The 288,358-nt window shown below is 39.3% G+C and overlaps 3 protein-coding genes across 5 annotated transcripts; 2 read left to right on the forward strand and 1 right to left on the reverse strand.

Annotated features, from left to right (window-relative positions):
* Positions 1–25,282: 25,282 nt before the first annotated feature.
* On the forward strand, positions 25,283–34,307 carry tmem168a (transmembrane protein 168a). Its single transcript, XM_032589813.1, has 6 exons — positions 25,283–25,341; positions 26,456–27,423; positions 27,973–28,248; positions 29,490–29,632; positions 31,928–32,205; positions 33,104–34,307. Exons 2-6 carry the CDS (start codon positions 26,587–26,589, stop codon positions 33,652–33,654), a joined length of 2,085 nt encoding a protein of 694 aa, XP_032445704.1. The 5' UTR covers positions 25,283–25,341; positions 26,456–26,586; the 3' UTR covers positions 33,655–34,307.
* A 30,661-nt stretch (positions 34,308–64,968) lies between these two features.
* Positions 64,969–71,072, reverse strand: ifrd1 (interferon-related developmental regulator 1). Its single transcript, XM_032589768.1, has 12 exons — positions 70,850–71,072; positions 68,426–68,530; positions 67,804–67,885; positions 67,510–67,634; positions 67,271–67,428; positions 67,137–67,187; positions 66,871–67,049; positions 66,692–66,800; positions 66,451–66,585; positions 66,247–66,375; positions 65,631–65,726; positions 64,969–65,556 (listed from the first exon to the last, which is right to left on the reverse strand). The coding sequence occupies exons 1-12, from the start codon at positions 70,878–70,880 to the stop codon at positions 65,470–65,472; spliced, it is 1,287 nt and encodes a 428-aa protein (XP_032445659.1). The 5' UTR covers positions 70,881–71,072; the 3' UTR covers positions 64,969–65,469.
* Positions 71,073–98,321: 27,249 nt separating this feature from the next.
* Positions 98,322–220,419, forward strand: dock4b (dedicator of cytokinesis 4b). 3 transcript variants are annotated; one of them, XM_032589260.1, is made up of 53 exons: positions 98,322–98,563; positions 131,593–131,676; positions 136,878–136,918; positions 138,135–138,190; positions 138,270–138,366; positions 139,668–139,816; positions 141,647–141,731; positions 149,807–149,958; positions 156,217–156,298; positions 156,387–156,447; positions 156,938–157,070; positions 158,347–158,435; positions 165,053–165,178; positions 168,883–169,007; positions 169,330–169,492; positions 171,888–171,994; positions 173,153–173,306; positions 175,033–175,130; positions 175,229–175,312; positions 176,007–176,107; positions 177,242–177,323; positions 177,923–178,093; positions 179,739–179,931; positions 180,903–181,039; positions 182,774–182,908; positions 183,336–183,434; positions 184,298–184,392; positions 184,582–184,657; positions 184,878–184,978; positions 185,134–185,192; positions 185,907–186,055; positions 186,843–186,928; positions 188,847–188,873; positions 189,251–189,346; positions 189,477–189,537; positions 191,405–191,498; positions 191,975–192,123; positions 192,876–192,962; positions 193,081–193,185; positions 193,455–193,596; positions 195,684–195,850; positions 197,733–197,819; positions 199,348–199,524; positions 202,462–202,545; positions 203,310–203,429; positions 203,768–203,889; positions 205,437–205,548; positions 207,022–207,103; positions 208,282–208,391; positions 211,039–211,111; positions 213,866–213,982; positions 214,574–214,635; positions 217,887–220,419. In XM_032589260.1, exons 1-53 carry the CDS (start codon positions 98,527–98,529, stop codon positions 218,340–218,342), a joined length of 5,937 nt encoding a protein of 1,978 aa, XP_032445151.1. In that variant the 5' UTR covers positions 98,322–98,526; the 3' UTR covers positions 218,343–220,419. The 3 variants fall into 3 exon arrangements, with proteins under 3 accessions (XP_032445151.1, XP_032445154.1, XP_032445153.1); XM_032589263.1 differs by lacking the exon at positions 213,866–213,982; XM_032589262.1 differs by lacking the exon at positions 188,847–188,873.
* The last annotated feature ends 67,939 nt before the right edge of the window (positions 220,420–288,358 follow it).

The following is a 288,358-nucleotide window of genomic DNA, read 5'->3' on the forward strand; positions in this document are numbered from 1 at the left end:
CTGAAAGTGCGGCAAGCAAGGCTTGATTAGCACTCAAGTTTATCTTACAATGCACAATAAAGAAGTTGGTAAGAAAGGTGAAAACCTCACTGAGACAGTTATAGAACCGTGCTTACAATGTTGGTAACTGATGTTGGAGACAAAAACAATCTTTAAATGTTGGTTCTTTGAACAGGGTGTTCTTTGTTCTATTTTTCTACTGGACACATTGTTAAGGCCTGCTGTCACAAGTACGTCTGCACCTTTATTTGAGATGTATTACCAGTTAATTACAGAGGAGTGGAATCAAAACTTTACCAGAAAAATCTGCTAGGTTCAGAATAAAGATAAGAGTAACAGGCAACAGAATTTAGTAGTGTACAAACGCTTTCTTCATAGGTCTAACACCCCTCCAAATGCCATCTGCCGTCTGATTACGGATGAAAAGCATTACATAGATCGCTTCATCTAATGGGTTTCCATGGCCAGGCAGCTACAGACAAAGCAGACAGTGATTTAAGTCATATATTATGTCATCATCGTCAGATCTCACAATTGCACTTCTAAACACTAATCCTGTTAGAAACCGTTCCTAGAAGAGTTGTAGCAGTTGACACCATGTTAAACTCAATAGATTAAGAATTTAATTCCATTAAACTGGATATGAGTAGGTATCAGTGGTAGCACTGTTGCCTTGCAGCAAGAAAGTCCTGGGTTCAATTCCCGGCCCGGGAACATGCAACGGAGTTTGCATGTTCTCCCTGTGCATGCGTGGGTTCTCTCCGGGTACTCCGGCTTCCTCCCACCCACAGTCCAAAAACATGACTGTCAGGGTAACTTTTCTCTCTGTGGGGGTGAGTGTTTGTGTGTCTGCATTGATGTTTGTCCTGTTTCTCTCTGTGTTACCCTGGCGACCTGCCCAGGGTGTACCCTGCCTCTCGCCTCAAACGTTAGCTGGAGATGGGCACCAGCACCTCCCGACCCCGTCTAAATATTGCGAGTACTTGACCGAAATACAAAAGGAAAAAGAAGTCTACACAAAGATTTCCGTTGATGTCTTAAATGCAGTTGCAAATTTGTAAGGGTTGAGGAAACAGACTTTTAACGTCTTTGTCTTGGCGAAATTTTGAATTGGACATATGGACATTTCTGAAAATAATTCAGAAAGAACACCAACTTTTTTTTGTTGTTGTCAAAATATCACTATGCCAACGTGTTTCATTTATTAAACAAACATATTTAAGCCGTATCCAGCTTCATAGCACATTGATGTTTGAGCTGTCTTAAAGTTTAAACCATTTCATTCTTTTAGAATGTGCAGTCATTATAAAATAATGAACTGTCGCGTTTATCTTTAAAGTCTAATCACTGGAAATAATCACAGAATGAATACCATGACAGGAGACGGCAAAGGTTTTGTTGCCACTGCTTTTATGCCGTGGCAACTGCCGAGGATAGACGTTGGTGTGCAAGTCAGCTAAAGGTACTATTCATGTAAGGTTACCAATAACAATCCACTTCTAGCATGAAGACGTTGTCAGCTAACATATCAACAAACCACAGACATGTATCATCTCAGTGTTTTTCAGCCACAGGAGCCAGGTTTCCTTCTAATAGAAAATACGATCTGACGTGTCTTCACCGCATCATGTGGTTCAAGGTTGTAGCGTGGTTACTGATACGACAATCTACACGTCTCCAGTCTTTTCAAATTAGCTGTCGACAAACGCCGGGTCACGTTGCAGGCGTGACGACATAAGCGACGAAAAGTGTGCAGTCAGTGTTGGAGGGTATGCCGGACTGTACGTTATACGAGGACCAGAGCAACTTGCATGATGCAAATCTCTTGCTGAGTAAGCCCAGGGGCAATTTAGCGCAACAATGTAATTTGAATGCTCAAAGATGAATGACACAGTGGGTATACTTGTCAAGACTAATACACTATCAATCCATGACAGCGGCGCCGGAAGAAATTTGTATATATTCAACTGCGTTGCCTTGCAAACGCATTAAACCCTTGAACTTTACGCACACATTACAGCCACAAGCTTCACTGCCTTTTATTGGGATATGATTTGATAGACGAAAACAAAGTAGCGCATACCAAAAAAGAAAGTGGAGAGAAAAAATGGCCTGTTGTTATCGGACTTATTTGCAAATAAAAACCTGGTGTTCGTTTTTATGAAGCAAATGAGGCAAAATGTTACATGGAGCAATTTGGATGTGGAGCAATTTGGATGTAGGCTAAAAGGTCAGCGTTGGTCTCATTTGACAAGAGCAACATTCTTATTGTTTGTTGTGTAATCCTCAACTTTTTATGTCTTTCTTACAATGTCTTTCTTCTTGCCACGGTTCCATGAAGATCAGCAAAACCAACAGTTGCTTCTATCAAGACATTCTCCCACCAGAGTTATCACGTCTAAGTAGGTTGCGGTCATTCCTGATGGGAGTGTGAGATGTCTAACGCCGTTTCATGAAAGCAACATTAGAGTTCACTGGCAAAAAAAAAAAAAAATTCAGTTTAATAATTTTCCTCCTACTACTTTGTGTTGGTCCATCATATAAAATCTCAATAAAATGAAACGCCTATTAGTTTATCTAGAGAAACTACTCATTACCTTAGATCAACATTTAGTATTAATCTTTTAATATCGTAGCAAGAGAGAAACTCCTGTTAGATTACAAATCCAGAACAAACTTAGAAAGTACCATCTGCTTTATAGAACCAAACATGGAGAACCAACATCTAAGGTTATCAGATCAAGAATCCAGAGAAACTCTTATTAGTTTATAAATGACAGACTATTTATCCTTATTAAACATGGCGAACCAATATGTAGCTCTATACTTTTACCTTGTCTTTCTTTTGGTTTGTTGTTTCCTTCTAGTTCATGTAAAGCACTTTGAACTGCCCTGTTGCTGAAAATGTGCTTCATAAATAAAATGACCTTACTTTAAAATAAACTGAAGTTGTCTTGGTAATATAATAGAATGTAGAAACTTTCAAGAAGTATAAGTAATTTTGCACTGCATTTTTTTTTTTTAAATCACTAAATGTTACTTTCACTTTAAATCAAACCAATCCAACACTAGCCCCCCAAAATATTGCATCTGGAGATATCAGATATTTTGCTCTGTCCAGTCGGAGTACATGCAAAGGAGTGACAGCGCCTCAGAGTACCATTAGTATTCCATCATCGAATATATTAAACACGCAGAAATGTCAATTTGCATAGCATGTCAGGCCCAGCTGGAGGGAGGCGGCGGGCCTGTCTGTCTCCCTGCATATTTGTCTAAAGGCAGGACGTGGTTGACACTCTCAGGAGGTGTGAATTCCCTGCTTGTGATTAATTTAGCCCTTCCTGTGGAGGCAGCCTGCCACGAACATTTACCGGGGCCCAGTTTAACTCCAATCAACATGTTCACAGCGAATGCCATCTGGTGGTCTGATTCTGACAAATTACCCCGCATGTTGTGCTTGATAATGCCTCAAAACTGCCGTGTTTATTCTCACGTTGGTGGTTTGTTACTGTGCAAGCAGGGCGAAAACATTGGCTTGATGTGCCGCCGAGCCGATGATGAAGAGAAACCAGACAGGCGGCCAGGCCAGACAAGTCCTCTGTCGTCTCCTGGAGGGAGCCGCGCTGGATTCGTTTCCTCCCCTCGTCCCACTTCCTGAAGACGCTCAAAGTTCTTCCGACTTCGTTGATCCTCACCTGAAGGTTTGCCCCGTGCCGCACCAGTCAGGCTTGGTGGGGGATCTGCAGTGAACGGCGGTGCGCCATCGCGTCCCCTTAGTGTACTGCTGTGTCTGCCTCTGCATGTGTCAAGCAAGACCCAGCCTCCGAGGCCTCAACTTCAGGCAGCCTTCCTTCTTATGTCGTTAGGCTCTTTGAAGAACTCAGAGGTCTTTGCTTCCCAGAAAAAAAAGAAAAAAAACAGCTCTGGGGAAACATATAAACATGCGTGGGCAGGAGAGTACGGCTGTGCTAAAGCGGCACACATGAATTCAAATGTTCTTAATTTTGTTGACAGTTTGAGAATAAGCTCATTTCTTAAACGTTGGGATTTCAGGGTTGTAATAAAAAAAAAAAGTGTCTCATATGATTCTTGATTTTTAAGCTTCATGGCAAAACAGAGCTTGTTTGTTTTTTTCCTCCTGATTGCAACAGGAAGATGGCCTCAGTTGTTTATAATGACAGGTCAGGTCCGTTTTGTCAAACGACATCCTGATATATCTTATGTTTTCTATGTCGGCAAAACAAAGTTGTGATATTTTTTTTCAATACTAAAAGACAAAGAACATGGCAACCATGATTTTTTCGAGAGATATTTCTGACAAGGTATTACATATTTATTGTGAAATGATGCTAAAAAAAAAAAACTTCATTGAATTTAATATTAAATAAAGGTAGTTCAAGTTACATATTCTTTTTTCATCTGAATATTGTACCAATACATTTCTTGTAAGCAGACCAAGTTATTTCCTTTATTTTCATCAAATATTACAAGCTGTTAGTGTTTGTAAACGAGCGTTGGCCTTGGTGTTAATTTTTCTACTTACACACTCAAGGACAGACGCACTTTAAGCTTATGCACGACTGGCTTCCTGCCATCATTCACACAACTTAAAGCCTGTGTTTAATTTCCATTTTCGTGCTGCACTGGCTGCCCCTTAAATTATTAATGTCCACCGGCGGCGGCAGCGGGAGCCCTTCTTTTTTTTCTTCAAAGTGCCATGTTTGTGTTAGAATGGGGGGGGGGGAAAAAGACACAACTGTGATAAGGAAGTGTGAGGAGAAAGGCTTCGAGAGCAGAATTAGAAGAGAATGGAAAACGAAAAAGGATGTCTGAGAGTATAGGGACGGAGGGAGGGAATGCTCCGTTTGTCATGTATGATAAACTAATACACTTTTCAGTGATGGGACGAAAAAGGTAGTTCCACAAAAGCGAACAGATGGAGTGAGGGGGGGGGGAAGACGAGGCGTGATGCAGGTAGAAAACAGGGAAGGAAATCCTGACCTTTGTGTTATGGACACTACAATAATGTCCATGTGGCTTCCCGTAGGGCGGTGGCACAGCAGCAGAGTTTCTGTGGAACATTTTGAGGTCCAGTACGTGAAAGAAAATGTTGAATTTGTCAGAGATCAGCATTTTTGTTTGTTCCCTAAAGCAACAACACCCATGGAAAAAACACGATCCGCTCGGTGCTTTGGTTTTGTTGCTTACTTCTGTCTCTATACGCTCCTTAACTCGGATTTCTTCTCTAGATCGTCATTTTTTCTTGTTTTTTAACCTGAAATGAGCAGGTTTTCAAAGGTTCCCTGCTAAATGACAAACATTAGGCTTCACCAGCAGGTGAAGTGCTTGTAATTTAAGTGGAGTCGTTTAATTAAATTTGTTATAAGTTATTGGGGCCACAGTCAGTATTTTTTGTCACTACGGAGAAAAAGTTAGATGCGTTCATCTGCTTAATGTGTGATAAAGGATCTGGATTCACGATTCAACTAGGCGAATATTAACCAAACCGCATAAAAATGCGGCTAAATAGCCTAATGTCAATATGATTATAATTTGACGGGTAAAAACAGTACATGGCCGATTTTATTTTTAATGCTGTCGGTCATGACGGAGAACAAAAAAGTCTAGCGCTCCCACCTGAGATTATTTTTTAACAATGACCAACCTGTTTGTTTTGGTTTATTCCAGATAAAAGCACACTAAAACATGTGCCTTGTCAGGCACATTTTTAGGCTTAATAATCTAAATACACAATCTTCACAGTGGACAAGTAACAGAAATCCAAAGTTGTTTTCTGTTTAGCTTGACATGATTTAGTGTTCTTGTTTGCGCCTCTCTCTCTCTCTCTTTTTTGTATTTTTTTTTTGTTTTATTTTTCTGATTCATCTCCTTGGCAGCTACAAAGCAGCCATGCGGGGAGAGTGGGAGTCGCCGTTTTCAGTGCCTGGTAAGATATCTCCAAATTACAAAGGAGTGTAAATGTGTTATTGACCTATATTCTTAGCTAAGCATATAGAAACCTATCTTTTGAACCAGATCTCTCTGGCTCATATATCTGATCTACTGTAAGTCTTATTTCCCCCCCCCCCCCCAGCAGCCTGGTGGGAGGTAATGCTGCTCTGTTTCTTTGTTCTTATAAGCAGAGACTCAGTCTGGTGACAAAGATCAATGATAAATGTTCCCTCTTTTTCTTTTTTCCCCGTTTTCTTTAATTGCAGCAAGTGTAAGTGGATGCATTTCTCTGTGTGCCGAGTCCTTGCGAGTGTCCGTGTTAGCACAGAGTCAGCTGAACCATAAATCATCTGCATATTTATATTCAGAACAACACTTCCAAACAATGTCGCCCCCAATTACTCCAACCGCTGTGAATCACTGTAAGACGCAGAACGAAACTGCAAACAGCCACGCCGACAGCCAGGTGAAGAATCCTTCAAAGTGGGTCAGAAAGCAGCTTCGACTCCATAACCTCAAAGAGTCTCTTGAAATTCCTAAAGGCAAGGGGTTTGTTTTTTTTTTCTCTTTTTTTTAAAAAAAGCTTATTTTTTTTCCCCTTTCTTCAACCGCGCTCCATCGCTTCATAAAAGGGAAAATTGAAACTAGGAAATGATGCAACAGGAGCTTATTTCTTTACCCTTTCATATTTAAGTTTAGCTTTGCAGAATCTTCATCAAATGCTGCTTTGGTTTGGAATGCGTTTCGTGCGTACTTCAAGAGCAAATCGACGCGGCTCCATTGTGAATTTGCGGCGAAATAAACACGTGCGCTGCCTCATTGAACACCAGGAAAAAAAAGCACAAAGTGCTTAAAAAGTCTTGCGGGATATACTGTGTGCTAGCTTTGCACATTTAGAGACTGATAATTTACTTAATAAATAGCTCGCGCTCAGTCAGCTTAGTTGGAGATTATATGAACATCAATTTCCACGTCTGCCACTTCCACCATTGTCCACCATGGAGTGACATCTTGTGTGTCAGTTAAAAGGCTACATTTCGATTTCATCTGACCTTTCCTCCCTATTTTTATTTTCCCCACCATGGCTTGCGGCAGACTCTAGTTGAACCTTTTCCCACTTTCTTCAAACAATAGATTTCATTTTCATCTGCCTTCCAGAGAGAGAGATTAGCGGAGTGCGTCTAGTTGTTGGCGGCTTCTTCTTCTTCAGCTGTGGAGCTCTCTTGCTCTTCCTGTTCCACCTCCTAACTCAGGTTTCACAGCGTTGTCTTTGTAGTTTCCATTTTCAGACGACGTCTTGAACAGCACCCCGTGAGATGTTGAAACCTTGGGATATTTTTAACCTAACCGTGCTTTAAACCTTGTCAAACCCTAAGCAATGACCTTCGCAGGTGAGCTCCACGATGCTATTTATTAGCATGTTCTCTAACAAACACCTCAAGGTTGGTTGGACTTGGTTTTAATTTTGGGGTCTCAGAGTAGAATTGTGAATCTTCCAATTTTTGGTAAAAAAAAAAAAAGTATGTATAGGTTTAGTTTCTCTTTGCAATTTGTCAACATTTGTCTGGGGTAGTTATTTGACAAAGTGTGCTACAATTGCAAAGAAGGGGAAGATATCATGATTACGTTGACTGGGTTTTACCATAAAACAGTGGAAATCAAATTTCTTTTCATCAATTTGCCTGTTATTTTTTTTTATTCCATTTGTCTGATTTCTTTTTAAGCAGAGGGAATCAGCCTCTATAAACAGCCAGTTTTCCAATGCAGGTTTTGAGAAAGACATCAAAAGGAGCGAATCAAGGGAAACATGACAATTCACACACTTGCTTGTTTGAAAGATCAAGCGAGACGTGAGCCGACTCGGAATAGGTTTTCAAATAAAAAAAATAAAAAATACTAACAGTTCAGTCTGTGGAAAGACATAATAAAAATTAAAAAAAATTGAGCATACAAACTGCGGTGATGAGTAAGTGTTGTTACAAACCTCGGTGTGCTTTGGCAGAAGCAATGCGAAGAACAACAATCCAGCAGAGACACAAAAGCAGCATTGACTGACATCACTTTCACTTCAAGGGGGACAAAAAACAGAACTTGTTTTTTCTTAACTTGCGAGGCATAAAAAGAAAAGGAGACAGTCATCAGCGAGAGTCATTAGGTATCGCTGCTGGGGGTGCAGACTCACACAAAAACGGTGAAAAAAGATTCAGCTGCTCTTGTTTTGAGAGTGGATATTTTGTTTTGTAGGTAAAAAATAAAAATCCAAACTTAGATCTGAGTTGTCTATCTTTCAAGATACAGAATCACATAAAACCCATCTGAGGCTAAAGGGGGAATAAACATAATTTGGAACACACAGGGTGTCACACGTTTTAATGGTGTTTAGACCTACTAGTTGGACCAGAAACTCAGACGTTCATCCAACCAGTTGACGGTTATTGTTTTGCAACATATCCATACTTTTCAAGCAAGGAATTCCTCCCAAAAAAAATTGTAATGCACTGAGTAAAATCAAAGCCACTCAGAAATGGAGCATCCGCAGGCTCTACAGAGCAACGCGCCACCACCTAACCCTAACCCTAACCCACCGGTCCCCGGCGATTCTGATGCACCACAGGGATTAAACGTTCACAACAGAGACGCTGCTTGCTAACAAAAGGCTGATAAAACTCGAGCGGCTTGACGATGAGGCATCTACACAAACACACTTATGTGCAACACATGTCACAGGCCTGCATCCAAAATCTCATTAGATTGATTCTTTTCAGTGGAGGAGTTAATTCGGGCATCAGCGGCGATTGCTTCTGCTCGGAAAACAAACCAAGGAGGTGAAGAGAAGAAAGATACCGAATGAGAAATGAACATATTTCGTTTTACTCCCGGAGGCACATTAGGAAATTCAATTTACACATGCAAATTAAATGTTTGTGTTCAACAGATTCAGCTTACGGTCTCGGTCCGGATGCGGTGTACATTGCGACAGCCGAGATTAGCGCACATGTCGTTCATGCACATGAGATGTGAAATCTACAGAAAGTCAGACAGAACATCAGTCACTATTTCCTTGCATCACTGTTACCGCTACAGAATATAATACAGGTAGTTGGTAATTGAATTTGGCTGACTGCTGGCCTACAGAGCTTTTAGTAGCTGCTGTTCAATGACATTTTACTCAAATTCGCTGGAAATAAACAGCTTCGCCAACTGAAATAATGGTTATTTTAAGAAACGTCCAGCAGCCGGTCTTCTTCACTTGCATTTGCTTGCCATTAAGAAATGTACGACTGACCTCAATCAACAAGTTGCAAGACTTCCATTCTAACATTCTTTTGGTGCTATGATCCACTTTGCAAAGCAAATTATTTTCCTTGTCGGGGCTACGGGTTGGCAGAAAAAAACCACGTGTTCATGCCCTGAATACGTAACAGCTGTTAATGCTAATTCGATATCTGGAAGCGTGGCCAACACCCGACAGCTGCCAAGCTACAACCATGGCAGACGACAATTCTGAAAGCAGGTTCTAGTTGCAAACAGGAAAAACTGCTTGACTTGGCCGTGGTTGGGTTTAACTGCTTGTAGCCACAGACACCAGTCGATGCATTCCTTTACTTTCAACTACTTGAGGAGAATGCACAAATAGAGACAATACACATGACAACATGTTAGCTATGCGTTTAAAAGACAATGAAACAAAAAGAAAACGATAACCGCTAAAGTCTGAGAATAGTTTACAGGAGTAACAACCATATAGGATTTTAGAAAATTTTAATTTTTAACATTTTTTTTTTTTTTTTTTGGTGTGGTACATCACATTAATGAAAGGGAAAAAAATGAAATAATGTACGAGATAACAGAACAAAGATAAAGAAACAGAAACTATTGTGTTCTAAAGACTGAATATTACTTAATAATTTATTAAATTCACCGTGGTTACCACAAAGCCTATTCTGTGGGCTTTTTCTAAGGACATGAAAGGTATTTTATTTTGTCAGTCTTGACTCTAAGTTTCTTTGACGCCTTTGAGTTTACCACGCACCTGAGAACAAAACGTGTGATTGCAAAATTGATTTTATCCCCTTTTCATAAGACCCGAGACTAAATGAAGACGAATGTGGAGAAAACAAAATCTGCGACCTTCCTTCATCGTCTCTTCTCAGTTGGCTTCGAGGTTCTCCACCTGAAACGCGCTTATCGCAGTCAACACAGCAGAGAAACCTGACATGTGCTTTTGTTTCAGCCCACATTCGCCCCCTCCTGCCCTCGCTTTCCAATCCGCCCCTCCTTTTGTTCACGCTTCCACAGTCAGGGGCGATTCCAGCACAAACAAACGCGTATCCGCCAATTAGTGCCGTCAGGCCTTCGCCCTCTGCGAACCTCTCCCGTTTGCCACGAAATATACGGCTTTAAAAGACCTGATCAGGAAGCGTTGTCATGTGGAGCCAGAAGCGAAACACATCGACGGAAGGGGGATTCAAGTTGTACGACCTAAAAGGTCTGGTTCCCAAATTCAGGATGTAAGTTGCCTGCTTGCCTGCAACAGTCTGCTCCAGTATATATCACTGCAGAGTGCTCGCCCCGAGCTCAAGTTAATGCACCGCTCTGCAGTCTGAGGCATGCTGCAGACTCCCGTTGCCATCAACTGCCTATAACCTCTTACATCCGCATATAATTCTGAAAAGTTCAACTTGATGTATTGGGGGGGAAAAAAATAAGAAAGTCAGCAAAGGTCCAACTTTTAGAGTTCCAAGGAAATTGCCACCGAATTCTCAGCAAATGATGTGTCCTCATGCAAAACAAAACCAAAGCCAACAGCAGTGAGCCTGCAGTTAGTTGCCAGCTAATTTATCGCAACTCAAGTTTGTTTCATCCGTCTAAAGGATATTCTCCTCTAAACTGTGGGGATTGTCAGCATAAATTTTTTAAAAATCAAATCAAATTCAGGCCGCATTTTTATGTTTTGTTTTGGTTCTTTTCCCTGACAAGGCTGAAACCTTCCGGGAAGTTTTAAAAATGGACATTTCCTGTGGTTCACTGAACGTTCCAAAATAATCAACTTGAGGTGACGTTTTCTCTCGCATCCATGACTGGAATACCATGAACATACAACTCTTCTAATCATATTTGCTACTGTGGTTCCAGAACCATATAGCTGTTATAGATAGAGTTGTAGCCTTTACCTTTAACGTTTATGTACAATCTTTCTGCACATGTATGAGAGTATTAAAAAACTTATACCAGCTGCAGTAGCTATTTATTTCATCTGGTGCATACCATCATCACCACCCCCTTACCAATGCCGCCCTGGGCTATGTTTGGGAAAGTACAAAGGGAAAATGTACAAAATTACATTTCCATTCATGTCTATGCAATTCATTTTAAAATTAATTTGAATGTTGAGATACATTTCAATATGTAATAGATGGTTTAATGTTACTTTTGTGGACAAATGTGACGTACCACTCGCTTTTAGCCCTTCCTCACAAGGGGGAAAGACAAGAAAATGTGCCAACTAGGTAAAAGAGATTGATTTTCAGGAGGTCCAAAAAATACTTCAAGTGCGTGTGGTGAGAAAACGACACGCAAATACAGTGAAAATGGTTTCGTGTGCACTGTCAGGTACAGTGGAGGATCTGAGTGGGTGTCATCATGGAATCTTTAAAGTACAATGACATTTTAAAATGAAAACAAACAACAAAATCTGGTGGCCTAAAACCTGAAAGAAGGTCTTCACAGAATCTCTCAGCAGAAGAGAGAGGAACTAGACTGTGCTTTGGGTTTTTGTTGTTTTGGGTTTTTTTCGAGGATAAAGTAGGAGTATGCAAAGTAATATTTGTGTGGCCCAGTGGATTTTGGGGGAAACTATTACTTCTGAGAGAAATTTATTTATTTATTTATTTATATTTTTAAAGAAAAATGCCCTTTGTTTAAATACTGAATTTTTCTCATTATTTTTCAATTTGAGCAGAAGGATTTTAATATAACTCTCCCTGGATCTGCATGTGTGCAGCAGTAAAATAAGCTTCTTCTTTCTTTTTTTGTTTTTTTGTTCAGTTTTCATTTTCTTTGCCAATTTATTTCCACTTGTGTGTGTGTGGGGTGTGTGTGTGTGTGCTATCTATACATTGCATGTTCTCATCTGGCAAAAACACGAAGGCGCTTTGAAACTTGCATTCGCATTCGATCAGGAAACTTTGTAACCACGTTTCTGCACATTTTGTCAGGGCGCAACTTTTAAGCATATCAGAGGTTCGAATTTCTCGGCCGCTTGCTTCGCAGCATCTAAATAAACAAACTTCCCTATCGCCTCCCGATAAATGTAGTTCAGCTGCTGCTTCAGACACTTCTTCATTGATAACTGAGGCACAGCGGGTAGGGGGAAATTTATTTATGTTTTTTTCTCAAGGCCATCTGTGGGTGAGTCATGACCGGAGTGCATTATAGATTGATATGTTATTATCAAACACTGGCCTCCTGGCTGCGGAGAAAAAGAAGAAGAAGAAGAGAGGGACAGACGGATGGAGGCCAGGGTGGGAGAGTACAAACTAGGATGAAGGATGGTGGAGGAGGAGAGGGCCGAGGGAAAGATGAAAAGCCACAGAAGGGAGGGAGGAGAAGATGCTGTTCAGCTGAGAAGTATAAAGTTGTCACTGTGCGGATAGTTGGGCCAACAAGCAGACATGAAGGTGATGCTGGATTGTTGTTTTCCCCCCCAATTCCTTTAAATTTAATAAATGACACAATAATTTGGACGTGCATCAACCAATTATCTGCATTTCATAATGCAGCTGACAAGCCATTAAATAAATTACGTCCACAAACTGAACTGCCCCGTCTTCTTTGAAAAATGACCAACCCCTGAAACTATTTATCTTTCTCGAGAGATCCTGAAACTGTACTCTTCGAGTCAAGTCATGACTGAACCCGACCACACTGTTTGCGGGGCATAAACCGGTACTGACAGCAGCTAACAGGTTTTCTAAGTTAATTCACTAATTAAAGCAAGTGAATCGGTTAAATCTGGTTGGATCTCATCACACTGAAGCAGCAGATTATCCCATCATTTAACTTTATGTCGCCTCCACGATCTCGCTTACTATTTCTATTTTATAAACTCAACAATGCACCTCAGGTCTTGGACTTGCAGATATTGCTGTAGAACAGCTGGTTCTTAACCTGAATGAAAACAATGTTAGCTACCAATCCCTCAGTACGTCTAGGATTGAGAAACAAATTTGTGGAGTGAGTGGCATAAATCTCTTGCTTGTTGGTACAGCAACTATTAATCCATCCAGTTATCAAAGAGACAAATATTAACTGATGTGTTTTGCCTGTTAGCTCTAAGCCATGCCTGGCTAATGGTTCTGCTGCCCATTCTCAGTCTCCATTCATCCTCTCTAACTCAGCAAGGTCAGCAATCTGCCTCCTAAGCAGTTAGCCCTTTAACTCTTGCTCCATAACAAGTCTTGTATTAGAGTCCAGATATCATCTGAGGTTAATCTCATCTGAACTGAAAAAAAATCTACAAAAATGTCCCCAGATTCTATCACAAGCAGTCAAACATGACCATACATTTCATGGGGCCAAAAATTTTGACTTTGCGCAATAACTTCTGTTACTATGTCAGTTGGTAACCTAAACAAATGATGAATTTGCAGCTGCAGTCATTTCTAAAACTGTTCAAACGGGGACATGCAAGTAACAGCCTGTTTGAGCCTCACAGCTGCTGGGAGGAAGGGTCTGCTGTAACGCTCCTTTGTGCACTGAGGATGCAGCAGTCTGACGTTCTCCAACTTGATGTTATTTTGGCTGTATTATCCTACAGTAGAGAAGAAAGTTGATGGCTACCACAGAGTCCCCAATAGCGCCCCCTGCATTTTAAAAGACCTAAGCCTGCGATGTGGCCAAGTTTGGTAGAGTCAGCAGAGAATGTCTAAAGATGGCAGCCTGGTGAGTCGATGGAGACGAAATTATTGTAGAGGGTGAAGAGGAACGGGACCAGTACAATTCCCTGCAGGTCTCCCATACCCCAAACCAGAGAGATAGTCCAGTATACACCACATATATCTACCCCTTCATTCCAGTACACCTGGGGGCATTTTATAAGGGACACACATACCTTAGAGAAGGTCTAACAAAACCCAAATGAGGCCAAGTATATTTTACGTTTTTGAATGTCAATGCTGTTTCATTCCATTAAAAATGCCGTCCTCGCCAGAACATGATCAGTTTATCTCAGCTCAATCTGACGGAAGTTCATCAAAGTATAATTGTCTTGTTTCTAGTGCTGAGGTGCACAAACCCCCGGATCTCGGCTAGCTCATTATCCGGGCAGCTCCAAATAAAACCTGAGGATGTTGCTCTGAATGGGGATGTTTTATTACCGAGAACCTGGCAGCAGACGAGCAATACATATATAATGATGCCGAGAGAAAAGAAATAAAAAGGGGGGGGGAGACGGTGCTGAATAATGGGGAGACTTGATTTAGCAGTTTCACCCTCTAACCTTTCCAGAAAAAGACTTTTTTACAATGGGCTGTTAATGCTTTCTCTCCTTCACAAAGCCCACTGATCCACTTTTACGAAGACACATATTTTCTTTGTGCTGTTTTTTTTTTTAATGCTCTGACTAAGCAATATGTGCAAAATTTAAAGTAGCTTGACTACGTGAGGTAATACAGCCACCGTTCTATTTAATCTGTGCTTTCTCATTTGCTATCCAGGGTCAAACATTGTAATAAATCCTCATATTGCTGCAAGGCTTACTGTATACTCTCTTTCATTACTTTGGTTTTCATTCCACCCACATCTCTCTATTTTTACCCCGCCTCCCCCAAAAGACTCTAGAAAATTTCCAGGTTCCATTTTTAAGTGTACTTAGAGACGACATAAAGAATAGCTCTTACTTGTTTACTAAGATAATTATGCCTTTCTTCAAATGATTGCTGCCCAGTGTGGCAGACTCATCACCTGGTAACTTGGCTGTTTTAACTCATGAGCCCTCTTTTGATGCCACTGCACTCAATGGACCTTCACCCAACCTAATTACCTTATTTAGCATTCCCCTCTAAATCTTTGGGAAATAAGGGCGGCCCACGAGAAAATTGGCTTTGATACTTCTTATGGCTTTACAAAAAGTGGAAGATTATGCACTACGTTTCATGATAGAATATTTGGACTCGGCAAAGCCGACCGAGCTTCATTTGAAATGAGTCGACGAGCGCTAATCTTGAGAAAATCTACTGCCTGCCGGCCTGTCAGCTGCAAGGCTGGAGCAAATCAAAATGTTCGAATTTAAGAGGCCTTTAAAAGCTCATCTTTCAGCGGCGGGGACTTTTATGGGAATTCTTGGGGAAAAAAAAAAAAGTCTTTTCCAAAAGTTGCATACTTCTGCTTAAATGTGACCTACAGTTCAACATCTTGCCGCATTTTACTTTGAAGTCGAGACAGAGGAACAAATTATTCAAATCCAGAATTCTACATTTCTAGACAACATTAAGACTTCTTTTGCTATTCTAGAACGGCCAAACGGGATAATCTCAGGGATATTATGGTATCTAAGTTCCATGCTTTTCAAAATTCTAATTTGTGTAAAATCATATTTAATTATGAGGCAATTTCGGCCATGTGTTCAGAAGCATTTCATGCGAATTGGTTCCCTTTTTATAGAGAGTCCCAAGCAGTAAAAGCTTAAACTTTCCACAAAACCCATATTTCTGTAGAGATATTCATGGTGACATTTGTTTCTTAAACTAAGCAAATGCGTATTCGAAAGTTGCTTCAGGTCTTAATTCAAATTCTACATACTGCTTTAAGTAAAATGAAAATTGATTCTTTCATTGTGCCCACTCCCTCTGCAAGGAAACTATTGCTGGTGAGCTCTTCCTGTTTTATTTTGCTGCTGCTGCTGCTGCTATCGTTTTTATCTTAGAAAGTACACCTGGCTCAGCGACTTTGTGTTTCCCTGTTTCTCCGTTCTGTAATCTCGAAGCCGCAGTCGGCCATGGCGCGGGGCCACACACACTGAGCCAGGTTTCGCAGGAGATTTCGTCTTGTTAAAAGGGAGCGTTCCTCTGCTAGAGATCTGGGACTGCAGGAAATTTAAAACCTTGAAGCTCACCTTACCTTCATGGCAAGCTTCTCGCCGTTTGTCATTCCAGGATCATTTAATACTTATGCACCATTACTGGACAGAATTTAGATGTAATCTTAACCTGATAACGTCGTTGGGTTGTATTTCATTGTTGTAAATTTAAATTGGTCAAAATTGGATCAATTAAATAGGAACTGGACTTGCAGGTCGGAAGTGTCTTAAATTATTTGTTGTAAATCTGCACTAAAAAACTGAACTGAAAATATTTTTCTGCTTCTCACCATTTATTTGTGTCATGTTTTTCAGATAAGAAGGCTTGTTTTCTTTAGCATTCTGAACTATTTTAAATTAATAATATAAGAGCCAAGCATTGTGGTAGATCAAGAAAAACCTGCATTTTTATCACACTGTGTTTAACTGACATCTTAAGATGACTAGTTGTGGATTCCTTATGAATTAAAACAAGATCATTTATATGTAAAACATTCACACATCTTAACAGACTTTCAGGCAACACTTAAAATTTTGACAATTATGTTTTTGTCAGTGAAGGAATTTGGCGAAGAGCAGAGGTGGTTATGATTAGACCTGCGGCCTATCGAGGATATTCAAAAGGGATTTGTTTTTAGAAAAGAGAGTTGATGCAAGATCAGATCTGAGTTATATTTTTGCACTACGCACAGATAAATGTCAAAACAGGAAGAAGAAAACCCATCGTGTCAGACAGTCACACTCCACATGTTGATAATTTAATTAGCCTATTGCATAAAGTCTAACGTCCCACACCTGATGGGTGGTTTTTTTTTGTGGCTGAAAGGCTAAAAACCCAGAAGAAATTTGCAGACATTGTATAATAGTGAAGAAATAAAAGTTTAAGGAATCCTAATCAATATGCTCTGGGCAAATGGCAGCGATGGCCTTTACGTCCATACAGTCCCATTTAGTTGAGCTTTTTTCAATCTGGGCTAAGGTTTATTTTGAATCTATCCTGCATAGACATCGTGTCACAAGCTCACAAACAACACAAAAGAATGAACTTACTAGTATTCATATATACTTTGTCTATTCAGGTAGAGCAGATGCAGTGACTATGCAGAACTATCTTCAATATTTGTCTTTAAGGAAAATAATAAAGGTGTACTTTGGCTTTTCTGATCCCTCCATTTCATAATGATCCTAGCAAAGGACCCCCACATCCCACCCCCAGCCTCGACAGAAAGACGGAGGAGTTTGTTTAGCGTTTGCTAATTACACAATCATGAACCTTCACTGACTCATTTCGCACATCTTAAACAGGGTAATAATGCGCACACACACACACCTATGTGAGATTTACCCCATAATAACCTGTTAAGGTAAAATGTATTTTAGAAGTCATTTTCACGCCAATCAGGCATCTCAATAGACAGGCAGTTCTGAGCTGTTATTACTGTTCTAATGATGCATGAAAGCGTTTAACTCGCTCACCTTGACATTGTGCGAGTAAACGTGGTTCTGAGAAATGGAAAAGGAGAGGAGGAGTTACGCGACGGCGGCGTGAGTGACAACGAAGGCGGAAAACGCTGGAAATGATGTCGATGAGGACCCCGGCGTCCTCTCTGAGTGACTCGCTCGCGAGAGCGCAGACGGCGTCCTGATCCCCATGTTTTCACAGGCTGTGGAGGACAAATTCACCGCAGCACATTTCGAGGACTGACAATGTGCTGCGTCTTAAGCAGCAAATAGTCAGTCTTCAGCAGTTTGTTTTGGAGATTATGCGTGCCGTTGATGTGATCCACAGCGATTGTGTTCGCCAACAGGCCCCTTCGAGTGACGCCGGCCTCTTGGAAAGCACGACAAATCCAGCCTCCGTTGCTGACACCTGTCAATCCTTTGTTTCTAAATCCAAGTCACTCGCCACTTGGTTACCGTGCCTCACAGAACCAGGCAAATTGCTTTTGCTGCAACGCTTTCTAGAACAGTGTAGTTGAGAAAGACAGTAGTAAAGAGTTTACTTTTGATGGTGTGTGATTATAAAGTAAATATGTATTGCTTTTTTGTTACACTTACATGTTTGAGTAGATCAAAAATATCGTCTTCGTATTTGACCTTTTCTTAGAAGGTCAGCAAAGAAAAGTCTGAATTTTTTTTCTGGTGGCCCTAATCGTCTTCCGTACAATTTTAAGCTACTCTGGAAAAATGTTTAAATCCACACCGTGCATCTATACTTAATAACTGGTTGGCCTTGGCCTCAACAACTGTTTGCATTTTGGCTCTTTTTGTGCTTACGTTTTGATAATTTTCTTGTTTTTTTTTGTATCATTTTACATCTTGCCATAGGCGATAAGTTAATCTATTTATTTATTTACGCGACTTTATTTATACACTATTTCTGTTTTTTGTGCTTGTTGGAATTTGCTCCCTTTAATCAGCATTGTTCTCATTAGCTCTTATCAGCTTTATTATTTATAAGTATGCCACTTTGCTTCCATGCATAACTGTTTCCAATCACCTGATTCTCTTCTTTAAATTAGCCATAATAGAGGGATTTTGTTTTTTGTTTGCTTTTTTTTAGCATGAACCACATTTAAGTTCAGACGAGGTCACTTCAGGAAATCAAGTTATCTTTGTCCGATCAAATTAAAAACAGCATAAATCTGTATAATGAAAATACTCTTTAAATCCACTGTATAATATTAGTGACAGCGATAGCTTCATGGCCTTATTATGCCTTCAGATGTTGGTTTATTTTGCTTTGGTGTTCAACATACCCATGAAAGTGATTGTGCCCTAGATATTGGCGAAGCGTGTAATATTGCACAGCAAATCAGGCAGGGTGCATCACTGACGTCCCGCTTCAACATATCGTGTTGTGCACCGTATGGACCCGTGTCAGGACGCATATCTGTTTTAAAGTACAAGTGGTTCTCAAGGACATGTCGTGTACTCATGCAAAAATTAAAAGAATGAGGCAGTTTGATGGGCGGGAAACAACACAAAGTCTTGTGCTACGGCTAGGTGGGATTTTCTACAATAAATCAAAATCCGTCACAAAATTACACAAACGTAGACTCGGGTGGTGTTTTTTTTTTATATTAACTTTTTTAAAGAAAACTGGACAATAAAAACAGAACCGGATACTAATGGATCGATTGCGCAGTTTGGCAAGATGCATGTTCAAAAAGGGCAAAACAACTTTTCAGCAGGCAGTGTGTGTATTCTAGATGGTGACGTCGTACGAGACACAGAAATCGAGCTGATTTGGGGCTGCACTGTTGCTTTACATCAAAAGGTTTAGAAGTAAAACAACAGGCCTCCTTCTTTCTAAAACACAGTCAGACCCACATGTTTCAACTTTCATACAGATGTTTAATACAGAAAAATAAAATGCCTTGAATTTCTTCAGGCTACACTTGGACACAAGGTGTTAGTCACTATAAATAATAGTTAGAGGAGTGTATCTGTTTGCCATGACAACTGTTTTTTTATACGGTATGAGAGCTCATATAGGACAGCAGAGACATAATTTACTTTATGTTGTGACACTAGTGCTTTTTCGGTCTAGTTTTTGTTTTCTTCTGAATTCTCCTTTGGATCAAAGTTAGAATCTTTAGTTTTTCTATGGTCATTTATGCCTTATTTCCATCTCGGTGTATAGATGTCTCGTCAGAAACATTATGCCAAGCTTGAGTAATGTAAAAGATTTGGCCTGAGGACGGAACCACTTAGCGCTGCTTCGAGTGCACTCAGAGATCCATTTGGAGGAAACATACGTGGCAGCCTCGGCATTCACGTTCTTGTTTCCTTCACTTCCAGGTCGACGGAAGACAATATTATTAAATCAAGAAAACATGGACGGCGTGCACACTCTGCGTCGGCATTGCAGTCCCAGCTCTGAAACGAAGAAAACAGAAGGTTTTACCCACATCAGAGCTTGGGAAAGTTGACAAACAGGAACGCCGGTAGTCCGCATTTCTAATTTCTGGGTGAAAACCTTTATCGCAGTCAAGTAGGGGTTCCACAGGGCTGTGTACCAACCGACTAAAAATAACTATGTCGGTGGACAACACAATTGAGCAAAAATGTCATGGGTAAATAAAAACTGACGGCAAGGGTTCTTGACAGTCAACGTTCGGGATCAAGAAGGACGAAGCTGCTATATCTACTGCTCTGACTGTTCATGTTAGACAATAAGCCTTTCCCTCACTTTTAAGGAGCAAGACCAACGTATTACATGAGTAGCATGTTTTCTTATCTTTCCCATTTTGACAAGTGGCTAATGGAATGGGCCGGTATTGAGTCATATTGACACTGCAGAGGAATTGAAAGTAATGCCTACTTGTGGAATAATCTCAAAATCTCTGATCAGCATAAAGGATGAAATCAAAATTACAAATTACTTCATGTGTATGTATTTTTAGGAGAACATTTATCAGAAATTTGATTCTTTTTTAGGCTTAGTGGACATCTTAACCATCACTAAAGGGTGCTGAGGCTAATTGTTGACTCCTGCCTTATTACTGACTCTTCCCTCAGTAAAGCTGTAGTCAGTGTAGGTGTTGACAGGCGGTGTGGAAATCAGATGCGGATTTATTCAATCGGAGAAAGCACGGCATGACTTCCCCTTCTTTGTGTCACATTGTTTTCTACAATCCCACTTGTATTTTGGGGGGCACAAAAGAAAAATCAATTGACCACAATTTTTCCTGCAATTTGTCCGCTGAAAGGGGAGCGAATGCAACCGGAAGCCGTCCAGACCTGACAAACGGCAGCCTGATCCGGGTCAATTACAAACGGGGGTACTTTAAAGCTAACCGGCGGAGATAGGAGTCGAATCCCTCATTTGCGGAAACGGTGTGTGTTTAATGAACAATGGCGTTATCATAAGCTCTGTTGATCACAGAATTAAAATCCATTCTGCCGAGGCGACCGGTCGACTTCAAGAGAGTGCGCGACATCGCTCACAATGGTGCAAACAGATTCATTATTTGAAGCATAATTCCTCCCCTCACCCCCCCCCAAAAAAACTCCCCTCACTTGCTGGCACAATTAATAAATCAGACTTTTCATCGTCACGGCCCAGAGGGACTGAACAGGTCGTGTTATTAAAAAGCCATCGCTGCCTCACTCAGTGATCTTGGGGAAAATGACTAAATTGGAATGGTAATGTATTATTGCTCTCAACTGGTGGTTATATTCAAAGCTTAGGTTTGCAGAGAAGATGTGCGGCTCTCTACTGTCCAGTTGGAAGTTATTATCAAGTTGGCAAATGCCAATGCAAAGACTTTAGCATCTTCTTCTTTCATTGACTTCTTTGATGTCTATTAGTTCATCCCAGTCCTGTTTTCTCTCTAGTAAACAGCAGGTCTACTACAGTGTCATTTTTTTCTTGCAAGGAATATAAGTTCAACAAATAAGAGGCCTTGTCAAAGCACACTCTGAGCAATCACGTTAAAAATGACCTCAAACAGGAAACAGACTATGATGTCAAGGTTGTGCATGCTCTGGAGTCTGACCTCTAAAACTTGTTTTCCTGATTATTAAATATCTCCGTACTCTTCATCCACCAGTCATCAGCTTGTCTAATCACACCAGCTGAAGTCACACGCCTCTCGTTTTAGATTTTTCATCTCAGCCTTGATGGATATACTAAACACAGAGAACCTTTTTCATTAAGGCTTCTCGTGCAATCCGCCTCTGCTAACATCCAGATTGGGTTCAACTCTCCATCACACCGATTTCTCTGAAGATGAATCTCTGATTGAACAGGCCTCTTCAGACAGCTGGCGTCCCCTTGTGTAGGTGTGTGTGTGTGTGTGTGTGCGCGCGTTGCCCTGTTCACAGCATTGTAATAAAAGGGGAAAAAAAGAAAAAAACGGCCTTCTAGAAGATGAAACTGAAGGAATGCAGGTCGTGTGGCCAAACTGAAAATAAGTCCTTTATGTGAAATTAGCTGCGGCTGCTCCTCTCACTCTGCACTGCTGAGACGAAATCTACAGAAAAGGTAGCCCGTAATTAAATGCCAAACATCTTAGACGTTTGTGCAGTGACACTTAACAGAGGCTGATAGATAAAATCCCCCAGTGAGGCAGCTAGATGAAATAGATTATTTTATGTTGTCCTCCCCTCCTTTAGAGTTTTTTGTTTGTTTGTTTGTTGTTGTTTTGAATCACAGCTCCGGAATCTCTGCACTGGCATAATAAATCTGCGGCACGAGGTATGCTGTCGGTGCCAATGCGGTGAGACGTCACGGTAGCGTCGAAACAGTTGTAAAGATGAGGGCATTTACATCTCATCTTTGGTAGGAATATGGTTGTTTCATAATAGAAAGTGAAATGTGTCCTTATGGTTACTGACTTGCTAAAGTACCGATTTAAATGCCTATTCAATTTGTTCTGGATAGATTTAGTGTGTATGCTCCAATCACTTGACCCCCTTAAACATTTCTTTGATTTTTATTTTGCCATCACATTTTTCATATAATCATGCATGTTTTGTTTTTTTTTTTGTTTGTTTTTTTTTACCCCTCCAGGGGGTCTTTTGTGGGCTCTAGTGTCCCTTATATGACAGTAGGCTGACAGGAAACAGGGAAGGAGAGGGGGGAAGACATGCGGCAAATGTCGTCGGGTCCGGGAGTCGAACCCGCGGCGGCCGCCTCGAGGACTGAAGGCCTCCAAATATGGGTCGCGCTAACCCCTACGCCACCACGGCACGCCCATAATCATGCATGTTTTAATATCAGATTAAGATAACCTGAACTGTATGTGAGCCTTTTATGTCCTTATGGAGAAATTGTGTTTTAATTAAACCCATGGAAGGTTTTTAAGCATCAGTACCCTGAACCCATGGGGTCTGTTTGATTTATCTTCAGACTTTGACTGACCCAGTCCTAAATTTTATTTATTTTTAAAGCTTTTTGCAATGGTGTGCTTTGGATAATTGCCTTGCTGCAAGGATAACTGGACTTTGTGACCCAGTCACAGGCCTTAATCAGAATCTAAATCTGACTTTTTGTAGACTGCTAACAGCATTTCTCATGGTTTCCGTCTTAGCCTGTGGACTGCCTCTTTGATTGATGCTGCCCTTCATTCACGTTCAGTTTAGGTTGACAACAATGTCTTGGTTGGTTTGCAGCTGTTCCATACTCTTTCCATTTTTTAGATCTTGAGGCATACTTTATGACCTGACTCTATTATTGTCCTCCCAATACATCGGAGTTTCTGTGTGTATAGTGATTTGGGTCAGGGGTAATAGCCAGTTTTGCAAGCTACTTTACATCTAAAATAAGGGTTGTTTTTGAAGATGTAACCTTTTAGATCTTTTTTGTTTAAATTGATTCTGTCTTTATCGTAGAATTCCTTGGTAAACATGGTTGTATTTTGATGTTTCATCAGAAAAAAAGCTCGTCATGCAACAGTTTCATGGAAATAATTTGATCAAATTCTTCAATTATATGTACGTGCAAGCATCTAATTAAATACCTGACCACCCTATAGTTCTGGTATTTATCTAGTTCCCTGTGCAGACATAAATGAATTTGGAAGAAATTACCAGAAGCCCTTAAAACTGCCTTGGCAAAAATCAAGTGAACCTTTTCTGTTTGTTGCTGCCTCATCACAGGAAGAGAATTAACTAATTTTTTGTCTCATTAATTGTCTCAGGACAGTGAATTTTTTCTTTTTTTCAACAGCTCGAGTACCAAGCAGCCTGGATTCGTAGTTCAGCAAAAGACACGGTGCAGCTTGTTTTGCATTTCTGTAAAGGAAACTGGATTAGTATCAATTAGTCAGATTCCTTTGTTTCTTTACAGTGCTGAAAGCCGACAGATGCAGGAAGAAAAGCCTTTCTTCTCAAGCATTGTCCAGGGAATTTGAGATTTGTTTAGTAGTCACAAAAAAAGGTGCTTATGGTCTACATCCCAGTTTATAAATCTCCTGCTTACAAAAGGTAAAATGAAACACCTTTTTTTTTTGGACCTTTCTAAAGAACTAATTCTAAAATAAATCATGAAAATTTACAAGAGATGTGTTCTTTATCCTGTTTAAATGCATCATATCCTATCTAATTTGAATGACTGAGTTTTTAATATGTTGGTTGATTTGTGTTTGGTCATCAAGTCCTGCTGCCATTTTCTAAGACGTTTCTCTGATCACAACGCTGATTTATTCTTCAAGGCTGCAGATCCTAGAACACCTGACTGTATACATCCTATTTTCAGGTGTAAAAATTTTTAAAATAGGGCAATGTGTGTGTGTGTGTGTGGAGGTGTGCGCGGGCGTGCGTGGGAGTGTGTGTGTGTGTGTGCATATTTGTGTGAAGAGCGCGTGTTCCCACTTGTGCCTTTTGTCAATCTCTGATCAAAATGCTCTTATGCTCGCTCTTTGTTTCTATCTCTCCCACACATACGTAAAGTAAAAGTGAGAATTCTTTTTCATTTTGCCTGAGTTCTAAGAAGGTCTTTATTGTTTTATGTCTTTGTATGTGAAAAAGGTAACTTGGGATCAATGGAAAATGCCGACTAAATATGTCCTCATTTATTTTTATTTCTAAATTCTTACGGTTAGTCAGAATTTATTTTATTTTAACAAGTTCAATGTGCAAAATTCGAAGCTGAATCAGTTCATCACCATATCATGTTAAGAGAAGTGAATTTCTCAAAAGCCACAATAAAAAAAAAAAATATATATATATATATATATATATATATATATATATATATATATATATATATATATATATATATATATATATATATATATATATATATACTCACATTGAATTCAATGAGAAGGTGTGTCCAAACTTTTGGTCTGTATTGAGTACAGACCAAAAGTTTGGACACACCTACTGTATATATATAACTGTAAACCTTACATTTAGCTCATAATCAAACAAGCTTGTTGCATAGCCTGGAAAATTTTGAACTTTCCAGATGTCAAAAATCTTTTGAATTAAATTGTGGACAACTTATTCTTGTTCTTATTAAACATGGTGAACCTTAGCTTTATATTTTTTCTTTCTTTTGGTTTTGTTGTTTCGTTTGTATTTTTTTCTAATTCATGGAAAGCATAAGTATTATTAGCAGTAGTAGTAGTAATGTTACATGTTTGATTGAATGCTTTAAGAAATGTGAGGTTTATCTTTATTAATGTAAGGTGATTTTTCTGTGTTACTGTATATTTGTGGGGCATCATAACACAAATACAGATGAAATAACTGTTTTCTTTTGTACAAAAAAAGCGAAGCGACACACGTTTTACCCTAGCGAGATTCCGTAGTGAGGAATCCGGAAGCACTGCTGTTGACGGCTAACCACCCAACATGTAAGTCACTTCTTTTTTTTTTTTTACCATAATAAAACAGATATCACATTTGTTTTCCGCTGTTTTATGCTTAGCAGGTGTGTCAGAAACAGGTGGTTGCTCCCGTAAGTTAAAGAGCCGTCACAAATTAGACGTAGTGTTAGCAGAGAAAGCTAACATAGTGAGCAAACTTTTCAGCTTCAGTGAGTGCCACATCGTCACAAACAGACAACAGGGCCTCAGTTTGCTTTTAACGCTGACCAAACAAGACACACATACTTCTGGTCGATGATTGTTACGTTTAGGTGGTTTTGTAGCTTGTTTGGAGTCAACATTATAAGCTGTCATGGTGATTTAGATCTAAAATTATGTAAAATGAGAGCACAACTGTCCATAAACTGGCCGATTAAAAGGTTCAGAGCCACATTTCATTCTGCATGTAGATAATATGAGCATGAATAAGGCATATCTATGTTGTTAAACAGCATTCAGCAGAAGTCTCGAAAGAATCCGAATTTTCTAGTAGTAAGCCTGCGAAAAACTGTCTAAAAAAACTTTAATTTATGAATTGTTTTAGAAATTTTAATTGTTTTTCATTAAATAAATGTCAATAAATGTCCAGTTTTTGATTCAGGATAGTGCTTTCATTCAGTCCAAAGCTCGCATTTGTTGTGGTGGTGTATAGTTTCGTCAGGGAAAACAGTGAGGGGAAATAGTTTTCATTGAATCAAAAACCGATTCAGCACTCCATCCATCCATCCATCGATGATAGATAGATAGATAGATAGATAGATAGATAGATAGATAGATAGATAGATAGATAGATAGATAGTTAGATGGGTTTTGTTAAGACTACACTATTTGCTCTCATAATACTTTTTGTTTATGGGTTGTTGAAAATAGGAACTAGCAGGGTTTGGTAGACATCAAGAATTCCACTAAACTTTTCCGTCATTTATTACCAAAAACTTTATAAACTGCAGTCTACAGCACAAAGATCAGAACTGAGCTGGACACTTGGAATAGTTTGCTGTAACTATTTAGTTTTTTTTTTTTTTTTTTTTTTTGAAAGCTACATTTATGACTCCTTATTTTCCAGTAATCATTTCTCTTCTTTTTTTTCCTTTTTATTCAGGGGTTGATTTTGTGGAAGGTCAACATGAGGCACAGTCCTCCAGTCAAAAGTCCTCAGAGAACAAAAGCAGGACATTGATCCGGTGTTTTTCTCTTTGTTCCGCATTTGGATAAGTCGAGTTCAAGCCAACCATGGATCGGGAGGATGAGGAAGAGGAGCTGACGGTCAAGGCGGCACCGAAGGAGGTGGATGTGTTCACATCCGTGTGCTGCCTGGGCTACTTGTCCAGCATCAACCTCCTGGTGGCGGTGTGCGTCGGCATGTACGTACGCTGGGAGGTGACGAGCGAACCCATGATCCTGGTCATCTTCATCCTTGGCCTCTTCATCCTGGGAATCGCCAGCATCCTCCAATACTACTTTGCCATGGAGAAGGCCAGCCTCAGCTTGTTCCACCTGTGGTGTGGCTTCCTGCTGGGACTCCTGTGCTTTCTCAACAGCCCCGCCTTGGATTCGAACGTTACAGAACTTGTTGCCAACTATCTCCTTGTGGCCAGCGTGGCGATGAAGGCGGTGTGGGCCATAACTGAGCGCATATGCCGCTCCGTCCGCTACAAACCCATGCTGCTGTCGTCGTCTGAGTGGCTCGAGCTGTTTGGATTTGGAATCGCCAGCACCACGATGCTCCTTTCCAAGTCGGCGGCCATTGTTGGCTTGGTAGTAGCTCTGGGAGCTCTCGTTGTGGACTTGAGGATGAAATCCCTTCTGGCTTTGCCCAACTTGATCTGTTTTGCCTTGGTTACTTCTCTTGTGTTCTTTCAGGCCTTAGACATCCCAGCCAACCCTTATGCCTTAGGTTGCTACCTCGGCAGGCAGCTCTGTGAGCCCTTTTTGGACGTGTACTTTAGTGGGCTTGGGCCCAGTGAGCGCTGGATGCCAGTGCTCTCACTAGGGAAGGTGTGGAGGAGACTGTCCCTGTTTCCTCTGTGTCTAATGGAGGTGGCCTTCTTCGTCCTCGCTGCCTTAAAGGTAAGAACATCACTGTCAGGGAATTGTTCATTTTGGAAGGACAATTTTGTTTACAGGACCTTCATAATTCATCTCATTTGTTATTTAGGTTTATTTATTTTGTATAATTAAAATGTCTTCCAGTTACAGTTCTTCAATGGTCATTCGAATGTAAAATCTATTGACCGTTGAGAATGTGTCCTTCCATTGTCGTGGTGTCAAAACCACAATTACAATAATTTCTGGGACAATTTATCATCCAGCAAAATTGATCACCTTGACTAGTCTAGTCATGTACAAGGCTTTTTTTTCTTATTAGCTTTTTCCGCATTTCTGCTATGTTGAACCGCAAAGTGTGACAAACTAAAGCAGAAAGATTACTTTTTGTAAAAAAAATAAATCTATAAATAAAGAAAACGTTTATCATTATCCTCCCTCTCCAGAATTCCCACCTACTTCGTGTTGGTCTATCTATCTACGTGGAGAATTGCAAGGGTTGTGAGCATTTTGGCAATGTTTGTTATATGGATTTATCTAATAAATATATATTTGTTACCTTGTCTCGGACAGCTTGGCCACTTGGAGCTTTGGTATCTGGTGATCCCCGGCTTCTGCCTGTTTGGCCTTTTATGGGCCATCTGCCACATCATTTTGCTGATCACTATTTGGGGCTTCCACACCAAGCTGACCGACTGCCAGAAAGCCTGGCGGGCCCATCCGTCAAGTAGACGGAGTCTGGACCAGGTCATGGCCTCTCGGGGCATCCGACACTTCTGCCTCATTTCAGAACGCCTCGTCTTCTTTAGTCTGCTGTCGACTGTCATACTGGGAGCTGTGTCGTGGCAGGTAAGATATAGGCTTAAAAAGCGATTACATTTTGCCACCATCTGCATGCGGAGATGTTTATGGAACACCCCAATGGTCATGTCGAGAGTTTTTGTCTACATCACTGTCTTGACATGATTTCCCCAAACGGAGCCTCTTTTGCTCTTATGTGAAACAAATTTAAAATATCCCCATCTACTTGCATGACTAGTACTGATATCTTAACTGGCCTTATTAGGCGTTTGCCTTGGAAGAGTCTTGTGGGCACGAGTCCTGACTCACAAAATGGTGAATCATGGTTGCTACCAACTGTGAATGTGCCTAAAAAGCTTTCTGGAGTTTACCTGAGATTGCAGTAAATGTCTTCCAAGGTTGACCACATAAGTCCATGTAGCTAAAATTTTATTGTTGCAGATGTAAAATAACTTTTAACAAAACTATGGCTGCAGCTAACTATTTCCATCAGTCAGTATTCTATCGATTGAGTTATCAAATAAAAAGAATTGGTACATTCTGCAGACTTTTTTATTTAACTACTTAAGCTTATTTTCACAAAAAATGCATGAAAATGCAAATAAGCAATTATTCAATTCTTTTTTTTTTTCCAAATAACAAAATCAACATTTTATTGCCCAAAATGCAGTAACATATCATTCCTTTCATGTATTTTTGGTCATTTGTACCAATAACCGATTATCGAATTAGTTGATGATTATTTTCAGTAATTGGTCACGATTAATCAGATTAAATGGTTTTTAAGCCGTAATCAAGATATAACTTGTTACAGTTTCAGCACCGTGTTGGTTGAGAAGGTAATTTTTTTACTAATGAGGCTGGATGTGTAAATGCATTTGAAAGTGAATTTATTCAGCAGAACATAGCATTGATTTGGCTTTTGTCAGAAACTATTTTCACGAGGTTCACTCAGATCACCATGTCACCTTGTTTTGATTAAATTCCTGACCATGTCTTACCAAAAACGCAAGTCAGAAAACTGTAAGTTTTAATATACAGCAACTGAACGACAACTTCAAAGCACAATCACAAATCAACCCCTGGTTTATTTATTTCTCTTCAGTGTAACGTGACGCTCTCTCCATTAAGATGGCCTGTCATGTTTTTGCCTTTCGATAATGGCGCTGTCAGTCCTCGACTGCGTTTCTGTCTCAATACGTGTCGGCGCCAGTTAAGTGAGCCTGTTTGTCTCGATGCGAGCCGTTTGTGGGCTAAACAAAAGCGACTGCCTGTTTGGATTTTCGCAGCCCTCCAACGGTCTCTTCCTGAGCGCCCTGCTGGTGGTGTTGCCCTTGGAGTCTCTCACACACGGCCTGTTCCAGGAGCTGGGCAGCTGCCTGGGAGGAACCTGTGCTGGCTACGCACTGGTGATACCTACAATCTACTCCAGGTACGACCATCCCGTCAAAGACGTGTGAAAGGCCTTCAATTAAGTCAGTTGCAGATGCATACGCGCATGCTGAAAACTGTCTCCGTTTTCTTTTACTCGTTTTAAATAGAATAGAAGGAAATGCCATAGGGAAACAGGTTTTTCGGTTAGTTTGTTCATTTATTTTGGATATTCAAAATGTCTCCCAGTTCCATTGTTGGATGTTCTTTAGAAATTAAGGTTTTATTTTATATTTGAAAGGATGTACTTGCATTAATATGCCATAATAAGAAGAACTATTATTATATTACATGAAAATAGAACAGAATAGAATATACTTTATTGATCCCCAAGGGGAAACAGCTTATTAGTTGACAAGCTGCTACTCCATCCAAAATGGTGTCCAAATGGGAATATTCTCTTTTACTGCAATAATTCTGGGACAGTTTGTCATCATGACAGGCCGAACTGTTTATTAATAACTTAAAATATTGACAAGACCACATTTAAAATATGTCAAAACCTTTCTTTGGAAGGTAAATATTATTACGCTCCCTCTCTGGACTTAACGCAAGACTAACTGGATAGAAAAAAGTTGACAAAGTTGCATAAACATGTCAATATTTGAGCCCTACAGGGATCACCATGGGTTTCTTTTGCAGCATACTAAGTTGTTCAGCTGCAGCAGACTCCGAGTCAAAAAAAAAAAAAAAAAGCAGTGTTTTTGAAGTTGCCTAGTCAGTCAACAGAAGCTAAACACCGCTTACGTGGTTGTGTTTTCAGACATGAGAACACCTTGGCTGTCTGGATGCAGACAGATTCTAGTGGTATTTCTGGCTACTGTCTGAATGCCAAGTCTTTTAGCTGCTTGTTAGCGTCTGGAAAACACACACAGCTTACTCTAAAAAAAAAATATATCTTAGTTTGATTTTTAGGCGTTTAAGATATTCTGGGTGCAAGTCTAATTCTGCGGGGAAAGACAGAGGGAGAAAATCAGCAATAAATAATCAACCTCTTGATGGTTGCACGCCGTGTTTTCATATTTGCAGGACCCTCTCAGGGAGATCAGAGAGGTAAGGAAAGGGGACACAAGTTTGGTAAAACAAAAGGAAGCGAGATCTGAAGGCTTTAAGCACTGAGGGAAGGTGGTGGAGGCAAGGGACACACAACAGAGGTGAGGATTTTATTTAAGAGGGGCAAGAGGGTGAAGCTCTGAGGGAGCTTGGGAGAAAAGAACTAGATTCTTTTTTTTAAGATGAAAGAGGAAGTGTCACAGGGTAAGACGTGGTCTGAATCAGAAAGTTCTAGCTTCGGCTCCCAAAAGCACAACGGGATCTGAAATGATTAAAAGAGTTTTCCCTTTTTCACATTCATCTCACTGCCACAAAATGTAATGTATTTTATCAGAATCGCATGTGATGGGCCAAAAGTAAGTAGTTCAAACGCGTGGAATCGAAGGAAATGGAATGCATGCAAAGCACCTCCACATCATCATGCTGCCACCACCAAAGCAATTTTGTCTTTGCCAAAGAAAAGGATTTCCCACCCACATGCTTTATGTTGCGGATGATGGGTTCAGGGTCATGCTAATTAAAAATCGTGACATTTGTGGTTGTAACGTGCCAAAATGTAAAAAAGAAAAAAAAAAAAGCAAGGATTATTGAGAGTTTCTAACGTTTACTAAAACTTGACATTTTTAAAAAAAATTATTTTTAGATTTTAAGGAGACTTTTCACATCAAACATTTAGATAAACATTTTAAGGGTATGTATGGAGGTGATAGTGAGGGCATAGGGGTGGGTTATGTGTTGTGGCTCCTGTATGGAGAGATCTGTAAGTGTGATATATGACTTTGCCATCCACTTGACCATGAATAACATCAAGCCCCGAAGATAAAAAAAAAAAAAAAAAGAAAATATAGGGCTGCCCTGAAACGCTGAAAGCCTTGGCTTGTTGTGTGTGTGTCTCTTATCGTGTTGTTGTTACTGTCTGGGAAAGCCTTGTGCCACATGCATCCAAATACTCTTTGAGCTCACCTATTTTCAACCTTGTTTTTTGTTGTCTTGACCCATTTCTGCCCTCGTTTTTCAATGTTTCTATACTTTGCTTTGCTTTCTTTCTCTGCCCCTGTCCTCTATTTGTAACGTTTCTCAATGGAAGCGAAGACAGTTCCCTGCTCCCAGTCGCGTGCCACTCCATCATCCACTCTCTCGTGAAGGGAACAAATCAAGTCGTTCATCTCTTCTCTGCTGGTGTCACTTCTCTGACTTCCCCGCTCTCACGTCTCTCTCTTCTCTATCTCTCTCTGCGCCTCAGTGCCAGCGGCCAGCCCACTCTCCTGCCTCCTGAGCACGTTCAGGAGTTGAATCAACGCTCCACGACCATGCTCAACAACATGCAGCGCCTCTTCACGCACCACATGATCCAGTCGTTCGGCTGCGACTACTCCACCAGCGGCGTTACCTTGGAGACCGTGCAGAACAAGCTCCGCAGCTTTCTGGAGCTCCGGACGGCAGACGGGCCTCGTCACGACACGTATTTGATTTTCTACAGCGGGCATTCTCAGAAAGGCACTGGGGCCTGGACTCTGGCAGGTTAGTGCTCAACTGCCGTCTTTGTTTGTTAGCAGATGCGTAATAATATTACAGCACAGTTATTTGTGGAAAACATTTTCTTGCCATTATACACAAAAATAATCTACTCATATTCCTTAAATTTCTCCGTTTTTGTCATGCTTTATTGGGATTGTAAGGAAGCATTCACACCAGCCCTGTTTAGTCTGCTTTAATTGAACGCTAGCTTGTTTACCTGGAAAGTCCAGTGTTGACCAAAAATGTGAACTCTATGAATAAAAGGTCTCGGTTTGGTTGAAGTGAACTCTGGTGCGGTTAGAATGCGTGCATGAATGCAAACCGACCGGAAGCCGCTCCAAAAGCAGGAAGCAGGCTGCGGCGCAGGGCATTCTGGGTAAATACAACCAAAACAAACGTTAGCAGGAGAAATGGATCACGGCCTTTTGCGAAAGACAAAAGAGAAATCCTACAACTGCTAAGTTCTCAATTTTCGTTAACATTTCGTGAAGAAGGAAGTTGCGCTTTTGTCTTGAGAGGTTTTTGTGTTGCTTCCTTTGGCGGTTCTCCTTGCAGCGCCACCACAGGCGAGGAGGGGAACAGGCTTTTCAAAGGGTTTTTGGTCCGTTTGACACACGACAGTGTGAAAGTGAACCGCACCAGCTGAAAATGTAGCAAATGTTGCAGTTTTAGATGTTTTTTTTTAGTTTCACCTTCGTCTCAACTGTTCCACTTCGTTTTTAATAGCATTCCTTTTTCGATTAATAAATAAAAGCATCATTTAAAAACTTCATTTTTGTATTACCCCGTTTAACTTTGTCTGATATAAACACTTGCTCAGTGATCTGAGACATTAAAGTATGACACAAAAAACAAAAATAGAAGAACTCTGTAAATCACAATATCCTTTTCCTTCCCCAAGGAGGCGAGAGTCTGCACCTGAACCAGCTGCTGGACACCTGGAAGGAGAAGAACGTCGGCCACGGCTCCCGCCTCATCGTCGTCCTGGACACGGAGAACTCCCTCCCGTGGGTCAAAGAAGTGCGCAGAGCCGAGGGCGTGTACATGGCGGTGCAGGGGGCCGAGCTGCCGCCCTCCCGGCTCGACCCGGAGTCCAGAGATGTCCCCCTCCTCGGCGACTTCACCTCCGAGTGGGTGGAGTTCAACTGCGACCCGACCGGCGACACCCAGTGGGCCGAAAAGGGCAGGACCGTGAAGGCCACGTACGGCGTGTCCAAGCACTGGAGCGACTACACGCTTCACCTACCCACCGGTAGCGACGTGGCCAAGCACTGGAAGACCCACTTCCCCAGGGCCACATATCCCATGATCCACCTGTCCAACTGGTGCTGCGGCCTCAACCTGTTCTGGCTGTGCAGCGTGTTTCTGCGCTGCTTCAGGAGGTGTAAGATGGCCTGGTTCCCTCCAGCCGTTCTGGACACCGGGCAGGGCATTAAACTGGTGCATTCATAGGAGACAAATGGATAAAAAAAATTTTAAAAAGTTGGTGGTTTCTTAATTTGAAGAGGGTGGGTTTGTTATTTTTCTGTTAATTTTCAATCAAAAGTTCTTTATATCGGAAGGAAATGCTTTTTATATTTTTTATTTACATTAGTATTATTTTTAATATTATGTGTAACGGTGTATCTTTTTTTGCCGCCAAAGACCAAATGAAAGACAGAGAATGAGAAATGTTTTACAACTTTTTTTTTTTTTTTTTCAAATTGTGCCATTTATTTATAAAGTTCTGCCTTTACTAAGGGATTTGGGCTCATCATGCCCGCCATCTCGTCTCCTCTTATAAATCAATACTTTACAAAAGTGATTTTTGCACTGTTCTGCACCTCTTTTCAGTCATTTTCTCCAATCAAGCTTAAGAGTTCTTGCGTTTTGTACAAATTTATGCTGCGATGTAGAAAGTATTTAATCACCACGGAAAACATTGTTTTGGGTTTTTTTTATCGCACAGAACACCAGAACACCATTTTGACGATTCCTCCGTGCAATGCTGCTTTAAGGGGAGAGTGTTTCACAAGTGTTTCCAAAGAAGGTCAGGTAGCGTCATTCATATGCAAATATTTCTACTGTTGGAACAAGTATTGCAAAATAAACATGATGAATTCTGATTTGTTGGAAATGTTATTGGAAATGGCCATTTAGAGTTAGAGGGGCTAAATTCCAACGCGTGCCTCACTTTTCAGATTGAAAAAATGCATTCTGCTTAACAATCGCTCCTTGTTTTGTGCTCAGAACAAATTATAAGCAACGTTGCTGACGTTGCCATGCAAATATTAGGACTCTGAGCGAAAAGATGAGCGAGGGTGAAAGGAAAAAATCCAAAACAAGGCATGAAGCGTAATCTCAGCAGAGTTTGCTCGGTGAGATCTCGTCTCGGGAAGCCTGAGGGTCCGGTTGCTGGGGCAAAGTTTGGGGGAGACCTTTAAAAGATCAAAGCGGCGGCATTTGTGTAGCTGGGAGAGCCGAGGACAAGAGAACAACAAACATTTTGTTTAAATGTACTCAACTGTTTGGCAAAGAGGAGCCCTCTTCCTCCACTTAGTGGCAAATACATTTAAGCTGCTCATTTTGTTTCGTTGCTACAGAAGGGGGGAAAGAAAATTCAGGATTATGCTTCTTTGTGCTGGTCTTTCACATTAAATTCAGTTTAAATACATAGAATTTTGATGATGTATTGTGAAAATAAATATGTAAAAGCTTAATGTAGGACACATTTCTTGTGGAAATACACGCGCTTGTTAGATAAAACTTACACCAGATGACATAAATACAACAGCTGTGCCTTTAGAATATCTTGGATGCTTTATCAACACTTTAAAGTCTGCATTGAAAATGCGCAGGTTGCATCATAAATTTTGCACCTGCAATGGTATTTTGTTTTAAGAGGAAGTGTACATATATATATATATATATATGCATATATATATATATGCGCAGTTCTTTCCAGAAGTCTGGCTCGCTGTGTCTTGCAGTACGCCCGACACTGAAATGTCAAAGCTATTATCTCGCATTACAAGTCTGTTCAGAGGCTTTTACACCATGCTGGATTTAATGCCACTTGCTGGACAGACTGCTCAATTTTCACAGCAGTGGTGCAACCAAAGGGAAGGGGGTTGAGGCAATGGCCACTTCTAAATAGTAGATTTATTCAGGTATAAAAGCTTTTATCCCTATTCATTTTAATGACAAGAGGACAAGTTAATAATTAGATGTGATGGGGGTTTTTTTCCCATTTATTCTGATGGATCTCTAGAAATTCTTACATGACTTTCGCTTTTTGGTGTCCCATTCGAAGATGATCAATTTCCCCCATCTGGTCACTTCCTTCAAATAACTTTCAAAGTGAACTTTGAGTGTTTTTTTTTTGTTTTTTTTTTTATTATTTCACAGTCTGTAGAAAACACAATATTTCACAGTAAGATAACTTGTAGTTGACCTAACGTGCTGTAATCCAATATACAGACTCAGGATTAATTAATTGTATGTCATAAATAAAAAAGACTTGACATTTAAAATAAATACCCAACAATAATTATATGTTCTTACATATTGAAACGTCTGCAAATCTGTCTTCTAATTAAACACTTTGGGAAACATTCAGAAGCGTTGGGGGTAAACGATGAGGCCTTTTCATGGGTCTCTAACAGGCTACTGAGTTAATAAAAAGAGGATACATGACACTTCAAATATAGTTGGTATGGGCAAGAGTTATGAGCTTCAGCAGAATTGGGGTCGGATGAAGCAGACCTTTCAGCATCAGTTATTCCATAATTTCTCTTTGTGAATTCAAGGTCAATACAGTGAATTTAGACAAATATGAACTGTCTTTTATGTGGGCAGCCTTTGCTCCCCTTTGGCATACATAGACTTCTGTGTGGCCACGACACGCTCAGAGAGATGGAAATCAGAACGACGATCAAAATGCAAATGAACAAAAGTCATCGTTTTTTGTTTTCTTTTATTAGTCGGGCTATGAAAATTATTGTTGGAGTTCATCTTAAATCAAACTAAGCTGTTGGTTGTCACAGGCAGCCAGATACGCTTAGTATGAGCCAGATGATGCTGATATGCCAGATTTAATTAAAAAGCGTAAATCGGAGCCTAAAAGGACTGTCAGCCGTCTGTGTGGGATCGGAGGCTCGGTAATTAGCCGCGCTGTCACAGTCGGGTTGAGGCGGGATGGGGCGCGGCTGAGCAGGCTTAGTGAAACAGATGAGATTTTCCATTCTCATCACACATCTGGAAGCCCAGATGTCTTCCTAAGTCGGCCAGGCTTTAACCCCGTAGTTCCGCTCCCGACAAATGCTCATTTAGATGTCATCTGCGAGACTCAGCCGAGGGTTTTTTGGTGCACCTTGGTAGCTCTGAATAAAACACATCTGCTAAATGAATCCTATGAAGCGTGCTTTTAAGATTAACTGGTGGAAACTGGATTTCCTCTGGGAAAAGTGTGTTAAAAGTTGCAGAGACAAACTTTGTTTTTCCACGCAGAATGATAATAAGCTGATGCTTTGTGAGCTTTAGACGTCTGAAAAGTTACTAATCTCACTTTTAATATGGAGGATATGTAGATACAGAGACGTTCTTGCCCATAAATGCCCAAATTGCCATCGTCCTATAGATGCACACCAGGAACACGTCATGAGGCATCAATTGCAGTGCTTATTTTTGGCCATCACCTGCTTCATCATAACCTTAAATTTAATATTTACAAACTACCGTAAGATAGTGAATGTCAATGTCCCCCAGGTTAAAGAAAATGTCCAAATCATTAATAATCCACCTCTGTTCCATGCTTGATAGTTCATCAAATGTAACGTTATGGACAAATATTTTCAGAGAAACTGAAAGTCTTGTAAACCCTTTTTTTTTTGCCTGAAAAAACAACTAGTGGTGTGGCTGTCCTCTGTCTGATGCTTAAATGTCCCACAGCAGCAAATGCACCGTGATGCTGATGAGGTTCACCTGTTGGTGAAATGCACAACAAGGACAGAAGCCTGAGAAGACTAAGAAGAGGCTGATGCGCTGTTAGGTGTTTTGCAAGGTAACCACCTGCAGTCAAACAAAAAGTTTTCACCCTGAGGAAAACCCGCCTTTAAAGATGGACTTGCCGCCCACTGAGACTCTGGACTGAGCTTCTGAGGCAACCAGAGGAGAAGCTGCTTTCTGGAAATGAAGGTCCAGGTAAGCTAACCATTCCGGTCTGTTGCTATGTCTGGCTAAACCACCCCCTATTGCCATTGACCCCAGGCATTTTCCCACACAGAAGTTAATGGCCTTGTTTACGTTTTTGGTGTTATTTAGTTTTGGCTAAACATATTTATACTTACGTCTTCTCAAGACAACATCCCATTTGTCCCACGAATCGCTCAAAGTCCCCTTAGAAAACCTACAGTGGCACGTTTTGCTAGTCCTAGGCAGTTTTTGTAACCATCTTTAATGCGTCCTATATGTCTGCGCACAGGTTATCAGAGTTGAGTAGTAACTGGTTACATTTACTCAGTTGCATTTGCTTGAGTAATTTTTTGGGGAAAGAATTTTACTTTTACTTGAGAAATTTTATAATGAAGTTTTGCTACCCTTTCCTGGGTAACATTTCTGGATCCCCTGCATACTTTGAGTAATTTCAGTTAATGAAGGACAAGCTTTAACCAAAATTCACCAGACATAGATGCACACCTGCGGTTTTTGTTAAAGTTTCATTAGTTTTTTATTATTATTATTGAAATTGATTTGGAAAAAATGTTTCTTTGGCCTGTTTCTGTTATTTTGTAATTATTATTATTATTATCACTTAAATAATACGAGCTTATGAAAATCTGCCTTCAGGAAAATGCTTAAAAATAAACAGGAAAGATGCCTAATTGTAAATACCACATTTACTGCAGCACATCTTATACTGCCATAGAGGTACCATTGGAATTTACACACATAAAATCAAGCATAACCACCTCGATCTTTGATTTGACTATCATACAATGTTAGTTTTGTCATTATGATAAAACTAACAGCTACCTTTGTGCAAATGAACATGTGGTGCTTGCCTTTGATCAGTTTCATTCTACTGGACATGAGGTAGGCTGCAGGCCTTGACCCATTTCTTGCATTATTCCAGACACCATTTGGGTTTTGGAAATCTAATTAAAAAAATTTCTGCCCTCTACATCCTCTGGGTAACGGCTGTCGGTATTGTATGTTCCCCACTGACATGATTTGTCCATGATTTCCTATTATTTTCCTCGAAATCTCTATGACCACTGTGCGTTATGACGATGAACCCCGGCAATGCTGATGAAGGTTAATTTCCTCCAGTTAAGGGGCGTGTACTTCAGGACAAATTTTGACCACTGATTGGTCAGTTGCCGATAAACTTCTTAGAATGATTTACAGGTGGCATCATGTCAGTTTGTGGCTACTCTTCCCACCTCTTTGAAGGTTAGACAACTATAAACTGTCAAAGTTGACACACTCTGCTGGGGGGGAAAAAAAAAAATCATATTTCTGTAGTCTGTTGTGGACACCTCTTTTCAAATCCTTGAATATATTCATGAAATCCTTTTTGAGATGAATCTGAAATCAGACAGAATTAATGCAAACCCATCTCCTAGCGACACGTCTCCTCGAACTCCCACCGTGATTTGAAATTGTCTTTCCAGCTAATGCGGCGCTGATGAACGACTCGCCTAAACCCACTTCTGCGATCCTCAGTCTGTGTGACTGCCAGTAAATCCGGCTTGGAGATGCACTCGGGTCCCCTTTCCCATCACGACTTAACATACCCACACACTGACCGGGAACATACCTGTTTACTACCCGTAACAAGCACCCATTTGGCTGTAGGCTGTGGGTAATGTTGGATTGCTCTCTTTATCCCTTTTAATGAGTTGGGTTTTCGCTTGAGCCCGTAAGAAACTGCTTCCCCCCCTGTGCAGCACACAAGTTAGCATCAGTGACGAATTTAGTTAAATCCATTCAGCATTAGACAGATTCTGAATTTATACCACAACCTTTCCCTGGCTCAACAGAAATCCCAAAGAGGACATGGGACTTTGAATAACTTGTTGAAAAGAGCCATTTAAAAACAGGCTCAACATGTAATTTTGAGATCATTAGCGAGTGGATGCTTGATTCTAAACCTGCTTCTAGTAACAGTGTGTATCTACAGATGTGCACGCAATACCAAGAAAATGAACACTTTTTTTTAATGTTTCTGTATGTGTGTGTAATGTCAGAAGAACCCCAGGAGGTTTAGCAAGAGCTCGTTTGATTGCAGCCTTACAGTCGGCTCATGCGGTTAGCCAGCCGAGTTCCGGGTGAGGAGAAATGAAAGAGATAAAAAGAATGAAAAATCGAAAAATAAGGACACACTGTGATCTATAAATAGTGGAAAAGACAGCTTTCTCCTTAGCTCCAGCTAAAAGAGAAAGCAACGGGAAGAAATAAAACATCCAAGAGGGATGAATAAGCCATATTTGTCTGCAGATGCGAGGATAAGACACTGACAAACGCAAAATCCAAAACAAATGTAGTCTTCGTTCACACAGATGGATTACTGTGGGAATTAAAAGCATGCTGAAGCCCTCGCACAGTTAAACTGCTGTGATCAGAGCTTCATGCTGTTGGGCAATTGGGCAGCGACATGGAATAGCCTAATTTAGAGGCAGATGACAGTGTCCCTGAACAGAGAGGGAAAAAATAGACGGAGAAAGGCTCAGCAAAGGTGTGACCCTGAAAATCTTTTTTTTTCTTCTTCTTTATTATGGCTATGAAAAAAAAATAAGAGCCCATATGGGTAACGGCAAAAAAAAAAAAAAACATTCCACAGAAGATTGCAGTAATATTTTAGTAGGCAGGACAATTGAATTGTAGATTTAATATTTGAGCTGAAAGTAGCTTAGAAAGTGATAAAGGTTGTATAACTAGGTGGAATCATGGCGACATAACCACAGAGCAGATCTTCCATCGATCTTCATTGTGTGCCGAAAATATAATCACCCACTTTACAGACTCCTTCAGTTTCTTTTTTTGTTGTTGTTGTTGTCGCATTTAAATGTTTCAAATCACCAAACAATTTTTTGTATCAGACAAAGATAGCCTGCATCAACACAAGAAGGAGATTTCAATTTTCACAGAAATGTTATCCTTCTTTCTTTGGGAGCCTAATGGTCAATTTATATTAATATTTTGCTCCGAAGTCTTAAAAAAACTAACCAGTCTAACTTTCAACTGCTTCTTGTCAATTTCATGATGGTATTAATTTTTTCCAATGCTTTCATCACAATTACATGTAAATTATCATTAAGCAACTCTTTTTTTTTTCCTTACTAGTGCGCTAGCATTAGTAACCAGCAACCCATTTTTGGAGAAATGTTCGTACTGTACCCTAAACATACAGTGATGATCTACGACAATGGTTGTGAAAAATCTTGTCTTGTTTCCTGTAAAAATCAAGACATGCATTAAATAAATTAGACTAATACTTTTCCAACTTTCTGTAGTCATGAGCTTCGATGGAGCGCTAATGCTGGCCTTTACGGATATTTGTTTCAGTGGTTTCTTCTTTCAACTGTCCCCGTGCTATTACTACAGCTAACAAGAATTTATATGAATATAAATTCCACCAGTTTTGGTGAAATAACTAGTGAGTGTTTCAGACTACTGCTTTTCTAACTTTGTGTAGTTGCTAGCTGCGCTGCATTTCACACAAGCTTCAATGTACTGTAAACGGGAAAATGTGTGGAAATTTTGTTTCAGCCATGATTTTTTTTCCCCTCCCTCTCTCTCTTTACAATATGTTGAAGGTTGGAAACAATGTTAGCGTCCTCTATATAACAGATGATAAGGAAAAACATATTCTTCATCCAGAACTAGTACAAGACTAGGGTCAGGAAAAGGGCAGCTGAAGTCTTTGCAGACCCCACACACCCTGGACCCAAACAGTTTACTTTTTCTATCAGCTGGGCAGGACAGAAAGCTATTTGCAAAAACCAGCTGCCACAGAGACTCTCTTTCCCCAGGCTGTTTATCTGAACACAATGAACACTTTACAGCTAGAGTAGTCAGCTACTCTACTGCGACTCAAAATAAGCTTCTTTTTTTTTCACTGTCACAATAATCTGTTTTTCTTTCTTATAACAACATTGACTATAAATTCCTGTACATATTGCTCCTTCATCCTTATTTTATTTCCTCTAAAGTTTTTATATTTACACTTTATGGGTATGCTTTTAAAAAAAGTCAGATTCCTTGATTCTGACCTTGGCCAATAGAGCTGATTTTGTTTCTGATCTATTAAGCGCATTTCTCATTTGTGTTACTGTTTTTTGAAGGAGTACAATGTTTGAACTGCAACTTGACGTGGGGGGGGGGAAATAAAACGTTATTCTGAACTGACTAATCTTTCTCTGTACAACATCCTTTGTGTTTGAAGAACACCACTCGAAGAAAATCTAAAGAAGGAGGAAGTATCCATTATTAAAGATTGCACTTCCCACAGAGCAAATTGGTAGGGGATCAGTGTTTTTAAGAAACGGTTATTAAAAACAATAGGCATGTCAGGGGGGAAATTAACAGAAAGCAGCTTTTGTATTTATTCCTCTTCTGATTATCACGGATGAGGCATGAGACCAGGCAACCTGTCTTATCACCTGAAGCGTGCATCTCATTTTAATACATGAAATGTGCTATGTAACTCCAGTTTTGTCCAAAATTTCTAATTAAAACCTTTATGACGCGCATCTTGCGACAGCGGTTTAATGAGGCCTTCAAGGGCATTCTCAAATTCAAACTGTTGTTTAAAAAACTTTTTTTTTTCTTTAACAAAAAAAACATTCTTGATGGGTCTCTGTAATAACGTTCCTTGACCTTTGAGGGTCTTTTCCACTCCTCTCTCCCAGAACTGCAGGATTTTCTGGAGCTGCTAAGCTGTGGTCTAAGGTTGAGATGTTTTAACACCCCATTGTTGATCATATTTTGTTTAATTACCCTGAGTCGACCACGGGGGCCTTTGGAATCGTGGCCTGATGCATATTCAACAAACTGACTGAACCAGCAACTGGGAAAGATGTGCGTTTGCCTCTGCTCTGAGGATTTATTCGACACCGACCTTCATATCTCCACTGTATTTGCAGAAAGAATATGACAGAAATACCGATATTATGTTAATAGTGAGAAAGCATGCTCAGGGAAAGCCTTGAGCATGCTGAATTTGAGACGTGTTCAGGCCAGGATTTCAGCTGTGTGTAAGATTAACAAGACGTTTATTACTGCTTTCTTAGAATTGGCATGCGTGCTTGAATATTTGAACCAAAGCACTAATTCAGTTCAGTAATTCAAATTGAAAGAACTTTACAAAACCATGTAGCCTTCTACATTTTTAGGCCAGTTATTAAGGTTTTCCATCTGACTGTATTGAGACTCTTTGCAGCGGTCACTTATACTGAGCATGCATCTGGTGATGGTGAGCAGGACAACTTCCTTTATAACAGGAAGAAACCAGCAGCTGAACCTGGCTCGGTGTGAATAGCAATCTGCTGTAGCGGTCTAAAGGTTTGAGGAAAAAAACAGAACAATCGAAGTAGTGGAGTAGTTTTAAACACTATTTAAAACTACAAATGTTGTTTTTGGTCCTTTTGTGGCCTCCCGGACTCATAATTATTGTGTGCTCAGGAGTAGCCTAGGTCTGCTAGCCAATACTTTGGTCAGTTCACCACTGCTCCATGGTCAACTGGTGTCTCAAAGCCTTAGAAACTCCTAATCAACCTTTTCAAACTGATAGATGGCAATTATGTTATTCATCTGCACTTAAATTGAAGCGTAATGTATTGCCTTTTAAGATCTTCCAAGCCTACTTACTGCTCAGTCAGGGTCTATTTACATGTTTTGTTTTTATTCTTAAGGTCTTGCATTGAGAGGCTAGTGTAACTGAGTAAAAAATATTGGTTCATCACAGTAAATTCATGATTTAGCAAGAAAGGCGAAGACATTTTCACATTTCAGCAGATTGATTTGGGTCATTCGTACACTGGCTAAATGAAATGGCTATTTTAAAACTTGTTTGGTTTGAAGCATCAGTAACAAAAAAAAAAGAAGAAGAAACCTGTAAATGGAGTGGGGGTGGGGACGGCCTTCTTTTTTTTTTTTTTTTTTTTTTTTTTGGCCTCACTGTATTTTGTACGCATGACTCACCCTAAGAAATGGCGCAAGTTTCTTTCTATAATCAGAGAAAGATAAATTTGAGTCTCACCCCGACCTGAAGAGAGAAGCGGCTGCCAAGCCACTGCATGCTGACTTTATTTACTCATCAATGAGGCTTCCCAGTGGCGGAAAGATTGAAGCTGCAACATCAGGGAATGACTTTTATTACCCGGGGGTCCTTTTGTGTTCCTGGCTGTCCACTGTGGAAAAAAAGGGCTTTTTATTGTTGTTTTTTTTTCTCGACGGAGGAGAGAGGATTTGAAAACATGCACAGGCTAGGTTCGTTGTCTCTGAGTGCCTCAAGATGACTGCTAATAACGCTGGAAGATATTTTACTGTATAAAATATTTAGACCATTTTTATTTTCCTGTCCGCATTTTGCACCTCTGTATACAGTCCACGTAATTATACACGCATCGCTGTTTATTTACATACATGAATAAATCCTGGCCTTACGTACAAGTGTTTACTCGGGTGAATGGCGTGCGGGTGTGTGTGTGTGGGTGTGGGGGTGTGTGTGTGTGTGTACATTTATTGCCTTGTGCAGCATCACAGAGAATTAACAGTCTGAATAACTTAAGCTCTCACCATGTTAATTAAAGCAGCTTGCCCTCGCAGTGATGCTGCAGCCATGGCGAGACTAATTAATTTTTGAATGGATTCTTTTTAGACTCAAGAATGTTTCTGAGAACTCCCAATGTCAAAACAATTCTGTGCAGTTAGAAGAACTGTTATTAAATGTGGCTAATTATTGTCGAGCTTGAACATAAATTCATTTCCTCCTGGTTGTTACAGCTGCAGGGGAAGTCTTTGTTTTTTGTTTTTTGAAATTATTTTTGTAGATGACTGTGTTCACTAATGACTAGACGGATATCAAAGGTAGGACACGTCAAATATCGCCTAACAAGTTCCAGCTGCACCTTTGCCTGCAAGTCACATTGCAAACGTATTTACCGCCCTTGAGCTCCTTTTTTTGTTTTGCCACGATACAACCGCAAAACTCAAAATATAGCACAGATGCATCTTTTTTTAAAAAATAAAAATCTGAAAAGTGTGGCATGGCTTTGCTTTTCCCCTCCTTTAATCTGATCCCTCTAGGTGAAAGCCGTTTGGTTGCACTGGGGTGTCTTTAAAAAGTAAATTGAGTCCATTTGAACACCAGGACTCAACATGAACCTGGACACCCTGTCCCCACTGTGAAATATGGTGGTGGTAGCATCATGCTGAGGGACACAATGAACATGTGAAAAGGTGGTCTTATTAGATGGCACCAAAATCAAACTTTTTAGCCTTTATTAAAAAATGTAGGTGTGGCACATCACCCTGAATAATCCACCCATATAAGACAGGGTGGCGGCATCATCAGGCTACAGAAAACCTAGAATACACTTTGTAAATCACATGAGGCCAAAGCTGAACTTTTTTGACCACCCTATGAACTTTGAACCACTTATCTCCACTGTTTTGGCAACATCATGCTGTGGGGATGATTTTCTTTAATGGGGACAGGAAAGCTGAGTAGATGAATGCTGCTGAATATTGGACATTTTGCAAATTAGAAATACTTTTTCCCTCTGCTTCAGCTATGCAGCACTTTGTGTTGGTCTGGTGTTTTTTTTTTATCTACTATTGCCTCAGAGTGGCAGTCAATTAATTTAGGAGTTGTACACCAGGCAAGATGCTGCTAACAGGATGTCCTTGCTGGCGGCTTTATCAGTTAATAAATTCAGATGACCCATGCGATGCAGAAAATGAACCTCTCTTCCTGAACACAAACTATCGAAATTGTCGTTGCCAGTGCTTACCTCAAGTTCATGCGCCTGTGATTGAGTATGCACGTTTCTGTGTGCCTTCACCCCACAGAGCCACTTGGCCCGGGGAGACTAAAGAAAACACCTGACCCAGAAAGCGGTACAAAGAATGTGAGGCATAACCCTGTCCAGCTCCCGGGTCCCCCCATTCATTCCCATCAGGACCTGTAATAACCCTTGTAACTTGCGGCTGAAATTGCTTTCTGCCTTGTCGGAGTCGGTAGAACTGGACCGCTGCGTGGGGGATGGGGCGGTTTCAGTGTCGGTGTTTCCACCTTCTTTTTTTTTTCTCTTTCAGTGTGTGAATGTGGCTGTAAGAAGCCTGTGGTCAGCCACCATGAAACAATCATATTAGCGTAATGATTTATTTGTGTTGAAAGACCAGGCAGTCCTCGTGATATAGGTTTACGATGGTGTGATAGAGTGGCCTCCAGGCATGCTGTATTTCTACATTCCTCCTAGTCTTATCTTCTGCTACGCTCAGGGCACTTAATTCGTCAGTGCTGATGTGATGAATAATGTATGCTGTCATGTTTTTTTACCGGGTGCTTATCTTCTCTGGAACATTTTTGTTTCAGTCTGTGGAACCACCATTTGGATATACACTGCTTCAAAAATATTCATATCAATTATTGGATGATTTTTATTTTTTTTTTGTCTCACTCCGTCAACATCAAACTTCACTGTATGTTATCTGATCAACACAAATTAATGCTAAATTGACAAATGGAACAAAAATTGTGACTTGGTTTTCAAGTTGACTTGGTATACAGTTTCATCCTTCCACCAACTTTCAGCAGCTTCCCTGCTAAACAAAGGCGATGTATGATGCTGCCACCACCACCTTTTAATGGTATAAAAATACAAACTTTTCTTTAGCTGTATGTTTGATCTTTCATTTTCACAATATTTGATTACTTTGTGTTGGTCTATTACATAAAATTCATGGATGTTTGTAAACTGACAACATGAAAAAGTTGAATTAGTGGAAACACTGTTGTAAGGCACTACAGATGTGACAAACTTCTTCTTCTTTTTTTTTTAATCTCCAAAATGTACCCATACCACTCGACTTACAGGTCTATATGACATGTTGCCAGGCAATCGGTAGCTTCATTTAACCTGGACTGACATTTGCAGCGATGTCTCAGCAGCCCATCGAGCTGCTCGGGGCTCCATTTGAGAAATTTCAGCCAATCATGCCGAGTTATGCAAAGAGCTCTTGAGAAAGTAAAGGGGTTCAAACTGTAGGGGAGGCAGAATCCCAGTCATTACAGCTTTGAAATAATCTTCCATGTCGACACTTGAGGCACGACTGCATTGATTTTACTCAAAGAGCTAACTGATGGAAGGTACCCTCTTGCAGTTACTGCTCACACTCTTATAGTGCTTTTTGAAGGCAGCTATAAGGGCGAGCATAAAAACGGGTGATTAAGCACAAACCGACTGTCCTCCCTTCTGAGATATATATTGAGAAACGATATGCTGTGTCAGCTTCTATAAAAGCATTGTCATCAACATCTATTTCATCACTACAACAAAAGTGCTCTTACTCTGCACTTCACTCACCTTCCTCACAATGAAACTGGCAAAAGCTAGCGCAGGATAGAAATGCCTGGCCCAAAGCTTTTTAATAGGAAAGTTGCTTGTCCTGAAAACTTTATTTATTTATGCCACCATTTGTCAGAAGTTATGATTGTCAACGTCACATCTGAGATCTCAGAGAACCCTGTAGTATTACAGGCTAGTTTTAATTTTTACTTGCAGGGTTGTATAGAGTACTTATAAGCAGGCAGTTATCTAGAAAGGGGTGGAAAGTGAATAGTTTTAAAAAAAATAATTCATAAAAATTAAGTTTTTCTCATAAGGACATTTTATGAGTAATAAAACGTTTAAAATGCACTTATAAGTAGGTTTTATAACTTGCTTATATATGAATTGTTGTGCCCAACAATTCATGAATAGATAGTTGTTGGGTACACCAAAAAGAGAATTACAATAATCAGAATGGCACAGCTATTAGGTGTATCAGGCAGGCGTGACCATGAAATGTACAAGGATGAAAATGAGCTGAATGTCAACATTTATGTGATATGGAAATTCAAGTATTGTCAAGGATTATACGTCGACTCCTGATCTGACCTGAGTAAAATCAACCAAAACAGTAAAGTTGTTTCTTTCAGGGAACGCAGATTTAGGTTGCTATGAAGTTAGAGTATTGTCAGGGATTGGGTATATTGGGGTCGGTGGCAGTTTCTTTTTGAGGACAATACTTAGCATGGTAGATTTTAGAGCTAAATGGACATAAATAGCATTCGGCATGCTGAGCTGAGTGAAGCTTCAATGTTGCATAGAGTAGATCTACATAATAACAGATTACATAACATTTAGAGACATGCTGGAACATTCGAGTAGGAGAGCTATGTTTTTTTTTTATGTGATTACTAGAGCTCAAAAAATTATTTTTTTAATCTTGGAGTAAAATGTGTACCTTTTAAACACTTGTCAAGCACTCAAAAGTTACCAAATATGTTCCTTGCCTTTTATCCATATAAAACTTTTCTTTGACCTTTTGCAATCCTGCTTCCTTTATGGTTTGTTACTCTTGTAACAAACTGATCCGTGTGGAGAATAGAACATACAGTAACTGGGATAAATCATGGATCAAACTACACACATCCTGCAGAGCCATGTAATAATTTCCAGGAAAATTCTATCGAACAGAACTAGCTGACGTATTCGAGTGCATCCAGCTCTACGCAGCAAAAATGGGGACAGCCATAAAAATTGCCCAGGCTGTTTTTGGATTGATTCAGCTCTCAGCTTTGGGAGGGGGTCAAGGCTCAGTGAGGCTAAGGTTAGCTTTAATGGTTTGAGCCTCGGTTTATTGGGGGTTAAATGAGACAAGGACCCAAAACTATGTGCTACCTAAAATCCAATTTCGTTTTAATGCCTTTTTGTCATGAGATGACAGCAATACTGCTACCAATATTCTTTAACTTACTGGGGGATTGCTACTAAATTTTGTTTATATGCGGATCATTTGGTTCAGCTCAGCAACAGTGAGGTCCTTTAGCACCTACTACTCTGAGCTGCTGTTTTTAACATTGGTACACCTGCAGACATTGCTGTCGGATGCATAAAATACACATACGGGCACACATTGTTGAAGAAAAAGAATAAGCATTATTATTTGCAAAGTTTTTCCATACATAAATAGTACTTTCTTATTTTTTATGCATTTGTCTAAAATGTCTTTTAAATTGTCACCATTTATAGAATCATGGAAAATCACCATCTGACTAGAAAATCTGCAGTTGATGATTTAGTGAGATGACAAGTGTTTTGACAATGTGGTGTAAATGTAATTATCCAAAAAAGGTGGCTGTGACATTTTCACCACTTCATTACCATGTTAGGTAACTGTTGACAATCTGAGAAAATGGCTTTGCTGTTTTAGCACCAAAATTAAACCTGATGTTCATTAGAAAGAAAGGCAACATCAGCAGAATAAACAAGTTTGCTTTTTTTTTTTTCCACAACTGACTACATGGTTAGGTGTAAACTGACTAAAAATGTGTTTGTGGGTTTTTTTAAATTTATTTATTTTCTAGTTAAACACATATAGGTACAAATTAATCTGTAATTACCCTAGGATGATGCTGAGAAAGATCCCATTAACGGGTCTTTGTCTGCGACGGACTTAAAGCTGTCTTGGGCAATGGAGTGGATTGCCAATTTGTTGCATCACTGGTTTAGCAGGCACAGAGGAGGGCAGCGGGAGACGATGCAACACCCCGGAGGAAGGCGGTGTCCAAACTTTTTGGGAACAATTATTGAATTTTCACAGCGTGCCCCTACACACCGGTGACAAACTGGAAAACAAACATGAAAGGAAATCTTGTTTGTTCTCAGATGGGATGAAAACAAGCAGCAAAAAGATATTTATTTCTGTTGCGTCTGAGAATTTTTGCCCCAGATGTAGTGTGATCTACAAAAAACACCTAAAATATCGACTAAAATTCAGTCTAAATCTAAAAGAAACGATGAGCCTCTAAAGAATGAGTATATCTGGCTGCACATAAAGGCATTGCACCTTCTCTGGCGAGCAGCCAGCTTTCATCCAGGCTGCAGCTGCAGAAAATCTAATACAGATGACTTCATCATTTTTGCCTAGTGACCTTTCTGGCTCCCTTTCTTTTCCTCTTTATTCCACACCTTCCTCCCCATCCCCTCTCTTCAACACAAACACACCCTTACTACATTCATCCCAGAGTGTCTCTCAGTGCGCACCCTCCCAACCTTTCCTCCTTTGCTACCTCCCACTACCCCTGCTCCCTTCCAAGGACATTATCAAAGCAAGCTTGAGCGTTGCTCCAAGGTGAGGCGGCGACAGAACTCTGCAGAGTTGCGGCATTGTTACCGTCACTGAACTCATTTGCCCCGTTGCACAGAACACATCTCATCTCAAACCTAACGTCTGCAGGCGGGCGTGAGTGTAGCGATCGATGAGTTTCAGCTCAGCCCCGCTAGTGACTGTGAATGAAATGCAAGACAGTGCATTTATTAAGTGAAGAGATATTGATAAGAATGTATTAAACACCCACACAAAACAGAGCAATCCAACTGTGTTGGGTTTGTTTTGTTTCTTTGCTCAGAAATTATTGCTGTGAATGCAATGATGGGTTGCATGGAGAGAGTGGAGTTTTGTGTTTGGAGGAGCTGAAAGAATATGAGGAAAATATGTTTTTTCTGCTCTGACGACTTCACTGGTTGAGTAATCAAACCATACATGTACACATGGAATCGTTGAGGTGAGCAGTTAAATAAGGTTTTGTAGCTTGGCTTTGTCCCCCTATTAATTCCTTTTCACATAAACTGTATAAATTAATTTCCAGACCCACAAAATTCAAAATATTCATACATCATTTCCCAATCTGAATTCCTCCCATTTTGCATTTTGTTTCACAAACGTAGAGTTGGGGTTGAGATACAAGGTTTTTATCTTCAAATTGTAACCTGCTGTGTCCAATCCAAAAACATGACTGATGTGTGTTTGACTATTATGACTATTATAACTCAACTGAGTTTCAACATCCTGCCTCTTTATTTGAGGAGAAGTTAAGAATTTACAAATGGCCATCCTTAATTATTCATCCACTTTGCCCAATCCATGATTGCCACTGGCTGTGAAACGAGTCAGCAAGATACAGCCAACGGCGTAGTTGATGGTTGGCAGTTTCTTAAATTTAAAATCTTTAAATTGAGTCTGTCACACTTTCTAATGTCATTGTGGCCAAACATCTTGGCGTTTCCCTTGTCTGATCAAATGTTTAATTATTATTATTTTCAAATTAAATTTATACTTAGTTACTTTTTTTAAGTTTCTGCATCACACATCTGCAAAGGTCGTTGTCCTCACCGTCGCAATCCTAGTTGCAGTGACGTGCGGTCAGGGGAGGCAGGTGAGGCAGTGCCTCACCAGCCATCATGGAAAGAAAGAAAATATATAATCATAAAGTAATTTAAATTGTTATATTCATCCGGTGGTTTGTACTAAAAAATATTTATTTTTCATGTAGCTTCACCAATTTCGATTTTTATTTGTTCAAAATCGCTGAATTTTCTTATTTCCCCATTCAAATGCTTGGAAGCGATGCCGGTGAGGCAGCAGCGAGCTCTGCCTCACCTTGGATTGCGCAACCCCTGGCTCTGCGCTGGCTGCTAAGCGGAGAGAGCATGTTGCTGTACGGCGTCAATAAAATGGTTTAAACAAATTTAATATGTGAACTTATTTCCAATAATTTAGCTTATGTATATAATGTACAGTGCTTTTTGTCACCAACTGTGTTTGTGTAACGTGTTTCGTGTAATGAGCGATTATAAACGGCAGAGAACAGGTTCGAGGTGAGGCAGGCAGTTCTCTTGCCTCATGGCAGGGGGCGCTCAAGATCCCAGACGTTCGTCTTGTTCACTCCTGAGCTGCCGAGTAAGTGACAGCGAGCTAGGCTAAACGATTCGGGAAGCAAGTCAAGTGCAGCGATAGATTATAATAGAGATAGTGATTTTTTTGCAAATCTGATTCTGATGACGTCAGTGCCTCACCAGCTAAGAACCTCACCGCACGTCACTGCCTAGTTGTATATCAGAAAATCACCGCAATGTATTGCACGTCTTCAAAAAGTAACGATGTTGGGCAAAAATCTTCTGTAGGTGCCGTTGAAACACCGTCAGTCCTGATTAAAGCTTCTTTCACAAGCAGTGATAATGTTGGATCATTGGTTGAGGCTCTTATGTTTGAGAGGGCAGAAGCTTGAGGTCGCTAGTTTTGGAAGGAAGTTAATAAGCTTTATTGACATTTTGTAGGTTCTCATACATCATGTCCTGAATGCAATAAGCAAAAAGGCTCTGAACAATCACAAATTAGTGTCTCTTCACACTATATTATCAATTTCCTCACGAAAATGACACTGGGAAATAAGGACAGAGCAAAGACAGACAAGAAAAGGCCAATTATCCCCTTTTGTTGTGTATTGTGACTAAAATATAAAATAAGGTTTGGCTACTTCTTACTTTAGAGAAAATGGGCTAAAAACAAACTAAAGGCACTTTTATGCATTTTCTTTTTGTTTATTTTCTTGAAATTTGTTTCTGAAAATCCATTTTGAATTCCTGAAACAAAGTCTCCACTGGATTTAATTCTAGACTTTTACTGGGCCATTCTAACTTATCAATACAGTTTGATCCTAACCGTTCTATCGTAAATCTTTCTGTTTTGCATTTATCCCAACTATCTTCCCATCAACTCTGGCCTGCTTCACTGTCCCTTCTTAAGGGTTCTAGCATAACTTGCATTGTTCTATAAAACCCTAGAAGAACAGAATCAGCTTCAAGGCAATGAAAACACATTTCTAACCTGATGTTACTTTCCTGAACCTCTGATTAAAGCGGTTGATTACTGTCAGTGTTCAGCAGCAGTGGCTTACAGAAAACCATTGTAAACTTCTGGTAGAATGCCTTTGCCATGTCCTTCTCATGGTGTCGAGATGAAAATTAAACGTGGAGAATGTGCGTAAAGAAAATTGAGGCCGTTGTTGGAAATGGCAGGGAAAAAAATCCTGTTTTAAGTAGTTACAGCAAAGGAGATTGTTTGAAGCAGGTTTTTTCTATTACGGATAACAACAAAGCTGTTTTCAGGAAGCCACTGGTGCACGTAATGTGGTCTCTCCAGAATAGAAAAACTGCAAATCAATTCAGAAAGCCAGTAAACAAGGGCGTTCGGTCAGACTGTAAGCAACTCAGAAAGAGTCTCGAAGAAAGAATGTAATGCTTCACTTTTGAGTCAGAGAAACTGTGAGACTTGAAGGTAATTTAACAGCACCACAAACTCAGAAGTAAAATGAGGAAATTCTGGGCGGTCAGCTGGGTCTACCAAAGTAAGCTCTAATTTTAAGGGGCATTTCTGTAGTGACATTTAGCTTATCAGTAGGTCTGTTAATCTTTGCTGTGCATTGACAGGTGATGCTGGGGGCTTCTGACCTAGTTAATAGTGAGTCTTTTGAGTCTGTGGCATTACGCAAACCACCAGTCCTACTTGAGATTGAGAAAAGGGTTGGATGGCACAACTTCACTTCCAGGAAGCACATGCTTTCTGTACAGTGCTAGGAAAACTGTTCTTGAGTGGAAACAGTCAAGGTTTGATTTCATGAGTATGGCAGTATTTAATAGAAAGAACATGGTCATATTTTTCAATTGTGGACATTGTAACATTCATTAGGTCATTACTGGTAGTGTAATAAACAGTGTGCTATATACTTTTATTCTAATCTTGCAATTTCTTGTAATATAGGAAGATTTTTGTGGAATATCCAGTTCAGTCACATCTTTGAGGTAATTTGTAGCAGTTGTCTGTCTTTTTTGCGTCTGTTCTGAATAGTGCAGATGGTTTGCGATAAAGGTGTGCTATATAGTGTTTTTCTGCATTATTATTAATGGTAGTAGTAGTATTAAGTTGATTGATCATCCAAAAGTGACATTTCTGATCTCTCACCTGTAAAGTTTCAAGTCTCCAGCATGCTGAGTTGAGTGAATCCTAAACTGTGTATACTATTTTGTCAAATGTGAAGTGACAAAATTATTTTCACATGGCACGGTCTTCCTACGCTATTAAAACAAAATGCAGACAGTAGTGTGTAATAGGGATATTATATCTTTTCAAAAGGGCTTTGAATTTTAAGGTGTCACATTTTATTGACATTATGTGCACATGATTATGTATTGCACTTTTTCATATTTCGTTTTTGCTCAAAATCACAAAAAATAGCCAATTCCCAAAGTTAGTACTGTTACATAATAATGAGAGCAACATTTCATTTGCCACTCTGTGCAGGATTTATTGGCGCATTGTATTATAAATCCAGCATATAATTTTTTTTACCTACTTAGGTGACATTTTTAGACATACAATTGAATCATTAAGGAGCTTTATTGCAATGTCTCTGTGAGCATCCCAGCACACATGCAGGCAGACAATGAAAAGTACTTAAAGTGAGTAGTGAAATCTTTCCTATCATTAAACCTTGCTTCCTGATATCGGAGAGGTGAACAAGGAGGTGCAGTAAACATACGAGGGGCGACAGCACTGATGGAAGGGAACACAGCATCCTGTAAATAACACCAACGCATTTACCTGCACTTGTAAAGGATGATGGAATGCATTTAACCCTGAATGCCATGTAAAAGCAGCGACAGAAATACGCCATACAGTTAACAATAATTGGCCTCCCGTTAGCCCGTGCTGCGCTGCTCTCCTTTCACAACATAAGGCTACTTCTTGGAGAGGTTGAGGACAATTACGGGTGCTGTATGTGGATCAAAAATATTCATTCCACTTAAATAGTGAGAGAACGGAACGTTTCTCTGATATCCATTCAATTACATGTGACCATATTAGCATTTGTCTTGGATATTACATGCTGACTTGGCTAACTATCCAAGCCTTGATTGAATTTTTCAATGCTAACTTTCACCGTACCTCCCAAGGCCCTTTTGACTCTTAATTTTAAGTCATAAGAAGTAAATGTGATACCTGTTGGTACTAACATACACCAACAGGTATCACATTTTTGCCAGACTCCTATCAATTAGAAACATATCTATCAAGAAATTGACTGCAATACCTAAACGTGCAACACAGCAATACATCAAACTAGACATTTGTGGTTGTGACAATATCTTTAACTTACGAATTACTCTGTGGGTTTCAGGAAATGCTTGCTGCCTGACACAAGCCGTAGGTCGGCATTAAGGGAAGGGGTTAAATGTGATTCCCCGTGAATGAGATTTATTTGTTGAAGAAAAACAACAGGAGAGCTGGATGTTTGAACCGCTTCCGCTCCACCTCTGGGGATGTCATCCTTGGGTATTTAGGTTTTGGTTTTCATTTGTCTTTTGATCATTTCGCTGTTGTTCATTTGTTTGATAGGTCTTGCCATATTTAATTTTTCTTTGTTAATTAGTGTTGGAAAGGTGTTGCCATATTGCTTCATTCCTTTGGGTTTAGTTTCAGAGTTTATTCTTGTGTTATGTTCTTTGTCCATTTAGATTTATTTCCTTTGAATCTTTTAGTCTTATTTCAGCCGATTAGTCCCACTTAAAATAAATGGTGCTTTTGAATTGGCTGGTTTGCAAACACCAGTCAATATCATGTCATCTTAAGTTGGGAATGTACACTATATTTAAAAAAACAAAACTATTTTGAGTCATATCTTGTGGGTAGGAATAAGCACATTTCATTTGCCACATTCTAGTAGTCTTTTTTTTTTTTTTTACCCATTCTTCTTCGCAAAGCTAACCTGATTTTTGAAGTACATCGACTTTTCAATTATGACCCATGTACAGAGTTACATAACCACTCATCTTTTTCAGGGTATGTCCTTTCATCCATTTGTGAGGCAGGATTGAAACGGCTATACCATCCATGTACATAAAGATCGTGTGTGGGCGTGTGTGTGTGTATCAGAGGACTGCTGGAGCAGTCATCCTTGCTCTGAGTGACCTTGTTTAATTCAGCACATACATCCAGGCACTGTCACACACAGCCACACACTGCCACAGGCATCAGGCACACAAATACGCTCATGCACATCCATGCTTGCGGTCATGTGAATACACAAGCATGCTCACCCTGGGGACAAGGACATATTTTGTCATTGCTGCTTATCAACAGATATAAACCACAGACAACTAGTGGGAGGCTGGAAGGGGGGATACAGAGGATTTTTAATCAAGTAAATACAACTCTTATTCCATCATACATTTGCTTTAACTCAATAACCAAGCAAGTAAGAGGAATATGAATCAAAAATGTGCTTTGATTATTTCGGCCCAGACTCAGGATTTATATGATGATGCCGATAGAGCCGTACAAGGAGAGGATGCACTCACCTCACCCCCCGCCCATGCCCCTCATTAGCCTTACACTATCTTGTCTGGTACAAAAAGAAAAGCAATTAAAAAGGGAGGTGAAGCTGAGCAAATTAAAGAGCGGTGCGCAGTGTGTTGCAATAATGAGCGTAATGAGAGATTCAGTGGTTGGTAAAGAAGGAGGTGAGAAAACATCTAGAAAAGCTTCCTTTATGAAACCAGCCAATCCAGCTGGTGAGTTCCAGTAGTGATGAGCAGAGGCGACCAATCAACTCACTCGTTCTGAGCCTTGGCAACAGCTTCCCCAGCACAGCCAAGCGATAGTGGGATGTGCGCGTGCGTGCGTGTGTGTGCGTGTTTGTGTAGATGTCCTAACATCTGTGGGAGTGTAAAGTGTGTATTTATGCAGCAAACGTGCACTTCCTGAAAATTCCTTTTAAAAATCAGCCGCCTCTGTATTCAGGTGTTGTGCGAGACCTGGCATGTCACACAGACTGCCACATCTGCTCCGAATCTGCTGTGTACACTGAAGACCAGGGCTGCTGAGCTGCTTTCATCCCCATGAGTGACAGATTAATTGATGACTTCATGAATTCCTTATTGCGGTCCCCTAAAACACGTGAGACTCAGAGCTAACACACACAGGGGTGTGTGCCTGCATAAATACAACGATCTTGAAAAACTCTTCCAAGTTGGATCAGACAGAAATTGATTTATAGTGCAGCTGATGTTAGAGATAACACTAACCATATAGTTAAAAATTAAAACCAAATGAGTGGTTGGTTGTTTTCTTTTGGTAAACTAAAATCAATATCAGATTTTTTTTTTAATGTCCTATCTGTTTGTTGATTTTTAACTCCGGTTTCCATTTGGCCCCAGCAACAGGGAAAAGCTGCTGTGTAGAGTCAATAAGTTGAAAAATACAGTGTAAGCACAGTGCTCATGTTCAAAGCAGATAGATAAGTTTACAAGCAGGTAGTGCTTCAAATTCAAACATGCAAGAGGCTTTGAGGAAAATAAGGCAGTGACTGCAGCTGAAGATGTACAGTATATGTTTCATATCTTTGCCAGCACTTCACAAGTGAAAAGTTTAAACCCTTTTTTCTATAGCTACACAGTTATTATATAATAATTTTATGGATCTGCTTTGCAATGTCTTGGGTATTTTTATTTTTACCTTCAATTTCTCTAGGAAGTCAGAACTCTAATCTGAGAACTCTGATTGATGGATGAATGATGACCTAAGACGAGCCAGCACTAAGACAAGCCAGCACTTTGTATTTGCAAGTCAGAAAATCAGAGGAGTTAGCCAATTGTTGTGATGGTAACTACTTTTAGCAATACATGACAATATTTACCATTTTATGTATTAAAATCCAAAAGGAATTCTTCCTCAATTAGAGATGGTGCATTGCTATGTGTGCTGCTGATTCAATTACAAAAAACAGAAGCAACTTTCACCCCAGTGAGGTTGCATTTCTTTGATTATAGGAGAATTTGCCAGGCTGCCACAGATTCTTCTGGGCATGTAAAAAAAAAAAACATAGAGCTCTAAGAAGAGCAATATACACCAATGCTACATAATCACTGTAAGTGCTACTCCTACGTCATAGCATTACGAAATCTCATCCCATGTTATGCAGACGCTCCATCAGCACTGATGAGGAAACCGGAGAACTGCTAGTGAATGACTGAAATGTGAAAACATGAAGCAAATGTTTTAGACCTTTATTTTTTATCCTGTGGAGCGAGAAAAATGAACAATGTCCAAACCTTGTTAAAGAGAAAGAACAAAACACAGCTTTATTTCACATCTGCGCAGATGGAGAACTCTGAAGAGATCTAACTAGACAAAGGAATCACCTCTGTATATATACTATGTACTGTCCTTCTCCCACAGACAGAGTGTCATCACCAACATTCCCAAGGAGCTTATCAGATTAATACACACACAGAGAAAAATGCAACCTTCAGTTAAAAATGGGTTTCAGACAGAATATTCTGTGCCTAATAATAATCGCTCAGCCATCGGTCTGGTCTTGTCACTCCGCAAGGTATTACAACTATTTACTTATCGCCTGTTGCTAAGCTTCTGACACACTGAGGCAAACTGTGAAGGCCAGAAGAGAAGCAATGACTCTGTAAGCCTGAGTGAGACATAATAAACTGATTAAACATTGTAAGATTAATATTAAATAAACTAATAAAAGTAAACATACTGTGAATAATTATTTTTATTCCACAATCCTCTTCGTTTCAAAAGTACATTTCTCTTTTGCTTTTTGAACTCTTGACTCTTTTGTGATAGTATTTGTCAGTTTGTAAACTACCAGTTTGAAGCTGTGACTTCAGCATTCAGTTCAGGGAGTTGGTGACAATTTAAAGAGAAGATCATAGTAAATCTAGATTTAAACCTGGCAGCAAAACATACATTTATGTACTAAGTGACCAACAGCGAACTAATCAAAGGTTAATCTGAGAGCAGATTTTTACGACAGACAAAATAAATTCCTGACTTAACTTTTCTTATGAGATAGTCATGTTATTTTGCAATTAGTCACATATTTTAAGGTCAGCAGCTGATTTCATCACATATGCTCATGTAAAAGTGGTGTGGAGTAGATCAATCTGCACATGTTTTTATGGCTGCAGTGATTAAAATATCAGATCTGATGGCTAATGGATTTGACAGTACAAGCACACTGCCAGTCTAGTATCAGTGGGATTGGGCACCCCATTGGGATACAAGTGACAATGAGAGTGCAGAATGGAGTCATGCAGCTATTGTATCCTCTACTGTGGCAAGTTGTACCCGTCCCTCAATATCCTCTCTATTATCACCCAGTCAGGGCTGATGCTTTTGAATGAGGGATAGACCAGGAGAACTAGCTGGACCTTGGATTTTGAAAGATTACAACATAATGCTTGCAGTCCTTACAAACGTGGTATTGGTGGACATGTTTTGTTGAAGATATAGGCCAAGCATTGTTGAAGGTAAATGCAGCTCATTGAGACACTTCCTGCTTTTCAACTTAAACATACTTCCTGTTACTGTGTCTCGTTCTCTGTTATGTCTAGCATACGTTTCAACATCTTTGTAGATTCAGAACATGTTGATTAACTCCTCCAGCTTAGACTGAATAGCAGAAAACCCTCCAATATACTACATGGTATTTTATAAAATGGTCAGCATAAGTATGGGATTAAGACATGTTAACAAGAAAATCACTTTGATTTTTCCCAAATTTCAACAATGTAAATCTTTCTAATTTTTGCCTTTGAACAAAAGAAATGTACATTTATATTTCTAATGGGTTAAATATTGTCAAGGTTCAAAAAACTTGGTTATCAATTACATTTTTACATTTTAAATTAGGTTTCAGGACAAACGGTACAAGGATCAAATTGGCAACCAACACCAATGTAGTTTTTTTTTTGGGCAGATTTAATGGCATGTGTTTGAGAAATGATAGAGACATGAGACTTTACTCTGACTTGGGGTGAAGCACTGAAGTTGACTTGAACTAACCCCTCGAAGATTTGACACTCGACTTTGGAAAAAATGACTGGTGGTTCATTGACAAATTTTAGAGGGGACATTTGTCCGTAAAACAGATTTTTAAATTAATAGTTTAGATAAATTTACACATACAAGCATTAGAAGGGGTTAATAACAGTTGAACACGGGGACGGAAACCCTCCAACTTTGGGGTGCCGCCTGTGACTCAGGCTGTGAGTCAGAGCTTTGGAAGAAGGGCAACAGCATGTGCTTTTCTCAGCCTCAAATGTCATGTGTGTGTTAACCCAGATTTATAGATCAGGGTTTTTTTCTTTGTTTTTGTAAACATGGGCTTTCTAAGAGCTAGAAATGCAAATAGCAGGTTTCCTGCACTGAATCTGTCATGTGTGGGACTAATGCTGCCACACATGGAGACAGTGTCGTCCACCCTAACTATGGCCTCTTGCCTCCTCTCTGTGGCATCATCCGGCGAACAGTTGTCATCCCTGACAGGGGTCCCCGCTTGTCACTGCCTCACAGAGGAAAAGGGAGTCCGAGTGTGTGCGAGAGACGCAAAAGGAAGGCAGGGTGTGAGGCAGAGAGGGAGGAAAGCTTTTTGAGGTGCTGGAGGAGGGAATGAGCTTTGCCATAGAGCTGTGTTTGAGCGCGCGCACTTGTACGTATCGCACGTCCATGTGTGAGCGTACAGTAGCTGTGAGTCACGCAGTGTGTGGGGGCTACGATGCATCTGCGCCCAGCACGACAAAATGTGTTTCGCTTGACTTTATTTCAAGTCTACAACCACATTCCATATGGTGTCGGCTTCGCACAGCAGGATATAGGGCTTCGTTCTGTTGTGCTGCAAGATGAATGAGATGCACAGGCTGTACGCTGAATGAGTGCAGGCCATCCATCTATTTCAGAGCATAAATGCAAATGTTTTCCGAACTCGTTCAAGTCATGTAAGGCAGGCAGAGTAAAGACAGGTTGAGGGGAAGTTAAAACTTCCATCCAAGCCTATTGTTATTGAGAATAGTGGTTGAGAATATGAGGTTATTTTGTTATATTCCTGTGCGATTCAGCGACATACTTTATATTTTCCACCAGAATGAGTCTCTATGTATCATTAGCTATGCTCTACAGCAAACACAGAATTGCTTAATGTAGTTTTGAGTGTTGCTACACCTGATGTCTAAATGGTAAACAACTGCCACCAGCTGGTGAGGTTTAAAATTACACCCTTATACTTCAAAATGCAGGGATATTTCTTTCATGTTTATAGCAAAAGAAAACCAGAATTTAATGATCCTGGACACTGAGCTTAAGCAAGTTTTATTCAATTTTTCAAAAAAAATAGAGTGTTTTATTTTGATTTTATGAAAGACAGAAAGAAAGGAGCACATAATATCTAAGAGGTAGCCACAATGGCACGGTTTTCCCACAAATAAAAAATCTGAAATGAGTTTATTTGGTCAAATGGGACCAAAATTGAAGTTGCCAAGAGGAAAAGGTGAAACTAACGCAGGTTAGGCTACCATGGAAATGTCATTCTCCATTAAGAATCATGGAGTCAGCAGCATCGTGCTGTGGAAATGTTTTTCCATCAGTATTGACTTTTAATCAAAAATTTTAAATGTATTTTTGTTCTTCCATTTCCCAATTATTTACTACTTTCCTGTTGGTCTATCAGAATAAATTCCAATAAAATGCAATGAAATTAGCTTGAAAACTTTAGCAGGATGACATGTCTCCACCAAGTTCTTGCAAGTTCTTGCAGGTAGAAGCGCAGCTATGCATAAAAGGAACACATCAGGATTTAAACAAAGTTGTTTTTTTTCTGAAAAGTTTTAGCACTATAGCCATTTTTAATGCCTATTCTGAAACTTAATCTCAAACGCCCATCTAGAATTATCATCATAATCATCCAATATTTAAAACAAAACTTGCCTCTGAATTCTTTTCTATTTTATTGCCATAGAAAACTATTGTGCTGCTATGTTCCCTTCTAATTTGAAAATGTCATTCATTAGAATGACATAAACATTTAAAGGGCCGTTCAGGTCGCAGTGATGATTTTATAGAGTCGTTATTCAGTAATATACCGCTACACTTTAAGCATCTACAGTCAGAGAATCAGACGTCGGCTTGTCTCGTTACAAACTTGTGTGCAGATTTAAACCCGTAAAAACATTTGTCATTGAGATGGCAGTTATTTCGAGTAAAGCAAAAGCTGTCGGCATGGTAAAGACATCTAGACAGCCAACAGAAACCCCTACACCACTTGTCTCTGGGGTTATCGTGTTCCTGCTCCTGCACTGATTCTCATCAAAGTATCTCCGCTGCCTCTGCAGCCATCTAATTATGCCACAGCTGATCTGATATATAGGACTCCCCCTCTTCCTCTAGAGACCAAACAGAGAAGAACAAAGCTCCCCATTTTGGGGGGGTGTTTTTCCTCCCTTCAACACTTAAGTCATCTCCTTGGCTTCCGCTATCTAAAGCCAGTGCACAGAACATGTTAAGGAATCTCAAGCCTGGCTGCTGCAGTCACTGTGTGGCTCTAACGGAAAGTGACAGAGAGCGGGACGGATAATCTTCTTGATGTGCTGCATTTTTATGCAGCCTCTGGAGGCAGCAGCCATTTTTATCAGTCACTGCAACAAGCCCTTTGGCAGCTTGGGGATGGCGGGAACACACGGCATCCATTCAGTGACAAAGTACCGACTATCTCTCAGTCCATTTTTTATATACATATATATTGCGATGGCACATCCAAGTTCAAAATTTCTGAGGAGTGCGAGTATAAAGAACACTGCTGTCAATGTCAGACTTGAGCAAAGAAAGAGGGTGAGCATGCAAGATGACAGGAAATGGAGATCTTCCAGAAGCGCACAAGTGGAATAAATGCCTTTATTCAAAAACATCCATCAGGAGTGGCTGTGCGTGCAAACGGACTCTTCTTGCTGACAGTGACTGGGAACATCGGATTGCCTAACTAGCCATAGCAAAGACTGGGTCGGAGCGCTGCTGTTGATCAGGCACGCTGCCACATTAGATCGCATTTACTCATGTGATTATGATATTAAAACAGACTTTGCAATTAAATCAGCTGCCTGAAAGGCCAATTAGCTGAAACACAATTAACATTTCCATAACAATCACATCTAATAGTCATCAGCAGCCATCAGCTGGGTCATGCAAAAGACAATAGCAATAACGGGTGCCTTTTTTTTTTTCCTCTTCTTCTTATACAAATTAATGTTCTTGTTGCATTTTGGGGCTGGGGACACACTGTGATTTTTGTTGCTCTCTGCATCTGTAAGGCAGTATTTCAGAGATCTGAATGTAATGGAGATTTCCCACTTACAAGATCTTGATTGATTTTTGTATAAGCTTAATGCCATGTTTTGTTGGCTTTGTAGAAGGTGCTTTTTTGGTTTTAATTGCTTCAATACCTTTCAGTAAAATCGGACTAATTCTCCACATTTTTAACATTTAAACATTTGCAAAAACGTTTTGTGCATAGCTGTCTTAAGAGTTTAAAAAATAATATCAGGTCGGCCACTAGACAGTTAAGCTCTGAAGCTGTAATGTTTTTCACTGGAAGGAGCCATTTTAGATTTTAGGTCAGCTTCTCAATAACCCCGGCTTCAAATCCAGTATGACTCACAGTAGCATAAACGATAGCTTTTACTGTTACACCTCCAATGTCTCGATAAATCAGTTGTGCACGCCCTACAACCAACGTTGGTAAAAGTGTAGCTAACACTAGTTAGCCTGCTTACTTTGTACAATCTTTGTTAGTCACTGTGAGGCTATGTTGCGTGTCCTCGTTTTGTTGATCTGTTGTCAGAACTGTCTAAACAATGTATAGATTTTTCTATTTGTTTTAAGCTCGATACGGCCATGTTGGATTTGAAGTTAGACCTCTTAACTATGACTCTATGGGCTGTTTCCAATGATTTTTCTCACTTGAAATAGAAAAAAGGGACATTTTTCTTTTTGCAATACGTGCCACTATCACTTTCATGGTTTTTCTTTGTGTGCCAACAGCAACACATCTCAGACAGATAAAGTTCTTCCAAATTCAGGTGAGTGAATAATGGAAATGAGGCTAATCATCAATTAACTGAAGGAATCTTATCAGCTCTCTTCTCATTTGATCCTCATTTATCACTCGTGATTGAACATTATTTTCCACCTATTCACAATGGGACTCTGACGAACTCAGAATAACAACAATGGTCTATTGAGATTTATCACGTCTTCTCTATCTGCCTGGATGCTGGAGAGGGACGATCTAATCAAATGATAATGTTTATCCACTGAGGCTGTACAGATTAGGGAGGATTTGTATTAAATCAAGGTTCTAACTGATATAGTCCTGTCAGTAAGTGGTAAACATATATTAATCAAATTTAATAAGGTAAACTTTTATAATGTCCAGACAATGATACCATATTTAGGAGCTGTACACATTAGTTTGAACAGTATAAAGAAAAGAACAGACACGTTTGCTACCTAACAAACTTTAAGAGGTTATGTTTCATCCTTGTTGGTCAAAGGGTTTCTGTTATGCCTTAGTGATAAGAATGGCTTCTTTAAATTGGATTTTACTTATGAAAGTGAGTTTTTTGTGCCTTTGCCTAAGTGGGGAAAAAAATGATACAAATCACTTTTTGGACCAAAAGGAGTCGTTTAAAATAAACGTTAAGAAATATGGGTGTGAAGAGAGAAGGGAAAAAATGAGCGGATGGGACAATCATAACTTCAGAGCCTTTTTGGAATAAAAACGGTCCGACAACATCAAAAATCCTCGACCATACTTAACTGAGATGATGTGCTTTTCCAGACAATTTTGTTTGTTTCATTCAACATCCATTTGGAGTTATTGTCAAAAAACTCTTTCTCAAAGCACACAGTTTCAATTTCAATCACAGTAAAAATTTGCAAGTTAACATTTGTTTATGAATCTAGGACATAAAATCACTGGCTTATTTCAAAAGCAACTGATTGATAGTGAGTTTACGCAATTTAATTTTCATTTGTTTCATACAGTTTCATTTGTTTTTAACTCCTGACAAGACATGAACAGATTTAAGTACCTGGTTCTTGTCTTGTCGCCATTCCTTAACATGTCTACCTTTATTGTACCACATATCATCTTGTGTTTCTTTATTTCCATTTGTATGACTTTCTGATCAGAAAGTCATACTAACAAACTAAAGAGGTTTCTGGTCAGAAAGTCATACAAATGTTTGGGGGTTTTTTCCAGTGTCAAAACACCTTTTAATGTTTTCTCACATTATTGAAATGAAATAAGATTTCCACACCACGTCTTTAAAGATTTAGCAATTACCCCCTTTTTAAACGAAGCCTTTTATCTTTGTATTATGAACAATTTTTAAAATCCAATGTAAAAAATCAGAAGTGTTTCGCCTTTAAAGTTTAAATATGAGTGAATTAATGTACAAAATCCCAACACCTATAGTCATTTCTTGATGCTCAGGATTTGACACAATTTCTCTAAACGGTTAAACCTTTGCAGGAAAGCCACAACAAAACAATTTAAGTGTTCCCATTTTCCTCTTATGATTTAAAGCAGTTTAAATCATCCTATTAGCCCACATAGTCTATGGAAAGCTGTGATATTTACCTTCATGTGACAAAAGCTGCAGTTTCACATATTTTTTTTCCTGCTTTTTCTATAAAATCTGCTCTGTCAAAGGTCTAGCTCAAGCTAACTGAAACGTGTGTACACAGTGGTCATACGCAACATGTCCAAGAGGATTAGGTTAGCATTTTTTTTTCACAACAAAACACCAGGAATAACAAAAGCACTTTTTCTTTTTTTGTTTAATTTGTCACCCTTTAATATATAACCACTACCGAAGACACCATTCACTTAACATAAATAATGACAACTTATTTAGGAGAGTAACATAAATTCAGAGGGTAGGTCTGTATTTTAATGTAGATACCAATTTTACAGTACAAGACTAAAGTCAAATTTTCCTTAAGTTACCAAAAATATTCTGGAAAAGAAGAAATGAATACACAGCAATAAGACAAAAACACTCAACTGTACACCACCCGCCTGTCCAAAATCCATTTTTAAATATTAAATATCCTGGACCGCTTAGTTAATGATGAACAAGATGTTTTACTGATAAATTAAAGCACGTCAGCTAGCAGAAAACACTCTAAATGTGTAGGAGGGAATTTGATGCAAAGTTCAGAACAGACGGTCAATAAAGAACACAATATTTGTTAGAATTCCTTCTAAAAGTGGCCTAATAGAGTAAACAAATTCAACAAATGGTGAAAACGAAAAAAAGCTCAGAATTCTCCCACATCCACCCTCTTGTCTCTGAACTTGCTTCTGGCCTTGGTCCGAGCCTTGAAGGCAGCAGAGTTGTGGAGATGCTGAAATGGAACGATTTGGAATTAAGAGTCTTAGTTGAATTTTATAGACAAGCTAGACCTCGTGTTGTATTTACCCGTTCAAAGCGAGAGATTTTCATGGCCTTCATTGTGGCTGAATCAACCAAAATGGGCGGTCCCAGTTCAAACACATCCCGGATGAACTCGTTTGCCTGGAGGAATGGAGTATCGTGCATTACATTACAACTGAAAGTTTCAATGTGATTTACATGTGAAGTGTGGCATAATCTGTGCCACACTTCACAGATTAACACATTTCAATGCAATCCTTTTGAGTTGTGGTGCACCTCTCCAGTTTTGGTTGAATTTTTAGGAGTGAGGTTCTGCTGGAAGATGAACTTCTGCCTTAGTTTCAAGTTTTGAAACTTTAAATAAGTTTCCTTTAGCTCAATCTGCTAAAGGAAGATTGAGCTAAAGGAAACTTTAAATAAGTTTCCTTTAGCTCAATCTGCTATCTTCATTCATTTTCACCATTCTCTTTATCATGATGCTGCCATGAGTTTTTTTTTTTTTCCCTCTAAGCCATAAAGTTTAATTTTAGCCTCATTGTCATCTAACAAAAACTCTCGAAGGCAATTTGGTGTCCTGGACTTTGTGGGAAGCAGTGTAAGGGCGCAAAAATATTTAAAATTATATAAATGGATTCTTTTTAATACACAAAGACTAGAATACCTGAAGGTGGTAGTTCATCCCAGATCCCACAAACTCTCTGAAAGCATCATAGGTCCTCTTTCTGACCCAGCTGTCGATGGTCATGCGCTCGGTTCCGAAGCGAATCGTCTCCGATTGGAAGTCCCCCTCCTGGAAAGGAATTCAAATATTTCAGCCACACATGCCAACCTGACATCCTTTTGTTTAATCTTTCTACACACTCACCTCAACAGCTTTTAGTACGTCCCTGAACACAGACCTCTGCTTCCTCTTGTCGGTCTTGGCTCGGTGCTTGTTGCAGTCGGTAGCTAAAGCGTTCAGCTTATTGCACAGTTCCTCCCACTCATCAAACTCAAATTCCTGCAAATTTAAAAAAAAAAAAAAAAAAAAAAGTATAGTACTTGGGAAATCAGAAACTTTTCAGTGTACAAAACATGGTGGCAGACAAACCCAGAGGTGAACTTACAGAATCGATGTCCCTGGCTAGCTCGAAGAGCAAAGCGATCGTCTCCCCAGCAGCGATCCTCATGTTGACATCGTCGCTCTCTAGCAGCTGCTGCAGCCTGGGCAGGTGTCTGCGCAACAAACCAGCAAACACTTCAGCACCAGAGCCGCCAACGCTAACGCCACCGGTCAGATTCTTACGTTTTCAGGACGCCTTTGAGCTGATTGACCGAGCAGATGGTGAGCAGCAGGGCCCAGGACAGCAGGGCGTTGACGTGCAGCTGGCTCATCTGCGGACTGATGGAAGGACAGGTTCCGTCCACCCGGGCGTAGGACCGGGTGAACAGGCTCTCGAAGCACTCCATGGTCGCCTGCACGTCCTGAAGCAGAAGAGGGGGCAAAAAATATTTAGAACTTGGGAGTGTATTTTACTTTGAAAATAAATCAGAAGTGATTGGGCTGCTCACCAAGAAGTCATCCTCTGCAACAAGCGTACAGAGCCCCAAACTTGTTGCCACCTGTTAAAAAAAGGAAACATGCCGATTTTAGTTGAATTTCTGAGATTTCAGATGTTTAGACAGGAAGGAAGATGCAGACTTACCGCTTGTCTCGCTTGGATGTTAGCTGACCCATCTGCCAGGATGTTTTTGAAGATGGGCTTTAGAGTCTTGAACACCTCCTCGCTCTCGATTCCCGATCCCAACTGAATACACAGCAAGCACGCCAAAGACGCCGCCGCCCTCTGCTCTTCGCCTTTGCCTGGCAACAGGAGGAGAAGCCGTCAACTTCCTGTTCATCTGCTGATAACAAAGAGACTCTGATGTAGAAACGGGCCGATACCTTTCTTGAGGCAACGCTCAATGCTGTCTGTGATGGTCATCCTTCGCTCTGAGATGAACTCGTACAGGATCCGAGTGGCCATTGCCGTCTTGAGACCGTCCAGAGCCCCCTGTCTCGTCTTGGCACTAAACGGGGAGAGAAATGTAGAAAAAAAAAAAAAAGAGATATGATCCAACAATCGTAGGTAATCATTTAATAAAATAAAATTGGTCCAGATTGTTTTGTGGTCCATGAAGGATTCCTGGATCACCTGTTCTCACTCAAATGAAAAAGAAAAAAAAGTAGGACTTTAACCTCTTATCCACTGTGCTGTCTATAAACCCCTTCAGCTTATACTGGAAATCCTCCTGGGCGGTGTCCTCACTTGCCTCTCCACCTAAAAATAGTAAAACAAATGGTAACATTATTCATAGTTAACATTTACAGAAGCCTCCGCGCTTATTGGCACCCTTGAAAGGACGTGTGCAATCCCTTAAAATAAAGAGCATGAGCTCATAATTACAATTTTTCAGAAACCCAAGCTATAATTTGAAAGCTTATTATGCTTTAAATGATAATCCACAACTTCCTGTATATCTGGAGTATAAAAATGACGGCAGAGAGGGAATTTTCTTCTAGATGTTGTTCAAACTGGGAAAGATGAGAGAAAACGGCATTCCAGTAAAGCAGATTTGTGTTAAGATAGGAAATGGCTGCAAGAATTTACATTCCTTTCATTTATAATCAGACTGATAAATAAAAGGTTTAATGCACACACAGAGGAAGAAGATAAGGGAGAAATAAAGAGGGAAAAAATCTCACAGGTTAAACCAAACAACTATTGGAAAGTTCAATTTTGAGGTTTTTTTTTTTACACATCTTTATCAGGATTGCCAATCATTCTGAAGAATAGACGGCTGTACACAGACGAGCCTACCTTCATCTGCTACACTTGTGACGTCACTGAAGCTGCTGCAATGACTGAGTGTCTCGATGGAGGCGTCCTCATCACTGAAAGGCTGCACAGCTCCATGCTGGCCCCCTGAAAACAAAACATTTATTTCACTAAAAAAAAAAAAAAGACACGAGCTTTGTTCTGCACAAATGTGTCAGACAAAATCCCTTATGTAAGTCAGGCATCATACAGGTACTGCAGCAAACACCACCGTTATCTAATCAGTTGTGTTCTTTGGACGGCTTATCCTGCAGGTGCCATGTAGGCAAAGGTAGTCGGGGTGCACTGACTGCAGCACAAACACAGCTGTGTGCCGATTGGAAAGACACAGGTTAAGATAGCTCAACTGACCACTGAATGCGAAGACACGGCTCAAATATAAATAAATAAATAAATAAAGTCTAACTTCAGCTGAGAAAAGAAGCAAGCATTCACATTTGACCAAATATGGAGACAACCACTTAAAAGTCATCCGGTACAGTTATCGGCATAAACTGATCAACAGATATACTTAGTCATACTATTTCTATGTACTTTAAATGTTGGTCCAGTGGAGAACAGCATAGCAGAGCAATGTCCAGGCCTGTTTCTGCACACGTCTAGTCAGCAGACTGGAACAATGCAACAAGCTTACAAAAAGTGACATTTCTCTTTTTGGAAGCATTTCGGTTGCACTAAACATGGAAGTGGAAAGCAACTTCACACCGCCTGTGACTTTTAAGTTAAAGCTGCTTTAAAACTTAAATTTGCAAGCAGATCACATTTTCAGTGCAAAGTGTATAACATTATCTGAAATAAGAACACTCTGAAATGCCGAAATGTAGCAAACTTTTATAACATTTTTCAAGTAAACAAAAATAAACATCATTACATTGTTGCAAATGTAATAATGCTACATTTAAAAAAAAAAAATTCAATTCTAACGTCCGTTAAACAAAGCATGTGCTGTTGAGATTTACAGAATAAAGTGAGAGATTTTAGCTTTTGACATGTCCAGTTTTTGTGCTTTCCAGTTAAAAAGCTAAAAATAAAAGTAGCATTCGTGTATTCTATAAAAAGTAATTGAATCATGCTATAGATTGTCTTTTTCCACTGTACTCTTTAGTAAATACCTCAAAACTGTTGTGTGTATGAGCCAGACAAGGTGTGTGTATTATAAGGCTATGTAGGAAACGGTGCCTGACAACGTGCAGGCAGCTCCTGCACAACAAGCTCACTTATTTATACTTGACTCTTTAACATTTATATTTATTATAAAGCCAAAATAAGAATAGAATGTCAGTATAGAGCTAAAACGATACATTAAATATATACTTTATTAAACCATATAAACAGTGACATTGTTTATATGTTGAAGCAGGGTAGGGTTATGCTTTAAACCTTAAGAATCTTTTATCCTTTAGAGAAAGGCTCTCATTTGTACAGGTGAGGAATTTCGAGAAGCATAATGACAGCAAGTAGGAGCCAAAATGAAATCTGACCAGACCAGACAGAATCTGACCAACAGGCTCCTCTGTGGCCTGAAGTCGCCTCAGGAGGACATGTTTGTTTGGCTTACTAATGCAAGCTTCTCAAATATACCCAGACAAGTGCATTGTCTCAAAGCCGAGACAATGCACTTTAGCTAATAATTTTTCTAAGAACTTATCAGCCTAGTCACGTCACACGTTAATATGTGTTTACAGTGTGTTGGCGTGGGCTTTTCCCACACCACAGCTGATTTCTGGGAACCGGGCGGCGCCACTTCGCTGACCCGCTACACGGAGGACAAAATGTCCTCCTCCTGCTACTACGCCACCAGAACTGATAACAATATTGGAGAAAATACAGACAGTATTTTATAGAAACGTGTGTAACGTTAGTAAATGTTTATGATGAAGAACCGCTAAAACAAATCTGGCTAACAATCGAATAAGACAGAAGTGAGCTCTGCGAGCTTTTAGCTCGCAGAGCTGGACTTTCTCTTGTTTTTGTTTACACTAAACGCTATATACGCAACTGATAAAACGCTAAAAATAATTAACCGGCTGTAAAAAGTGCTAATCGGTTTTAATAATTAAATATTATTGACGGCAGCAACGTGTTTGGGACGGGGAGTGGTTGATGCTAGCTTGTTAAACACGGTGTAAACAGATATTTTGCCTAACACAATTTGTAAACATTATAACCAAGATTAGCATAAAGTCATATACTTAAAAACGTTTTAGAAGAAAGCGAAGCTTTGTGTCGAAATTTTTAGCTAGCTTTTGTTTGCACCTAGGCCCGGGCTCCAACGTTTGTAGTTCCCAATTGTTAACACGTACAATTCCACGCAATACGTAAGGAAGACTAGAAGAACTACAATTCCCATCACACGAACTGCTCACAGACGCAAGGCCACAGCCTATCTGCCGTTCTACTACTCACCCTTGCCTTTCTTCTTCTTGTTCCTTGGCATTTTCGTGCAATTTAATATAAAAGATTTGATCAAAAATCAGCCAATACACGACCAGCTTTTATTGTACTGTCTAGTAAAGTGAAAACGTTCCCGTGGCACAGTGGATAAAATGAAATCGAAGGCGATCTTGGAGATAGACTGTTGGCCGAGACGATACATTTTCCTCTCATACACCAGTGCTTCTCGACCGGAGGGCCGCTCTGTGGTTTTATACCGGCAGACATGTCACGAGGAGCTTTCCCGGCATCACTGACCAATAGGAGAACGGCCGGGAGGTTTCGAGCGTGCTTGCGCGTGACGCAGTGCGTTTATTGTTTTGGTAAATGGATAAAGGAAGGGAGATAAAGCCATAAGGGGTTATCAAAAACAAAACATTTCTGATTTAGCGCAATGTTTATACCCCTTAGTGTTTCTATTGGCACTGAACTGTTAACAGACGCACAAGGACACACAATTAACCTTTTAAAGAAGACATTTTAATGAGATGTAACTTTGACAATTACCATTAGAGACTACTAGTAGCATCATGTAATAAGCAATACATGGCATTGCAATGTGTGTTGTAGTTGTAGTAAAAAAATATATATTTATAACCTTCAAAATATCAGCTGCTGTGCTTCAGCTTTTGTGATTAAAGAACCCATATTATTTTCAGATATGTTATGAAAAAATTAGATCAAAGAACCATGATTTCCTTCCTGAAAATTTTGTTTAAAAATGTCCTAAAGTATGCAGAATATAAATGAAAACACTTTTTTTCAAGAGAAACGAACAACACAAGGGAGAGGTTATGCATTATTAAGTAAGAATTGTAAAATTGTCTTAACAAAACTGAGGCACACCTGTTGGAATGCTATTAATGTACAAAATCCTTGTCAAATATTTAGCATCATCAGTTATATTATTCTATATTTCTGTAGTCTTTATTTCATTTTTATGTCTCATCAAAAAAGCAAATACCAAAAGAAAAACAATGACCATTGGCCAGTGGTTTCATTGTTGTATAATCCAGTCATTTAGTGGGTGGCCATATCTTCTTACCCTTCATAAGTAAAATACAAATCTAACCAAATCATCAGTCAGTACTAAGATTTTTGACCTGGTGACCTCAAACTGCTAACTTTCACTTAAACAGATAATAAAATAGATTTTCTTAGGTATTATTTTAATTGAATATTTTAATTTCTTACCCAATTTAACTATTTTTGAGTAATGTAATTGTTCAGTTTTCAAAACTAACCTCCCTGCTGTTGTAATATTATGGCCAAACAACGTCAAGACATAAAAGGGTTAAACCGCCTATCTTAGCTCTCCTTTAGAGCTACATGACAATTAAGTCAAAAAGCCTAAAGACTGATGTATTCCCGATTAAACTGGCAGCATGAAATGGTTTGTCAGGTTAGAAATGTGCATATATCAAAAATCAGTTTGTCACTACAGAAGCATTCCAGATGGTTAAATAGACATGCAAGCATGACGATGCACAAATATTTTTGCCATATTCTTCTGTTAGTTTTTTGTTTTGTTTTCTCACTGACTTTTAACTCACCTTGAAGTATTAGTTTTTACAGTTAATGTATTTGTTTTTATTTCTGGTGGTGGTGAACAGCACTTTGGTCAACTGTGTTGTTTTTAAAGTGCTTTATAAATGAGGCTGGAATGGAGTGGAGTATTTCGAACCCCGTACATTTTCCAGGTAAATTGAAGTGAGTAGAAAATCAGAGGGTATTTGTCAGTGATAAGTCAAGGTTAAAGGGTTCGTTCACGCAACACCTTTATCATTTATTTGACTTTGCGTTTGAGGGCAAGGTGGTTCTAGGACAGGACAAAAATAGCTTGCCAGTTGACGGGTGGAAAATCTCACTGGAGATGCAGCCTCCTTGCTGCCGTTCCCATGGCTGGACTGTCAGCAGCGTTCTTGCCAGCTCTGAGAAAAAGCCATAAAGTGCTGTAGCTTGCAGAATCCAAATCGGACTGTTATATTCATGCACCTTGCCTTAGATTCAAGAATGGTTTCCAGAGGTGCACAACAGAGTCACAATTTCTTCAGCAGTTAAAGTTGCTTTTCTTGTACAGGGTGCACCGCTGAATCACCACGCTCATCGGCAGCAGCGGCTACTCTAATGCCCCTGAGCCACGCTGTGTAGGGACAGAAGCGCTGTTCTGTTTGCAGCATCGAGCTTGAATAATTGATTAGCCAATGTGTGAAGCTGGAGTGTGTTGAGTGGGTGCAGTGACTGCGAAGTCGAATGGGAAACACACTCGGCAATACCTCCAAATCCCAGATTTTATGCATGGTTTAGAAGAAATCATACAACACTGGGTTCTGTGAAATACTCATGCTTAAATGCAAAAAAAAAAAAAAAAAAAGCTGCTCAGTGTCACACTGATTAAAATCATCAAGCATTACTTAAAAATATAGAAGTTTTCTGGGACTCCCACACTTTAACCTTAACCCACTTTGACACTAGGGGGTGCCATCCTGTTTGAAATTCAAAGAGCCACCGTCGCTGCCATCACTGCAGTGGAGCAAGTGGGATTCTCTGAGATGTTTTTATGATGCATAATTTATGAAGTGAGTGAACGATGCTCGCTGCTGCTTGGTCTGTGTCTGGCTTGAAACGTTTAATAGGGATGGAGCGTGTGATGCAAATATGAAATGATACAGGAGGGAGGAGAGGGGGAAAAAAAGAAGAAAAAGTGGAATCAAACATAGTCTGGGGCTGAGAAATAAACGAGCAGATGTTATATTTAAAGGCACGTTTATGCGGTTCTGGCGAGGCGAAGGAAGGGGTTGTCGGAGGGGAAAGAGGGAGAAATCACCACCGTATGAGTAAGAGGGGAAAATGGAGCGGCTCGTTTCGGGCCTTGTTCAGCATGCCCTGCGTGTTGCAACAGTGGGCACAAGCTCTGGCCAACCTGATGCCACAGGAATACAAATCACTCCCTGCAGAGAGCGCGGAGTGAGACACGGAGCTGACAGGCGATAATAGAAAATGTCTGAATATTAATTTCGTTTGCGATGCTACTCTATTAAATAATTCATAAATGACATAGCCTGGAGCTACGTGTGCTGAAACCGGCTGGGTTAAGCCTGTTGCAGCGAGAGGGGAGCTAAAAACAAATAAAATAGTAATAATAATAATAATAATCTTGGTGTCTGTAAGTTGATGAGAACACAACATTAAACAAAGATGAGCAGAGGTGATCTTTTCAAGACTGCAAGCAGTTTCCTTTGAAATGTCAGAGTGTGCCCTCTCCCTGTAATCTACCTCAAACATCGCAAATGACCTGAAGGAAAGTGAAATCAAAGTTCCTCATTTGGTTACTTTAGTTCATCTTTTACGATTAGTAGCATTTGCAGTACTGATGAGCAGGGTTTGGTTTGTAGTACCCTATGAAGGGACCATATGTAGTTTCTAAAATTATGTATCCATCAAGAGAAGTGTTCTTTCTGGTAAAGTTACACTAAAACTGACACATTTGTTCCTAAGGACAAATTATGTTACTTAGGAAGTGAAAATCTATATGAAAGTAAAAATCTGTCTATGGAAGTGGGCATTTTTAGCTATATCTGCATTATGTTTATAGACGTTTTCAAACACAAACTGTTTAACACGATAAAAGCAGGTCAACAGAAAGTAAGTTGTGCATTTTTGACTTTTTCAAAATACGTAGATTGTCAAAAGAGCAACACAACTAGCACAGGCTATATAATAAAGGTTTTAGCTAGTATTAAAATGCATGGATGGATGATGACTTTCTAAAAAAAAATAATAATTTGGTGGCATGAGAAAGTAACAACAAAATAAAGACTTCAGAGACAGTCTTTTGGACAGATGAAACTGCCTGAACTCTATATAATGCTTACGGGAAGGTTTGGCAAAAGCAAAGCACAAAAAAAATCAGCACAAACTTCACAGACCATCTTTTTAAGCCTTGATTGGAGGGGCTTGTTTCGCTGCTGTAGAACACGAGTACCCTGCAGTCACTGAGTTGATCAAAGTATTCTGATAGCTGAAGGGTTGCTTGACCTCACCTCATCAGCAAGGCAATGGTGCAAAAAAACAAGACAGCAGGTCTACAATGAAATGACACAAAAAGAAAGAACTAGAGGTATTGAACTAACCCAAAGTACAGACCCCAACTGATGAAAATGCTCTGGGATATTACGACAATCTGCAAACCTTGATCAACTAAACTTTAAGCAATTCTCCAACTCACTATCATAGCAACAACCCTCTTAGTCATGGTGGTGTTTATCCACATGAGTTTTTGTGAAGATGATTTCCCAAATCTCTCTATAATTTCACATTTATATTTGCGTTTATCAAACGTCCACCCCAATGTGATAACAATAACAGCAAAGTGCTGGTTAATAAAGATCTAATTTGCCCATCCCGCTCATAAATGGAGACTGCTAGTCACTGAAGCTCTTATTTCCCCTCATTTCACTTTTTGTTTTGACAGGATTTAGCACTTCATCAGACAGCGAGGCTACGCTCCCGTCACTGTAATTACCTTCTCATCTTCGCCTTTTCTTTTTTTTTGTGAGTGTGTTTTCTTTCTCGCTGCCTCGTGTTTTGCATCTTCAATCTCAATCCATTAACCTTTTAACAGGACTCCAGAGGGATGGAGGGGTAAAAGGGCCTTTGTTCTGGGCTTCGCTGAGGTGCGCGCCGCACCCTTAGAGCAATCGATGGGATGGATTTTGCTTGATCAAAGACAGTAAAACAGAATAGAAAATTAACTTGACTGCATGTTCAGGACAAGAAAGTAAGAAAAACAGAGAAATACCTGCAGTAGCACTTTATTACAACTTTAAACCTCAACTGAGACACTGTCTGTTTCGGAGCAGCGGTTTGCAGATTTGTTTACAAGCAATACATCTAATGACAAGTTGAGTTACTTCTTAAACCTGGCCATGGTTTAATGGACGCTTTGCTGTTGGCTCTCCGTAATTGTTTCAGAGAGAGACTCTTTCATAAACAAAAATCCATACTCTAAATTTGCTGAAGGTTCCAGGCAGGGGCGCCGCCAGGAATCTTGGGACCCGTGACAAGACATAAAATTGGGCCCCCCACCCCTCTCCCTGCGCAGCTGCTGTTACAATTTCTTGAGTCTATCTGACCCATCAAAAGCGTCACAATTTTAAAGGCTTGCAACAGCCTTGGTTTCTTTGGTTCAATACTGATATCAGCACAATATTTACTGCTCGTGAATTTTACATGAAAAAGACTGCATACGGTTTGCAAGTAGGTTGCAAATTGTTGTAGGTTGTAGTTTTAGCTTACTGAAATGTCTCTCCCCACAAGCAACAGTCATAGGCAACATGCAAAATATGGATGAAGCAATATAGACTTCTAAAAAATGCTATGTAGTTGCATTTTATTCAAGCTGCAGTACATAACTTTAATAAAAAATATATTTTCTCCACATTTGTTAAAGCTGGCACCATGTCGTGACAGTTTGTTACGAGACAGATAATCTGTGAAAAGATCCATCTCCTCCACCTCCTTCCTGAGCTACTATTGCTAGCTAAAGTAATGCAATGTTCCGACCTAAACTACCAATCAGAACCAGGAGGAGGGTCTTAGTGCTGTCAATCAATCTCATTCACTCACTGCTAAATGTGCTAACAGTGGAGAAACAACTTATTGTTCTTGCTAGCTACAGCATAGCACAGAGCAAGTGGAGGGAGGATGAGCAGCCACATGAGATTGGGATTGACAGCACTAAAACTCTCCTGTCTCTGTTGTTTCTAGATAGTACTGGGAGAAGGCAGATGAAATAAACTTTTCACAGATATTTCTGTACCATACTGTCACAACATAATGACAGTTTTAACAAATATGTAAAAAATATTTTTGATTTTCACTTAGTAGAGGGCAGGTCAGGAGGGACTTGGGTCAGAGCTGCTGCTGACTGACTCACCTGTTAAGTATGGTAAGAGGTACAGGTACAAGTCCTTAGAATTGTCATAACTTTTCCCCCCTACACGGCTCCCGTGGATCCAGGACAGTGATTTGCGTGAAAGAATTTTGCACCCCAGATAAGACTTATCAGATTATTTAGAGAGAGAAAAAATCCATTTAGGCCCAAATGCTTTCTCTCCCTCTCTCAAACACACACAAACACAAAAACAGGGTAATGGCATTATCACCTAGGCATCTGATTAAGCAGATTAAAAACACTAAGTGTCTGGCTGGTAATGGCTCTTTGGGTATCCTAACAATCTTGGATATCCCTCTTAAAGTGTTGCAGCCACTTTCTACATGTAACTGTTTGCACTGTTATTAAGCCTTTAAGAACCATCTTAATGTAATTCACATTTTATGTTAAAAACTCAAATTGTCCATTTACAGGGAGTGCAAAGAAACGCACAACACCCTAATCTTTTTACATTTTGCTACATTACCAACAAACTTTGTTGCACTGGGGAGGACATTATGAAATCAACAATGTTGCAGGGAATTCTAAAACTGCAAAACAAGAAAGTTAATACTTAGAACCAACTTTTACTTGCAACAGCCATGTGATTTGTAGATGTAGTCCGAGTTCTTTTTACCCTTTTTATTTATTTATTTGCAAAATAGCCCAAACTCAAACAAATCTGAAGTCAAACCAACTGTGAACATAATTTTCAAGACTTTAGAGTCTCGAATGTATTTAGGTCCATTTTAACATGGGTATGTGCTTCTAGTTGAACCATTCCATTGTATGTTTAGTGCTGGAAAGTGTTTGTTTTTTTCCGTCTTTCCTAGTGTTTCTCAGGACTCTCCATTACTTAGATCCATCAATATTCCAATCACCATTGATCCCATAGCATGACAGTGCCACCACCATATCTTACAATGGAGATAGTGTTTTCGGGATGTGGATCTTTAAACACAAATTTTACAATTCGATTTGTGTCTTGTATTTTTGGCCACACTTTGTTCGTCAAGTAAAAACACAAAGCTACATTTTTTGTAGCTTGTATTTTTACTTGATGTTTCACAGTTTTGCCTTCTCAGATTGTTAGCTTTATTGTTACAGTTGCCAAAAAAAGGAAAAGGAGAAGGAATTGCCACATTAATATCCCTTGTTGCAGATTTCCACAAACAGATATTCGAAAAGCTCCAGGCGTGAAATGCATTCAATTTGTCGACAGCATTTTTCAATTCCGCTTCTTATAAAAGCCCTTCTTCCATTATGGAGATTTGTCTTTTTGTTCCACTCTGCCCTTCTGCTTCCAGTATGCAAACCAGTACAGAAAGGGTTGGCTAGCTGTAACTTGAAAAGATTTCTGGTAGCCAGGTATGAAGATTTCTGGACATATTCCTGTTAAAGTTGATGCAACTGGTTGGTGGTCAGCAAAAAATTAAAATGAAAACTCCCATCTACACACGGGTATCAACTAAATTGTGTCTGTCAGTAATTCACTAGCACAAGAGATAAAAAAAACAAACAAATATTAAAATGACATCAAACATTTCCAAAGCACATTCTGCAGGCAGTGATGAAGACTACTGATTTGTGTGTGTCGGCGTGTGTGTGTGTTTGAGAGCTGGCAGCAGCCATCCAGACAATGGGGTTTCTTCAAGAGGAGACGTTATGCCCACAGGCTAATAAAGCAGGCAGATCTGTTGGGGAATCTCTCTGGCTTGGCACACTGGATGACTATGCTTCATTGTTGTTTTCTCCCCCTCTACCAGTCTACCATGTGCATCCGTTCTCTTCGAGCCTCTCGTGCATACACACACAAAAACATATGCCATCTGTCTATCAACGCAAATGGTAGTTTATCCACCTTGAGTTGGAGAATATTAAAAATCAATTAGTTCCAGTTAATTTTTAAGGAAAGACTCAGTGCAAAAATACATTTTAGACATATTTATGTTTTTTCAAACATCTTAGTTAGTACAAGTATTTGACATTTGCAAAAGGTGTTAAAATGTAGTGTGAAATTTTGTGTTGTAGGTAAAAAGGACATAAGAAAAACATCTTAATGGAGATTCTACTTTCATACAGGAAAAAAACCCCAATTATTACACTGTTGGATGGATGTTGTTAGACGGTAGCATGTGGACTTGTAGACTTACAGTTGATTTAAAGGTTAATTAATGTCAAGTGATTGCACTCAACCAGGAGGCAATTAAGAATAAGTTATTGCTCTCTTTTATGCAACAACCACAGTTCTATCGTAGTCTGATCTTCACAAGAAAGTCCAATTACTAGTGTATCAAGGCACAGACGTCTTTTTTTTTTTTTTTTTTTTTTTTACTTTGATAAAACATAGAAATAACGTTTATGGTGTGAAAATTGAAAACACCTGTAGACTCCAGAAGAAAGTTGTCTTATCTCACAGGAACATTTCTTACTTTTTATTGCATTAGCTCCAATAGTATTGTCTCCCGCCCAGCTTCTCCAAAATCAACGTCTTTGACAATGCGGGCTAAGACACGGGCCCCTGTGGAACAGCATTTTTGGGACGTTTAAAGGGTGAAGGTTCTGTCTTGGGTCAGCCGAAGAAACTGCTGTGTACACATGAGAAACTGTTTATCATTTTGGCCCATGCAATGCTCCACGATATTGTGTTGGACAATCAATTTAAATTTGATCCTTTGTATCATCACTTGCCGATGAAGCGCTGAAGACAGAAAGATGGAGACAGAACTTTTCTCTATTACTTAGTAGCAAATTAAACCTTCCAGCAAATTCTGTTTAAAATGTTTTGCTTGCCGGTTTTTTTCCTTTTTCTTTTTAGTCACCTGGTTTCCAGCAGCTGAAATACCAAAACGTGTAGCTCCTGCCCAGTACAGTTCAGACAAATCTTGGCAGAGACATGAAAATGTGGCTATAAAGAGCAGGACTTCAAAGAGGACCCAAAGAGGGACGCAGCCTCAAGTTCCTGTCAAGACACTGCGTCCAGGAAGTCAGCTGGGGAAACTCCACACTGTCATCTGGTGTCCATAAAACACTCACTTCCCCTTTTAGACTTCTCTGTTTGGTATTGTTTTTATTGTTCGGTACAAGTCGGTAATAGCCGAGTTGAGTAAAATCAGGAAACCTGGAGGTGCAGACACAGGAGAAAGTAGGTGGTTAAAGAAATAAAGGACCGAAGTGTTTAAATTTCAGTCACGAAAAGATTGCGACAATGCAGGCGGGCAGATGTTTATGTGTTGCCTGGCAACCGTATAGCTACAAAAGTGGGGGAAGAGTAGTTAGTTCTTTTTTTTTGTTTTGTCTTGTTTTTTTTACATAAGTGCTTTGATTAGTTTTAGAAGAAAAGACAATGGCTCATTCTATGTGGAATATCTTGAAAAACAAAGCTAAAAGAATGAGTGGTAAGAAGTGATGAAGTGTCCAGTGAAATGTACAACAGGCGTAGTATAAAAAGGAGCTAAAAACACAACATTCATAAGTTTTACAGTCTACATTTCACTTGATGATTAGAATCCATGAGAAACTCTGAATCTGCTGCTGGGTTTTTTTTTTTTGGTACTGTATGGAGCTAAATTCTCATTTAAACACTGCCTCTTGGTATGGTGATCATCGTTTTCCTCCTGAGCCCAAGGAATATATATCTGAGAGCTGGTGGAGGATTATGGCTCTCAGGTAGAATCCGCTCATTGGCTTTCCTGTTCAGTCAGTTGTAAATCTCTGTAGAAAGGAAACCTGCGGTGAACTGGACCTCAAGTTGTTCATTCAGAGCATATCGCTCTGTTGAACCGAGCGATATGCAGTACCATGAGAAAATACTTTGAAATTTGATTTCCGACAAAGCTAAACCAAGAGAATGTAGAATGTGCAAATCTCGATTTCATTTTGAATGGAGTAACCCATCCAAACCAGCCTGGGTCGACTTCAAAAATGGATTTCTCCGTTGGTAAGATTGAATTGATTTGTTATTGAGCTTAAGTTTACCCTACCTAGATTACTGCCTGACATGCAGAATCAAAAAAATCATTTAAACAGAATTTGTCTGACAACATAAATAGTCAAAGGTGTACTGATCCATGGGCGTTTGTGCTTTGGTATGTGGATTCTTCGTATTCAAATAAACGTTTTTTTTAGTTTCTCTGCACAAATCTCTCCCACAGCTGTTCAACATTCCCTTGATTTAATTATTCCTAGCTGGTTTCTTCCATTGTGATCCCCCCTGTTCCTAGCTATGGTTTCTTGTACCTGTAAGTTTATCTTAACTTTTATTTATTTTTTTAATCTCTGCCATTGTTTTGACTGCAATTGTATACCTTAGGAACCATAGTTAATTAAATTTATAAACGTATAAGAAAGTTATTGGGATTTATGACATTATCTGAAAAGGCTACAACGCTATTTCAAATGCGTTGGAACTTAGTGGATCATAGAGGTTGAATCGTTTATGGCTGGTGTACTGTAATCTGTTCTCTATTGGCAGAAATCGACTAAATGGCAACAGATGAGAACAAGATGGGAGGCGCAAGCTGGCAAAGGGAGAAGTTGATTACTGAGGCAAAAAAACAAACAAAACAAAAACAGTGAACTACTCTGAAGCTGAATAAATCAAACAATGCAAGTCCAATTGCTGGTTCAATGAGTTCTGAAATTTCACTCATAAATGAACTGGTGTACAAAAATACCACTGCAATTCCAACTATAAATATAAACACTTTACTGTCTCGCGCCAGACATTGTATTTAAATGACACTGGAAGGTTCTGCAACATATAAGCTGTCATGTTTGAGTTATTAAGCATGAATTATATGTAGACAATGATAGATGATATCTGCACTTACAATTTCCAATAAGTGGCATGAGGCAAATCGGGCCCTAAATGGATATTCACAAAATGTACTGAATTTCACATTTATAATGCATGTCATTCCACCTGTTTTTGTTAAATCAGTATTCAGGCAGTATATTCTTGCAAGAGTCTTGACGGGATAGATTCTGATTTACACTGACACAAACATTGCTGTGCTCTATCTGAACCCTCACATCACTGCCAGGGGCTACAAATAAAGAAAAGTAAATCCCAGCTTCCCCGCATTCCGACCCAGGGGCTTCAAGGCTTGGGTGAACCTCTACTGTGAATACTGAAACGAGAACCCGAAAAAAGAAAAACTTACACCGGCTTCTTATTCGCCATTGAAGGGTATGTGATGAACGCGCAAATCAGACAGAGAGGATTAAAAAAAAAGTAGAAACGGTCATGGTGGGAATACATTTGGAGGTCAAATGAGTCGAACACGGGAGAGATACGTATAATGATAGAGACGGAGAAATACAGTTAATGGCTTCGGGCAGTATTCAGATGTGCTTAGCGGTCCGGTGCACAGACTGGCTGTAATTTATTACCAAAGTGTGCTTGCTGGAGCTGCTAGGCCCATGACTTTCTCCGTAATTCATAGAGACAGAAACAAAGGGAAGACGGTGGAGTATTAGAAAACGCTGAGAACACGTACTATTAAATTTACACCACTTTTTTTTTTTTTTAACGAAAATGTATTATTTTTCAATTTGTACTTGGCACTTGGTCAATGGTCTCCTGTCACTTCTAGTCATGATTAGTTTCAAGGAATTATAACTTGAGCGGCCTGGAAAGCGGCGTAACATAGAAATGTGAAATTAGCTACAAATCAACCATTTTAACAAGCAGGTGTTTGGGGGGGGGAACTATAAAATCTTCCCTGACTCCTCTCTACTTCCATATTTTTATTCCCCTGTCTATTCCATTGAGGTTTTCTAACCCCCAAAATACGGGCTTCCCTCTTATTGATTCGAATGTGTAGTTGGGACTGGGTTTCCTCTTGCAGAGCAAATCTTTAAAGCCCTTAGCAGAAACCTGACATGTCCCAGAGTCCCCAAATCATCCAACCAATGCACAAAGCATTAAAACTAAACACACAGGGACGAGCACGAGCACTGACTGGGCATTCACCGTCTGAGGATGTTTGTAGGGTGTTCTAACAAAAGAAGAGCAGCCAAAATACAAGCCCAGCAGCAGAATAATGCCTCTCTTAAAATGCAAGGGAGTTGTTAACTAATTATCCATGTTACCCCCAGCCAATGGGACTTTATAATAAAAAAAAAAGCTAGGTTGAGACGTTGTAAAAACAACCCAAACTGCCTTTGTGTACCTAGAATGCTTTTGACTTGCTTCCCCAGAAGCTACTGTGGCAAGTACTGAAACCTCAAGGAGTTTCTAAAGTCTTGCCACTGTCTGAATTTCCTGCTCCCAAGTTCTCTGACGGGGGGCCTAGGTGAGTCTGCTTGGGTCTAAAGTTCCAGAACTCTCTTGAGGGTTGGCATTGTGACCTCTCTTGGACTCAAAGATCCTATGTGGGACTCTGTAATCTTCAGCTGTCATTCAGAGTTTCTTGCTGGGTCCTTGCAGTCTCACCGACTGATCTCCTTTGTGGGTTTCCCGGCCCCAAAAGCTTCTGTATCAGGGGTCTGCAACCTGTGGCTCTGGAGTAGTTCTCTTGAGCTTCCACACGGCTCTTAATACCTTGACTAAAAACTATACAGAAACAACTGCAGTTTTAGAAATAGATGAAAACAATGGCAGATTTGAGCTATTTTTCAGGGGGCTGGGGGTCATGAAATGATTACATTTAATTTTCACAACAGAATGACACTAAAAACACCAGTAATTTTTATTTATCTCTATTTTCCTTACTGTTAGGCTGAAAACATTGTGCAAATATCAGCATTCCACATCAGAAAATTTAGCCATCATTTTTTTTTAAAAAAAGGATAATGGTTGTTCTATTAAAAAATTACAAAAAAATTTCTGTAATAGTTTTTACCAAAAATTAAAAGATTTTTTTTTTCCAAAAGCACATGTAATATTTGCAGGTCTAAATCTGTTTTATTAATCTCAACTAAGGGCAGAAATACCTACAGTATTTGGATTCTAAAGGTTGCAGTTCCCTGTTATACATCATCATCCTTCGTTAGATTCCCCTACAGAAATCAACTGTGGCTTGATGATCAAAAACAAACTGAAAACTGCGCCATAAGCTGAGCCAACATCCCATATTATTGTTTTGCATGTTGCAAAGGATTTTAATCACGGTGTGCTCAGAAAACATAATGGAAGCCTTTGATTTTAATGGGGTGCAAACAGCTGGATGCGGAAGCTGTGCTCATTCCCACCTGGACACATTCTTGGCTGCCTCACTGCTATCAGCAAAATAAACTCCATTAAACAGTCCTGGCACCGACTCGTATTATTAAAAAAGCTTAATTATGTGTTATCTTTTTTTTCCCTCTCTCCTTGTCTGCATCTGTGCTGGCATGTGCAATCTATTTCTCATTTTATCTGCAGGCCTAAATCTGTAAATGTTGCCTCTCTGCCTTGCTATCCTTGTATCCGTGTCTCCTCGGTGAGTTTCTTTTTCCTCCACGGACTGTATTGATTCTGCTTTCAACGGCAAGTGTGGAATTGAGTGTTACTGCAAGCTGGGGCAGCTGGGCGTCTGTTTTCCCTTGCATGTGGTTTACCCCATTTGCGTTTGTCAGTGTGTGAATCCCCACCCCCACCTGTTTCTGCTAGTCAACAGAAAGAGACGAGAGATGCCTCCGCATAACGCTGGAACATTTCAGATTAAAACATCAACTGTCAAATCTATGTATTCTGACACTTGTGGACATTCAGTGAAAAATATAGCACGATTTCAGTGGATTTATGTTTCTGTAATTATTTTATTTTTGGTTTCAAAATATTTTTTTTGGGGGGCAGAAAAATGAAAACCAGAAATCTAGCCCACCCCCCTTCTGCCTCATGTATATGAATAAGGTTTTCCACTTTCTCTGGAGAATTCCAAAAAAATGTATTTATTTTTTTGTTCCACCCCTTCCCCCCAGCTTTCTCCACCTCCAAGGTGCTTCTTTTACCACGATTCCACCGCAGTGATGCATGCGCCCGCCACAGAGATCAAAGATTCATAGATCGTATTTCGGTGTTTGCATTTGCACTTGTACGGGAGCTGCCAACAACCGAGCAGATCCAAAAGCACCGTGAAGACGCCTTGGGGGTAAAGGGTGCGAAATCCGGGTCTGGATGTCAGAAACGTCTACGGAATGAGCTGCCTTCATCTGCTCACCATGAAGGTGAACCACATGCTGGGATGCCTCAAAGCGTCGTCGGTGCATTTAAGACGGCAGTCTGCAGCCAGTCCTCAGACATAAATGTAGATTTAAAAATTAATGAAGCAATAACAGGTACTGTAGAGCAGTGGCGACTTAAGTGGCTTTCTTTAATGGTAAACAAGGTCACGTCTGTCTAGTGACTTTTTCTCAAAAGTGGATTTTTGTGCAACCAAATCGCAAATCAAATATATAACACTAAGCTGCGTTAGACTTTTTTTTTTTACATTTTCGAGTAAAATGCATTTTTAAATGCTACATTTCATGTTGGCTCTCAGACTGCAAATCAGGAAGTTGGACTGTTACATCTATGTGAGAAACCAAGCCAAAGGGCTTTTAAAGGTTACTGCGTCGTTTGTGACAGTTTGAACAAAAAGGAAAATCCACCGGGACTCCAGCATGTCTGTCAGGCTCAATATGAAGGAGGGAGACAGAGAATGAGGTCTGTGTGATAAAAAGAGAGTCCAACAAACGCTGTAAAGGTTAGTAATAGACGATAAAGCATTCAAGGCCTCTCGTTGAAAAACTGCTTCCTAGTGCAGAGTTAATTAATGCTCTACTTATTTAGAAACACTCTTTATTTCTTTTGCCACGGGATGTGTGGAGGAGTGGGGTGGTGCCTGATTGGTTTGTTTTGATTCAACATAAATTACGGGATGTGATAAATCATGGGCGCGCAGCTGCTGCTCCGACTATTTTGCTTCTCGGTCCTTCCCCCTCTTCTCGATTGTTCAGTCGTTCCCAACGAGCTTTGCTGATGTGTCACTGCCGAGCTGCTGCAGCCGGCTTGAAAACGCAACCCGACTGTGCCATGGTCGCCAAAGACCCCTGAGAGTTACGCTGGAAGGACGTCCATACAGATCAGACGTGCGCAGATCAGGCTAAGATCTTTGCTTTTGTCGTGCAAACCCTCGAGTTGTTCCACACTTAGTTATGCTGCAACCAATAAAGACGTTAATCCACTTTATTAGGATTTGACAGGCCAATGCAAAGTGGCACATAATTTAAAATTAAAGGAAAAGTTGAACTTTTTTTTTTTTTTTTACATAAATGGAAAACTTATAAGTTTGCGAAATAGACCTGTGTTCTAAACGTGATGGTGGAAGCATCATGCTATGGGAATGCTTTTTGTTTCTACACAGGCAACCTGCCAATTGGAGGGCAATGTTTCAATTGCAGTGTTGCATAAATAGGCAACTTATGAAGGCAACTGGTTGCACTGGATTTTCTTTATATGAATCAGAGTAGAGGGGAGTAAACACTTTTACTCCACACTTTTCAGATTTGATTTAAAATTATTAATCTTCAGTTATTTTCCTTATGCTTGTACAATTATGAACCGTATTGCGTTGGTTGGTCACCCACAAAATCTCAAAGTAGTTTGAGGTCGATGGCTAAATTATGTCAAAAAGTAAAAAGATTCACAAATTATTTATGCTACGAATGGAAAGTAGCATCTTGTTCAAGCCATTGTATTTACGTCAGTATTGTCCATTCCCTAACATGCACCGTACCCTTCAAATGGAGTCGGTCCAAAATCTGCAAGACACTACTCGCTGCATTATGCTGCATGAAACTCTGTCGCCGTGTGAGTTCCAGTTGCATTTGCGTCGGCGTCTCTGAACCGCCCGGCCTCCGCTGTGAGTGGAGCAGCAGTTCAGAGCCTCCTCAGCCTCCCCATCAGACCGTTATCAGAGTAAAGCCCGCTGCATCTCCCACTGAGGCAGGAGGCACGGACCTGCCCTCCAGCGCCTTTCATCTGTGCCTGAATGCAACTCGACTCAAACACGCACACAAAGCCCTATTATTAAGGTTTTCATCTGTGTTCTCTGTACTAAACCCTGTTTTGGGGTAGCATAGAAATTACACACTGCTGCACAGAAAAAGAGGAGCAGTTTTTGAAATGATTAATCTTTACAATTATAGGATTATGGTAACCAGTCATCCTGGTTGAAATGTTTGTAGCTTAAGATCTTACAGTTGTTAAATATTAGTGTTAAATGGAGAATAAAGGAGGTATAATGTGTCTGAAAATGGCTGCTTGCATTCTCTTTCTCCTGGGGAAAAACTTTCTCTTTTTTGTGCATTAGCTTTCAAAAGGGACTTTGGTCACGTATGAATGATGCAATTTGCCTGGCTGGGCTACCTGACCGAGACCCGACAACAGGTTTGGTTATTTACTGCTGTACGTATTCTATTGGCATGTAAGAGACTGCTGTGATTTTGTTTTTGACTGTTCGATTGGAACTTGTCTAAATCCTGCAAAGATGCCAGTCGTTTTATCTCGTACCTTTCCAGTTTTGGCTATTTGAATTCAACTTTTTGTTCCTATGGATTCTAAAGTAACTCCAAGTTATTGGTTGTCTTTCAGACAGAAAGAAAGTGCAGCTTGGGAATCCTGCGGAATATCAGTTCTGTGCCGATCATCCGACGACTCAAAACCTGAAATAGTGATGGGAGTACCGTGGAGATTCACCATAGACTACCGTACAGTCGTTGCTCTTTAATTAACTCCTCTTGCTATGCCCAGAGATGTTGTAGGTAGGATTTGATCTCATTCGTCTGACGGAAAGGAAACATTTTATTTCCCACTGAACAAAAGAGCAAATCGTTTTGTTGTTGTTGTTTTTGGTTTTTTTCTAAATAAGTGGATCATTTCCATTTGTGAAAATCTGTTGTTTCTGACGACCCAGCAGTTGCTCATGATATATGCACAGGAGCTGGTGAGATAATGTTCCTGACTGTGCTTTGCAGTGCAGTAAATCTCTGCTGTTTTATATCCTGCTGCGATGTGTAATCCTGTTGCCTTATCTTTCCACATCAGCCTTCCTGCCTCTGGTTTGCTTGACAAGGCAGAGCCGTACACTCAAACCCACGATAACATCTGTCAGAATATTCTTAAGATGTTATTTAAAAAAATGTTATTGCTTTGCTCTCTTATAGAGGTCATGTAATAGTTATAATAATAGTTGCACCTCGCTGTGTCAGCTTTCAGTCTATATTGTCAGACTTTTTCATATCTGGTTTCTAATGTTTCCTTTTCTCTTGATCCATCAAGCAGTCAGTCCCCACTGGCGTACGAGCTCCCCATAATAATGATATTAAGATAATGACGGAAATGAAAGAACTTAATTGCCACATGAATGCAATTAGCCGCTCCATTGACCTCAGCTTACTTTTCCACTAAATGTCAGATTAATAAAATCAAAGATCATCAGTGTAAGACTGCAACGTTTATTATGTTAACGAAAATGTAAAAGACAATCTAACAAGACAACAGAGACCTGTCTGATTGAAATCGCTCTTTAAAGTCAAAGACACGCAAACACAGTCTTATGTTGACCTTTTTTTTTTTTTTTTTTAAGGAGTACTGATCATCAAACACCTAATTTGAATGATTTTTTTTTTTTTTTTTTAAAGCATGAATTGAGCGATTATATTTTGAAAAAGATTGCAAACAAACTTCCCCAACGGTAATTTGTGAAAAAACCCATTTAGAAGTTGATCGCTTTTCGCTGCCGAATTGTTGGATTTATTTAAACTGGTTCGTCTCCAGCATTTACCCAGCTTTTCTTTATTGTTGTTGTTGTTGTTGCCATATGTAATGCAGGGGGCATCCATTTTAAATCAAGTGGAGGTCGGGGTTTTCCAAAAGCTTCAAAAAACACCTTTGATGGTGAGATTGGGACGAAAGTCCAGCTGTGTCCACGTTTGAACTGACTTGCTGCTAATTCGATGTGATTAAGAATTTCAAGGTAGTCCAATAAATTACTTATTCCACTCTCCTATGTTGGTAGTTTTTAATTCATTTTTCAACCTTTACTATAAGGCAGTTGCTTTACTGGCAGGGATTATGTGAATATATTCTTTATTTAAGCAGAGTAATTATGAAAATTACTTTTGAATTTTCTTACATTTTTTTCTCCCCCCTGATGTTGATTCTGTTGCTGCGTTTTCTCATGCCACAAGTGCTGAATGTCGCTGCGTTTACCAGAGGCTCCAGTTGAAAACAAGTCGGCGTGCTTTTTTTGGACCATGTAAACAAGGCTGCCGGGTTAATCGTACCTCTCGTGGCATTTTTCATGCTCTGCGGATCAGGTGAATCAGAAAAGCAGAAATTATCAGCTCACCTCATATGCACCACCTCTTTAGAAGGATTAAAGCAGACGTAGGTGTTGCAGTTACGCTCAGTACAGCACAGACTGCTCCTCGCTCCGACTCCCACAGGCCGAGCGACTGTTCCAGCAGCTTAACTTGAGCCAGAAAAAGAGCAAACGGCTCTTAGACGGGAGCTTCTCGAGCCTCTATCGGCGTGCGGTTTTTAGATGGTAAAAGTGTTGAAATCCACCTTTGGACATTTGGAATGTTAAAACCCACAAACCTCAAGAACAATGTCATTGTTGAAAGGATTTCATGAGGAGTTTTTCAAAAACCATGAAGGGAACTCCTTTTGCTCGGCAGAGATCACAGTTGAACGTTTTGGCGGACATCGAAAATGCTGGGTTTGGAGGGAAACTACCACTTCACCATGAATGCACCATCCGAATGTATGGATCATGCAGGATTTCCTTCTCAAATTCTGTGGGAGGATAAAGATCGTCACTTTTAGTTTGTTTTCATTTTTGTGTATGGTGGACCCCAGTTTTTGGGGCAGTTGGGACCACAGTTGCCCATAAAAGCTTGAAATCTGCAAATAATTAAAACCCTTTCTAAAAGTGATTATAGCTGCATAATTTAACAGTTCAAACACCAAATATACCTTATATACGTTAATATGCACAGTGGAAAACATTCTAGCATTACTGCAAACGTTAATATCCACAATTTTTGTTATTTCCACTCTTTGGGGTTCAGCCAATTATCGGCAAGGGCTGTAAATGGCGTTCCTTGATTGGCTGCTTGGAAAAAGCCACCATGTCAAGTAGCATTGCATGTATGTATTTAATCTTTTCAAGCTTGCTCTTCTTTCCAATATTTTAGATATGGACTACAAAAAAACATAAATTAATCGATGAGTGAGTTTTCTTTGAATAATTAGAGGTTGCATTCCACAGAAAAATCCACAAACACTTAAAATACAAACACATTTATTTATTTATTTATTTATTTTTTGTTTAGATGTGTAAAAATCAATAATTGAAAGAGAATGGACTTAGCTTCTAATCCTAACCCTCAATTGGGGATTAGGATTAGGTGTCTAGGGTCATGGACATGATTAGTCCAATGAGATGCAAACTCACCACAACCTGATATACATTCCTAATGTTTGGCACAATTGTTTTGTTTGTAATGAACAGTTGCTAAGAGTGCACTATATTTAGCTTTTTGTGATCCATTGTTTCCCATTTTAGAATGGAAATGTCCCCTTTTTTGCTGAAATAACAAATATTAATGCTTGCATAAATTAAACACACATGCAGTCATTTTCCCCCCCATATGCTCCTTGTTCCTACACCTATGAAACATTTCCTTTCTTGCTGTTCCACAACTCCTACCCAACAATCATAGATCAATGACATTTGTAATTAGGGAGAAAAAAAATTGTAATCTGGACAAAAGAAGGGGGCGGGGGTGTCATCTGACGTGACATGTAATCTGTAGTGCTTGTTGGTCGGTGGTTGTGTGAACGGGACGCATTGCCAAAGAGGGCTTTCAACCTGCGACAGATAGCTCAGTTTATGACAGCCATCTGCCTAGGATGAGTGTGTATGTGTGTGTGCGTGGACGCATGTATGTGCTCCACAGACACGGTCGTGTTTTCACTGACGGGTGCTGGGCTCCCGGTGGCTGCTTACTGTAATATTGCACCCTCAGTGAGCAACAACACGGGAGATGTGGGAGCCCAGCAGAGCTTGTTAGTCATAAAATCACAGCCGTTGGCGGCCTGCTGTTACCGCAACCCCGAAAACTGAAACCCGAGTAGAAGTTGTGCTCTGGGTTTTTAGGGTTATGGGTTTTATTGTTTGTACAGTCTTGAGATCTGTGAACTCTTATAGGGGCAAGTACATAAAGTGCCCTCCAAAGGCAGTAATCTTGAACTTTTCTGTATTTTGTCACCTTAAAACCCAAATTTGACTGTTGTTTGGATCTTATGACACATTAAGTTTTTAGGGAAAGGAAAATGGCAAAATTGTAATCCCACCTAAGAGGCCTGGCAATGGGGAACACAGCTCCCAGCTCAGATGGGGAAAATCTGTTGAAGGGACAGCTATTAGTTTTACATGCTGCAAATAGGCAATAGGGTATTTATAATGCCGAACACAAAAAGGTAACTATGGTAAAAGTTACCTTCAGATGGGGGAAAATCTATTGAAGGGACAGCTATTAGTTTTACATGCTGCAAATAGGCAATAGGGTATTTATAATGCCGAACACAAAAAGGTAACTATGGTAAAAGCACATAATAACTTGAGGACCTCTGGGATAGACTCATACCAGAAACCCAAACAACAAATATAGTCATACAAATGCATAGGGCACTGAATATTTCACACATCAACATGTGTAAAAACAGTAAGAACTGTCAGTGGCATACACAAAGGTAGACACTGCTGTTATTACTAGCACGGTAAGGATTTGCCCCTTTATTTTGGCTATGGCTATTAAACTGGTTAGAAGCTTTTAATTTGAAAAACTCAACATCAATCTATCTTGCCTAAAACAGTTAAGTTGGGGGAAAAAATGGTTAAAATGGTACATTCTAGCAGTTTAAGTTTCTAAAATGGAAGCCCTTGCTCGTGCATGTAAAAGTATTATTGGTAGGTTCAAACATTGACCTAGTCCAAGCACCAGGCTGGAGATGTCCAATTAGAAATGGCCGCCGGTAAATGATAAAATGCTGCCTCATCTTCAAGACACCGCACAGTCGCAGCGACTTGTTTTCAGTGGCAAAGAAGAAGAACATCTTGATGTCAGATCTCACTTGCGCTCCGTGAGGTTTTTGGTGGTAAAGCTCGGCGTATCAGAGAAGCACTTAAACTTGAGAAGAGAGACGAGATGAAAGGTACGGCAGCGTTTCCCCGACATTTGATCACAGGGAACACTTGCAAATAACACAATCCCGTCGTGTGCGAGCTGCGAATCCTCACCTGCGACCGAGTGCGATCTGGAGCCTCAAAACTCTGAGAAATCATTTACGGTGCTGCTTTTCACCGCCACTACACGGAGGGAGAATGAGAGACTATTTTTACACCGAGCTTGGAGAGCAAAGTGAAAATCCTTCAGAGGGGAGAAAAACTGTGATACTACAGTCTTTTTGAGAGAATATATAGAATGTGCTTCATCATTTTTGTTGTTTTCTTCCAACCCGTGAAGATCAGTGTGAAATAAGTAACCACGTACAACTTAATAATGGCTGATTAATTTATAGCAACTGCTAGCAGGTTGGTCGAGATAAACTTATTTGGAAGAAAGAGAAGAATTATAGAAATTTTGTTGCTCCAAGCTGTTGGTTCAAAGACGTTAAAAGGTGGCAAAAAACCTTGGAGTGCCTGAATATATGAATGGAGAGATTGTTGAATTGATTTTTAGTAAACTCGGGCTTGGTTTAACTAATATTGTGACTCCTATGTTGCATAAATTGCTACAGGAGTAGAAATTGAGAGCGCTTAGGGGCACTTATATTTTGGTATGGTGTTATGATCTTAAGTTATGACAAATCCATAAATTGTTGTTAACTTGAGGTAATATCTAATCAAGATTCTTTTTTTGATTCGTCTTTTTTTTTTTTTTTACAGTAAGTAATATTGTCTGCAAAATATCTTCATACTGAACCACAGCCTTTAGTATGACATGAGTACATGATTCACGTGTTTTTGTGATCCATGGACTGACTAAACTTAGACTTTGACTAAAATGCAATAAGCAGGACTAATCCTGCAAAAAGCAAAGTAAATAACTCTGATTCCTCTTCAAGATTCCTCCTGTCTTTAAACAGCACAATGTGCACGGAAGAGTATTTTTTTTCTTTTCCCTACCAAGGCACAGCCTATTTTCATGGCTATATTTAGAGGCCTGCTTCTGCTGGAGGTGAGGATATCGCCTGCTGTGTGTGAGGTGAGGGAGGCATATGTTTTTTTTCTTTTTTCTTTTTTTTTCCCCCCCATCTGACCCACGTTTCCTGGTGTGAATTAAATCAGAGCTGAAAAGTGCTAAGAAGCTATGATATGGAATGGTCTCTCGAGAGAAGCCAGTGTCGCTTCTGATTCGTCCGCCGGGGTTAGAGTCGGGCCCGCTGTGTGCGCTCCCACTTTATGGCATTCTAAACCAGTAGCTTGTGGTGGTTTGAAGCCCATAAAATGAGAGGACACACACACAAAAAAAAAGAAGCCAGAACTGCACCAAAATGAAACTGGAGCGCTTCGGCCACCTTTGTTTACTTTAACTTGTTTGTGCTTCAAAAACTAGTACGTCCATCTCATTCGATGCGAGAGCAACAGAAATGCCTCTCCCTTTTGCCATTCCACCCCAACCGGTTTGATTTATGTGCCACAGATGTTGCGTGGCCAGCGATGAAAAGAGGATGGTGGTCAAGCAGCGGAAAAGACGAGCTATCTTCATCGGCCAATGACGCCGCAGACAAACATCCGACTCCACGTTCATCCGGAGCTTGTTCATCTGTTCCACGCTTGTTCCACGTTCATCTGACGAAGCTCCGGATATAACGTTCCGGAGAGATGGAGGGATGTTGAGTAGGGACAGAGCGAGAGGGCAAAGATGAGATGACAGGGACGAAGAAGAGATGACAGGAAGGATGAAAAAATAGCACCTGAAAACACTGCTGGATGCTTGATGTGCCCTAAATCTGACACAGTAATCCTCTGATGGTCTGTTCAGTGAGCAGATATGCCACCTTTGATCTCTCACCCTGTTTTTTTCCCCCCTTCTATCCAGCAGTTGTTACTTCATCTGTCAATTGTTAGCCTTCTGAGTTATTTTTGGGTCATTCCAAGCAAACTCACCTTCACTTCCAAGTTCTCCCAGAACCTTTATAAAACTCAGTTTTATTGGGTTTATTTTTGATTTTAACTCTCTTATTACTTTTGTGAAAGATTGTTAAACTGAGCTGTGGTTTTTTTTTTAGACTAAAAATACAGCTCAAACTGAAAAGCTCAGTTTTAGCCATTTGTCTGTGATTTGGTTCATTGTCTGTATAGAAACCCCACAAGACAACACAAAAAGACTAAATGCATTGCTTGTTTTAACAATTCTTTAGTCCTTATTCTGAAACCTAGCACTGTAAAGGCATGCAACAGCAAAATATTGTTTCTTCATCTTCTAGAGCTTAGTATGAACAATTATAAAGTAGATTAAATGGTATTTTGTGCATCAATGATTTAATGAGATGCAATTAATCAGGATTAAAAAAAGCTAAATTTAATTCAGCAGGAGAGCAGAAAAGTAAACAAAAACTACTATAACTTTTATACTCAACATTTTATTTTAACAGGTTTGGTGAGAAACCTCTTGCTGTGATCCAGAGATGGGTTTTTTTGGTTTTTCACTTGTTAATATTTTGATCAGGTATGATTTATTATTGTTGCTACAATGTCTTCCCATACCAGTTTATTCCATTGTGTTGGGTTCCTTGGGGGGTTTTTAATGCTACATTTTTCTTGTGTTTTAGCACCTTCCCTGTTTCTTCTGCAATCTCTCTCCATCAGCTGCTCTGCGTTAACCTGATTGTGCTCATCTGGTTTCCATGTCACTACGGTAATCACACCTTTGCATTCAATCTTCATGGTTTTCATTGTTCACTGCCTGTTTGTTCTGCTGTGTCCACCCCAGTGCCATGTTCTGTTCCTTTTATTCCTCTTCTATAAGTTCTTCATTTTCTTTCATCCTCATTGCTACGCACCTGCTAATGTATTGCTGAAGCTCAATCGTAACAATTAATGAAACTGTGAGAAATTAAATTTTGTTTGCTTGTTTTTTTAGTTTTAAGAAAATACAAAACCTTAATTAATAAGGGCGGGGCATTGGGTTGGGCCTTTAGAGTGCTGTAATATCTAATTTTAACAACCTTCTTTAAAAGGTTGTTTTATTCCAAAGTTTTGGAAAAGTGATTCCAAAATTGAATCATTTTGAAAGTGGAAGTGCAGAAAAGATGATCTTGGTGAATCCCGCTTAACTGAAGAGTGGAAACTTGGATCTTGGAATGGGATCTCACCCGACTGAACCATCGGAAAACCAGTAAGATTTACTACTTGGTGTGCCTTGTAAACGATCTGGACTTGGAAGCTAGTATTTCTTAGTTCCACTCCAGCAAAACCAAATGAAACGTTCCCTGAGGATGGGATTCGAAGTTGGAGCTTCTTCAACCCCGAGTTAAAAATCAGACATGGCTGCCAAGGTTAAAAGGTAGTTATAGCTACTGAAATATATTCTAAATACTCTGGCTGTAGTCAGTTGTAGGTACTAAGCACAGGCAGTGGGCATCCTGTCAGTTTTGTGAATGCATAAAATAAAGAAATACTTTTGTACTTGAGCTTTCATTGCTAGTAGAAGACAACTTATCATTGACCACAACAATCATCAAATGCTGTTTGAATTCATCTTGGAAATATGAGCACAGTTCGGATGATGGTGATGATTGGCGTAACGACCCCCAAGATGGACCCTTTCTTCTTAATTGGAATTCTCACATCAGGGGGCGTCCTTGTTGATTTTTACTTTTAATTCTTAAGATTCTCACTTCAGAATCCAACTTTCTTACCACGACGGGCTGCATTGTCTGCATTTGGCTAACCATAGTTAGCGTTCCAGCTCAGGCTAATCTTTCCTGTGTAATCACTTCTTCCCTTCTTTATCACTACATTAAATGGGAAGCTTAATCATTCATTTGGCGATATAGAACTGCCTCTTGTTTCCTCTTCATATACAAGAAAATGCACTCTGGCTTTAATCTCCCATCCTCTCGGGGGTGATTCCGTGGGGTTTCTTGGCTTACTTTACTCCTTTGCTCATGGTTTATTCATATGTTAAATGGAGCATTCCAACACTTTCAGCCTGCACCAATCACAAATATCAAAGCTATGGGATGTAGTGGTTCAACACGTAAACTCACTGCAAAAACAAATAAAATAAATTTAAAAAAAACAATAATCCCACTCTGTAAGAAAGCATACCATGACAGTTACCTTAACACACGAATGAGGAAGAGCCTCGGGTTGCTTGCTTTTTCACGGTGTGTCTTTTCCCAATCCGCCGTACGAACTACAAAGGTGGGGTGGGTAAAGTGGACATGCGAGCTGGTGATGAGGCTCAAAGAAACGAGTCACTTTTGACACTTCAAAGAATTTTAAACGCACTATCCGCCGCATGAGGAATGCAGAGGGGGTGTTTGTCAGGATCCTTTGTACTTAAAGGCAACAGCAGCTACACCCAGGTGATGCGAGGGGGAAAAGAAAAGAAAAAACCAGAGTTGTGTGAATTTGTGTCAGATGATTTTCATTTAATGTTTTCTTTGATATTTTAGTTCATTTGTCTGCTCCCTCATTTGAGATTCCCATGAATTTTTCATGCACAGTTTGTCCCGGCCAACTGAATCTGTCCAAGAGGCTTCTACACTCTTCCAAGGTCATGATTTAAATCAGCACCTATGCACAGAACATGCATTTTTCTGTCAAAATGTAAATCATTGTATGTTTTACTAATGGCCCTACACAGCAAAAATAATTTTACAATTTTAAAAAGAGCAACTAAAAACTTAAACGTTCACCCAGACGATCTAAAAACAAACCTACTGGTCAGCTGATATGTGGAGTTGTAGGTGCTAAAATGAAATTCTGACGTCAATGCGATACTACAACTCCCAGAATGCTTTGCTATTTCTTCCCCTCTCGTCGCGCTCCCAATGAGGTTGCGTTAAAGTGCTGCTCGGAAATTCCCCTTAAAATCACAGCTTCAACTTGAGTCTCATTTGAAGAAAAAGAGAGTTGTACTTTTAAAAATTATCTTTATTTCAGTAAAATTGTTAAGCATGCAAATTAGTACATAGGCAGTGGACTTTAACTGAATTGTGCATTTAGTTTCATTCTGTGGCATTATATTCCATTGCCACAGTCACTATGATACTAAAAGAGCAAAAGGTCATTTTCTGTCTTCACACACAATCAATCAATCTGTTCCTAATAAGCCAATTTCCTTGTAGAAATACATGCAGTTTCCTCAGCAAGAACTCAAGTCTGAACAGTCTGAGAATTTTAGATTTTGAAATTATTGAAATGTTGAGGAATCTTTTATTGGGTACCAATTTCAGCATTGTTATCCAGTGTCCATGTTTTCTTATTATGCCTGCACTATGGAGGGCCCATTCAGACAACTTGAAGTGAAAATGGTTTTGGCAAAATATTTTATTTTAATGGCTCATGCCTGCTAGAATGGGGAACTTTTAGACTCAGTCTCCACTGTTTTGCCAGCATTCTGTTTGTGGTCAAATGCTCTCTAAGGGCCAGAAACGTAAGTTTTGGTCTCATCCGACCAGGATAACCTCTTTCACGTTGGTCTCAGTTTGAGTCACCCTTCTTCTTCTAGTGAGCTCCTAACAGTTATGCACTTGTCCTCTCAACAAATTCTACCACTTGAGCTTTGCATCTCTGCAGCTCTTCCGTTGACTTCTGCTTCTCTGATTAATGCTGATCTTGCAGTTTTGCTATACCCTTAACATTTTTCAACCAAAGACTGAAAAATGTCCTTGGTCGGTTTAATCATGCAAGTTAAATCTTATTGAGAAAATAAATTCTTGGAAAATACTTTGATATGTGGATTGAACTTGACTTTGCATTGGACTTCTCATGACTTTCCCTGATCTTTTTGGTGTTTTGTCTTCATAATGCTGTTTGTTCATAAGTGTTTTCTTGCGAATCTTAGGTACTTTCACACAGCATCTATAGTTGCTATGTGAAAGCAACTATAGATGCTTAGGGGCTCTTGTTTATTAAACAAATGACTTAAATAGGTAGAATAGTTTACTTGGATTTTATTTAGGTTTATCCAAGTAAATGGGGCTAAATATAATAAAAACATTTTAGGATTTTTTTTCATGTTTAAATATTGAAAACTATTCTTTTACCTTTTCTTTAGTATTATGTGCTATGTGGTGTGGTCTATGTGAGCCTGTCGCTTAAACTCTAAACATAGCTACGTTGACTTACGTGGTTAAACGTACGAGTTTCTGCAAGGCAGTGTATGATGCAGCAATGCTTTTTTCCCCCCTGCTTCCACCAGCACATCAAAGACCAATGTATTTTCCTAAGCCAGCCCCTGAATGCGGACTAAACTCGCGGTTGTCACGTTTCCCACAGACCCTGAAAGCGGCACGACTCCGTACCACTACGAGCAGCAGCAGCAGCAGCAGCAGCGGCGGTGTATGTGGTGGAGGCGACGCTTTCTCCTTTCTGTAACCTAAACAATGACTCCTGCTACCGAGCGGAGGAGAGCCCACTAATAGAATGCTTCACACGCACCTAGAACCCGACGTTTCGCTGCTATTCCGTCCGCTCGCTTGAATGTCCCGAGCGTAAACATGTGGATACCTACAGAACATGAGAAATACGGCGTCGGTGAGTTTTATTATTGCACGTTTTATTATTGATATTCTCAGTGAAACGAAAACGGTTGCCATATTCTTCTAGCGCACACAAGTGCATTTGTGTGTAAATAAATGTGTGGATTGTGAACTAAATCTCTGACTCGGGCATTGTTTTCTATTATTATTATTATTATTATTATTATTATTATTTATAAAGCATCATTTTCCTGGGCTGTCTCAGTTTTAATTGAGTCCCACATCGCAAAACATATCTATCATTTTCTAGTAGAGAACCCCATAGTTTGATGCTTATGTAGTTGTTTTATTATTATTATTATTATTATTATTATTATTTGTATTTTCGCTGTGTTTTGCTGTGACATTAACCGGACAGCGTTTCTAAAAATAATTAAAAAAATCACTGTTTCTGCTCTTCTGTCTGTTTGAATGGGAACCCCAGATAAGCTTCGGGCAGTCGCTGAATGTCGGAGTGTGTCTGTGCAAATTATCCGAGAGAGACCCCCTTGTAGATGGAGGAAAAAAAAGTGATTAGGAGGTCCTCTGTAAACCGGCGCGATCTCAGGGTGAAATAGACATGGACGCGTGGAGATCATGGTAGCGGTGTGTGTATGTGTGTGTGTGTCATCCACATTGCATTGTTCCAGACAGTCTGGGGATCACACACTCAAACAAGCGACAACAACGCAAGCGATGCCAATTGTTGTTGCGACAATCCCGCCGGTGGACTTTGTCCTGTTGATGTGTTTGCGCTGATTTCCGTATTTGTCTGCAAAACCTGGTGCTGCTTATTGAACTGGGGAGGGCGGGGGGTGGGGGGGGGGGGGGTGGAGGGTCAATCAGGAGGGACACGAGTCTGTCATATGGACGTTCCCTGGAGAGATCTGCTCCGTGCTTTCGGTCAATGCATGCCTCAACAGTTTCATTCAAAGGGACTCAATCAATGAGTGGGAGTGTTTGCCACCTTATTAAAACCGATTTAAATTGCAATTTGTGACTGCAGGATGATTATGGTTGGGGGACATATAGTTTTGCGTTGAAAAGTGTCCCCCAAAATCCAGCACTTTAACACTATCACCTGCAGTTTGTGAAGAACGTTGAACCCAGCATTTGGTCTCCAATTGTCATTGTCACTTGATCGCTTTGCGAAATGTTCCCCCTGGTGAGTGTTTGTTTCCCTTCCCTATCCGACTTAAATCGCTGCACAGTTATGGCTTATTTGGTCCTGTGCTACACACTCCTCTAGAGTCCACAACCCCTATATTTGCAGACAAATGGATTTAAGCCCATTTTGCTACTTAAACCCACACCCGGCTGTCAAAGTTCACTCTGCTGAATCAAAGGAGGTCATTTAGTTTGGAGGCTAAATAGTTACCATTGTCCCAAGACTTCTTAAGGGTGCCCAGTTAATTGGATTAATTTTTATCCATTTCTCCCCCCGCTTTTGCACAATACCAACAGTAAGACTCTTAATTGGCTGTGATTTATTCCTTAAGACGTGTTGGCAGCCACAGACTTCCTTTTGAGTTGTTTCTCTTTTGAGGAAGGAACAGCAGTGTTTTCCTGTTGTGAAATTCAGCTAGCATTATCCACAAGCTCACCCCCACACGCACACGCACTCAAGCAAACGTGACTAGAAGCTGTTTTATAGCACAGATCTGTTGGGGCAACTTTAAGTCATAAGCTACAGCATGTGAACTGGATGAAATCAGAGGGTCAATTTGTCTGGTTGGTGTCTGGAGAGGATTTAACTCATTCTGTTAGATCAGCTGAATCAATATGGACTGAAGAAAAGCTTTTCTGTGCTTAAGGAGCATCACAAGGGTGAAGGTTGAAGTTTAAAGGGACAAGCTTTTTTGATCAAAAGTCAAAAGCATCAACATTTTTGCCATAATAATGACATATTTTTTTGTGCAACATGAAATGGACAAATGATACTAAAATGTTACTAAATGACACATTAGTATACTGTATGAATAAGTTGGATTGAGAAAAACTGAGCGCTTTTCTTTTTTGAAGAGGAACGAAGAAGTGATTCCTGCAATTCTTTGTATTTCAGATAAAGTGGGGAATTGTTTGAAGTCGAGAGCTGACTGGGAACACCTGAACCTAGTGTACTGTCTCTGTAGACTAGATTGACCTGGGAATGTTTGGGAATGTATTCTGCCATTTTTTTTAACAATGACTTTGGGTGTATCATTGTATAATTATTGGTACTGTTGCCTTAAATGAGAAGGTTCTTGGTTTGTTTGACATTTGCATGTTGTAACCCTGCACATGCATGCTCTTTGGATACTTCTACAGTCTAAGAACACGCATGTTAGGTTTATATGGCTTAGGTGTAAATGTGTTCATGTATAATAGTCTCTATGCTGCCCCCTGATGGACTGGAAATTTGCCGCTGGACATTTGTGTTTTTGCGCCAGTCATGACCCTGCTAGGGTAGAAATTAAAGAAAATGGTTAAATGGATCAGATGATGTCACTCATCTTACTGTACAACAAAATCACTGATGCTTAATAGCCCTACTTAGGTTTTACCAAGAATAAGTGAACCAAAGTTAATATAAAACTTGCTGTAGAAATCCCAATATTGTTATTGTCTAATGGTTTGACGGTGCATGCAAGCTGTGGAATTATGGGCTACACTACAGTTTTTCAATATAGCAAAGATTTCACTACAACCTTAGATCATAACTCGAGGTGTCTCCAGTAACCCATGCTATTACAAGACAAAACATCAGATTACTGGAATCCAGACTGCTTATTTGGGAGGACAAACCATCATATCAGTCCTGACCATTGGTCCCCACCAGAAATCTCTGGAAAGAACAGCCAGTTTATTACAGTATCTCCCAGGAGCTTATACAACGTGCAGCATCCTTTTTTATGTTACACCAGTCAGTAATATCTTTGCTCTGGAGATGCTGTGTAACTCCTTACGTTAGCCATTTTAAACATGACTGTGATCTCCAGGTCCTTTCAACGAACGTTCTATCCCCCATTTCACAGGGAACCTTGTTTTTTATTCTTTTTTTTCTTTTTTTTTGATGGTTGAGTTTCCTTAGATCCTCACAGGAGTATTTGATCTCGGGGGCAAATCGGGATGAGCTCAGAACGCCTCGCTGTCTAATTGGGAATTTGTGGTGTTTGATGTCAATTTGACTTATGAGCAAAAATTGTGGCCCCTTGAATGACAGGAGCCAATGCCATTCATGAAATATGGATGGAGTCTCAGCAGGTTGATATCTGGATGCCCATTAGGTCATTAGTAGGGTAATTATTGGTTAATAAAATATTACAAGAAGGTTAGAAGATTAAAGAGAGATGGTCTATCTGATTCTATAATTGAGGGGATGAGAGTTTAGACTTAGCAGTGCGTTGTATCTTTTCCTTTAACCCCATATAGGTTGAGATTATATAGGAATAACAAAAGACATCGTCGTGATATTGATTTGTAATGACTCGCATATCCAAGGATATCTATAAGAACATAAAGAGCAGTCTGTCACAGATGTCACATACCCTTTAACTCGCCCACTGGCTACACAAACCACTTGAGGCTGCACTGTTACGTTTTGGAGAGATTAGACGTTCGACAGGGCGAAGCCTTTTTTTCCTCATTAAGGTCTTTTGATTCAGCCAATCAACCGTGTCATTGCTCATCAGAATTCAGACAAGTAATTAAAACATTTTTAACGAGCCTGTCCTGGATCCGTTCTCGCCCAAGCGGAATTCTTCTCCAGTGGTTGTGAGAAGAATAATTTTCTATTCGTCTGTTTTCTTTTCTGCGAGTGCTGTGGCAAAACAAGCTAGGAGCATCAACAAAAAAAAAGTGAGAAGGTTGCAGCATGATAGACTGCTCATGCTTGGCTGAGATAGAGGGCGAAGATGAGGCCTCAGGCTTTCCTGCTCTCCCTTGGCTGACATTACGTCTTCCTCCCTTGGGAGCATGTCAGTAGTGGATGGGATGGGGGGGGGGGTTAGGGTGCTGGCGCGTGTCAGGGGTGGACTCATTGTCAGGTCGACTGCCTTGCCCTCAAATTCAACCCCTTCGTTATCCCCCCACTCCGCAGGGGATTAGCAGGTTGTTTTGGTTGGAGGCTCTGAGGCCCATTCCACCATTATACCCATGATTTCTTAATGCAGCAAACCCCAGGGCAACGCATGGGGGGATGGTGGGTAACAGGGGCGTGGTGAGGTGAGACCTACCAGCATGTAATTGCTTCATCTCCTTTTGTAGAGATGGAAGCCTTTCTCTGCTGTGTGACTTGCCAACAGATATACAAACTAGCTTCGTGTCACTAGAGAATCATTTAGCACATTTTAGGCTCCCTTGTGAGTAAAACAGATTGGGCAGTTCTCTGTTAATTTTTCAATTTCAGCAATCTAGTTTTATTTAAGCTGTTTCATAGTGCACATAAATCTACATGGACATGTACAGTACATATACTGTACATACGACTGGCTTGACGTTTTTGTTCATCAGTAATTTACTTGGGTCAGCGAAGCAAATACTTCAACAAGAAAATGTTTCTTTTCTGGCACACTCATTCAGCACTACTACACCTGTTGTTTGTGTTATTAAAATGTATCGTTTGATTTTTCATAGGCTCACTGGTTTATGTGACTCATACAAAACCATACGGTTTTTGACACAGACTGTGGGTTGGGGGTCTTAGCTGCATTTCCTTTGCGGTGGCAGTGTAGCATGTTCACAACAGGAAGATGGTGCATCACCTCATAGATGCATGGTTGAGTGATGACCAGTTAACCAGAATGCATATAGTAATGTTAATGACCATTATTTCAATTTGATTTGACATAAATTATTTGTCTCATTTGCAACTCTGTTGGCTTGTTTAATAGGTCATGTTCATCCAGCCTGTAGATTATTTGTTTCATCAGCAAAATAAGAAAATTAGAAAATCAGCAAATGTGTGAGTTTGCATACACACCAAATGTTTTTTAATTCATGCATATATGTGGATGTTCATGCACATAACATATCATCAATTTCCAAATAATCCACATTATGCATGTGTTAACGTTAGCATAATGTGAAATGAAAAGGCTGGATTAACAGACAATTGTGTACAAATTGTTCTGTGCAAAAATGAAATGCTTTGCTAATAAAACACATATTACTGACCAAGAACTCACCCCATTATGAAACTCCATTATAATATTGCGAGCCAGCAACCAAACAAGAATTGAAAAAAATGCTGTCAGCGATGCCCTCAATTTTTAAAAAGAAATTGAGGGTCGATTGGGGTGACGACTGACATTTATAGCGAAATAACAGAAAATTGAGTTAAAATAATTCAATAATCAAGAGTGTGTTTTTTAAAGGAAAATGTTAGCACATTTCTGTTCCATAGAAGAAGATGGAGGGAGAAACAAATTAGTATTGTGTTATAAGTTAGTGTGGGATGATATGGCTGAAAAGCTTATCACGATATAACCCTTTCATATCAGTCAATATTGATAATTGTGTCAATAATTCTTGTAAATAATTTTGTAAATAATAATTTTGTTGTAAATATGTAAATATGGTGGCATGACCTTTCCTGTTTTATCTGCAGTCAATGCCTTTTTTTTTTTTTTTAGCAGTTGTGAGGAACTGAGTGGTAAAACCTGAAACAGCTGTTGTGCAAGCTGTTGCTAGGTGACAGTGAGTTAGTTGATGCAGCCAACCTTGCTTAGCTCGACCGAGAAAGGTTGAGCAGTTAAATCTCTTTCCTCTGCCTATATCTCCCAGAATGCTGTGTTTCTATAGATATTGCTCGTGTGTCAGTTGGAATATATTAATGATTTATTGTCCTACCCTGAGTGAGCATTATCACTATTACACAACTAGTTGCAACAAGAAATGAGAAAAGATGTAACTTTCAAAGTAAAAACTAGAATTTTTTTTCTAAAAATGAGGCAACGATTGTTTTGTTTAATCATGTTTTCTTTTCTTTTGCATCGAGTTGGCTGAGGCCTACTTTTGTTTTTTGTTGCGGAGTATGCATCCTGCTATTTGCTCATAGCCGTCACTAGCATTTACATTTATTTGACAATTAGTCCCACACTGCTGTACAGCACTGTTGTAGATTAGATCTCAAATGCTAATTTGTCAGATGGTTTATGATTGTGTGTGGAAAACACGGGCCATACAAAATCATTGTTTAACATGAAGTGATTTACATCACTTTATTTTTTATTGCAAACTGTGATGCGTATTGATGGGAGATGCATCACTTTGTGAACAGCTGGATTATGACTGACTTCAAACATCTCAGTGAAAGTGTAGCCACTTGCACAGTTCAAGTAATCTCATCGGAGCGTCATTACATTTTTTTAAACAGAAAAATCTGTCATCTGGGTTGGAAAATCAGTACGCTAAAGTAGGTGGAAGTTATCAATTGTAAGGGAACAAACATCAATTGGTTAGCATCCCTGAATAGACATGCCACTTTTGTTTTCGTTTTGTTTTCCCAAGCAACTTGAATGACGAACTGGTGGAAGTTCTCCATCCTCAATATCAGTCTGTGATTTCGGTGTCAGAGATGTTAATGGGATGTGTCCCATTAGGAATTCAACCATTTAACTGATCAGTAGCACCCCTGCAGCAGTGGCAATGGAGGCATGTGCTACATGTTTGTGTATTTGCTGTTTGTGTGGGCCGAGGGAAGAATGACAGGCATGCCTCCCTTCATAAATGAAGAGCAGCTGCCAGTGGCAATCACTGTGAGTGGCAGGTTGAGAGGAGCTGTTTATGCATGTAGAAACACTTGTTTTTAATTTTCTCATTTAGGGCACAAGATTCGTTTCCTGGACTGGCATCAGTTTTGGCTTGAATGCGTTTGGTTTTTCAGGCATCTGTGCATTGATCATAGAGGAAGTGGTGATTGATTTGGAGTAACCCAAAGCACTAATGTGACCTCAAAGCACCATTCATTTTTAAATCTCATTTGATGATAGTTATATGTACCTCCAGTCTTTTTTTTACTGAAACGAATGTGTTCGCTTCATTGTTAACATACTTTAAAATAAGTTCAATCTCAGGGCTTTTGGAAAACTGACTCAGGCCTTGTGAATGAACTAACTTTGGAATCGATTTATCTTTACAGTCTTGAGGCTTTTTCTTATTTGTACGTTTTGTCAACCATATTTTTTCTTTCCATTTATGTACACTGAAAATATAAACAAGTTCTTTAGCAATGACGTGTTATGGTTTAACCTTGTTGCAGGGACTTAATGACTCTCTCCAGGACAACCTTCAAGCAATACACCTAGGGGCTGTATAAAACCTTACATTGCCATATTATAACATTTCTCTATTAGAAATGTCACTTTATCAAATTAGCTTGAGTAACTTCAGTTTCTCAATTGAGTAGCTGAAATGGTATACCTTTTTTGAAGAGCTTCCAATATACAAAATTGGACTTGTGACCCCACCAAAATCTGGTTGTAATATCTTGGTTCTCAAGTATATTATAGATCGGAGCCCTTGAGAATTTATGAGGTGTGATCAGAGTTAACACCAAGATTGGTGTAGATGTGGAAGATGGAGGAAGAAAGGGAGGTGAAAGCCGATTACGAGCTTGACTGGGAGTTCACAGAGCAGTGGCGTCTGAATTTTCCTCCGAAGTCTGTTCCGATGTTTTTTACTGCTTCAATTAAATAGAAATTGCATTGTATTTCTCCTTTCATCAGTTTTCTTTTCCCTCATGTTTTCTCTCCACTTCCTCTCTCTGGCTCGTTCTCGTAGGGTGAGCTCTTTACAGAGACAGCAGGTCGCACTGTGATGACCCCATCTTTTTCTTCCCGCCTCTATTTCCTTAGCTACTGCTCACCCATTCCATTTCTGTCTGGATTTTTCTTCCCTTTTTCTTCGTAGCCCACTTCCCAGGGTCCATGCCGCTGTCTTTTTTTCTCCCACCTTTATCTCTCTTCCACATACATCCTTTTTCTCCCTCCCTCCCTGCTCTCAATCCATACTCACCTGTCCTAGAAATCCCCTGATGGGGTGTGTGAGCGTGTGCGTGCTTCATATGTGAATTTGCGCACTCTATTTTGCACGCATGTGTTCACATTGGCCTCAGCAGACTACATGTCTGAAGATGATAAAACACCATAGATACCCCCTTTGGCTTTGGAGTAGAGCTGTAGATACAGAAGATCTTCCACATCCTTTTTTTTTTTTACACACTTTGACATCACGTCCTGCACAACGTTTTGCTATTTGAAATAAATTCTCAGTTGAGTTTTGAAAATAACCACTAATGTAAATTTAGGACATTTGATGTTTTAAGTGTATATTCATATATTTTTGTGCTGTAACTCATTTGGATGGACTGAAGAGCAGAGTCTCCAACAATATTAGCTTTGACTTCACTTTCACAAGAAATCTTGTTTCACCTCTGCAATGCTTGATAGATTGGTTAATATCTGTGTGTGTGTCTGTGTTGCAGATAGGACTATGGCATATACTGCAGGTTTCAATCTAATCAAGTCCGTTCCTTTATTGGCGCCCCCTTCTTTTTGAATTTGGTTTCAAAAACTGCTGATCTCCTAACACTTTGGCATTTATGTTTCGTAGTGTATTACACCTGTCAATCAAACACAATAGGGTGTAAATATTGTTTTGCTAGCCTTCCCAGCTACCTATTGAGGTTCTTTGTATTAGCATCTCTTGTGTCCTGTATCCATAATATTGCATACTTAGTCGTAGGAGTGACCATGAAAATCTCTCCCAGATTGCAGGTATGTAATATTGGTGTATATTGACTGTGGGCTCTGGGGCCGTGACTGTGACATTGATCGATTGTAGACCCCTCTCTGTCCTCCCTGAGATTGAACTGTTATCACTTCTCCACTGTTTCCCACCTCTCTGTAAAGATCACAGTGGGGAGGATCAACTGCAGCTTTACCGATAACTCTCAGACCTCGGCTTCTGTGGGCAGTGTTATTACCTGCTCTGTGTGTTTTCTACAATACTTCGGGTACCTCTGATATTGTTCAATTGCCACCACATTTGCACTTTGTCCGCCATGTAGGTCTGTACATGCTGTTCGTTTCCTGCTCTTTTCATGAGACTGTGGTCTGGCCTGTCAACAAGTCAACCTGCTGCAAGTGATGGGCTGGCGCGCTGCCTGTCCCCAATACTCTTGTTGCCTCCCTCTCATTTCCTTTCACTGCCCAGGCAGAAATGCCACTTTGACATCAGGCTGACTTCCTAAAAGGTTCTTTTTTTCTTTTTTTTATGCTTCACTTTGTTGTGGATGCCCTTTTTCACCTAGTTTAAGAAACCCATCTCTTATATTGTCGGCAAGATTGATTCGCACATTGAAACTGACTTACACTAATTAGGTTATTGGACAAATGACTGCTTTTCTTTTTGTTCTTTGTTTAGATGCAACATTGGGATTTAATACTGTGAAACGAGATTTCCTCCACTAAAAGTCAGCCAGTGGCTCTATGACTGACTGCCTCCTCTCATTTGAACAATTCCCATAAATTCCTAAATAAATTGTGTGGGTGTGAAGCATTATTGCCTCAGAGAGTCTGTTTAATTCATCAGGTTTACTAAACCCCCAACTGTGACCCAGTTCACTTTTTACATCTCTTCCCATCAGCCTTCATCGGGGACTCTTACTATTTGGAACATTTATCCACATCAGAGGAAAAGCTCTCCAACCACACAGACAGAAAGTGAGTTTTTAGTTAAAGGGTTTAAATTAATAACGATTGATGGTAATAGTGAAGAAATGCCGACAAAATCTGAGCTACTGGTTTGTCTGTAGGGGAAAACCATGAGTCATTTCCTGTCCATCATTGTCAATTAAACGGGGGCCTGCTCAGTATTCTCCCAACAACAACCAATGTTGGCATTGAGGTGTGTGGGGGGGCAGGGTGGCTTTGTTTGTGTTCCTATTTTGGAAGTTGCTCAAGGAGGTTTCTTTTGTTGGTTCAGAAGGTCTGGTGGTGTTCTGGCATTTAACCCTTCTAGCTGTAGACTATTTTTGAACCTTTCTACTGAAAAACATCCTTAGTTTACATAGTGAGGAACAAATTTGTCAGTGGTTCGGATGTTGTTCCAGCTGGTCTCGTTAGAAGCGTAGCAATCCAAAAGTCTCATACAGATTTTTATTTATTTTTTCTTAAATTTTGGGTCTGAGCTGCCAATTCATAACAAAGAAAACTCTGTTTGTGCAAACCTTGTTCAAGAATGAAGTGCTTTGCTTGCAAAGAACAGCAAAAATGAAAGGTATAACAAAATTTTAACTGTTTTGATATAGCAGCTTTTTTTATTTTAATACAAAGTGAATTAAAGAACATTTAGATTGACTTTAGACTGAAACCCTACAATGTACAGAAACTGTCAAATGTATATGTTGATCATTATTCTGAGCCTATTAATGAAAGTTAACCCCACTTATATCACTTGTAGATTAATGGACGCTTAAATAGTCTTGGAATGGGTCCTCAACTTTTTGCCTCTTTTACATTTTGGCCTTTTGCAGTTTTGAACCTGATTTTTTTTAGATCTAGGATATTTTAGACCAATGGAAAAACTCCTTTGGACCCGCAGTAATCAGGTCCCTAAATTTGCGAGTTTTATGTTGTTCTGGATGTTTGAAATGCCTGAAGAACAAAATTTCCCCTTGGGACAAGAGAAGAACTGGACTGAATAATTCATCCATTCATACCCACATTAGAGACATTTTGTATCCACCTTAGGGTCTTTTTTTAATCCAATTTGATGATGAATGGCTTAAAGTTTCTCCATTTATTTTATTGATTGTCTTGTTCCAGGAAATGTAGTTTTGGGATTCAAATTACATTTTTTTTTTTCAACTACTGGAGAAAATGTAAACATTTTCAAAAATACGAGGCATATAAAGTATATTTGGTACATCTTGGATAGATCACTGGTCTACAGCTTTTCACCCAATGAAAAAGAGAGATGAATCAAGTGTCATATTTACATATTTTTGGCATTATCTATCCCCATAACTCCATAACCAAATGGTAATTGCTGGCTTCTTGCTGTCAAAGAGGCACACTGACCTGGGGCATGTTAATATTTTCATCTGTAGATGGATGTATGTTACTTCAACAAGGTGAAGCAGCAATGATTGATGAACCATGATATCTATGATATCTTAATCATAGATATTAGTTTTTATTTTCTTTTTTAATTAGAAGGTCAAGATGTAATTAATACCTTTTATAAAACCTGACCACTGACTTGCCAGAACCACAGGTTCATTATTATGAATGCAATGCTTTTTTACCCTAACACAACAAAATGCAACCATATGTCGAAACTAAAAATGTATGTTTGTTAAGAAAAAAACTTGGTAAATGTTGCATTTAGAAGTCCTTCTGTTTTGACATTGAACTCTTCCGGTTTTACTCATTTGGCAGAATAATACTTGGAGAGGCATTCTGGATCTTCCTGCTTCCAGCTGGCTCAGTATCCTCTAACACAACACTAACTTCATATCTAAATCTTTCTAAAAAAAAAAAAGAAAAAAAGTCACTTAATGCAGTGGCTTCTATGTTCAACCTGTTCTTAATATTTTCCATGATGCAGAGGTACTGATATGAGACCAGATTAACATTGATTGTCAACATGTTGCTTGTGAAATTATCCAAGACGCTGATTTTGATTTTTGTCCAACTCATTGATCTGTTAAAGTCCTATTTGCCCTCTCATTTTGAACTTTAGCCAGTAAAGAGTGCTTTTTTTTTAGCCTTTGTCAGCACTTCTTTAGCCAATAATAAGTCAGCTAAAGAATTGAGAAATCCTATCTGGAACATTTTGATTTTGATTCTGAACACACATTCTTGGCTTATATATTTTTTTTCCATCCATCTTGGCCACCTTGTGCGAGGGGCTAGAGTGGGCAGAGAGATTTGCTAAATACCACAAATGCCATTTGTTTTATAATTTAACATAACAATTTGAGATTTTATGACAAATGTATTGAATTTTGCAGAGAATGTTTGAGCAAACGCTTGACTTTTCTCTGAAACAGGTGGAAAGAAAGTTATTAAAGTAGATTGGGTAATTTTGATTGAAACAAGGATGCTTTCCTGCCCTTGTTTGTCCAACAGGTTCTTCTTGTTGAACACAACAAGAAGAACTTGTTCTTGTTTATAGCTTGTATTTAACTATAAAAATGAAAAGGATTGGTTGATAATACCAGATCAAGATCTTTCTTATCTTCTAAGAAAGGGAGAAAGGGGGATGGAATCCTCCCGATTAAGCTCAAATCCTGCTACATACTGCTGTACAAGTCAGGCTTCTGTGAAAATATTTCTGTAGTTTTAATCTCCTTGCAACCCTAAAGCTGGATTTAATGTTGCTACAGGCACTGGTATCAGTTCCTTTGCTTCCTGACAGGCTTGCCAAAAAACATGTTTTGATTGGTTGATCTTGCCCCCCTGTTGGCCAGAAGCTTAAACTCCCTCTAAACATCCACCTGGTGCCCCCCCCTTGCCTCCCCACAGCAGTTGCATCCTCAGGGGAAGGAGTGTGAAGAAACTATAAGCGGAAAGTAGCGGAGCAACTGAAATGGATCCCCTTTGTGTGGGTGCAAAAGGAGGAAATGTGGAGGAAACCCCCCACTGTGGGAGTCTTTGTGCATGGAATGGCAGCACTTGGACTTGGGTGATGATGGAGGATGGACAATCCAAGCAGCTGGTTCAGTACTTCAGAGGAGCTGATGGAGGCAAAACTTATTTTTCGTACACAACATGAGCTTCAACTAGAATCCAGATAACTTCCATTATCGTTGTTGGTTGTGTCCGTTTCACTCCCAAGGACGTTTCAATTTTAAAATAGCATTATATCATTACCCATGCAGTAATCTCTTGAGTAAATGGATCAATAGTGGAAATCTTTCTAGCTCATGTGTCATCCTGGCTATTTATTAGCAACCTAATGACCCATCAGTGGTCTCATTGCATCTTTAATGCTCATCACAGGGACTAGTATTATATTCCAGCCCTCCAGGACTTCCAGCATACTCTGTCTTTTTGAAGACAGATGCTTTTGTTCTCTTATTGCAACGTAAAAGACTGGCTGACGAGTGTCTTTTGCTTTTGTAAATTGAATCCTTACTTCTTGATATAGTCTCCAAAGCACTTACTGGTGCAGTTTTATGCTAGAGAAGTTGGGTGTACTTGTAGATCCATCACCCTTAAAAATGACATTAACTGTTTAGTAGAGGGAAGCACATTCTCTGCAGCCTAGATGCATGCTTAAGCGGATGCCCATGTTCAAGGGAACAGAGCATTGTCTTCCTTCCTGTCTTTCTCTCACTTCAGTCTGGCCAGTCTGCTTTGCTGCACTGTGCTGACATAATGACTACGGGAGTGCTAAAAATACCAATGCACAAATGGAGCATGTGTCACTGCTCATATCTGTGACATATGCTGTAGGATGGGTGCTGATGCTGCTGTCGTATCTTCAAGCGGCAATTGAAAATTTGGGCGTGTAGCTGAAATGAGACGATCAAGTTGTAACTCAAAAGTCTACGGGTAGAGAGAGGGATGTGGGTCACTCATCAGCTCCCTGTTCTCCGGCTTGGACCGAGTTCAAAGGTTAGTGTGGTAATGGAGGTGATTGAACGGGTATGTACCGTGCCATTGATTTTTGTAGGGTAATATTTTCAGACACCATCAGTGCTGATGCGTCACCCATAAACTCATCCCAGTCCTTCAGCTGGACAGCAGCCATAATCCTCTTTGCACTGCACTAATACACATGTAACCTTACCACCACCACCTAGATTTGGCAGTAGTCTGCTTTTTTTTGGTCTCATATCTATAGTAAGCAAAATTACACATACAATACCATTTATAGATGGAATAATTGACAATAAATGGATCCTCCTTGTGTCTGAAAATTGTCCTGCAGAAAAATGGAATCTTCTTGAATGTGAATCACCAACCTGCACCTTTTTATTCAACTATAGATTTGCCATCTGTGCTCAGTCAAGCAAGGTTGACGCTAGGTATAGTGTGGCTATCTGCATTGAAGTTCATCAAGGCTTTAAAATCTTAAACCGCAAAATTTTCTATTATAACGTCCAACAATTTAAAGTACTTTTTTTTTATTTAACTAGTCATCATAGAAAGAAGAAGAAAGACTCTGTGCTTTTAAATGGAAATCGTTGATTAATTATATTTGATCAGTGATTAAAGCAAATTTAGTTTAACTCCCAATCCATTTGTGAGGCCAAGCATCTTTTACGTCAGCACATTGTGGGGCAGCAGTCGGAGACATTTTCTGTTATATGCCAAAAAGATCTTAATCTTTTCTCTTTTTTTTTCAAATGATTATTGTGCAATATTACTGACTAACTTGTCTAACTAGGAAACAGTTTTTTGTTTGAACACTTATTTAATTCTTCAGTAGACAGCAGTGATTTAATATCAGGCAAATTTATTATGAGAATCTGTCGAAAGAGAGCTTGATTGTGATTGGCTAAATATTCTGAGTTCATAAAGCGACTGTGTTAAATAATGTATGTCCATCTTGTATGGATGCCCTTTATGCAGAGCTCAGCTAGGTCATTCATCATCTTACTGCACTTTGAGAACCTTTGGTACCTTTGGTGAATTATATTTCTTAGGGAGCAATTAAAAATGAAATTTACCAGTGGCAACTTTCAACATAGAGTCTTTCAAATTATTTACATCCCCAACCTTTGGGTTTCCTCTTTTAGAGGTTGCTTGACAAGGAAAACGAAGAATGTTAGGGCAGAGATGAACTGCGTCAAGATGTGAAGTGATACTGGTAATCTGGAGCCAGTGAGGCAGAGAGAATGTGAGAGTTGATAGGCTGTCAGCTGTCAGTCTGCATGGACTTTCTCCTCAGAGATGCACTGCCGATGCTGGCCAAGCACCATGCCGGTGGGTCTCTCTTGGCCCCTCGCTGTGCTTAAGTAACTCTCCCTGAAGCTCATTAGCATCTTTAGAAATCTCAACTCTCCCTCAGGGAGTGTTGGGGATTGAACCAGCACACAAATGAGGCTACCTATCTGGTTTGTATATCCATGTTCATCTGTAACTGTGGGAGGAGAAATACAAAGATGGAAATTAATCACCCTCCTCGTTCTCTCATCTCTAGTTTCCCTTCAAGTTCAGGGGGCCCCTGCCGACTTTTTAACTAGTTCTGTTTAATTACAGACAGCTTTAGAGGATGCACATGACTGATGCTGACCTAAATCAGAAAACTGGGGCATTTTCTCCTCATCGCCCCCCTCCCCCCTCTTACTTTCTTACTCTACTATATTGATTCCATCTGTGTGGACCCGTGCGTGAGCAAATTAGCTGAGCAGGGCCATCGGTTTGACACCCTGACCCTCTGGGCGCCACCGTCAGGCTTGCCCCTGTCCCTTTTTGTGTTGTATCTGTATCTTTGGCCACAGTTACTTCTGCTGCCCAATTTATTCTAAAGGATGTGAGGGGGAATTGGGATTCTCCTTCATTTGAGATCCCTGACAGGGACAAGAGCCATTATGGAGCAAATTGGAGAGCAGCCTCGTGATCCACACTTGTGTGTTAGCGTTAATGGATGAGATCAAGGGAAAGTGTGAAGCAGCTCCATTGAGTAAAAGGAAAATTCAAAGCAAACAGAGAGATTTTTTTTTCTTTGTGTAAATGTGTGTGTGGCAGTCGGATATTGCTTAATTATTTTTCATGTTGAGGGACTGTTCAAGGGGAGCTTCTCCCCTGTGTGGTTCTCAATCACCGTTGCTCTTAGCATTCTTGCATCCTAAGTTGCTTGCTTTGACAACCACAGCTCGCCTTGCTTTCAGTCCCAAAGTCAAATCTTTCTGGGGGTGTTTTTTGGGGGGGGTTTGTCCCCGTTTCCCATTTATCCGAATTCAAAATTCCACAGGCTCTTTCAGGAATAATCCCCTCTTGATCCACCGGTGGCATTCAGGCAGTCAGGAAAAATGGTCTTGATGACAGCTGAGCGCCTCAGCCTCACAGGAATGTTTAACCATGTGCGCGCGCAAACATACACTCACACAGGCTATACAGTCACTCACAATGTGTGGTTTAGTGGGCATTTCATTTTAAAGGTCGCCACTGTATGAATCAGCTACAAGCATCCACCCGCCCATGTTGGCTAAATTACTCTTGTTTACATCGGCAGATGCGAAGAGTCTACCCACTTCTTTTTTTTTTTGTTATTTATATAATCCCTATAGTTTCAGGAGAGATGACTAAAGAACTTTAGAGGAAGGATATTTTCCATTATCACTAATTTGACATTTTGGATACAAGAGATTTGTGCTTAAGGGTTTCTTTGTGCTCTATTTTTAAGTTGGAAACTATGAGCAACTTGGTTGTAGATCTTTTTTTCTTCTTTTTTTTCCTTTTTACTGAAAGTTGGTGTAAAATTAGTGTTTGGTGCATTTTTGAAACACCTACAATGCAGGATGTACCGGATTTGCACGTCCTTAACTCCCACATATGCTGCGTCACTAGAGAATGTTTGATTTGACCCTTTTTAAAAAAATTTTTTTTAGCATGACCTTCTCCATGATAGGAAAGAATGTGAAGCAGTTCCCCTCATAGTAACAGACACTCCCACTTCCAACCCATCCGTCTTCCTCATCTCGTGGCTCACGGAAAGCAGGATGCGTATCACATGGGAGACGCTCTTTATTTTTATTCCGAGGCTCGGGTTAGATGGCAGATTCCACTGTCGTCGTGTTTTCGGCTCGGTCATGCCTCACCGCTGTTGCTGTCGTGTCGCCGTCAGCTCAGCTCTTTTGTCGTCAGCATCTCACATGGTCGCCTCTGCTCGTCCTACCCCACTGAGCTTTGTGGGTCTTGTGGCTGAGCTTTCAGATTTTTTTAGCCCTGTTGCCTGAAGCTCAGTGGTGCACACTGTTGAATGCCTTTTTGTTCGGTAGGCTTTTAGGATTATTAACTGTAAGTTTGACAATTTTAAGTTGTTGTCGTGGAAAAAAAAAAAGAACTGCTAGTAAACTTAAAAGTTAAAACCAAAGTTTCCTCAGTTTCAGCTTTTGACGTTTCTTATTGAGAAGGTGTAAAGATGTTTATGGAGTCTCTTTCTACCTTGTTCTCTCTTTTCTTTATTTTTCGTCTACATTAGAACTGCTCGGAGGATTCACTTTAGGCTTCAAATTAAGCTGACCTTTTCCTCTCAGAGCCGCAGAACAGGTCTTATTATGAATCATTGACTGGCAGCCTTAGCTGGTAATAAGGTACGCTTCAGTGGATTGTATTTGTGTAGCACCTGCCATCTGCGTGTCCTTGAGAGAGCCCACTAAGTGTGTGTGTGTGTGTGTGTGTGTGTCGAATCTTGGGAAGTAGCTTCAATTGCCTCAGCTTTGACCGTCTCCCGGTGCCCAGTCTCTTTTTTCGGAAACACACTGTTCGTCTAGCGCATGCCTCCCTTTCCTCTCTGTGATTCTTCCCATGTCTTGACCTCAAAAGCCAAATCCGAACGTCCAAGTTCGAAACCTGCGCCAGACAGCCCCTGCAGCTAAGCACAGATGAAGGACACTGTGGTCTTTTCATTCACTCTCATGCTTTTCATGCACTCCCTGCTGACTAGTACCACTCACTCTTGTTTCGTCTGTTATACAGTCTTTCTATCTCCACTTGTCACAGGCTCCCCTTGTTTTATTTTCTCAGGGGGGAATTGAATAAAAGGCTTCTGGGGCAGCGTTTTATTTGGATGTATAGCCTGGTCTCTCCGATGCATTTGGGTCAGAAGACCAGCGGAAGCCAGCCTGTTTATGTCCACTTCAGCTTTATTTTGGGGCCTAATAAGACTCAGAGGAGTTGGAAAAATGAAATCTGTTTGTAACCTCATCGTTAAGCACAGTGTCATTAATTTATTTTTGTTTTGGTCCGTATAGGCAAGCTGTACCAGGTTTTTAAAAAGTATATTTTTTTAGTCAGCTTGCAGGACAACAGCTATTAATTTTCTCTGATTTTTAAAAGGACAAAGTTATCTCAATAGACAACTTTGTAACTGATACAGACAGTCATGACATAAAGACTAATACCCTGTCATAGTATTAGACATTTACTTTCTGTTTCGACAGTGTAAGGAATGTGGAAACTATAGGATAATAATACTCTGGCATTGCCTCACAAAAGTTGGATTAGAAACTGGGCCGGGCTCTAATTACCAAATAGTGATGTGACTGAATCTCATGCAATATTCTGAAGACGGCCCCATCAGTACACTGGTAGTATTCTCTAAGTAGTCAACTTTGTATCATATTTTTGTATCAACTCTGTATCAACCATATGATCCACTGCCAACCCGTCCTTTGTTTGTGCAGCAACTACCCCTTTACGCCATGTGCATCAGAACTGTGACTAATAATAAAGATTATGAAGAGAGAAATTCAAATGATTGACTTTTTAGCTCTGTGTGCGTTTGCCTGCCTACATTTGCAACCCTTGAGTTTATCCTTGCAGAAGCACTATGTACCCCCACAGGAAATATGTCAACACAATCTATAGCCTAGACCGTTGATGACTGACCTTTTTGATGCCTCAGGCCTTAAGTGCACTTTGACACTCTGACATATCACATGTGCAACTGCAGGCTGTGGGCACATGCAGATTGGCGAATCAGTGACTTGGTATGTGAAACTTTGCCACTCTGTGCCACTTTACCGAAATAAGGAAGCAACATCTGGTTTTATTTCCTCGCTGACCTCCTTAGCATAGCTGGAGCTGAAAGACTATTGTAAAAAGACCAGTAATGCATTTACAGAAATGAAAGATAAAATTACCTTTCATTTCAGTTTGCAACACTGAGCAGGCAAAGGCTTTTCATCTGGCTTTTCTGAGAGCTTGTGTTTTGGCTTCTGTCCTATTAAAAGCTCTCTCGGTTGTGCTGTGGCATTGCAGTACCTGAGGTATCTCATATTTAGAATATCAAGTTAGGTGTAATGTCCTGTACAACTTCTCCCGGAACTGTTGTATAAGTAGCACTACACTGTTCTCATGCATGCCGTTGGGCTTAAACAATATATGTTCACTATATGCATTTGCTTTTAGGGAGTTATGGTTTCTAATGAGAAGAAGCACCATCTGTCTCATAAGTTGAGACTACCAACTCATGATGGCAGGGCATTAATGCTCAATTTTCTGCTGTGTGTAAATGAGAACTGAGAGGCCCAGAGCAAAAACTTCTCCAGGGTAAAAGAAAACTACCGTAATAAAAATTTAAGAATGATTCATGGTTTACATTACTAATTTAGAGAGTACAGGTATAGGTTTTTCAGCACTAGTCCAGAGGACATGTGCACAGAAAATAAGTGTGAGAATGTACACAGGTGTTTCAAACTAACCTTTTAGAATATTGAAAGTGGGTCCAGATTGAAATATATTGCAAAAGATTTCTTCAAGAAAAAAGGCTTTTGTGTTCATGTTTTATTAGCTAAGGTGTTTTGGCATAGCATATGTATTTATTTTTTTTTAAGTAAAACAAAGAAAAAAAGAAGTTGGAGTTAATGGCTATTGATATAATCATTGAAATGTTGAGCATGAGTTTTAGAAATGCATGTTTTCCTGGGGTGATGTTCCTACAAAGTATTGACTCGGTGAGGCTAAGCGCAAACATGCCACAGTTTTCAGGTGTCCGTTTGTTATCTTTGAAAGCCTTGTTTCCTTTTCCATCCACTTCATAGTTATACACCACCTAGTGTTGATCCCTCAAATGAAATCCTAATATGTGGTAGTAATGTGTCAAAATGTGGGAAACAAGAGGTATGAGGCACAATAACAGGCACCATACCTGTCGAGCTGTTTTCCATAATCTTGTATGATGCCTTTTTGCTGGTGGGCTTCAGGTTTTCTCAGCCTATCTCTGAACTGGTGTATGAAATATCAGCCTGTGCAAAGTTTAAAGTATGATTGGTGATATATTAGCTTCAAGTTCAAAAGTCAAATTGTTGTGTCTTTTCTATTTCTCCTCTAGTGACTCTATCCACTTTAGAAAGGTTAAAATCAGATGTTCTTTTCAAAAATTAACCCTAATTATCTCCATCCTTTTGACCCCGTCTCCTTCTGCTGCTTCTCCATGATTGACTTGGACTCGCTTTATCCCTCATCTCTTCCCCGCTGGCCCCACGGTCAGCATGAACATTCTGTACGACTGGCAGGGGCTATCTCCACTCCTCTCAGGCTGACACACTGCACAGGAGGCACACAAAGTGCAGCGAGAGAGACACAAAAACCTGACAGCTACTTATTTCTTCTGCTTTCCTCCCTTTGCTTTGATCTGCTGTGCTTCTGTTTTTCAGTTACTGGCTTTCAACCCCTCTCTTCCTCCCATTCTCTCGCTTTATTTGCCACCCGTGTCTTTTTGAAGCCTTAATACATCCTTTCCTTCTCGCTCTCTCTTTCCGCCTCCCTGCTCAGCACAAATCTCAGAAGTGATTGTGGACATAGGCGATGTCCCCCTCTTGACAGGCACAGGATAAAATCCGAATCAGCATACTGTCTTTGTATTGAGAATATGTCGACAGCTTGACTTCAGTCTGACAATGCTCCTATTGCTTCTTTTTTTTGTCAAAGAGCAAGAGGAGAAAGAGGTAGAAGGGCTCAAAAAGCAAAACATCTTTTGGTTATCCTTTCTCAAAATATATTAGAATTGTCATATATTGTCTTTGGTTTAGAGAGCAACAAACCGAACTACAGACTTAGTTCATGAAATAAGATTTTTGGCTTTGAACCTAAAACTTTTGATTAAAATTACAGATATTTGCATTGTGTAACCAAAGTTTAAGGTAACACTACTTTGAAGCTGCAAACTGTTTAACCTAAATTAATCCTATCTTTTGGCACGATTTTATTTTAAGATCAACAAAAAAGTTCAATGTCTTACTCAATTTGTTCAAAGTTTAAGAACCTCCGGTCAACATTGCTTGCACCAGTTTCCCTCATAAACCCAGATTGATTGACTTTCATCTTGAGGCTGTGCCTTTTTTTCTTTTTATAAATGCTACATCTACATTATTCCTTTCTCGCCCCCCTAGGGGAACTTAATAATGCGAGAAATGCTGTTTGTGAGTAGGTTTTGTTTTACCACTTTATCATTCTCAAGGTCTACCCGACTTTTGTTCCATTAAATTCAGTTGAGTTCATTTTAGAAATATTTAATGAAAACCAAAGGCAAATTAGAGTTGTTGGGGTTTTTTTTAGCAACTCACATTGTCTTAGTGTATTCAGAAACTAATTGTAGATTGTTGTAGGTTTGGACACAAAATATTTATTTGGGTTGCTGGAGCATAACTTTAATAAAACAAGGGTGTATTTTAGCTCTGTAAGACACTACATCTAAAACGGCTCCATCTATTTTTTCTATTGAAGTGTCTCTTGACTTGTTCAATCAAGTGCGACTATGGTATATTTGCTTTCCCAGATAAGAACCCGTGTACATTAGGTTTCATTACCTGAATGTTTTCTGGAAACTGTTATTTTCAAGTAAGAAATGAAGTAGTTCTTGTGCTGCTCTGCTGTGTGTGATAAAGTCCAACTACAAAAAGAGATTGCATTAGGTTGGGCAGGAAGGAAGAGTACAAGAAACTTCCAAATCTTTTAAACCATTCACCTGGTTGTATTGTTGGTACTCAGTAGAATAAAAGCAGCAAACAGAGAAAACCACAAATAGCTTACCGTTAGCTTGCTAGCAAAGCTAAAGCTAGCTTCCTGTCTGCTCTAAATAAAGTTGTTTCCAGTTTTTTTTTCTTTTTCAGTCTTAACAGAATTTTAGAATCTCAAGTTCATTTGTCTTGTAGCATTTGGACATTGAAGTATAAAGTGCATTACAAATAAAACTTATTAATAAAGTGAAAAATAAAATACCCTGACAAATCACACCTGATCTGGATATGGCAATTTGACTTTTTCTTTTTTTATTATTTCCTGCTTAAAATATTGATAAAGCACAATCTCATTCTCAAAACCCAGCCTCAGGAGCTACTTTCTGTCTAATGTCAAAGTAAGAGTCTCCAGCATCGTTGCAGGTTGTCAAACCTAAAGAGCCACCTTCGTATCTCAGCACACATCTCACTAGTGATTGTGGACATAGGCCATCTTTTATTCTGTGCCTCTTGACAGGCGCAGAATACTGTGCGACTTTAACATGGTTAGACTCCAGCTTGCAGAATCTTCTTACATATGTATTCACCATACATTGTCTTGCTCTAAATCAAGTATATTTGATTTACCCTCTTCAGAAAGTGCTTACTTTCCCGTAATTAATGCTATTGCTTCATATTTTCTTGTGCAACACGAATGGCAAATAAAACAAGAAAAGAAGTTTGTTTCATCACTTTCTTATCATCCTGATGAACGTGGATTTCAACTACTATTTGGACTGCTGGAACACAATGGGATTAAAAAAATCAAGTGCGTTATTGTGTTTTTTTTCTGCCTCCTCGTCCTTCATGGTCGTTTGCTTGTACCAGTACGTCAGCATAATGTGACTTCAAGGCCTGTTTTATTCTGCTGCCGAAACAAAGCACGCAATCAAATGGGCCATATTCATCAGCTTTGACTAAGAATGCGCCTGAAAGTTTAAAGACGTCCATGAAAGCCGCAGACTGTGATGTGTATTGTTAAAGGCTGCATGCTTTTTTTCTTCTGGCTAGTTTCAAGTTTCTGTGTGCACGTTCTGTTTCTGTCGCAACAAAACTACATAATTTGTCATAATTGGATTCAAGAGTGCCTGAAATGCAGATGGAGGTCAGCCACACCGCCTCCTCCCTCGAAAGAGAGTGGGGAGGGAATGCTTCGGAGGTAGATGATAGCAAAGGAAGGAAGTGGAGGGTGCAGCACATTCAGAAAGTTACAGACTGATGCAGTTTCGTGTGACACTCCCAGTTTTAACGGTTGCACCTGAGGGAGGAGAGGCAGATGTTTCTCAGCCCGCCTCACGCTCACATCTGCTGGCAGGCTCTCTATTATCCATATGTGGCCCACTCATGACCCTGTCAACCGTTCTCGGCAGCATCCTCGTTTCCTAAATCTCGTGGTTTGAGCAGTTTCCCATCAGCCGCACTAACAAGCTTAAATTACCTGCTCCTCCCTGCATATATTTGCATTTCTTCGCTTTTTCTCCATAAGGTTGCTTGAGCTTATCTGCCTCTACTCCTTCAACAGCGTGAAGGAGTAGAGGATAAAAAAAAAAGCCTGTTGTGTTCAATGAGTTTGGGCGGCATAAATCATTAATACTGGTTAGACTTCCTCACATTGTTCCCGTCTTATTAGCGGTGCACCAATGTGATTTCTGTGGCTGATTTGGGACATTTTCCTAAGATTGTAAATATACCTCACAGGAAATCTTTACCCTGTCTGTAAAAAGAACAAAACAAAACCAACACTAATGTGCCAATACACACAGTATTGTGCATGGTCCCATCAGCAAAACAACCTCTCTACAAAGCATCAATTTTGTAGGTACTTTTTAACATCTTTATACTCATTTAGTATTTTTGCTTGGCAGCTGTTTTTCATGTTACCTCTGCTAAAAGTTGCCACAATTAGCTCATCGCTGTTCTCAAGCATAAAGTTAAGCATTTCTGATGTTGCCAATTTGGATTTTCCAAAGCAATTGGGATGTACAAACTATAACAAAAATAGCCCAACAGAATCTTTTTTTTCTGATTTATCTATTCTACTGTAAGTTGTGCAACAGCTTGCAACGTAGTGTGTGTCCGAGTGGGTTGGAAATGATAAAATGTTGCAATAATCTCCATAAAGAGAATGTTTATGGAGGTAACACACAGAGCGGGAGTCCAGCAACAAACATTTTGCTGCAATTTCCTCAAAGAGAGGTAGAAATTTTTTGCTTCTCTGACTTCAGGTTGAGTTCAGGTGAAATCTGACCTGGTTTGACTCCCATCCAACCCGACGCAGCAGGGACTTCTGATGGACTTGCTGGCTATTTGTGAGGTTTCATAGTTTTTCTTTTTTATGATTTTATTTTAGAAAATTGGAAGAATTTACCTCACTATTTTTGCAGCATACTAATTAAAACTAATTATTACTACCCAACGACAACTTGTAAAAAGGATAGGATTGCTCATTTATTCAGGGGAGGTAAGCCCTCCTGAGAAGATTATCATAATTATCTCATCTCACCTTTGGCATCCGTGAGTTATCTAATGTGTGCTCTCACCTAGCTTAAAAGCCTCACACACGTGTGTGCACGCACACATCTGCACACAACAACCTCAGACAGATTAATACCAGGGAATGAGGTGAGGTTTTAGTGCTCTGACCTATATTCCCGCCCAATCCCTGTCATTTATGATATTTTGTGCCTAAGCTGGCCAGTGGGACAGCCTGCACTGGTCCTTTGTCTCTGTGTACCTGACGATTTGCTCAAACCTGTCACTCTTTTAGTAGGTGATGACACCAACTAACGCCGTTTTCTTTTTTTGGGAGGGGGTTTGCCTTTATTTTAGTTTGTATAAAATCTGACCAAACACTTTAGCAGGATTTTTAAGATAAGAAAGCAGCCAGAGTTCATAAACCTTTGACTTTTTCACATTTCATGTTTTAGAGAGATTGCTACGATGCTCCTGAATAGAGCATTTGCGTACAATTACTTTCAGAAACACCGTTGTGTCATTTGTTAGAAAACAAAACTGCAAGCTTTGAAAATCATCACGTTTCAATGGAAAAAGTGTCTGTCCAGTAAAATGAGTAGCAAGTTAACAAGAGTACTGCTTTGAAAGAATGGCAGCAGGGTTGTGTTAACTCCAGAGGAAGTTGGAGAGCAACACCAGAGATGGGAGAATCTGTTTAACATGACAACTCTTGAGAGAGCAAATATAGAAATATTTCAAGACGAAAAGCTACAAGGAATCATAATTTCAGTTTGATACAAGCCAAACCGTGCACACAGGAAGAGGGTGCTGTGGTCAGATAAAAAGAAATGGAACTTGTTGGGAAAGTTAACAAGGCACCCCAAACCACACCGGTGCTACTGTGAAACGCGGTGGCAGCATCGTGCTGTGAAGCAGCTTCTTTTCTGCAGGTTTCTGGGAGCTGGTTAGAGTTGACGAAGATGGGCGGAGCCAAACAACGGGATATCCTGGCAGAAACTTGTTGAAGGCTTTAAGACGTAACTTTCAGAGGGATTCTACTGATTTACATATTGATATGATACATGATATGATACATGTTGAAATTTTCAGATTTTTTAATATAAAATACATTGACGTATACAGTTGTATTGTGACAAAAAAAAAAAAAAAAAAAATATATATATATATATATATATATATATATATATAAAATATGGACTACTTTGTTTCTACATGCTGGTGCAAAATGCTGCTAGTGTCATTTAATGCAACAGATTTTCTGTTTGTTACAGAGGCTGTGCTGTCATGTCGCCAAGCCCTGAGCCGCACTTTCAGTCATGCAGTCATTCCAACAGGAGTAATAACATTCCCCACACGGCCCGGCTATGAAAGCCGCCCGCTCCTGCGGCGCGATTTAAGCGAAAGGTTTATTGTTGTCGGGGAGCAGTTTTTGTGACAGTGGCTGGGTTGCTATCTGCTGGCACACAATGGCAGAAAGAGGAAGTTGGCGGCCGGCAATGGAGAGGGCTAAATGAAAGCCGTTCCTCCTCGGTGATTCCACCTGCCCTGGTTTTTGTCCGAGCTGCCTATCAGACCTCTGCGTCTGTCTGGGGATGTGTGTGTGTTTTTTTTTTCTTCTCTTTTTTTGTGAGTTTGTGCGTGACCGTCTGCCAACTCGAGCACCGGTTTGAGTCGGGAGGCCTTTGCTGCTTTTAAGCGGCGGCGCACGCACTCTTTTCGATCCTGCTGACCTCGGCAGGTCGTTCCCCTCTTGAAATGCGTGATTTGACTTCCCGTCAGTCCAAGGCTCGACCGGAGGAATCCGTGTGTTTTTGCTGACGCGAGTTCACACACGTTTGCCTGATCTTTCCCTCGCTCACACCGAAGCTGTCGGGCCCGCGTTGATGGAGCTTCTCTGTGTTTTGGATTTTGGATCTTTAGAAATCTCTGGCTGTGAACACATGCAGGACGTTAAGCAACCGCTTTTCCCTCTACCGCATAGAAACGGGGGATGCCTGAAGCCTCTGAGCTGGAGCTCGCTCTGCGCGAACTTGGCGTCAACAAAACATAACTGAGCTAGCTTTGGTCTGAGTAGGAATGTTTCAGTTGCATTGCTGGAATAATAAAAAAAAGCACTTTTGGTTTAGGCATAGGAGGTTCCTGCTGTGATTATGTTTTTAATCAGTGTACCAGATGGGGGATTGAGCAGAATATGAGGGAGCAAAGAGGTACAACGCTGTTTAAGTTTATCCTCAAACACAATCAAACATTGATTGCTGAACAAAGAATCAAGATGTCTATAAATTTGTCAGGATTTAAGAGTTACTCCAAACCAACTATAAAATTGACACTTCAATTAAGGACTATAGGAAAAAAATCAGTTAAAAGTGTAGTCAGCTGAATGAAATGTATTTATCGTGATCTAATATCTTTTCACAAAAAGGACCATCAGCAAAAGCGCTACACTTGTGAACCACTTACTAATAATAATCACTAAAGAAAAGCATTTAAAACCTTAAAATCCATCAAGGACTTTAAGGTTTCTGATGCCAAAAGGAATTGTGTTTATGGCCTAATTTGACTTTCTAAAAATCCAACAAAAAATTCAGAAGAAACTCACATTCATCTGCCAGCTGACAGCACCAGAATGGAACCATCAGGAAAAAATGCCTTTGTTCTGACGTGGAGTTGCATCTCTACAAAGTCGGTACTCCATCTCCGTTTCCCTCACCTCGAGATACGGTTACGTTTTCGGACAACTACCCTAAAGAGTAAAGCTGAGACTTTTTTCCAGATCATAATAGGAAACATGGACAGCATTACATTAAAAAAAGGTAAATATGACGTAGTGTATGAAGCAAACAATAAAATATTTAGCGCAGTCACATCTCAAAACGGTGACTAGTCTTCTTTCTGACTTGGTGGGCTAAGATTCTCCAAACCTTTGCTATAGCAGCTCATTATGACTGAGGCTGCTTCACACTCAAAGTTTGCCACATGTACAGTAAACTTTAAGATTTACCTCATGTTACTATGGATTTTTTTTAAAGATTTCTAAAATTCTTCATTATTTGGCTTGATATTTGCTGTCATTTCTGCAAACTGGATAACTGTTGACATATTCATCTTGTAATTTAACAAGAAACTTGACACGGTTAGACCATTCCTCGTTTAGATCAGGCCTTTTCTCCACTTTTTAATCAATTTATTAACCCGTTTTTGTGTCTACTAAGGTCCTTTCATATGTGTAATTCACAATTCACACATACATTCTCACACACCTATTAAATATTCATGGTCTCTGCATTTGGCACCAACAAAGGCCACTGGAGTCGCACCGGTTTCGTTGTTGTCAAATTAGCATATTAATGGCATAAATGGTGTATAATTAACACGTGGGAGTGGATTATGCATGTGGATCATTGTGGGATCAGTCATAGAGAGTAAAGGGTTAGGCTTATTAGGTTAAACGGAAAACTGAGGCGTGTGTAGTGTAAAATTTCCCATGTGATTTATTATGCAACTCGAGTAAAAGCTGTAGACTCTCAAATCAGCAAATTCATACTTTTTTTCTTTTTTCTCCCTTCGCTCCAGTTGTAAAACACAAAAACTTAACGCTTTGATCGGCTGACTCGTGCAAAGTTTGGTCTGTCTTCAAATGTTCAAGGAAAGCTCTGGTGTTCCTTCCCGCCTGGGGCTTGTGGCGCTGCGTCTTTTAAGCAGCTTAGATGAGGTGACGGGCAAACCGGACGTAACACGGTTTGACGGGCCTCGGCTCCGAGTGGCAGCCTAAAACACACGCAGACCTAATCCGGAGCAGTGGGGCCTTCTGAAGGGATCTCGACTTAGTCATCAGAACACAAATGGGAAATGGCAAACAGATCTCCATGTATAATCCTTACAGATTACTGCAAGCTTTAAAGTGGTCGAAATGTAGCCTCTGACCTCACAGTCACACGTGCCACAGTCAGGGAGTTAAAAGAAAGATTGCTTCAAATCAATGCAGCTGTGCTCTTCTGATGTGTGTGTCAAGGCTGTAGATAATGATTTCTCTTCCTGGATTAGTCCGAGTGATCCTTGCTAATAGATTATGAAATAATTACACGCCGCTTAGCTGTTACTTCCTATCCTTTTCTTTTTTTTGCACCAGTATTTTTGCTGAATCTCAAAGTACTTGTGGAAAAAGCTTCTGAGTAATATTAGAAAACAAGCAGTGGTTTGCTTCAAATTGCATGTATTTGTTAGCATGGCCCCATCACACTCCAAGTCTTAAGTTTTATTCATGATCTGTAGCAAGATTTTGCAACAAAAGTCTGCTGGCAGTGATTTGTAATAATATGTTTGAAAATGCATTAAGACGTTGATCACAGCTAAAGTCAGCTTAGAGCCACTCAAGCATGTCAATCTATCAAGTTTATTTGTATAGCACATTTCAACAAAAAGGCAGTTCAAAGTGCTTTACATCATGGAAATGTAAAAACATCACAAATGCGTCATAGAGTCAACACTTGAGAAAATCAGTAGCAGACATTGCATTTAAGTGCCATCGTTAAAATAATCAATATGCATCAAATATGTTGGTCAATGTTCCATTTATTACGGTTCAAAAGCAACTCTAAACAGTTTCTGTTTTAGTTTTTTTATTTAAAGGAACTCAGTGTTTCAGCTGTTTTGCAGTTTTCTAGAAATTTGTTCCAGATTTGAGGTGCTTAGAACCTGAATGCTGCTTCTCTCAATGTAAATAAATATTAGCATGAGAGAAATAAAGTAATAAAATTTTTAGCCTTAGTCTTTAAACTTCTTCCTGCATCTTCTAAATAAATTTGGAGCTATGGTTAGCAATAAACTTACTACATAAGTGCAATATATGCACATTGAAATAGATTCTGAACGTTAATGGATTAAGTTTTCACTTAAAACACTTTACATAACATGGCATAATTTGCCAAACTGACTCTGGACGACTGAACACAACGTTTTGCGTTCTCCGTCACCAAGTTTTATGAGTGGAGCAAAGAACTGCTTTCATTAGGAGCTGGAGCTTCATGGAGACCAACAACCAATCAAAATGGGTTGAGTGCCATACGTTAATTCAGTCATGTTTAAATATTGCCTTTTTATTTTTTCTTGCTGGTGTTTATAGATGCTGTCTTCAATTTCAGAGTAATTTCTGGATTGTCATTTTTATAGGAGCTCAGATTTTCAAAGCACTGACCTCAGCTGTTATGAAGGTGATAAGTGCTTCTTCGCATGTACGTGAAAGGACCCATTGACACGCCACATTAGCATCAAGCCACCGAGCTCCTCACCAGAGACTCTATCACAGATCGTATATCCAGTATTCCTATTCCCTTGCTTCTCATTTGTGACCTTTTCCCTTTGTAGCCAAACTTGACAGGATCACGCTCTACAATTGTTTTGCTTATTCATGAGCACATGGCTCTTCCAGGCTGCCTATGACTTCCCGCAATGTTTAGCTTTTGGACGGTCTTGTCAAGAATAGCCCTGCCGTCATCACTGCCCACTGGACCAGCGTCGGATAGCATCAGAGCGCGTGTTGTTGTGTGTCAGGGCAGATAACGGTTATCCTTGCGGCGGCCGCAGTGCCGGTCATTGTGAGCCATCTGGAAAGCGACAGCAGTCCAGTCAGTTCAACGGACGCGATTTTTACACGTCCATGTTGCATTTCTTTAGCGTTAGCAGGTCTGTTTTGGTTTGCTTTGCTGCACTCATGCCTCAGTGATCCCCACCACTGTGATGTGATATTTCTGTGATCACATAAACTTCTGTTTGGTTAGTTTTCCATTGCTCTGCTGTTTTTCCCCAACTCTGCAGACAGCCATGAATGGTATCCATCTCATTGTTTGTGTTTGTGCTCTGGCATCATTCTGCACAAACTGAGCAAAAAAAAAAAAAAAAAAAAAGGGAAGAAGATTTAAAAAAAAAAGCTCCCTTGCGATCAAACACCTTCTCACTGTTCTGGATCCACAATTTGGTGGTCAGTCAGCCTAGTTAACTAAAAGACAGTTGGACTGATGACAGGCAGCTGGGGAATAACAGACAGATAGCAGCTGGCTTGCGGATTGAGAAGAGCTAAGCTTTCATTTCGCAGCAGGAAAAAAAAAAGAATTAGAGAGTCAAAACTGAATAATTGAGCCTGTTGAGGCTGAGGGAGCAACTCGGAGGACTCTTCCGTCGGGCAGACGCAAATGTGTTTTCCCGTAACTTGTCCTTATGTAAATGTGTGAGTGACGGGGCTTTGAATAAATTACAGCAAAAAAAAAACAGGCTTGTTTCCTTGGATGTGTGCGTTTGTCTTGGAGCGAATTACAAAGTCAGATGTGCGCAAACCCATTTTTAGAGATTGTTTCTGCAAATCCAGGGATAACAAGGAGCTGGTGATGCTTCAGCATTGGCTGCAAAAGACGCAGAGACATTTATGGATTACAGCCGGGAGAAGCATGTGGCTGTTGTCCTGAAATGTGCAGGAGCACCCCACTGAATTAGAATGTGGTTAAAATCTTAATTTCAGTAAGTCAACTCAAAATATTTAACTACAATTACACTGGTCAACAACCAAAAAATTGTCTGGGTTCAACTGTTTAGGGTAATTTTGATGTGTTGGATCCAAAAATCACATTGGCTTTGCTCAATCAGGCCAACTTTCTGAACTATGGATGCAACATGAGCATCAAAATGGATGTTGTCACATCTGGATGGGTTTCCTGAGAATCTGGGATCAATGAGTGATGAGCAGGAGGAGAGATTCCATCAGGACAGAAAAGAGACGGAGAATTTTGCAGACGTAATGTTCAATTTACATGTACTTACCCTTATCAGTCTTTACTATTTGATTTACAGAAATCCAAGGTTGTAATATTTATTTAATACACTCTGTTAGAATTGTTTTTCTCCTATTTTGGATGAAAAATATTAACAGAAACAAACTGATGATGTCACAAAAATGTCATCAATTTAGTGAGAAGATCAGATTTCTCTACATCAAATTAGAATAAAAACCTGACCTGGTTGAGAGAAATGGATGCCATTTTTGGATTCAGCATCCAAAAGATGTTTTTTGTGTCACCCCATGTTATATATACATTCGCTACATATGGGGGGAATTATTTCAAGACTATATTTCTGTTCTTTTTTATGCTTGTGGGTTACAGCCAAAGAAATCTCTAAATTCAGTTTCTTAAACTATAATAGCAGTGGAAAATCAAATTTTAATGCAAAAATGTTACGTTTACTACCACACAGTCGCGGAGAAGATGGATATTTTGGTGCAGCATTCGGTCAGTGACACCCTTCTTAGCTACAAATAATCATTGCTACACATGTTTGCTGTTCCCAGAGCGCTGTATGCTAACACTTTAATAGAAAGTTGAGAGAAAGTACAAAGTTCAGAAAGACAAAGGTGCACAAGTAACAGAGATGACCACAACTTGAAGAGTGTTAAATAGCTTCCCATGAGTTTATGCAGTTCACCCACAGACAGATTTTTGAACTAGACAACACTCCAGTGAAAATGTTTTGTTTTTGTTGCTGTTGTTCTTGTGTAGTATTCAAAGCTTTAAAAAGTTTCTGAAAATGAATTTTAGGTTTTCATAAGCTGTAATCCATAATCACTCAATAAATACTTAAATATTGAACTAACTTACTGAAAAATTCCTACAGCAAATATAATATATATTTTTAAACAATTCCATTTAATGAAGGATTCACTGACTCCCCCATCATGCGGCGTTCCAGTACGACGTTTGAGCGCTGCATGAAGACGACTTGAAATTCTCTTTATCTTTTGAGCTGAGGCAGGATCCCCCTGCCGCATAGTGGGAACTCTTGTGCATTTCTAACTCGGATCGCACTTCTGCTGCATGTGTGTGTCCAGGTGTGAATGGCTTCCTGTGTATCCATGTGTGCCAGCGTACATTGCCCTTTGAATGGGGCACTTGTGTGAATTTGCTGCTTGCGTGGAGTCAAGTTAATGTGCTGATGGGTTTGTATGAGCGCCGAGGTCCTGTCCACTCATCGTCCTCTGCTGCATATTTTTGTACACACATTTTCCACTTGCCGTTGGTGCATCAATTTGGGATCGCTGCGGTGGCGCAGTGGTAAAGCCTTAGTCCTCGACGTGGCCGTCACAAGTTCGAGTCCTGACCCGGCGACCTTTGCCTCATGTCTTCCCCTGCTCTTATAACCAATTTTCCTGTCACTCTCAAATAAAGGCCACTGGAGTTGAAGAAAAGTTAAAAAAAAAAAAAAAAAGTTTCAATGTCTCTCTGTAGAAATGAATGCTTTTAAGTATTGTTCCAAAAGTTTTTTATTTAAGAAGACTATTATTGAATAGTCTTCTTACATCTATCATTTGGACTTTTAAATAAAACATTACTGAATAATTACGCCTTTTTCTCTGCCTTTTAAAGAGCAACCTCAAGTAGAATGAGAAAACTGGTCTGTTCACGTTTCCTTTGGTTTTTCGTTGAAAGGACTTTAGTTCAAATAACCAGTATGATGGAACGTTTTCTCAGTTTTGAGACCATAGCTTTTTAAATCCCTTTTATACCTTGATACTAGCAACCAGCCTGTCTTTTCAAGTTACATTTGTAGCCTTGGAAAAATCCTTTGCTAAGGAATTGTTTTTATTTTAATACTTGGCAGCAGATTGAATTATTATTTTGTGTCTGTATCAAAAACAGCCTTTTTCAAAAAAAGCAATTTAGGATTTTGATTGTGTCTTACTCCTTACGCCTCCTTTGCGTATCTCTGTTCTGTTATTTTGTTTAATTATGTTTCAAGTTACACATTTAGTCCTCATTTGGCCTTTCTTGGTTGTTTTTTTTTTTTTTTTTTCTTTTTCAGCTTTGCTTTTCCAACCACGAAATGAAAATCGGCTCACGTCTGTGTTTTGAATCCTTGTTTTCCAGTGCTGGCCAGCTTCCGAGGGACTGTCCAGCACGGCCTCCCGCTGGAAATCGGAGACACGGTGCAGATCCTGGAGAAATGTGAAGGTACGCTGCACACGGCGACACACAAAGAGCTTGTTTTCTCAGAATGAAAGAAGGGAAAGAAGAAATGAAGTGAAACACAACACTAGATGTAATGAAACCATTTTGCTTCCACTTGAGCGGAGTAGTAAAAACACGCCAGATCACTTCTGCTTCTCATTGGCAAAATATGTTAAGGATGTGATGGAACCTCTCTAGGTGATTTCCATGTTAAAGCTCCCACAAATAATGCGGCTAAATATATAGAAAGAGTGCACAGATTTCAAGTTAGGATTTATAAAGTAGAGATCTAGAAATTGACCTATTTTTGACACCGACAGTGTTTTCCCCAGTGTAATTTTAAGCCTGGCGGGTAACCAGGCTTTACTTGTGCCCCCACCAGGCTAAGCATTGCTTATTTAAGTTTTTTTTTTTTAATGTTTGCATTTTTTAAGACTTTATAGTTGGTGTTCAGATATTAATCTTCCCAATAACACATGATTGTCAAGTGATATTTTCAAATTTCCTGTCAACTTTAAACATTTCTTAACTCAAACACACTACGGGCCGCTGGATGAATGGTTGCCGTAGCGCCCAACCGCCTGGCTTAGCAAGACTTTACATCTACTTTCACACCTCAACCTTCTCGTTACAACCACAAACTTTAATGCACTTCACTGGACTTTTATGAGAAGTAGCAGATAATTGTAAAGCGAAAGGAAAATGACAGCTTGTTTAAAATTTTTCAATAATAAAACTTGAAAATTGAGGTGTTCATTTATTGATTATCTCAAATTAAATTCAGATCAACTAATGGCTTTCAGATGCCAACTAAATGGTAATTAAAGTTTATTGTGGAGGCAGCATCGTGCTTGCTTTTTTATGGTAAACAGAGAAACTGTTAAAAGCTGATGACAAAATGATAAAAAAGTTCTAGATTCTTTTGCAGAGAAATAATAAGATACAATATCTTCGAAGAAGAAGAATAAGTGAGCAGCGTCTCCTGCACGACGAACGCCTGCAGAGATTTAGGCTGGCTTCATTTCCTCTAGCACAGTCTTTTTTCTTCTTCTTCTTCTTTTTTCCCCCCAGCATCCTGCATCTGTTTTTCTCCTCTCGCCACTTCTCTTCTAAACCCTCCTGTTGTCGACGGTTCTCCTCTACTGCGAGCTTTACTTTCTGCCCGACCCCTGTGACGTTTTGCGAGTTTCCGAACAATCCGAAATCGCTTCGCTGCAGGGCGAGCGCTCTTTAGGCACGCTTTTGCCACAAATAACCGGCCGTGCACAAACCTTCAGTCACTCCGGTCTCTTCCGGAGCTCGTCTTTCACTTCCTTTTTGGAGATCAAAAAACAAAAAAGAAAAAAGAGAAGAAAAAAAACCATGCGCACAGCCAAACAGACAGGCAGTCATGCATCTTGCCAGTCAGAGGGATGTGATATTGTGGTATGGGACCCAGAGGAAGTAGACAATAGCAGAGCCAGCTGAATGCTCGGCCCAGAAGGGAGGAACTAAATCAAAATCCTGCCAGCAGCAAAGAGACGGGAGGGGACTGGTGACAGCAGAGGAGACGGACTAATGGCTCTGCCTCATGTTGATGCTATTGACACTTCTAAACACACACGCTACCAGAGTGTCTTTACTGGCTGCTTGCTTCAGTTTGATAATGTACCACCTCAGCTATTGATTTTTGATTTGCCTCTTCCGTTTTGCTTTCTTTAGTAGCTTCTTGTGGTCAGTGAATTCATTAACCTTTGTAAACAGTAAAAAAACAACTAGTTTTGTGTCTGTCTGACATGTCAATAAAACCTGCTGAGCCACCGTTAAAGGGATAATTCAGGTATTTGAAAGCAAAGCCCATTATAATATAAGTTGATCCTGCAGGCTTGTCAGAGAACAAAGCGAACTTTATTCATTTGAAAACATCTCAAGTTTTATGTGAGCAGTTTCTTTTATTAACCTTTTCTGTGTTCTTGTGTTTGTTCTGGCTAACTATTTATGAAGAAGCTAATTACAATATACTTTAAAAAAAACTGTCAGTAGAAGACACCAGCAATGATTTTCCTGTGTAAAGAATAGAATAGAAAATTCTGAGAATTCCTAGTTACCTAAAAAACAATTAAACAATCAAGTCACTGTCTCTTGTAGGGTGTGTATGTATATGGATGCTCACACCTAATGTGTATTTTTTAGTCCTTGAGATGCCAAAACTGCTAGGGAGTAGCTCGGATAATGATGTGGAGAAAGAAAGAAGTTTGGAAAATCTGGGTTAATCACAATCTGTTGCAGTTTTTAGCAAGTGTGTTGCAACTATTTGCTTCTAATATTGTTTTTGAAATAGTCTTTTTCTAGAAAATTTGATTCTGTGTTTGCACCTTAAACTAAACTACTTATTGGTGTCACTCTCCTGAACTGTCCCTGAACTGTTCAGGGACAGTTCAGGTTATTCCTGAACTGTCCCTTTAAGACATTAATTATTTTCTTTCAAAGTCATGCTACCTGATTTGAGCAAAGTCGTATTTCACACAACTGAATCAGTAAAAGCTGGTCACTTTTGCTTCTTCTTGCATTTAAATATTTCACACCTTGCTGTCTACTTTTCACCTTACTGCCACAGAGCTTTGCATCAAGCCACCACAGCTAGGCACGTTCTGCACTGACTCATCTCTGGAAAAACTGAGCAAAGTTTCCACAGCGCAGACCAAGACAAATTATTCAGCGTTACCATGACCGAATTTGCCTGAAAAAGATGAGAGGTGCTAAGTCACCATTGCTCTGGCGAAATCTAATAGTGCTTAGAATAATCTAATACATTTACAGTCCATCTGAGCTGTTCAGCTAATGCTCTTATCTGGAGCGACTTACAATGGCTGTGGTGGCTGTGGAATGAGCTTAAATAGGCTGTTTTGGGTGAAGCGCATCAGCTCAGATGCACACAAATGTAAATTCATTAGATTGTTTCTGTCTGGGTTGGGATTTGCAAAGAGCACTGCATGTTAGCTAATTTGGTGCAGGTCCATTTTGGAGCGTGTAATGGTGTGAAGACAGTTTCTTTTTTTTCTTTTAATTTCCGGTTGTTGCTTCTTCGTGTTAATACATCGACCTATTTGAGTCATAGGTATTTGCAGGGTTTCTGTTTGGCTTGAGATTTTAAAAAATTTTTTTTTTACCTGTGCTGCTCTGAATTCATATGTGGTTTATATACTTATATGCTTTTTTAGAACTTTTTTTTTATATAGCTTCAATGTCATAACTGGGCATTTTACAAGATAAGTCTAATCAATGTCCGATTACGTTGAATCCAATTGGGTCCAGTTCAGTCAAACTTGATCCAGTTCACTAATGCAATCAACACAATCACATATAAATCCAATAAAAGTTGTTGAACTATTAAATCCCATACCAGTGGTCAGTTAATGCTAATAGGTCAAAAGTTATCCAACTAGAGAAGTGCAGCACACCAACACTAACCCAAGAGTCCTTTCCACTGGAAGTTAAAAATAAAGGCTAAACGCATAGTAAATGAAAGCATTACACCGTGTTCCAAATTATTATGCAAGTGATATTTTCTCAGATTTTCTTAAATAGTCAATGCAAATGATGGTCAGTATAATTTTCAAGTCATGAACTATTACAGTATAAATCAAATTTTACTGAACAAAGCTCCCCATGAGAACAGTAATTATTTCAAAAATAAAAAACTCAAAATGCACTGTTCCAAATTATTATGCACGGCAGATTTTCTAAACATTTTATGGATTATAAAGACCTGCAAACGGTCATTCTTTGAATGTGCAGCATTAAATGGTCACATGTACTAAAATCAAAAGCTATTTCAATCAAAAACATCTTAACAGACTGAGTTACATGTTAACAAAGGACCCCTTTGATATCACAGCACAATTCTTGCTTCCATTGAACTTGTGAGTTTGTGGAAAGTTTCTGCTTGAATTTCTCTGCAGGATGTCAGAATATTTTCCCAGAGCTGCTGTTTTGATATGAACTGCATTCCACCCTCAGATCTTCTGCTTGAGGAAACTCCAAAGGTTCTCAATAGGGTTGAGGTCAGAGGAGGATGGTGACCACACCATGAGTTTCTCCCCTTTCATGCCCATAGCAGCCAATGACACAGTGGTATTCCTTGCAGAATGAGGTGGTTCATTGTCATGCATAAAGATGATTTTGCTGCAGAAGGTACGGCTCTTCCTTTTGAACCATGAAAGAAAGTGATCAGTCAGAAAGTCCATATACTTTGCTGAGGTCATTTTCACACCTTCATGGACTCTGAAGGGGCCGACCAATGATTCTCTCCCCATGATTTCGGCCCAAAGCATGACTCCAACACCTCCTTGCTGACGTCACAGTCATGTTGGGATGTGGTGGCCGTCCACCACCAATCCACTACTGGACCATCCAACAGACTTGTCATCAGTGAACAAGTCTGTTTGAAAATGAATCTTCATGTACGGCTGGGCCCACTGCGGCCGTTTCAGTTTGTGAGCTCTGGTTAGGGGCCCAATAGTAGGTTCATGCACCGCAAGCCTCTGGAGGATCCTCCACCTTGAGGTTCCAGAGGCTCCAGCAGCTTCAAATACCTGTTTGCTGCTTTGTAAGGGCATTTTAACAGCTGCTCTCTTAATCCGATGAATTTGTCTAACAGAAATCTTCCTCATTATGCCTTTGTCTGCACAAACCCATCTTTGTTCTGAATCAGCCACTAATCTCTTCACAGTACAATAAATGCTTCAGTTTTCGTTAAATATCTAATGTTTTCATACCTTGTCATACGGCACTACACTATCTGATGATTTTCTTCAGAGATTCTTTCTCTTTCCCATATTGCTTGAAACCTGTGGCCTGCTTAATAATGTGGAACATCCTTTTTAAGTAGATTTCCTTTAATTGAGCTCACCAGACAAACTAATCAACTCAGCTCTCTGAAATTAATTATAGTGATTCAAAGAGCCCTGACACATAATACCATCTATAAATTTAATAGCACAACAAAAATTGTAATCTTTCTGACACTTAAATCCAATTTGCATAATAATTTGGAACACGGTATAGATCTCACAAACAGCTGTTTCCAGAAAAAAAAAGCTAAACACAATAACAGTGCTACTAGTACTTTCTGTGCGATGATCAAAACCCTTTTACCTAAGATTGTAAGTATATATAATCTCCAGGGCCATTTAGCGAATTCCAACTGTATTTTGTCTCCACAGGATGGTACAGAGGATTCATTCTAAAGAATCCTAATGTCAAGGTAAACAAACTTTTTTTTAAGAAATGTGTTTATCTCCTTGCTTGTATGAAACTTTAGAAAGTCTGCCTCAGACAAGAATTCAAAACCCAACAGCTGCACCTGCTTTCAAACCCTGTTAGTGTTGCATTATGGTCTCTCCTGAACTCCAATAATTGGTCATCTCAAAGAGACGCACAGGAAGGTTTGAAGAGTCACGCTACAGTTCTGTTCTGAAAAACAGTGGCGCAAATATGAGCTTGATGGAAAAAGTAAGCAGAAACAAGCCTCTCCATCAGAAAAGGTCTGCATCCAAAGATGAAACGAAGATGGCAGAGGAACGTAAATACTATACAGAAAAACAAGTTAAATATGCTGCCAGTTTAAAGCATCTTGTGAGGCTCATGAAGTTTTACTTTTGACTGTTTCATGTTTTGAAAATTGCAATCTGAAATCTCTGTTTTTGAATATATAATGAGATTAATATTACTCATTTAGCTATTTATAGTAGGCACATGTCTTTTAAAAGACACCATAGAATTGTATTCTGCCTGATATTTGTCAAATGACTTATCTTTATTTAAGCGTGTGTTGACATATTTTTCCCAAATTGCAATCTTTTTTGTCTGATTATGGATCTGGTCACATTTACGCATCCTTAAATTTGTTTTAAGACTTGTATCTTATGATGAAAAGCAGCAAAGATGTAGATTTTTGTGTGAATAGATGGGAAGAATTTTTAGATAATGGATGGATTCTAAAAAAAAATTTTAGATAAATGATTGTAATGAATTTTGAACAAAAAATGGTTGGATAGACAGAAAAATTTAACATTTAGACAATGTGGAATGAGTTGGATAATATACAATTCTGTACATGCTTTTCTTGTAAGCCTTTAGGAAAAATGTACATTTTAAGACTGTAACAATGCTGTTAATGCCTGCATTTCCACTTAGCACCACTGAAGAGCGGTAATGAAAGCTTATGGGTTTGTTTGTTTTCTGAATTTACCCTTGCATTCATCAACGTCATTTCTACTTTAATCTTCAGCATACCAGCAGCTTTCTTCTGTCGAGCCGTTTTTATCTTCGTCCTCTAAGTAGAATACCACAAACTTCATTTTGTCCACACATATACTTGGCTCTAAGTTGTTTATCACATGGACAGTCTCATGCTAACGGTGCCAGAAGCAAACGACAACAAGAGCGTTTCAATTAACCTGCCTTTCTTCTATCCAAAGGGAATCTTCCCATGCAGTTACATCCACCTGAAGAACGCCGTAGTGAAGAACAAAGGGTGAGTCGCGTCTCTCTGGTTCGCCGTTTCCATTCGTGAAAGTGACGACTCGTTCTCACGCAAACGTCTACGTTTGCAGGCAATTTGAGACCGTGATCCCCGTCGAAGACTCTGTCATCACGGAGATGACGTCGACCCTGAGAGAGTGGGGCACCATGTGGAAGCAGCTCTACGTGGTAGGGATGATTACATGCATTTAGACACAATTCCAGTGTGAGTTTATACGGGACTTGGTGATTGGAAAACAGTTAAAGCCGTTTCCACACCCTTTCATTTGCTGAATTGATTGTGTTTGTGGCCCATTAAGCTATCTCGGGGGCTGATTGAACTGAACTGATGAATACTTTGAGATCGAAGAGGAAAAAAAGCTACAAAAAGCAGCAGGGCACTGAAGCTTATTAGCTAAAATCCATTTTTAGCTTTTTTTCCCCCTCATTATTGTGACACTTTAAAGAGTGGCTTGTCACTTGGTAAATTTTCAAGGTGGCAATTATTACATAGTTGTATATTTCTACTCAGGCAGTGTCCTTCCCTTCCTAGGCACCCTGGAGACTCTTTAAAAAAGCTTTAAAAGCATAAATCTTCTATTGATGGATAATCTGTTGCATCTCAAACATTTCCTATTTAATAGATTATTTTAAAATCTTTTTTTGTATTTTTTGCAAAGAAAAATACTTGGCTTTTTGAGGTTGATCAGAATATGTAGTGCCTATTATTTGTTAGTCTGTTAGCTATCATCATAACTTGTGCATATGTACGACTCAGATGCATGACTGAAATGTTTTAATTTTTAAACGTGGAACTGTGACGAAGAAGTTGGAAGTTCCCCACCACCCAAAGTGACTGGAGAAAAATAATTTTAATTTTGGGTCATCAAACCTCCATGATCGTTTTTAGAGAGACCTTGGTTAGGAAGCAAAAAAAAAAAAAGACTTTTCTGTTCTTTTCATTAGAAAAGGAGAGAATAACTCAGCTTTTTGTCACTAAAAAAATTTGAAAGTAGATGGAAGATCTGTGGCCCTGGGGGAATGTTTCTCTGAGAACACTGCCATTGTGTGTAAAAACTTAAATAAACATCTGTCGGACCCTCCCATAAACTGAAAATGTGTCGTCACTGGCCTTTAAATAGGACAAAAATCAAACAAATAGAAGATTCACCAGAATTAGTCGTGGCTCTCTGTTCATCTCGGCACGATTTAGAGAGACTTTATGATCTAACCATGTAAAATATTATATTGGAAAAGACATGATCATGAAGATGTGATTTAATAATTGTGCTACACGATTAAATGAAAAACTATTCCTTCACGTTCTGTTCCAAACAGAAGATTTTGATGCCTGGTATCAGCCAGATCTAATTCCACCTGCTCCTCTTTAAATGTGCGATTATATATTCCGTCACGTTCGGCCGTGTCTCTTCTCAAAGCTTTCTTTCCCCTCGTTCTCCTTCCTCTCCGTCACTTTTCACCTCCTGCAGAAGAACGAGGGCGATTTGTTCCATCGGCTCTGGCACGTGATGAATGAAATCTTGGACCTGAGGAGGCAGGTGCTGGTCGGCCACCTCACTCACGACCGAATGAAGGACGTCAAGCAGCACATCACGGCGAGACTGGACTGGGGCAACGAGTGAGTATCAGGCCGCCAATGTTTAAGTACGTCTCTCATAGAAGCAATACGGGTTCAAAATCAGGTATTGGCAAGACATTTGTTTGTTTGAATTTTGGCAAAACCAGCGTTGTTTTAAGTTGCAACTGTGGTTGTGATGTAAAGTCATGATGTTTGGGAGATATCACAAGAAAAAGCCTTTGGCTTTGCCTGAAAGTTTGTCCTCTTGTAGATTTTACAGTGAGCTGACTAATCTGTCGTCAACCCAGCCTCTTCCCGTTTGAGAAACAGTTGAACCAATATTGTAAGATCCTGGAGCGAGTACGTTCTGCTCCCCCCTCCTCTGGACTCCGCAGGACTTATTTTTCTGCAATTCTTCCGATGTTGTTGTTGCGAGAATAAAGAAGAGATTTTCTTCTGATGACTTTTCCATGAAGGTCAGACTCCTGCCGAGTTCAGCTAAATCTTTGAATTGTTTTTCCCAGAAATCCCACGAGCGGCGTCTCGTCAGGTTTTCTTGGCCTCGCCGAGTTCATCTTGACCTTCAGACGCTTCTGCTTTCGGCTCCCTCTTTATCTCGTCAAAGCTGCAGGATTCTCCTGCTTCGTAGGCAGAAATTGTACACAATCTCTGGAGGGGGTCATTGGTTGTGAAATGTTTTGATTCCAATTATTTGCAAAGGTTCCTCCGATATGATCCTTCATGTTCTATAAAGTGTTACATTTGAGTTGAACATGAAAACTTGTTTTCTACACGCACCAGGGAGATATTATCCTAAAGATATGATTGATTTGTATTAAAGAGTTGCATCTAGCACGAAAGTGAAGTCACTTTAACAAGAGTCTGTTTGTGTGACCTCCAACTTTTCAAAGTGCTTTATACCTTGAAGACATAATGCGGTAGTTTATTGGTGTTATGAAGCACCAATAAGCATTTCATTTTGCCAAATGGCATCAAAATCATCAAAAATATTGATGCCTCGAGTTAAAGAAACTCAGTGTTTCGCCTGTTTTGCAGTTTTCTGGGAGATTAGTGGAGCATGCCAACAAAATAAGGGAGTAAATCTACCTCTAGGTCTCTTCAGGGTGGCCGCATTCATCTTACCGATTTGGTTTGACTAAACTCCTCTCAGGGGGGAAGAAAAAAAATCTCTCCTCGCTTTTTGCCTCGGCTTATTTCTTATACATTTTTGCAGCTCTGTTCTTCCTCTCCAGCTTTCCTGGCTTGTCACACGTCTGTCTTTTTGTTGTCACCTCTCTTCCCTGTAAGCACGCTCCTCACTCAATCAAGTCGGTCTCACACAGCCGACACTTGCTCCATCCCTCCTGCTGTTTGCCTCTCTCCAATCTCTTACCGCTCAATGCTGATGGGTTAAAAGAAGGGAAAGAAATAACCCTCAACTTGTGTCACATCCTCATTCTGTGTGCTTTTTACCTTTTTCTTTTTTTTTTCCTTCATCCTTCATTCTCCCGCCATTGGCCATTCTCAAACATCCATCATTAGTCAGAGTGGGACATGTGGGCCTTTTCCTCTTTTATTGCTGCAAAGGAGACACCTAGCACCGGATGGTGTTGGTATGAACCGCAGGAGAAGGAATGATGAAAGAACGGTTTTAACTCCCACTTCGGGATAGTTGAGAATCGAGGCAGGAGAGGCGCATAAACGGATACGAGGAACTGCTGAGAGGTGCAGGAGGACAGAGCAAATGGAAAGGAGCTGAAGAAGAAGTCGGACCATTTGTCAGATGGATTTAAAACCCCGGCTGAGGTGGCAGTCGTGTTGATTTTTGCAGCTGTGCATCACAGTTCAAAGCACTCTGTGTGTGATTTGTCTTATCTGTGTTTGTTTTAGACAACTCTGCTTGGACCTGGTGCCCAGGCGGGAGTTCAGCATGGTGGACCCAGACGAAATCAGCGTAACAGAACTGTACAGACTGGTGAGGACTCCTAATGTTTGTCAAAACCTAATTTATTGTTCAGATAGTTGGGGGACCTTCCCTTTAACGGTTTTCTACCTGTTTAAGTGTTGGGCTGCAATCTTTTGCCTTATGTTTTACTGACACTGTTGATTTTTTTTTTTTTTTTTTTTTTACTTCAAGGTTTGGGCTGTCTTCTGGGCTTCCCTTAATGCACTTTACAAGACGAGCAGGGCCAATTCCTATTAAATTATATAGAGTCCAGTTTGAGCAAAAATCAATTCAACTCAGTCATAATGCAATCCAGTTGTATGGTCACCATCTGATCCCATTATGTACTATCCAAATCAATCCAACATATCACAGAGTTAAAACATTTAAAACGCACTGTCAGTAGGTTACAGTTTGTAAATATCTGAAGAAGCTCAGTTGATTTAGGCCCTGTACACACAGAGAGAGGAGTAGTGCATATTTTTGTGAGCCATGAAGAAAAAATACACGTCCACACGACAGAACGCGGCACAGAAAAAAGTGTAGTGGGTATGCCGGGCCAATCGGTGGCGCTGTCGGTATGAAACGAATGCAAGATAATTAGAGACGTCATTGTTTAAAAAGAAAGACGCGGTTCACATAACTCTGAAGATGCACAGATCAGAATTTTGTGCTTTGATTTCTGATCTCTGTTTTTTGCTAAGTTGTGGCCAGACATCATCAAATGTACAATTTTGATGCATTCAGACACTAAAATTGGTTGCAGAGTGTCATCTTTAAGACTGATTTGATGGCAAACAAGCTCTGACAAAACATCAGTAAAAAACTTGTTAGCGCTACCGTTGTTATTTTATACTATGTGGCGGCCATATTGGGGTTTGGAGAATCTTTGTACTATGCATGTCAGAGTTCTGATTGTTGTGGTTATTCCAGTTTCCTGTTTGCATAGACAATGTATTCCTCACCTGATTACATTCACACTAAAAAATCAAATTTGTGTTTTTGATGTATCTTGGAAGCAAACAAACGTTTTTGATAACTGTGTGTGGCACCAATGTCAGTGTTTTCCTCCAAGAGCAGCATTGCTGTTGAACAGAATTGACCGTCCTCCTGTCTGCTTCCATATTTTCTCCCCCCGCCCCCCTCTCTCTGCCTTTTCCTCCAAAATTTTTCCCACCCGCCTTCTTTTGAACCCCATCCACTGTTACCATGGCAACCACTCCTCTGCCCCGTCACGGAGCAAGGGGGGGAATTATATCACACGTACTCTCGCGCTGTGTCGGCTTTTGCTTCAGAGAGGGGTAATTGAGGCCCTTAATCCGTCTGTTTCATTTCGGTTGTTAGCCGAAACAAAGGCAGCCGTAGAGAGATGAAAGCAAAACAACACACCTCTGTTCCAAAATAAGCAAATGACTGCAATTCCCAGCTACAGTGAGGCGATATTTTAAAAAAACAAAAAGAAAGGCACTCGCCACACGTATACATGAACAAAGACCCAGAAATGAGATTACACAAAGGCACAATAAACCATGGAAATGCTGTGTAATTACATCAGTGTTTCTCAGTGAGATCTTAAGTTGTGAAAAAACCTGCAGCTTATGTATTTTATGATCTGTTATTTTGTTGTGGCTTACATAAGAGTATTTTTTTCATCAGAAAGGAAAACAAGGAGACTATGTAAAGTGGACGACAGCAAAGTTAACAGCAAAAGTAGTGACTTTAATAACTTCCTTCTGAAAAGAGACACTGTGAAACACAAAAGTCAAGTCTACATTCAATGGAAAAAATACACCGATTTAACGGCAGTGAAGGAAAAGAGACATGGCTAAACCAAGATACAGCAGAAAGGATGAACTTTATATGGGAACGAAAGAAAATTGGAGCCTCCTAAGTTAATAACAGCAATACCTCAATCCAGGAAATGGATTTAACTAAACGTACGAGCACCAAAGTGTTTGGGCAGGCCGACTTTATGCAGGAAATAAAAACAAAGGCAGTACTCAAATGTTACCTTGATGACGGCCTGTATCTTGAAAAAACACAAACATACACAGAAGCACTGGACCAGGAGAGCTTTCTGTGGAAAAGAGGATATTAAAATGGTACACATGTAATGGCATACTAGTTGTACAAGTGGCTCTATTCAGGAAAGATTAACTGCAAGGTCAGCAAATCATGTGACATTTGAGCAGAGGCAGGAAAGAAACCTTTAGTTAAGCAGGCAAGCACCAGTACAGCTGAGTACTACTATCTAGCTAGTAAATATTTGACAACTAGAAGTTTGAATGTTGGATTTATCTTAAGAAGTTGATAACATCGTGCAACATTGAGTTGTAAGCTCTTCTGATTTGTTTGTAAAAAGACGTTCCTCAGTTTTTCTGCACTTATTCCGAAAGTAAATTAACACCGTTTGAGATTTTGGCTTTAGGGAAAGGATAAGAGGATTACTTTACTATCAGAAAAGCCTTGGTCTAATTTGCGGCTCTGCATATTATATGGCCTTTATCCTGGTTGCAAGCAAAAATGTATAAATTTGGTTAGAATTTTACTTCCACAAATAAGGTTTTTTTTTCTTTGTCATATATTTGTTTAAAAAAAAAACTTATGTAGAAAGGAGACACTGACTTTTTCTAAAAATCACTAATTAGCTCCCTACTCTCAGCCTGAGTCAGCTCACTTGGGATCGTCTCCTACTGCCCAAATGCAATTGAACCTCATACTTCCCACTTAGTCCTTGGAGATTGAGATTAGTTCATTAATTGTGGTGAATCATACAACTGTGAAGGATCACTTAGGCCTGGCACAGGACCTGCTGGCAAAGCTTCCATTGGCATTGCTTGTTGTGGGAGAAGGCCTGCGTTCTCCCAAGATTTTTGGCACCCTTAGTAAAGACATGTAAAAAAAAATATATTTTTTACATCAGAGGCTTCATATTTTCTCAGTAGCTTCCTTTTCCAGAAAAAAGTCAATGGACATTTGCTTTTCTTAAATTACCTATTCTCCTTTTGGAGAGTCTCTAAATGAAACGGGCCTTTGTGTCTTGTCAAATTTACACCTCAGGAGAACAGTTTTGAAAGTTCAACTCTGAAGTTAAAAAAGTACACCACAACGTTTGCTACAAATATATATAATTCTTAAGAGCAATTATTTTCTAACACTGGATTTTTTAAAAATAGTTATGTATTTTTCACACCCTGTTTCTCTCCTTGAATCGTCCCGTGGATGCCTCTCTTTTTTTTCCCTCCAGTCTCGTATTATTGTCGAATCACAAACACTGACTTTACTTGAGGCGTATGAAGCATTGCAGTGCTTTAAGCAATGCTCTGGACAATTTTTACGACTTTCAGGAAAATAGGTGAATGCGATCTTGGAGTCGTTTTTTTTTTTGTAAGCCACCCACTCTTGGGAAGGCTCACTGACGACTGATATTTTTTCTATTTGGGGAAAAAGAAAAGCTCTCTATGGTTTACTGGAGTCCCACAGAAATTAGAAATGGCTTTGCAACCCATTAAATATTGATGCATCTCAATGACTTTCTCTTCCATTCTCGAATTTCTTTAGACTGGGCCACGGTGTTTAGCTGTGTGATATATTTATGTTCTGTTTAACTTTAAGTGACTGGTTTTGGTTGGTGAAATAAACTCATCTTTGCAAAATCACGGTTCATCACAGCTCATCCATGATTTATTGAAGTTTGTTGAGTTCCATGTTTGACCCCGTTGCAGTGCACCATGGGTATTTTAGTACTCTAAAATAAAGAGGAACAAATCCCTATGTAAATAGTCTGAATAATACAGGATTCTTTTTTACAGAGCTTCTTCACAACATGGTTACTAATGAACTTTGTAGCTGCCTCCTGCAACTCTAACCGCTGTTGGGTGAAGTTTATTCCCCTTTTACTGTCAGGATTTATATAGCAAAGGTTAAGCATGCTGTTTATAACACATATCTAAGAGTGCTAAAATAGCAGAAATAGCAGTGTTGTGGTTTTTAGTACATGCACAACATTCAACTTGTCCAAAATCTCAATTAGCAGTAGCTATGGATACGATTAAAACAAGACATACTTCTGAAAATATTAGAAGTAATGCTTTGTCTGGCTAAAAAGCCATTTTTGTAAAAAAAAAAAAAAAAAGGCAGGTACAAACAAAACAGAGGGGAAAAATACATTTAAATAGGTAGGTAGTGACTTATGGTGACTTTTCTTTTTTCCTCTTGTATTGGCTGACTTCCCCCTTGTAGTTTTTCCAGCTGCTTGTTTGGTTCGCTTTGTATTGTTCTCAAAAATTCCTAAATAATAAATAGATAGACAAAATGACATTGGCATGTCCAGCTGTCTCCTGCCTTCTTCTCCCTGCCTCCAGAAGCTGACGCATAACCACAGATTGTTCCCATCAGGCAGCTCTAAACGACGCGCCGAAAATAACCTCATAATAAAAACCCAAAGCATAAATTAGGCATTCTCCCGGAACTAGTCATTTTACGTCAAACTTGGCAGCCCGGCCCCGGCCTGTGTCGTCTCTGAGGCACTGATCCCTTAAAGAAGTCGGCGGCGGGCGCCTTGTTTTTAGACCGTTCCAACAGGTGGCTATTTCTGGGGCTTCAGTCATGCAGCGGAGACGGGACTAGACAAAACATATTTGTCACTTCAAGAGGCGTTGTTGTTTTTGAAATGATTTATGAGCTCATCTTTGCCGGAGTCTCATGTGAATAAGTGGTTTATTCAATGATGTGTTTATGGCAAAGCTGCTTTCTACAGGACGTTGTTTTTCATATCGTTTTCTCGTCGTGTCTGTTTATCACATTTCACTTGCGTGTGTGCATCGTGTCTAAGTACGGAATCTCCTCTTAATGTTTTGATATGCTGGCTGAATTTTCTCATCAAAGCAATACTGACTGTACGAAGCAAATGTCGGTGATTGCTCTGGCATTTCTGAAGGTTTAGTTTGAACAGTGGCTGCTTTTTTTCCCCCCTCAATCTCCGTTCAATTGTTGTTCCTAGATATTTTCCAAATCCAGCTTTTTTTCTTCTCTTTTGTTTCCTCCCGCTAATTCAACCGAAATCCAATCCCAGTCTATGTGAAATCTGGAGAATAATTTCCTGAGAGTAGAATAATTTCCTGAGAGTACAGTTGAGATTTTCTGAAGTGAGGTTCTGTTCACAGGTATAAAACAGTTAATCTACCCATAGTAGGTAACTGTCATGGCAATGATGTTAAGCTACTTTTGCTGCTGAACTCGAAAGCTAAATTTTTCAAGATAGTGTGGTGGTGGTGTACCTCTAACTGCCTTCCTGTGGAAAACTTTTACTTTAAGCCAGGGGTGCCCAAAGTGGGTCCTGGAGGGCCGGCATCCAGCATGTTTTAGTTCTCTCCCTGGTTGTAGTAACAACCTTCCCACCATGTCAGTGTTCTTCTTAGGCCAGCTAACGAGCCATCATTTGATCCAGGTGCGTTAAACTATGGAGAAAACTAAAACACGCAGGACGCCGGCCCTCCAGGACCCGCTTTGGGCACCACTGCTTTAAGCGAAACTACCTGATATAAAAATACTGCAGTGTTAAAACTATTTCACTTAAATCTTTACTTGCTTGTCTTTTATATCACAGTTTCACTTTGGCCAGTTGCGTTTTTAATGCGTGCTCAGTAGATAATTTCTGCCTCACAGATTCTCTTTTCCCTTTTAAATAATCATTGGGTTTTCTACATGTAATCATAAAACGATCTTAGATTAAAGATCATAAAACAGAATTAGGTTAAACCGTGGTTTTTTTGTTGGTTTTATTTGGACTAGTTGTCAACTTTGACCTCCAGAACTGACTAATCTTGATTTAAAATAAACACCAGGTGCTACTCATTGCAGGTGAGATACAAACTGCGTATAGCCTTTTAACAGCACCTCACTTAAAAAGTGCTGAACTATCCCTTCATGTCAGATCTGTTGGCTTTCCATTCATATTAGAACAACAGCTGAATTTATATAAAAAGGAAATGCTGAAAAATATTAATTTAACAAGTTTGAAGGTTATGTCTCGGGGACACAGTTTCAGCACCGTCAATGCTAAGGTTGAGTGTTTATTGGTATTTGCTTTTTAAAACACAACACGCAACTTTTGCTGTTGCAGGTTGAGCTCTGCAGGTTGTCATTTTGGTAGCAGCTTGTTCCTCTCTGTCCTTGACTTGCCCCTGTTGTGTATTTGCAGTTCTTCTTTTTTTTAATATATATATTTTTCTCATTTTCAAATGTTTATTTTTACAACCTCTCCCTGCCTTCCATCCCCCCCAAACCTCCTGTTGTGTGTTTTACTACAGCAGTCAATTTAAGACATGATTTGGCAGTACCTCCTTTGACCATCTGGTGCTGTTTGTGTGCAGTATTTTTGGACATCGACAGCAGACCGGGATAAACCTCTCATGCTGTTAAGTGAGCAGTAGTGCACATGTTGATCTAGATGGTAGTTGCCGTTCTATGATGCAATCCTGGGCAAGGCCTTACTGCTGTTATTCTATGTAGCCTGACCTAATGCAGCATGTAATGACCACCTGCAGACCACACTGAGATGTGACAGTTACTTTCTGGTAATAATGCTCTTAGTTTTGCTGCATTAAAAGACCATTAGATCATTTTTGCTCAGAATATAATTGGACCCTTTTGGGGAAAAACATCAGTAGGGAGGTTGTTACTTTTAGCCGTTTAAGTGACATGAAATGCCTTTTTTTTTTTTTACATTCATTGGTGTGTTTTCAAAACCCTAGTTTTCTTTTGCATAATCCAATATTCAAACATTTATCATCTTTTGTATTAGGATTTTGTGTGATAGACCAACAAAAGCAGTGCACAACTGTGAAACGGATGATGCAGATATTATGTTTTATTGCAGCTGAAAATCCAAAAAGTTTGGCATTCATTTTAATTCAGAAACCCCTGAGTTGAAACTTTTTTTGAATCCCATTTTGGTTTAGTTACAGCTTCACAACAGCTTTGCGCGTCTCGAAATGAAAGTGTTAGCCGTTATTCTTTGAAAATAGTTTAATCTTTTCCAGATTGTACAGAGAAGACATATATACAGATATATGCAAGTTTTCCGGCAGTTTTCTGCCACACGTAGTGGTTTGCATGCTGTCAAAAGTGTTTTGTAGCCAACTCCAGGCCTGCCTTGTGTCTTCCTTGATCTTCATGTTTGGCATTGTTCTCTAACAAACCACTTAGACCTTTACAGAAGAGCTGCGTTTATACTGAAATGAAATTACAAACAAGTGGAGCGGTTGATAGCTCTTGATTTTGTTTAGCCATCTGAACACCCTTCACTTTGCAATGGTTTGTGGTGATATTTAGTGTTAGTTCCTCACCATGACTGGCTCTTGCGCATTGGCTGGATTATCTTGTTGTTCTTCTTTTAGGCATCAGAGCAAACAGGGTGAACACAAATGCACCACCACACTTTTCACACTTCTTTCACACTTAAGCCATCATCATTTTTGCGCTACTTCGTGTTGGCCTAATGCCTAAATCTCAGTGAAACACGTCGAAGTTTACGACACGTTGTAAAGTAAATGCACTCTTTTGAAAAACACCTCGCTCCGCAACCAGTGTGCTGATTGTTTTCTTCGTAATGAGACTGAAACAAACGCTAAACAATCCAGCTGAAGCTCTCACCATATTACCTTCTGGTGCTGCAGGCAGTCTGAAATATTACATGCTTTATTACCTCGATCTGTTTTCACTTAATCTATATGTGAGCCTCTTTGGAGTTTTGGATATAAATGCAAATCTGCCTGCAAAGATGGGCCCCCCCACTGTGGGATGTCTTGGGGGGGGATGTTGTTTATCTCTGACATGGAAATTCAATATTAAATACAGAAGCTAAAATGCGATTGGCTTGTATTTAAAGAACCGAATCAAATGTGTTTTCTTTTTCTTATCCCCCCCCCTTTAGTTGTACGTTTTTTGTTTGTTTTCATTCTTTCAAGATTTAAAACGCACAAACTTTCAAACTTTTCTTTCTTTATTTTAAAACTTGTCATAGATTCTCCAGCTGTGGAAAGCGATAGGAAAACCTTTTTTGTTTGTTTGTTTTTTACGTGGTTTTCTCCTGTTTGCTCCAGATGGAACATCGGCATCGTAAGAAGGAGACTGCTACACCCGCGAGCACCCACCACCTGTCTGTCCAGGTGAAGAGCCTGATGAGCGCCAACCTGGGGGAGGAGCTGGAGGTCTTCTTTCACATTTATGACGGACGGGAGAATCGGCCGCTCAGGTGAAAACCCTGCAGAATCTGAGTAACACAAATCTCTGTCTGGAAATGTTAGTCTTTTCCAGCTTTGATTAATTATGGAATTGATTTTGAGTACATATGTTATATAAAGGAAGATGTTGCTTCAGTGTATTTGTATTTCCAAGCTTAAGTTTTTTGTCCTCTTGTCTAAAAAAAAAAAAAAAGATCCATCCATCCAGTCATCTCTCCAGCCGTCATATTTTTGGATTTTCTTATAGCAAAGCAGCAAGATAATAGGAAATTGTTTTTGGTTCGCAGTTTCTTTAAATTTATTGAGATTTTCTGTTTGGTCAAATTACAGTCACCAAGATTTTTCACATGGAGCCTCTCGTTAAAGTCCACTTGGACACATAAAAGTGGGCAAGGCCGTGCTGTTACTGTTAAATGATGACGTCTTAGCTGCCACATGAAAGGACCTCTTCACCCATAGAGTCCGTTCATGCAGCATGAATGCATACTCGCACACGTCCACACATGCCACATCCTCCTGATGAAGAAGTGTCGCCCGCCCCCGCCCTCTCTCCACCAAAAAAAGAGAGAGAGGGGACGGCGATTAAGCTCCCTAGTTTCATAGTTCAAAGGGAGGAGATTCCATTTTATGTCCAAAAACAAGAGGCTTTTTAAGGGCAGAGAAAACGAGGGGACTGAACAGTGAGTGGGTTGAGAAACGAGCTTGGTATCAGCGAAGCTTCTTTTCAGAAGTCGCGCTTTCGGGACTGGTCTCTTTGCCTCACAGTAGGACAACAGAAACATGAGAGTGATACTGATGGGACCTAATGTTTTATTACTTTATCCAGGACTCTTTTGCAAAAAATAAATACATAAATAAAAGCTGTTTTAACTATAATTCAAGTTAGAAGAATTTTTTTCTCACCACTTGTGTGAATAATTGACCGTTCACAGGAATGGGCTCGTTTGATAACTGAGAAAAAAAACATTTGGCTTGTATTACAAGCGGTAATGCCAGTGCTATCACTGCTTCAGCCAAAATAACATTGCATATACTTATTGGTGGTATGAGAGGAATTATTACAGTCTGTGGCTTATAATTTAAGTTGTGTAAATTGTTGCTTTTGAGAACTGGAACTCTTTAACCAGTACATACTCTGAAACCTTAATTAGGTCCTGATGCTTTTGAGACCTCTAAAAGGTTTTTTAATTGGTAGGAAAAACAATTACAGTTTAAAAATTTTAACTTCGAACTTTAAGATTTAAGCTTTAAACTTAAAAATTTAAAGCTGAAAGTGTTTATCCAGCTTTATTTATTTTTTTCCCCTTTTTTTTCTTTTCAAGTTTTCAGGGAACTCCAGTTTCGGCTTACTGACATTGAGCAGAAGCAGAGTCTTACCCTATGTTCTCTGGTGTCTTATTAACAGTGGTTTAAGTCACAAGAACAGCATATCTAAAATATTTTAGTGGCTTTCAATGCTCTCTAAAACCAGAAATTACTTAGTCAACACTGTCTTGAGCTAACAAGACTGATTAGTGTAGCTCTGCGTGTGCAAACCTAAGCCACAGTTATGAAAGATTTGAAAGAGTTTAAATTCAAAACCATTAAATCATCACTGATCAATTTTTAGCTCTCACGTTCAAAATAATCATGTCTTTTTTCCCCCTCGCTCCTTATTTTACAAGTGCATAATTACTGTCCACTGCGGTGACTATGCTCCACTTGGATCACTTCTCTTTCTGATTTCCCTTCTCTCCTTCGTTTCCTCTTTTTATCTGCTGCTAGCTGCTATTGAGTACATTAACCAGGCTTAAGTAATCACACGCTATCCGCTTTGTGACGCATTTGATTTAGAACAAACGCAGCAATCATGCTGATCATGTCGTTATGTGACGCGTTATAAATCTCATTTGTCCAACTTTATTGCGAGACTCGCGCAAAGGACGAAAAAAAAAAGGAATGCACTTTCTTTCAGATTTCCTCTGTTTTTGCTGTTTCAGATGATTAAACAGTAATTAAGATTAGGCAGCGATAACTGGAGTAAATATGAAATGCAGTGCTCAGGTGATGATAATTAAGTAACTGTCGCCTAAACCCAATAACTCATTGTGCCATCCTCCTTGTAAGGCCATGCAATGTATCTAAATTGGATTTATATAAAGACTTTGACTATGGCTCCCCATAAAAGTTGTTTGCTGGTGTCATTTAGATTATCATACAAGTGGGCTGGGGATCATCAATACGTATTTTAGTCAATTTTAGTCAATTTGAGACGGCTCTTTGTTTTCTCTGCAGTAGGGAGTGCGATGTGAAGCTTTTTGAATCTTTTCACCTACTTCATGTTGTCAGATGGGTTCTATTTCAGTGATTCTTTTTGTTTTTGTCCAGTCAGAGTAATTCTCTTTAACAAAAACTGTTTAATCACAGTTAATTCATGATTTAACAAGGGAGCAGTTAATGTTTCCACATATAACCTTACTGAATTGGTTTTTCACCTAATTATTTATTGGGGAAAATTGCCTAATGTATTTACTCAAGTTTCTGTCTGATATTAAAATTAGGTTGAAGCGTTTATAAGTAACAATATAAGTAAAAGTTCAAGATATCTCTAGGGGGCAAATACTCTTTCCAAGCATTTTCTATCATTTTTATTTTCATTAAAAAAAAACAAAAATAGCAGCAGTTTTTGGAGTAAAGAGACTCAGAGTTTAGAAAAATTGCTCTAAGAGTCCCATTTCCTGTGATCTGTGAGTACAGTTGTCCTTTTTTGGAAGAAAATCGCCACGGTAACTCCTCATCAGTGTTGACTGTGAATACGCATGAACACAGACACACATTGACGTAATCCAGCTGGCAGAGCGCCACACTGTTGCTGCCCCTACTGTGTTGTCACTGGTGTTTGTCAGACGGTCATGTGTGCGAGCAGATGGGGTTCTGACCCGTCGCCACAATGCTGCGCCAACTCAAGCAGCCATGGCAGCTTCTTTGGGTCCAATAGGGACTCCTTGTCAAGCCCTTCGGCAGGGTGCGCGCACACTTGCACTTGTCATGCTGTCACGCCGGTCCTCCACGTTTTTTGGGTTTTTTTTTTCTGTTTCTTATTTTTGCTGCGTACGTTTTTTGTGACAATCAAAAGCCAGCTTAAAGGGAACTTATTACGCAAAATTGCCATTCTGCATGTTTATATACTTCCATTTGGGTCTTAAATACTTATGAAAACCAAGATCTTAAAAGAAAAAAAACAAAAACACCCAGTTATTTTTTCGGAAAACAGTTCATGTTTTTTGATGTCTGGAAAATGAGTTGTTTCAAAAACCTCCTAAATTATCCTAGCAACCCCAACGGATCTCCAGCACGTTATGCTGTACAATGGCTGCTGGAAAAGGCAAGTGTTTTGACTAACCAGTAAGAAACCATATGCTGCATTTCTGTTGGTTGTGCAGAAGGCTCTACTTCTGCTTGTCAAAGATGTATGGTTATATAATTGTGCATCTGTTTGCAGCCATTTTCACATACGAGTGTAGACGTTGAGTTCGGAGCGGTGTGACCAGCAGCAGCAGCTTATCTGGATTTAAAGTGACAAGATGCCCTAAAACAACTCGTTCTGAAAGGAGCCAAAGATAGGCAGAACTGATCTGACTAAAATCTCATGATCTAAGAATGATTTTGTGAAAAAAAAATCTAATAAACATGTTTTCACCTGTTCAGGGAAGCATAATGGGTCACCTTTAAAAATCCTTTCTTCCAGGACTCCATTGCTACCTGCAGGAGTTTTTTTTTCTTTGCACTATCTAGTCTTGTATTGTCTTTTTCTTCAAATTTGAGTTATAAGTGGTTTTTCTTTTACTTCTTTTTTAGGTGTCCTCTTGTCAGTTTTCCATTTAGCCTCAAGTGTCGCATTTAAAATCTCCTTTTCTGATTGGAAGGTACAGTGGGAGTGAATTTAACCCCCTTTTTTCACGTCAGTTGCTCGCTACCACCAACCATTACCCTCCCCAACCCTTATCGGGTGAGCTCCCTGCTCCTAATGCAATCAGCAGAGGGGAGCAGCAAGCGCCGTCGGACCCCAGAGGGGAGGGAAAACGGCCACTCAGGCTATGCTAATGCGAGGGGTGATAGCGGCAGATAAGGTCCCACCGGGGGCGGAACGTCGCTCCCCTCGGTTCCAGTGATCAACACGCTACAGCTGCGAGACAGAAGATTTGCCGGCGAGGGAGGGTTCGCGTCGCGTCACGGCAGGATCGGCCAGAGCCTCGGTGTTCGCTGGAGCGGTCGTTAATTGGTGGTTGGGGTTTTTTTTGACAATGAGACCGCTAATTAGGGTTCGGGGAGCGCATGCAGAAATCTCACGTCTGACGCGAAGGCATCCGTCTCCATATGGTTGGGCGAAATGGCGTGGAAAGCCGCGGAGAGGGAGCGGCTAATGAGGAACAACAGCCTCGAAATCAAACTGCCGGCAGAATGGCTCGCTCCAATACTGTTGATTTTTGAAAAGGAAAACTGTACAGAAGGAATACATGTATGAAAAATCATAAGAGCTTGTATAATTAATTGTCAGGAGCATAATTAATTCAGGCATGAGCACCCACTGCCCTACATACACAACGCATTGAGCTTCACCTCATATTTACATCAGTGGCAACTTTTTGGATTCTGTCGTGACTTTAAATACACGGTTCTCATGTAGTTTAAGCTTTTCAACTGTAAAATATGCAGGAATATTTGTTCTAGATGTTTTCCCATTGTGTAAAAGTTTACCTTTCTACCCTTCTTCCTTCTTTGGTATTTTCAGCCTGATCTGCATTTTTTTTTATTATTTTTATTTTATTTTTTTGCTTTATTGTGTAAAATAGCCTAAAAATAACTGAGCACTTGATTAATTCCAATACAAAAGAGAGTGGAAAAATAAATAAAAGAATTTGGGAAATGGATTTTTGCATCTTAATCTCTGTGCAGCTCTTGGTGTGCCGGATAAACCTATAGGATCTGTTCAGATGCGCCTACTGTGGCTGGTGGAAGCTAGCAGGGCTAGCGGCCTTACCCATTGTCAAAGCGCTGGTGAATTACAAGGTTTTCTCTCTGCTTATCTGTAGACTGTGAAAGTCACCTAACTGGATTAGCCCTCAGTTCGTCAGCCAGGATGAGAGGCGCCCAGCAGGACATGGCTGCTGCCTCGCTTAAAATGCACAATATAAAAGCCGGGAGGATGAAGTACAGAGGAAAAAAAAAAAAGAGTGCCAAGATTTATGCTTTTTTCTTTCTTTTTTTTGCATGACATTCAATTTCAAAGGCGGCCTGGTGCATTTGAGGTCAGAGTTGTTTCGTTTTCACATATTTCTTGTTTTTTTCATTCGGTGCAGATGTTCACATCAGGGATGTTGTGCAGACTGGAATTTTGGACACGTTTCGAATTGTGCCGGTTTTGTTTCTGTAGCAGAAACCTTTTAGATGAAAAGTGAAATGCTTCAAGAAGGAAGAATGGAATTGCAATTTATTCAACCATTTCTAAGTAAAAGAAAAACATGCACAAGGCCAACCCATCCATGATGGCAGCATTAAGATGTGGGATTTAAAAGAAAATGTTTTGTTTTTTTTTATTAATCAATCTTAACTAATTTTATATGTTTCTGTTTGCAGCAGTTGGCTAAAACACTGGATGATGGCCCATGTAGACAAATGATTCAGGTCATTTTAACTTTCGGTCAAATCCACATGGCTAAAAAAAGGTGCTATTGGTAAAACAGCTGTGGTAATATGACTGTATAAAAGGTATCAAATTAATTTAACATTTTTATCTTGATTGTCCGATCACCTACATCCTGTTTTCTACTTCTGTTATTGTAATGGCCGGCCGGCATATAAACTACCAAAGGCGTCAGTATTTACAAATCAGACTTTTACCAACCCAAAGAAAACTCCGTCACCCGTCAGACATTTTCCAGAATATCTGTGTTGGGAATTAGAAGATCACACTCTCCATCTTTCCTCTCGGCTTGTCTTTCTGCCGCCTCATATTCCATTTCAGAGCGCTACGGCATGCCGTTTGATCTTTGAAGTGATTCCTCCGATGCCTGCTGCTCAGCACTTGACATTTCTGACACGGTTTCTAATCTTTATTCTGTTCCTGCTCACAGAGTAACTTGGACTCACTCGTTCTTTGTCGGGGTTTTTTTTTTTTTATTTTTTTTTTTTCTTGCACGACAGTAAGCATATGCTCCTGACCTCTTTAATCTGTGTGTGTGTGTGTGTGTGTGTGTGCTCTCTCCCTCCGTCTGTCTCCTCTCCTACAGCGAACGCTTCTTTGTCAGGCTGAATAAAAATGGCTTGCCCAAGTGGCCTGAGAAGACGGAAAGACAATCCACGCTGTTTGTGGTGAGTATTGTCTGGGAGCGATTGTGTGCAAATGTTTCATACAGTGAAGTAAAAAGCAGCAGAATGTGTGAGTTCTGTCTTCTTTCAGGATTTGGGTAGCAGCGATCTACGGAAAGACGTCTACATTGTCGTACACATCATAAGAATTGGTAGGAGGAACTTATCTCTTCATTTTTTTATGTTCATCTAATGGGTGGATTTCATTACCTGGATAAGGATATCACTGGAAAGTTGAATGGAAGGAAAAGGTTTGGTAGGAAATGGTGCACAAGCAACAGGTGTAGCCATGAGATGACTGTTAAAAAAAACAAAAAGCCCATTCAACAATTTGGGGAGAATTGACCATTGACCAGGCAAAAGTGAAATTTTTATCACATTGTTTGTTTATTGAAGTGTTCATTTCTTATTCAGACCAATCAAGTTATGATTTTTTTTTAAAAATATTTGGTCTTGTAGAATATTTCAGTTCTCTGAGAAGTGGAATTTATGATGCATCTATATTTGGGTTTCACTTTTACATTCGAGTTTCTGAAGTTGATGAGCTTTTCCGGTGTTACTTTGGTTAATTTGTGTTCACTCAAATATGGTGCATTTTAATAATTCTCTTTGGTTCTGTATTGTGTGTGTGTGTCTGTGCAGGGAGGATGGGAGCAGGAGAGAAGAAGAACCTGTGCAGTGTGCAGTACAGGCGGCCGTTCGGCTGTGCTGTTGTCAGCATTGCGGATCTCCTCACTGCTGACTCCAAGGATGACCACTTACTGAAGGTTTATGCGTAAGTCAGAGGAGAAAATATTCCTGTTTTTCTTTAATAAGTTGAACGATTCGGAACCAACAAATATTTTTGGTTTTTTTTGTCCAATAGAATATAACTTATAGCAAAAAAAAAAAAAAAACTCCTTTTCTGATGGGTTTTGTTTGCAGAAGTGTCAGAGGACGCATTCGCCAGTCCAATATTTTTTGCTCCCGTGACGCCCTTGAGGTTATAAGTTACGGGTGACATAGAAATTTGGCCTAAATTATAAATAGAACATGTACATTTTGCTCAAAAATGCTGCCTCCTGTTTTAAAATGCACGACAATAGTAAACAGGGTCTGTTAGTTGGGTCTTTATAGAGTTTTAGCTGAATGTTTTTGGACTTTGAGTCTGCAGAATATTTTGTTTCTGACGTACGTTAGGTGATTTAATGTTCCAATTGGAAAAAAAAATGTTTTTATTACAGCCATCTTCACGTAGATGTATTCATACAACAATACAACTTAGACGTTTGAATGCTTTGTGTATCTTCTCCAATTCAGTCATGTTCAAAATTATGCGTACATGCACTTATAATGGACTTAAAAACATATGTCGACTTCTTGTTAACAATTAGATTGAATCATTGTTAGTAGACACTTTTTTGTTTTTACCAGCATACAACTTGTTTGACAAATCATTGTACTGACCAATAAAACAATCAGAAAGTCCAAAGAACTTAGGGTAGTTCTTTGGGTAATAATTCTGGGTTTACACTCGCTATGAAAGTGCAATAGTAAGTAAGTAATTAAGTTTTATTTACGTCGCACCTCCCACAGGTCAGAAAGCCACAAAGTGTTTTACAATGCAAACACCCATTGAAAACACAGATGATTAACACATACAAGAAACAAATAAAAACATAATACTTATAAGGCCATGGAGCATAAAACTGTTTTGCTCCGGTATGTCTCAGCAGGAAAACACTCCCAACACAAAAGTGGCCTGACCTCAACCTCATTAAAGATTTGTGGGGTTTGATAAAAAGTCGCAAACAGCCAGTTTACATGAGCTACAGCAAAGAAGAGCTGTCTATTATGCTAATAGTTACTTGATAGTCTGTCTGAGCCATGACTTGCTAAGGAATATTTTACTAAAATTAGTGGGGGTGTATGTATGTATTTGAGATGGAGTGATTCATACAAGTCAGTAAAAGCCCAGCCACATATAGTATTCACTTCTGTAAAATATACTTACATATGTATATATATGTATATATATATACTTATATTGTTTTTTTTTGTTTCCAATTAAGATGCAACACAGAGATTGAGTGGTACCAAATTCACGAGAACATCATAAAAAAAGCCAATTCCAGGTACAACTTGTCTGGATCCAACACTGGTAAGAATCTCTTTTATGTTCTTTATCATTCCATCTGGGGGGGGGGGGGAGTTTTATCTTTCTTTCAATGCAAGAAAAATGATAAAACTTTTATCATTTTTTGGTAGAAGTGATCAAAGTAATGCCAGATCCAGCTAATGCTGTATTAGCTGTATCTCTAAGGCCAGATTCAGCTTTTCTGTGATGTTAAAAATCTCTGTTTGGAGGAGCACTGGATGACTTGTGTGTGCAGAAAACCTGCGATCTCACATGCATTCAGGTGGTTTATATAAATAGATAGCTGCGTCTGCATCGCGCTGAACATCAGCATCAGCAGTTTCCCATAGCAACAGGTTGGCGGGGAGTGAGAACATTCAGTGCCTTGGATGTCAAAGAAAGACTGTTAGTATGAAAAGGTGTCATAAAAAGGACGTAAAAGAAGTGAGGAGATCCTCCTTGTATATTGTTTTTCATTCAATTTTTGATGATTCAAACATGCACTACTTTGCAATTTGTCATTGCCTAAAAGGAAGTTGCCAACTAGAGTAACTTAAACTTGCAAATAATGAAGAATAACTTGAAAACTAGAGGAAGAATGCACTGAAAATACCGAAATGAGATTAGAAAGGGCAACGAAAGTTAGAAATTTGGTTTGCAAACATACACTTACTAATAAATTTCCAAACAATGACCTTAACCTGAGAAATTAAATTTCTGATTTATAGATTTTGCATGTTTCAAAAACAGCCGGTTGGTGTTCATACGGCTGGCATGGAGACTGAAAACACCATCGTTCACCTAATAAAACAGCGTGGTAATTAAGGAGTGTTGGCAGTAAGCAGGGGAATTGTGGAAAAGTGGTTAGCAGAATGTCAAGAATCCCCCAGAAGACCAATAACGTCTTGAGAGAACTTATTGCAAGTCTAAAATGTTAAATTGGTATCACTTCAAGCGTGTGCGTGTTCATGAGTAAGAGCCATTAAGCACATTGTGCAGAGTCTGAGTAGTGCTTTCGAAGTAACACGTAAATAGCATAAAAGAATTCAAATGTGTTCATATTGTGGAAGGAAAAAAATTGCAAAGCCTATTGTATTTCTTAGTTATAGGCACAACTAAAACCGAAGCCCTATCTGATAATTGGAAAGCTAAGCACCCGTTAATTCGTCACAGCTTCCTCCTCCTGCTGGTTTCTTATCTCGTACTCGACTTCCAACAAAATCTTAATCAGGTTTCTTCTGAGAATTCGGCTTTATTTGCTCATCATTGTAACTTATGCATGACTTGGCCCTATTAACATCGCAGAGCCTCTCCCATGGGATCAAATGATCAGGAGATAACTCACGCTGTTCGGTGTCCGTACCATTAAATCCATGATTGTGTGTGCGCTTATCTACTTTACTCTGCTTGATGCCTGCAGATAAAAGTGGAAAATTGTCATACCTTATGTAAAATAGCCATCAACATCACCCAAAGACAACAGAATGTTGAATTGTTTAATCCGCATGTGTCAAACTCAAGGCCCGTGGGCCAAATCTGGCCCGCCAGACCTTTTCATGTAGCCCTCTAGATTCTAGACTAAACATTAATTGTTGTTAAATATTATGTTATCAATCACATCAATGCAGTTTTTGTCTGCTTACTGCCGAATATCAGTCAGACCCTCGGGTTTCTTGACAATTATTGTGGAAATTCAAAACCAACAAATGGTGCCAACAGTTGGGAGTTTATTGTAGATTTTTCTCAAGAATTGTCAAAGACTTTCTTACTTTTACTAAACAACTGCCTCAGCCTTAATTGATGTCAGATTATAATCCATGATCTATACAGCGAGTATTAAAAAGTCGTATTTACCGTCATAAATAAATATCGCAAGTGTTTACAAATTAGTACCACAAACACTTTGATTTTCATTGCAGAAAATCACAAAAAGAATCACAAAATCCTGGAGGGACTGAGTAAATGTTCAATAATATTTAATTTTAAGAATTCCTTAGTATTTAAATGGTTTGTGAACAGGTCAATACATACTGGCACAACCCGCCCTTTAAAAGCATTCATGTTCTTGATGTGGCAAAAAACGAAAATGAGATTGACACCCCTGGTTTAACCGTTTTCATCTTTAGTGACGATTACCAATACGTGTCAGTCCTCATACAGTCGTTTTTTATTTATAGGATGATGGTGCAACATAATTGACAAATTAGTACATAGCTTATTTTTTGCTAATCATAGTGACTACAACTTCTATTTGTTGATAGACTATATCTATCGAATACATAGTCACAACGTCTGCATAACAGGCTATACATTATAGGGTCGTCATTCAGACTTTCAGCAGGATAATGATCTAAAACATAAGTTTTCCTAATTTCTAAAAATTAAATGTGAGATTGTACAACTGGAGTAAAAGATTAGCTTTACACCATTTTACATGTCTTTTTGAGGCGTGCTAATTCTGGAGGGCATTACATAATTGCAGCTGAGCTCTAGTTATACAACAATAACAGATTTGACCTGAAGGGGCAGCGCTCAAAAACTAAAGAAAGAGTAACATGTCAGTGTGGACATATAAAAGCAGAAATATAGCCGTTCATCTTCATTATTTAGGAATGTCTCGTTTGCAGTTTGTTCCTGCAAGGATACAGATGCTGGGGTTAGAGTGCACTGTGCATGAAATAGGGAGCACCATTTATCACTGTTCATGTCGGCTAGGAGGGAAAAAAGTGTGCAGGAGAGTGAGATAATCCCAGGCTCAGATTTGTGCATGTCTGCACACATTTGTTTGTGTTTCTCCCCTTTTTGACCTGGACTGGCAGTTTACTCAAACTCTCACATTGGCAACCAATTAGCATGGAAGAGACAAGAGTTTTACTCTAAAATACAAAATACTCAAGGACTTAAGTAAAAAAAGCTCCTTTTTTCCTTACGATGATGAGCCCAAATGATGATTTCTGTTTCTTTACCTGCGCATTTCACAGCCGCTTGTTCCCTTCTCAGGTAATTGAATTCAACAGACTATAGAGAAGGGCCGATGAGTTGGAGATGATGGTTTTGTTTACTTGGACTCTGTGGTCCATAAATGGGATTTCATAAGAATTTGGCTTCGTGTGAGTCAGGCTAATAACTCAGCTCCCACGTCCGCATGCGCGTGTGTAGGCAGCGACAGAAGAGGCTGCGACAACTCACTCTGTTTTTGTTTTGTGTTGGGGTTTTTTTTTTCTGTCTCTCTCTCTCCTTTTCAAAGCTGAGAAGAGGCAGTTTGGGTGGGCTGAGAACAGCGAAGGTTGAAGGTGTTTTTATCAGCCTCGGCTACAGCTACTGAGCTCAATAGCAATCCTAGTTCCCTGCAATAGCTTTAAGAGCTTGTGAATAGAAAAACACTGTAAGGAATATTAACAATAATATTAATATATCGTTTTCCCTTATTTGCAACTTTTAAAGTTTTCTTTTACTTTTTTAATCGATACAGTATGAAATGGAAAACAAGGCTTTTACATTCATTCCCGCAGAAAATTTATTTCTGCATTGACATGACCTGTTTAAGGTCATGTCGCTGCAACTCTATTTTTTATTTATTCTAGCCATTCAGAGCAGGACTTGTGTCCATCTGGGTCTTTATCTTTGTGCATAATGCAAGAGCTCTTGAACTTAAGGTCACAACCTGATGACCAGAGATTCTCCTTCAGTTTTTTGTTTGTTTTAATTGCAGAGATTTGTCCAGCACTACGGGCCCAGATCATTGCACTACGTAAGAACTGTTATAGTTTGTGCTTATAGTTTTGCACCAAATGTAATGGGTGCACACCTTTCAAAAAGCTCCTTTTTGTGGGTTTACTTTCTTCATGGTCTGTGGTTTTCACCTTGGAACTCTCCCATGGAGGCCATTTTTATTCCCTTTGTTATTGTTGTGTAAACAAACACTGACCTCAAATGAGACAAGTGATTCCTGCAGTTCCTTAGATGATGTTCTCAGCCAACATGGATAATATACAAATTTAATTTTTTTCTAGTTAGCTAGTACAGTAGGTTGGAGACTTGGCAGACTGGCACTCTACCCAGGAATTTAAAAGTGCTCCTGGTGTTGCCAATGAGGTAAATAAAGGCTTTTGGTAAAAAAAATTCTAATTTAAATAGTGGAGACAACTTTCAGGCAAACGTCTTTTCTGTTCACGTTTTGACAAGCAATATTTGGAACATCCAGTAAACATGTAAACAGAACATTTGGCCTGGGCTCGGCATGTAGGGGAAGCCCAGAACTTTTTAAGTAAAATAAAAAAAATAAAAACTTGTGACCTTTTTTCCGTACGTGCTCTTGTTGCACTAGTTAAGAACACTCCCCATCCACCACCCCTACACAATTTCTAATTTGTGCGCTCCAGTAACGTATAAAATACTTGGCCTGCTACAGTGGAGAGAGGAAAATACTTGGCCTCAATCTGTTCCTCTCTGCTCTGGGTTCAGGCAGTCTCTCCATCACGTTGTCTGCGGAACCTGTCTCGGTTCGCGCTCCAATCCACTTTCACCTGCAGCTGGGCATCACTCATACTCCGTGACCTCCATGACCTCTGCTCTAACGCCACTAATGGACTCAGCCATTTTTGTCACAGACACGTTGTGTGTCTTTGCTAGTGGAAGTTCTGACTAGAACAGCTCCAATAGAAAACGTCACCGTGCACAGAGGTTTTGTGACTGGAGGTGAGCAGCTGTTTGCGGCTAAGATATAATTTTGACATAGCGGCCTAAGACATAGGACCAATATTAAATCAAGATTTTTTTTTTTTTTATAAAGAATGATCTCACTTAAAGGAAAGTTCATCTCATGACATTTGGAGCTCAAATCTAAACACAGCCAGTAGCTTAGACTTTCAATAATTAAGCCACCCAACTGTATGGAAATCTAGAAGTGCCACAATTTAATACTTTAGAAAGGCTCCAAATTGCTATTTTAAAATGTGAGAATTATTATATAGCTGGAGCGCTATGTGTCAAATAAATACATCCATTCTTATCTTAAATAAATAAATGAATATTTCATGTGAATTACATATTTTTGTTATAACGAAGCAAAATCATTCATTGGGCCCAAGAAAGAAAAGAAATACATCTCATTTTCATTTTATTTTCATTCCCTAATTTAATTACTTTAGTAAAATATACAAAAAAAGGTATTTATTTGATATATAAGCATATTTCCAATTTCCAAAGAGCTATTTACTTTCAACAACTGGCATTTTCACTCTGCTGTTATTAAATCAACAGCATCCAAAAATGATGAAAATAATTCAGCTTTAAGAGGTTTGAACCTAAATCTTCTTTTTAGGCTTTTGAAAATAAATGTCATTCTGGTTTGATTATATTCTGTCATCGTTTGTACGCACTGGCCTCTTAAATATTTCTATGTGGTAAACTGGGAGGATGGTAGAATTGAGAAAGCCTCAAGTGGCCTCTTAAAACTGCAGTGTTTTCTCTAGATTTGTCCTTTGTTTTATAACGGCATAAATAAAGTGAAGAAAAGTCGAGCAAATTCATTAGAGATGCAACGTTACGGCATACTTCACAGGCACAGTACGAACACTTAAAACACCGTGTAGCGTTTAGTTGACGGGCCAGTTGGAAAACTTGGAAATCTTATCCAGTACATTGTCTCTCTTTGACTCCTTCTTAATGATTTCTAGACTGCCTCACAATTTCCTCCAAATTGCATCCACAACAGAGATTACTACTGTCATTATCTCGTCTTCTCTCTGAGACGACTCCCCTGCTCTTCACCAGGATCCGCGATGACCGAAAAGCGCACTCACAGGGACATCAGAAAAATGACGTTTTAAGCTTTATGAATGCGAGCTAGGATTTTATTATACCTTTGCCAACATTTGGAGTTGTTCTAAGGGATATTGATTTGAGGCTGCTACCTTCATGCAAGATTTCCTCCTAATGAAAGGGTGCAGATGACTCACTGGCTGCTTGTATTTTTCTGTTTATGTCCACACGTGGGTGTCTGCTTGCCCTCTATACAGTTAATGTAGCAGCTGACATATACAGTACAGACCAAAAGTTTGGACACACCTTTTAATTCAATGAGTTTCCTTTATTTTCATGACTATTGACATTGTAGATTCACACTGAAGGCATCAAAACTATGAATAACACATGTGGAAATAGACACTAAACAAAAAGGTGTAAAACAACTGAAAATACCCCTTATATTCTAGTTTCTCCAAAGTAGCAACCTTTTGCTGTGATTACTGCTTTGCACACACTCTGCATTTTCTTGATGAGCTTCAAGAGGTAGTCACCTGAAATGGTTTTCACTTCATAGGTGTGCCCTGTCTGGTTAATAAGTGGGATTTCTTGCCTTATAAATAGTCATGAAAATAAAGAAAACCCATTGAATTAGAAAGGTGTGTCCAAACTTTTGGTCTGTACTGTATATATTCAAAGTCATGTATCTAATCAAACTTGTGCGTCCTTTTTGTATTTCACTTCACTGCCAATATGTGATCTTTTATAATCTTGATGCTAGGGCGGTGTTTTATTTTGAGCTCTTCATCGAGTGCCTTTGGTAAAGCGATAGAAAGGAACTAACCAAGGCAATGCTGTGGCTTTGTAAGAATGTTGTCATTATCTCATATTTTAAGGTTTGGCGGTGGCTCTCCAGCTTCTCCATGGAGACATAGACCAACTAAGGCGGGAGTACATGGGCCTCTTCACCCGCGGGGTGTGCATCACCAAGAAGCTGGGCTTCTCTGACATCATTATGCCAGGTAGGACTTTCCAGAACCTCCTAGCCTTTTTAGCCTTCTTTTCAAGGATGCTATTGTTTGCTTTGCACAACAGTATCCTTGAAGTATGTACACTTAGCCTTTATATTTTAAAAGCTTTAAAATATTTATATATTTAAATATTTATATTTAAAAAGCTTTATAATTAGCCAACTTATAGCTAGTGATAGCTATAGTTAACTATAATCAACCAAAATACATAAATCATTAAGTTATGATTTATGTAGCCCTACATATACTCAATACCTGTGAATTAGCTCTCAGTTTCCAAAAGGTCGGTGACCCCTTAAATACAGTAACTGACTTGAATGACCGAAGTCTTGTAATATAGAGTTTTTGTCTTTTTGACAATGGAAAACTGCTAAATGTGAAAACATTTACATTTAATGCAATATAAATGAGACAATATCATGAAGTATAAACATTCACTAAAAGACTGGATTTTTGCCTACAAGAGAGTTGAACTTTGAAAGTTGAGATGTATTAAAAAAAATTAGTATTTTGCTGGATGGAAGCAATATACATTTTTATCTTATTTTTTAAATTGAATATAACGTTGGAACAGTTCTGTTTTGAAAATGAAAATTTCTTTCTTTTGAAATGCCCTTTTTCTCTAAAATTAAGATGCCACTCGTCCCAATTTGTATAATGCCTCAAGATCCTGGTTCAACAAAAAGTCGCACATAAAGGAAGATGCAATTTCATAGTACATTTAACACAACGCTCATGTGGTGACACGGCTAATTTTACAGCCAATTAATCCGCTAACCATTTCACCATTAGCATGATATGGTCTTTTACTTATCACAGAAACATACATTTGCTGGTTTACATCTACAGATCTCTACGCTTACATTTGCTTGAAACTGTTTATTTTCCTGTTTTGTAATCAACATTGATGGTATAGTTTCTAATTCAAACCAGTTGCAGTCCATTGACATTGAAGTTTGTGTGCTGCCTGTTCCAGGTCAAGAGATATTCATAGAGAAAACACGTAATACAAATCATTGTCAGAATCACGACTTCATTAGAAGAAGTAGGACCAGTCTGTACTGGGCGTACAGTGAAGCCTTAAATGGGGATGGAAAATAAATGGATGATTGTAGGGCTGCTAGTATGATGGAAAAATATGACATTAACAGCACAAAAACTATATACGGTCAGTAGTGTATACAGTTATTTAGAAACGCTACACTACAACCTCCTGTACAGCTGCCAGGAGACGCCAAAAAACTTGTAATGGAGGGCCAGCAACGTTGTTGTGCTGTTAGCTTAACAGGAAATCCGGTGCTTTGGTGAGTTCAGTGGATCTCAGAGCCAGTTTCTCAGTTGTATCATTTGTAACATCGAACCGGTTAGCATAAAGAGACAGGCAGAACTACGTCTCATACCTGGACTCCAAAAGATTATCTTTCTGCGCAACTGTAGCTGTTAGTAGTTTTTTTCTGGGTATGGCGACTGTTAACATCTATAGGCCTTATGCTGAAATCGCTTATCTCTACTATTGACTCTACAAAAGAGAAAACATTGTTTCTCGACGATTGCCGTCTTTTTAAATTAACAAGCCCCACATCAATACCCCAAGGCTTAGTTGGATTCGGCCTCGTCGCCTTGGTAACAAATGAAGATACGCTTGACTTTGTAACAGGGAACCAAACAGGTAGATGTCTGTTAATTTTACGTACGCAGGACGCGAAGCAATTTACGGAAGGTGCAGTCTGAGCTTTAAAAGAACAAGAGGGGAAGTTTCATTTATGAAGATTTTCTTTAATAAGAGGTCAGACAAACCACAGACTGCGTTACCCCAGGGCCTCACTAATACAGATTTATCCTCACCATCTCCTTCATTGTCTTTGTCTGCCTGCAGACCCTTAACGCTGAGTGCTCTCACTTGTTTCACATGTTTAAGTCAGCCCTTGGGCAAAGGAAACAGTCTCTCCTCCTTTTTCTAGTGCTGCTAGTCTAGATTTGTATCTGACCGACTGCATATTCCTCCTCATTATCTTTTGCACAAGCCACAGTGCCTTTTTGCTTTGGCAGCCTCCTCCACCATTTCCCTTCTTGCTTCCAGTTTCCCTATTGTTGCGAACATAAAAACATATCTCACCATGTCTCAAAGCCTTCCTGCTCCAAGTGCATTTCTCTCTATGTGTAAGGATACAGTATGGGTTTATATAGACTACCTCATGTTGCTATGGTTTCTGTTGTTAAGGACAGAAAATCAATGTTGATCCCTGTGGTAGAGATCTTGTGATTGCACTCGCACACTTCATAAGGTTTTATATGTCAGAAGTTTCATAGACGGCCTCTAAACTTTGCAGAAGAAGAAGAAAGCATTTCCTGGCACTTAACCTGCACGCTTTGCAGATTTGAGGATACAAGAGCAGCAGTGGCTCAGAGAAGAAGCCTAATTTTGTGTCTGGCAAACCATTTCTGTGTTGAGTTAAATCTTTATTCTCTTGAAAGAACCACGTTTTTAGTATTTTTCTCAGATGAAACAAGATTTTAATTTGTAAAGCCTCAGTATTTTGAAAGAGTGACATTTACTTCGACAAGTTTTCTCGCCCTTTTGAGGCAAAACAAGCCCACAGCAACACAGGTTCTCCACTGTACTTTATTGGTATGATGTGCTTTTTCCAATTTTTTTTTCTTTTTAATAGTTTTTGAAGAACTTCTTCAATAATCAACAAAGTCATCGGCCTAAATTTTTGCCTTGCCCCGGTGTGGAGTGTTGCGCTTTTTGTGTGTTTCTATAAAAAATGTTGTAGTTAGAAGCTGTAGTTACAAACCCTTCTAAAAAGATTGGAATGATAATAAGTCACTAGGACACTAGGAGTACTAGGTTTTCGATTTCTCCCCAGACTTACTGAAACAGTGCCAAAAGAACCAACGACTGATGGCTCAAATTAGCATCCATTCTTCAATTGTAAATGTGGTCGTTGACCATCAGGCCAGAAGGTAGGAGTGTGAATAGTCCATGTTGGGGGTGGGTATCTATGATACCAACAGGAGATCAGATCTCCTGTAGGTAATGCTCTTCAGTCTAGTTTTGAAGCATACATGAAGTGTTTTTGGAGAGATGTGACCTTTTGCAGCTGATGTTGTGCTGCATTATCCAGTCTAAGTCTAAGTCTAAGGAACAATTGTGCAACTGTGAGATGCGTTGAGGCCATTACCAGGGTACTTATAAGGTAATGGCCTTATTTACAGAACAAAAGCAATCCTTCAGGTCATTTGGCCTATCTCTAGACTGCATAGGTAAATGTCAAAGTGGAGTCAACGTGGACTACCTCCAGCACTTCTAGTGTTTTAAATAAACAGCAACATTTTCAATAAAGCAAAAATCACAACAAAAAAGCATTAAAAATAAATATTTCTATCTTGGAATCCTGAGCCAAACAAAGTCTCTGCTGGAAGTGATTTTCTATAACATTTTCCAAAGCGAACCCTTCTTCTTTTTCTTTAAATCCACCTGAAGCTGATATTTAATAGATCTAAATGTCATCACCAAGGGCAGCATGCAGTACATCATTAAATACAGCTATCATAAATGCTCTCCACTCCTGCTGCTAGTGAGAGTCTGCAGGGAGATATCACACAAAGATTTGAGTGCTCCTTGATAATGCTGCAAAGACTATGTGCCTGTTTAACGTGTCGAGGCCTCTCGTGCTCTCCCGTTCCTGCAGGCGAGATGAGGAACGACCTTTATATGACGCTGGAGAAGGGGGAGTTCGAGAAGGGCGGCAAGAGTGTCGCCAGGAACGTGGAGATCACGGTTTACGTGCTGGACGCCGATGGACAAATCCTAAAGGTGAACAAACACCTTTACTTTTTGTCTTGTGTTGTTTTCATCACGAGGTTTCTTAGCCGTCGGATTAAAAATGACTCATCCAGATGGGAGCCGAGTGTGTGTGTCAGATGTGCTGCCCCGCTTCTGCAATGTGACATTCTGCTCCTGCGGTTTCCTCCACTGCCTCGGCCTTGGAGAGAAAACGGAGTCAAATATAAATCCTGCCACTGCAACCACATTATGCTCAACCCTCGAAAGCACATAAAGCTTGTCCACATAACTCCATTTCTTTACTACGCCGCCCCGTTCGCCCCCTAAACTCTCTTTGTCGTTTGTCTTTCAGGGTTATGTGGCTGCTGGCTCCGGTGAGCCGGGCGCGGATGAGTACCACTCTCTGGTGCTGTACCACAACAACAGCCCCCGCTGGGCGGAGCAGATCAAGCTGCCCATCCCCGTCGACATGTTTCGAGGGTCTCATGTCCGCTTCGAGTTTCGCCATTGCTCCAGTAAGCGAGCTGTGACACTGTCGAGCGAGCACGTCTCCCCGAGCTTTCAGTTGCAATGAATGTCACCTCCTTTGCCGGTGTTGCTCCTTTCCTGTCAGGAGGCATTGCAGGGGAAACAGTTTTCTTCTTACATGCAGCATTACAAAGGCCACACTAATTTCTTCATACTGTTCTCCTACAGTCTGGATAAGTCTGGAATTTGATTTCAGCTTCCCCCCCCCCCCCAGGATTCCAGTATTTGTACTTCCAGATTTCACTCATTAGCTCATTGTCAGGAAATATTTCCTTCCTCATTTACTTTCATGTCTACTTACTATGATGCTAGGATGCCCAACTTCTGGCTTTCAAATGAGATAAAAATGTACAGTCCATTTATTCCGTCTCACTTTGGATAGCATAGAAATGTAACCATCTCTTTTTCTCATAGCAAGCCTATGTGATTGTTTTGAAGCCAGGCGGCCATGTGGCTGTGTACAGTATCTATAACAGCTTTATTAATTCTGGCAGGGCTGTTATTACCTCCTAAAGGCTGCCTGTGAGGATCCTAATTTAAACCTGTGGTGACACCAAAGTTTGAAGGCCAAATAATAGTAAACACCTTGGGGCAAAACTGGACGAATGATTGTGATTAGCAGACATCTTCTGATGTCTGACCTATATGGGTACATCTACGTAAACTACAACATTTTTATTAACTAACTCAATTAAAAAATGGAAATTTTTGAGGAAGAGTATTGAATTAAAAGCTATCTAGCAGGTTATTCAATCTTTCTGAGTAACAGGTTTTTGAGCAGTTTTTTAGTAATACGAGTTTCACTTTCTGAATGAATCTTTGAAAAACTTTAATGTTCTACTTTTTCTAAATTCACTGTAAAACCCCACGAGTCTCTAGATTTAAATTATAACCAGCTCAAACAGTTCTATCGTCCTTTATGGATCAGGAGGTAGTCTGTAAAGCGTTATAAAATTCCAGGGCTGCCGAATGAGTTTGTGCGAACAGCTAAAAATGATTTGTTACCCTAAAAGCATTTTTAGGCTCAAAATATCTACAGCTGCTTCCTGGCTTCACGTCTGCTTAATGGTGATGCATGCAGCACCATTCACACTTATGGGCAGGCCTGGCAAAGATGCGCAATATAGACATAAATAAAATGGGCATTTTAATGCTATAACATGAAGCATAAAAAAAAAGATGAACACCTAATTTTAGTTCATTTGACCAACTGACAGAAAGTCCCGTATTTGGTATGCATTTTGGTATGAAACGTAATATTCCACTATTTATTTCGTCTTCTCTCTCTTTATCCTTTTTAACAAACAAAACAAGCCCACTGCATTTCAGTAGCTCCACCATATTTTACTGCAGGCAATGAGGTGCTGTTCTACATCTTCATCCTCTGTTTTTCACCAGACCTGAGTGTAATGCTTATCTGACCAAAGCACACAATTAACATTCAAGTGGCCTTTAGCAAATTCCTGGTGTTTACATTTGTAAAGGTAATTCTGAATCATGTTCATGTTTGGTTCACGTCCAAAACAGCGAGTTTCTGTGTAGATGGTTCTTAATTGTTGATTTGTTATTATTGTTATTATTTTTTCTTGTCATCATCCTTCCTAAAACTGGCGAGCAATTTGGGAAACCTTTTAGCCCTTTCAAATATGTACAAGCGTTAGCATGAAGCTACTTGTTTTAAAGCCACACATTTGTATTAAATAAATGACATGCTACCTTGTCTTTGCCGTTTTGAAGCGTGACATTTGGAGAATGTCATGCCATATTCATACGGGTGCTAATAAGTATGTCACTAGGTATTTTGTTGCAATACTTTTAAGCGTAGGATTTTCTTTCCACTGAATAAATGTGCAGTTTGTGGTGAATAAAAAAAGCGACATTCTTTAAGGGGGTCATGTTGTGAGTGAGGACAGGTCAGCTGAAACCAAATTAGCAACAGTTGGGACTCCAAACATTGCAACAGTACTAGGCTACACGACTTCCTGTTTGTATGCAAGCTGGCATTAGGACTGCAGCACAGCTAGGTGACACAGGAAGTTAGAACATTAGCATTTTGAAAGGTTCCAACTGCTTTTATGAGCCATGTGGCACATAAATACTGTATATATTATTGTTGCATTTCCTCATGCCGCTATTTCACCGTGAAGCTACCGTAGTCGCGTACTGAAATGATTGTCGCTTGTGACGCATCACTAACTTATCTGACCTCACCAAGTTTTCGCAAAGCTGGTCTGTCAGATTGTTTCAGAAACAATGGGAAGTTTGTGCTGATTCTTTCTTTTCATGTGAATTTTTTTTCCCTCCTCTGTTTCTTGACTTTGCAGGCCTCTGTTGTCTATTTTGGGCTTGTAATCATGCCTCTGTGTTGTTGTTGTTTGACAGCAAAAGACAAAGGAGAGAAGAAACTGTTTGGCTACTCCTTTGTTCCTCTGATGCAGGAAGATGGCAGGACTCTGCCAGATGGCACCCATGAGCTCATTATCCATAAGGTAAGAACTGCTTCCCCTCCGTACCAAAGCGTTGCCTCAGCAGCGTAGAAGCACAATCTGTGTTCTTGGCTAAGTGTTTTATTTAGCAGTGATATTTTTATTTTTTTTGTTGATTAGTAAAATGCAGCTTGAGGTCTCCTAAGTAAAATCTCTCGCTGGTTGGCATCAGTGTTGCTAAGAGTACTTCAAAGGGGGTTACTCGCCCTGTTTAATATTATATGAATCATCGCCTCTGGATGGCACAATGTACTTCTCTATTTTATCATTCTGTTTGTGCCACTGGTGGAGACGCGGCTCACGTTGCCTCCAACAGGCCGATGAGTAATGCCCTCTTTAAGGTCAAATTTAACCTCGAGTCAGAGCCAGTGTTCATCTGCTTGCTCATGCATGTGGAAAAGATCCTTCTGCCCGTTTATTTTGCATATCAACTCATCCTTTCGTGCGTTTCGGAGTTGACATGTCAAAGGGTAAATGCAGATTAAATAAGTATCTTCTCTTAAAAAGCTACCGCCGCGCTGCGTCGAGTTGTAACTGCAAATATTTGCAGACTTCTTGGGTTTCCTCAGCCGCAGGCAAATGGTGTGTACGGCAACCTCCAGTCCTGAGAAAGACAGAGAAACTGTCTTTCTGTGTTTCTGCCAGGATGGGATTTCAGTAGACTTACAAGAAGCAGTCAGATTTTGTTGTACTGTCGTTATCTTTAGTGTTAAGATTCAGTGTTATACACCCATGACCTGGTGTCCTGCTATTTCTGAAGCCAACTTCCTTAATTCTGCTTGTTCACACCATTAAGGGGGTGAAGGCCCATTGTAATGCCAGATGGACGGTTGCAGAGAAGCCCAATAAAACTGGCATGGCCTAGTTTCTCCTTAGACCTGAAATAGACTCTGAAGAATCAGTCCAACACTGAGTGGAAGCTTTGGATCTCAAACAGCCTCAGCTGTGCAGCTCAACAAGGCTGAACAAAGTGGAATATTCGTCCCTAGATTATCAGATATGATTTTCAATTCATCTTAAGTTCTCTTGCAGGAGACTGAACATAAATTGCTTTTCTAAAGTGAAAGTAAAGTCCGGAAACATGTTTGGACGGTTGCGTAGCTTAACGTTTAGCCACACAGCTACATTTAACTCATCGGTTTTGCTATTCTGTGTCTCCAGTGTGAGGAGAACACCAGCCTGGCGGACTGTTTGCGCTACCTGAAGCTGCCGTACTCCAAAGCCAACCTTCCGACCAACAGTCTGACGCTGAAAGGAAACAAGGAGTCGTTCTGGATCACCAGCTTCCTCTGTTCCACCAAGCTCACGCAAAACGGTAAATGAGTCTCGGTTGTTGACGTAGTTTTTTTTTGTTTGTTTTTTTTTACATTTTTGTTCCCGATTTCCCAGGCTTCCACCTGAAAAGTATCGCATAGATTGCCGCCGGGAAGTTGGTTGCTTCAGTTGTTGTTCCTGCTTACGTGCAAGGTGGCGTTAGGATGGCAGCGAATCAAGCTGATACGGGTCGTCAGAAAAGTGGCAATTTAAGCTTCCATGAGCCATCGCTCTAAAAGTTAGAGTTGTAACTTTTATACAAAATGTTTGCTAATATTTTTCTTGTGAAACATTGGTGAAAATTTTATGCACAGTCTCACTTGTAAATGTTTTCAGATAAGCTGCCTGAAAGCATCATCACTTTAAAAACACAAATTTTGATCAAACTCTTTTATCTGAAAATAAAACCAAGAACTGGAGCGACAGTCCGGTTCTTGTGATTGGTGGCTGTTGAATCACCTGCTGCTGCCTCGGTGAAACTCTCTCCTATTTTTGAATGGATTATAGTTGAAAGCCTGTTGCTGGGAAACTTTCTTTCCTTGACCTTAACTTTCTTTAAACATGTTTGGATTCAGCACTTTGTGAACAACCAGCTTCTTGCACTCCATGTTGAGGCTCTGTTTGTTCAGTAAGCACTGAACATTGGGCCGTCTGCTTACCCAGACTGAGCCAAACTGACTAATCAGGCTTAGGAAACCTTTGCCTGAGTTAATTAGCTGATTAGGGCGTGACACTACAAGTTTTCATTATTTAACATTTTCACAATATTCTAATTTCCAGAGAGACAGAATTTGTGGGGGGTTTTATCATTTGTAAGACATAATCATCAAAATGACAAAAAAAAAAAGGCTTGATATATTTTATCCTACTTGTAATTTATTTAATGAGTTTCACTTTCTGAAGTAAGTGGTTTGGAAGAAAGGAAGCAGCACCATCAAAATCATTCAAATGCAACAATGCTTGTGTAAATATTAAGGAAGGAAACTGGGTGTTTGTATCTGTAATTAGGTGAGAGAATAATGGCTAACATCTGGCTTTTGTGCTCAGTGTGAACGGATACAGTCGACATTAAACCCACCACAGTGTTTACAATAGATGGATGCCTTTCCCTTAAGCTACATAAACCTGCACAGCAATGTGCATCCTGCCTGCTGCAGGGGAAAGTGGCCTACATGTAACTTTTATGTACAATGAACCCACAAATCTAAACGTTTCCCCCTGTCGAGCACAGTGGAAGTCCCTTTTTTACGTTACGAAACAAAGTCGTGACGATATTTGAGTGGCTGCAGAAATAAATAGCTGTTTTCAGCTGGCTGGTTGTAGAAATGTTGCTGACGGGCTAAACAAGAAATACACAAACAATATCGGGACATTTTTAGACGAGAAGTGGCAGCGTTTATAGCGCTTTTCCACACAGTGGCAAAAAGATACGCCTTAGAAAACTGAAGAGACAATTGAAAGACTTTCTTTTTAACGCTTATGTATTATTCATTCAAGCGTCTGGGGACCCTCACTCGGGGGAAAATGACTCTTTATCTCTTTCATCCTGCCACACTAGAGCGTGTTGTCATTTGTTTGGATTCGCTGGTGTTTAGGGGCTGTAATTGAACGAGGCTACGAGAGCAGAGTTGAGTTTTGCCTCTGCATGGTGCTTTTCTTCACTTATAAACAAGATGTTTGCTGTGATTTTATTTTTTGTGACTCTGGATTTTTTTCTTTTCTTACAGGCGACATGCTGGACCTGTTGAAGTGGCGAGCCCACCCCGAAAGAATCAACGACAGCCTCTCGAAACTGAAAGAGATAGACGGCTCGGAGATCGTCAAAGTATGTCCGTCTTCTCTGCTTCTCATTTGATTTCACTCCGTCGAGTTCAGCCTGGACGCTGAAGGTGTGAACGACTTTTGCGTCGCTTTTTCTATCAGTTTCTCCAGGACACCCTGGACACTCTCTTTGGCATTCTAGATGAGAGCTCCCAGAGATACAGCCTCAAGGTGTTTGATTCACTCGTGAGTACTTCTTTTTTTTTTTTTTGTCTTTCTCAATCTACAATAACGACAAGTACAGAAACTTGCGGGGAGAAAAGAAAAAAATAGTGATGTAACGCTTCACAGCTCGCTAAACCAATCCCAGCGTGCTCATGCTTTTACCGAGCAGAGGCAGGAGATCGATCTCTGGGTCTCTGCTTCTCTCTCTCTGCACCTTGTCTAATGATGAAAAAGCCTGGTGAGCTGTCATTCTCAAGTTGTTGTTTTTTTCTATGCTTTTGAGATCATCTCTGAGAATATTGACAGGTTTGGCCAGTAAATGCCTCATATGACAGATGATTTTAGTTTTTTCACACACAGTGCTTCAGGATAAAGTTCTGTTTGTCATCCTTGCACTTTACTTTTACCTAAACAGAATGGCTGGCTTTTAGCTTGCGTATCAGTGACTTGCAGCTGTAATTGTTAAAGAAAGGTGGTTCAACAAACTTTTTGGATTTTTTTTTTTTTTGTTGCTGAAAAAAATTGTAAATTTTTTGTTTTATCTTCTGTTAAGATAAAATTATAAAATATATATAAAACTCTCTTTTTCTTTACAACTACGTGCTCACATAAAATCCTATGAGAAATTTGAACATTTGGGATTGTTAAATACCACTTGCAAGGCACTTCAGACTGAGATCCTCCTTTTTAACGTTTATTTTCTCACAATCTCCAGGTTCATATCATCAACCTCCTTCAGGACAGTAAATTCCAGCACTTCAAGCCAGTCATGGACACCTACATTGAGAGTCACTTTGCCGGAGCGTTGTCCTACAGGTCTGTAAAGCCTCCCTCTCTGATTCGGTCACGTGTAAGCGAGTGTGTGAGCGCTGCAGCCTTTCCCACTTATTGTGTTTGAATACATCACATCAGCCGGCCTACGCCACTGGTAAGAAGCGGCTCTATACAACGTGGTGCTTTGAGTCAGGGCTGAGGAAGGAACACAATGCTCATGGTGCCACCTGGCTGGTGGAATGAGAATTATCTCACGTCTCATACGAGCACAAATAAACTCACAAATTGCTGTTTTATTTGACACGTTCCATATTTTTTAAATTATTCACATGTGCATATACTGCACCCACCTATAAGCTCTCACATCTTAGTTTTTGTATTATTTGCACCTGCTGCTTCTGCAGACAAAAAACCTTTCTCATAGAATTTTTCTATTTCTTAAAATTTACCACCATAAATTTTTATACATTTTATTCAGAACACATGAATGTGGTTTGATCTAAACCATTTCATTGTACCGCTGACTAGATGTTAAGGGTCATTGTCCTGCTTTAAAACTCTGCGCCTTCTGCAGCCTCTATCAGGTTTTTTTTCCAGGATTTCCCAGCATTTAGCCACTCTTCCATAAAACCCAGATATTTAAAGTGTTTAAGAAATAGTTGGACCTCTGCAGTCCCACCAGTTACCGTGAACCTCTTTGCCACTTCTCTGATTAATATTCCCCTTGACTGGTGTGTCAATTCAGGCGGACAGCCAAGTTTCTTAAGTTTAACACTTATGGCTATCAAAGTAAACAAAACACATCATTTCTCCTTAACTTATCTGCTCCTTTGTGTTGTCCTATCACATAAAAGAGCAGTAAAATACAGAAAGTCTTAGGTTGTGACAGCTTTTGCCTCATTAAAAACACACCACTACCTGGAGTAGATTTTTTTTAAGCCGCAATATTTATTTCATGGCATTCATCATTTATTTTTCCACCATTACTCTCAGCTGCAGCATCAGCTTCATCCACCTTCACAAAACGGGTGCAACGGGGTTACACGTTAAACCGCCGCATTGCCTCATCGACTGTGGGTTGTTGTTTTTTTTTTTGCCAGCCGGGCTGAGATGCAGATGGAGGTAAATGGGGATCAAGCTGTTGTGTGTGTGTGTGTGCTTCTTTATCTTCTCCAGGGATCTGATCAAAGTGCTGAAGTGGTACGTGGATCGCATTGTCGAGGCAGAGCACCAGGATCACATACAGCAGGTGCTGAAGGTGAGGCATACATGAAGGTAACCTGGACCTTCTTCTATTTTTTTATTTTTTTTTTAAGAATGTTTGTAAGACAAAAACCTCTCAAGCTTTTGCTTTCGCATCCGCCACGTCTCCTTCGACCCCTCTGTCAGTCATGCTGCAAGAAGGTTTAATCAGCAAAAGCCCAGAGCCTCTGGTGCTGGGGATCCTCATCATTTTATTTTAATGATGTATGCAGAAATGTACTGCAGACCTGTCTCTGTCGATGAATAGTAAATGGGGCATATACAGCACAGACAAGTCTGCAGCACCACAGCATGAGTAATCAGCTGGTGCTGTGCTTTGTGATGCCACTAATGGACATGGTGAAACCAGGATTATTTCAGCAGATGATGACTTTCTGCTTTTAGCAACTTCCTAAAAGTCTAAATCTAACATCAAGTGTACCAAAACACAAAGTTAAACAAAAGTGTACTTTTGTGTGTGTGCGTGACTATTACTACATCTCTGCTAAAGAGTTCCTTTTTTACTTTACTTTGAAAGCTTTACATGCAAAACCTGTTCAGACTCTTCTATTTAACCAACAAACAGGAACTGATTTGCGTGTCTCCGTCCTCCAGGCCAGCGACTACATCTTCAAGTACATCATCCAGTCTCGCCGGCTCTTCTCTTTGGCCACCGGAGGCCAGAACGAGGAGGAGTTCAGAGCCTGCATCCTGGAGCTCTTCATGTCCATCCGCTTCTTCCTCTCCCAGGAGAGCAAAGGCATCAGTCCAGTCACCCAGACGCAGGTGGGCGTGTGTGTGTGTGTGTGTATCCAGAGCTGTGTTTGTGTGCTAAAACATGCAGCAAGTTTAAAAAAAAAAAAAAAAAGTCATCAGAGACGTGCCCCTCTCCGCCTGCTGCACCAAATCGCGTTTTCTTCTTAGGGGATGCTAATGCTGTTGTGAGGGGTTGAGAATTTGTCTGTAATTTAATTACACGCTGCCAGAGGGGGCCCGAGTCGAGAGTTAGGAATTTCTGTGACAATTTTCTTTTCTTTTTCCGGTGGGAGGTCCGCGCTGCGGGGCGGCTGCTTTCGCGCATTTCAACCAAGACCAAAACAAGCAAGTTATAGATGCCAAAGATAATCCTAATTGCACAGTGGGAGCAAATGCTGCGCGGCTGAGCGCTGTTGTCGGGGAAATTATTTCTGGGTGTTTGTGTTGCGTTGCCTGTTTTGATCTTTTGTCTGCTCTCTAATTCTGGTTAAACAAATAGAACAATTTACTGCACTTCACATCCTGTCAGAGGAGTGTGGACAGAAAAAAATAAAAATCTCCTCAGCTTCTTCCTGCTTTACAGCTGCAGGAATCACCGTTACGGTAATTTGCAAAAGCATCCAGACACCTTTCATAAAAAAAAACTAAAAATCTGCAAGATGTGGCATTTATGTGTTTATCTGATACTTGCTAAATAAAATCCATTGAAGCAAGCCTTTACAAGTCAGTTAAATTGCAAAATCAATCCATCAGAACGCTGAACACGTCCGTTCAGGTGAGACAGCAAACGCGTGCAAGAGGCGGCTCTGGTGAGAGCACTTAGTAAAAACTAACACTGAACAGCGACTTGAACACAGCAGCTCTTTAAAACACATTGAAATTTGCATTTGTAGTGTAGCAAAATGTGAAAATTCTGACGTTTTTTCAAGGCACTCTGTGAGTGCAGCATTAGATTTCCCTGTAGATGCAATCTGTTTCCTCTGATCTGCTTTAATCTTTATTTTCAACACAACAATAGCTTTGGGAGGATGCAGGTCAGGCTGATGTTAATCCCACCTAATCTGTTACATGTGCTGCACACTCAGGCCAACAAATAATAGCACAGTCACCCAAAGGCAATGTGGCCTGGGTTGTTGCAAAAAAAAAAAAAAAAAAAAAAGGATTTTTCTTGAATATTTTAGATTAAAAGTCAAATTTTCAGTAAAAATTAGTAATGGAAGTATTTTCCAAAAACTAGTGGACAGCAATTCTTGTTGATCTTGCATAGTTCCAACATGCTGGAGTTGCAACCAAATCCACTCCTGGTGGTCATTTTTGTCTCGCAAGTGCATATTTAATTTGATTTGAATTACAAAAAAGCTTTGGAATCACACTGTAGTGAATGTGAAGGTTGTGTGTGTTTTCTTGTAGAAAACCTGGTGTAATGAATCCCCTGAATGTGCCCCCATTTGCTTTCTCTGCAAATTAGTTTTGCAGTACGCAGCTCTGATTTAGGCAAAGATTCATTGAATGCACAGCGAAAATACTACTTCTTATTTGAGAAATCCGTGTGTGCGCTTCTGCGAAAGCCTCTTTTTAATCTATTGTTGGCATATAAGTCTTTTGGCTGAGTGATTATGGTCGTAATGGATGTTGCTTGTTCATAACCGAGAGTTCCTCGTCTCCCTCTGCCCAGGCGGTGTTCCTGCGGACGTTCCCGGCGATCTACAGCGAGCTTCTGAAGTTCTTCACCGTGCGGGACGTGGCCGGGTTCGTCAGGGAGACGCTGGCGAGCCTGCCCACCGTGATCCAGGCCGACAGCCCCCTGGAGGCGGTCAAGCTGCAGTGCATCTCCAAGACAGTGGAAAGCCAGCTTTACATTAACCCAGGTGAAGCTCCTGAGTTGTGTTCAGTTGTGGGAAAACGGGTGTATAAAAATCAAGTGGAGGCAGGGAAATGCTGTGGGAATGTTTTCCCTTAACATTACTAATGTATTGCGCAATCTGGATGGACTAGATTAACCAGAATGACAGAAAGCCACTTTCTGAATATTTATGACACTTAAATAGAATATGTAGTAGGATGAAAAACATGTATAAGAGTTTGTACAGGTGCTTAAAACCCCTAAAAATGCTTGAATTTTAAGATTTGGAAAGTGCTTGATTTTCGTATAAACTCCTTGAAATAGCTTGATATTCAAGCTGCACAGTTTTATAATGAAGTGCAATCTAATGTTTGACTAAAAGCCTAAATTTGGAAAGTGAAGCCAGGTATTTTCACACACCTAAAAAAAAAGACTTTTCACTCTGAAGTTAAATGAGACTAAACAGTTTTTTGTTTGTTTTAGGTTATTTCCATTCGCTAAATGCCAAAAAATGTAGGGAGAACATTTTTTATTATATTTTTGAATATTTATTATTCCCATCTCTCAATGGCTTATTTATTTGTGTAATTGAAGAAAACCCTGGCCTATATTTTATGCATTAAATAACTATATTAAAATTGGGGGATTTTGTGTTAGAGAGATATTTCAAAAAAATGTATATTTTGTTACATATTTTTGTAGTTTACCTTATAGTATGCTATCACAAGACATTAATCGGTAAGAAATGATATCATGCAGTAGTAAATGTAAACTTTTTTTAAGCTTCACCGAAAGAGTCTTATGTCAAATACTTAAAATTTTGCTTAGAAAAAAGGCTAATAAAAACCGCTTAGGATACAAATTTAACTCCAAATTTGCCTCACTTAGCTTTCATTTCATAACCTTTCAACAGAAAATGTAAAGATAACTAAATAAGAATAAATGAGTGTAACTATCAGTCACTTTTTGATGCGTGGCATCCGTTTTGTTTTACAGAGTCCCGATGCATCCTGCTACCCGTCGTGCTGCGGGTGCTGCACACCTGCCTGCAGGAGCAGAGAGATCTGGTCATGTGTGCGCGCATCTTCACCAGCATGCTGTCCCTCATTAAGAAGGAGGACAACGGCACCGTGGTGAGTACAAATAGTTAACGTGTGACCAAAATGACACGTTGGGCCGTCTTGAGCTGCGGCTGGTTGCGTCGGTCAAAGTTAGCGCCGTCTCCGGAAGTAATTGAAGCCAAGTGTTGGCGGTTTTGCAGCTGTCAGATTGATTCGTGAAGCTGCCTCCCTGGCAAAACGCTCCACAAACCAGACTGCTTTGTTTGTTTGCGCGCTGTCAATTAGCGGTGGCAACATGGACATTGGCAGGTGTGCGGCTCGCTAATGAGGCTGGTCAATTTAGCAGTGGGGTTGTTGAAGTGACTTTGAGCTTTTCCATCTGTCCGATTAGTGGGTGTGTATGTGTGTGTTAAGGGTCTGGATTGCACAGATTTTTGCCAGAAGGGCTGTTAATGGCAAAAGCTCCTAGAAGGACAGACACTGCTCAGATTGGCAACATATTTAAAGGGAGGCGACAGAGTTGGTAGCTAATGCGCATGTGAGGCTCCTTCTCATTATCAGCCCAAAACCTGTACGTTTTGTCAGGTTTAGAGAGAAGACAAGAAAGGTGAACTGCTTTGTTTTATTTAGTTATATTAAATTTTGATAACTTTTGTGAGCCTGTCTTTTGTTTTTAAAACTGAGATAAAATACATTTACATATAAGCCTTCAGAACTGTGTGGTTAAGTGTATAAAGATGCATCCAAATCATTTATTAGCTCAATGTCACGTACAAAAAAGTAAATATTAATATTTTTAAACTGGGTACATTAATGCAGTTGTTAAAAGGGTATCTAATGCCAAAAACGTTTTTTTTTTAAATTAAATAATCAGTCCTAAGAGCTAAAATAGAAGGGAACTGGACTACTTATCCTGTTTCTTGATGACATTTTATATCATAAACAAAAGACTTGCTTAGTTCTGAACATTGGCTGGATGCTTCAGGGATAATAACAGTCACTAATGTCCTGTAAATTTTCTCCTGTTCAGTGTGTGGATCATTACTAATTGACGAGCCTTTTCATCCAATGATGCCAACTTCTGAATGTGAATGCTTTTAAACTGCTTATTAATCTCTATTTTGATAACTTTGGTGTGCCTTTATTTTTTTATTTAAAATTGAGATAAAAATACATCAAGTCTGGACTTCATGTCATAGAACGATGGGACCTTTTTATGGTTTAGATTGGTTTTTCATGCTTAAACTTGACGGTTTTTCCACTCTTCCTGAACCATCCTCTCCCGTCCAAAATGTGCACATTTCTATCTCTGAAAGTGTTCCTGGTCCTGCAGGTAAACTGCCCAGTGCTGCCCCAAGGAACACGCTCTGAAAAAAGTGAATTGAATGAACTAATATGACCAGAACAGCTGCATTTGTGTGTTTACTAAGAAGACCAAATGTACATGTTCTAGTAACTTTTGTCGTTATAGTTTGTAAAAGTTCAGAATAGGGAACAGAACCTCTGCTGAACTTGATCAGATCTACAGTCTCAGCATTTTTTTTAAACAACTGGCACTGTGACAATCTATATTAGACAAGGAGCTAAGTTTATCTTGGCACTAAGTACAGTACCAAGGATGTGTAGGTTAAAAAAAAAGCTCTCCAAAGCTTATTAAAGCAAAAAAAAATGCCACAATGGAGTCACTAAGTCTCAATTTTTTCCCCTTTTCTTCACTCAAACAAAAAGTTCTTTCCATTTTGCTAGTTGAATGTGGATGCTGGTTGGTGTCTCCTGTTAAAAATGTTTGATTTCTCTGCTGTTTAGGAGCCTGCTGTGTCAGAGGAAGTGGAGCTAATAGTGGAAAGCCTGCTGGAAGTGCTGCTGAGGACCATCCTGGAAATCAGCAACCGGCCCCAACCTGCTGGGCCTGCCATGAGACTGCAGTTTCAGGATGTCACTGTATGTGTGGGTGTTGGGTGGGTGTGTGTGTTGGGTGTGTGTGCTCATGCTAAATAGCTTGGGCTACGTGCAAAATATCCAAGCGTAATTAAGGGATGTTAAATTGAGTTGCGACTATCACTCCACCAACATTATTAATATTACAGGCGGTAATTAAGATGGGGAGTGGAAATGTTGATAGTAATAATTTTTACTAAGTGATAATAGAAACTTAAATATAGGGGGAAGACTTTCCCATTGAGGCAGTGATCATGTTGGATTAGCTCTTGCAGGCTGTTAACCTGGACGTCTGACATGTCCTGAAAATGTCAAATAAAGGAAAACAAGGCAACAAAAACAAGAAACGGGACAGTTAGACTCTGCAATTTATCCACTTTTAATGTTCCCTAACCTAAAATGTATTTATTTTTTGTATTTATTCTGTCAGGGTGAGTTTGTGGCGTGTTTGTTGGCACTCCTGAGACACATGAGTGACAAACACTACCAGAAGCTGCTGCAGGCATTCAGCAGCAAAGACGACCTCAGGGTAAGGCCATATATATATATATATATATATATATTTTTTTTTTTTTTCCTTATCTGTCATTTTTTTTGGAAAACTGTTCTCAATTGTTCATCTATAATACTATTGCCATGCTTTTCTGAAAGTAAACCAAATATTGTCACCTTCCTAAAACAATGGCCCAAGTCATTTTTTGCCAAAAGTGATTTTTTTTGTTGTTGCTCAAAATCACCTTTAAGCAAAAAAAGATCTGCAAATTCATATCAGAATTTGTTTTAATTCTTTTATTTATTCTTTAATTTTTTTTGTTTTGAGGGGGTTATATTGTAATTTTTCTTTACTTGTTTTGTTTGTGTTTTTTTTTTCTTATTTGTTTTAAATCTACTTTCAAAAAAGCGAATCAAAGACATAGCGGTTTTTATTTTATTTTATATAGTTAGAAATCTTTCATGAAGGTAAGCACCCAACGTGGTGCCATAGCAAAATCACTTAATAAATATATGAAAATACTTTCCGACTAAATCAATAGTCCTTCAGCACTGAGCATAAATTTTCATATTCAGTATTTTCAACTCATCTCACTAGAAAAACAAACTAAATTGAGCTTAGCATCATTTGATTGAGCACATGCATTTCAGCCAATGCCTGCAGGCGACTTGTAATCACCCGGAGATCCACATTTGATCATTTCCTGTTTATACAAAACTGCTGATGTATTGCTGACTTGTGCAAAAGCAATTATTGGATTGAAGGTTTTTTTAAACAGGAAGCATAAATAAAACACCTTTATTATAAGACTGCTGCACATGAAAGTTAATACTTTATAAAACGTGTACACATGAATATGCAAACTACCTCTAAGTGTCGTCTGTGGGCTTATTTTGCAGGACTTCCTGCTTCACGTCTTCACAGTCTTCAGAATCCTAATTAGACCGGAAATGTTTCCCAAAGACTGGACCGTGATGCGACTCGTCACGAACAAGTAAGACCACAATCACAGAAAAATAGGACGTGAGATTATAAAGAGATGATTGCAAGAGTTCTCATCTTCTATTGTTGCTGTTCTTTCTCAGTATTTATTTTTTTAACACTTTGAGGTTCTGTTTTACTGTTTTCAACAAGTGCCTTGCAGATATGAATAGTCAATAAAATGTCTGCCCTTTTCTCTCAGCGTTATCATCACAACCGTCCTCTACCTTTCTGACGCCCTGAGGAAGAATTTCCTCAACGACAACTTTGATTACAAGGTATAGCCGTTTGAATCCCATCTTTGAACTCATCTCCAGGATGTTAAGGGACCTATGCCTCTAGTTGTTTGATAATCACAAGTAACATGTTTTGTTAAAAACTAAAGCAGATCAGACGAGAAGAATCAAAATGAATGGAAATACAAATGCCAAATTTGTCTCTCGAAATTCTATAAAGTGTTACTTTTTAAAAGAAAGCTTGGTCTGTGCGATTTTCCAGGTTTGGGACTCGTATTTCTACCTGTCTGTAATATTCATCAACCAGCCTTGTCTTCAGCTTGAGTCCTTCTCGCCCTCCAAGAGGAAGAAGATTCTGGAGAAGTGAGTGTCGGCTGCTGCAAATGGACGCAGGCTATTGAAAATCGTGTTCATTCAGCAGCATGGTTTAGGTTTAACAGCATGAACCATACAAGTCCTTTTAATCTTTGCATGTCATCAGCATGCGTTCCTGATCATTTGTTGTCTTTCTCATGCAGATACGGAGACATGAGGGTGATGATGGGCTGTGAGATCTTCAGCATGTGGCAGAATTTAGGTAAACTGAATGCAAATGGTGGAAATTATTACATATGTATGAGATAAACCCACCAAGGATGGAGTTCATACATGAGGCTTTATTTATTTATTTGTTTAACTGGGCTCCACTTTACTGTAATAACCCATATACAGTATGTCATATATTTACATTTTTAAAGTTAAACTTTTTTCTTTTTAATTGTATATTTTCACAATTTGAGAAGAACTTAAAATGCATCTCAAATGCTGCTCATGCTGTGGCCTATTATCACTGATCACTCAGTGAAGATAAAGACATAAAAGGGTTTACCTTCATTGATATTCAAAGTAATGTGCCCAAGCAGATTCATGGAAAGTCTGGTGGAAGAAAAAAGTGTTGATAAAAACAAAATCTTTTCTTATTTTTAACTTCATTAGCCTTCAGCCATGCTCATCAAAAGATACAGATATAAATGCTTAGTCTTACTGATTATGATGATACGTAAACAGAAGTAGATCACAAATTTAGCTAAAGTCAAGTCTTTAAAATACATTCATATCAGTTAATAAACATGCCATACAAGTTTTTTAAAAATTCCACTCATACATACAATTCTTTGAGAAGTTTTACTCCTGATAACCAATCAAAAAAGCCCTTCACAAAAGGAAATTTCCCTCAGCGTCATGTCAGGTCCAAAAGTTCACGAGTCAATCAAAAGTATAACCCGTGTCTCGAACTTTGTCTTGGACGTAGGGGAACACAAGTTGAACTTCATCCCGGCCATGATTGGACCGTTCCTGGAGGTGACCCTGGTGCCCCAACCCGACCTGAGGAATGTCATGATCCCAATCTTCCATGACATGATGGACTGGGAGCAGAGGCGCAGTGGCAATTTCAAGCAGGTGGGACACTTTCATCGCCCGCCTAAAATCTTCATTTGTATACTTCGAGGAGATCAGAAGTAGCCGTACAAAGGCGGATTTAAAACGTGGAGGATGAATGGCTCTTTAATAAAAAAAGAGGCAGATTTTATCAGAGTATATAATCCGACAACCCTAAGTAAACGTTAAGATTACATTAATTTACAAAGAGGTCTTTACTCACTTAACATTTTAAGAATACCAGGGACACCAATCTGCATGCAACTCTACCGTACAAGTCAAATTTATTGTAGTGTAAAATACTACATATATACAGTATATATATATATATATATATATATATATACTGAAGACATTAAACATTTTCTACGTCTCATTAGTCAATTTAGTGGTACTATCGTCATTAGCATTCCTAACTGCATCTGCAGTCTGTGTGTGTTTTCTATTTAAAAGATATGCCTCCCTCAGCAGAAAATGTCCCCAACATTTTAAATCGTGCTACATTTCATAGCAGACAGCGGTACAAAGCTTCAAAACTTGTAATAGACAAATGTTCTTTTAGCTTTTTCTCTTTAAGACCCATCAATTTAACATCACTTTAAACATCTGAATAAAAGCTATTAGGTTTTTTTATTAATCATTTGAGTAAGCCAAAGAAAAAAGCTGTGTTTCTTTGTTTTTTGACGTGATCCACATCACTTGTGAGATCTTTGAACCATCTGTGTTTGGATCCTGTCCAGTTATTTTATCAGTGTTGCTGAATTGGCTGTATATCTTCTTTCTTTTTTTGTTTTTTTCCTCCTCACAGGTTGAGGCCAAGCTGATTGATAAACTGGACAGTCTGATGTCTGAGGGTAAAGGAGACGAAACCTACAGGGAACTCTTCAATAGCATGTGAGTTACTAAAAAACGCGAAGGAAACACAAATTATGTAGAATAATACAGAACATTTCGGCGAGACACAACTAAAAATTTAAAGTTTCGTCTTTGATTTCTAGTTGGTTTTGAACATTAGTATTAAGAAATCTGCAATACGGAGTTTTACATCAGAGCAGTTTAAATCAAGCAGAGTAGTTACATGAAGAGGTTAGTAGTAAACACTTTCACTTTGATCTTCACTCTCACCACATCTGTCGATGGGCTTTCTTCATTCTGTCCGTCTGTTTCCAGATTTCTGTTGCATCTGCTCAGTGTTTGTTTGCAGGCATGCGTCCGACTTTGTGTGTGTGTGTGTGATATTGTCATCATTTGTTTTTATTGTTTTTGCATATTTTGCATATTGTGGGCCAATATTTGGACACTGCTGTTAACTCATTCCTGTTAAATAGTAATTCAAGTTCATTTGCATAAGCAACATCTCCTCGCCATCACATACAGGGGCTTACGAAAGTGTTTGCAATGCTTGAACTCATTCCCGTTTCGTCACATTCCAGATGCGACTTTGATGCACTTCTTTGGGATTTTATGTGACAGACACAAATAGTTAGGCCTGTCACAATAACAAATGTTGCCGGACGATAAATTGTCCTAGGACCTTTTGCAATAAACGATAGATAATATTGTTGTTTTAGGACCATTTTCAAGTAATACAATAGTAATAATGGCACAATAATGCAAGAACACATTCTCAATGATCAAATGAACTTTAAATTCTAATGAACATTTAAACACTGGAACTGGAAGACATTTTAAATATCCAAATTTGAAATAAACCAAACAGAAACAGCAAATAAAATGAATTATGACGTCTCTGTAAACAAAATTGTCTTTAAAAAAAGGGACAGTTGAGTCCAAAGCGCCAAACTGAAGACTTTTATCATCCAGTTTTTGGTAAAAAACTGAGAAAAGAGAAAAACGATAAATCGAGCAAATGAAAATGATTGATTTTCTTTTAATTTATCGTGCAATTAGTTTATTTGTTTATTGCGAGAGGCCTACAAATAATGTGCAGCTGCAGCAGAGGAGGACAGTGGTTTTACTTAAATTCACATAAGTTCACTTATCCTGAATGTGGAGCTTCTACCCAATGATTAACGCTTCACTTGTCAAAAAAAGCAGAAAAAAGCTATCGACATTTTTACCATGAAATGCACACAGAATGATTTGACTATGTCTCCTAATTACGAAATAATCTAAAGGCAAGTTAAAATTAATGTAAAAGTTAAATGTAATTATTAGATATACTTTTCAGATTTTTACTTGTAAAACAAACTTGGAACCTTTTATCATTTGTCCTTTAAACACAAGAAGGACAAGGCATCCCCAACAGCATTATGCTGTGGGGATGCTTTTCTTAGGTAAGATTAGGGAAGCTGGTGGCGTCCAAACACAAAATCTCAACAATAGTTTGTGGTTATAACCTGACAAAATGTGTAACAGTTCAAGGATGTGAAAACTTCTGTGAGACGCTGTAGGTGTGATTTAAACTGTGATCCATTTGTCGCAAATCATTCACCTTCTCATCATTTTTTACATATTAGAAATAGCAGATCACCAAATAACTAATGTTTATTTATATGTAATCTGTAAAATGCAGTGTGATAATGCAAAATAAGTTTTTTTTTCTTCCCATAATCTAATTCTTTTATCATTATTATTTTTTGCTTATTCTAGTCTGTAACTTCTTGCTTTTTCTGATTAAATTGCAATAAATTTTCTATGATTTCAGCATATTTCAGTTCTGTTTTTGCTTTTCAACAACTGTCCCACCTGCTGACCTTTCCCACCCCTTAAGCTGAGCCGTGTGAGTTTGTGCCAATTTTTAATCATGTTAATATTAATTTATTCCGCCTATGCTTCCCGCCTGGAGTAGAATTCCTCTGTTTGGTCCGTACCCTAGGTAAGACGCTCTCGTCTTTGGTCTCTGTGTCGTCTGTGTGAGGGGAAAACAGGGGGAACAATTGGTCCCAAAAAAATACAAATAAATTAAAACTATTGTGTGTGTGTTTTCCTAACTTTCCATCAAACCAAGCAGTTGTTATAATCTTTATAATCTGTTTAGCTTCATGGTTTAACTCCGGCAGGCGAGCCAACAAGCATAGGTGACACTTTGCATGACCGAGATTAATTTCCTCTTTGCTTTGAGCCGTTTTCTTTCTTCAGTAATTTCTTCCATCGCTATCCCCCGTTCCCGTACTCTCTCCATCTCCCTCGCCCCCCTCTCGAGTCTTGACGTTCTCTCCGTCTTGTCCTCGTCTCTCTTCGTTTGTCCCGCAGCTTGCTGAAGAAGATTGAGAGGGAGACGTGGAGGGAGAGCGGGATCTCTCTGATCGCGACCGTCACTCGTCTGATGGAAAGGCTGCTGGACTACAGGTTGGAGAGCACGCACATTCACACCTACACACACACCCCTACACGCGCACACGTGTCCTCCGTGATGTATTAGATTGTCCGATTCGGCTCTTGTATCATCTGGCGTTACATGTTCACGTTTATTCCACAGGGATTGTATGAAGTTGGGGGAAGTGGATGGTAAAAAGATCGGCTGTACTGTCAGCTTATTGGTGAGTTTTCGCTCTTCCCTTAAAAATGATTATTTATTTACTTCATCTGGTGTAAGCATTGGGTAAATGTGAGAGAGCATTTTGTGCACAAAATTTCTCAAATTTAATTCACAAATACCTGCTAAAAAATTAGTGACAGGTGCAGTGCAGCAATTTTTCCATCCCAGTCGATTGGCAGTTACGTAAATTAGATGATTGGATTTTTATAAAAGGAAAAGAAAGTAATTAACCGACAATCTGTATCAAATTAAAACGTGCTGGCATAATTTGATTTATCAAATAAAAAATAGGCTAACACTGACTGGCTCAAAATCTGTTGAAATGTATTGACATGACTCTCTATCCAATCAAAAACTAAGTATTGATTAAATATAGACGTGGCCTCATTAAGACGGATCGTCTTAATGAGGTAATCCCTAGGGCTGGGCGATATGGTGCAAAAATAAAATAATTTTTGTTTATTATTATTAAATGCGATTTCTGATTTCAGTTTCTTTTTTTCCTTACAGTTTTTCCTTAAAAAGACATTTCAAATGAAAGAAAATCATTTTTTTCAATTTCCTTTATCTCATTCCTTCTGTGAGTTGACATGAATTCAAAGTCAAAATTAATAGAAGCTGTCAACATTAATCCATATTCAGAGTAAACCAAAGAGTGCATTGGTTGATTTTTTTTTTTCTTCTTCTTTCTTTTACAAATTAAAACCTCAAAAACAGAAAATTTGACAATACCGTCGATTCATCTCCAATCCTTACCGACCAAAGTTAGTTTCAGTCTGATGAATTAAGCAATTCAGTGCAATCAACATATATAAGGTTGAAAACTCAGCAAGGTTACAAGTTCTGGGACATAACAGTACATTTCATCAGCATTGCAATACGTTAGTAGACTGATTGTTCCACCTAGCTCACTCTAGTATGACAGTCAGAAAGCTACAGAATCCCTTTCTCTTGAATGTGACTGGTGTTTTATCCCAGTCTGATTTTGTGCAGGACAGCTTAGATGTGTAGCTCCTGTCTGGGTTGACTCAGTTAAGAAAGCTGCTGCAATGTGCTACAAAACACCAACATTTCTTGTAGAAAACGGATAACTTAACAAATATAGCTAAAGTTCTCGGTAAACTCCCATTAGCTTTAGCATGTTGGCTCCGTTTAGATGTGACTAATTGATAACTCGGCATGTAATATGTCTTAAGTCAATCCTATTTTATCTACGGTACATGAAACTTAGAAAAAGCTGTCCTGCTTCATAAACTTGGTATTTTACATGACATGACACTGCAGACAATACAGTCTATTGTTCAAAATGAGCATCATTGCAGTTAGATTTACTAGTATCTCAGGTTAAACAAGAACAGTAGTAATTTTTCCAACATTTTAATGTCATTGATGTTCTTTTCACAGCTAGATAAAACTACAGGAACCTCTGACATGGTCTATCATTTTTAGAATTTTCTTGCATACCTTTTTCAAAAGTCCAATTAGATTTGATGATAAATGCAGATAGATTTGAATGCTTATTAAATTCATAAGAGTTTGTATGTTCTGCTCATTTTATGCGGCTGCTGCTTTTGCCGAAGAAATACTGATTCTTGAAATCTAATGGATGGGAAAAATATAAGCGTGCCCTGCAGGGCTTTTGCTTATGTAACTAATTCCTTCGCCCGGGTGTGTGGGCGAATAAATGAGAGGTTTCTGTTACATTGCAGATGATATGTTATTGCACCTTTGTCAAGCATCAACATTTCATTTATTTATTTATTTTGCCTATTTACATCTTTAAACTCTCGGATTGTTGCAACCTCCTTACCTTCTGTTTGCCCTTTCTTGACTCTTTCAACTGAATCATCTGGTTTTTTTCCTTTCAGAATTTCTATAAAACAGAGCTGAACAAGGAGGAAATGTACATCCGCTACATCCACAAACTGTACGACCTCCATCTCAAAGCTCAGAACTACACAGGTACTCTCTGTGGGGACAGGGGTTTTTTTTAATACGCTTTCATATTTTGCTGTTCTCACCATCTTGGTACTCATATTCCTTGAACTTTTCCACTTTTAGCCACAAACTTATTGTATTGAGATCTTATGTGATGGACAAACTCAAAAGAAAAGCTTCCATATCGTCATTGGGGTCTCCAAAAGTCAGCAGCACCAGAGAAAGTTGATGAATTTGCCAGTAGTCGCTTTCTTAAACAGTTGCTAGAACAGTTGCAAAAGGAATACATGAATCAGAGTATAAGCAATTAAGACTTGAGACTGAGGTGAAGTTCACCTTCCAACAAGACAATATAGCCCATAAATTACACAAAAAAAATATTGTAGCTTAAGAAAAAGTGGAAAAATTCAAAACGCACGAGTACTTCTGAACACGTGTCCGGTATTGTTATCTTAATGCCACACGTCTGATCTGAACTTTTTTCTTCGTGATTATTGCAGAAGCTTCATACACCCTGCTGCTGTACGACGAGCTACTGGAATGGTCAGATCGACCGCTTAGAGAGTTTCTTAACTACCCCATGCAGAGCGAGTGGCAGAGGAAGGAGTATTTGCATCTCACCATCATCCAGAACTTTGATAGGGGAAAGGTGAGCCAGCACACAGCGTGAGCTATCTTATCCTGCATTTCAGTATAATACTTAAATTTTTTTATTTTTTACCCCTCCAGGGGGTCTTTTGTGGGCTCTAGTGTCCCTTATATGGCTGACATGAAACGGGGAAGTAGAGAGGGGAAGACATGCGACAAATATCGTTGGGTCCGGGAGTTGAACCCGCGACGGCCGCGTCGAGGACTCAAGGCGTCCAAGCATGGGTTGCACTATCCCCCTATGCCACCACGGCACGCCCATACTTAAAATTTTAAGCATGCTGTGTCCTCTGATTTTTTTTTTTTTTTTTTTTTTAGCTGAGTACGCCAACATTTTCATAGTTTAATCAAAAGTTTACTGCTCTTCAGAGATACACTTCTTGCAGAGACAAATGATCAAAAAGCTCCCCAATCCCAGATGAATTTAGGGAATCATTAAAACTACTCCTCTTGATACAAATATTCCACTTTTCCCTCACGTTCACTGGCTTCACCATCTGCCGGTGCGACCTCGTAGGGGCGAGGAGGCAGCAGGAAAAGCTTCCTATCTAATTAGCAAGTCTGCTGGATTCTGTACCAATACCTGTGCAAGGAGAGGGTGTGATTGATTCTTGATTTTTTTTTCTCTCTTTTTGTTTGGCTCAATAGTGCCATCAAGTGGTTTGGTAACGATCCTGCATGTTAAATCAGATTTTTCCTTCAGGGTTTGTTCTGACATTTTTTTTCTCTCTTTCTGTCCTTTTCGAACCTCAGTGTTGGGAGAACGGCATCATCCTCTGCAGGGAGCTCGCCGACCAGTACGAGTCTTACTACGACTACAGGAACTTGAGCAAAATGAGGGTGAGCCGTGAGAGGAGCTGCAGGCATTCAGTCAAGATTTGAAAACAGGATTGCTATTAATCCGTTTAGCTTGGGAAAAGAGGAAAATATAAACGCAGCGGCTGATTTTCTTTGTCAGATGATGGAAGCGTCCCTGTATGACAAAATCATGGACCAGCAAAGATTAGAGCCCGAATTCTTCAGAGTTGGCTTCTATGGAAAGAAGTTCCCTTTCTTCTTACGGGTAAAAAAACCCCATAATTTTCATATTCTCTATATTGGATTGTGTAATAATTTTCCTGTCTGCAAAATTGGGTAAAAGCTGCAGAGAGAATTAACATTCTCTTACGCAAGACTCCTCCAGTGTAAGGTGACATTCAGCAACTTTTATTCTGTGCCATTTTAATGATGTAACAGACCCTGTCCTTATTGAAGTTTGCAGTTGCGTGCTCCAGCCACTAGATGTCAAGCTAACCCCGTGCTGCTTCACCTTTAAAATCCCCTATGCTGCAGAATAAAGAGTTTGTGTGCCGCGGCCATGACTACGAGAGGCTGGAGGCTTTCCAGCAGCGGATGCTCAACGAGTTTCCTCACGCCATCGCTATGCAGCACGTCAACCAGCCGGACCAGACCATATACCAGGCAGATGCACAGTGTATCCTTGACAAGACAGAATCTTTTCTTCTTTTTTGTGCAACTGTCTACTGACAGCAGAAAACACGAGTACTCTGTATCCATAACTGCCCACATGCCATTCCTTGCCGTTTGGTCATCCACTTACAAAAGTAGACTGTACTGCAGAGTGCATGCAACAAACAAACTGCAGTCAGGTGCACTGTGGTGGGGAATAAACCCAGCTTAAGGTTTCCCAAAGAGGCTCATGATTTCTTTTGCTAGCGAATGGGAATAAGACTGTTTGGTTTTGAAGATTCACAGAAAACTCAAATCTGCTTATCAGTCAACGTAAACATTACGAAATGGATTATTTCAATTTGATCTCAGGGGTGGGGAATCAGATTGAGGAACAGGTCAACGTATATTGACTGGTTCAGCTGTAAGAATTGCATCTCTGGCTGCCTGAGCTTCCACAGGGCTGCACAGAACAATTATTGTACTTGGCATTATTCTGTTTCCTGAAACCACTCTCATTGTACGTGTAGCACGTCCTCTGAATAGCGAAAGAAAAGCTAATTTCACTTCCATGCATTGCTTGAATTAATAAATACAGCATGTTGGCCTTGTTAATTATTCACACGAATGTATGGGACAAGTGTTGGCCTACATAGTACCGAAACGCAACACACAGACACGACGACTGGAAAAAAAACACTTTATCTGCGTCGCAATGTTCAACGTCTACTTCTGGATTACATATAAATCCTCTTGTGAGTTGTGTGTCATGTGATTTCTGAGTGTGTACGTATGAAATGGGTGTGTGTGTATACGTCAGTCTGAATGGTATACAAACATGAGCGCACTATATGCATGGACAGGGTTATTTTACGCCTGCACATGTGCGTAGGATGCGTGCTCATGTAAATCTTCACATGTAAATGTGAATTGAATGTGTGAACATTAAAACGAAATGTTTTTAGTGAAATATGAACACGTGCATGTGAGTTGTTACCAGGCATTTTTGCAGCGTCAGCATACGGGTTAATTCTAAGGATGACAGGACTCTGTTTGCATGTGAATTATTTGTGCAAACATGTGAATCGTATGTGTACATTTAAAGTTTGTGCGAATAGGATGTGTGTACTTGTGTCATTTGTAGATGTGGATTGTGTTACGTGTGAATTGATGCGTGTGTTATTATGTGTCGGTGAATGTGAGTCATGCTGATGGGATGCGCACACATGTATCCGTGTGAAATGATTTGAAAGATGCATGGATGCACACAAACTGGCCATGTGAACTGGGTATGCGTGTATGTGAATGTGAATTTTGAATGTGAATTATTTGTTTGCATGTATGAAATCTATGTGTGTACATGTGAAATTTATCCATGTACCTTTGTGTTTATATGAAATGTGCACCTAAAATGTTGGAGTGGATATGTGAATTGTGTGTATCCACATGTAATTTGTGTATGCGCACATGCAAATTAGATTAATTCATAGGTGAACTGTATACAGACACTTACTAATTGCTACATGCGTGCAATTTATATGTGTATACAGGTAAAATGACATGCAGTATTCATGCACATTTACATTTTACATGTCCACATGTGAATCTTTTGGACATACCCATGTAAATTTGACAAAGATGTCGATTGTTTACATCCACATCTGGTGTGTTATTTTAATATTATACCAATCATCAGCACCGCTATCATATTGTTCACCCATTCGTGTATCCTTATCACCAACACTGATGATTCATTTTAATCAACCGTGCTTCCTATCATAAATCTGCTCATCAGTGTGAGGTCTCGGCTAATAAAGGTGAGGCTGAGCTAAGCAAAAATAAGCCAAATGTCTTCCTTTGACTCCGTCCACTGCTTGCTCTAACGACCCCAACACACCCCATGTCCTGTTAACATTCCCTTCCCTCCATGTGGATGTAAACAAGGCAGTCAGCCATACTTTAAGAGAAAAAAAGTCTTCATCTGCCCATCGGACCACCCTCAGGTTCCCATGGTCCTCCAGGTTTTTGAAAAGTTGTCCATTTCAGCCCCGCAGCACTTCTCCCTCGTTTGCACTCTCACGCTTTCCTTGACTTGTTGGGGGGGGATTCCAGACCTGCAGATCTACGCCGTAACTCCCATCCCAGAGAGCCAGGACGTGCTGCAGCGAGACGGCGTGCCGGACAACATCAAAAGCTTCTACAAGTTCAATCACATCTGGAAGTTCCGATACGACCGACCCTTCCACAAGGGCACCAAAGACAAGGAGAACGAGTTTAAGGTAGAGAAAGAAGCACGTGAACACCTACACATGTGGATATCGGGGAAAATGTTAAGACTCCAATAATTCCATTAGCGCCTTCTCCCCTGGACCACTTGAAACGGGCTCATTGACATCCTTCCTGGCCTCGCTCATCTACCATGTGTCACATGTGTAGCGATGGTTTGCGCTCAGGTATTAGTCTATGTACGGCACACATGTTTTATTCATTAGGGAAGCAGCATCGGTAATTATACACAAAAACCCAGGCAGTAGTCGGAGCCGTGTGAGGCTTGAGCGCAAATGAAGTCTTTTCAGGCTGATGCGGTCCTGCAGCTGCACACACTTTAAGACGCCCAGCATCACAGAACCCAATATTACACTCATAAATATTCAGCTTTTATTGCACGCAGGCTTCATACCATTTTCTCATCACTTCCATCAAGGTTACTTGGCTAAATTTAATCACGGTATCGCATTTTCATTTAGGCTGGATGTCTCTGGCCTTGAGGAAGGAATAGCGTGCAATAAACATTAATGTTGTGACTAGAGTGCGCAGCGGGTCTGGTAATGTATGATTATTGTATGATCCCCCGTAAATAAAAAAGCCATCAATCGAACACCGACAAAAAAAAACAAAATTAGTTTTTATTATTTCAGTGGAAAGGCAGAGAGCCTTGTATCTATGTTGGACTTTTCTCTCGACTTCCTGTTCGGAGGCACTTTTTTTTTTTTTTTTTGCCTCCCGCAAGTTGTGTTCAGGTGGGTTTCTTGGCCTTTAAAAGCATAAAATCAATAGAGGGCGGCAGGGCTGTGTAGTGAGTCGGAAGACCCTCCTTCAGCGCGAGGACACTGGATCGATGCTGCGCATCAGCCCTCAGCTGCTCTTTTGGAGGGTCCTGGAGCAAAACGCTGCGTCCAAAACTAGAGTTAAAGCAAACACATGATCTCATTTTGTATCTGTCCCAATTTCTGTCTTAAATCTCCTCAGCAAAAAATAAATAAATAAATACGTTTAATTGTTGATGTTTTTTTTTATCAATCAGTTTCTTGATTATACCAGTTTTTCTCACATGTTATAGCAAAAAGCAATTGAGACTTTCTCATGGCTTTCCTTCAGCAGCGGATTAGTTTTTCCGCCTCTCTGACCAGATTAGTGAAGTGCACAGCTGACAAATCTTCCCCCTACCTGAGCTGTGGATCTGTGCTGCTCCTCCAGAAGCCTGGAGAGTAATGTTTCTTCTGCAGCTACAGCTGTATTTATTCTTACATGAAATTGCACCAGTTTTAACTAGCTGGTTGAATACTGTAACAACAATAAAAAATTTGTGGTTACAAATCAACAAGATGTGCAAAAAGTCAGAGGCGTTAATACTTTCACAAGGCAGTGTATAGTCAAATCAAAAGAACATGAGGTGTTGAGAACGCAGTAGGCGGAAACACTGGAGACGTTGGAGCCGCCATCTGTTAAACCTGCACAATAAATATTGAACAACTTTCCACTCCTCGGGTTTGTCGACATGGTTACATTGTGGCACACACGCTGTCACATGTGCAGCGTTATAGGATGAATGTGTTATATTAAGATCCTCCTGTAAATATTCGAGTTGCCACAGTTTACATCCTGTCGAAGTGACCTTGCAAGACGCGGGCGTATTGACGAGCGCGCCGGCCCCGCTGTGTAAGCGCCGGAACGTGAATGATGACATAACGGATCAGACGTGACACCTGACCTGCATCCAGAAGTGAACCTTTTTGCAGGATGTGTAGCCTTAAGTGTTTGAAACGGAGAGCATTTGTGCATTAGGCATAAGTAGGGATTTTTTTTTTTTTTTTTTCTAGTGATCAGCACAATCTCGTAAAAATAAGGTCTCCTTTTTTCATTTATTTATTTATTTTGCAGAGCCTGTGGGTGGAGAGGACTACCCTGACTTTGGTTCAGAGTCTCCCAGGCATTTCCCGCTGGTTTGAAGTCGAGAAGAGAGAGCTGGTGAGTGTGAACACTATTGATAAAAAAAAAAATAAATTACCTTGAAGACATAAAATCATACACGGCCGTCACACATAAGGGAGATTTAGACAGCTACGTACATATGGACATTAAGTTCCCCAAAGAAATGGCTCAGATTTGGGGAAATGTTTAAATCTCCACCAGTTTCGTACATTTAGGTTTGCAAAAACCCTCTAAAATTGTATCATTCCGAGCCCAAAGAAGTGGGTTGACACTGAAATGGCGTCCAGTGAATGTGCGAAACACGAGGCAGCTTCTGTCTTTTAAGGTCTAAGCTCATATTCTTTAGTTCCAGCCGCTGAACGTGCTGCAACATTGCCCGAATGTAAATTCTGAATTGCTTTGTGATGGTTTAGCAGAACAACTGCATTTGAAATATGAAATTGGCTAAAGGATTAGGCTTTATGAGGGACTAAAATATGAAAGTCAAAAATGGAAAATGGAGGATGAAAAGAAAAGCGTGTTTAAAAGTGACCGGGAGCCGAGTAATTGCTGCTTGCTTCCAATTGTAAAAGAGATGCTAAGATAATTAACACCCACTTCTGAAATGTGGAGAGCATTTTAATTGTTTGTTTTTTGCTTTTTGCAAGATACATTTAATAGTTTTTGTTCACTACTGGAGAAAATGGCTCTGAAAATTCAAAGTATTATTTCTCAACTACAAAAATGTACAACATTTATTTTCCCTTAAGCAGAACTGTCTTAATTTGACCAATTAAATATATAAAAGGTCTGTGAAAATTGTCAATTAGAGTTGAGTAAAGAAATGTAGAAACTATCCACTACTTCAGGATAAACAAAAGATAAAACTGAGCTGTTTAATAGTGGTCATTAAAAGCATGAAATCCAGGAGAATTAAAAGTGGAACTATGGTGTGAATATTTCATAACTAAAATTTAGAAGGCCAAATGGGAGGAACAAGCTTGATTTCAGTTTTTCAAAGTTGAGCATTATAGAAGATTACAAAAATTACACCCATAATTTATTTAATTTTTTTACTGACATTATTTTGATTTTTTTTCCTTTTTTTCCACTTAACTTTCCACAAATTTGACTAAGCTTAATTATATTTTCTATTTTATCATTTATCTACCTGTGATGTTGTGTTTGTTGTGAAGCACTTTCGTCAGCTGAGGCTGTTGTAAACCTCAACTTGGGTTAATAACTCTGCGAACAGACAGCTTCTTTAGTAATATTCTGATAATGATACCATAACCCAAGTCTTGTGATTAAAAAATGTTTCTCCATTTTAAAATCTTTTAATTTCTGACACAAGACGGAACTTTTATGAGAACCAGGTTTTTGATTTATTTTATTAGCCATGAGTCATAATCCTCAAACTTAACAGCAATAACAGCTTGAAATCTATTAGTGTGGTGAGTCAATGTGAGTTTTGTCACCTTGGATTAAATTGAAATGAGCCAACAAGTCAGTTAAATTCAAAGGAATCAAAAGGCACCCACAGAGTTGCTGTAACGTTGAACGGAACGTTTCCCTAACCGCGCAGGTGGAGGTGAGCCCGCTGGAGAACGCCATCGAGGTGATCGAGAACAAGAACCTGCAGCTGCGCACGCTGATCACCCAGTGCCAGAACCGGCAGATGCAGAACATCAACCCCCTCACCATGTGCCTGAACGGGGTCATCGACGCCGCCGTCAACGGAGGCCTGGCCCGCTACCAAGAGGTACGAACGGGCGGCGGCGGACAGTTCTTCAGAGACCGAGGGTTGGGAAGCACTGACATATAGATTGCCTAATGATGTATGAAGGTGGGACGCATGAAGCGGAGGGGGCCGCATGGGGGGAAGAAAAAAAGGAGCAGCAGATGAACAGCTGGATGGATGGATGGATGCACGAGCGGCCCGGCGAGGCTTTGATCGAATTTATAGATGAGTGGAGAGCAAGAGGAGGGCTGGAAGCAGAAAAATGAGATAGATGGTTGATGCTGGAATGAGGGGATGGAATGGAGCTCTCAGTCAGCGAATAGATGGCTGGATGGAAGGATGGATGAGGGGAGAAAGCGGCGTCACATAAAAAATCGCATAAAGAGAAATAGCGGGGTTGGGGGGGAAGGAGTGTAAAGAGATGGATGACTAATATTAGCTTATTGAATGAGGTAGGAGGATTTATGCAGCTGCCGCATTATAGGATAGAATAGTAAAAGGCAGACACAAAAAGGAGAGACGTCTTCCGTCTCGCCGACAAACATTTGCATCTGCTTGCAGCTTCTCGAGAGCAGCGCGCGGGAGATTGGAGGATAACCGCGCGGCGTGCTCCAATTTTCCAGGAAAAGCACAACAGCCTCAAAAAAAAAAAAAATAAAGAAAAGGAAAAACAACTTAAAATCTACTCAAGAAAATAGTTTTTAGCCTCAGCAAACTGAGTGGACTCTTCTGCTTGTCGCTTAGCAACTGCTGTGAGCGTGGATCTGGAGGCTGGAAAACTGGGGGGGGTGCATTTCCTCGTTGTGCATGCCTGTTTGTAGGCCCAGTGCAGAAGCTTTATCCATATTTCTCTGCTGCTGCTTTTAATTTCTTGTAACCCCCCGTCCCCTTTCTTTGCATAATAATAATAATAATAAAACAAATTTGGAATATTTCTTCACAAGCTGGACAAATATGGCTCCTTTTTATCAAACACACTGCCACCGACATCAAACCCCCGATTTTCCTCGAGCCACGCACGATGTCGCGAGCGTTCACGGACCGCGCCTATAAATCTATTAATTTCTTCTCCCTCCTTAATGCCGATTGGCAGCCGTGGAGGCCCTGCTGCAAATGAGGGAGAAATTGTCATTATTAATATTCAGATTTATCGCTCCAGTCCGAGTTGAAGCCCCTTTCTGAAGAGGAGGAGGGAGGGAAGAAACGCGTTGTGATTTATTTTCCCCTCCCATCAGCGCTCCCTCTCTAATTGGACTCTGCTAATGATTAACTGAAGTCGCTGGGTAGCCGGGTCCCACTCGTCGCAGTCCGACGAGAAATTTCCATCACGCTGCAGATTATCGATCAGCTTTGCAGCCTTTTTTTTTTTTTTTCCCCAGAGGCTTATGATTTGTGGTTGAAGCTGAAATGCAACCAAAGGAAAAAAAAAAAAAAAACAGGGAAAAAACCCCGACAATATTTATGCACTCAAATGTTTTAAAATTTGTTATCTAACCATTTTGCAGAGCTTAATAAGATATGCTATCCTGTGCGGTGCATACTAATTTGATAAAGATTGCCATCTGGTGATGTTTGGAATATTAAAACACCTTGAGTATTCAGCCTGCGAAAGCCGTTTGATAGGGATCTGTGTTTGTTTGTGACTGTTTAAAGCAGCCTCAAGCATCTTTTCTCTCAGTCTGTCTCTTTCAAAACAGACAGCTGTGTCCTTGAGAGGAACTGTACTGCGCTTTTTGCAAACTTCCCAACCCCCCCCCCCCCTTTACCTTTTACTGCCTCTCCTCGTTTTTTTTTTTTCTCAATTTTTTTTCTTCCTCTTCTTCTGAATTTCCTTTTGGGGCAGATTTGAGAGGTTGTGAGCTGGGCTTTTCATCATCTCATCCTCTCTCCCCGCTTTCAGCCGAGTCTAACACAGACTGGGAAGGATTTGCAGTAATCTGTGGACGTATGACAAGTGTTGATGCCACTGTAAACAGCAAGGACTTGACAGTTTATGTACAGGGAATATGAGGGGGGAACAAAGCTTCCAGCTCGCAAGGCGAGAATACGCAATGTTTGGTTCAAGGGCAGTTGTGGTTGTTGCATGACGGGCCCGCTCCTTTTTGCCGTCCTCCGAACAACACAAATGCAGGAAGTCGTCTAAATAGTAGGGCGGGGTGCGATACGGTGCAGCCTCGTACAAAACATGTAGGATAGCTTCCCAAGTAAACAAGCAGGGGGCGCCAATTCCTCATTGATGGCACATGTCTAAAGGAAATGGAAAACAATAAGTTCTCTTCTGCCCTCGTTTCTAATGCCGCCCTGGATAGCTGCCCATACGGCATTGAAAGACTGACACTGTTTACGAGATCGGGACGGTTGGAGATTTTTGCTATATATGTATATATATCTTTTTTTAAACTACAAAAAGGGTTAATATTTCATAAGTCATATATGGAGTTAAGTAAACTTACAGTCAATTTAGAATTATGCAGTCCAGGTTAGAGCTGCTGTTGTTACTTTCCAATGAGTTCAATCTATGGCTAAATTACACTAGTGCCTATTATATTTTTATTATTAAATCAATGTATTAAAATAAAAACAAGAGTATATAAATGACAAAAGTAAGATTATGAATTGAATTAGTATTTTATAACTAGCTTAGCAGCAGGAGGACTTTTTGCTGCTAATTTGGTTATGCAATTAGAAAAAAAAAGAGAAACCTTTTGCAAACCTTGATCTTTAAATCCTCCCTTTCTGGTCCTCTAAAATCCAATGGAAGTAATGCTGTTTTTGTTCACTTTCCTTGTGTGTTTGCTCAAACCTTCCTAAATGCATCGAAGGACTGCACAAACACAAAGAAATAAAACACATTTGCATTCACTGAGTGACGGCCTGCTGGGATTCAGGTAACATCGTCACGCAGAAAGCAGAGCCGCCTTCAGGCCTTCAAATGTTCTGCATTTTGTTTACTTGCAGGCCTTTTTCGTGAAGGACTATATAATGAATCATCCCGAGGATGGAGACAAGATTGGCCGACTGAGGGAGCTCATGTTTGAACAGGTCTGAAATGAAAGAAATAATTATCTTTAAAAAAATATTTTTTTAAAAATGCAACAAACCGAGACATGCTGTAAATTTTGGATTATGAGAATGTGCTCACAAAATTCTATGGTTATTATGCTATTAATTGTCATGGATCCTATCTGGGTTTGTTTTTTTACACATAAAGATAATAGCAACTACAGTATCTGCCTGAAGTATTACATTCATCACCACTACGAATATGTTAGTTTAGTGTTTGCATTTGAACCATGCTTTGTTTTGGAGGGATAACGCAACAAATTATGTTTAAATAGTGAATATTATGCACAAAAACCCAAATTGTTACATTCCCCACCACACATATTCTGTACGCAGCATTGGTCCCATTATCCTTTAGCAATATGCAGAGAAATCTTACACTTTTTATCACTGTTGGCAACCTTTTTTCATAATTCTGGCTGGATTATCAGGAAAGGAAGACTTTATTTTAATGGGTTTGCTTATTTGCTGCGTTTTGTCCCAGATCTTGAATATAGGCTGCTGGTTCTTCAACAGGATATATAAAGTGAAATTCAAAGATTTGGAGGGAGCTGTACACCTTCATTATTCCATCCACTTTGTGCAATCCACATTTAGTTCTGACAATGAACCATACAGCATAATGTTGCCACCACCATGCTTAACAGTTGCTGTGCTCTTCCGAATAAAATAGACTTCTCGTCATTCCGGGCAAATATCAGGCGCTTGGAGCTGTGTTTGTTATTTCTGTCTCTGCGTTCCAGGCGCACATCTTAGAATACGGCCTCGCTGTGCACGAGAAGTACGTTCCCCAAGACATGAGACCTCTCCATAAGAAGCTAGTGGACCAGTTTCATCTGATGAAATCCAGTCTGGGCATACAGGTAGGCCACCAGGTTGTAAATCAGGGACAACTTCAAACATACCAAACAGAATTTTCTGAACACTGCACGTCTTCTGTCATTTCCTTTGAATTATTAACGAACGTCTTTGCGGGAGCATGAAGCAAGTTCGACAGTAGAAAGGATCCGCTGTTATCAAACTTCCAAGTGAAATGACCCCTGCTGTCCACCAAAGGCAGGGGTGGAGGGGCGGAAGGGGGTAGCCACCCCTCATTAAACAAACTTCCCCTTATCTACATACCACAGATTTTATTTACGTACCACACGCTGGCGCCGAGTAGCGTTTTAATCATCCCACTTTCCTCCATGTAAAACCGCAGGAGTTTCCAGCTTACGTGCGCGCGAGCCCCGTGCCCTTCACCAACGGAAGCCCGCGGACCTACAGGAACTCTGTGCCCAGCATCATCAGCCCCGACGCAGGCAGAGGGGTTGCAAGGCGGAGGTGATTACCAAAATGTCAAAGACTACTGTATTTTATAGTGTTAAAGATTTTAAAATGACCGTAAAAGCCGTCTGTCCGCATCTTCCATCTGTTTATGGTGTTGGTTTATAATAAGGGAAAAAAGTAGTGGGGAGGGTAACCTACAGGGATCTGTCTATTCGACTGACTGTGGGTGGCGGCGTGTGTGTGTGTGTAGGTGTTTTGATGTGTTCAGTGACCCTTCCACCCTGTCTACCTGCGACATTCTCCTTCCACAGTCTGATCCCACAGGGCACAGAAACTTTGGGGACGCATGCATCACTTCAATCTCACTGTGACATTTACCCTTTTTTTCTTCCCCCATGTGCAAAGTTTTGATTTCTGTGGAGAGGGGGAAAAGAATGCAAAAACTGTTGGATATAATTTTTCTTTTCTTTAGATTTTGATCTTGTTTTGATGAAATGCTGAAGTTGTTTATCATCCAGACTGACACCTCTCTTCTTTTTTATTTTCTGCCGGTTTGCCCTTTGTGTTGGACTCCATGGTGAATTTATGGTAAGTGAAACACAGTTACCTGCCAAATGAACTTTTAGGAAAATAAATAAATAAAATATTTTTTTTTAAAATACATATATATATATATATATATATTTTTTTTTTTTTAAATTATTATTATTATTATTTTTTTTACTTCAACACATATTACTGTGGTCTTATGTGCTAGGCCAGATGTCTGCAACCTGCAGGTCTGGAGCCAAATGTAGCTATAAAGGCCCTCCAGAGTGGCTATTTATAACTGTGAACAATAATAATGATTGGCATGTTTTGTTAAGGGAAGATAATGAATGATTTCCTTTAGTGTCTGCAAAGAATTTTCCAATAAGAGTGACAGTTATGTCACAAAAACTACTATAATTCATTTATTTACTCCAAATTTTTGGTCATTAACCATTATTGCTGTGCTTTCCTTTTAAAACAATTTCTTTTAAATAATTATTAAAACACCCTAAAAATTCTGTATCAATAAAGGTTTGATGTTTTTAGTTTAAAAAACGAATTTTGACTTATTGCACAATTTTATAGTGTCTGTAGTGTGTTTTCAAAGGGTTGTGTTGGTTTCGCTACTCAGGATAAAGTTTATTTAGCAGGAGGAATAAACTCTGGTTTGCTAAGATTGCTATAAACGAGCTTAACTGTTTAAAATGAGAAAAATCATTCTTGCTGCATGATTCTGCCTCCGTCGTGTTTCACTGTAGGCACGATTTATATCATGTTTGCTTTTAGCCAACGCGTCCTTTTCCATAAAACCTTAAGTATATCGTCCAAATGTACTCAACACTTATAAGATTGTTTAAAAAAAAGAAATGCACTTCAGTTATATGCTACTTTGATCAAATCCCCCAAAATACTCCGCTGAAGTTCATGGCCCATAACGTGAGAAAGTACAAAAACGTTCAGTGGGAATTTCAACTTTTTTGACTTCACGACAGATAAGAAAATAACTTAATTTCCTTTTACGAAGATCCACCGTAACAAGCTCTCTCCTTCTGTCTCATCAGCCCCTGCAGCTACCCTGCAGTGAACCGGTACTCCTCGTCCTCTCTTTCGTCTCAAGCCTCCAACGAAGTCAGCAACATCACCGGGCAGTCAGAGAGCTCAGATGAAGTCTTCAACATGCAGGTAATCCGTCACCGGTAAAACGCGCATGCAAGCAGCCTCTCGCGCACTACCCACATCCCACGGAAAAGGCTGTTAAAGTAGTAGATTGACTCCACATCCCAACATTTGCCCTCCTGCTCCCCACAGGCTCAACTCGCATCACTTCTTTTTTTTCCTTTTCTGAATCTGCCCTCGCTTTATTCCGCCCGCACTCCTCCCCACCCCCTTCTTTCTTTCTCTCTCCTCTGACCCTTTTTTCCTCTCTATCATCTCGACTTTTCTCGTCCAGGGCTCTGTCCGGCCAAGCAAATTGTCATGATTATATCAATTCAGGACACGGTGCTTTGTGCGGGCCGTCCAGGGAGCCTGCCTAAGTCTAATCTAAACTGGATTTGGCCAATTCAAAGAGCTGCCGACAACTCCTGGCAAGCCGTCCGCGGCACCTGGCAGGACCGGAGTAATAATAAGAGAGGGGAAACATGGGCGGGAAAAAAGGCTGCTGTCAGGAATCTGACTGAGTCAATTAGGATAATAGATTGGAATATTAAAGCTTTTCTTTACCTGGAAAGAAAATGAAACAATGTGACATCCAATTGAAGATTTAGAGTTTCCTTTTGAGGTGTTACTTGCAGTTATTTGATTGATATTAGTAGAATGAGGCACCGGCTTTATCACTACAGATAGAGTGAAGTTCAAAAGTATTCATACCGATTGCAACTTAGATTAAAAATTGTTTCTATCCAGCGAAGAAGCTTGTTTTTGATTGAAAATGAGACAGACATCCCTCAAGTGATGACTAAATATTTAATATAATATTTAAAAAATGTAATTGGATCATTGGAAAAACTCCTTGTATCAATTTGGCTTTTACATATGTCTGCTGTTCCAGTATTTTGACAGTGGGCTTCAAGTCTTTGGAATATTTTTGCTCCCTCCCTCCACAGATTCCTTGTCAGATTCTAGTCAAAACTCCAGCTGAGGCGTTCATACAAACAATAAAAGAGCAAAATGTTATTGTCACCAACGAGATAAGGACTTTGAAAATGCTCGGTGTACCGTCCCAAGTTAAATGAACGGGTGTAACCAACTCCGCTGTTAAATAAAAGTCAACCATTAAATTTCATTCAATTGGATGGAAATTTAAATGAAAGGGGAAAACAACCTGGTTTAAAATGTATCTAGATCTCCACCAACTGCATGTCGGTGGATCAAATAGAATAAAGACCTGCACCTAACCTAATATATCGGAGAAAAAAAGCTTTGATTTACTCTAAGTTGTGACTAAAGATGAGCCTTTGTCAATATTATTCAGAATCAGAGGTGATGCCACACCGTGTGTGTTTGAACCCACCAAGTTGGTCTTGGTCACTTTGGTCAGCTGAGGTTGTTGTGAATGGACTACATAAATAAATAAACCTTGATTTGAAGTTTATTAATATTAATGTTCTGGTGATTTAAGACAGATGTTCATAATGTCGTCTTTCCCACCTCCAGCCCAGTCCATCTACCTCGAGCCTGAGCTCCAACCATTCTGCCTCGCCCAATGTCACCAGCTCAGCCCCCTCCAGTGCCAGAGGTAAGGTGACTTCTATCAAAAAAAAAATAAACCCTGTGTCCGAGCATCCAGCTGATATTTCAGTCCCAAGCAGTCTGAATCGAGTGTTCTCTACGTGCAACGTTGTACTTTTAACCTTTCGGCGACGCCGTCTCCCAAAACGGAACGGCAATCCCGTCTGATGAGGTTAGAGCCCGGCAGAAGATCTTCAAAGAGAATGTAGAAAAAGTGAGCTTGAAGGAAAACAAACCGAGGAAAGGCGAAACAGAGAGAATGCAAAATGAAGATGGATAAATAAATGAGCTGGAAGAAATGGTGTTGAAGGGAACATTGCGGCGGCGAAAGCTCGCAACGTGGTAAGAGAGAATAAGAGATTTCTACAAGTGAGCTGACTATTCCCTTATAACAAGCGCTGTCCAGGCCAGACTCGGTTATCCGAGCGTCCACCGCTGGGTAGAGTGAATAGCTAATGCCTCATCCTGCTGCCCCTCTCATCCCGATGTGTTCAAATGTGTAAATGTGTGCCTGCCTGATCCCGATCATAAAAAGCGAGAATATATGAAGACGTTTATGGAAGCGTATGCACTCCCCTTTGGCAAGCCGCTGACAGCGGGCGGCGCCCTTATAAAAGTGCCCTCTGTCTACCCATAAAGCGTGCGGAGAATTATTGCCTCTGTGGTGCTACCTGAAGGAGAGCCAGCGATTGCTATCTTATATTCATATGATAGTCTTCCAAGTGCTGTCAAGTTGGCTAATGGTTCAAGATTCATGCGGCAGCTGCTGAGGGGAAGGGCGGCAATAATGACGAATTTGTGCGTTTGGATTTTGCCCCTATCTATTGACTCGCGCTACACATGTAACCGTGTCGAGCTGTGGCTCACGTCCCCGTTGTGATTGTCCAGTGTAACGGAGGAGGCAAAGGAGTTAGGTTAGAGGGGGTGAGGAGGATGTGTGTGTGTGTGAACGAGAGCCCAAGCCATTTATCATGTTGTGGAGCTATTGAGGCTGAAAGGACGGCAAAGAGAGAGAGGCTTGGAGGGAGAAAGAGAGATTGGCCTTTCCTGATTGCCAGTATTTGTGGGTAATAGCCTAACACCTTGCTCCCTGTTTGGTCCTGAACATGTTTGCGAATGGGCATGCTGGCGTGCGTGCGTGTGTGTGTGAGATACGGCTCTAACATATCATACTGTTCATTTCAGGTTCGCCTCAAATGGCAGAAAAACACAAACATTCCAGAGAAAATGCCTGTCTGTCTCCACGAGAGAGACCGGTCAGTGCCATCTTCTCCAATCCCCTTGAACCTGCACAGGTTGGCAAATATAAACGTATTCATTTATATACTTTGGCATTCTTCCTCTTCATAAATTTCTAATTTATATTAGTAGTTGATACATTGCCATGGAAATGTTTATTATCTTGCAAAGTTTGTGGTTTCATCGGTTGTATAAATTCATTCAGGTTCCAAAGTCTTTAGCCAGTATTCAGTAATAGCTTGATGCTAATGTGACACTGAATTTCCAAATACAGTTTTAGTTAGGGTAATAATAATAATAATAATAAGGTGGCGCTACTTCTCTTTGTACACCATGGCGTCCATTGTGTTTGACACCAAATTTGAAAAGATGGTTAAGTTGCATGAGCCCTCTTTCAACCAGCTGATAAGCAGTGCACAGAAACAGGCTATGCAGTGGCTAGTATTTATGCTACATACAATATGTTACACAACCACAGAAAAATCCTGGTGACTCAGGCACCTTTCAGTGCAATTAAAAGCCTTTTAAACCACTGAACCTTTTGGAGTTTGGAAATTAGAATAGAATAAGACCTTGATGCCACTCAAAAGTAACTGGCCTGGTCATGACGCAGCAGGACACAATGAATTCCAGCCTACTGAGCTCCAGTATACGTAAACTTTTCACACTGGGAGTGCGTCAAAAGTGATGTTCAACAAAATCTTCCTCACATTTAAACCAACATAAAACATGCATACATGGCAACTCAACCACTGGTATAATGTAAGGAATATATAGCTAGGGAAATAAATTGCTCATTATTTTAAGTCAGTTTCTACCTTTGTTGCAACCATCAAGATCTCTAAAGTGTTAATCCTGTTATAACTCTATCACATTACATCAAAACCAGGTCAAGGAACATATAGCAACTCATTCAGGGCAATATTTAGATATATAGAATGCATTTGTACTGTATGTCACAAGTGGGAAAAATAACCTCAAAGATCCAGCCATTTCATCTACTTTCTGCCTTCCCTAAGAGGTTTACCGGCGCCTCAGTTGAGTTTTTTTTTTTTTTTGTCAAAGTGTGCAGTTGTGTGATTGGGACACAAAGACAAATTAGGAAGCAGATCTATAGTTGTCCAGCGCGGCGTTACACTCTGCCTAGAGGGAAACTCGGAAGTTTGTAACAACTGCAGCACCCAGTGAGGTGCACACTGTGGCAGAAAACAAGGTCACCTTTTTAATGTATAATACATCTCAATGGGCGACTTCCGCCTAAGAGACAAAAATGTCTCCTTGGCGAGGGCTCGTGGTGTAAGGCCATTTTGTCGCTGAGAGGTGCAATTTTTCAAGAGCAGTAGTTACTTCTGTTTTTGCTAAAGATTACTCCAGCTTTGTTCCATTATGTGGGTGGGGGGCAAAGGAACCGTTCTGTACACCAAGCTGATAACATAAAAACAAGAGGTTATGAGAGCAACGTGATATTGTAATTGCTTTCCCGGTTGAAGGACAGTATGTAACGGAACCACGCAATCAATCCACCGACAAAACTCCGATAACAAAAAAAAAACAAAGCAAAACAAAGCAACCCTAATCTGTTTGCTTTTCAAGGCCGTTCATCGCTCGCGGTCGCGGCTTAATGTGGAGTTCACCTCTTTTTCACCCCGTTTATGTTTAATTCTACGGAGGAGATTATTACTGATGACCTACATACTACAAAACACTTATTCTGGGTGATTAATGTCGGTTATTAGAAAGACGAGTTGTTTAGCTGCATTCTTGTTTTTGCAAATTTAGGGCGAACTCAAAGTCACGTTTCTCAGGCGGAGCCAAAACCAACATGTCTTGACATTTCTTTGCAGTTTTAAATTATTGATCTGTCAGATAATTAGGTCTAAAATGATATATAATGTTAATTCTTCATGATAAAATACACTTGCCCAAAATAAAAGTTTCCAAGCGCACATCCCTATTGTGACATCACAATAGGGTTAAGGAAACTAATCCACTATTTTAAGCATGTCTATTTACATTTTAATGTATTTCACCGTTTTTTTAGCAATCAAAGCTCAATGCTAACTAAACAATGCAAACTCATGAACTTTCTTCTTGTTCCTGTGTCACAAATACAGACAAAGCCAAATTACTGTTCTTTTTTTTTTTTAATCACTTCTCTTATTTGTATTTTGTGAAAACGCCTCTGTTTTTATTGTCAGCGCTTCTTTCTTGGTAGGAAAAAAATACATCATTGCATAGAGCCTACTAATTTAATCAAGCCAGTTTATTGTGTGTATGCCGGAGTCACATTGCACAGTGCAACCGCAAGCGAATCAATTTCCTGAGTCCACATGAAAATGCTGGACTCCAGAGAAGACCGTCAGACTAAATGAATGAGCTCAGAGAAGTAACCATAATAGCAACATGACCTGGAACTGGACTTCTCAAATCAAATTCTGCTTAGTCAGTTCTGTAGATCAAATTTTTGTCTCCTGGATTTGTTTGGCAGTCAATACAACCAACTTAAATCCTAAACTTCTAGCAGAATTATGAACACTGCATTTGTTACTTAGAATACTCTGCTGTTTGTGTCGTCGATGTTCTCTCCTTTACGAGAGCTTTAGTCCAATTTTTGTAAAAACATTATATCATGTAGCGCAGCTGAAATATCTTTATTCATTGTGTGTTTTTAAGATTAATTTGTGTGATTTCCTTATTCTGCAGAGAGCTCCTTCTCACCAGATAGGCGACACCACTCTACCCAGGAGTGACCCCAACCTCTCGGCACCAGATAAAGGTACACATTCGCTATCGTTGCACATCTATTTATATTCCTGAGTTGTACTGGGAACTGTCCACTCAGCAATCAGAAACACTAAAAAAAAAAAAAAACCTCACAGGGAATATCTGTTATTTTATGTCTATAGAAAAAGTGTTTTTATCACAAATTCCTTGTTTGTGTCCATCTATCCTAACCCCCAAAGAGAAATGGCTGCCATCTGCGTTGTGATGCGAAGCTGCAGAATCTAACAGCTTCTTGGGTTTTCTTCTGTGCATGCAATACTGTCCAGAGTGTCAGCCATCTTGCTCATACATTCAATGTGTATTTACTACACACTGTAACGAAGCATTTTTCTGGCAGCTGCAGCGAATATCTCCGTAGAAGCTTCTTTTGAAAACACAAATATAACAAAAATGCACTGATTGTTTTTTTTTATGACCTTTTCAAATAGCCAATCTTTGCAAAGCCTTGACCATACATTTTCCATTCTGACTGAATTCCGTTTTTCTCAAAGAGCCGTTATTGACAGTAATATTTTTTGTTGTACTTTTTCTAATAAACCCCCACATCAAAACACAACTGAAGATAAATCTTTAATATTAGGTTTTTTTTACAGTAGTTCGGTGAATTTTGTCATGTCTATAAATTTGTTAATTTGTCTTTACCTAATGATACAAACGTGTTTCACCAACTCTTAAATTGGCACCAGGTGTTTATATGATTTATGTTTTTAATAGGTTGAATAAGTGTAATCTGAATTTTAGACCTTAAAAATTTAAATATAAATTTTAAAAAGTTTCAGAATTGAAATGACAAGATAAAGTGCCACTCAAGTGAGACCGATGTGTGTTTCTCTTTCTAGTGAGAAATTGATTTTAATAACATTATCAGTTAATACAGCCTGGTTCATTTGACTGTTTCTACTATCTGGATAATTCTTTGATTCATCCCTGAAAATAACATGGTATTCCATAACAACTAACAGATTTGGCAATATGTATCTGAAAATCATCCGGTTCCACTCTCAAAGCACTCCCTGCAGTCGGTGCATGTCTACTATATATAGCTCAGATAGGAGATGGCATCAGTTTAAAATATGCAGTAAACCTATATTATGTGTTTTGCAATTACCTTCTGTAAAATAAAATATTGCGATACAAGTATGTGCAATACTGCGAGACAGTATTGCACACTATGCAATACTGTCACATAAATTTAAAGTCTTTTTTTTTTTTTTATTCTTAACCCTCTGCAGCCTGATGCAACATGTCTGCCTTTAACTTTTAAGCCAGAGACGATGCAGACATTAGCATTTTTGAAGTGGGCTCAAAACAAATGCTGAACATAAAAAGAAAGACTGGTTCCATTTGATGCTTTTATGCATTTTTTTCCCATCAGACCCTAAAGTATTTTTCTTTAAAGCATGAAAAGAACAGTTTGTTTTTTGTTTTTTTTTAGCCTTTACTGTTCAAACTTGTTTTCTCAGAGCTTCACGAAGGCTTAGGGTGCTATGAGATCATCCTCTACCAGCTCTGAGCCAGTCTAATGGTCTTAAAGACAATTATTCACATCTCGGCCAAAATTCTTCCAATTTTCTTCAAAAACTTTCCCCGTCTCCATATTTTCTTTTGGACTTAAATTTAAGATGCAACAGGAACAACCAACAACAGCAACGACTCCACACTTCTTTCCTCAGCGTAGGAATAATTACAGATGGTGTCAGATGACGCACCTATTGATAAACAGCGAGGAGCGTGGATGTGATAGCTTCCTTGTGACTCGCACGAAAACACAAAACTCTTCCACGTGAGTGGAGTGTGATCTGTAACTAACACAGCAGGAGAAGGGCGCTGTATCACAATATGGTGATGCGGGCCGTCTGCACTGGTGACAATGATGAAAAAGAAAAAAAAAAAGGGTGGAAGAATTTACACAGAACCTGTTACTGAGGAAGTGTAACTTTTTTTTTTAACCTTCTAATTATATCTTTGGATCGCGTTGTTAGAGTTTAACACCCACTCTAAGACGTAGCATACAAGGAACAACTGCACCGATTTCCTGATTGCAATTTATTCTCACAGAAACATCTGCATCTAAAGTTGTGACCCAGTGTCAGCTAATGTAATTAATCAAAATTTCAAAAAGATATGCCTCATTATATTACGTTCTCTGCAGAAAATATCCAAATGTGCGCATGAAGGAAGGCCTGTGGGAATCAGAGATAAATCTATTAAATGTAAAAAAGGAAGCCAAATAATCAACTGCACAAATATCTTCGGAAAAAAATATAGTTTTGATCCACTTTGATTGATAGTGAGCAAACAACCCAATGTCCTTTGTGTGCCGGCGTGTGTGTGTGTGTGTGTGTTGTTTTTTTGCGGAATATGACGTTGCATCATTTCTACTCACCTACTGTTACTTCAAAGAAAAGACAGAAATATGTCTTGTACAATAAGCCAAGCTGTTGAAACGGTTCATGTTGAATCTGTCACATCCAGGTTGAGCAGTTTGCCACACACTAGCTGACATACGTGACCCCCATAACTATGAGCCCATTTAAGGCCTTTCCATTGGATCAAAATTCGTACATTTACTTAAAGTGTGAAGACTGATGCATTTACAACGACTCCAGCCTCATTCATCAGCATGTTATTACCCATAGAAAATGTCAGTGTTTCTACTTTATGTTGTGTTTTTGCATGCAAACTCCATCATGTAATTTTTATTTTATTTTTATATTTTTGTGTGCTGTGTCTGTGTGCTGTAAAGTGAGACCCACTCCCAGTAGCTGGAGCCTAGACAGTGTCAAAGAGCGGGCGCCGTCCTTCTCTGACAATGTCTCCAAACCCATATGCCCTCCCATCCCTCCCAGGCCACAGCACCCAGGTAAAATGGCCGACCCTCTGCTGAAGAATGACGCTAATTTTTCCCAATCTGGCTTTTTGACACCTGCTGCTCTCGAACGGCCCTTCTTTTTCCAATTTCCCACCTGACTCCTCCTCCTCCTCCTTCTGCTATATGGCAGCCGCTCTTTCTATACTGACCGGGATCAGATTCTAATCATACTTGCTTTTCAACGCAATTTAACTCTTCTTCTGCTGTCAGCTCGAAGTGTTATTTCATTTTAGATTTTTTTATTATTATTATTATTATTATTTACAGATGAAACAGATTTAGCTTGAGTGTTTTCGGGTTAACCCAGCAGCGTCATCAGCAGATGGAGTCGCTTCCTCCTTCTCCAGAGTGCGAGAGCAGCTGTTGGGTGTAGAGGCAGCTTAAGGCAGTCTGGAGGACCTGCAGAACAACAGTGTTTATTTGATTTCGCTGATTCTTTCAGCTCTGGGCTCTCTTTGCTTCGTGTGTCCTTGTTTGCATGACTTCATGCTGTGTCATCCCACTGTGTGAAAGAAAACGCTTCTCCCCTAATTCTATTCCTCTCTCTCTCCGTTTTTTTTTTTTTTTTTTTTTTGTCTGCAGTTTCCTCCGTTAAAAACGCCAGGTCGCAGTCGCCGGGTCCCATGTCCAGATCGCCGCAGAAGGTCGGTCCCGCTTCTGTTCGCTCTTCTGGAAACGGTCATTATCCCGTTCTGTGTCGAACGTGAGGCAGAGACGGGTTGTATTAGCTGCTCACTGGAGCTGTGAGCAGCTCCACTGCTGCTGATTTAGGACTTAATGTGTCAGCCGTCCCAAAGAGGTCCCGAAACGGGATTGGCTGGAGGGTATTAGCTAAATATGTTCAAGGTTCTGCAGGGATGTCGCCTGTTTAATAAAAAATCTGAAAACGTACATGGGTTTATTAGACTTCTCTGCTGATATTTTTTTTTTTATATATATATATATAATTTACAACACCTTCAAAAAAAAATTCATGCAACTTGTTCCAATGGGATTTTTAGTGAGAGGGATTTTTTTTTTGACTTGTCCTTCTGTCAGATTCGATAAAGAGAATCTCATGCATTTTCACAACCTGTTACTGCTTTTTGTTTTGACTAGACCGGGGTCGGCAACCTGCGGCAAAATTTGTTATCGTGACAGGCCTAGTTTATCGTTGTCGTCCTGGTAGAGGTTGAACCTTGACCCCGGCCGGAAGTCTTCGGCAACCTAAATCAAGTTTTCTTGCGGGGTAATCTCTGTATTTAGCTGCATACATTCGACACCATGAGGATTCACACTTGTTAGCCACTCTTGAGTTAAAAAAGCAAAAACGTCATTTTGATCTCATCCCACATGAACACCTTCCGTGAACTGGAAACTACTTCCAACAATTTCCTTGCTACTCCAACATGCACACAAAACATGTTGAGTTCATGACTTGTAGTTTGTCTTTGGAGAGATTCCACCTGAGCTGTGAACAGAGTTATCATGTGTGTTTTTGGTTCTTCTCTAGCCTGCAGGTTGCGGTGGATGGTCATCTGATGAAATTGCTGTAAAATGAAGTTTGTGGTTAAATAAATTCTTGGTTATGAATACTTTTGAATAGCACTGTAAAATGAAAAAGTCTTTGCTTTTAATGCAGCGAGAAGACCTGTTAGCTAGGCGCACTAAAAGCTCCCTTTGGCATCAATCAGCCAAGGTGTTGAAACAACGATTTAGTATCTTTGACCTCCGTTTTATTTTTTGTTTTTTTTCCCAACATTTGTCTGCAAACAAACTGATTATTCTTGCTATGACTTCAGGCTCAGGTTTCTCACTAATGAGCTTCTTATTAGTTAATACCAGCCAGTCGAAGCTGCAGAAGTTTGGGGAAAGGTTAAGGAAGCATTTGCGAGAGCTCCTAATGAGGGTAAAAAACAGCAGCACCGATACTGGTCTCCATCTGGCTCGACTCGTCTCAGTTTGGATTTTTTTTTTTTTTTTCTTTACACAAACAGCGCTAACCTCTCCGTCTTCTCACTCGTCACAATTACTTTGTGAGTGACCGCTCGGCGCCCAGCGCTGCGGCGCCTTTTAGTCAGATTCGTGTGCGACGGCGAGTTTGTTTTGCGGCCGCGCGTTGCCGAGGCGAAACGGAGACGCCCGGAGCGAAGCGGCGCGGCGACCGATCCTCTGCAAGACCCCAAGCAGAGCCGCATTATCCGGCGCATGAGCGCACACACATCATGGGGTTCCAGCCAGGGGCCCATTACTGGAGCAGCAGTGAACCTGCAGAAAATAGATGCAGCCTCTCTGACAGCGCTGCACTTATTCCCCTGTAAAGGAGCAGAAACAATGTTTGGTCAGAGGGTTCTCTTTGGGGTAAAAAAAGAAAAAAAAGCGACGAGTTTAAATTACTTATGAGCGCTTTATTAAGTCTATAGATTTTTATCAAGCTTGACCCAGATGAAATAAGGTTTCTCCACTTGTGCATGTCAAATGGTTACCTTTCTTTGTGCATGCCCCTTGTAGTGTGAAGTGTACTGATCAAGTCCATAGTCCACTGGATCCAATTAGGTTTTAGCAGAAACACTAGCAGCATGGCATAACTGCGTAGAAAAAAACATTTTAAAGGTTTCTCTTTTCTTTCTTTTTTTTTGTTTTTAGGATTGGCCAGCATATTGTTTTTTGTTTTTATCACTGTGCACCAGATCCATTAAAGGAGTATAAAAGCTTGGTGCTCTTATTATTATTTTTTTCTGGATTCTGTTTGGGCAATTTATTACTGCTACCTTACAAACAATATAATTGTTGTACAACTGCACTAATTCATTACTTAGGGAGCGTTAATAAATTCTGAATTCATACAATTATGCGTTGAGATTATGATATTGTTTAACCTTTAGAATTATACACTATTAACCAAGTCAAGTTTAATTGAATTTTAAATAAATATGCTTAGAATATGAGAATGAAAGTATTTTTTTGGTTAAGTTGGGATTGTGTGGAGTAGGTATCAGCAGGTGATGTATTACCTGCAACAGCCATCAGTCAAGTCAGTCACAGATTAGAAATTTTGACTTTGCGGAAAACTGCAGAAAAAAAAAAGTTGAGACAACATCATAAGAATTTGTGTTTGCAGTTTGTAAAAGGTGCTCTGATCAGCTGATGTTAAAATTTAACGCCACAGATGGGTGGTGCTAACAATCTAGAATCTGGTTTCGTAAGCATCGTTCTATATCTAGGATCAAACGTAATTGTATCTATATGACAGGATTGAATTGACTTCTGTATACCGTACATGAACTGTCTCTGTTTGTAAAGTGCATTGAATTTCAGTAAAACTCTCTTAGAAGAAAATAAAAGAACAGTTTGAAGCAATCATAAAAGCAGTAACAGGAATGTTCAGAGCATCAGGATTCACAAATAAGATTTCAGAAAGAAAAAACAAAGGAAAAACTCAGCCGAAACAGGAAAGAAACAAATGAGCATACTCATGAATAAATAAACAGGAAGGTTCACCTTACAATGGAAGGTCACCCACTTTAACAAAGCTCTTACTCTGCCCATCTGCGATAGCTAGTGAACGAAATGGGCAACCTTCAATGGGATACGGGTTTCAGCCGATGCAGCATGTTCTGATACTGATCAATAAAAGCTGCAAAAGAAGAAAACATCACTGTTTTTTTCCCCTCAAAGTTCAAAAGATGACTATAATCTGTAATACCGTTTTCCAGTGAAAATGCACGCGTTTATCTTTTGGCAGCTTTGGAAAATAGAAGCAATAGAACCAAATGAAAAATTGATCTATTTTGATATGTGTGTGGTACATTTTGGTTTGCTAATGTAGTCTGAAAATTGCTTGTGAACCAGTGCAGAGTAAGATTTGATGCATCACACAACAGTTAATATCCCGTGCGTCCTTGTCCTCCCGCAGACCGCCATGCCACCTTTCACCCCTTCCCCCACCGAGTGCCAGTCTACCAGCCTGGTCTCCAACTCGCCCGTCCTGTCCGGCAGCTACAGCAGCGGCATCTCGTCTCTGAGCCGCTGCAGCGTGTCCGAAGCTTCGGGCACCGAGCTGCCCGCCGGCGACCACCTGCCCCACCCGCTGCCGCCGCCCGCGCCGCTGCCGAACTCCATCTCCAGCGGCTCCGACGAGCCCATCCGCCGGGAGAACAAGACCCCGCCTCCCTACAGTGTGTACGAGAGGAACAACCCGCGGCGGCCCGTGCCACTCCCGCACAGCCTCTCCATCCCGCCGCAGACGGACCCGCCGGCCCTGCCGCCCAAACCTCACCAGATCCGCACGGGCAGCATGAAGCTGGACGGGACCACCGACCCTCGGGTGCCAAGACCGAGACCCCTGCCCAGGAAGGTGTCCCAGCTATAGGTGTATGTTTAGGCGAAATAATAATAATTAAAAAAAAAAAAAAAAACACACACACACCCACGCACACACACTGGCGTATTTTGCACTTTTCTACTCGGCACTCACGTTTCATGTGATTTTCAGCTCGGCATTCCCGACCCTCCCAATAAAAGAGGCAGGCTCAGCGATTTAACAGGCGGTCAGAAGCTAGCAAAAAAGGTAAAACTAGCGGATCAGAAACGGTTCCCTTCCACATTTACTAGAGGCATTGACTCTGACGTGGTCATTCCCCACTGGTTTCTCCACAAACCGTGGCCAGTCGTAACATATGTTTACCCAAACGTTATAGAATTAAGAAAAAAACAAAACAAAATTTTGATAGAAACAATTTCAGATGTATGTATATTGGTATACATTAGTTTTTTTGCCTTAAGTATTGGAAACAGAGTCTTTTATCTGTGAGTCTTGCACGTTTTTTAATTATTTGTAAATTTTTTCTTTTTTTTTTTTTTTTTACACAACTCAATATATTTGTACACTGTTTGGCGAAAAAAAAAAAAAAGGTGCTAAAGGCCTGGAGTATGCATTTCGGTGAAGTGTGGAAGACGAGGGTGTGTTCTCATTGTTACCACTTCTCAAGGGAGGGTGTGGAATATTTTTTAAAAAGAGCTTATAACTTTAATCAATTTCAATTTAGAGGCTGCATTTGTGCCTCGCGTTAAAATTCGTACAATAGTCGTGACTAGACGTGGGCCGGCGTGAGATTATTTTGGTACGGAGTGAAAATACAATTTTCAGGGTCTGGCCAAACTTACAAAGTGAAAACTGACGGAACAGAAACAAAACTTGTAGCCTGGTTCAATCAACTGCAAGGACAACATTGCTAAGCAATTGCAGCGGACTCCAAATACCTTGGTAACGATAATCGGCCCATGGCTAGCTGTGACCATATTTGGTCCTTTTTGTTGGCAGGAATTGTTCTTGGCACAGTAACAGCAGGTCTGAGGCTCTTTGAGTGAAATTTTTTTTACCTGCCATTTTTGCAAACCAACAACACACTGTCCTTTCTTTAAACTCAGCGAAGTGAAGTTATGACGTCTGGACCAAATGCATGCTCTCCAGCTGTTTGCTGTGTTTATGTGAACACACCCTGTTCTCTCTGCATGACATGTACATGGTAGCACATCTTTGAGTGAGGAACGGTTTAGTAGTCGTTGTGCCAAAGGAAACTGGGGAAAAAAATTTTAAAAAGTCCTATAATTTTTATTTTTTACCTCACATCTCAAAAGCGAAACCGCTCAGACATGCTTGAAAATCGCATTTTTTAACACAACTTTCCTTTGAAAGTCCAAATGAATCTCTACTTTGCCCCCGATAAGTTTTTGAATCTAGACGAGCACAAAATTTATTTTTTTTTATTTTTTATTTTTTTAATGAACTGTATTCGAGCAGACGTCACGTTGGAGTTGGGAGTTTTGCAATCAACAGTGACCTTAAAAAATAAATAAGAGGATTGGTGGGAGGAATATGTTCAAACAAATCAAAGTCAAACATTTGTACAGTTGAGATTTGCTTTCTGTTTAATTAAAAACACTGACGTGAGTAGACTGCACGACGAGTAGTTGCTCTGTTCAGCTGTTACTGCGATGAGTAGATGTCCTGTGACAGGCACATTTCACACTGTTTAGTGAATTAGATGGAACTTCAGCATAAATATTCAGCAAATTAACTTTGGGATGTGGGTGAGGACTGGGTAGCTTTAGCATTGTTTGTATTTTAATTTGTTTTTGTTTTTTTATTATATGTTGTGAATTTTTGAGATTAAATATTCACATTAATCAGTACTTGAGAACATGTAAATTATGAAGAGATCAATGTAAGTATGCCAAATATGAAATTTGTGTATTACAATTAATGTAAATACTGTGTTTTTAACAAGATGTAGCTATAACAATTTACAGCTTTGAATGTAATGTTGGAGCAACAAATTATTATAAATGTTCAAACTTTTATTGTTTTTGTGAGTGTAGAGAAGCGGAGGTCATGCACAATGACTCTAACTCATTTACAAGTTCAATAAACTGCCCTATGGAATAAAGATGGAGTCACTGGAAGATGTCTTGTATCCCACGATTGTTACCTTTGTAGAGTAATTATGTTTATGGGAGTTCATGTTAATTTAACCAATAAAACAAATCCGGGATGCGTTAGAAAAAGCTAAATGCACATTTGCTGCTGTGCGGGAAGGAAGCCGTGCAGTTACGCAAACAGCACTCAGAGTGAAGTTGAACATCATTAGGAGCATAGACCATGGTCATCATTAAAAATACATGGTCAAGTTGCTGCGAAGCTTACAGAAACACGGAGGGAGGGGTGACATATTTATTCTTTTTTTTTCCCTCACTGAAGTCTGAAGTGAGAGACGAGCTCAGCCGCTGAGGTCTAACAAGGCAGAAACACAGAAGCCCATAGACATGAAGAGGTGGGGAAAGAAGAAGAGGAGCAGCAGGAATGTCTTAATGACAGCATGGAGGTTCAAGGTGATCAGGGCTGTGAGGAAGAAGATGAGATGAAGGCTGCCAAAGGGACCAGACAACATACAGATGCCAGGCAGTGACAGGGAAAGGAGAGTTGAAGCCAAATCACAGCATAGCTCCAGCTGAGCTGGGCCGCATGGTATGTTAATTACTGCTGCACACCTTTACAAAACAGACACGGCTTAGCTAGCTTGAACTGAAACTTGTTTTTGATTAACTGGGATCAAATTTATATTTTAATGGAACTCAAATTTGTCAGGGTGAGAACCATGTCAAATTGATGTTTTCCTAGCTTTTGTTTCTGTTTTTTTTTTTTAATTTTCAAAATGAATTCAGTGTTTTAGAGAATAAACAAGTGGTTTGGTTGGGTCAACCAAATGCATTACGCTAAATAACCCAAAATTGATGAAAAAGCTAAAAACTAAATGTTATTTAAGTCACCAACAGAGGAAGGAAGTGCAAGGTTGAAAGGATAGTAAATCTCTTCTTTTTCTGTTGTAAAAAAAATGTTAAAAAAATGTACATTTGCGGACTTTAAGTTAATAGTTTTTGGTTCCTAAATCATTCACCAGTTTTTTTGTTCAAGATTTTTTTTTGGCTAAGATAACACAGCACTGATGCACAAGGAACCTTCAGGTGACAAAGTGGCAGTAAGTGGCCAAACATGTCATCTATGTTCACAGCAATGCAAACCGGTCGAATTTATAAACTCTGTGAAACAGATGGGTCTTGAGGCCTGTCCAAGCTAAAATAAACTAGTTATAGGCCATAATTATAGAAGTATATATGTGTTTGCCATACGGTGCCATCCCACAAATTCCCCTGCTTTCCTCTTAGGACCCCATAAACATTCCCTGATGGTCCTTTTAGTTAAATGAATATAAACTGTACATCCGTCTTTTTGTGCAGCCTCTTAAAATACACAAGCTTCATCGGAGGTACTTTGTCAAAATATAGCTAATTCTACAGACAAGTACATGTTCACCAAGACAACCTCTGTGCGACCTCACACAGCCGCTGGGACCTTTTCAGGGCACAGACTCCAGTCGGGAACCTGTGCTTCAGGCCCTGACTCTGAAAACCAATTTCACAAGCAAACAAAAAGAAAGCCTCAAAGCTCTTCGTTTATGAAAAAAGCTGTTTGTATAGGTTAAACAGGGTGTCTTAGTACACAGTACAACACCTGCACATCTGAGTCTTTTCTCCCCCCCCCCTTCGTTCTTGTGAACCATTTTTAACATAACAGAGAACCACTGTTTAGAAAGGGGGGAAAAAAGAGAAGAATCCTCTAAGATTCAGATGTGTAATTGGTTCTGTTCGATAAACACGAGAATCAATAGCACAGAACTGATGTTAAGTCTGGCAGTTAAAAATCTCCTTTCGCCTCGCGCGGTTTAGAAGGCCGTAAAGGAGTTAGTGGTGTGTGCTAACAGAAGACACGTTTACACCAGGGAGCAAGTTCCGTGTTTATCACAAAGCATCTAATTATCCCAGCACCCATATAGCTGCTGCACCGGCTCCTGCTGTATAATCAGCGCCGCAATTGCGTGTTGATGGAGCTGTGCTGCTTGACCGGAGGACCTTGAACAATTGCAGATTTCTCTCCTGACTGTAAACACCAGTTGAAGTTGTGTGTGTTCGACGAAGACGGAGCACACTTCACCTGTCAGCACTCATCTTAATTGCTGGCGGTCGGCTCTAATTTGACAGCAATTATTATGTCAGGAATGAGTTCCCTGCTAACCGCCGGGTCTCCCGGCAGCGCGGGGCGCGTTCCGCGGAGACCTGGGGGCCCCCCGAGATGCGATGCTCCCGCTATCAGGCCGAGCCGGAGAGAATAGCTGGTTTTGCCGTCGTCATGGAAAGAGGCGCTTCGGTTTGAAGTGGCAAAAAGAAAACGAGGGGGAGAGGGGAGAAGGAAATTCAACAGGAACCTGTTGATTGTGGACATCGACTCTCTGCTTCCTCACCTGAAAAACTGGACAGTGTCTTGCAAATGTTTTCAAAAACATTTGAGCTATTATACATTTTCTTGCATCACGCAGGGTTTCCCCCAGTGTATCATAAGCCTGGCGGGCCACTAGGCTTTACTTGGGCCCCCACCAGGCTAAGCCTTGCTTATTTATTTTAGTTTTTTTTTTATGTTTGCATTTTGTTAAGACTGTATAGTCAGTATTCAAGCATTAATCTTCTAACTACACATAATTATCAAATGACATTTTCACATTTCTTGTCAACTTTAAACATTTTTTAACACAAAAACACGATGGGCTGCTGAATGAATGACTGCTCTAGCACCCAACCGCTGGGCTTAGCAAGTTTTCTGGGGGAAACCCTGTTACGACTACAAACTCTGTGTTATTTGGGGATTTTATGTAATAGCCCAACACAAAATAGAGCATAATAGTGAAGTGGAAAAGTATTAGTGGTTTTCAGTACAAAAAAAAGAGGGAAAAAAAAAACTTAAATTGCCTAATTAGTGGATAGTCGACTGGTGTGTAATTTTTTTTTTTTTTACAAGTACAATACCTGGTTCAAAACACCATTACTGAAAAATCTTCCCTGCTTTTCTTAAACTAACCAGAGCTTTAACAAGAGAAACAGAACATAGGCTAACTGCAATTGGAGTCAAAATCTTTTTAATGTGGCGACTATTAGTTTTGAACTCAACAAGTCTATTTTTTATGGTTGAGTGGCAAGAAGAAAGTAATTGCTGAAGAAAAAAAACCCCACAGTATTGAGAGGATTTTATAACTGCTCCGGCCCTTTCATTCTGCTGCTTTTCTTCCCAGTTACCAAGCAAACAAACTTAAGCAGAAAAACACATCAGCATTGATCTCATGGTGTGATTGGGAGTATCATAGAAATTGCAAAGATTTATTTATTTTTTCTCAGTGGCCTTGTGTCAAATCATTCTTGGAAATCCTGCCTCTCAGTCTTGTGTTTGGGGTCTCCTGATAAACAGCAAACATGTAAGAGAAAAAAAAAACTTTCAAAGGACACCAAAGGAAATATTTTACATCTGAAATACAGCATGTGCAAAAACAAAAACCCTAACTGTACATCAACCTGAACCCCATGTTTTGCCGTCATCCTGTGTGGACATGCATTTTCTAGGCAGAGAAACGTTCTCAGGGTTTGAACGTCTCACGAAGCTCTGCTGCCGAGACCCCCGGTAGCTGTGCAGGGGCCTCTGTAAATCCACAGCTTAGGTGTGAGAATCTGCTGACAGGACACCGATTGCAAGCAGTAAATCTGGGTTTTATGAAAGTCTTAGCAGTAAGAGTATCTTTGTCGAAAGGAACCATGCGAAATCTAAATGTTCAGTTTGTTTCAAGGCCATTAGGGGACATAGAAAACATGGAGAAACGTTTTGACTCGCGTGCAAAATGCAAATTGTGGAGAAATGGCACAACACCCCGTCTCCATGGTGAAACGTGGCGGTGGCAGATTCATGGTGTGGGATTCATGCTTTTCTTTAGCAGGTATAGGAAAGCTGGTCAGTTAGTGAGGAGATGAGTGGAGATAAATTCAGATTAAGAAAATCTGTAAAGAGACTGGTGAAGCACTTCAACTTCCAGGTCTCTAATGAAATGGTTGGGACCAAACCATACTTGCGTATAAAGTCCATAACTACGTCTAATTTAGAATTGGATGTAGTTTTGATGTTTGCAGATATCCGTAATTGAATGCATGTGACTGAGAGCTGCTTTCCAAAGAACAATGGGCTAGAAATTCCATCTTTACGTAAAAAGCTGCTGTAGACATAGACTTCCAGCTATAACTACAGTGAAAAGTGGTCCTACTATGTATTTTCTCAGTGCCACTGACTGTTTAATTCATGTCACACTTGTCAATTTCCTTCCAATCTCTAATTATGCTCTACTTTGTGTTGGTCGGCCACATAAATTACCATTAAAACACTTTGAATTCATTGTAACCTGACAATGTGTGAACCAGTTTGTGGTACTGTATTGTGAATACTTTGTAAATAACACGAGCTCTGCCTGCAATCGTGAAGCTGCTCGGCATAGTTCTTTTCTTTTTTCCTAAATGGATGCAACCTTCATTAGCCAGCATGTGGTGTTTTGCAGCTGTTTATTATTGCGAGTATTAACCGTTTTCCGCTTAAAGCGTTCATGGGTGATGATGTATAATTATCAAGGGAAAGGTAGTGCACGGTATCAATTTAAAGTCGCCTGCAGCATATTTAGGAGAACACACAGCCGCGGAGAAACTCAAGGTGTTTGTCTCGCTCTGCAAATCTCTCCAGGGAGAGGCGAAGCCGGAGTCGCTCTGCAGGGAGCAAAGAGCCTCCATCTCCGAGGCAACACTGAAGGGGAGTTTCAAAGAGAAGCTCACAAGAATAGATGGCGTGTTTTATCTCTGCGCTCCACTCCTACATCGGCTTTGTTGTGTTTGCCGGGTTGTAGGGAAGGGGAGCGGGGGACGATTTTCACCTGGAAGCTTCAAGAATTTCAGAATGTTTTTAATGGTAAAAGATGAGTGAAGTTTAACTTTTTTTTTTTTTTTGATTCGCACCCTCCTCATAGAGAGACTGTTGCCTCAGCTGAATGGGAAGTTCACTACTGGTTTCGAACGCTTTGAATACTAAAGCGTGCAAGACAAAGAGAGATCAGAGAGTGAGAAAGAATACTGTAAATACTCTTGCATATTTATGCAAAGTTTTTTTTTTTTTCTAGCCTTTCACAGACTGTGCGATGCCAAGTTCACCCTCTGAGAAGCCTCTTCTGTAGTTGACTGTATGAAACATTTACAGTTGCACATTTTGTGGCTGAGACAAGTCAACAAAAACAGTTTGCTCTGTGGTTTTTTTCAGTTGTTATAAAAGATGAGCGGGTCATGAGTAGTCAGTATCTTATTCGTAGTAGACTGTGCAGTGCATTTTGGAGAAACTGGAAAAGTAGAGTCAAGTCCACTTCTGGTGTGCCGAACTTGTTTCAAAGCAGATTTCTGGCATAAACCCCCCCCCTGAAAAATATCCACGAAAATATTTAGTTTGGATTTTTTTTTTTCCATCCATTTTATTTCCACTTTGAGCTGCATAGCAACACATTTTTTATTGTAAAAACAAAAAACAAACACAAATTTTGACGCCAAGGGACGGTAGTGTACAGTTTCGATGAAACTGTGAAACGCACTCATCATGGGCATGAATGTTGGAAGATTTGAGGATTTTAATCATTTATTTGGATTTAAATGGTCCAAATGACTCAAATGATCATGCTGCAAAAAGATGCAAAAGCAACATCCCAGGTGTAAATGCAGCAACACAAAAAATCTATCTTCTAATTGTTCACAATTCTGTTATTAACTTCCTATTTAAAGACCTACATTTGATATTTAACATAAGGTAAGCCTGAGAACGGACAAACTGGTTCTTGCCTTCAAACGCCTCTGCTGTCATTCTTTTCCACGTTGTTAGCTCTTATTTAATGTATTTAAAGTGGAGCGATTGACTCTTTACGTGAAAAACATCAAATGTTTTCATGAGGTAGTATTTTCTTTAATCGGTCTCTGTAATCGAATTGACTGAATGTTTTAAGTTCCCCAGATGCCCCTGGTGTCAGCAACCAGAATGGGAAGTGTGTCTAAACAGATAGCACGCTACAAAAAGAAAATCCCTGACAACCATCAAAAACAATAAATCCTTGTCTAAGTTCCACTTAGTCACATCTAGTCCCAGTGATGGTGTTGATTAAAAAGAAGAAATGCATAGTGTTCTGTACAGTTAAAATGTCTGCTGTAAATTGGCGTGTTGTCTAAAATTTAACTTTTTCACAAGTTTTAGTCTTCATTTTTTCATGCTGTATGTTAAGTAAGTCCTTTATTTTACGGTGTGTCACATGAACACAAACCCATCTGATTAATCACAGATGATCACAATTTATATTTTCACATAGGACCAGGCTGATTTCTGCCTTAACTACATTTTGTATTTCTCGTATGAATCAATTTGGTGATTGGAAACATATGTAAGCATTTAAATGTAATAAGTAAGCAAAAACTGCAGAAATCTGTAAGGGCACAAATACTTTTCCATAGTACTAAGTGATAAAACTATAATTAAAGTGGTCATATCCCTAACGAGAGTAGAGACGCTATTTTGAAAATAACCCACACATGTTCTCATCTCTCTCATCTTTTTCACCGCTGATTCATCCTCCAAAGGTCAGCGAAAGGCGGTCCTGTTTACAGAGTTTTGTGCCTGCCAAAGGTCTTCCATCCGCCTCTCCACCTCAGCTTTTGTGATTCAGCACTCTACCCAACAGGACCCGAGGGCAGCTGTATCAGGCCAGCCGTGTTAAAAGCTACTCTTCAGGCCTTATCTAACCTCTTGCTGTCACTAGTTCTCATTCTCTGCAAGGGTGTGTATTAAATTAAATGTTAGGCTCTCGCCTTCTCCCGTCTCTCGAGTGATCACCTTAGTTCTGCCTGGCTGGTTCGGCCGAGAAGAACCCCCTCTCCGGCTTCTCCTACACACATGAATAAACATGAGGTCAGGCGAGATTTTGAAGCGCCGTCCCCCATGAAGGGGCTCTGTTTGAGTTGAGAACCAGCTTGAAGTTTTGAATTATAGCAGAAAAGCTGCTTGGAAACGATTGTCTTTGCACCAAACTGTTTCGGTCCATTTCAAGGTGTGATGGAAATGACCGCTTGATGTTAAAACAGGTCCTGTGACAGACTGGTGTACTTGGTGTCTCGTCCGATGGCCGCTGAAAACAGGCATGATAGTTATCCTGTCAAGAGATTTTCCCTCTTGAGCTGTGGCTTTCTACAGCTCTACTAGAGTGATCATGAACCTTTTGGTTGTTTTCCTGAAAAACAAAATACCTGCTGAAAAGGCCTCAGAGGTTCGTTAGGGAAACTTGTACAACAAACATCATCACAAAGTCAAAGGAACCCAACAGGTAGATCAGGGACAAAGTTGTGAAGAGAGTTCAATTACTGTAAACGTCTTTTTAAATGTATTTTCCGTCCTGTTGGCAGCTGCCCACACATTGTTAATATTGCATTAAAATACAAGAGAGCCAGAATTCTGTGTCTGTCTAGGTGATGATGGGGTGTTAACAAGGCAAGCCATGGGAAGGATTTTGCATCGCTCGAGCACGCATGGCTTAATTCCTCCAGGAGGATGACTTCACCGGGCTATTACCGCTTCAGCTCGACAGCAAGCCGAATTGTTCTTTTGTTCTGCCAGAGAAGCTCAGAGGGGGTTTCTCACAATGAATTCCTATTGATTTCTCTGGTCATGTCATCAAATTGTATGTGGCTTGAATCGCGACTACTGTTTTCTCATCTGCTCCCCTAAGGTTCCTCTCCTGTTTAACTTTTTATCCAACATGGACAGGGGGAAGCTAAACAAAGGGAGATGGTGGGGGGGGAGAAGCTGCGTTAGGAACAGCGTAAAATTGAAGTAAGCACGATACGGGGAACTTTGGTGTTAGTCACTTGGAGGGTTAGGTTTCTAATCCATATCTTCTTGTTTTTTTCAATTGTTTCCAACAAAAGACACAATGCATTTGATTTTGCCACTTTATTGTAGCAGTTCGGCAACATAGGAGGTTTCTCATACAAGGCTGATGCAAAACCCTATTTCCCTGTGCAAAAAGGTAAGTATTCACAGGGGCGTTTGCAGTTATGTTGTGAAAGTCATATTATGGAGTAAGCCTTGATCTGAATCTCATCTCTCCTAGGTAGGAATCTCTCTCGGGGCCCTTCAGTTAAAGTCATGGTAAGGTGGTATTTAAAATATTTCACTACGAAATTGAATAACACTCCAATAAAACATCATAGCTTTATAATGTATGATGCAACATGCATATTTCTTGATTTAAAGCACTATACTGTATGGATAGTTATAGAAATACCCATATGTTGGTACTTTTTGAATGATTACACATATTTATGACTGACAGAAAGATATCTAAGGTGAGAAATACAGTACATTTTTCTGTGGTGTTTGGAAGATGGGCAGTTCTACATACATCTGAACATATCGGAGCTCACAGACTTATAAAAGCATGTAAATCACTTAAACATTTTCACGTTTCGTCACATTACAAGAACAAATTCTCTCTGGGAATTAAACAAAATACAGCAGAGTAACACAAAGCACAGGAATATTAGAAAATGAACAAGTTTGTTGTGTAGACTTCCTAAATGAATTTACTTTAATTTAAATTAACATTTTGGGTAAATTTGGGGGGAATGAAGCACAATTAGACAATAAATACATTATATTTTATGAGGCTGTAAAATAGACAGGCATGGCCAACGTGTAGATTTAATGAACTGTCACAGTAACATCTGGAACGTTGTCTCGGCAACTTTCAACGTATGATGGGAATCATGAGATAGTCAGACAGCAGTCTTCTTCAGTCAGAGATTTCTTCAGATTTGTTGTAAGACTGTCTGCTACCAAAAATCCTTCCTTCCTACAGCATCACCATCCATCACATTTAGATTCCCAATGAGATAAAGTATTTTTGATATAGTTTGATTTTACACTGTCACATTTCTTTTGAAAATTGTTATTCTAAAAGATTAAGATAAGTCGGGTTCAAGATTTTCACTCAACAGATTTAACCTGATTTGACTTTTTTAAACAAGTAAGGACACTTTGTTTTTTTTATAATACCTTAGAAGTTTCAAAAACGCCTTAAATACTATATCATAAAGTAACAGTAGAAATATTTACTTCTTTCCTCAGAAGTAAAGTACAATAAAAGTACTTGGATCATGTTTATTGTTTTGACGTTTTGTGTAAAACCATAAACCATGATATATATATATATATATTTTAAGTTCATGATCCTCCTCCCAATCTTAGATCAACACAAGCTGATGCTGGATTTGACCCAAACCAACTCTCAAGAAATCCACTCAAAAGTTGTATCTATATTTATCAGACTTGATCTGATTTTTTTTAAACTCATCTGAGCCCAAGAGCCCATCTTAATAGCTTCATGCTTCTACGGCTTGTGTTGCATCAGCAAGAACGAAGGTGTGGGTGTCATTGATAGATTACAGGCACCTCATTATTAACAGGTCAGCATGTTTGCTTCTCCGCACTAATTTGCGACGCTCTTGGAAGATTGTTTGGTCACGATCAACGTAAGCTGCACCTGTATTTGTAGATCAGTTCAGAAGGTGACACCCCATAGGTGCTATTAATTATTTGGGAGTAGACAATAGAGTGCTCCTGCTTGCCGAAGTTAATTAATCTTACTAAACCATAAAAGCAAATCTTTTTTTTTTTTTTTAACCCATGCAAACTACTTTAGGGAGCTAAAGAAATTTAATGATTATGACCTAAACACTGATGTGCTCAATGCATTCCGTCGTCAGCAAAGCTGCTGTTTTTAGATATTAGTCGATACGTTTTATGTCAAAACACGACTGTCTGCCTGTTTTGATGTTTATCAAATGTGTTGCTGTAGGTTTTTTGTGAAATAGCTTCACACTTTAGTCTCATTTGTCCAAAGGACATTGCTCGAATGGTTTTGGGTTCCTGAATAATTGTTGTTGTTGACTAACTAACTGCATGATGCCCAGGATGTGCGTCTGCAAAACAAGCATGACGGTTGGAAAAAGGCGCATGTACAAAAACGCTTTCCGTCTTGACAAATATGCGCCGTTAATGCCAAATCAGGGTAAAATTTTGAATTTGACATTTTGGGGAGAAACTAACATTGGCTCTTCGTAGAGATAATGTGGGTGCCGTGGTTAGCTTAGTTTGAATTTTTCTTCTCCATGGGAAACTCTAGGGGTTTTGTTGCAATATGAAATCTGCATTTTTTTAAATATATCTTAGTGTATTTATTTAGTCCTTTGCAAATGGGGGGGAAATATCTCAGACGTCACTAAAAACGTACATTTAATACAATGTACATGCTTTGGTGATGATACTGTAGTGTTGGATAACCAAAAGTAATAAAAGCATAAATAAAAGCTTTTAAGACGACAACATTTTTTAATTAAGGCCAAAAGGAGCTGTACATTTTTAAAAATTACAAATGTACAGCTCACAACATATCACAGACTTTTACAAACAGATCGGGTACCAAAATAAATAACATTATGAGATTTTATTGACAATTTATATTGATTGCATCTCTATTTGAGTGAAGTTCTGGTTATTTCCACTGCTTTTGGGTACAGTTGCTTACTAACTTCTATCAGCTGTGACTTCTCTCACACCTCCCTGTTGTTTTGATTCAACATCAGTGTGTTGCTTGACTTATATCCAGTTTGTAAAGACTTAGTATCTTTATGAATACGATTGTACCATTGTGTCTTTAGTTCATGTAAAAATAGAGAAGCTGGATGCTGCCAACCGATGCTGAGGGAGGCGCCATGATTGAGGTCTGCAGGTCAAAACGTGTGCTTGTTTTTCTAACAGGTTGTAATGTGGAATCCTGGCAACAAAGCATGTCCTAAACTACAATATTTTTTCATATTTAATTCTGGCCGTAGCTCTCTGCACTAAAAGGCTGCAGCTTCATTAAGTACAACAAACTATTTATAATTCGGAAGACGTTTTCAGTCTCCACTTTCTCAGTCGCTCACGTCTTTGTGAAGGAATTTTGGCCCACGCTTCTTCCCAGTTGTTTCCATCCATGTAGGTTCACGCATATCCATTTTTTGCTCAGCTCAGTTAGAATCCCATCACAGCATTTCACTCAAGTTAGGAACTGTACTTTGTTTAGGCCTTTGCAAGAGTTTATTGGACCATAGTGAATTACAGGAACGGATGATTGGATGATCGGTTAAAAGAGAAATGTTGATAAGTTGCACTTGGCTGATTTCTTTTCTGTCTTAAATCCTCTGGAAGCAAACGGTGTACCATCTTTCCACTCAGCTATTTCATATTGGAATCTGTTTTTATTTAATGACGGAGCTAAGTTTGTTGTGCGCTTTTGTTCACTTTTTTCACTCATTTTAAAACTAAGTACAAATCAAAACGTTATCTCTTGTTTTTGGTTTTTCTTTTAACACAACCCCACCACGCACACTCTTAAATGACCAAACTCCTCAAATTTCTTGTGGCACTTGTAGCTTTTGTTTGCAGCAATCAGAAAGGAAATTATTAGAGAGAGAAGGGGGAAAGCATAGAGCGACGTTCCCAGGGCTTGGACTTGAAACCTGGGCGGCTGTGTGAAGGACTGATAAGGGGCTCCCGCTCTACCAGAAGTTTAAGATTTGGAGGAGCAAACGCAGAGGTCTTCCAGAGAAAACAGCGGAGAAGGAAAATGAACTAGATAACAGGTCGTATACGTTAACAGCAGGTCACATGAGCAGGACACCCTGGGAGCTCCTGCTGCCCACTGACGTGTAGCGAGGCTCTGGCTCATCTCAGGTCGGAGGTACAAACGTATAAAACCCAAACGACACACTTAAACTTTGGCCTTAACTAAAACATGTTGTCGTCTTGAAAGGTTTTATTTAGGCTTTTATTAATTCCATTCTGTTCAACAGGACAATAGAAATAAACCTGGATCAATATGTATCTGACAAACAGACCACAGTTTGTTAGCCGTAGAGGCTGGGTGGTTAGCAGCACAGGAACACCACAGGGTGCTGTACTCTCACCTTTCCTTTTCTCACCATCACCTCGGCCTTCCAGTACAAGTCAGATCTTGCTATTTGTAGTAAAACTCAGATGACTCTTCGGTAATCAGTTGTAATAGGACTCCTTTGTGGCATAATGTAAACGGAACAAAAATAAAGGGAATATTTGTACATTTCTGGAGAATTGGATATATAATATTCGATTTTCCTTTGAGATATATATGTATATATTTTAATTTAGTTGAATTTAGGTAATTTTAAGACAGAATGAAAACATCCTTTTGCTCTTCCTTTTTTTTCCATTTCCTTTTTAATTGGGCTTTGTTTTTCTTGTTTGTTTGATGTATGCACACAGTGGAAAAAAACAAAAACTGAATTTTATGCTTTTTAAATTTTTTATGTTTTTGCTTTTTCTTTTACTTCTTGAAGTGTGAAGAGAACATTTTAAGACAACGCAATGAAAACAACTACAATTGTTTTGTTGTTTTTGGGAGGGAAACACTGAATGATGTTGACATTTACAATAAGATTATGATCCATACAATAATTAAACAAGCTGAATTTTTGTTTTTAGGCTGAAAATAAGCATACTTAGCATTTAAACACAATGCATTAACAAAGAACAGCACACTATTATTACATGTTTTATTTTTGAACGAACTATTTACATGGGTTTAAAGAAGCCGAACTGAGATTATATGGCTACTCTAATGGCCATCTTTGTTCTGCCAGCCGAGCTTCTCGACTTTCCTCTTGACAGCCGCTGTAATCTCCAGGGCCTCCAACTCATAGCTATCTGACTGAAGTCTTAGGGCTTTCTCTTTGTCTAGCAAGAGAATGACTGTGGGGACAAAAGTGAGTTATGGAGTTTATGACCGAGTTAATCAGGCTGAAATTTATTGCTAGTGGTTGTAATATACAAAAAATAGGGCTACGTTCAATCAGTATGAATACTTAAGCAAGCCGCTGTAGTTACTGGTAACTGTAGATGAGTCTGTACTAAGACTCAACTGGACTAAAACTAATATGACTATTAGCATTGTGTTTCTATGGTCAATTTGCCCCTAACCATAACCCATACATTTGTCAATTTCACTTTGAAAAAAGTCACTGATCCACATTTTCTTATGCCTTGCCATTTATTTCATAGCCATGTTCTTGAACCATGGTGTACCAGTTTATTTTTTGTTGTAGCGTACTCTTAAAGGGATAAAGTTACTAAAATCTCACCTACAGTTTGATTCGATTGTATTTAATCTGAAAACTTAGTTTTGCTTTGGGCCTTTTTAAATCTAATAAAATATGACAGATCAAGGTTCCTTGATCAAACTGATGACGCTGAGATACCTCCTGCTCATACACTGGAGACATAAACCACATTTTCTTACAGATTGCTACATGTATACATTTGAAAATTGCTTTAAGTCACGGACTGTCAAAGCAGGCATGAATTATTTCACGATCAATACGAAACGAGCAGCAGATGCTCCCGTTTCATACCTGGAAGGTGTGAAATGGGGTATGCATGAAATGACTAGTGCCCATTGTTAGATGCTGGTAATTCTAAGGGCATAAGAGAGGAATATCAAACATCTCAGCTGTCTCCTCATTGTGTGAATCCTAACCCTATTAAAAAAACTGTTGGGCAATTGATCTGTTCGAAAATAAAAAAGGATGGAGCAAAGCGTTTTTATTCGCGCTCTATAAGAATTGATTGATAACTAACAAATACTATACAGAAGTTCACAATCATTGCAGCAGAGCTAAGAACCTCATTTTATTCTTCTTATTTGCATCAGCTGAAAATCAGTCCTTTGTATCATTTGTAATACAGTGCTTGAGCCTCCTTTGATTCTTTCATCAATACTAATCCATTAGATCACTTTACAGACAGAAATGCGACTACTTCATGCACCTACAGTTGAACAAAATGGTGCTTCTGTTACGATCCATGGGTTTTTGTGTTTTTAGTTTCTAGATCTTTCCATACAAGTTAACAACAAATTCCTCTTTGGCTTATTTGTTGGATCCGGTGACCTCCAGGTCGCTCGGCAGAAATGTTTTGCCTGGTCAGGTCAACGTTGGTAAAGCCAGCTTGAACTCCCTGCTTCACTGGTTTGACCTCCGACTCACCCACCTGAACTGTGTTTCATTAGGTCAGCCTACGGGAAGTAGTTTTCACTTTTTCTTACTGAGAAAAATGTTCCTGTTGGAACAATAACATATCATTTTCAAACTTGTCTTTTGCATTTCGATTATTTTGGGGTTTTCATTGCCTTTAATGTCTTTGCATATGAATTCTTCTTATAATTTTGCTCTTTGTGAAGTTGGATAAGCCTCCTATTTTAGTTCTAGTTCTGTTTCTTTGGATTACAGATTTTTTTGTGTCAAAACGTCTTTTTTATTTTTCTGTATCGAAATCTGTCGATACTGACATTTTTCAATCCAGTTAGCTTTTACCTAATATTTAGTGTGGGTTTTGGTCACTGTAAACATTTTGAATAAAAAAACACATGCATTCTCAGCAATAGCTTTTGGCCACCTCTTCATTTGTATTTCAATTTTTAAAATTGATAATAAAGGATCCTATCATGCCAATGTTGACATTAAGCTTTGGAGGTACAGATTGTTTTACTGTGAATAGATGTTTACACAATTGACTTTTACAACATAACATAACTATTTTTTTTTTACATCTTTTACTTGCTGAGCTTACATCTGTTGGTTTCTTTTGGAAGTGCCATATTTGCAAAATCCAGCAGGAGAATAACTATTCATTGGTTGAGCCCATCTTTCTACGTATGTTTAAAATGTGGGGGAAAAAATAAATAAAAAATAACTGATGTTGGTGCATGAAGGTGACAGTTTTTTAACAACCTTTGTTAGTGATTAGCAGCACATGGCTAACTATTGCAGCAGGAAATTTTGTGAATTTTCTAGATGGTGAATATTGCAGGAGATAGAGGCTGAAATCCAAAAGGATACATTCTGTAACCATTCTAGCCTTCATATTAATACTGTAGATCTTTGTCTCTTCTGTTCAACATAGCTCTCACTGCTATAAAGCTGCAAAATACAATTCAATTCTGATACATATATCTATATCCATATGAAGCTGCTGTCTGAACATGACTTGTCAGATCAGCTTCCAGGGTAAAGATAGCTAATATTTTACCTGCGGCAACACAGGACCATATGTCCACAACTCTATATTCAGTACCGATATCGGATCAGATCAGTCACAACTGTATTCACAGTGTAAAAAGATCGTGCTGATTCTGATTGACTGAATATGTATGCGCTTTATTACTCACCAAATTTCTCTTTAATTCTCTTTGAATTATTTGTTACTGATCCACTGGCTGGATGATCCTCTCAGCACATTGCTACTCAGAGTACATGAGCCAACTGTAAAACATCCAGCAGAGGACTTACCAATCAATAAACTATCCTCCCTGGACCACTGTTGCTCTCATTAGCTCAGACTCTTAACAACATGCTGGTTAGAAATATTTTCTTAGTTTTGCTTGAAGTGCTTAACAAGAAGGGGTTATGTAAAAAAAAAAAAAAAAGTACCTTTTTTCTCTCAGAGTTGGGCTGTCAAATTGTACTTTTTTTTTAATGGTAAGCAATCCAGTAAACAAAGGCTTATAAAGACCCAACGCATCAATGAACGGTAATTATCTGTTAGCGCCTTAATGAGTCTGCTGAACCTGCACAGTTTGTCAAGACTTTTGTGTTAAGGTCCCATTATTTTTAAAAGAAGTTAAAGCGTCCTCTGAGGATTTCTTAAAGTGAGCTTTAAGAAGGAAGTTTACATTTTTCCTGGCCCTGCTAAGTATGGTAAAGATTAAAGATGGAGACATGTTGTTTTTTTATATTTTTATTGTCAAATTTACCTTAAACATATTTTCACAATTCCATCTTTATTTTCATCTGTGAATCTGTCAGTTTCTATCTATTCAGAATATCTTCCAATCATCCATCTGTCAGTCTCTTTCTCCGTTCATCTTTTCCTTTAAGACGACCATCTTAACAAATTTGACATGAACAATTGGTGATCCCTATTTCACCCTGGCTTTTAATTTGGCAAAAAAACCCAAAACATATATATGTTATATAAAAGCATATATATGTTATATAAAAGCATATATATATATATATATATATATATATATATATATATATATATATATATATATATCGCTAACATCATCAGCTGACTGTGCAGAGCTGGTAACAAAAGAGAACAGGAGCAGCCCAGCCAGCTGTAATGAAAAGTGTCCACACTGTACATGGAGGCGATGGATTCTGTGTGCTGTCAGTTACTGCAGTACAACCTTTATCACAAATCAATTTCAGAGGTTAAAGTCTAGGTCAAAGCCGAGAACTGGCCTGCAGACAGAACCGATTCCACCATCTCTGAGCCAGCCTCAGCCAAGCAATAATCCAGAGGGAACAATGTTTCATCCAGCATCCTGCCTCTAATTGGCTCATTTATAATTCTTTATATATGTGCCTTACTTAATGATTTCCATTCTTTGCTGTAGAAGAAAAAGATTGCGGCAGACTTTGCTTTTAAGGCATACACCGTTAAAAAAAAAAAAAAAAGTGGAGGTTTGTGTGTGTGTGTGTGTAGCTTCTTTTGCCTGCCTGTCATGGTAACGCTTTGATTAGATTTTCTGAAACTTGATGAAGCAGTGGAGCACAAGCAAAGGCATCCATTGTTAATATGATGGCGGTCTGAATCACTTTTCTTAAAACTGCAATCAATGTTGTGAGGCAAGGACTACCCTTTGAATGTTGTAGTTTGTCCACAAAGATTGTGTATTTCGGGATTTATTTTGTAGTAATTTGCTCCTTTGTAAATGTAAGCAAGGCTCCAATAATCTATTGGGATGGGAAAACAGTTAAATCCTCCTTCTGCTTTTTTTTTTTCATGCCTGAAAATACAAAAAGCAACTACCTGTTGTCTAACAGCTGCAGAGCCGTGCAAAATTGACTGGCACTGGACTTTTCCCACATTTTTAAAAACCCATTTTATTGGGATGACCAACAAATGTGCAAAATTGTAAAATGGAAAGTGGGAGCATTTGTTTCCGAGGCGTACCTGGAAGAAAACCTGCCCCTGAAGCCAAACCCGGCCCACCCCGCTTTTAGAGCCAAGCATTCTCAGCAGCAGCTAGCGTGGATCCAAAACAATTTGAAATGTGTGAATAAGAGGGGCAATCAAAAGCAAGATAAAAAAAACCAAAAAAAACGGAAGCAATTTAAGCTGTGAAAACCTGTGTGATGTCCAAGATCTTTCTTTTAGAAAAAAAACCCCCAAAAAACATTTGCCCTTCCTCAGTGCACCACTCTACTGGAACATTACCATTCAGCTGACCTTATTCCATATCATTCCTTGGTTCAAAAGTTGAGGAGGTACGGAACATGATTCTCTGCTCGCTCTGCTGCTGTCTTTACTTCAGCGGGCTATCGGCGCTTCATCTGATGCTCGGCTCTAATCTGCAGACTCGGGGGTGTGTTTCCTGCGTCGGGGCTGTGGCCCAATCCATCTGTCTTCATCAGTGAGCTGAGGCGGTTGTGTGCTTGGGCCAGCAGGACCCCGCTAAGCACCAGCTGCTAGCTGCCTTTTACACTGATTCCCACCAAGAGGGACATATTTACAGTACAGCGAGCTTCCCAGTAAGACTCGAGGATCTTTCAGCTCCTAATGGCTGAATTTTTGTTTTGTCTTGGGGTTTTGTTTTGTTTACTCATTATTCTTTATTTTTTGGGATATTTTTACTCCGCAGACTGCGCTACATGTGTTTTTTTTTTTGTTTTTTTTAATCATTTTGTCATGCTATCAAAACCTCATATGTGAATTAATAATTAGAAAAGACTAATACTCTTCAGGCTTCATTGAAACATTGGAACGTGCCTTTTAAGTTTTAAGATAGCTTTCTTTTTCTCAGAATAGTGAAGGTTTCTGGTTTTTCACCATTATCGCCACCCACTTGGTTTTATTCTACAGATACTCAATTCACAAGAACTAGCTCTAACATAACCTTCTTCATAATCATTCATTTCTTTCGAATCAGATTAAGTTTTTAAAAAACCTGTCAAATATTGAAAGGCAGCAGGATTATTCAACTGGCTGTTCTTTTTGTTCTAGGAGGTTAGAATTTCAAATTTAGTTGGAAATACAAGAATACACCCTGAAGTTTGAGGTCTCTCATCAGCCTTGTACTCAACATCCAATATAGTCACTAAGCATATATTATTTGTAAAATATGCATACACAAAAGCAAAGCTCTCAATTTACTGGTTTGTCTACTTCCCAACTCTTTTTAAATGTAGTCATGAAAAATAGATCATCATTCAGAAAATGACAAAAACGTCTGGACAAAATCACAGATGCTTTGGTTAAACTCCTGGACCTGTTACTCCCAAAATAGGAAAATATGTCTGCACTGACTTAAAATGTAGTTTGAACAATTTTCTGTAATGACAGGTAAAATAAGGCAAAGGCTGTTTTTTTTTAATTTTTTTTATTTGATTATATTTAAGTTTTAGTCACATTTTTAAGGGTGACTACGACATTTAAAGTGTATGTGTGGCGTTGGTAACAGAGATAGCGCACCTCCTGGAATCAGTCACAGTAACTGGATTGAGTTTTAAGGAAATGCTACTTTGTGTCAAGCTAATCTGATGTACCTCCATTAACAACTCCACCCTGGCCTTCAGTTAGGTCCACAGTGAGTGACAGGGCAGCACCTTGTTTGGAAATCGGTTTCCCCATGTGGGACTGCAACTAACTTGGCGCCGATGTTCAGGCGCAGGAGACCGTTAGACCCATTATTATCCGCTACCCCAAAATGTCACTCTACTCCAACTTTCTTAAGTTGTACAGCACAATAATTTACTGTTTGCGTCAAAACTGAACAAAAACAGCACACTTTAAATCTCTGCCACTTATCTGACAGAGACGTTGATTACAAGTGAGACTTTAGCCATTGGTTGCGAACTTAGCTTACAAATGGAACGCAGTGGCTGGTGGGCTTTCATCTGTCAGTCTGGTCTTACTGTTTTAGGCAGCAAACGACAACGGAAATGCGCTCAAGTATCGGTGTCTGCAACAATAAGCCACAAGGGGAGAGAACATGAGTGGCTTAATTTGATACCGATGGTACAATGACATCCTTTGGCAGGTCCACAAAAGAAAGCCTTCTGTCGGCCGTCTTGTGCCGTGTGAATGGTATTGTCACGGAACGCCGTCCAGCGAGGCCATGAGCGCGATTGACTGCGAGCCCAGCCGTGTGTTTTGTACAGTGTTATTTTTCTGCAAGGCTTTTCTGACAAATGGCGGCGTGAGTGAGCACACACTGCTATTTGTGTTACTTTACAGCGCCCATGAGGCACTTGTGGTATTTCATGTCTCTTGAAGCTTTGTACGCGTCAATTGAAGTTGAAGCGACAAATCTTCATAAAAAAAAAAGAGGGAGAAGCTCAGTGAAGAGCCTATTTAGCTACGATTTGCTTTGACCTTCGAACATGCTTAGACTTCTGTGTGTTATCATTTAACGGATTTAAAGGTGAGTGTAAGCAACGTCCCGGAGGAACAAGCACTCACTGCAACCATCTGAGGAGCGTTGGAGATGGCTGCAGAGATGAGAATTGACTCTGGATGTGAGCAGGCTGGCTTTCCGCCTGAAAGAGAACAGAAGATGGATCCTGCCTTTGGTCTGACTTTTACGAGCGTGATGGTACATTTGGCTTCTCTCTTTAGTGTACCTCTGTTTCTTTGGGACTGTGGTGCTGTGACAGCACGCTGCAGAATATACTGTACTGAACTTTTCAAAAACTGTTCTCCACCCTTGAGCATTTTGGTGTCTTGCTCTTTAGAGCCATTTTGGTTGCAGATACCTTTTACTATTTTGTTTCTGCCAGCCTTAAAAGTGCAAAGACTGAAGTGTTTGCCAAATCTCCTTATCATGGTTCCTCAAAGTTGATGAAGTGGAGAGTGTTGAAACAGCAGTTTTCAATGCCTGCCACAGGTTTCCATTTGGATTTATATATGGACTTTGACTAGGCCATTTTAAGACATAAATGTGCCTTAATCTCAACCATTCCATTGTAGCTCTGGGTGCATGTTGAGGTTTTTTTTGTCTTGTCAGAAGGTGAACTTATATCCCAGTCTCATTGCTTTGGATCTTGTAGTCATTTTCCTTTCAGAATGACTCTGTATTTTGCTCCACCAATCAGCTTTAACCATGAACAGTGTCGCTGGTGGTAAAGAGCACTCCAACAGCATCACAATAGGCATGTCCAGGGTTTTGGAGAGTGTCAGTGTAGTGTAATTGTGCGTCTTTCTTCACTACTTGCTGTATCTCCTACATGGCTTGTGGCGAGCTGTAAATATTATAATCTTATTGTGACTTGTTGTGTTTTTCTTCTAGTTATTCTTCTATAAAGGCCACATGTGTAGCAATTTGCCTCTTCCTGGAGCGTTTTTGATTGTAATTCTGGCCTATCCAAATATTACACATTAGCTTTTTTATTCTAAACTAATTATTTGATTTTTGAATACAATTGTTTACACTGGATTTCATTGACTGGCACCGAAAACCATCTAAAATGTTAATTCTGCATCCCATAGATACTTTTTGGCTGCCTATATGATATATCTCATTATAATGCGCAGATGTTTGCAAGAACGTGGAGAAAGTTGGGACAGGTCTCTTGTAGCTTCTCAGACTTCTATATCCTCTGCTGACTCTGATTGCACACAGAGTCAAATCACTTCTTCAACCTTCATGTTTCTGTCATTCCTGGACCCATACTCTTGACAACTCTTGATTGAAATGTGCAACTTTTTTTGTTGTTGTTGTTGCTTACTTGCACTGAAACACTGGCGAAATACTGCCTTCCTGCAGCATGTTGCTCAGTTTTTCATCATTTTCTCATAATCTCACTACTTTTTTTTCCCCCTCTCCTCCCCGAGGAATTACGCTTGAACCTTAAGAATGTGTTCCACCCAAACTGTGTCAAACTCCTCAGATATGCAGTAAACAAAGCTGGCATCCAACTGCAGGGTGGGATGCTGTGCCATTTGTGCAGTGCAGGGGGACAGCAAGCCAGTTTTCTTTGCAGGCATACCTTTAAAATGTTAATTGCTGTGCTCATTTTTTTATAATCGAGGGAGAAGACTCTTCTCCCTAAATATAGCCGCGCTTGCTCACATAGACTAGCACTGATTTATATTGCATAGGGAAGAGGTTTAAGTCTGCTTTCCCACAGGTTTCTAACACCACTGCTTTATGCACATTTTAAAGCTATTGCTGAACCTAAAAGCTGCCCAAGAGGGAGTTGTAGAGCAGATCGTATCAGCAAACAAGCACAGAAAGAACCGAGGATAATCTAAAGGCAAGCGCTAGGGCCTTTTCTGTAGTGACTCATTTTATCACCCCTTTTTTTCTGACTCTTATTCTTTCTGATCTCTGAATTTATACACCTTCACCTCTGAATCCTGCATTCATCTTGCTCAGAAAGCCTTGTCTCTACATCACTCTAATGGGAGTTGCTTGTATGTTGCCTGTTAGTCAAACCATCCTAGATCGGCTGGGCTGTTTTTTAAAGGAAGCATGCCATTTGTCTGTGTGCCATGCAGATACCAGCAGGCCTTTTGGATGCTCGCTATCAACTCCTCTCTTAAATTGCAAAATTTGATTACGGCAGAGAAATGAAAGCCTTATCAAAACTTCTCCCAACGTGGGGCAAACAAATTAATATTTTAACCTTTCATTTTTTTTTAACATATTTTTTTATTATTTACGACCTGTCTCATTTTTATCTCTTCCAAAAGGCCGTGCGTTGTAGTTTAGAGGTAAAATCATTCCGTCTTTGTACCCGGATCATTTGCTAGATCAGGTGGAAAGTAACCTCATGAGATTACTGGTTTGCAGAGTTGAATAGTAATATATCGTTTTTGAAGCTGCGTCTGATCTTCATGCACGGTCAAATGGCGCACAAGTCACAAGCAAACGACAGATGTGTTTTCAGATCTCCATGTTTTTCTTTTTCGTATTCGGCATTGCAGCAGAGATCTGTTAAAAGAAAGACAGATAGTAATTTAGCACGCTGGCTTCATCAAAGCGCCTCTGATTGCTTTGAAATGTCCTGTGATGTAATGTTTTCCCTCTCTATTGTTGGCGACAGGACACATAAACACCGCCTCTTTCCAATGCAGTTCAAGAGTGAGTGTGTCACTTCTCTCCTGTGTCCACGCCGCTGCACAAAATTAGTCATCAAGTCGATTTTTGTCCCCACTCACTGCCTGAATTTGTTTGTAAAATCCGCGCGTGCAGCCGCTTTGTTTCATGAAAGATATCAGCGAAGGCAATTAGAGTTAAAAGAAATATGTACTCCATAGGAGGACTTAGATTGGTCTTTCTGGCCTAAAATTTCAAACAATCAACTTGACATAATTTGAATTTTATTGAAGTGAGGTCTGACATTGTCAGTTAATATCTGACCTGCAGTAAATAGCTACCTTGGTTTTTCATTTACTATGAATCCAAATAAGGTGGACTGAGATGCTAACGGCTAGTTTGCAAGGGACAAAAACAAATGGGATTTCTACCATATCAATAGTTTCATTTCAAAACTATCGATGAGCTCGGCACCATTGATCTTTCCATGTGAAACAAGTGTAAACTTAAAACGGAGCATATGACATTTTCTAGTCATAAAATTCTTGGAGTTTTGTAGCCCACAATATTTCTGCATTTTGCACAGTTTTATATCAGCCAGTTACTCTCAGCATAAACATATTCCTTTTTCAGTATTGTGATTTGACTCATTTCTCAGAAAATAAGTAGGCAGTGTTGTCTACTATAACAAGCCTGCTAATGTTGAAGCAGAAAAGTTGAGAATGTTTTAATTCAAAAGAAAACTCATCTAAGTGATCACTTTTACATGAGCACCTTTAGATTTGAAAGCTGTAAATGAGTTCAGCAAAACTGACATTTGTCAAACTTACACAACGGTTTAAGCAACAAGGGGTTTTATATTAACCTTAGACTTTTAATAAAGATTGATTTGTGCCTGTGTGGTTTTTTGTTTTGTTTTGTTTTAGAGTTTATAGAATAATGATCCAAACACAGCTGTTGTTTTCCAACCACCATTAAAAAAAATAGGAAGAAAATCAAAGAAATACTATGGCTATATTAAAATATATGCAGATGTATCAAAGAAAATATTTGGATCAGAGTCGTACAGCGTACATTATTCCTGATTTTGATGTGGAAGTAGGGAGAAGGATAATTAACACTTTCAGCATATAAAGGAGAAATGATAACAATACTATTATAAATTCAGTGGACTGAAGATAAGCCATTAAGATCAATCGTGTATTCAGATTCCAGCTAATCATTATTAGCATCAGAAATGGTTATTCAGAAAGCAGACCAGACATTTTGATGGAAATATAAGGAACGGCGTTTTGAATCAAACATATGAAATTAATTGTCTTATTTGGATGGATACCAGTTCATGTTGGTATTGGAGAAGACATGGAACAGCAGATAAAGACAAAGGAGGCTACTGTACACATTTTAGTTGTAATGATTGTAAACGTGAGTCAAACAGAAGTAAAAAGCATCATAAAGAAGAAAATGAGAAAAGATGGCAAAAACAATGGGAAGAAGAAAGAAAAGGTAGGTAGTTTTGTAGGACTTGGCGAAAGAGAGATGAGGAGTGCTGAAAGGAATTGAAGGTAAGAGGTAGTCATGTTTTTGAATTAAATAGCACTTTATTGACAATAGAGAACATAATACAGGTTAATAAGGTTGTGGAGAAGATGAAACTGCATAGAACATATTTTGCTATGCTGTCAGAAATCTGGAAATGAAAGAGTTGAGTGGATTAATAGTCTTTTTAAAATTAAAATAAGATTAAATTCCTCTGATATATTTAATCTTATATATTAAATATATATATTACATTACAAAGACGTTTAATAGTTGATTGTTCTCATTCTTAAACTTTAATCAATTATCTCATCTTTATTTGGAAGGATATGTTTTTTTTTTTGTTTCAGTTCACACTCCATTCCAGTTGGTGGCGGTAACGCGCACCCAAAGTTTTTTTTTTTTTGCCAACTGCCAATAAAAGAGAAGAAGTCCCAAGATGACAGCGAGAGGGCAGATGTGGTGAACTTGGAAACAAAGGCAAATAAACTGAGAACTACATGTGACTAGAACTAGAAGTGACCAAACAATGATTGGGCACATTTGTCGTGGCTAAATATGTCAAGGTAGGTTTTTCACACTAATTTTTCACCTCTATATGCTTGCGCGTGGACGAGATAGCTTATTTCCTCGGTTTGGTAGTGACTTGCATTGATGTTGCAGACTTTTTGCTATATTTTTGCAACAGTAATCTATTATTTAGCTTATGTGTGAGTTCTTGTCTGAGTTAAGCTAAAGAAAAAAAAAGAAATCACATTTTGAAACCTACTAAACCAGTGGTTTCAAACTCGAGTTCCCAAGCACAAGTGTCCTGCCATTTTTAGGTGTCTCTCTGCTTCTGCACACCTGGCTCCAATATGATCTAATTAGCATTCTGCTACTCCCAAAATGTTAATCTTACAGACATTGTGTTCTAAGCAAGACCAAAAGTAAACTGTTTAATGTTAAGTCTGGCCCTTACAATCCACTGTCACACATGTTTAAGTGCCTCCCTGCTGCCACACAACCGACTTAAATGAAAAGAATGGGTGATTAAAGGCTTTTGAAGAACTTGATGGTATTCTGGGGGATTAATGCAATCATTTGAATTTGGCGTGCTGGGAGCAAAGACAATTTTCAAACATGTGGCAGTGAAAGTAGGCCCTAAAGATCAGGATTGAGAACTTATGTTTTAGACCACTTCAATTGAAAGTCAAATTAGACTACAGTTTAAAAAGATAAAAATATCCAACCTGAATGAATTATGTCCAGTTAATAGACTGGTACCACAACTCGGTTTTCAAGTTATCCCCTTGACTGTATAAAACTGTTTTAGTTGTAATCTCTCTCTTTTTTTTTTTCTAAATTGGTATATTAAGCAACTTTCTGAGTTTCAGAGAGTTTTGGTAATTCAACGTTAGAAAATATTAATTGCTGAATTACCAGTGGAGGATTCTGAGGAGTATTCCCTGAATGTGTCATTAATTTTAATGTAATCAGTAGCAGGCCGTTTATTCACTGTGCTGTAAAAAACAGATTGGCTTCCTTACAGATCTCTTCAGTTGTTTTTGTCACACTTAAATGGTTCAGCTCATCAAATTTTAATGTAATACAAGGCTGACCTGAATAAATAGAAAAAAGCACATTTTTAAAATCATTTCATTTATCATGGCCCAATGTGGAAAAAGTGTCTGCCTCTTAAAACCTGAGCACTAGTTGCATCACCCCAGGCCAAGAAAACCGCTATCAAGCATCTACATTAGTCTCTAATGTAACTGGAGAAATTCTAGGACATTATTCTTTACAGATTTGTAACAATTTGGCCACCCATTACAACTTGCAAGCAGGAACAATCGTGCCAGATCATTTCAACCAAATTTGAGTTCAGACCCCAACATAGCCTTTAGAAAACTTTCACTTGCTATTGAGCTTTATTCAGAATTTTAAGGTCACAAGGTGAAGGTAAGATATTCTCCTTCCAGATTTTTTTCCCCTAAGACATTTTCCGATCTATTATTTTCAGAAAGGCTTTCAGTAAAGCAGCTCCAGATAATCATACTACAACCTCCTTTTGTTGCTGTTTTAAATGCTAAGGATTTTCCCCGTTCAACATTTCTTGCTAATGCCTTTTTATGTTTTGCAACAACCGTACCACTGCACATTAGGCTTCCTGAAGCTTTAAAAATGGATTGTCTACATTGTACTTAGTGTACATTATAAGGAAATGTAGTTGTCATTACATTAACTAATAAGGAAATGTCACAAAGTCAAAGTCACTAGGATGTTTTTGGTTGATCAAGACTCAAAGTTGGTCAAAATTAAATTGAAATGGTTGACCTGACACTTTTTTCATTGAGGTCAAGAATAAACTAATTTGTGGCATTTAAAAAATATATATATATATATATATATATGTATATATATACAGATTCAAAGGTTTCTGGTTCCAATTCATTAGAATCAACTTCAGGAAGTGTAAATGGGTTTATAAATGATGTGCCTTTTTTTTTAAGCAGGAAGTCATGCATAGTGAGAATTAGCTCACACTCTGTGTTATTTGCACCGCGTGGTACTCCAATGCATATTCAATATGGGTGAGATTTCTCCCGTTTTGTACTTGTTAGGTCGATTTCACACACACCCTTCCCCTCCCCTACAGGTGTTGTTTTCCTTCGGGGAGCTGAAAACGTTGCCGTTAATTAACTCGCTGCCGATTCCACACTTGTAGCTCTCTGTCAACACTTCCTTTACAAGAGGAATCTAAATGGTCTGGGAAGCTACGAGTTCTCACATCTGTGTATGCGCCTGGGTGGGCGTGTGTGCGTGGGTGTGTGTGTGAGTGAAGCTAAATGGCATCTTGTCGCCCTCGCACCTGAACAGCTGTAGGAAAAGGCATAGGAGTGGAATAGAGATGTTGACTTCCTTAAGAGAAACAAGTCACATGTTTCCTACAGTATAAACTTTGTTCTGCTTAAAAGTGTACAGAATTTGTCCTAATGAAATGAGGCTTTTCTCATCTGTAGAGGGATTATTTCCTTATAAATTACGTTTTATTTCTTAGATTTGCTTCCTTTCAGATGATAAAAGTGCATCTTGCATGTGTTGTCTTGCTAAGCAGAGCAGCACTAGGTTGAATTGTCATTAGGTGCATGATTGCCCCAGATGTACCAGATGAACATTGAATTACAAACAGAAGCACTGGAGGCCAATACAAGCAGAAACAGGCCAAATCGCTTGCCATGTCAGTCAATTGTCATGCATTTATAAAAAGCCAATGTCAGTACAGAGACTTTTCACATTGTAATGTAGTGCTGCTTCATCAGGACGTGGACAACTTGCCATAATTGATGAAATATATACAGTATGTATAATCTTGCAGACAGGCACACTTGGTTTAAGTGGTGGGACAATGATCAGAATTGTACCAACAACTCTACCTCTGAAAGGCTTTGGAGTGGCCTATTAAAAGTCCAGACTGAAATTGGACTGAGGTGTTGTGGCGTGATCTAAACTGGTCCATTGCTGCTCAAAAATCTTCCAATGTGGCTAATTTAAAACAATTCTGCTGAGAGTGTCCCAAAATTTCTCCACAGTGATGAAAGACGTCTTAATAAATGACTAATGCATTAACTTTTCAGCATTATTTTCAGTTTACTTAGTGACATATTATAGATTAATTGCACATAGACTGAAATTTTTAGGTCGTTCTGTTATGATTTTCTGCTTGCAACTAATAAGAACATGACATTTAAGATTATATTACCTTAAAGGTTTATTTCATCTTTAAAGATTATCAAAAGGTTATATTTAATGTTGCTAACTAACCTCATCGTAAGGAATTTTCCAAATTATTGAGACCTACCTATAGATTAAAACAAGTATTTGACAATATAATCTAACACTATTGGTTAAATGTTAGGATATAACTTAATTTTTTTTACATTTTAAATTCCCTATCCCAAATAATGTGTGTGTATATAGCACTAAGCTGCAAAAAATGCTTATAATACCACCTAAAACTATTTAGAAGCAACCTCTAATATCTGCTAATTTTTCTCCTATCTCTATCAATGTCTTGGAATTAAATTGATTTCGCATACGTAAGCAGTCTTGCTCTACATCAAATAAGCTGGCTCCCACTTCTAACAGTCCGATTTGGCTCCAGTCCTAAACATTGTTGTTTGAAATGTGCATCTTTGTTTGGGTGGCTGCCTAAAGGTAGCAGCCCAGTGGGAATCGCTGGTGTTCAGTCATCAGAACCGATAGATCAGAGGAGACAGCTGGAAGGATTCAAACACACACGCGCACACGCATGAGGGTGTCCTAAGGGACGGTGTGCACTATGCCAGGTAGGACAGATCTACAGATGACGCACACATTCTACAGCACACATCACAAACAGGGGCCTTGGGCTGGCATACATATGTAGAACTTGGACTGCTTCAGCTGGGAATGAATGAGTGAGATGAGCCAAGAAATCGTGAAACAGACAGATGTCAGACACAATGCAGGAAAAAAAACAAACTGAACCTAGTTTTTAGGAAACATTGGAACAAAAACATGGTTACCACTAATGGTTCATTTTATGCTGTATTACCGTTTTAAAAAGCATGAAATTAAAATTTCAGAAGACATTTTATGCAGCTAGACTGAAAATATTAAATTGCTCTATTAGCAATTATAGTGCTCTCTCTTTTTTATTTTTTAAATACCAAAACTAGACCCATAGCAACTAAAGATGGTAGTTATCTTTTTTGAAATGCAAGGGGGGAATACAAAACCTTTTTAATTCAGAAATGTGGGTTGTTTTTTTAAACCGAGGACAATGGGCCTCATAAAAGGAATTCCAATGTTTTATATATATATATCTGAGGAACACTTCTTATTCTATAACCTTAAAAGAACAATTTGTCTTATTTTGAAGGGCAAGGTCAGGACAAACAAGTTACATGATGTAGAAGAGTTGGAGTTCCTCCCTGACAAGAGAATTGTGGTTTAAGTTATTAAATGGTAAATGGTAAATCAGCACTATTGTAGTAATAGTGACCAGTCAGATTTTTCCACCCAGTAAGCAGAATAGGTACGTTGCATTGTGGAACATTATGAATTACAATTAAAAAAATATTTTCCTAGTAATACTTTTGTTACTTTGAGTATAACTTTACACTATTAGTGCAGTCTCATCCTGTACAAAGAACTTGAATAGTAGTGCCCCTAACTTCTGCTTCGTGTTTGTTTTTTTCCCTCAATAAAATATTGTGCTTAAAGCTTATATTGCACTAAAATACGAAATTAGTATATGTGCTGCCAAATCATTCTGCCACACTTTCCATCAATTTGCTGATGGACTTGTGGACATCACAGTAGATTAGAGAACATAGTATGGTTGAATTTATCTTCTGCACTCAAAGTACTTGTACTCTGCATGGTTACAGGAAAAATAAATTCTTCACTATATGTTGAAACCCACTAGGTTTCTGGATAATTCAACATGGGAGCTGTTCATGAAGAGGATCGGACCAGATCTGATTTTCAAGAGCCACCTTCATATCCTGCTGGGACCTACAAAACTGCCACCGCATCCACCATGACGGTCAAGAATAAGGAAGCTCAGCCATGGCTGCACATGGAGCATAATCCAAGGTACAATGTTAATTCCAACATAAAGAGCACTGCAGCGACTAAATTGTATGAACATTCAGTTGTTGCACCTGATTCAGTTTTACACAAGAAAGGAAATTAAGTCTGCTGCTCTGTGATTAATGCACGGTACAGTGGATTTATATCATTTCGCTACTGGAATGTAATATAATTCAGATAACAGCCATATTTACAAGCAGCTAACATGCATGATATTCAGCATTTAAACATGTATATAAATATATTTCTAACTGTTCTGAAAACTATATTACCTTCATCACTACTTGTTTCAGTCTTGTTTTTATTAATCATGGCTCATCTGACTCATTTTCTGGCTCAAACATACGAATATAAAATTGAGATCCTTTTATTTGCAAATTCCCCGTCTAACTACCTTCATCTACCGAAACAAAAGTGCTTTAGAATCTGTTGAATTGGTTGTTCAGTGTAAACTTTATTAAAGCCAAAAAATTACCCTCAAGCGCAGCTCTGTGTTTTAGATGATTGTTTGCACGTGTCTGTGCGTTATGGTTGTTGAAAAGGGAATGCACCGCCTAACATTTGCCTTAATCCTAAACATAATTGTTTCCTTTTTGTAACGGATGAGAAAGAACTAAAGTTTTTGAACCTTCTTATCCAATATAACAAAATTAAAATGATATTTAGTTATCGTCTGCTCTTTAACACACATTAACTGGGCTTATTAATAATGATTTTTGCATAGCAGTAGAGAAGTAATGAATATTCAGGTCTTTATAATGTCCCACTTTTAATTTTGCTCACTCTTTGCACTTTTAAAAGTATAAAAGGTTACAATGTACTATATCAGTCCAGGCTTACTTTTTTCCCCATGTACTATTCTTGTTTTTTTATTTATTTATTTAGCATACTAGACACACTAAAACAGAGGTGTCCAGAGTCAGTCCTCTGGGGTTGCTATTCTACATGTTTTAGTTCTCTAAAACATGTAGAGTTCTCTCTACATGTAGTAGAGAACATGTAGAGGGTGGTAGTTACTACAGTACGTCACTGTTCTGTAGAGGCCTGCTAACAAGTCATCATTTGATTCAGGTGTGTTGAACCAGGGAGATAACTAAAACATGCTGGATACCAGCCTGTACAGACTGATTTTGGACACCCCTAAGCACTAAGAGTTTAAAGATTAATGATGCTTGTTCAAAGCCATTCTACCTAAAATTGTCTTGATAGCACAAAACCTTGCTGTAAGAAAGCTACAAGAAAAGAAAAAAATTCACTGGTAACTAAGCAATAACCTTCAGTCATAAAATTTCAATACAGATTTTATAGTTGCATAAAATAACAAGTTGTGCTGAGGAATGTATACACACATTTGCAAGGCCCGAAAATATGTACAACTCCTTTATTTCATACTTACATTTACTTTATTCATGACCTTTGATTTGCATGCTATGCTTGTTAGCAAAGAAGAAAAACATTTGAAGTGCTCTTTATAAATACATTTAATACCACTTAAGACACACATGACTATAACTTCAACATCTGTTTTGTTTTTGTTGCTATACATGCATTGTTTGCTAGAGAGGTTGCATTAATGCTGATAGGAGTACGACACATGAGTTTGATTTATTTGCTTCAGGTGAGGAACAAGAATTATTAGTTTTTCTAGACTGCCAGAGCCAACAGACAGGTGGTGTAGAACTTAATACCTTAAATGAAAGCCAAGAATCCAAGGGTAAAGTTAATCTACGCAATGTTCTTAATTACCTAACTGACTTTATTACTAGTAATTTCTTTTTTGTCCCATTACCCATTTTTATCTCACTGTAGCCTTGGTAGACATTGTGCACACAGAATAAGTATAGACACCTACCTTGCCATAAAACATGCTTTTCATTAAAGAATCGAGATGCTTTGATGCTCCCAGATCATTACAATCCAGATAAATCACCTTGAAAAATGCTCCATTACCGGCCCAGAGGGGGCACTGTGTTGCTGTGCGGGGGGAAGCTGATCCTGCAGGTCAGGTGGGAAACTGCAATACTTATCCCTCCTTACATCACCTCTCCTCCTGACAAAGTGCACCGAGTGCTTCAGGGGCATACTAATTCACCCGATGTGTATTAGCTCCCCGTGTCTGCCATTCAACACAGTGACAGTAATTTGGCAGAATGGTGGGAATAAGTTTCATCTCTGTTCTGTTTCCACTCAGAAGCTGGGAAGATCTTGTGGAGGATTAGAACCAGCACAAGGTAGCAGAGATTTAACCATAACTGACAAAAACATAAATGTCCAACTGTCATCATAAATGACTGCCTTAATTGCTGTTAACACTATAGCAGTGATATAGACTGGATTATAGTCTTTGCAAGAGCTAAGTACACCCCATAATTCTATAGTTTGTTAAACCATTCTCGAGTAATTTCGGCTCATTTTTCTTTACAACATTGCTTCAGTTCATGGAAGTTTCCAGATATTTATCGGTTCACTGCACTCTCAAGTTTCCACCACAGGAGTTCAGTTGGGTTGAGAAATAAAATTTGACTGGGCCATTCCACCACATTGATGATATAGTTCCTTTTCAGCCACTCTGCTTGAGATTTGCGGCTGCTTTGTGTTTATTGTCCTTTTGTTGACCAAGTTTTTAGCTTTTGGACAGATAACTTTCCATTTTACTTTAGAGTAGAAAAGGACATAGAAAGGTTCCCTGTTGAGTCAAAGACTGCAAAATATTCAGGTCCTGCGGTTCCAAAATAAACCCAAATCACACCCATGCTTGACAATTGGCATGACGTGTTGTGCTGTTTTTGGTTTAAGTTGAACTATTATGGAACTGTGCAATAAGACCAAACACAGATAAGACAGATAAATTGAGAAGCACCAACTGCAGTTGGACAGATAAGACCAATTCTTACATTGGTCTTATCTGTCCAAAGGACATTATTTGAGATGTTTGCTGCCATATTCTCATTAGAGAGGTGAGCTTTTCTTTGGGAAACAATCCAAATAGCAATATTTGTTTCATCTTTCTATTTTTTCTAATTCTCATTCATATATTTCAACATTGAATATGCTAATTGAGGCCTGTAGAATTTGACTGACTGCGTTGATGAATTTTGTTTTATTTGGAGACATTGGATTGTCTGATTCTAGGGTGAATCGGAAGGTTTAAGTGAAAGTTTCATTAGAGAATAATCGACAGTTACTAGAAATGCTCGATGGCGGCTAGTGGGCACAACCGAGTATTAAAAGAGGCTCAAGTTGGATTTGCTAACTTTTTTTCCTTTTAATAAAATCAATTACTTGAAAATTTTATTTCATTTTTATTTAGGTTACCGTTGTTTGATGATGATTGTTTAAAATTAGATGTGTGATAAATGACAAAAACTGAAGAAATTCTCAAGAGGGAAAATACTTTCTCACTACACTTTTTGTTTCCTCATGCATACACACCGACCTTTATATCCGCAACTTGTGACGGCTTAGAGTGATAGTGAATCTTTAGCGTCATCACCTTCAGTTTTTTAACCATGTTGTTGTGCTTTTTGATACTTTGCGACATTTAATTAATTCAGATGCCAAATAGTTTGAAAAGGACATTCTAACCTGTAAGAATTGGTTCTCTAACATCATTGTAGATATTTTTCTACTTTGACATGATGTTTAACATATGCATGATTTACAATCTGACAAATTCCTTTTATATGGATGGGCACATTTGCTGATCATCAGCTAATCAAGTGTGTTCAACTTTCACCATCTGACTGCTGCATTCCATCTTCAGTCCAATCCAGCCAGGTTGTAGATGGTCTTTCAGGTCAGTAAATGCTTTTTTTTTTTTTTCCACAATTGTATTTAAATGCCATCTTGTTGTCAATTTAGAGCAATAGCTAAGAAAAATCTTAATTTTTTATTCGAAATATCGTTGTCACCAGTAAAGACAACTCCTGCAGTTTTAACTTTTGAAAAACTAGAAATTTAGCTTCCTGTTGCTAGGGGAGGGAGGTTGGTTCCTTATTCAGCATTTCAATTTCAAACATGTTTGTTTCTAGTGCCGTATATAATTCCCAAACATCATTCATATTCACCCTTGAAAGCAAATAGTTCAAGGAAATGTTTCCCTCAGCAGAGAAATGCCTCACTTTGTGAACGTTCTTCATTTCAAGAGGCAGCATCTGACTCCTAAAAAAAACAAACAAACAACAAACCGCGTCACTCTGAGTCCGTATGGAATTCAATACTTAGAAATCTTTGTCATTCCTGCTGCAGGAACATTACAGAGCTGATTTATTCACTATTCTGCAATGAGCCCAAATTTATCTTTGGGCTGCTTGTAAAACTGATTCATTCAAATGATCAGTTCCCTTCTGATGGTTATGTTTTGTTTGCATTTCTGCAGTTTCACATCGCAGAAAATTTGGAGGAGGGAGATTGAGTTTCTGTATCGATCCATCAAGTCCTGCATACCTTGGGCATGATCTGCTTTACTTGGTGTAAATCAGCTGTCTAATTTAGGCATAGTTTCTTTTTGAAAATAAACCTGCATATCTCCCTTCCTGCAAAGGATCTCATTTTTAGCAGAAAATGTAGTTTCAAGATTTATTAGGCGTCATTTCTAAGATTGAAAAATGTGTGAACACGCACACATGTTCTAGTAGGAATGTTTAAATGACTCAAGCTTGAGTATTGCCGTGTAAAGCAAGGTTTTCACATTTAGACGTGACAACTACAACTTTATTACGTTTGAATTACATCATCTGATAAACAAAGTAGTTTATAATAATCAGATTAAAGTAAAATGATTCATGGTTTCTAAACATTAAAAAAAACCAAATATATTGTGTGGCATGCATTTTTGTTCTGGCCTATTTATTCTGATACCCCTGACTAAAATACAAAGGAAAAGGCTTAGAAAAATAGTGACTTTCAGTGAGGTTTATGGCTATATATAAAGCCCAAAACTGATTTTAGTTTTGACCTTAATTGTTTTCAAAACTTTAAATTGCCCTTTTGTCAAATCCTTACTGTACAACAGTATTAGTGCAAGATACATAAGGGGATTTTTAATGTAAAGTTAAAATAAATTTAATATTGTTTTATGACTCATCTCATGTATTTTATTTAAATTTTATTAAAATTGAAAATCGTGAAAAATCTCAGTGTAGCGAAGTCCATGGGTCTGTGCCTCTCCGTCGCTCTGTAAAATGTATCCTTTGCTTTGACTTTTAATTATCTGGTTGCTTCATTGAAGAAGATTGCCAATGAGGAAGTTCGTCCTGGAACAGTTTTATTCCAACTATTTTTATTGTACTGTTGTGCTTTATTTTCACTCTTTTCAATGAGTAGAAGGCAAGCTACTGTTGCCCATTGTCCCTATGTGGCTCAGTACCACCCCTATCTGTGCAGCATTGTACTTACTAGTGCATTTTATCTGTTTTTTCATGACATATCTGAAAAACTAGGTATGTATATATATAACACACATTCAATAAATGTGGAAAGTCAGTATGTGTAATCAAGCACATCACACAGCAAAAGGATGCTATAACAACCTGGACCTCTTCATATGACAGAGGCTAAATCTCATAATTTCTTGAAACATTGAAATAAGACTTTGGTAAGGAAAACATTGGTGGTTGGCAATGAAAATTGTCATTCCAACATCTCATAAATATTCTTCTTGTGCCTTCTCTACAATACCAACACTAATGCTTGTGTGCAACACCAACAAATGAAAGCTAATACCACAATGTCTGGTGTATTTTTCCTCTCAGAAAGATGACAGATGAAAAAGTGAGGGAATAAGAAAACATTCTAGGCAGAGGGCAATGGCTCCAAAACCCAGACGGACCTGGTGCAACCAATCTCGGCTTCACAGGCGCAAGTTGAGGTACACTGTGGGGAAATCGCTGCGGTGTGCCGGGTCTTCGGGGCGGTGTCGAGGGAGAGCGAGTGAAAGGCAAAATGAGAGAAAATGGCAGCAAATGAAGTTGGCGAGCTGTGGAGTATTGTTTCCTCCTGTTCGTTGTAATGAACAGGCCTTCGGAACAGACTGGGGAAATTGGTCCCCAGAGGGCCCCGGGCCTTTTTCATCTGTCAGGTGTGTTTGCCACACACATAGACACGCCTTCTCACTAGGCACACACACCGGCGGACACACATTTGTCAAAACTGTCGGTGTGTACTGACGCACACCCAAATACGAACGGTTGAAAAGCACAGAGATATTGTTTGTATACTCTGTGATATCCATTCAAACTTAACCTTATATTAGTTCTGTTGATGAAGATAGATGGTGCACATGTTGTGTACACATCTAACTATGAAACATCTACCTTCATCTTCTCTTATTTCAAAACATGTCTGTGTAGTTAATCTGATGAAGATGAGGTATAGCTTTTTATTTAAGAGCCTTTTGATTCCCTTTTTCAGTTTGAGGTTATGAATAACTAAAGTAATATTACATTTCCCTTGGTTATGTGTTTATTTGTGCTGCAGTGATAAATAAAATATTAATGGCATCGTTGCTCCTCTATATATCATGCAGTATTAAATTTATTCACTTAATGTGTTTGCTTTTACCAAGTTCAAGCTTAAAGAGTCCCACTCTTTTAAGAGCTGTACAGTCCGCACAGTTTGCCATTAGGGAGCAGTGAATAGCAAATGCACTGAGTATAAGTGTAGGTATGTCTACATTCCAGTGGTTCAATAAAAATTTAAGTGCATATTTGATTTGCTGTCACAGCTACCTAACCTTTAACATGACAGAAGACATTGAATGATGCATAGTATTTGTTGATAGAAGACATTTTGACACGTTAAAAGGTTTAAGATTAATATGTCAACATTTTTGAAACCCAGTTTTGAGTGGATGTTGCTGAAAAAGGACATTTTAAAATTCGTATCCTCCCACTCCCACGTGTTTTGTTGCAGTTACAGCTGCAAGTCTTTGGGGTATGTCGCTAACAGTTTTGTGGCTATAGAAAGTGAAATTACTGCCCATTTTTCCTCAGGAGGTAGATCAAGCTTAGTCAGATAGGATGGGCAGAATCCTAAAACATCTAACTTTTTAAAATGTATTTTCTGGTGTCAAATCTTTAATCATTTTTAACAGGTTTTCTTTCTGAGTCGCAGTTTATGCATATTCCTCTAAAATCTGAAAGGCTTTTCTATCCCCACTAAAAAAAAGCAACATCCCCACAGTATCATATTTCATATTTTGAAATTTTCCACCCCACTTTGCAAACCTAAAACATTTAAACCTGGTCTCATCTGACCAAATTACATCTTCCATGTTTGCTCAGTTCTTTACATGGCTTGAGATGGAGCACAAACATGACTTCTTCTTGCCTTCTTTCAACAATGTCTGTCTTCTTGCATCTGTTCCGTAAAGGCCAAATTGGTGGTGAGCACAACTAATAGTCGCCGTGTTGACAGATTCTCCCACCTGCGCTGTGGATCTTTGCAGTTCCTTGGCTGCCTTTCTGATTAATGTTCTCCTTTCCCCGACTGTCTGCTTAGGTGGATGACCGTGGCTTGGTAGATTTACAGTTGCGCCATACTCAATCTATTCTGAGAGATTTGTGAGATGTTCAACACTTGGGATTTTGTTTCATAACCCAATCCTCCTTCGAAATGCTTAGTAGCTTTGACCCTGACTTGTCCAGTGTGAACTCTACAAAGTAGTTTTGTTTTTTACCAATATCTGACAAACCTCCAAGGCATATAAAGAATAGCTGAATTTCTATTGCGACTTACAGTAGATTGAACATAACTGCACTCTAGAGATAAGATGACCTCCTGAAGGCAGCTAGTTGCACTGGATTTTATTTAGCTGTGTTTGAGCAAAGTTGGAATACAAAAGTGTGGCACACTATCTTTTCACCTTTAATCAGAACTTTTACTGCGGTGTTTTAAAAAATGTTTTGAATAAGCCAAAGGCTTTTGGTTCAGGGTTTTTGGCTGTTCAAATGTGCAAGTCACATAATTTGGCGTTATATAGCTTATGTTTTGTGCTCGGGAAATATGATGGCAAGAGGAGAATGACTAACTTGATGATTATTCTTAGGGCCTGGACTTGAATGTGTTAATTTCAATTCTATATATGTAATGCTTTATACATTTTAACGCTATTAATCGCATTGTTAATACATATATACTTTTAACACACTAAAAGCTTGATCCGGATCTTTTTGTAATGTCGTCTGTTACGCCCACAAGTCTTGCGCACAAGTGACATCCGCAAACAACGATCGAAGTCTCTTGGTTTAACCTTTTGCTTGGTTAAACCTTGAAGCAAAAGATTAAACTTTTGCTTTAAGAAACTATCTGGTGGACCGCTGGAAGAGACGATTATGTGCAAAAAGGAATTGGTCCATTACCAAAGTTATTCAAACCTAAAATACCATCTAATTGGCAGCAAGCACAGTCCACATTTCTAAAAAGATTATTTCTTCTTTTTCTTTTTGTAAGAAGTTATGAGTACAGGGTTCCTGAAACACATGAAAGCTGAATAGCTAAAATAGCCCTTTGCACCAATCTGATGGTGATTAACCTAAACAACAGATTAAAACAATAAATATCTTGTTGATGTCATACATGTATTTATTCACAAATGTAGCAGCAAAAAAGGTTTCTCAATTGAAATGTTGCCCATTTTGTTATGTGATTAAAATGTGATTAATTACAAACTTTGCAATAACTATCAATTTTATTTGAGTCCCATAACTAAACAATTTTTTACTTCATATGCCCATATGATTACAACTTTCCAAAAGTGAGTTTTAACATATCCTTGCCCCTTCCAAAACTCTCCAGTGTAAGAGTTAATTTATCCACCAAGTAAAAATACAAATTTTGGGGGGGAAGAGTAGGATTAACCTTAATTGTAGCTGTACTGCGCTTAAGTAACATTGATTTTGCAAATAAAAAAAGTATGTGATCTTGCTGAGCAAGGAGGAGAAACTGTAAAAAGTGTGTGTGAGTATCTCCAGTATGAACACCTCTGCAATCCATCAAGGCAGGATGGAAGGTAGTCCCAGATGGCACTGCATGTATGGTGACTGATTGCTGCAGTTGGAAAAAGATGAGACACTCTGTTTAGAAAAATGCTCATTTTTTCTCTTTTTTTTTTTTTTGTCAGCAATGACTGGTGTCTTTTTTTCAAATCCTGCAGAAAGGCGCATAAATTTAAAGTAAATGTGTATACAAACAGCTATGGTGATGATGTTACATGTGTCCAATGTGATGAACATTGCTTTCAGTGTAACACAATTTTAGTACAGTTTAAAAAATAAATAGTAAAAATACTAAGATAGTCTGACAGTGATTTTGTCTCTTGCTGTCAACTAGCTGTACAGAGTCGAATCATCAAACCCACCAGAAAAAAAGTTTTCATTTTTATTGATGCAACAAGAAGGATCTTGTCATGCATTTTTTTAAATTATTATACAAAAAGCTACTGAGGAAAACTGCGTATTTCAATGTCAGGGCTATTTAGCCCTTCATGCTAAAACACCGTGAGACTAAACCAGATATTTACATGCACTGTATTAAAAGAAATATTTACTTGGAATTTTGGACTGGTTAAATAGGGTCAAATATTGTAGATATTATTAGACCAACTACTTCCACTTTGTTGACCAATTTCAGCCAACCCCAGAGACTCCTGGTCACATTTTACACCCAAACTTTGTCTCTGGATCACATCATTTCTTCCTGATCAGTGTGATGACAGAATATTTCCATGTTATTTATACTTGAGTAGAAAATTATTTGAAAAGATGAATGTGGCACTTTCAGGCATCTGGAAATAATAGGAAATAATTGCCAATGATTTGGTCCACAAACATGTTTCTGATATTTTAGTTTATTTATTTTAATTTTTGCACAATGTCACTCAAAGAAACTGTGTGTTTTAGGGTGGTTAGTGAAAACAAAAGTATGACACACTATCTTTTAAAATTTAATCAGAACTTTTACTGCGGCGTTTTGAATAAGCCAGAGGCTTTTGGTTCAGGGTTTTTGGCTGTTCAAATGGGCAAGTCACAAAATTTGACATTATATAGCTTATATTTTGTGCAGAACAGGTGTCTCCAGTTGACTCAACTGTTCTGCATTAACTTAGAATCTGTTAAAGACATGGCCGCGGGCTTCCCAAATTGTTTAAATCAATCGGTGATATTGGTAAATCTAAACTTATGACTTTTAAAGGAAGTAAAGAGAAAATCTCTTTTGGCATTCAGTTAATAACAATCATTTTGATTACCCTAATTGCCTAAAAAAAGAGAGGGTTAGCCTATGTGACAAAACATTTCTGGTTTTGACACTTTAATAATTTATATCATGTTAAGACTTAATTTAGAAAACAACCATTAGCTTTGTTTTGAGGCAACCCTAGAGACAAAGAAAAATATTGAAAATAATTTATTTTCACAATATTTTGCAGTAAAAAGTTAGCTTCATTACTCCTGCCGAAAATGGCAAGAATTTCAGTAACGATAACCCGGGTTGTTTTTCTGTGAAATCCTGTATCTTACCAAATATTGCATCCAAGCAGTGTTTTGGGATTGTAGAATTCCACACATTCGATATATTGTATAGCTCCACTTTGTATTTGACTCCTTATACAGACTGATGAGGAAGAAACTTTGGCCTCAGAGGGGCTTTAACAACCTCCTTCCTCTTCATATACAAACACCTGACCAGAAGGGCCCCGCAGTGTTTCCTAATATATGAAAAGGGACTTTGTAGTAACTGAAGTTGTTTCCAGTAATTTCTGATCTGATTGCAGTAATTAAATGGACCAGTGGAGGGGTGAGAGCTTCGTCCTCACTTTCAGCTCAGTAATGTCCGCCCCCTTTTTAGTACAACAAGCACTGAGTCTCATTACACACAAGGCCAGTCAGCAATGTGTAAAATTAAAAAAAGAAAAAAGACGGTGCTCACTTCAAGATTGGGCAGCACTCTTCCCTTTTTTTGCTCCTCTTCTCTCTCAACTAGCTCAGCCACCCATCAATCCCTTCTATGTTTATTGTCAATGAAATATTTAGTGTGAGAGGGGAACTTGTGTGCACAGCTTGCAGGTTTCATCTCACCCTGAAACAATGTGTGTGGGAAAGTGCGCCTGTGTTGATTTAGATTCAGGACCTTGATGCAACGATTCTCGATAGGTTTGCAAGCCCCATCCATGGCCGGGCTTGTATATTAGCCGTGTGCATCTCAAGGTTCATCTGATTTAATGCAGCTGTCGACATACCTTCAGGTGCTGCCATGTTGTTGCTGACAGGAGTATCTACACTCTGTGCAGAGCACATAACACCAGTTTTAAAGTCCCTACACTGGCTCCCTGTAGCTCAAAGAATAGACTTTAAAATACTGTTGTTAGTTTACAAATCACTCAACGGCTTAGCACCACAATACATTAAAGATCTGCTGCTGTTGTATCAACCTTCCAGACCTCTCAGGTCTTCCGGTTCTGGTCTGCTCTGCATCCCCAGAACCAGAACCAAACGAGGAGAAGCAGCTTTCAGCATCTATGCACCACAAATTTGGAACAAACTTCCAGAAAACTGTAAAACAGCTGAAACACTGACTTCTTTTAAATCTCAACTAAAAACCCACCTGTTTAGAATTGTATTTGAAATGTAATCAATTACAAATTTATTGATGAAACTTGACTTAATTCTGTGTTTTGATTGTTGATTCTATCTTACATTGTGTTTCTGTGTTTGTAATGATGTAAAGCACTTTGAAATGCCTTGCTGCTGAAATGTGCTATACAAATAAAATTTGATTGATGGATTGATTTGTGCAGAGACTTTCCTGATTTCTAAAATGCCACAAACCTGTCAATCGTATCACGTTCAGTTTCCAAATTCAACAATAGCCGGCCTTGCACTGCAAGCTTAAAGGGATTTAGGAGATTTATATCCTGGAGTTGCCACAAATTCTTAGTGTGCCAGAGCTAGTTATTAGATAGCTCTTAAACTGCTCAAAATTCACCAGCAAATAAATACGTGTAATTTGAACAATTAATATTTTATGGTGGGCTTAAACTTAAAACTACAGTTGTAGATCCCTCCAAATATTGTTGCCCAGGACTTTAAGGTCCCTGCAATGGACCAGTTAACTTCATGTACTGATCGATTCTATGAATTTGTGGGGATTTTATGTGCTAGACCAACACAATGTAATCCCAGTGAAATTAGCTATTTATTTCATTTTGTGTAAAGAAATGCATGTTAAAACCATGTGTCATGTTCAGCTGACCAGTTTCCCTATTGGAGAAATGCAACACCATATTTCACTGTGAGGATTGTGTTTTCGCAGTGATGTGCAGGTGCACACTGCTTGCAGATGTAACTGCATCAAAGTTTGATGCGACAAAGTATGGACAAAGGGCACGCTTTTAAACATAAAAGCATGCCAATTTTCATTTTTATTATTCTTTTTATGTTGCAATCGTATGCAATTTCCTCTCAGAAAGCCCCAGTATAATGTTTTGAAGTTTTCTGGATCTAATGTGACAAAAATGTGAAAACATTTGTGCTCAGTTTTGTTTGAAATGAGAACATTTGGTACTTTGGAACGAATCAAAGCCTCACATTAAGCTTTGGAGAGTGTTCAAGTGGAAACATGAGCACACGGCGAGGGGGTGGTGGTGGTAAGGATACTGGTGACTTAATTTAATCAAAGATCTTTTGGAGATGCCTTGGACTCATGTAATGCATTTCAAAGTAATGGTTGAGAATGGATTCACTGACAGATTCCATGCAAGAGAAGATATAAGTATGATGGATTATAACTGGAGTTAAGAATATTCAAATTATGGTTGTTTAGTCTTATTCTCTTGTACATTTTATACAAAACAACTTTAAATATGCATTACTATAACTCACCATAGCAACAGTCCATTTAACACAGTTGTTGTTGGCAGATGGGAATGCGTATCAAGCTGGCGGCTGGTTTGCATATGAACAGCCTTGAGTTTGTTTGGCTAGTATTTATTCTTTTGCCATAGTGAGAGTTGAGAGTTGGCCTGAATTTTCTCTAATTAGGTGGAGAGTAAACAAAATATCAACCCACTAATCAATTTGGTCCTCTTGATCACTTTGCTTAAAATCTTGACATTAAACATTTGCTTCGGTAGGTACCGTTTTTATCCAGGTCTATCTCATGTGGTTAAAAATGGTCCTTGAACTTTGTGTGATCCCTGTTGTTGTTCTATAATATGTACTTTATGTACACTCCTTTGTGCAAAGTCCCAGGCCAAGTTTTTCCTATATGAGATGGAAAAATTAAAGACAGGAAAGTGATATTGAGAAAGATCACTTGGCTTTAAGCATGGTAGCAGAATGGTGGAGAGGATGTGGTAAACAAGCCAAACCGTTTTTAAACAGATGTGACACCCCGGCCCTCTGGCCATCAGCTCACTTCACAGCTCAGTAAGCGACCCTGATGGCACCCCACCAACCTTCACACACTCTTTACCTATACACACAAAGACCCTCTGACACACAGACTGTCCACTCACATCCACATCTTGAAAGCTGGTGTATGCTTGTGGTAAAATGCAGACCTCAAGCAAGTTTGTTGTAGACAAAACACATTTGCAATATAAAATATGACGGTACAGATTTTTTTTTTAATAACAGGAGAAGTTTATCTTTTGCCTTGCTTTGAGAATCCACAAAACAATCCTCAGCATGTGAAATCTGAAGATGGCTTCATCTTGTCTAAGGGGTGGGATGGTATTTTTCCCAAAGGCCACATTAAGCAGGTGTGACTGAAGGCCAGACTGCGGCTTAACACAATTTCTTTCAAGTACGTGTTTGATGATGAGCTTAAAATATGATTCTGATCTTCCTTTGACAACAGAAAATGAACAGTAGAATGTGACCCACCATATTAATGTCCAAAAACTTTGGTCGTAGCACAACCCTTTGAGATCGTGTACATTGGTGGCATGGTATCTGAGCTTGAAAGTGTCCAATATTGTTGGATTTACAGAACAGAAAAAAATATTTTAATCTAGTGGAGAATGGGGGGGAAAAAAAGTTTTTTGATTAGATTTTAATACTAGAAATGGAGGGGGTGTGAGGAGTCATTAAAAGTCACTGAGCAAGGTCTTAAGTCATTGTATGTTTGGTCTGAACATTTAGATCAAAAATGTATTCCCTAGCAACTCAGTCAGTACACATATCTTTATCAAGATACTAAATGCAAACTCCATTTTATATAAACTGAGACCTTTCCTTGGTTAGTGATGCAGGCAGTGAAAATATTCAGAGACCTGGGTTAATGCGGGAGCAAAAGCATTGATCTGCATTTTTACTTTTGTCTTGTTTTATTTTTTTAGTTTAAAAATAAGTGCCGCATTTGGGGTTTTAAAAAAAAATCTTTAGAAATAGCTGCTGGCTTGAAAAGATTGTTTTACCTAACAATGTATTTTGGAGAAACAAAACAGTTGATTCTTGAGTGCAGCTGTTGGGGAGTAAACAAGGGTATTCTAAAAGCTGCCCTATGGAGATGAGGGGAACAGCAGATGTTTTCCCACTAAATGTGGTTAAGATTAATCAGTTTGCAATGACTGAAACTCATCTCTGCTGAATAACTGTCTCGAGGCATGTGGTCTTAAAAGGAAAAACAGTCTCTGAACAGAGCTTCAGCTGGGCTTTCTGTGCAGGTGTTTTTTGCATGTTAAGTATATAAATTTTTTCCCCATTTTTTGCATGAGTGAGTACAAGCATTCTGTTGTTGTTGTTGTGTTTGCATGTATATTTTGTCATATGTGAGCATATTCTTTGAAAAGGAGCCAGCCTGTCTGTCAGGTCTGTGTTTTTTTTTTATTATTATTTTTATAAGCCTTGGCAGCAGACAATGGATTGCTGAGCCTCAAGCTGCCACACACCCATCCTGCCGAGGGCATCTAAAGACAGACTTCAGCATGCTTTAACGTTTCCCAGAGCTACTTCAAACCAAATTTTCTGCTCCTTTCCTTTATTTCCGTTGTTCTTGTTGGCCGTGGGAGTAAACCAGCGGGAAGCGACGGTCTGACGACGTCTGTGTGTCTATTCAGAGATGCATCTGCTCAAGTTCTTTCTTCTACTTTTGCCTTTTTTATGACACTGTCCCTTCTGTGCAATGCTTGCATTTCCCATGGTGCAGTATGTGCCACTGCAAGTTTGTTTGCCTATTTGTGTGGGCCTCTCGGTGTGTGGTGATGTCTGAAATGGTCTGTGTGTAGGTTGTTTTGTTTTTGAAAGTGTTTTGTGCCAAAGGAGAATTTCCTCCCGTGTAAAGGAGATGGGATATAAATGAAAGCACAGACTGCAAAATTTTTCTTTGCTGACAAAAGTTTAGTGCTTTTAAATTGAATAACTTTGCATCTGGTGTGTGTATCTAAGATTTAAAAAAAAAAAACAAACAAAAAAAACAACAACTTGATTATTTGACAGTCAGAATTCTGTACAGGTGTTAAAAGTATGTGTGCGACAACTCTGTCTTAAGCAGAAGTGGTTGAAACTAGCTGTCTCCTTGTCAGTTCCCCAAATAGGTGAAGTTATAATCTTGGACAGTTGTAGCTTGCAATTGAATATAGACTTCCATAGTGTGGCGTCTGGTAGTTGTAGCTTAGCTGTTAAGCTTGGCCTGCCACTAATGTCATTTAGTAATCATAGTTGAGGTTGGATTGGCCACACTGGTTTATGACAAAGCTTCAACCTCAAGCCCAGAACGACTGTATGTTGCATACAACAGCTGCTTTAATTACATCAAAAATGTTAGCAGCAGTAACAGTGTGTTTTCCTGCAATCCTAAGGCTTATACTTATAAGAAAATGTATGGACTGGTTTCTTGAAGGTAGGACCTGCAACACCAAATTGCACATAAGTTTATTTTGGCTATTTGCTGTAGAATTGGCAGTTATTTCAACTATCACACTTGTGTAAATTTGTATCTTTAATAAGACTTGTGCAGCACCAAAAGATTCAAAGATGAAGACTGCTAACACAAATGGCCCAGGAATCGTACAAATTAAAAACACAATTGGGTAAAAATTAAACACAATAAACTTTATTTCTCAATGTGTTTCTGCACAATATTGAGTAGAGGGAAACTTATTGTCATTAAATCTTCTCTAACTCGGTTTAGAAAAGCATTATGTTCTTCAATGGGAGTAACCACTTTATTTCAGACATAAACATTCTTAGCTAAGAGACAACAGTCTGTTAAAAGAAAAAGTAAAAGAAACAATCCCCACACAGACATTGCCTGAAGATGGGCAAAAAGAGATTCCATTATGAAAACAGCTGTTTCTCAAGATAACTAATCTCATCAAAATCTATAACCTTCGAAACGTCATCAGCTGGTTAAGTCTCCAACCCTATCCCAGAGCTTTGTCAAATGTGTGTGCTGTTGAATGCCAACTGCAGCCTGGAAAATTAGCAGGATCCTGGAGGCCTGCCAGTTCAAATTCTCAGACCAGTCAGTAAAGTAAATGACTAATGCTGTCTCCGCTCACTGAGTAATAACCAAAGAAATCATATGTCGAAATGGCCTTAAGCATGCCGCTTAATCCCCTGACTGCTATAGAAAAGCTGCTTAGTTGCAGGAGACAGGAGATGACTTTCTCTAAGCAGCCTGAAGGTGTGATATGTGTTGCCGTTTAAATATGTGCTGCAGAGTGCAGTTTAGTAAGGAGCTTGGGTGTTTAGCAAATGCCCAGAATCAAAACCCACTATATAACCAGATTTAAAATTTTTGGCTTGGGACTATTCCAAGAAGACAAATTGTATTTCTGAAAAATACAGAGGTATTTGTGCTTTAGATTCTTGCTTTGATGGTAAAAACTGTTACCGAGGCGTTAGTACGTGAAAAGACATTCCATGGCGCACACAATGCTCTTAACATTCTTTTTCAGAGTTTCTTATACAAGCCAAACACTTAAATTGGGGTTTTTATGCGATAATCACAAAGCAGTGCTGGGCCCTCTACATCAACACTTTGTAGAAACACCTTCTGCTATATTTACACAGCTACAAATCTTTTGTTTCTTTACACATGTATTTTATTTAGTTATTTATTTATTACTAATTATTTTCAAAAACGGACAGCTCAAGCTCAGTCGGATTGGATGGATAACATCTGCAAACATAAATTCTCACGTTTTGTCACAGATTGTCATTTGGATTTAGGTTTGAACTTTGACTGGGTGATTGCAACATGAGAATATACTTTGTTCAGTATCATTTAATTGTAGCTCTAGCTATATGTCTAGGGTTGTTGTCATGATGGAAGGTGAACTTCCAACCTGGTCAACTATTTTGTAGCTTTTTACAGGAATAAAGTGTGAAAACTGTTTGTGGTCGCATCAAAACATTTTAGGCACTTCTTAATATAGGAACATATATAAAATCTCACTTCTCTGTGAAAACTGCAGTTGCTTGTTTGCATTCTGGACATCCACACACAGAAAAAAATACGCTATTATCATAACTGACCACAAGTGGAGGTTTTTCAACCCGCATGATGGATTGTTTCCTTTATCCCCGGCTGGTTTTGAACCCTTTATTTTTGGGTCTGCTCTACAAAGAGAAGGAGCCACCAGGGACTTCACCGCCCGCTTTACTCCACTGAGTTTTAAATCTCCAGTATGATGATTCCAGTCTCTGAGAGCGCTATACTCAAGAGCCTAAGAAGAAGCTGAGAGAGTTGCAGAAAGATTGTGGGAAGAGTGAAAATGGAAAACTACAGAGCGAAGTAAGAAAGTGAATCCTTTGTGATTGCGGAGTACAGTGGTAGAAATGGAATATTAAAACTCAGTGAATAGGCTTCTCACATCAGAAGTATTTTGCTCCTCTAGTGCTCCTAAAAGTCTTTCTCTTAAATTCTACTGATCAAAATGAACAGCAATTCCTTTTCTTGTTGCATTTCTGGAGGCAGTGTTCTTTACCAAAATATTTTAAACTGCTTGGGGATTTGAAGTTATCAAAGTCTGATATTACGTGAAAGCAGACTAAGTTGCACGTTTGTTTTGCAAATTTGGAAATCATAGAATCTGGGCGGTTGCGGTATAGAAAGGCGAGGTTTTAAGATTAAGATGCCAAGATTTAGAGCACAGATGGACCGTCGAGGCAACCTTACTCCCAACACTGGCATTGAGATTGCTGTGGAATGGGCCAGGAATCCCTCCTTAAGCTCGCCATCCTGCCTGGATTAAGGAATAACTTCCTGAATCCCTGTCGGTTTATTGAGTATGAAGGAGAAAGATAAAAATAACCCCCACTTTCCTATGACAAGGAAGAATGTCCAGGGTTCAGCTGTACCTTCGCTTGAAAGTCCTCGCTTCAGGCGCTGTTGCTGGAAATATGGTGGAAGAACATTGAGGCTAAAATTGTCCTTGAGTTTGTTACACCTCCTCCTCTTATTCTTTACCTCTCCAACTCATATGGGAAAGAAACCCACACAAACATGTTTTACAGCTTGATGCAACAAGAGATCTGCCAGAAACAAAAACTCTTCTCTTTGTGCAAATGTTTGCCTTATTACAACCACCAATCTATTTTTACTCTGGCTTAAACATTTTAATTTTTCACCAATGGAAAATTTCAAAGTGTAGTAATGTTTGTATTCAACCTTGCAAATCTTGAGGTTTACTTCTGAGTTTGGGCATCTACAGAGCAAAACATTTGACCATCATGCTTTGCAAATTAGCTTAAGCACAGACAAATTGGATTAAGGGCTCCTCAATATAGTTTGAACTGATGAATATGCTTTGAGTATAGCCATTATTGTACTAGAATGGAAACCTTCCATAATTGACAGATTTGCACAATACACAACGGATCGTTTTTCTGTCAAGAGATCATCCCATCTTAAATAACGCGCAGTTATGCTTCTTATTAGTGCTCGTCTTGCCCAGCCTTGTCAGCTTAGGTAGACAATGATGTCATGTTGAGTGAGTCCCATACTCTATCCCAAAACCTATACTGAGGTTTGTGGATGTTGCATGAGGAGAAACTTCAATACAAGTTATTTTGTAAGGCACCTTACTCTCCAATATGACAAGCAAGGATGGATCAAATAAAAAGAAATTGAAGGAAATTAGTCATTTAAGGTCATAGATCCAGAGGAGTCTATGAAATATTCATGTCTATTGCCAATCTATTGCACCAACTGAATGGCCCGTCATCAGCCAGAATAAAGTCTGTATATCATCATGCTGTTCAGCAACAAACCACAACTCCCTCACAGCGCTTCATAGGTTTCAGCGAATCATGACATCTGATTACAGATCTCGTTAGAGTAAATATGCGATTTATGTGGTTCCAAAACATCATTAATTGTATTCATTTCCAGTCAGCCTGAAGCCCATGAGCTGACTGCACCAACAAGATGACCATGATCATCTGGACCAAAGTTACGTATTTGCATCAGTAATAGACTGTATAAATTATTCAGTCTTAATCATCATTTTGAAATACAACAAACCTTGTTAAAAAGGTCTTGAGTCATGCAGTCTGTGTGCAGGAATGGGGCATTTATTCTATTATAATATTCTTGCGGGAGCAGTTTCAGAACCTGCTACAGCCTTGAAGGATGAAAGTGCCTTCGTGCAACAAGTCATTCAATCTGTAAACGTCAGGTAAACAACCAGCAGTGCACTGGATTGAAAGTTAAAAGCAAAGAATGTAAAAACTCTATTACTTACAGTTAAAACCAGATCTTTACACATTTTGTGTAAAACTGCACTCTTTTTGTCTCACTGTCTGACATTAAATCAGGCTAAACCTTTTCCTGCGGTAGGTCAAAGATTTCCAAAATGTGTTCTGTCTTCTAAATGGTCAGATATAATAGTCTGCTATAAGCAGAATAAAAAGCCAGATTAGTTTGCGAAAGCACCCAGGGCCAAAAACATTGTGCTATGGATGCTAACCCCTAAAAACATCAAAAAAAAGGTCTGAATTTACTGAGGGAACTGATCCAAATGGAGAGATAAGTAGTAACTCGTTACATTTACCTGAAGTTTTTGGATTTTCACTACACTGTACTTTTTTTTTTAATTCACAAAATTTGAATAACTTATCTGACTGAAGAAAAAATAAAGTCCATCAGCTACAGACACACCTATAGTTTATTAAAGTCAGCCTTCTTGTTCATGCAGCTTTAGGCATCAAGTTGACAGTGAACCATTTTTTCCATATTTCTGTGACACCTTGCTTCACACTGTGTTGCACTCAAAGAATAAATAGTGATGATTCTTTACCTAAGCATGCCCCCTCTTGGCCTCTGAAATGCACAAGTCTGTTTTCCCATAATGGCTCCACTACGATACAAACTCCCGGGGGAACCTTGTTGCACTCGCCTTTCTCGCTCTCTGCTTTGCCGAGACAGAGAAGGCACAAGTGTGAATGGGATGAGAAGTAGTATACAGTGTTATGACTGAGCGCTGATGAGGGACAGTTATTATGTAGAGCTTATTATTCTCCCCCTGCACTAGGGGGGGATTGTCAGTGCACCAGCAGCAGCTATTCATTAACGTTATGAAATATTACCCGACCAATTTTGTGTGTGTGGTTTACCCACAAGCAGCCGCAATCTTTCAGTCCTAAATATTATACGTTTGGAAAACATAAACTATTTGACCGTATTTAGCCCAGAAATACGTATTGATATTTAGATGCTTTTGTCCAGATTCAGTCAAAAACAAACACGTTTGTTGTTGAGGTTGATCTCGTCTTCTATGATGTAGTCTAAACTCACCTCTAACAAGTTTTTTTTAACGATGTATGATTAGATGTTATGTTTTTCCACATAAGAATCAAGTTATATTATAAATGTTTTTTGCACTTGAAGTAGAAATTATTACAAACCAACCATTATTTCCATTACCTCTCTCATTGTACTCTGCCATAAATGAGCCAAACTGGAAAAGTTTAAGAGGCTCAACACAACTTGTCTGTCAAGTTTTCCCACCTTGATCATAAAATGGTACTTTTAACTATTACTTGACTACTCCGGTCTAAAAATTGTTCAACCTCTTTAAGAACCATGATCCTTAGTCCTTAGTAGAGGACCCTTCTGCAGTTATGGCCTTCTGTGAATGTGCTTTATAGCTAAACACCAGTGTAGCTCGTTGCCAAAGGCTTCCAGTTCACTAATATTCTGAACTTTGCTTCCTCGAATTGTCTTTTTCAAGTCCACCAGAGATTTTCAACAAAGATTAAGTCAGCTGACTATGATACCCTCTCTAGTATTTTATGTGACTCCTTGTGAAACCAAGGATGTTGAACTTTGAAATATGAGTTTTCATTTTCTGTTTGAAGGTCCAGTGAGGGCTGAGCTTCAGCTTCCTCAAAGACTTCTCTAGGGAAACTTGAGGCGCTTTGGTTTCTTTTTATATCCTTTCATTGTTTGTGCAAGGCACCAATACCTTCTTTGGACCACTCTCTTGACTTTGCCATGTTTTTTGTAACATGCACTGAAATGTTGCCCTCTACAAGCTCAAGCACATGTCTGAGACCACATGTAATTTGTAAACACATGCTCTAATCAAGAATTTTATTTCTAATAAAGAACTATATTTGAGGGGAACAAAATAACTTTGCCAGCGTCACTGAAGGAGGGCTTTGGTGCAGAATTTGGATAAAATTCTTGTAATATTAGAAGAATTTAAACTGTTGAGTTTTTTTTTTATTCATTATAAATAGTGGAACAGTTTTTTAATTTAGCCAAATGTATAAATTTGCAGCAGAGTTTGAATAATTTCTGGTGCAATTATTTAAAAAAAGCTAAGACCTTGGTATCAGATTAAAAAAACAAACAAACAAAAAACAAAACTGTTAAGAGATACAAAGATCTAATTATTCTTTTTTGTAGCCATTTGATCTTTAGTTGTGTAAAACTTTACCCTGCTGTACTGATTTGACTATTTTAACATTTCTTTAGGGATAATTAACATCCTTCACAATATGTACTAAAGTCTCTTGGCCTTGAGCCATGATTATTTAAATGTAGCAGCAGAGGTGACATAATGCAACATATGAGAAATCTATAACCTCCTGTTATGTTCGTTTCTAGGGTACAGCAAAAATGTTCGTGGGTCAATTTGACCCAGGGAGTGTTTAATCATGCAATAGTGTCAGAAACCAAAAAATTCCTCCAAAACATTTTTGTATCTGATTATTAACTCCAATACTAACCATTTCAATCAATATTTGTGCAATGATGTTTTATTATTTCTCAGAAATTAAGGATCAATGACGACAACCTGCTCATTTACTCATTTGGACATAAAAAATGGAATTTAGATTTTTAAGGTCCACTGAAAAAAACCTAGACACAAAAAAACAATAATTTCCTTGAAGTTGACCTTTGGTAAATTATTTTATATTATACTTTTTTTTTTTACCAAAGGGTGATCTTTATAATTGAACTTGAGACACACATACTGTTCTGGGTCAAATTGACCCGCTGATTAAAATCAAGATAAATGAGTCATGCAGAGAGTATTTATGTTTTCATCCACTTCTGCTGAGTGTCACTCAGAGTGGGTGGAGTTTGTCCACAGGAACAGAAAAGATTCCCGTCAAAGGTTGTGTGAACACCTGCTTTCTCGCAGTTTCCTAGTGAAGTAAAGAGAATAGTGAGAAAGTGGGCTTGTGTGTGTGTGCGTGCGTGTGTGTGTGTGTGAGTGTGTGTGTGGTGAAATATGGTTCATAACTGCAAGGAAACATATAGAATTGGACATTTTAAAATCTTTTTTTGCACTTTAACCTGACTGCCGGGTCAAATTGACCCGAACAGTATTGATGTAAAAAGTAGACCTAGGGTTTGGTACAAATGTGTAACATGAATAAATTTTCAACTTATGTCTAGAGTGCACCTATTAAGACAAATAGAAAACGTTTCATGCAAAAAAAATGCTTCTATTTTTTTTTTTTAATTTGTAAATTTTAAAACGGGTCAATTTGACCCGGAACATAACAGGAGGGTTAAGGATTTATTGTTATCAAATTAAAATCTGGCCATATTTTGATTAAAAAAGATAATACTTGGCCTAATGCTGAAGCTCTTCAATCATACTTTGACTTAAATAAGAATTTTGGTCTTATCACTTTTAAAGAGTGACTTCTCTATGTGGTTAGAAAGAATGGGTAAATATCACATTTCAGATTAGATTCACAAGTCAACAAGTATAAAACTGACCTTCAAAGTTTCTGAAAATAAATAATAGAAATATTTACTGGGGATGCACCTAGTGACGGTATTAACATCAGTATCAGCTGTTGTTTATTTTTTAACATATCCATATCATTTTGATAGAACTGGGCCAATGTAAAAAAATTGTTTCCATCTTGTTGCCATTTGTGTAAGTGTTTTATAAAGAACTGTTGTCTCTGTTGTATTTGTTCAGTCGTGTCAGAGTGATTCAGCACAGAATTATGGGATATTTTAACTGAAGCAGAGAAGCAACTTAAGCGAGTAAATTATGAAAGTGTATAGAAAAATGATGTCTGTAAATATTGCCATAATGGCAGCATTTAAAAAGCTTGGTGTTCCACCTCCTTGGCACTCAGGGGTAGAAGATTTGTGCTGGGGAATGTATGCATTGTTGATCTAAGTTTGCCAAGAAATCAAGTCAGATGATGACACTTTAAAGGCCCATCTTTTCTAAATGTGTTAGAAAGTGAGTGGAAATACGACCATTTTGATGCTAACTTTCTCTCTGGTTCACACAGGATGTCACAAGCTGGTCATGTGTTTAATATAAGATAATGACTGCAGTACAGCAACTTCTCACTTGAGAAATATTCCCAAAACTCTGAAATGTTTTTTCTCAACCAGTATTTTAGGCGGCTACTTTGATTTCTTTTTCTCTGTGAGATTAATTAGATTTCATTGTTTCTTTGTGACCGGACAATATTCAATTGCTAATTGCTCATTACGCACACAAACGATTCAAAATTTTATTTTCTTAAATCTTCGTGCTCAATAAGTGTGAAAAATAGTTAAAAGCTGAAATTCATTTCCAAGCAAATGGCACCACTGCTGACCAACTGCAAGCACCAAGGCCCCCCAACGCTTTAAACTCTGCTGCCCTCATGTCTTATTACTTGTCAAGTATCCAGGTACTCTGGGAGCAAAGCCCCCCTTTCTCTCCAACCTGCTCTTCCCGCCTCACCTAATGCGTCGCCAGTCCCAATCCACAGCCTGCAGTCCTAACCGAGATTATTTTAGCAGTGATTAATGTTAGAGAGATATGGAGACCCTGCTGCTTGACCCACTGTTGCTCCCCAGCCAGCTGTTGGAGTCAACTTGACAGAAAACGCTACTATTCCTGTCCCCTTTTTTCACTACTTTTGCATCCCAATCCCAGAAATCTGCAGCTTGTCACATTGCGCTCATAGGCGTTTGGTGAAATATGGGACACTAGTTTGCAAACTGTGATTCAGTGTAATTTTAGCTCTGACGAAAGCAGCACTGGGTAACGTGAAAATAAATACTGGCAAGGGCAATGTTTTTCTGCCCCTGGGGTTACATTCAAATTTCATATGAAGGCTTTCACTACTTTATTTCTGATGTGTTATAAAAAATGTTTTTTTTTTGTAGTTGTTTACAGGATTTGCTTAATCAGGGCAGTGTAATTTCATTTTGCTTAATTTAGAGCTGCATGTGCTTTTGGGATATGTTTCTACTAGGTTTACACTTCTAGGTAAATTTGTGTGCATTCTTAGAAAATCACTCATGCTCAGTCAGACTGCACCATTTTCTCAAGTGGATTCAGTTCTGGTCTTATTCTGATCGACCCACATGAATATGCTTGGATCTAAATTATTACATTGTAGTTCTGGATGTATGCTTAGGATCCTGTATTAAGCTCAGACTGTCTTCCCATCAACCTAACCAGCTTCCATGTCCCCCTTGAAGAACAGCATTTTCACATGTTTCTACTATCAGTTTTCTCTATGGATGATATTGAAGGATGTATATTATCCTTGTTTGCTGTGTCGCTACTGGACTTGTGGCAAACTAAATCTTGGAACTCTTGTGTGAAGCCCAGATTAGGAAAATGCTGAATAATCTCATAAATGGTTGAACAATATTTATTGTGAAGGGAGAGTAAAAGAGGTCAAATGAAAATGCACACCACATTTAAGATTTTTAATTGTAGGGGGGAAAAGAAACTGGCAATCATGTTTCCTAATTGTTTCATTGGTATATATTGCAAAGTTTAAGAGTATGGTATGCTTTTAGAGGCTACCTTTTAGTTGTTATTTTATGATGACTATCATTTATATTTAAGACATTGTTCTGCAGATCTATGTACCCCTTTGTCATCACAGCCTTTCAATCATCACTCATTTTTGCAGGACTGAGAACATATCAGCCACTATTTTCCACTTTCTATATTGTTGCTAGGGTAACAGGTGAAATCCAGAAGGTGTTTATACATATTTGTGTGTGTGCGTGCAAAACTATAACCACATGATTATTTGAGGGTTTCCCAGTGACAAAATCCTCTCTAAAGGGTACAAGTAGGATCATTTGTGCAAACACTGTGCCAACTGAATGAGAAGGTCGATGACTGTTTGTGTTTGGATTACGTGGATAATGATCACGCTGATGGATAAGTGCTTCCTAAAACCAGTGAAGGATAGCCTGTCTGTCCTAAACTTACACGTAGAGGACAATTCAGGTTTTTGCCTTTGGCTTCTCTAAACGTGCTTTTCTATTATGCACCTTGTATTTCCCAAAACAGCGAGACCTGTCACCTTCCATATTGCAGTCAATGGGACATTTTTCAGCTTACCCGTGGGTCATGGTAGGCTTTAATTGGTGAGCCAGTGATTTTCTGTTGTAGAACCATTGATTTTTATTTGCATAGTTATTTGTTGATGTGTTTACAGCCAGCAGCAGTCTATTGATCGAGCTTACAAAGGAGAGCACTGAAATAAGACGGGCAAAGTGGAGAGGGGATGATTAATCTTTGAACTTAAAAACAGCAGAGGAACATTAAGGGAGCTGTCTAAAGCTTGGGGTTATGTTGCTCATTCATAATATTATTTAGGTTAAGCATTCTAACATACTCGCATATTGAAGATCAATTATACAGATAGGAAATAATAATATAGGTCATTATTGGGTAATTTGTGATTTTAATCTAAATAAACCTTGCGTCTTTTTTTTTTTTTGCTATTTAAACATAACAGCGATGTTGGTCTGGTTTTTTTTTTTTAAATCTATAAACCGGAGGGTGGGTGAATAAACGGATTGGGATGATTATAAATAAATTTAAGTGAAAGCGTTTTGGATTTTTTTTCAGTGTCTATGTATTTATCAGAGGCACTCTGATTTTTAATTTTTTTTTAAAAGTATTCTTCCTATCTTGGCACATGCTTCACACAGGAAAATCATTAGTGATGATTTGCCTCCAGTAAATAGTCACTACCAAAACACATGCAGCATTAGCTTCTCTTATATTGTTTCAGTTGGAGACCAACTGACTTGCATTTATCTTATACGGATTTTTGAATTAAGGATTTTGACAAATCCTCAATTGAAAAATACTGCACTGCTCCTTTAACATCAAACTGTTGACGATCTAAATTTGTTTCAAGAAAAATAATCCATTTGGATAATATAGTGAATATTAAAAGCTTGTGAAAGGATATAATTATTACTAAATTGCAAGGATTTACTGTATTTCGCTACCTTGGTTTTGTGTTTTCAGTGCTAGCATCGATTAATTTCATTACAAAGTTTTTTGCCCTGTGTATATGAATCTTTTGTATGGAAGGCAAGATGAAATGAAAGAGAGCCTGAATTTTATCCATGCTTTCCTGGCAAGTTAATTACAAATGTTTGTCTGGTGTTACAGTCTGAGCACATTTTATACCCATTTGCACATCCTTTAGCCTGGAAACACAAATAAATTATTGGCTTGGTTCTGTCCAAAGCATAATATACTGATTACTTGTAGTTTTGAGCTTTGTTTGTTTAAACAAAGAATGTTGAAGACTGTTGAGGCGAGTCATTTTAGAAAAGCTTCCTTCTTGAATAGGTGTTGCTTAGACACAGTGACTTCTGTTTGTTTACTTGACTTCACTCCTAGAGATGAAAAACAACTGTTGATTTTCAAAGGGCTGAGAAGTGGATTTTTTGAGAATATGTGAAAGTTTCTTAAATATTGGAATGTGTATTGACTCAAAAAGTTACAAATAACAGATAGTTAAAAACTCTTTGGTTTACAAAGCTAATTCTTTTACTGGCCAATATTGATTTGTTATTAACAACTAACAAGACAGATTATAATTACTTTTCATGCCTAATTTTGTTCCAACAAATAATATTCTTAACCTCGTCCAAATGACTAATTCTATTAATGGTTTAGGCCCTTTAAATATTTGAAATCCAATGATAAAATTCAACATATACACGATTGAATCTCTTTTTGTTATAGAACATTGGACCAAATTTTTACTCTCAAACTGCTGAATCAGCCTCGCTGGTTTAGTTGTTCTGTCTTCATGTGTTTTATGGATCTTGCAAAGCCTTATGTGCATCCCCATCAAAGCATAGCAGGTAACCCATGAAGGAATATGTCATACAAGGGTTTCTTTTGAGAGCAGGATGGTGTTTGTATAATGAAATCAAAATCTAGTGCAGGTTGACTCTGTTCCCAATTCAGAACCTCCCGTTCTTTATTTTATGTAGTGCACCAACGCTGTTGTTAAATTACAGTTACCAAGATATGAGAGGCAGGATACTGTAAAGCTGCTTTACTCAATGTCATCTTATAGTAAGAATGTCATACAGTCTGGTCTTTTGTGTGACAGACAGTATCCGAGTTTAAAATGTATATCTTGATGTTACAGACCGGAGAATTAGGGGAACATGAGTTGTATTTTCTCTTTTTCTTTTGCTTCCTCTGAAGGTCAAACCTCTAGTCATAGCATGTCATGCTAGAACTTTATAGTGTTTGTGTTTACTTCCTGGTTTGCGTTCCCTTGTGGCGGAACACTCCCAAGTCAGATTAGTTTTGTTTAACAAGGTTTTCCAGGCTGACTTTGACACATCTTGCCAGCACTGCAAAGAATTTAGCACATTCAGAAGAGCCAGAGAAATCCCACTCAATCCCCTTTCTGTGCTAGCACCAGTGACAAAGGCTCTAAATGGATTAGTGTAGGTGATTATTGCCATTGTCACTGGTTGCTTTTGGGTGCATGTTGTGTGGTGTCACCCATATACACATGCCTCGTGCGTTTGAAGTGTGTTTTAGATGTTTAAGCTAACACCTAACGAAGCAACGTCATTGTAAAAGATTTGAAGGCTCCAGTCCAGCAGTGGCAGACAAAGATGAGTGTGACAAACGGAGAAAAGAGTCGCACGGGAGGGAATGTGCTGGGAGACGCATATAACCAGGACAGGTGGGAAGCAGTGACTGGTGAGAACAATTCACACTACAAACAGCGTTTGTGACATTCCCAGCAGAGAGTGAAGGAAATTGCCCAGAATGAAGTCAGACCAGAAGGGTCAAGCAATGACTGTTGCTTTAGGGGAAAAGAAAGCAGCATTTTGCACAATACTTTGGCTGCAGAATAGTCAGGCAGCAGGACACAAGAGGCAACATGGGGTAGGGGGTTGGGTACAAGATGCAGGCAGAGGGAGATAGAGACAGATGGATGGAGGTGAGAGGGAGGCAGTGGGGTACTGACAGGGGAGGAATTGTGTTTCAGGAGCTCAGTGCCAGACTCTCACAGATAGTGGGAGAAAAAGGGAGGGCAGTTAAAAAAAAAAAAGATCTTTGAAGAACAAGAAAGGCAGGGCGGGTTATTGAGGGGTTAGGGAGTCAGCTATAAATAGATATACCTTTACGACCGAAATTTTCTTTACTGTGCCATGTTGTGGGTTGTAAGTTCGTAAATATATTCAGGATGTCAAATGAAATATTGGGCTACATGATGATCAGTTAAAAGGCCATTTTTGTTTTGTTTACCTCTAATTACAGTGAGCCATTCAGTGGTGTTTACCACTCTGTGAACTAGAACTGAATGGAAATGAAAAGAAGTGGCAAACATACATCAACCTCTTCATCGTGGCACCTGTTGGGTTGTATATTTTCTTTTGGCAAATAAATATTTTATTCTCAAAGTTGATAACACTGAGAGAATAAAATTTCATCCTTTAATTTTAAAGGACATTACGTTTATGATAATGTGAAAATAGACATGCTTTACACAAGTATGACCTGATTAAAAGCTTTTATTGGTCACAGGTAACTTTGAAGAGAACATGAACTATAGGATCAAGCTGGGGTTCTCTGAGAGAACAGGGACATGCACAGGGCTCCCTAATTTTTATCCTGTACCTGCTACTAAGCAACAGTATTAACAACTGCATCACTGTGTATCCCCCCTGCTGATCTCCCCCTTTTTCACAATATGTTGTTTGCTGAACCATTATGCTTCTTGGAAGACGGGGAGAATCTGGGGGCCTTTAAAAAATTCCTACTTTTTCATCATTAGCTTTAAAGCTCTTGTAGCTTATCAGTTTAATTAGCAAACATAATGCCAAGTTGTGAAGTTTTGAGAGGAGGTGTACAAGGGATTGTCAAGTCTGTTGGGGAGTCCAAGGCGTCTCTATAGGGCAAGATCAAAAGCAACGACAAGAAACAAAGTCTAGACTTGCTCCTCCTTTTAATGTGCAATTCTCCGGAGTGGGTGAGCTGCACGCGTAATGACTTACAATGTGTTTATTCCACTCATTCTGTTTTTGTTACCCTAGCAGTTATGGGTTTCTTTTAAGTGAACTGTGAATTAAATTGATGTGCATAAATTCTGAACTTCTCAACATGGCAACGCCTTGTTTACCATCGTACCATTACTGACAACCATTGCTAGAAAATGGTAACGGTCTAACATTTTGAAATTCTTTTGATGCTCATGTCTTCAAAGGATGTGGACGTATCGTGATTGGCACTCAGTAGGTTTCAAAGGACATGATGCAAATCTCATTTCTCAGTCCGGATTAGGCAGTCACAAAAGAAACTGTAGGTTTCTGTGTGAACTCTTCAAGCTATAACCACAGTTTTTGAGTCAACAAATTAAGCTGGGTGAAATGTTAAAGCAAGACTTCACACCTTCAATTTGAAGCCGGGTACGGCTCCTCTTCAGACAGTTATCTCAGTTGCAAACATGTTTAATGCAAACGGAAGAATGTCGGAGGCACAAAATCAATCGAGATACTGTTTTAAATCATCGGATTGTACGAGAGCGGGGCAGTAATGGTCAGAAATCCAAGGAGTAGGGGAAACCACAGACCCTCTTTTTTTTTTTTAAAGACACATTCCTTATTATAGCGTGCAACTGAAGCTTCTGTGATTTTATTCAAAGGGGCTCTTTGCTAAGTTTGTACAAACAACTCAAAACTTTTACGTACACCGTAGGAACACTTGTGTAAAATGAGAAAATAATTTTAATTTCATAGAATTGCACTATTAAAAAAATGACACCATCATATTTATGTTTGCACACATGCACACTAATGCTAGTTGCCAACTGCACAATTCCATATCTCCATTTTATACCCACATGTTGTTGGTTTTTTTGTCCCTTTTTACTTCTTATTTACAATCATGGACACAACCAAAGCATATTGATAAATTTTTTATTTTTCCATGGAGTATATAAAGCGATGAATCTACATTTAATATACCGACATCTGGTCTGGCATTAAATCACATTAAATCATTCCTTTCAGTTAGATTATCAGAATTGCTTTTAATTTTTGTTAAAATTGTAAGAGGGGAATATTTTTTCTATCTTCTGATACAGAAGTTTGCATACATTTCCTTAGTATTTGCTGTAGACAGCATCTCCAAGAGGTCTTCTCTTTTTGTTTTGTGGTTGATGTTTTGCATTGCAACATGTTCTTATAGCATGTCTTCTACCTGTATCATGATGTAAAACTGTGTAAACAGATGATCTTGGCACATGCAGGCATCTAGAAATTGTGTACATAGGTGAGCCAAACATTAGAAGGTCCACAATTCTTCTGCTGATATCTACTCTTTTGTACTGATATTTTGAGATTTTTCTATGACTAACAGGGTGTGTTGTGAATTACCCTATAACAAACACACTTATGTCATAAACTGAGCTTTTACAAAGTGTTTTTAGACATAGTTATGTTAAAAACTAGCCAGTCACAGAACTCACTGTTGCTGCTTACATTTGCCATTTTGCTCTCTGTTCATCGCTTGTTTCCTCTGGAGAAAGTTTGGTGGTTTCTGTCAGCCATTTTAAACCAGGAAAGTAACAACATCACTGTTCATTTCCTCTTTTTCAGATGATGGCCTTGGCAGCATTCTGACAGCAGTCCACACAAATTGCTGCACCTAACAGGTCAGTGATAGATGTTGAATACTGTTCTCCTGAAGTGTGGAGGTTTCTCAGATGTACCTGGCTTTGGCCAGTGGTGACTGCTAATTTCCAACCCTGCTTGTAAATCAAAGTTAATTAAAAAAAAATGGATGGTGTGTTAGTTATCAGTTATTCACTTATCACCAAGTTGTATTTTTAGATTTATTAGATGCATCCAAAATCACTTCAGAACTTATGGGCAAATGTAACAGTTATCATGCCTATGCTGCTAAATCCCTAGAATGCTAAATTCATTCTCAGTTTTTGCATCAATGGCCACTTTTTATTTCCTTGCTTCTTGATGCTTTGTAGCAAGTTAAGGGTGCACAATTTGAGCAGCTTGAAAAATAATAAGAGCAAAGTGTCTTTTTAGGTTTGTCACAAGACACATTTAAGCTTAGCCAGATTAGTGATGTAGCGATGTGCTACTTTGGCAGCAGTTAAAGCTAAAAACACAGTATTTTAAAGTTAAAACATACTTTGAAGATTTGATTTATGTTATATTTTCCCTTAAATGTCTCTTTAAAAATTCCTGCTTAAGGATTGAGGGCTTTAATGTCCTCTGTGCAATATGAGCTCCTCAACTATCACTTATAACATGCACAAGATCTTTTGATCCTTTTTTTTTCATTTTAATGAAAGTGATGACAGTAAGTTAGCTACTGTGATAGACCCCGTAGTTTTTCTTGCTTGTTTCTTGCTTGTTCCGTTCATGTTTAATGAACGTCCAAGTATGAACCCTGCTGCCCCAAATGTTTTTATAAGCAAAAATACATCAAATAAGATCCATCATTGAAACTAAGCTGTGCTATTAATAAAATAGCACAGAGTTTCAATGAAATTGACCCATGGCGACACATAGCAACAGCGTGTGTGATTGAGTGTTTTTGATTGACGTCTATTCATTTCTTGTGATTTTTATTTTTTTACTATTATCTGTACAACAGATTGCCCCTGGGGGATAAAGTTTACTTACTTACTTAACATCGCATTTGCCATGTTATCAAAAATAATTGTTTACTGAGCAATAAGTGACCCAACAATGAACGGATTAAATTCTAAATTGTCTGTCTTGTGGGCACAAGATCTGTATCAAAATTAACATCATTAGATTTTCATTAGAGGGAATGTGATAAATAGTTTTCTGGCCTATTTTAAAGTAGGGCAATTGAGTAAATAAACCTTAAATTCTGCACTGTATTGGATGTTTGATAGGTAAATTGAATACTGAGTCACAGCAGATGTTGCAGATGGGTAATTGGCTTTGTTGGGTATTTCTGGCTTGCCTCCTAAGCTCCTTTTTATTTTTGATTGATTTTTTTTTTTTTTTTACCATTGTGCCTACTAAATTATCCAAAAAAAAGCTTAGCTTCTAGAAGGAAGTAATTCCATACTTGCAGTCCAAGTTTAGAAATGGTAAGAAATGTTTTGGCAGTTACGCTTTGGTTGTCAAACTTAGTTAAGTGCTGTTTGAGCTAGAAATACAGTCAAATGTATCCAAGAGGCATTGTCAAAGTCTGGGGACCTCTGTACATTGTTTTGACTGACTTGCTTGAGCTTTGGGAACTGCATGTGAGCATTTTTTCTACTCTTAGTACTTTGTACTATCTTCCTGTATTTTAATATATTTTTCTACCCATAAGTTGTTGTTTTTTTCCCCCCTGTTTTACTTTTGTGGGGTGGGGTTTTGTGTTGACCATCTCCAATGGATATCTGGTGACAGATAAACCCTGTGTAGTTCCTTTCAGTGAAACGCATAGATCTACAAGACAGATAACTATGCCTACTCACTCCCATACTTTTGTTCAATACAGACTTTCCAGCTAATTTGAATGCATGTTCCTCCCTTAAAGAACCCAGGCATACAGAAATAGAAAATGTGAACTCCATGCTGAAAGGCCAAAACCAAATACTTAAACCCATGATCTTCTTGTTGCACGGCAACAGTGATAACAGTTGTTGCCTTGCTGCCAGAATGCCATATTCTCTCCTCCTAGTGATGCAAAATTATCAGAGCTGTGCTATGTCAATTAATAAAACCATGTTTGAGTTGTGTAACTTAATCTGACAGAAACCAGCCAGAAGATGAATCCATCACTTTGAGATTTGAAAATCTCCTGATTCTTCAGTGTCTGATTCATCTGGTGATAGTTTACTCACTATCCAACTGGACGATCCGGCAACTGCCTATAACATCTAGACTTGTCCACTCCTTACATATCAAGTAACTTAAATAACCACCTCTGGCCTGCATGTGTCCCTTTAAATTAGATTACTCTTGACTACCACTGTTATTACAACGCACTATCCCCACTTTGAAGCAGTACAGCTGTAGGGATGCATCTTTTTTAGCAGTGATAGAAAAGTTGATGAATGGAAGAAGAAAAGTTGTTAAATGCTTGAGACTAAGGCAAAGGTTGACATTCAAAAGACTACGACCCTGATCATACAGCCAGCGCTAAACATGAATACCTTAGATTCAAAGTATCTGCTGGTTTTGGAATGGCCAGTCTTGATTATTTTCCACTGAATCATTCCATACAGTACTGTGAGTTTTGCTTAACCTTTTGTGTTAGTTGATGTACTGTAGTTTGGACATTCAGACTTTGGGACACAAAACTATATAGTGCTGCAAAAAAAATTCAACTAAAAACAATGTTTGACATAAGGTCACTAATACCTGAAAAGGTTTACTGTCTTGGTAAATAGTGCATGAGTAAATGGTGCAATGCATTTTGGGAAATGCAACCTCTTTAAAAGATTTATAGAAGGCAGAGCCAGGGAGGCATTTATAGAAGGCAGAGTTGCATTTCATTCAACTCTGAATGAAATGCTGTGATACTCTTCCCATCAGGCAACACTGCATTTAAAAAAAAAAAAAATCTGGAGTGGAAATTACTGCATGGATTTAGGAACATTTCTAAATAAGAGAACATAGGCTATTGCAACATAAACAAAATTAAGAACTCTATAGCAAGTAAAAAATAAAAGCAAGAGCATTTTGTATATAAACGAGGGCACTGAACAAGAACACTGCTGCTTTTCCTTGTTCCAGCTTCATTTAACCCATTAGATATGAATGCAACACATGCATGCTGCTTCCTTTGGAACCGGGAGAAACATTATTTTTACCGCCTTTAAACGTATGCATGAATAATGCATTAACACTTATTATGAACAAATTGTTTTCTCTTTATGACATTGTCAACTATTGACAGCTAAATTAAAATACTTTACCTAAAATGTGTTCATGTTTTTTTTCTTTTTAATGGTATATATATATATTTTGGTGTGACTATTATCTCTTGTTAAGCTAAAAATGTAGTATGTTGATTAATCTTTATTATGCCAACATCAGCATTTGATTGTTACATGTTGCTGAAAATTGTCCACTAGTGCCATTTCTATAAATGGCACTAGTTTGCCATTTATACAAATATAAATTTATACAAATATAAATGGCAAACTATCTCTACATACCAGAGATGCACATAGGTATGTTTCCATATGTTGGTTTTTGTGAGAGAAAGAGATGATCCCAGTTCAACCTCTTATGTAACCAAATAATGTTTGTTTTGGAGCTTGAGCAACTTGGGATCAGAACGAACCCCATTGTTTCATCTCAGTCGTAAAGTGTAAGGAATTTGGTTTAAGCGTCTTCCATGTTTGATTAAGGAACATCTGTACGTCCGCCCGTCTGTCACCCAGCCATCTGTCTGCCCCTTCGTGGATCCAACCGTGGACATTCCTTCTTCCCGTCTCTGTACTTTGGATTCATATTTGTCTGACTTCTTTATTCCGTAAATTCACTGTGATCCTTCTTAATATAGTGAAAAGCTCTAAATGAAAAACAAATATCCAGATGTACTACAAAATATCTTGAGAACTTGGAGCCTACAACAACAGAGTTTATGAAAAGATTCACATAAAAAGGATTAGCTACATTGTGGCAATGCAGATCCATCCATCATTACAATGTTGTTTGAAAGAACGTCGAACAGCACATCAAATATCATTTGGAACTCATTAAAAGCTATTTTTCTTTGTTCCAGTCAGTCAAAGTAAGAGGTAACCAAAAGGTCAGCGTCAAAGAATTATGCCTACTTGTGTTTTTGCCTACTTGGATCATCCTCTGCGTGATGCATAATTGTGTTTGCTCTTTGCACAGCTGTCGCAGCATGAATACCCTCATTAACAGGACAGGAGATTCATCTGAGGGCACTACCTGAGAGATGCCAAAAGGTCTTTCCTCACAATGTAATGAAGATCAAATAAAGCTCAATAATTTTCATTTTCATGATTAGCCCATTCTTTCTTCAGTATGACTTCTCGTTGAGTTAGTATTTTATTATCATATAAGGGTTTAAATGTGCAGTAGGGCTAAATTTCTGGCACTTTCTGACTATTTGTTCTTGTATGAAAAGTAAAAACCCATTATCTTGCAGGTAATTAGGAATGGGTCTGTGGGACAAACCTACACAGATCCACCTCTACAAAAGGATATGCATCCATATACTTCTGTAAAGGACTACATCATGGTCTTTAAATAAAACCATAAACATATGTTGGCCTAATATGACATGTGCTTTTGGCTTTACCAGAAAAGCAACAATATTCCTAATCCTACAAATGTTGTTCAAAATCAAGTGGAAATTTCTCCTGAAAACTACCTCTGTTTAAACTAGAAGACACGCAGCATCCTACTAAGGTAAATGGGGTTACTTTAGTGAGTGATGAGTGATGTTCCTTTAGTTTATACACTTCAAATGTCTGTGGTTTTTGGAAATATTCCTTGGTAACCAAACAGTTACCCAGACGTGTACAGCAACAGCTTAGTTTTGTGCAAAGAGAATAAACATGTACAAATTAGCAGTGTGAGACTTTAAAAAAAAAATAAAGAAATGGAGCACTTTTACCACTGCTGAACAGAAACATTTCAGGCCCTGAATAGAATTCCGACAACCAGTCAGTGTGTTGGACCTGCTGCCCAGAGGAGCCCTCACACCCTGCTGAGCTTAGTGAATGGACAATTGAACATAGCACTTGCTTGTTCTAACACATTGTTGCTTTCACACACAAATACACCCACAGAGGCGAGTGTGACGGAAAAAGCAGCCTCTGACAAGGCAGGGGAAAAGGAGGTTGCTGGGTGAACCCGCAGGCTGTGGCGTCAATGTCCTTAATGAGCATTTTCCCATTCTTACATAAACATTTTATTCAACTACCGTCATAGTCATGCATATTTCATTGCGGAGTCATCCTGAAGCAGGAATCTTACACATAAACATACCTGGTTGCTTGCAGAAGCTCCCAAAAGCCCCAGCTCTTGCCTCCTACTCAAAGAGATGAGTCAACCTCAAATTTCCGTCACTGGGAGGAAGCTTGGAAATCTCTCACGGCTGATGGGATTTTACACTTGATCTTCAAATTTTTCAAATCTACCCAAGAAGAATGCATATAAATAGTAGTACACTGGCTTTTTTTTCTCCTCAGCTTTCTTGCTAGCACAATGAGTAGATGTGGATTTGCTTGATAACATTTGACTTGACACAACCTGACAAGTGCATCCACTTGACGCAAGTTGGGGAACTGTCTTGCCTTCGTCCCACACTTCCCCCTCAGAAATTTCTGAGCTGTCGGAAGGATAATAATGCAATGGAGGTCACGCTTTATAATGTTACCTGTCAGACAGCCAATACAGCAATGCCCTGGAAGAAATTTAATTAGCACAAAATGACAGGCGGCAGAGAGGCGACATTAAGGGAATTGAACGATAACCAGCTTTTAATCCCGTCTTGGCGAGAGAAGTGAAGAAAAGGAGAGCAAAAATGGGTGTCTATCAACAGTCGTGACTTTGATGGAGGTGGAATTCTTTTAAGGTGATATGCTGTGTAATTAGCAATATGCATGTGTTTACAAGATTAAAAAAACGCTCTTGCTTTGATGTGTAATGGAACCATCCTCTAAATTTCAGACAGGGAAAGAGAGGGCTTGCTGAGATGACTATTTCTACCTTGTCCTTGAGGACAGGAACAGCTTCCTGTGTAGAACTCTCCGATGTCAGATACGCCTGGGGTGATGTGGAAACGTATTTGCTCCCCCTTGCAGGTTTCTTTTTGTATTTTATCAGTACATTTTATTGACAAAAATAACTACAGTAAATACAAAATGCAGCATATAAATTGTTGCATTTATTAGGGGAAGTCTGTTACCCAAATCAACTGGGACCCATGTGGAAAAAGTATGCATTTGCAAGAACTGCCAATGTGCCATTCACATCGCTTTAGATGAATTTTGTCCCACTCTTATTTCCAAAGGAGCCACTTTGTTTTCCTTTTTACCAGCCTACTTCATGTTGTCAACAAGTTACATTTAACTTTTATTAGGCCTGTGATTAATAAAACTGACCCTGAAATGTAATCATTTTATGATTTAACAAATCAGGCAATCACATTTCTTTGTAGGATCCAGTTGGCCTTTCCTTTCATAAATGAAATCATAGTTTCAAAAAGCTATTTTTAAGGTAGCAAATAGTTTTGCAAATACTTTTCAAACAGTTCTGTATGGCGTTGTATTTCTCTGTACACAAGCTGTGATCACAAGTAGCCTTGTGATCCATCGTGTAGTTCAACAGAACTCAAAATTGCAGGTCTTTCATAAGAACAGAAACACTGGAGACCATTTAATGTCTCTTGAACCGTTAGAGCCAAGTTTCTTGAAGTATGACACTTTAATAAAGTGTGCTGTGGCTGTAACTAGGGGAACCATTTTCTTTCTTACATGGAGCTGTGTGTAAAGATTGTGACAGGAAAGCAAGGCAAGCACGTTTCTTCATCACTGAACTAGAAACTACATTCCTTAAACGTACAAGTCTTTGTTCTATAGCCAAGCATGACACTTCATATCACGGTCAGTATTGAATAAAATCATTATGTCCTATTCATCAGGGCCTCATTTAGTTAATTAACTATTGTATATGCCCAAATGATTTACTTTAACTCACTTGTACTTCAGTGTACTCTTTTCTATTAGCTTTGACTCAGAAAAGTCATTAAATACAAAATAAAAGCTGCCTTAAAAGACTTATTTTTCTTTTTCTTGCTGCAACGTTCAGAAAAAAATTAAGTAGTTGATTGAATACGACATGC

This window comes from Xiphophorus hellerii, chromosome 17 (genome assembly GCF_003331165.1).
Source record: "Xiphophorus hellerii strain 12219 chromosome 17, Xiphophorus_hellerii-4.1, whole genome shotgun sequence".
In the NCBI taxonomy this organism is placed as follows: Eukaryota; Metazoa; Chordata; class Actinopteri; order Cyprinodontiformes; family Poeciliidae; genus Xiphophorus; species Xiphophorus hellerii.

What these genes read in the sequence shown, in the direction of transcription:
- tmem168a (XM_032589813.1), top strand. Translation starts at nt 26,587, where the DNA reads ATGGATCGGGAGGATGAGGAAGAGGAGCTGACGGTCAAGGCGGCACCG. An exon ending in TCGTCCTCGCTGCCTTAAAG is followed by an intron (nt 27,424 to 27,972) that starts GTAAGAACATCA and finishes TGTCTCGGACAG; the next exon opens with CTTGGCCACTTGGAGCTTTG. An exon ending in TGGGAGCTGTGTCGTGGCAG is followed by an intron (nt 28,249 to 29,489) that starts GTAAGATATAGG and finishes GGATTTTCGCAG; the next exon opens with CCCTCCAACGGTCTCTTCCT.
- ifrd1 (XM_032589768.1), bottom strand. Translation starts at nt 70,880, where the DNA reads ATGCCAAGGAACAAGAAGAAGAAAGGCAAGG. An exon ending in TTGCAGAGGATGACTTCTTG is followed by an intron (nt 67,050 to 67,136) that starts GTGAGCAGCCCA and finishes CTTCTGCTTCAG; the next exon opens with GACGTGCAGGCGACCATGGA. An exon ending in GGATGAACTACCACCTTCAG is followed by an intron (nt 65,727 to 66,246) that starts GTATTCTAGTCT and finishes CCATTCCTCCAG; the next exon opens with GCAAACGAGTTCATCCGGGA.
- dock4b (XM_032589260.1), top strand. Translation starts at nt 98,527, where the DNA reads ATGTGGATACCTACAGAACATGAGAAATACGGCGTCG. An exon ending in GCCGTAGTGAAGAACAAAGG is followed by an intron (nt 138,191 to 138,269) that starts GTGAGTCGCGTC and finishes CTACGTTTGCAG; the next exon opens with GCAATTTGAGACCGTGATCC. An exon ending in AGGAAGAAGATTCTGGAGAA is followed by an intron (nt 184,979 to 185,133) that starts GTGAGTGTCGGC and finishes TTTCTCATGCAG; the next exon opens with ATACGGAGACATGAGGGTGA.